General features: G+C 41.3%; 6 protein-coding genes across 11 annotated transcripts; 3 read left to right on the forward strand and 3 right to left on the reverse strand.

Moving 5' to 3' along the window:
- Window positions 1-17,510: 17,510 nt before the first annotated feature.
- LPGAT1 (lysophosphatidylglycerol acyltransferase 1) lies at window positions 17,511-78,254 on the reverse strand. Its single transcript, XM_086461872.1, has 8 exons — window positions 78,235-78,254; window positions 77,519-77,786; window positions 51,635-51,753; window positions 45,053-45,148; window positions 40,745-41,018; window positions 32,005-32,131; window positions 22,062-22,168; window positions 17,511-17,832 (listed from the first exon to the last, which is right to left on the reverse strand). The coding sequence occupies exons 2-8, from the start codon at window positions 77,754-77,756 to the stop codon at window positions 17,681-17,683; spliced, it is 1,113 nt and encodes a 370-aa protein (XP_086317998.1). The 5' UTR covers window positions 77,757-77,786; window positions 78,235-78,254; the 3' UTR covers window positions 17,511-17,680.
- A 22,677-nt stretch (window positions 78,255-100,931) lies between these two features.
- Window positions 100,932-125,494, reverse strand: INTS7 (integrator complex subunit 7). Of its 4 annotated transcripts, none has more exons than XM_086460611.1 (20): window positions 125,404-125,494; window positions 125,026-125,155; window positions 124,023-124,169; window positions 121,863-122,000; window positions 121,317-121,363; window positions 120,603-120,802; window positions 118,940-119,062; window positions 115,954-116,071; window positions 114,240-114,374; window positions 113,585-113,682; window positions 112,648-112,887; window positions 111,898-112,035; window positions 110,959-111,165; window positions 107,172-107,366; window positions 106,259-106,362; window positions 105,795-105,863; window positions 104,609-104,699; window positions 103,203-103,301; window positions 102,250-102,435; window positions 100,932-101,323 (listed from the first exon to the last, which is right to left on the reverse strand). In XM_086460611.1, the coding sequence occupies exons 1-20, from the start codon at window positions 125,492-125,494 to the stop codon at window positions 101,036-101,038; spliced, it is 2,844 nt and encodes a 947-aa protein (XP_086316737.1). In that variant the 3' UTR covers window positions 100,932-101,035. The 4 variants fall into 4 exon arrangements, with proteins under 4 accessions (XP_086316737.1, XP_086316738.1, XP_086316736.1 ...); XM_086460612.1 differs by having other exon boundaries at window positions 103,203-103,259; window positions 104,585-104,699; XM_086460610.1 differs by having other exon boundaries at window positions 104,567-104,699.
- A 375-nt stretch (window positions 125,495-125,869) lies between these two features.
- On the forward strand, window positions 125,870-147,576 carry DTL (denticleless E3 ubiquitin protein ligase adapter). Its single transcript, XM_086460614.1, has 15 exons — window positions 125,870-125,915; window positions 126,170-126,295; window positions 127,349-127,447; window positions 127,776-127,837; window positions 127,929-128,049; window positions 128,527-128,592; window positions 129,780-129,895; window positions 130,570-130,643; window positions 131,572-131,675; window positions 132,666-132,770; window positions 134,854-134,966; window positions 139,294-139,383; window positions 141,190-141,325; window positions 145,140-146,002; window positions 147,508-147,576. Exons 1-15 carry the CDS (start codon window positions 125,870-125,872, stop codon window positions 147,574-147,576), a joined length of 2,190 nt encoding a protein of 729 aa, XP_086316740.1.
- Window positions 147,577-190,367: 42,791 nt separating this feature from the next.
- Window positions 190,368-237,184, forward strand: PPP2R5A (protein phosphatase 2 regulatory subunit B'alpha). The gene is made up of 13 exons (XM_086461873.1): window positions 190,368-190,615; window positions 208,849-209,045; window positions 214,205-214,306; window positions 220,303-220,395; window positions 224,134-224,264; window positions 224,468-224,527; window positions 225,814-225,922; window positions 228,330-228,383; window positions 232,298-232,348; window positions 233,310-233,429; window positions 233,541-233,668; window positions 235,708-235,809; window positions 236,612-237,184. Exons 1-13 carry the CDS (start codon window positions 190,465-190,467, stop codon window positions 236,742-236,744), a joined length of 1,431 nt encoding a protein of 476 aa, XP_086317999.1. The 5' UTR covers window positions 190,368-190,464; the 3' UTR covers window positions 236,745-237,184.
- A 3,280-nt stretch (window positions 237,185-240,464) lies between these two features.
- Window positions 240,465-261,352, reverse strand: PACC1 (proton activated chloride channel 1). 3 transcript variants are annotated; one of them, XM_086461876.1, is made up of 8 exons: window positions 261,298-261,352; window positions 257,180-257,276; window positions 255,387-255,596; window positions 253,113-253,267; window positions 251,478-251,620; window positions 246,158-246,302; window positions 242,920-243,024; window positions 240,465-241,168 (listed from the first exon to the last, which is right to left on the reverse strand). In XM_086461876.1, the coding sequence occupies exons 1-8, from the start codon at window positions 261,331-261,333 to the stop codon at window positions 241,007-241,009; spliced, it is 1,053 nt and encodes a 350-aa protein (XP_086318002.1). In that variant the 5' UTR covers window positions 261,334-261,352; the 3' UTR covers window positions 240,465-241,006. The 3 variants fall into 3 exon arrangements, with proteins under 3 accessions (XP_086318002.1, XP_086318000.1, XP_086318001.1); XM_086461874.1 differs by lacking the exon at window positions 261,298-261,352 and adding an exon at window positions 258,106-258,149 and having other exon boundaries at window positions 257,180-257,280; XM_086461875.1 differs by lacking the exons at window positions 240,465-241,168; window positions 261,298-261,352 and adding an exon at window positions 241,972-242,197 and having other exon boundaries at window positions 255,387-255,602; window positions 257,180-257,320.
- Window positions 261,353-264,027: 2,675 nt separating this feature from the next.
- NENF (neudesin neurotrophic factor) lies at window positions 264,028-268,099 on the forward strand. The gene is made up of 4 exons (XM_086460616.1): window positions 264,028-264,177; window positions 265,351-265,411; window positions 266,552-266,655; window positions 267,298-268,099. Exons 1-4 carry the CDS (start codon window positions 264,028-264,030, stop codon window positions 267,472-267,474), a joined length of 492 nt encoding a protein of 163 aa, XP_086316742.1. The 3' UTR covers window positions 267,475-268,099.
- Window positions 268,100-288,358: the final 20,259 nt, after the last annotated feature.

Raw genomic sequence — 288,358 nt, forward strand, 5'->3', positions numbered from 1 at the left:
CCCAGGACCAATTTGTACCCCTTACCCCTCATCTTTTCCCTGTGACTCCTTGTAAGAGGGAGTCTGCATCTTCTTTGTAGCCACCCTTTAAATACTGGAACACAGTGACAAGATGTCCCCATAGCCTTCTTTTCCCAAGGCTGAACAAAGCCAGTTCTCTCAGCCTTTCCTCACACGGCAGGCTTCCCAGGCCTTTGGTCATCTCCGGACCCTCTCCAGCCTGTCCATAGCTTTTCTGTATATGACGGAGCGGATGGAGAACATGATTTTGTCTATAAATTTCATAATGAAAAATGTCATATATGGATAAACTATATTTCTAATGCCTTGAAAATATAAAGTATTGAGCCTAATTTTAGACCTGTCTTTTGTTACAATTGAATCTAGCTTTTCGATCTTAAGATCAGTATTCCATGAAGCCACAGGCTGGTGAAAAAAGTGTAGGTAAAAGTACAAGATGACGACTGTTCTTTGGCCTGGCCAACTGCAGACAGTGCAAATAGCTACTTTAATACATCTTACTCTTCAGGAGAATTATAATGTTAGTGCATTTGTGCTTCCAACGGTAGCATTGACAGGAAGGTCATAGGTAAATTCAGGGGTTTTTTTAAGTATGTTTTTACCTAAGCTAACAGGGAGACCCAGGGTGGCCTACAGCTGTATGTACACCAAAAGGGAGAAGTGTTACTGTGAAAGTGCCATAGCAGTAAAGATGTTGGTTATCTCAGTTAATGGCAGTCAGTGTACAAATGTTTGTGGAGGCTGAATGATAGGTTAGTGTGTCCAGTTGGATGTGACCAATGACTCACCTCAGACACAAAGGAGCAAGGGTTCACTTTAAATGGACAGTAGACTTTTATCGTGAACTTTTGGGGGTACAAACCACTGTAATTTCTTGTTTCTCTTACATTAACATGTCTATTAGAAATTGCCTTTCAATCACTTCCTTACATGTTCAGCTTAGATGTACCCTGCAGCACACTCCCTGGAAGCTTTGTGCTTGCTTTCCTGCTATGTATTGTGTCAAAGAATCTAAAAATGGATTCTTAACTTCCTATAGATCATTGCAACTACACAGATGTGACTCAAGCAAGATTGTAGGAAGAGACAGTATCTTTTATTATTCAGTCTAGTAAAATACATTTCTTTTCCCAGCAGGCCTTTCCTAATGTCTTTAATGGAAAAACATACCACATAGTTATTATGTGACTCCTAATTAATGAGAATTGGCTCTAAATTCTTCTGCTTAAGATGTGCAGGCCTGCACTGCTCTAAACGGACAGCTTTAATTCAGTAACTTCAGTAACAGCGTGACCATTTGCTCTGTGCTTCTCAGTGGTAGAGATCACCAAATTCTGCACAGTCCTTGTGAAATCAATCAATCTTGTCGCCTGTTGGCTCACGGAGACAGCTTAGTCAGCTCCATGAAAGGTTTCATTTTTTAAATGAAAAATTCAGATGAAGATAGCTGCTTTAGCTCTTTGTGATTCAACTACTTGTAAAAAATAATGGCCTCTAACATTCTTTGATTGAATAGCACTGCTGTACTGGAGTGATAAAATGTGATTTTGAGTGAAAATAAGGTAGCAGTGTCTAGAAGATCTGAGGACATAGTTTGTATTTGCACAGGACGTGCAAAAAGGAAAGAGGAATCCTAGAAGACATACCATAAGGTGCAGGACCCCAGTTTAAACCTCACTGGAAATGGAGTAGTTAGTCCTGTGTTTCTGAGGTGAAAGTCATATTGGTCACATCCAGCGGGAAACACTACCCTCTGTAGTTTCACTTTAGGCAGAATCACAGAACCTGGTGTTTGTTTGAGCTAATTCAGCATATTGTGCTGGCAGAAAATAGCTAGTTTGGGTTTGGTTTGGGTGGGCATAAGGTTTTGTCTGTGTTATTCAGTGCAGAACACAAAAGCACAGGGAGGCAAAGTCACTTGGTAGGCCAGAGGGGCATGGCTTCCAGGTGTCTTCCAATGCCAGTCCAGTGGACTGGCCACAAGGCTTCATGTGTTGTTTAAATTACCAAAATGGCCTCCAACACCTCAGTGTCAAAATCAATAGCGTTCTGATGAACCAGACCCTTCATTTTCTTCTCCCTCCCCCGCTTCCACATTTTTAATCTCTTTCTCTCTGCTGGTACACTAAATATGTTTTGAGGTTTCAGACAAATTTGGAACATTTTCGGTTTTAATTTTAATTAGTAGACATCAGAGGACCTGACCCCTTTTATAATAACTGTAAGGGTTGTGTAATTGAGGTCTGAATAGTCAAGGTCAAAATACATTGCTTAATGTACATCTTACAATTATCTAATACTGACTTTATAACACCACAGATGTTAAACTGCAAAATCTTCAGAACCCTAAGATCTGTGTTTTTCTCCATGAACAAGTTAAACGATATATGTTTTTTAAATTGAAAATTATTAACGGCATAGTGGCATAACACCGCATGTAGCAGCAGTGCATCTGCTCATGTTTAGGTCTGTTCACATTAGCAATAATACTTAGGATAAAGCTGCTTCTGTCTTTAATACAGGATCTGTTATGTCACGGGAGGTTCAATGTCCGCAACACAAGCACAATTACATAACGATGCTTCACCCACAGTATCTATTAGTGTACATGAGTTAAAAAGGACGAGAGCCGTACGCTTCTGGGGATCAATGTACCTGTTAACACAGTGCATCAGAGATGCAAAGAGACACCCCCAAGAAAAATGGGCCCAAGGAGCAGGTGACCTGGTTTTCTTAAGACGCTGTTCTAAAAGTAAGGAGATCACCTTTGTTTGGTTATGCTAATGTGTTTTCAAAGCTCGATACAACTTGTCAGAGCAGGCTATTTACTTCTGCAGTAACAGGTGTAGGAGAGAAAGGGAGAACCTGATCTACATGCAGAGCTGCACGGCAGCACCACTCCAAGGTACTGCTTACAACAACACAACTAGTGCATCTGGAGACCTACGAGGAACAGTGGAAGCTGTCTCAGAGCAAAACCAGTGTGCTTGCACATACTTGAGCCAGTTTAACTAAACCACTGTAAGCTTGCACATAATTATTTCTACGAAGCTGCTTCCTATCTCTTATGTTCAAATTAACTGTGTCAGTCAAGTAATTATTTTTCTTCAGATTTTTGGAAAGAACAAGGTAGAAGTAAGGTGCCTGTATCAGAAAAGAGTAAAAGGAAGGAAGAGACACATCGTAATACAAATACTATGGGTCTCTAGCAAGGAACAGCAAAAGAGGGCAGGGTAGAGCACTTAATTGCTGCTGAATGGGCAACAAATGCCCCTAAAGCTGAATACTAAGTACTTGTCCCATAACCTCATCTTTGGTGGTGAGGTCACCAGCCCCTTGTCCTAAAGTCTGTTTTTTTCTTCCTTGAACTTTTCTTCTTCTCTTCTAGCTCTGTTTGGTAACCTCTTGGACCAGTGCAGTGAGATCTGACAAGCATTATCAGCCCTCTGCTGCCTCAGTTCTTGGCCTGGTGTGTGAATACAAACCGAAATCAGGGCCCATTCAAGTCAACATGCCACACTGTGACATCTGAAGGCATGCTGCCCAGCTACGACTTTTAATGAAGCAGTCACCATAGCAGAGAAACTGAAAGGTGCACTAGTAAGCTCTTCATCTGCCACAGATAAATCAGATAAGGACCGTGAATTAAGACCTCAGTGCTCCCATCCATTAGGGAACCTGGGGGGAGCCAGTACTGCAGACAGGAGAGGCACTGCTAGGGACAGGCAGCTTCAGAGGCTGCTTTTCACTGACTGCGCACATCACTAGGAGCTGATTGCAGATTGTGTTTTAAACATTACTTAGTGATGTGGGCTTGACTTGGTTTTGGTTTGAGAGATTGTGTTTGAGCAGTACTCTTCCACAGGGCATCTCACCCAAGTTAGGCAATGAGATGTCCCAACTTCTGCCTCAGGCATTTGCTTTGAAATTCATTCCCTCCCTGACAGATCTCTTTTTCAGAAAAAGCCATCACACGATATAAACCAAGAATTAAACCTCAACATATTTTGCTAGCCCTAACATTTGCTCTATACGTAACTAACACTAGCCCTAGATTCCTAATGACTTAAAATAAAAACATAAAAGTTAATGTTTTATAAAGCTGTAAGAAAAGACTTCCCAGTACAGTGCAAAAATTTAATGCATCCCTCACATCATGTTTACTCATCACTTTAAACTAAGCACCTGTAAATGCCACTCTTCTTTTTAATTTTGCCACACATGCACTTACTGTCTTTTCTTTCCACTTTTATGCAAATGTTAAAGCAAACTGCAATCTCTAAATATCCTTCTTTCTTGTAGGTGTGGGACATGGCTGGATAGAAGTACCTTCCCACCTCTTTACTTTCTGTGGTTTATATTGCAGTCCTGAGATACGTGAGTGAGCTTTTTCCTCACATGAGGCTTAAGTATGAGCTATTACTTAGCTAAAAATCCAGAGAGAATGTCATCAGCAAAGTACCATCCCCAGCTCTGGGGTGGCATGTGGGCAGGGAGAAAGTAAGGCTAATAAGAGAGCAGCTTCTCGTTGGCTATTTAGCTGAAATGTTTATTGTAAAACCTCTCAGTCACTGCTTGAGCACAAGCTCAAGATCCCACAGCTATTTGGGCCAGCACAGCAAGTGGTACAGATGCTAATGCCACAAAAGCCCAGGCCTCCCTAGTAAATCTGGTTAATAGTCAGTTTAGCAAATACTTGCTATCTACCACAGATCAGGTGAATGTAACATAATTATTAACCTGCTACATTCAAGTCAGACCCAGTTTAACTTTTGCTGACACTACTGCTGTGTTCTGATAGGGGAAAAATCCTGGTCTGTGTCTAATAACTAATGACAGCAGCCAGTTTGAAAGATCTTTTAAAATGATAAACATGTCCAGTCCAAAAATCTCAGCACAGATGTAATAATCCTTTTATTTATACATCTCCTTTTGGAGGGGGATGAAGGACTCTGACATTTCAGTACTGGAAACTACCACTGATGATGCAAGTTGGAAGAAAGGTACTCACTGTCCTGAAGGACTGAGGTAGCAGAGCCTCTGCAGAACCACAGCAGGGAAGGTAATACTGTCATTCTGTACTACTCAGAGAGTAATCTGAGCAATCCAGGTGCAGCTGGTGACTACAGGCTGTTCTTTTAGAAATGTTCTCCAACCTTCAAAGGAAAATTAGAAATAGCAGGTTTCTCTCTAGCTGCAGCAGATAATTTCTGGAAGGATTTTACATTTGCAAAGTGTTTAGCAGAGACTTATCAACTTAAAGGAACTGTGGAATTTGCCAAAAGTCAAGACTCTCCTACAGGCTGGCCTGTGCAATTATGTTTGTGCACCTCTTTGGAGTACCAAGAACAACCAACAGCCAGCAAGCAGCCCACAGCCTTGCACGCAGCCGAAACCATCATTTTATCCTTCATGCTAAACTTTAGTTTCTCCATGTGCTCTTAAGCTTCTTGTTTTCCACCTAAAACAGGATCCTGGGCATGAAAGAGCAATCCAAATGTCCAATCGCCCAGTTTTGGGTACCATGGGGATTTGCTTGACTGAGGAAAGAGCAGCACAATTCAAATCAGACCAGGTTTAAATTTTGCTGACATTAATGCCGCGTGCTGATATAGGAAAAATCCTGGTCTATGTCTTATCTGAAAAGGTATTATCTAAAAAAGACGAAATTATCGTTATTATAAATCCCTGTAGGATATAGGGATTCACTCTACTTTCCCAACTAAGATTAATCACCAGAAAATATTTTGGCTGCACCGATGCTTGTATTGCAAATGATTCAACCACCTCGTGTAGCAGACAGGGGGTGCACTTCATTATCTTTTCAAACCCGGAACACAGGGACCTATCAGAGTGTGCCCATTTTTTGAACCACGTATCCAAGGAGGTGGTGCCCTCCTGAGACCCAGTCATCCTAAAAACACACGTAACTTTGGTCAGGTAGGGATAAAAGCAAATTAAGTGTGAAAAGTGAAAAGTTTTATAGAAGTTCATAAGGACAGGAGAAAGAGTCGCACTTTTCTGAACCTAATCCTGGAGACATTCAAGCATTAAGCTGACACACTGTAGATGCTGGGCCTACCCACTTAACCTCGCGTGTTTTCCAGGCTAGGCTGCATTTGCAGAGAGACCCCAGGTGGAAGAAGCAAGCTGGCTTCCTATCCCCATCCTTTTCTGAATGAGATTTAATGCGCCTTTAAAAGCTACGAGTCCCCTTTCCCATCTCTCAAGAGGTAGGAAGTTGTTTTCACTTTCCCACTGATTCGATTTCCTCTGCCTCTAGCTTTTCCGAAATGCAAATGCCTTCCTGGCAAAAAGCAGATACCGTCTTCCATGTGAGATTTAATTACTAGCAGTCAGTACACAAGGCAGGAAAGAGAGCAAGCAGATCTCAGTGCAGAGCCTTACCGTACAGAGAACATACATGTTGTGTAAGCATGTAAGTCAACTCCTGCTCCTTGTGGAAACACGGACCCAAGAGTCCTGCATGCATCTTATTGCTCGCTCGTTAATTGAGTCTTAAGTAACAGTTCGCATCACAGTAACAGATCTGGAGTAACTGACACCCAACTTCATCTTCGAGGCTTATATTGAGAGCAGTGATCTAAGAGCACAGGCTCTCATTTCAAAGAAATGCGGGGTAGTTTTTGTGGTTGGTTTGTGGGTTTTTTTCCTTTTTTTATCTAAATACCACCGTCTTTGTAGGAAGAAAGTCTATGTGCTATCTTGCATCCTGATTCTGGAAGATACAGGTGCTAAACAAAGCATTTTGGATTAACAACGTTTACAAAAGCACAATCCTTTAGAACTATTTAATAATTAATTTAAAATTATTTTTATAAGAATCATAATTAAAGATCAATGCAACCCCAAACACGACAGGACACATTACAAAGAGCCAGAAACGTATTCTCAGCTGTAGCTTATTCAGCTGTCAGGTTTAGGCACAGGAGCCTTATTGTTCGAGTTTCTTCTGGGACACTTTCAGCCTGTAGCCCACCAAACTGCCCTGTGGTGCTGCCTCGGAGCGTTCGCTAATTGAGTGCCATACACAGTAATGACAATGCAATCAACCAGCTTACAGAGCGGGCACCTCTTACTCCTTACAAGAAATCAGTATAATTATCTGTTAGCAAAATCTATTTTCTTTCCCTCTGTATTTGCAAACACTGAAGTATTAAAAAAACTAAATAAATTTTGTGACACTAAATTTCCTGGGTGGTGCCACACTTGTGCAATACCTTGTCATTGTACCACATACTTCTGATACCAAGTAAGGTTATTGCCATAACCTGGAGACTTCCAGGCAGTCCTGCGCAGCAAGGAACTTTTTGTTCCTGCAGTTTTGTTCTTTTAGCTATGGCTCTGGCCTGTCTTACTGTGCAGCTTATTCCTGACTCATCTTCTGAGCTTACAAAATACGAGATAAAAATAGATTATTGTTCTATCTAAATTCCCATAATCCTCGTGCTCATTAAAAATAAAGTCATGTAACTGTTCTTAGTCAGGATTGCACTAATTAGTGCACTTGGCACTTCTGACCTTGTGATATCTACCCTTAATACGCTGAGGTTTGCCGTGCTGCCTGCACTCCCATACACAGCATATATAATACCTCCTTACACAACAAAGGGCTGGAGAGACACATGCGGACCAGAAAATAAAGGTCAGGAGCTTTTTGCATAATAGTATGTAGTTTTTCCACACCCTCACCCTTTGGCTTAACTGAGTATTTCGGATTTATTTTCATATAATACATTAAAGAGCCACAAATAAAAATTCTGAGGCCAACTTTCATAGATCCTTTAGGGAGACAGAGCCGTACCCCAAAGAGCTCTCGACCATTGGCTGTGGTTCAGGGTAGCAGCACGTTGGTTTCTATAAATGACTGCTTGGGTCTCAAAGATTCCATGGAGGTACCAGCAGAAGCTTATAAAACTTAACCACATTTGAGTAATTTTTATTTGTTTTTTTTCAAGACAGACAGACTAGGTTGAAGGAAGTAAATTCCCTGTTTGCTCACTTTACCTTATGGAACAGCTTTATCTTTTTAGCCTTCTTCACTATGCAATAAAATTAAACGTGTGTATTCTTGTGCAGGAAATTCAAAACTATTGGCAGTAGATTTTTTTTTGCTGCAGCTGCTAACATATTTAGTTTGATTTATATATGTTTCACTGGAGTCAGGAAATCACTAATGGTAAATTCATTAATAAATCTAACCTTCTCACCATCAAGCTGTATTTAAATAAGTATTAAAATAAATTATATAGCAATAGCACAATCAATTCTCCGAATGTTATAACAAAAACCATAAGGAACTTAACTATGCAGATGATGGATCTACCAGAATGAGAACAGAAATTTAAATCATTCAGAGAAATCCTCAATCACGGTGCTCAGACAGAAGTATGTGAAACCAGGAAAGGTAGAGAAAAAAAGCTGCATCAGGGATTTTTTTTGTTTGTTTAAACTTCTGATAACACAGGAGGAAAGGAACAACCAGTGCAAACCCAGACATTTATAACAAATGAAGTTTTTCAAAGGGGACTTTCGAAAGAGCTTGTAAGTGGCCTGCAGGACTCATTAACCTCCCCAAGCTCAAAGATGTACCAGGACAACAAAACAAAACCAACACTGAGGAGACAAACTAAAAGGAAAACAAAATAGGGATATAAATTTCAGTGGGCCAGGACATAAGCCAGCTTCTAATGGAAGGGTTAGGAAGAAAATTCCTATATATAGCAAGGTTATTCAATGCTTGTCCACCCCTGGGATCCTTACAATTTTCCCTGAGGCACCTGTCCTGGCTATTCTGGGCGTGAAGATAATGGCTCAGACATATCTGGGGCCTGATTCTCTATGCAACTCCTATCATCACTGTTATAAAGGAAGACATTTGTAACAGTTACTCCAAATATGAAAATTATTGAGCAGTCTGAAAAATCAGTATTGCATTTGTTGCTGTTTCTTGCAGAATCAGGGTCTTTGTAAGCCTGGAGCTGAAAACAGAAACATTGCGTGGAGAAGTTAAAAGCCTTAAAAAAGCATTGGCCGTCTAGCTACTAACAAAACCGTAAGTTTCATAGACTTCTGGGCCAAAACCCATCATGACAATTACCTGGTCTAGTTACCTGCATAATGTAGGTCACAACCTCCCACTGTAATTAGGCTAAACAGTACCTACTTCTGTTTCAGCTCTGTAATAAAACATTTAAGAGCACAGTTTTGATTTCAAGACTTGAGGGATGGAGGACCGAGCACATACCCACATTGGGGCTTTCCCCCCCCTCCCTCATTCTGAACTCGGCTATATTCTGCACTGAAATGCTGCATCTTAAATCTTTTCTTCCATACTGGAGTCCGTGACTGACAGCATCTGCCCAGTACTTGTACATGATAGAACTGTATTTTGCTTACCCTCGGATAAACTAGCAGACTAGATTTTATTCTTTGACTTAAATTAAGTTTTTCCAGATTACCTCTGTAGCTTTAATTGGTTCTGTCTGGGGTCCTTCAGGGGCTGGGTTGGTATAACTTCATTTGGGGGGGGGGGGGAAGGTTTATTCAATGACTAATGCTAAAAACGCAACAATGACAACAACAAAGGCATCTTCAGTGTTTGCAAAGTGCAGAAGGAGAAGAAAACCCAGCAGCGTCACCTTGGGGTAAAGCACCGGCAGGCTGGGGGTTTCGCAGTGCTGCTGCGCCTGTCCCCTCCTTCTCAGGAAAGGAGATGGGTGCAGGAACACAGGAACAGGCTTGCTGACTGGAGCTGCTGCTGGTGGGTGAGGGCGTGACAGAAGTTAATCAGGAGTGTTTAACGTCACTGCCTCTGAACCTGAAATTTCAGCTTCTAACCTCTTGTTTGACAGAGTCTGCTGCTTCTGAGGGGAGAGGGAAAAAAAGCAGGTCCAGGGCGTAGCAAGCAGATGAGGTAGTGCGCCGTAGCTGAGCTGGGTGTGCGTGGTTCCAAAGGCAGGACAGCTGAGGGGCAGTGAGCAGCCAGCCACCCCTCAGAGCTGAAGAAAACCTGGGCAGCATTTATTTCAGCTCAAGGTCAGCCAGCCAGCCATGCCTAGCCTGGAAACCAGGACGCTGCGGAGAGGGAAAGGCTGCTCTGGGAACTTTTTCTCTTCCATCTTGCCTAGCCATTTTGACTCAATATTCAACACATGGTCTCACTAATGCTGCAGACAGAAATCCTACTGCCCTCTGCTCCGACTTGGCCTATCTGCTCAAAGGGTCGGATCTGCCCTTATATATATTTGTATGTATTTATTCACAATGGAAAGTCATATACAGCCATCCCTTGCCGGAGTCTCTCAACTCTCTTCAGTGTCACTATATTTCACTGTCACTATCTTCTGAGATGATTTATCTTCCTGATAGACATCTATTCCTTGTGGCTAGATAGCCGTCCTTTTGCTGTCTGTCAAAGACACCCTTTACGAAGTGGTTTGAACTACTCAGTGACTCGTCCTCGTAAATAACAAACTGGCAGAATTAAAAAAAAAGGCATTTTATTTCATATCATTTACAAAAATATTGTACATTGTTGAACAGATCTGCAGAATTCTACTAGTTAACTACAAATGGAAATTTTTCTTTTCAAAAGCAATTCAGTATAAGCTGACCTTCTATAGTTTTTCTCCTTCACATTCTCAAGTGAGATTACAAAACCTCAACTATATTCTGTCATAATCAGCCACATTTGCCATCTTGTCGAGTACAGTCTTGCAGTTCAATTTAGCAAAGCTGTTGTTGCTTCTTCCCAAAGCCATGCCGCCGGGCCTTACTGAGGTTAGCTATTATTTACTCATTGCATAGGCCCAGAGTTTGATCTTATTTATCACTGCCTCAGCATCCACTTTTCTGGAACTTTCACAATTTTCCAAGGTAAACTTAAAAATCTGTACATCACAATCCAGTGCGCTCCTTGCCACCGTTAATGCTTGCAGACCAACCATCCATTCTTGTCAGCCTTTAATACTTGTGCAATAATATAATTTACAACAAATTCTACAACTTTTAAATTTTTTGTTTTAAAGTAAAAAACACAAGCAGCCTTCATTCAGCCACACTAAATGCTAGCACTAACTGCTATGAATTTCCCGATGTATCACTTCTTCAACCTCATGGAGAAGTCTTAATCAAACCAACTGGCGAACTCAGTACAAAACCAGACTGACATTAGAGAGAACAACCAACCAGAGACCTCTTCCTCATTCCACAGAGAATCCAAGGACGTATGGGAAATCTAAGTACTAACGGACTCTAGCTCTATCACAACACTAACAAGAAAGCCTTTTTTCAGAAGGAGGACACACTGTGACCTGAGAAGTAATGAAAAGGTAACTACAGCACGTAACGCGTCCGACCACCTCAGGCGCCTGGTTTTGCCGAGACTCCCGGCCCAATGTGGGCCCCACTCTTACCGCTCTGCCCGTTACTCTGCAACTTCTTCTAAGAGAAGCCGCCTGTTTGCAGACAGCTAGGCAGTTACGTGCTCCCCTGCGTGCCGCGGGGGCGAAGCCTGCTGTTTTAGAGCCTACTCAAAGCTCACAGCAGCGCTTGGAGAGGCAGGGGGAGACGGAGGGAGAGAAACACCTGAGCCAGACCCCAAGAGCAGCAGTTCCCCCGTGCCCTGAGCCAACCCGCAGCAAGCCTTTCCCGGCATTTCACAAGGTGAATTTTTTTTTTTAAATCAGGAAGAGATGTTTCTCTGTACACCTGAGTGAGCAGACATGACATTCACGTACCTTTTTTATTTGCCGCCTCAGCTGAAATTAGTGATCCTTAAAAATGCAGAGCATCCTTTCGTAAAACCTGCGACTTAGCAGAAGAGTAAAAATACAAGATAGAGTCCTGAGAATTAAAAATTTATTTATATCTGATCAGCATGTCATGATATGGTCACAACTCATACAGCTGACATTCTCATAGCCAAAAGAGGGATGTTTTTTCTTGTTAAAAATACATTTTTCTTTCCAGCAGGAAGGTTTTTTTAAAAACAAACATTTCATACTAGGCAGGAATTAAAAACAATGGCTTTTTCAATACAACAACACAGCTGGTAAGCACTGGCTCCCCCACCAGTGTCTCAATATTCAGATTTCAAGTCTTCCCTCCCATTTTCTCCCTCCCCCTCCCTGATTCCCCCCACCCCCCCTCACAGAAAAACACCACACAGAAGAACAAGACAAAACCCAGAAGGGAAACAAAGAGGTAGATGTAACTACAACCACGGCGCTGCTTTGGAAATTGTGCAAGATGTCTTACTGTGCCCCAAGGAGTTCCTTTTTTCTTTGCTGTACGTGGCAGCATACACACCAGCAGCTAACACGAAAGGCGACGCGGAGCTGAGAGCTATCGTCAGCGAGAGACACCAGGGCCTCAGAACAAACGGCGCTGTGCCACTCGATACCGCTTTGCCTGGCTGAAGTTGTTTAAAAACAGACCACTGTCAAAACACAGACGGATCTACAAAACTATCACAGCCTTGCTGGCAAAGCAGCTGGATTCCCATCTTTCTGGGATGGTGGCGATGCAGGGTCGACGGTGGCCCAGGTTCTGCTCTTGGCGTGCCCTCCACGCTGAGCAGCTTTAAGAGGACTCCTTGCTACACAGTGACCTGCGGAGAAACTCTGCAGCCTGAGCGCTGGCACCGTTTCCAGGGGGTGCTGGCGTGAGCGAGGGCTGCAGAAGCGGCTTTCCCCCCCACCTCCTCCCTACTCCTCCCCTTACCCACTTCTGGCACAGAAACATTTGTCTCTGTCCTTCCTGAGGAGGGCTCTAAGGAGCAACGTTATCTACCACAAGTTATCACTGCAGCTGTACGGTGACCCAAAGTGTTATTTTGCTATTTGTTGTGGTAAGCACAGCAGAGACTGTGTATCTGTTAGATACAAGCACAATAAATACAACCAAAGAAAATCCTCTCATCTATTAAGGATTAGAAGCACATGAAATAATCTTGAAAAAAAAAATCAACTTTATTTTTGCCACACACAGAAAAATAATGGGGAAAGACACCTAATAACCTCTGTAGAGAAACACTGCTTCTGGTATCTGTCTACATTTCTGAAAGACATCTTGGCTGCTGGAAAGTTTTCATTAAAAAAATCCAATGAAATAAATCCCATAAAGTCATTCCAAACATGACCAGCCCCTCGCAAAATCACAGAGAGTCTCTATAGGTTTCTGCATCCATTTCATCATACAAAACAAAATGCAGGTTACACAGGGGGGAAGGAGAAAATTGGAGGCGAAAATAACTGGTATCAAGAAAACTAATTTTTATCATACAAAATGAACACCATTGTCGAGTAGTTTTAAGGAACTAACTCATTTAATAGGAGAGTTGTTCAGTGAACAATTACTTCATTATCATATCCAATGATAAAATAAAAGGTTTAACTTTAAAATGCATAGAATCCTTTTAAAGACTTCTTTTGTATCACAGCCTACAGTCGTCTACAGTTTTTACCAAGAAAAAAATAAAGCTGCTCAGAAGTGTTCATAATGTATGCAGACATTTTAAACCAGAGTACGGTTTCAATTTTGCTCTTCCAATTGTTCTGTTTTTAAAAAAAGTGTAAAAACTATCAAATAGGCAACTTTGCAAAATAACCCTTTATTTCATATGGCTCCATTATTTCCAAACAATACAGTACCCCAGATGTAGAATTATTGTGTGTGATTGTGTCAGATCACCACAAAATCTCCAGCTGACTATCAAGGGAATGCACCCAACCCCGGCCTCACGATTTGGAAATTCTGGTTTTAAAGTACCTTTGGTCCCAGAAATTTTACGTCAAGGCAAAGTGGAGCAGTTGAATCCTGTCACACACAGTGATCGGTATCTATTATCTTGTACAAACAGGTGAAAAAAGTTAACAGCACTTTATGGCAGTGTCAGACAAAAAAAAAGGTTACATCGTTTGCAAAACAAGTGAATAATGAAGAGTACCACAGTGATCATTGCATTTTTACCGCAATTAGATGCATCTTACTTTTGTTGCTGGGGGTGGACAAGGGAGAAGGAAGCTTTTAATTTCCCAGTGAGCAAGGCAAATCGAAATCTTGCTTTGCAAAATCTGGAGAGAGAAACTTAAAAAAACCAACAAAACACACCAACAAAAAACCAAACCAAAATCCCTCCTGCAAGAGAGGTGGTTGTTGCAACAGCCGACAGCACTGCAGACAGAACACCAGAGCACCTGCAAGGAAGGCGCAGGCACCCACGGCACCGAAGGAAGCGGCGCTCGCTGTGAAAGGGCAGATTCTCGCCGCGCCATGGCGTCCGTAGAGCGGCAACGCTAAACCATGGGACTTCCGCCACTTCGGTGGGAACCACTTGTTGATGAGCCATTAAACACGGAAACGTACAGACGTTGTGTGCGCAGCCCTGGCGAGAACCATCTTTATTCGCAATACACTCCAGCTGCCACGCTCTCACTGCCGCGTGCAACAGCCTTCAGTTAGCGGTTTTGTCTGTGAATTTTTCATTATCACTTCACACATTCCTCCATCACATTTCCCCTCATATAAATTCTCAGTTATATTAATTAAGCATTTTGTGATCCACTGTATGGTTCATTAACATCAGTTTCTACCAAACGCATTTTGAAGTCTTCAGAGGAGGAAGCCCATGGATGGCGCAGCAAAACGCCCCCTACGCCTGTGACACCAGCCAACTGCCAGGAGGCGGAACCGAACTGCAAATGACAGGAGTTCACGTTTTATGGACTAGCCTGCTAAGCTCCAACCAGTCTTGACCGGCATGGTATTTTTATTGAGCACAGAAATTCCTACATATTGTAACCATTTCATGTTTTTCCCTTAATAGAAAAGCTTCTTTTATCCAATTTATTCTCTTTCCTGAAGCAGCATCCAAGTTCATGCTGGGAGGGTACTCCAGAGTTTCCGAACAACGGGTTCACGCCACTGTCACCTACAGCACCCCAGCTGTAAGGAGACACAGCGTCAGGCTCTCTTCACATTTTCCGGTGCAGGCAGGAAAGAAGCCCAAGACCTAATACTACTCACTCACCCTACCAGAACAACAATCAGTGCTTGGAAACCAATGACAGTAGGAACTACGGAGGAACAAACTGAAAGTGAACAGGACCAGATAAATCAAATGATTATCTGCGACGTTATTGCGCATTACTAATTTCTTTAGGCAGCATGTGAACACTCACTACTGACTGCAATCCGCCGGGGAAAAAAAACAACAACAACCACCCAAACCAAAAAAAAACCTGTGTTTGACAACACAATGTGCACTTACATGGAGTTCACAGGGTCTATAAAGAACAATCTCCTGATGGGAGCTACTGCTGTGCAATCTGCTTATATAAACTTCCCTTTTTATATCACTCCAGTCTGTCCTAGCTCAAAATAAAAGCAGCTGTGCTAAGGGCGTCTCGGGGGCTCTGATCACAGCGCCCGGAGGAGGACAGAACCAAGCAGCTTGCCATCTGCCTTCTGCCGTTTTGAGAGCCCGTTTACGCCCGCGGGCAGCAGACCCACCCGCTCGCAGGGTAACGGCGCGGGGCTGCCCCGACGCCCTCCGGTAACACGGCCGAGTAAATACATTCATTCCATCAGCTGTACTTCAGCAAGAGCAACACGGGGAGAAAGTACTCCCAGGACTGCCTCCCCGGGAGGGCATCCCTCTTTGTAAGTGGATTTTGCATTACACCAGAATTCGGGGCTGTGACGGGGGGGTAAAGCCATGGGATTTAGAAACAGCACCTTACCTCAAACGTGAAGCTGTCGGCAAACACCGTCTTTTGCCTCCCAGTTGCAGCGGTTCTTTCTAGTCAATGAGGGGATGCATGGTTCAGGGGAACTTACTCTGGTGCATCATCTTGCAACCACCCCCCCGAGGGACCTCAGGATACAACTACAGCTTTTGGGGGGTAGGGGTGGCGTATTTAACAAGGTGTTTTTCTACCAAGTCAGGGAAATTGGCATTCCCTCGTATTTTGGTACGCTTTTAGCTGCCCCCCAAAGGGAACACTGGCTAGGGTTTTATTCTGCACGCCACCCACTGTGACTGATGTAGCAAGAGAGAGAGAGAGAAGGGGGGATCAATATTGCTAACTCGGAGCCAAAACTACCGAGGGCTTACTTTGTTCTCAGTAAAATTACTCTGTAAAAGGCAGCGTGCCAACGTCTGAAGTTCTGGCTTTCCTGCTTGTATTTAGAGAGATTAGTTTTATTTTAGGAACAGCTCTCTCCAATCTGCGTATAATCACATAAACACAATGCCAACCAGAGCTGCCAGAAGCGAGGCCGTACATCATCGACAGCCTTTCAAAAGTATCCCGTGTTACACATCTGGAAGTGTCTTCTGTTCCAGTCTGCTTTTAAACTCAACTCATCCTTCTTCCTGTATGGTTTCAGCACAGTGGCGAGCTAATTAATGCTGCCCTCCATGTAGTCATTCAGAGCATTTACCTCACTTTTTTTTCTTGCAGTAGTATCTTACTATAGATTTATGACAGCCATTATACCTACCTTCTCTTTTTAAGAAACTAGTTTTTCTTCTATTATTCCTTAGCAAAACACTAAGATGGTTGGCATTGAATTATTTAAAGTCTCCCACAAGTATATTTAGCGCTGTTGCAACTAGCGGGGGAGAAAAAGGCCTCTGTAAACCACTCAAAGGTCACCTTGGTGGGACTGCAGTATACAAAATACAAAGGTGGCTAAAAATCACCAGCAGCACCAGCAGACCTTCAGAAACGGCTAGAATTGCTCTGGCTTCCAATGCGTGACAAATAACGCTTTCCCCTGTTCCCTAGGTTTTCTGTCTTTCCTTCACTGTATTTCCACCTTTCAAAGTGCATTTTGAAAACTGATAATGATCGCTGAGATGCATTCTGAACATAAAGGGAAAATAAACCAAGTCACTTGACATTTCCCAAGTTTCCTCATCATACGAGACACAGGCAGCACCCGGGACTCGGAGAGCTGATGGTAAGACCACAGCAGCGATGGGCTGGTTCATCCTGTGCGGACAGCGCTTCATCACACCGCGCTGCTGCAACGCTTTGCTGAGGAGCGACTCCTCACAAACCACACCTGCCGCTGGATCTTACTCGGGTCTTGGTTTCAGATCAACGTGTCTAGTACAACCACTGCTGACTGCGTAGCCACAAAGATACCGCCACCAGCTCTGCCGAGTATCTTTGACTCCAGCACAATGAGCTGCAATAAAGTACAAGTTGTGCAAATGAGGGATCTCTACCACACCAATGCTGTACAGACTACTGAAGAGACAAGTTGCTGAATGTTCTGAGCTCTAACTACAATGCCAAGAAATACTTGCGGTGACAGAGCTTTCTTGTCACAGACATTCTTCTACGGTGGTTGTACAATTGCACCTTTTGTCCAAATGCTGAATTTGCTTAAGTGTGGGTGAGAGTATACATTTTTAAAAATACAGACAATTCTTAAAATAATACATCATCAGGTCACTATGTTACTGATCTTCACTTTTAGTGGAGTTTAAAATTTCCCCAAAGAGAGGTAAGAGTCTGTCCAGTATTTTCTTTACTCTTGAATATTCACATTTGCACATACAACATGACACTCATTTGCAAGAGCCTGGATTCCCATTGTGTCCTCAGGTCCCGTTCCGCTTTTAAAATAGGCAATGATAAAAATACTGAAAGATGCAGTACCACATGCCGCCTGACAAAAACGCAAGTGATTGTATGCCCACTAGCCACAGGTTACTGAGGGTCATCTCCCGAGAAATAGCTTTTGTTTGACCCTGCAGTGGAGGAAAAGCTCCTAGAAGAGAAAAGAAAACACATTTAGTGCTTCTGCAGCAGGAACGATGGCCTTAATGCACGATTCCTTGCCATCGCTCTTTGTCCCAGCAACAGTGCCCACGGATGATTAATTGGTTATTATGCTGTTAAACTTCCAAAAGGTTCTCCGGCATTATCAGTTATCTTCAAAAAAAATTAAAACCCCTTTATCTTAATGATTAACAACAATTTTAATTTCATTTGGATATAGACTTTAAGCATAAACTTCAAAGCATTCCTTAAAAGCAGCTATCCTCATTGTATTCAACCTTTGCAGGGAGATCCGACTGTCAACTAGGCTTTCCGAGTTATTTTTGAAGTTTTATTGACATCTGTATGATCAAACTGAATGGCTTCCATATTGAATGGATCCCATATTAAACTTTAGAGCTCCTTGGTAATGGTTTTGTATACTGTGAAGAAGCCACACATGTACATTCTCAAGGTTCCTCTTGAAAATATACACACACACACACTTGGGGTTTTTTAAACAGTTTCCACACGTTGTTCGAGCATTCTCTGGCCTGCCGATCACACAGACTAAGGAAGCTCTCTAGTTTGCCGTGCAGTTTTCCAGAAAGACATTACTGAAATGCCTGTTTAGATGAGAGAGACTGGCAGGAGATGCAGCTGGCACAATTAAATTCAGTTCTCCCTATTTTGACTCTTTCTGACTTCTTACGCTAAATTAAATGTGTCTGAATACATCAGAGCCTCACGATCATAAGGAATTTGTTTGCATATATTTACATGACCCTGTTAAATAATTTGTGTTACGTTTTACTGAGCTGCACAAAGCCCTAGATGACATGAACCACTTTTGCTGTTGTTAATCCTGATATCAAAACTCTAAGTATACTAGAGAGGATGATGTACTTGCTGCTGCATTATGGAGTCACAACTACTCATAGAAGAACAAGAGCTGAATGATTCAAAGAGTAAAGATATAAAAGTGTCAACTTTTCATCTCGGAAACCCACAATTTGGGCAATTAGACACCATCAGCAACTTATCTCTATGCTTCACATTTGCAATCACTGAAGGAATTGCAATCAAGCGTTTAAGACAAAGCTTTTCTTCCTGTATGAATGCTCTGAAATAAAAAACCCCTTGATGAGCCCCATCCTCCTCTCACCGATACCTATTTTCGCACACGGGCAGATTCACCACGCCATTTATTCCCCAGTAACTCTCCGCTAAACTCCTGCGTGTCCACTCCACGCCACACTTGTTCTTCCACGGCCCATTTGTTTTCCTGTACCAACACTGACCTTCAGTTTAAGTAACTTTCCTTTTTCCTTGGTACAGAGAGCGCCTGTCTTCCCCCCCTCCCAAGCCAACTTGTATCTCCCAGAGAAAACAATCCTTCACTCTCCCAGCCAAGACAAGCCAAGCATTTTCAGTTGTCCTTCACAGAAACGACGGCTCCTTCCCCTTAATCATCTTAGCACCTATTATCTGTCCCTCTTCCTGGCTCAATTCGTATTTCTTGAACGGGGACGACGGACCTGCGCACAGGATTTCCAGATGAGGTTTCAGGTTTGTACCATGAAGAGTATTTCCGCAGCACTGCTGAAAACCCTCCCCTGTGGCCCTGTGGATGACATCACTTACTTTTTTAGTGACATCACATCAGCTGGCTTATGATCAGAGCGAATGAGGAGCGTGATGATGTCAGTATACAATTTTGCATTTCCAACTGATAAGCTTCTAGTTTATAGTTGTTTTTTTAATTAGTCTCCAAGTGCTTTTGTCCTGCTAAATGTAACCTCATTTGTGTTGCTGCAGTGTTCAAGGTTATCCTGCCAAAGGCTTCAGAGAAATCACGAACTTGCCAACACAAGATTTCCACTAACTGCTAAAAGAGGAGTCTGTGTTGCTTGTACCTACAGATATTAACTGTAAACTGTTCTAATTTTATTTTTAATTTTATAAATGAAATGCGTAAAATGCATCTGTAAGAAAGGATGGGACAGTCTCATGCTCAAATTTTAGGCAGATACTTTTTTTGTTTAATATTAAGAGGTCTAATATTACAAGTTTTCCCCAGATCAGTTAAAGTCCTTAACACTTAGGAGTACAGCAAAAAGGAAAAAGGTGGCCTAGGCTTTGTTTCTTCCTCTTCCCAAATAACAATATGCCAAAAGAATGTATTCCTGCCCATGATATTGTCAATACAAGCTTCTACAGTTTCACATACCATTAAACATTACTCCAGCTTTATGAAGGAAGGCAAGTTCCTAAGCAGCGTGTATTTAAAAAAACAAACAAACAAACAAACAACAAACAAAGGAAAAAACTACCCCTCTGGAACAGCCCTAAGTCTTACGAACACACCAACTTCCGACAATGTAACATGTCAACACAAAGCGAGCTCTTGAGCAGCTTCGGGGATTCCTCTCACATTAGGCCTTGGGACTTTTCCAGGGGGTTTCCAAAACAGCACTTTTGCAGCAAGCCAGCAAGAGCAATGCAAGGAGTTCTCAACCGGCATAAATGGCAGTAACTTTAAATTATGCTAATTTATGCCTAATAAGGTCCTATGTCATCGCATTTACATTTAAAACATGTCTTATTAATTCATACTGATTACACTGGCAAATTATAACCAATTATCCTATTCTGGAAGTGCATTTCAATGAATAAATCTGATTATGTTCATTATACTCTGAAATTCTGGTCTAGTTAGATTTTTGGGGTATGAATTATTTTAAGGGTATTTGTGAAACAATGTCTCAATATCAAGAATTCTCTACTTCCTCTTGACGGCACTTGTAGGTTTAAACAGAGTCACAAAGCTCTTTGTCTAATCAAGTCCAATACGTGCATTTGGATGCGATTTATACAGCAGGGTCTGACTTTTGCCATCAATGATGGCTGAGTGACAGCAGTATTTCATAAAACAAAATGCAGCTCTGGGTTATTAAAGAATTCTATTAATCTTTTTAAGCACTACAACTGATAAATTACACACTCAAAACTGAATTAAAGCAGTCTTTGCAATAAATCATCTAACATAAGTAGCATCTGTTTAACGTAGTCACTCTGGAGTATTAAATTCAGTCGATTCAAAAGACTGAATATTCCCCACCCCCTCCCAACACCTGCGATATTTGCTAATGAAGAGATGATTTTTCCTCAGAGACAAGCTGCAGTATTTCATCTGGAGTCTTCCTACTCAGCCTATGTTTGATAAACTTCCTTTCCTGCATGCTGAAATAAAACCAATCTTTCCTCTCTGGATTTTCTTTTTTATTTTGATGAATTCCTGTGTTTTGTATTGCGAACACCCCCCCCGCCCCTCTGCTGGAGGGCAGATGACATACCTCAGTATCAACTGGATAGAAAAAAAAAGAGCCTTGAGGAAACACTTCTCCAGCTGCAGCTTCAATGTATTCGCCTGATATTTTAAACGCCGTGTTTGCCAGTGTCCCTTCAGTGACGCTACCAATGCCCTAAGTTCATTGAGATTCCTCTGACCCACTAACACTGAAAGCGCACCACAGGTGACGCTCAGCACCTCGCGGCACGGAGGCTGGTGCAGATCGAGACGCCAGAGCCTTCACGCGAGGTAATTCTTCCAGACCCTTCCAACCACCGCGTCCTTCTGCTTTGCTTCGCAGGAAACAGAAGAGGACCGTGGGTTTGGGTTAGACCTGCAGGCCACTTTGACCAGTTTGCTCTGAGAGTAGGAACGCCAGAGGAACAGGCTAAAGAGCTGCACTAAGCAGCTAAAACAACCTGCCTCGTGCAAGAGTCTTATTTAACCCCTTTTAGTCAAGAACTTGCTCATTTTAAACGCTGAAGGTTTTACACTCCCTCCAAACTTAAGGTGAGCTCTGAATACTTTTACTACGCATGTAAATGTTCACTACCTCTTTGCATCTTGCTAAATTATTCCACTCAATAAGATCCCTCGGCAGCAGGTTTCACAGCTGAACTATATGTTATTGCAGAAAAAAAAAAAGACTTATTTCCTTAGATCCGCTTTGAATGTGCCAGCTTCCAAACACTACCCTATCCTAATGTCACCCGGGTCATTTACCTTTCCTAGATCATTCTTTATACTTTTTTGCCACATAAAAAGTAGTAATAATTATATCTACCTTATTTGTGTGAAGAATGTATTCACGTTCTTAAACCACTTTGAGATCCTTGTAAGAAAATACATTAACAAAGCACACCTCTCTTTGCCAGGTATCATCCCACCTGTTTTGTAGAAATGTGTCAAGAGATCCTCCTTTTCGATGAATCGTTGATACAGCCACTGTGTGAGAGCTTCAGGCTCTGCAGGTACATCTTTAACTGGAAAAATCCTACCAAGGAAACAAACAGAAATTAAACCCAGGGAATGCAATCTGTATGTGAAGAACAAAACTCTTCCCCCTTCTGCCCCAGCCCACCCCAAAACCTAGAGAACAAGAGTTTGGTATAAATCTAACCGCATGGTTCTTCTCTCTCCGATTCACAGATCACACAGGTATCACGGATATAAAACTGGAATATTCCAGGTCACCAGCCAGACGCACACCGAAGGCACAGGCGTTATTAGCTTCTATCAAATGCTATACTACAGCATTCCATAAAAGGTACCAAAAGTTGCTGTTTGGGATTTTTTGTTGCTGTTTTGGTTTTGTTTGTTTTGTTTTGTTCTTAAAACAGAATACCACTGCACAGTATTACTAGCCTTAAAAAATTGCAAACCAAGCAGCAATGAAGTCCATGCACTGAAACAGAAGAAATAAAAGCCTGAGAAGGTTCATCTGCAGTTTTGAAGAAATAGTTCTTAAAAAGGCAGAAGCCACATAATGACATCACTAAGCACCAACAGCTCTTCTGTATCCCAGAAAAGGAGCCCTCTGCTTTTCAAAGGGTGCCAGCAGCTTTGTCTGAAATTTCTAAGGCAGGTTTTACACTGAAAACTGACCATGTAAGTGTACCCAAATATTGCTGCTCTGTTTTAAAAACACCAATGGAAGAATTACCAGTGTTTTGGTACTTCTATCCTGAATACTAGGTCTACTTAGAAAATCAGATATCCAGGGCAGAATCACTGAGATACATACCTACAGAAATCCCCTAACAGCCCACCACAGCCCACTGGATTTTTTCCAAAATAGAATTTCAAGTCTTACAGCAATTGTGAAATCTCCTCAGCAGACACTAAGCACCTTTTGAGATATACCAGAATTTATACATCCCCTATGTTTCACTGGGAGGCCAGTGCAGAGGAGATTTGTGCATCAGGCTAGCCTGAAAAGTTTCTTATACTCCAAAATGTAAGACCTTTACTGTAGGTTTCTCTTTTCAGGTGAGCTCCCATTTACCCTGTCATCTACACCATGCTTCTATTTTCATTAGTGGATTTTTAGTTTAATTTCATTTTCAACACGGTCTTGATTGATCATACAGAAAAGAATTTGAGGTAACACCGCAATCACACGGGCACTGTCTGAACAGATACAGGAATGTCAGACTACAGAAATAAGACACTTGTGAAGAATGCTTTTGTTGCTTTTTTTCATGATGTTTTCTTTGCTTGCTTTGTGGCCAAGTCATTTGTACCTCCTCCTCTCAGTTTGATGCAAGGAAAAATAAGCTGGAAGTGGAAGAGGAAAGCAGCAAAGCATTGCTCTAATGAGCAAATTAATAATAATGGTGCTTCAGTATACAGAGATAACTCCTAACAAGGAGATGAACAATTTTATTTACCCACTATGGCATCAACATGAACTCAGGTACTTCTGTAGCCTTTGTAGCAATTCCACCTACAGCTTTCTCACACTGCAGAGATCTTTGTGCTCTAGTAAAGCCAGTCTCAGCAACAAGAAATTTGCAACTGTTATCTCAGGTAAAAAACAGCCTGAGGAAAAGTCTTTGGCCAAAGAGAAATATTATGAAATAGTCAGTGGTCCAGTAAATAGCTCAAGTCCTCAGCACGCATATTAAGAACAACAACAAAGACCTATTTTATCTCAAAGCCCAGATGCCGTACAGCAGATTAAAGTTAAACCATGTGGAGGCAAGTAAAAAACACACCCACAGAGAAAGGACCATTTTTGTTGAATGTATAACACTAAGACAGACTTACTATCTGTCCCCAAACACAACCGAGCTGCCAAGCACTATTTTTACTCTCTTCTGACTATCTGCTGTGAAGAGATAAAAAGACTCAGCAACCGAACGTTGCGTTTCACAGTGTATTTCTGAAGGACAGATGCTTGCTTACGCAAGCTTGAAGATGGCTCAGAACTAACGGAACACGCCTGTGGGCTCAGGACAGAAGTCCAGGGTTACCTGGCTTCACACACAGTTTCCATTGTAAACTGCAGATATTCTTCTCCACCTCCACTTCTCCGTTAGCTCATGGGTAACAGCTCTCCAGCTCAATAACCTAGTGAAGGCTGGTATTTTTCCAAGAATGTACCTTCTAATCTGAAAACGTTATCACAAGATCTTATAAGATACTCATTAGAAACAATTTATGAGCTGGCACTTTAATGGAGTAGCAAAGTAGCATAAGTGATACCAACACTGCGAGAGACTAATGGAACGCAGCAACCACTCTCCTGCTCAAATCCATTCAGGCTCTTGTATGAATCAATACAGTACCAGAATACCTGAATCTCTGCCTATAAACTCTGCTGCTTCGAGGTTTAAGAAGCAATCGCTGTTACACCCAGTTTGAATATTAATGCAGAGTGGGAAACAACTGGTTTTCCAATAATGCTACACCGCCTGTCACAATTTAGCAACGGTAAGTGCTAGTGTATTTAGAAGCGTTTTCAAACATATTTTTACATTACCCAGAGTTATTTTTACAAGCAGAACATTCTTATTAATGACTGAGCTAAATTAGAGATGAAATGTTTAAAAAAATATCCTTAAACTCTGGAAACAAGCCCTTCCTGTACTAGATAAGGTGAAGCTACACCCCCCCCCCCGTATTTATACTACACAGAGTGCCAATAGCATCGTTCTCTGCCCATCAGATGGCTCAGATGGCCCCTGTGTTTAGAAGAACACCCTCTTTAAGGAGGCTGGGTTCAGGAAAGGTAACTGAGAAAGTCTGCTGTTACGAAACTCTCTACAAAACAACGGCAGAAAGCCGCTGCTCTGACTGGAGCAGGGTCATCCCCACCCCGTGGCTGCGAGGTCTGCCAGCACCACTGGTAAAGGATGCGGGAAATGGTTTCTCCTTTCCAAGGAGAAATGTAAACCGTTGTCAGTGTGGTCACAGCATGACCGTCATCCTGGCTCTACCCCACCTTTGGGTATCCAGCATCAGGAACGCCACTAAAAGCGAACACTTTGCTGATCTCCTCAGGAAAATAAAACGTTATCACCACATAGAACTGTCCTGACAAGGAACAAGGTCAATACATAATATCTGAAGCTTCTAGATTCTCTTGGGCACTTGAATCTTTCTAGCTTTTGGACACAACTAACCTCACATGGCATGAAAACGAGAGCATCTTTGTTCCTGGTGTGGCAAACAAGGAATTTAAGAGCACTTGGCCAGAAAATTCAAGCCGAATGGAAATACCTCCTTTCATTTCTCATCAAGGGAACAGCTGCTTTGCTATCATCCAGGGGAAACAGGGAAGGGGCCAAAATTCAGGAAAAGCAGTGTCACCCCAGGGTGCATCCTGAGAAGTTAAAAGTGGTGCTGGAAATAAAGACATACTCCACTGGCAGTCCGCAAAGCTGTCTCGGTAATGAAACGTTATCTCCTCGCTGCAGCTGCGAGATGCCAATGGCTGCAGGACACTCCACGTAGCTGACTGAGGGATGGCAACTCTCTTAAACCACTACACACATGTCTGTGTCCCAAGCCAGAATGTATTAGCGTAAGTGACAGTCCAGGAAAGAAGAAAGGATTTTAAAAGAGGAAATGTAACTGCCAAAGACTCGTTGGCAGAAATCGTGGAGACTTCCCTACCGATAGGCTGCTTCTCAAAAGATACCACATACTTCTCAGAAACACAGCATTTTCAGAAATATTTAATCTGTTTTAAATGGTCCTTATTGGATAAACCACCTCTGATTCCATATTAAAATTCTGAAGTTCGCAGATGGCACCTCTAAGTACTAATTGCCTTTCATCATCTGTCCTACCCGGAATTAAAGTTCTTTATTACTCCCTACTCTTTCTAAATCATAATATTAACTGCCATTTCAATGACTCTAAATAAACTCAGCATGATGGAGGTTGCTGGTAGATCTCAGGCATGATCAAAAATAAGTGAGTTGTGTAAAAAAGCGTATTAAAATATATTGCCAAACTGGATGCCCTTCATAGACATTTCTGCAGAACTTATTCAGCAACCACAATGTATTCCATCTTATTTATAGCTGAGAGTCTAGTTTATTTCAATAAATCTCTATCAATGTAGACACAAAAAAAAGAACTTCCTTAGTAGCTGAAAGCTTGTTTGCAGCAGCACAGCACAAAAACTGGTACAAGAAAGAAAGGTGACGAAGTGCTCACCCGCATTATGGCACAAGGACAGCCCAGTTAGCTGGGAACGGCGCGGTACGTTCACGCAGCTCTCCGCTGCGGCAGAGGCGACTGCGGCTGCCCCTGACTTGGGGGCCTCTACACCACAATCACTGTGTCACAGTGCGAACGCAGGATACGGTCGTACAAGGACATGACACAGTGGGGGAAGCTAACGCAAAAAACCCCAACCCACGCCATTCCCGACTGAGCGGAAGCTAAGCATCCAACAAACTTCATACCCGGGGGTTTTTCAGTTTTTAACTCTTGGGTTTTGACAACAGAACTGCTGCACACGGGAAATCTTACTGTTAGAGAGACTTGGAGACCAGCTGAGAAACACCAAGTCGGTTAGACTAAAGAAGTGACTGGTGTAAGAAGAAAAGAAATAATCCCAAAACTCAACTCACTGTGGGGAAACGGTGGGAGCTAAGAATAGCAGCCAGCATGCGGTCTTGCCACACAGACACCAAACCACTCGGCTTTCTTCTGCGGAGTGTAACTGCAGTGAATCTGGATCTATGGTCAATGCACGTCACAAAATGACCCAAGCATAAGGCTAAACCATTTTGAGAAAAGGAAACAAACCTTTCCACCAGACTCATTAAAAGGCAGGTCTCCTAGTGATGCCTCTAGTTAGAGATGTCTTGCACCTTCCAGCCCTCCTTTTTCTTTTTGGTGCTTACTGCTTTAACAGATGGGTCAAAATTTCCCCAAAAAATCCCAGCACCGTTTGACCTGGAAGAAGTTAATTAGGTGTTTTCCTCGAGTATTATGTTTCAGAGAGCAAACTGAGCTTTTCAGCCCTCTCCCAATGAGTTTTCAGACAAGCCTAACAGGGTCAAAAAAATATTCAACAGTTAAAAGAGTAAGTTCTCACACCTTTGTGTTTTGAAGAATCTAAAATTTGGTAACTGTCCTTTTTTCTAGGGAAGTTTCTTTTGACATCTGAGGAAAATCAGGCCACAGCTTAGCCTATTTACGAACTTCTGAAACACAACTCATTTGTACTGAAAATCAAAGTCTGAAAAGCAAGGTTCAACTCATTATCAAAATTAAGCTTTCGAACAACAACAAAAAAAAAATTACTGCCATTTCCATCAGCCAGAAAAGCATCTAAAAATGAAAACATAAGGCTGCTCGCTGTGTCCTCTGCGCTCCTCTGTTTCTCCTTAAGCAGGATGAAACAGAAATAATCCTGCAGTAAAAGGACAGGCTAGGAGCAAAGGAAACCACTAGATTTGAAAGACCGTAAGGCAGAAAGAGACAGGTTGTGACCGAGGGGAACGGCAGAAAGGACTGACTGAGCGACCAGAACAAAAGAGGCTCTGCAGTCTCCTCTGCTCCAGTTCAAGTAGCACAGAAAATGTTGCTTTTTTCCCCTGCTGTTGTCATACATCAGTTCTTCACTCTGGACTACTCTAAAAGGGGAAAACCATGTTTAAATCCCAATTTTCCTTTCATACAGTAGAGATAAGATCTGCTCAAAACTATTCTTGACTTTTTCCAAAGGGGCTTTTTTTTTTTTTTTAAAGGTTTTTTTTTGCTATAACTCAGTTAAAAGAAATGATAGATGAGAAACCAGCGTGCCAGAGCACACAGAGTCATGTAGAACTTTCTCTCTTCCCAGTTATTTAAAAATTACCCTTAAAATTTGTTTGAAATATCATCTCCCAAGACATTCCCAATAACAAACAATGAAAAAAATTTTATTGCACTAAATGAAGGAAAAAGTGGCAATAACAACAACCCAGACATACTCGATACACATTTTATGAAAATTTCAGAGGACATCTATGTCAAACACAGAAAAATAGAAACACCTCTGACACTTTTGGAAGACATCTCCATCCTTTTAAAGCCCACTTCACCTTGGGTTTTCCCTTGCTAACTATATTTGTTTCAAAGAGTTAAAGAAATGCACCAACTTTCCAAGGGACATCTCAGGGCTTGACACAGCACAGGTCTTTTCAAAACTTAATCCTTGTCTACACTGTTAAGGACAAAGAGAAGTTAATACCTAATTGTTATCAAAGTCAAGAATTCCTGGCGAACCACCTTGAATTTGTGACCTGCAGAACCTGGGCACTTGTGTTCCCAGCTGACAACCCCAGATACTCTAATGGCTCTGTTACAGCAATGTTTTGGTCTCCCTATAGAAGGTGAACTTAAAGTAGTAGTAATTCAGGTTTCCTGGTCAAGCCACACAGCTACACTGGTCTGGTGTATCATGCTCTGCCCCACAGCTTGACCAGCTCTCAGGGAACACAGAAACCTCCCAGCACATTAGAAGGCAACTCTGCATTTCCAAACACCAGTGCCAGAGACGAGAGGAAGGAGGTTGACATGATCAGCTAGCTGGTCACAAAGCACAGCTTTTTGTAGCACGCACTGTTTAACCAGCATAAAGGGTTTTGGTGTTCTTCCAGAACTGCTCCTGATTAAGATCTGACACAGAACAGGCTCAAGACATCACTGTATTTTCAGAGAAGTGAGGACACTACCTAGAAGGGACACACGCAAAACTCCTGAGAGACAGTTTTCCACTGACCATACCAGTAATTTCCAAAATAAGCTCTAAGAATGGATGTCAGCCCACTGGGCTTCAGTTATCCAGCTTCCCAATCCTGGAGAAGGTTCAATAAAGTGACAGCAGAGCTGTAAGGTTTCCTTTAACACCAGAAACCCCCCAGGAGAGAACAGTTGTTCCCCACTCTTCCCTGCATGCCACCCCCAGTTTCCGAGGCACATACTCCACCTTCACAGGTTCTCGGTGGTACCAACAACTCTGTTCAAATCATCGACAGATGATATGAAGTTGTCAAAACCCTGAAGGTGACCATCACACTACAGCATTCCGCTAAAAAATAACCCCTAATGAATAAAGTCAGGTGATCTGGGAAAAAATAGGTAATAAAAAATCAGTTGCTGTAATGCCCTGAAGGGAATCCAGCAGGAAAATTTCTGTATAAGCAATAGAAAAGCATGATGCAACATGAGTAAATTCATGTACACATGCTGTTCAGTCACTCTCCAGTAATCCTGCCATGGATAAATATATCCTTTATGTAAACAAAAAAAATATTTTAAATAAAATTTAAACAAAATATCTAAAAAAAAATTTTATTGTCAAAAACACTGAAGGTGAAAATCCACTGTATTCATTCCAAACTACAGCTCTAACTCCAGATACATTAAAAGGTCTTAGCATGTGACAGCTAGATGACACACTAAATCTGGAAAAAAGGATACAACAGCAGTAGGACTTTTTTTGGTATAGAATTATTCTGGGTAGTCAAAGAGAAGAATTGCAGAAGGACCTGATGACAGTTGCAGACCAAATTAATCCCAGTAAATGCAAGGCAATGAACTCTGGGGAAGGAAAAAGCACCAGCAGCTACGCATACGCTGCCACACCCTCTAAGATTAGCTGTTATACACTGGTAAGTGATCCTGAAATCACTGTGGGGAATTCGGGATGTCAGTCAACTCAGAAACTAGTTACAGCAGAACCAGAAAAGGTGCTGACAAAAGTATCAAGATAATCAGGGAAAGGCTTTTGTGTAAGGAGACACCAAATAGATGAAGAGTGGGAGGGGGACAGGGACAGCTAAGGCAGGATATGAGAAAGCTCTGTGAAATCATGGGTCATGGAGAACGTCACTGAGCAATGATTCATCTGCTCCTGGCAGGACACGGGAAACAGGGTGCACTCACTGAAGGCATCAGGTGGGGAACTTAACACAAGCATAAAGGAAGTAGTCCCGGCTGCCACCCTCAGCAACAGTTACACGTTGTGTCACGGGAAGCTGTAGATGTCTAAGCAGGTTAAAAATGGTATTAAGACAAGTTCACGAAGGCCAGGTCCACCAGCACCTACCCAAAGAGCGACGCAGATGCGACGCCTGCTCAGGACACGCGACAGCACCCCGTGCTCACGCGCAGGGGGGCGGCACGCAGGCTGCCTTCCCGCGCCTTTGCTGCCACCGCCCGCTGCCAGAGCCAGGGCAGCTTTCAGAGCTGCTACCCTGCACCCAGCTAAAGCCCATACAGGCCAGGGGACACGTGCCTGAACTTGACATGCCAATTTAAGAATGACCAGGACTGGAAAGTTAGCCAAGGCGCCAGTTAAGACCAAGACACTCCGTTCTCATTAGAGAGGTATTACAACCAGCTCTCAGCCTTCAGAGACATGCCGCTGCATTAGTTTCCATTTGGGGCATACTTCAAATGTTTTTACAGGGTCAGCCATAACTAGAGGTTATTAAAAAAAAACAAACTTAAAAAAAAAACCCCACAAACGGAGAGGCTTGCCCCTGTCTACTAAAGCACTAAAACAGTGATTTAGATCTTCTGGAAGAAAACAGCAAACCTACACTCAGCAACAAACAATTTCTAATATTTTTTTCTTAGAATTTTAGTACTACAAGAACTGTAACATTCAAGTTCAATGCAAGGAAGGTTACATCATCTTTATGCTCATGCTCAAAAATAGGTTTTGAATATACACATTTAGAAGCAGGAAGTTAATTCAAATTAAGATAACTTTCTCTCTTTTTTTTTAAAATAATGTATTTTTGGAAATACTCTTTAGTAAAATTCTAAGTACATTCAACTTGGAATTATCCCAGAGGGAGTACTAAGGTGACCCAAATAAGCACAACAGATATTATGATATCTTACATAAATAAGGATGTAAGCGTGTTCACCTTCGGAAAAACTTGAAGGCAGATTTCTATAAAAAGCAGGGATGGATTTAAACATGGCTGTTGAAAGGAGCGCCAGTGAGCAGACTGTACTCTGCATCACACAACACTGACACAGCAGTGATGCTGGAGAAGGTCATTCTCAGTTAAACTGCCACCCAGGGGATCCACACAAGGATATCTGAAAGCTTACTGTAAAAGTCTAAAAGCTCCCCAAATCAGCAAAAGGGAATTAAGACAAAATACTGCAATTTTGGGATAAAATGTGATCAAATTATTTGGCATAGGGAAAGTGTTAAAATATTTCAAGAGATTTCAGATCTGCAATTAACTGCAAACCAAAAGCAAAATGCAACTTCTCTCTCCATTAGTTTAGGTCCTGAGCCAAAGAACTGCTGAGGAGAAAAGTTTTAATAGTATCCCATCCCAGGTGTCAATGAGATTTGCTACTATTTCCAGACTGTTGCTCTGCTCAACTATTAAGGGTATGCTTTGAGTGAAAAAGCTCACATTTCTTTGTCAGAAAATTAAAATACGATGTATAATAATCTCTCAGGAAACCTGTTATTTAATAACACGGTGATTTTTAATTTGTTGTCATTATTTAAAAAAAAAAAAAAATAAAAAAAATTAAGTTGGGTGTACTAGCACCTTAACATTAAAGTGGAAAAGATGACCTAGGCATCAAATGTGCTCCCTATAACTATATTCAGCCACAGGACATGAGTAAAAAACTTAAATGTGCTAAGATATGGAATGGTCACTGAAGCTTTCAAAAGAAAACAGAGCTGTGTTTAGATCATATGAGTTGCCCAGCTGTGTGAGATGCACATAAAAAAGACACTGCTACTGATTTCCCACATCCTGAAACAAGATGTTAGTAATTTACAAATACTTGTTTTTCAGTATTTTAGTTCCATATAAGAGTAGAAGGTTAATTTTTTACCTGTAATGTACATGTGTAACTGTTGGTTGTCGGTAGCCAAGAATCCAAGTTTGGATGTCTATAGGTTCACCTTTGGGATATGCAATGGTTGTATCTATCACCCACTGGAGGCCTTTCGATTTGCTCTCTACAAATAAAAAGAAACATGGTATTAAAAATAATCAGAAAGTGCATGTCACTCATTTGAAATGTTATTCCATTTTTATATTACTTCATGAGGTATGAGACACAAATAAAACATGACAGCCAAAAATCAAATCCAGGTTTCATTACAGAACACAGGAATACTCTTACAAACCTCCGCTGGACAAAGATTTGACTTTCAGAGTTATTTCTGTTGCTCTTACATATTGTAGCACACCGAATAGAACAAGGTCACTCACTGGGTAAAAGTATAGTCACGTAACATGTTGGCACCAGCATTAGGAGCTTCCCCCCATTCACCAAGAGGAAAACCTCAAAACTAGAAATCCAGCTTTCTTGGTCTGCACTTTAAGCGTATTTACAACTAGGCCTTCGTAAGAGCTCACAGTTGCAGCTCACTGATGAGGCAACAGCCATTCAGACCCCTCAAAGATTCTTAAAAATCTGAGTGATGGCATAAAGAGGAAATACACCGCTTCATGTATTAAAGACAAGAAAGCAACGAATAGGAGATGGTCAGTTCTCACAACAGAGAGGAGACTGCAGTCAAAAGGTGCCAGAAAGACCGACACCAGTGCATGTTCATGTGCTGCTCGGCAAATTTAAAAACTGAAAAAAGGACCAAAGGAGGTGAAAATACTTGCTATGAAGATTATTCAGGAGAGTCAAATTTAAACCTGAACATAGGTTACTACCAGCAACAGTCAAGGTCAGATATCAGCCTAGCTGTGACCCCTCTTCTGGCACGTCTTCAGTTCACAGGTTTGCAAAGAGGGAGAGCAGCAGACCTGGAAAGCAAACCAGGAAGGAGGGGCATGTTGCCAAGATGGCACTTTGAGTTTAGCTTGTCAATTTTGTACCTCTTCTGTGGGAAGTGGAGCTGCCTTCTATCTGAGGTTATGTTGTGTTCAGACTAGTATACGAATATGCTTACTTAATGCTTAATACACTAGAATAGTAATATGCTTACATCATACCCAACAATATCTTAAAGCATTTAAAAAGCTGACTATTAAAAACAGCCACCTGTTGGCAAAAGCATGTAAGACGTGTTAGGTCTTAGTACAAAGTACAAGACACTTCGAGCCCGAGATAGCTATGAAAGAAATATGACAGAGGTGGACTAAACCACCGTCAGCATGAAAAATGTGCACAGGGAGACTGTTCACCATCTTTCTCAACACAAGAACAGACATATTCAAAATTAAGCCAAGAAGGAAAGTTTTCAAAGCAAACAGAGAGAAATGATTCTCCGTGCAGAGGGGAATTAAACTGTGGGGAACTCCTTGCTGAAGGATGTCAGGGATGCCGAGAGTTAGGTTCAAGAGGAAATTGGACCAGTACATAGAAGAAATCGATTGGAGGGCTAACTGAACAGGCCCCATCTGGCCTGGAAACAGTCAGAAGCTAGGAGAGTGTGCAGGAGAAGTATGACGCATGTTTAAGGTGTTCACACTTTTCCTCTGATACCCGCTTGGAGTCATGGACAAGACGTTGGGCCAGACAGACGTTTGGTCTTACCCAGAATAGCTACTCAAATTTTACAGAAGAGCTACCACGCACATGAAGAAATCTGCAACACACAATCTGAGGCGCACTCTAAAAGCCACAGTTATTAACATCAACTAGTCCATACCTGCAAGGACTGACTCGCAAGTTTCTACCTGCATTTCACTTCATTTAATTTGCATCTAATTTCACTAAGTGTGAGAAGACAATTACAGCAATGCTATCACATATATCTATCAATTATTTTAACAACCAGCTACTGTTTTCATGGTGTCTACTCAGCAATGGAGGTGTACTGCTGCATTACAAACGCACATACCCTACCTGAATAAGGCTAGACAGTATTTCCTAATAATTAGGTTATGAGTTACTGGTAGCATGCAACATGCTACTCCAAAATTTGACCAAGGACAAGCTAAACAGGTCAAGCTGACACATCCCATGCCGCCTTCTGGAAATACAGTATTTTAAACCTCTGATAGACATATGAAATGAGAACACAAGCTCCCATTAGAGGCTCTGGGCTTGCCAGCATCATGACAGAGTGCTTGTCAAAACTCTCTTAAGAAAAGCACTAACTAGAGTCCTTAATTTTAAAAGTAGCAATGTATTAGAGAAAAGCCAATAAGAAATTAATAGTAAATCCACAAGTATTCATTTAGAAATGGATTTTGGAACAAAGCCATTCAATTTATTACTTTCCCAGATGTAAAGTAAGAATGGATAAAGACAAGTAAATTGTCTAAGTGAGTAAGCAACAAAGATCATTAATTGCAATTAAAAATTGCCAGACGAATAAGGGCACATTATCTTATTATTTACAGTAAAATGTTTTAAAATAATTTATTAAATATTTAGCTAGTATTTCAAACTGTTCTTTCAGTGGATAATGGTTCAAACTTCACTATGGGAAGACTCCTGCAGTCCTCTTCTGAGCTGATTTCCTACCTTCTCCTTTTGTGGAGGAAAGCTGCTGCATGGATTCCTTACACCAGCTACAAACTGGCCTCTAGCCCCTTCCAGGGCAGGCTGGGGAGAAAAACTCGTCTCGAGAGCCCATCAGGAACCACAGGTTGGGGTGGGGTGGTGTAATTCTGAAGGTAAGGTCAGCCTCCTTAGACCCTCCTTTAGAGCAAGCAGGTCTCAGTGCAGCCACCTCCACGTGCAGTTACCAAGACATACTATCAAATCACAAAGGCACATTTCTGCATGCTCTGGTTTAAAATAAGCCTTACGCAATCTTCCAAGATCTCACACTGACACAAAACCCTAAGTCACCAAGGATTTCATAAAATTAAATTGGAAATAAGTCTTGCTGTCCATTCTGGGGGGTTATATTGTGTTGTGCCCTGCTCATGATCGTATTTATATTAAAGCCACGAAGCTCTGAAGTCTGAAGCTGAAAAAGAAACAGACAACTGTGCACAACACAAAGGGGTAGGGCCTTAATATCTCCAAGGATGCTGCTTTCAGGCCTAAGCAGACCTCTGAACAAGAATAAACCCTATTTTTTAAATGGAGCACACTAACAGTAACTCAGTACAGAAAGATTGCCACATTAGTTGTAATATGGTGTGAAATCTCTGGTCTGGCATTCGTAGCCGAAAAAAAAGGGAGTTGCATGTATCTGTTCAGGAGCGACTCTTGCCAAGTTTGGCTTGGCCAACACAGCCACAGATGCTTCTGACAGCCAAACTCTTCTGAACTTTCTACCTACCATTAAAAAGACACCTTCATTTCTAGAACCTGACTGAACAGCCTAGCTGCCAGCGACTTCAGCAGAAGAAACTGCTGCAGAAGCCAAATTTAAGCTGATCTCTCTGAGGACTAGTTTTTCTTCTGTGGTATCAGAGTGCTTGCCACTTTCAGCACAGGTGGAGGGTTTTGATTTCTCAAATTGCCTCAAAATGTTAGCAGTCTGGTTCTTTTTAAATAGTACATAAATGTCCAAAGCAGGCCTGCAGGCATCTGTCCTACAGAGTTGGATCCAAACCACATAGTAATAATGTATGAATGGTACATAATTGTCTTATGAGCATTAGGACAAGGCTGAACAACCACATGGAACAGTAGCTTTCTGGCCTAGACAAAAACAACAACAAACACAACAGTAAAATTTCAAGTCTCATAACTTGTTCATTTTGGTTTTTTGCTTTCTAAATCACTAGCAGAGGCAAATCTTCATAACTATTTTTTTCTTATTTTTGTTCTAGCTGTGGATTCAGTGATAGCAAGTTGCTTCATACTTAGTCACGAAGCAACACGCAGTGCTCCGTCACCCTCTATGATCCTCTCACAGCAGATACTTGACTGTCCACAATCACAAATTTAGTGGGGTTCGGAGCTTCTCTTTGTCCCCTCTGTGTCCTCTCTGGAGTTACCCTCAATGCTAAAAGCTGGAATTGACTACGTGTAGGACTCTGCAAACCTGCCAGCAGACCATTAGTGTTTACCACTGAGAAAAAGAGCAAGTTCTAAAGTCAGGTTTCAGCAGGAAACATCACCTCCAGCCAAGCTCTGGATGGTGTGATACTGCTGGATTGCATCCGGAGTGGAAAAGAACGCACCAGCCAGGCATGAACCTGGAGACTGCAGCTTCCACTTGAAAAAGAAAGTATTTACTAGCATTCAGGTGTGGTTTCCTGAACACTTACATCACTCTGAACGTGCTTAAGTTTAGCATAGCGATGTATAGCAATGTGTTCTTGTAACTGGCTGCTTGTCCTCTACTTGTCCTTGTGTGATCAACTGGACCACTGACTTTAAAATTAACTCTTTTCCCAAAGATTAGCTCTCAGATTGACCATCGTACTCATTATCCCAAGATCTCTCTGTAACAAATCACCTGGAACAAAACAAGAAGCTCCCTTTCCAGGATCAAAAAGGCCTTCCAACATGTTATTCAAGTCACATTCCTCATATAACAGTGAATCAAAAAGTTTGATTAAAAAAATCAATTACGAAGTCCAGTGGCCAGCTCTGCAGAAGGGAAAATTGAATTTCTCTGAGAAAAAGCATCAGAACTGAATGTACTGTGCTGCATTTGGAAACAGTAAGATAAGATTTCAATATGGCTCTAAGCAAGCTCACAGCAACCTCTTATCAGACAAAAAATTGCTGCATGGTAAAATAAAGCAGAATTAAAAAAAAACATCCTAGAGCAAGGTTGATCAAAAACAGGCTCTGGAATGCGTATCTTCAGTGGACAATTGCTTCAAACTCCTTTGAATTGCCAGCTGTTTACCACTTAGAACATTTTGCTATTCCTAAAGCTCACAAGAAGATCAATTCTTATTAACTGAACAAACATTGTACTTGCAACTATGTCAAAGACTAAGCGTTCTGTTAAAAAATTAAACAAACAAAACAAAAACCATAAAATACACACACATACACACACACCCCCCCGACCCTACAGGGATGATGATGGCTATGCAACAAGTGTTTTTATGCTGCCCATATTTCTTTTCTGCACTAAAACCTTCTCTGGGAATGCAGGGTTGGCAACAGCACTGTGTTTGGGGGGCACAGCACATCTGCGCAGAGGGACGCTGTCATCAGATACCAGAATTAACTTGCACCATCTTTTTCAGCGACAGACACCACTTAACTACGTTGTCTGTACTTTCTAGCTTCAAAAGCACTCAAGCCATCAAGTGACAGTACTACCTTTCCTATATATATTCCTAAATAAATAGAAGGATGGAAACAAAATTGTACAATTTAGTTAAAATTAAACAAGCGTCTCGAAAGGCAACAAAACTGCTTTAGTCATCTAATTTAGTGTTTACCAGCAGTAAGTTAAATTTCACCCCAATGAAGGCTAGTACTTGGGACTTTAAATATGAAATAAGGCTTGGAAAACTGTTAGGAGAAGGAAATTAAAAAAATAGAGGCTGCTTGCCTTGGAAAAGCAATCAATAAAGATCTGATCTTGAAGGTCTCTTCCAACCAAAACTGTTCTATGATTCCATGATCACTTTAAGTACAAGAAAAATCACATCGTATTTATCGTCTAGCTCAGGAACATTTGTTATTCCTGTCACTTTTCAGAGGAGGAATCAGGTAACAAACTGTGGAAAATTCATAACTAGAACAAAAATAAACTGAAAAGGGGATTGGATATTAAGAATACTAGTACCACAGTTAAGGCTAATGAAATTTTGGGGAGGCTACTGAGCCTTGCACTTCACAACATAAACCCACCTCTACCAAAGCGATGACAGAAATCAAATTAGAGACCTTACAGAAGAAGGACAGATGATGTAGCATTTAGCTGTGCACAATTCTTGAACTACTATTTGAAGGCTGTAACCCCAGTGACATTTGACATGCAAAAGCAAGCTAGTGGGCTGGGGAGCGGGGAGGTGACCGGACGAAACCACTGTATGCAACTCGGTTTGTACCAAATTAGGGTGCAGCGTAGCAGTACATTAAGAATGAACCATCTCTTATTATAGTTGCTTTTGTAGTCCTGTCTTCTTTCACCCAGTACTATACCCCATTCCAGCTGAGAAAGTAGAATGGTATAAAATCTACAATGGTATAAAAGCTACCAGGGTAATTTTAAATTAATTAAGTACTAATAAAATGACAGCACTCAAGAACACCGCAACTGTGTATCATGACCCATCACAACACAGCTACCCAGGAAACTCCACAGGGAGGGGATGTAATTTTTGATGAGGAGGAGTTACTCTTAATCTATACACCAATATAACTAAAATCAGGTGTGGGAGGGAAGTGAACCCCCATCATTATCAGCAAAGCTTGGCGGTAACAAAAAGATTGAGAGAATGACAAATAACGGAGAGGAAAGTTTATTAGAGTACACCGAATAGTCTGGTAACCCAGGACACCAGGAACATTGTTAAATAAGACAGCACAGAGCACAAAAAGCAGGGTGCAGAGGAAAAATGTTTTCAGTGAACCATGAAGTTCAAGTGTGATGTTACTGACACACGAGCCACTTCCCAAGGAAAGGAGTACAGTAATAATGTACAAAAAGTTTAGATGCAATCTCTGTGCAAGACACTGGAGAAACCTTTACTGTACACACTGTGTCTAGTTCTAGCATCCACAACTCAACAATGGTAACCCAAAGAGGGTACAGGCAAGTTTGATTTCACTGAGCCATGTTTCTTCATGTGGTAAAAAAGAAAAAAAACACAGGAAAGAGAAGAGATAAAAAGTAAAGACGGCTGCTAACTTGTTAGGCTTCTAACTTTAGAATATAACCTTGTCCATTTATACAATTATATCTCATTTAGCTGAACAAACATTCTTCAAAAATTTTCTGAAGTGGCAAGAGTACAGTAAAAGCATTTGGAAGGCAGAAGATTAGACAAAGAGTCTTTTCTACAAGATACAGATCAAGAATGCTCTTCCCTAGCATATAAAATTTACTTTCACTTCTTTTTTTCATCCCTTTCATTATGTTTTCATGTCCATTACTCTGAAAGAATGACAGCTAAATCCACACATTTCTTCCCTATTTTTGTCACTTATCTTTCCTTCTGTCTTTTGAGTAGGATGGACAGATTTGGTTCCATTGTATTTCTGAGACAATTCCTTTATTTCAGTACCCAGTTAGGTCAACTACTACCAAATGCTCATTTCTCCACAGTCTGAATCATAGTGCTCAAAAAAACCCCCAGGTTTGATGTTCAGCTAAGTTGATAGCAATCTAAGAGTATGAAAATACAAAATTGGTATTTGACAAGTGCTTTTGGCCCCCTTCCAGAACTAGATGGCATGTAATTCACCTTTGGAGAACTTCTTGCTTTTCATGCCTTTTTGCCTTTGAGACGGGAATAAATAGGACAGGAACAGGCCAAACTTTTCTCCTTAAAAAACCCCCACCTTTTAACAAGGACTAGGGTATTCCATTTCTCTTTTAAATCTACAATCTTCTAAGGCTTTCTTCAGCCTTTCTTTTCTGAATGTAGCCTGAAAGAAAATATTTTGATGCATTCCACAGCTTGATTTTCAGTATGTTTAAAATCTTCCCTCCATTCCTGCAAGAACATAATTTCCCTTCATTTCCTATGTTGACAAGATTAACATCAAAATGAAAAATCTGGAAGCAATTTCTGTATGAGGCTTCCTGCTAACCCTGAAATTTGAACTTCAGCACAGAAAAAATCCAAAGTCATCTGCATGTGCGGCTTCATTAGGATGGATCTTTGGTTCAACTGCTAAACGATTATAATAATTTGGCTATGGCGATACCAACACCACCCATCAATAAGAAACCATCACAACCCCCCAATCCATTTTTTCTATAGTAAGTAACAGAAATCTGCAACTAGGTTAAGATCTAACCCCACTCTCTGAGAGTGCCAAGAAGTTAATTTTAAAAATTGAGAGACTAAAAACACCAAGTCCCATAACTACAGGCATTATTTATACCCCAGCTATACTCTCCACTACAGCCCAGGCATCCAAGAGCAATAATGCTGCAGGAATATTCCTATTCCCTTGTAACTCTTCTAACATAAGACAGCCAAAACAATCCTTCAAATCTAGTCATCAGTGACAGTTAACTCCAGTAACAAAGGGGACAGTCATCATAAAGATCTGTAGAGAACAGAAAAACTTGAACTCAAAAGAAAATAGTTCAAGAAGAGGAATGAAGTATACAGTACTCGATGCAAAGCAATTTTTAAAGCCAGGAATAAAAATTAGATCATATTTTGCATATTCCAGAAATATTTCTACTATAGCGCCATAGTACCACAAACCAGTACAAACCATCAGTTGTGCTGAAAGAAGCAACTCTCCTCCTTGCCCACTCCAGGTGCTCATTCCAGTATCTGCTCTACCCATCACATGTACCAAGATAAACATTCACACAGCCACACTGTAGACTAAATCAAAACTAAGGTCTTCTTTTTTTGTGTGTCTCAACATAAAAAATAAACTTAGCGGAATGAAAAACAAATATGAAAATGTTTATATAAATATGATGCCACATTACGGATGTATTTGACATTTAAAGAGATCAATTCAAAACAAAATGTTATGCTTAATTCAAATCTTGGACATTGAATTTGCTTTTTATCTACAAGAGCGAAGTGGTCTTTACCTTTCATCACAGCGTCTCTACCTGATGGAGTTCCATTTTCTTGTGGCGCTACAAGCGTTTTCAGAATCACTTGAGTTGCCCCAAGTCTCGGCAGCGTCACATGTTTAAGAAATGGCAAATTGTTTTTCTTGGCAAATGCCTGGCTTGTTTCTCTCCTTTTCCTAAGAAAGCCACCCTCAGGAAATAAAACAATCCACTTCCGATTACGGCTCCTGTAATATTTTTCTAGATGCTCCTTGAGTAACACAAGCTGCTGGTCACGGTGTTCTCTTCCCTATAAGGATAAAACATTATCTAAATAAAATGTATGCTTAAAAGACGTAACATTAAAACAGATATTATTACACTTCTGCAATTTCTCTCTGTTTTCAGAGATACAAATAAGCCTCTATGACAACACAAAACAACGTCCCCAGAGTACCCACTGGTGGCTGAGTTAATGCCACTTTACAAAAAGGCTGAAAGAACAGCCCTTGAAATTGAGGATGAAGCTCCTGATTTGAAGACTACTCTGCAAGAGCTATGTCCAGACTGTAAATGGGAACTCCACATAACACAAGGATGTATCTACAGAATTCCCTAGTTGTTACTGGGCCCCAAGTCGAATTTGCTTAAACCAAATTCTGCAAAGACAATCTAGTGGTCACGCTATAATTTTGAGGTCCATGTACCATCAGTAATTTCTGATGATATCTATACATATATATCTTCTATGCACCTCTCCCCACATCCCATATTAGAATAGCAGAGGTACCAGAAGACACAGTCGGACCTCGAGACCAGGCTTGAGTTCAGTTACCACAGCAGAACCACACATTTCTCCCAAACCTTCACTGCTTGAATGCTAAGTCTCAACTGAAATCAGCACACTGATGGAAACACTTATTGTTTAGGGAGGGGAGGGAGGGGAGCGGGGGGAAGCACCGGGTTGTGATGTTTGCAGGTTTTCTTCCTCTAAGAGAAACTGTTGAGTAGGAAGCGATTTTATTTGTGTGAACTTAAAGAAAGCCTACAACAATAAAAATGAGATGCCCTTGCCAACAACATATTGTATGACACCAGCTTCTAGTTTGATAATCACCTGTATGCAGGATATAGCCAGGTGATAATTAAATCTGAAGACCAAGGGGAGGAGGAAAAAAAACACCAAGCCTTATTCATTTCTCCTCTTTGATGCATTAGCACGGCTTTTTCACTTAACACAGTATGATTTGTCCTTAATTACTGTAGAATTATCTTCAATATCTTCAACAACAATCTTTTTTCTTCCCACTTCCACATAGAGCAAGAGCAAGCTACCCAAATTTTCACAGGAATTAATTTACATCAATTATCATTTCTGAGTGCTCCAAAGTGACTTTGCCAAATCACTCCAAAGACACAGGAGTCCAAAGTTTAAGCTTCCCTCAGCAGAGGTGATTTTAATTCTCTGAACTGTCAACAAAACTACCATAAACCTCCCACTCTTTGGTGGTTGGGGTTTTTTGGCAGGGAAGAGGGAAAGAGAGGGTCTGAGTGGCAGACAAGAAGAAGCAGTATTTTATTGTAGACAAGTTTTGTGAAAGTGTTTCTCTTCGACTTTGAAATCCCATTATTGCAATTCCTTCCAACTTATCTCATGAAAAGGAAGGAAAAAGCTCTGCCCGCTACTAATGAAATTAAAGAGGAATATAAAAGTTCCTCAGTTAAAACTGCCCTTTCCCACCAGACAACAGGGCTCCACGATAGCACAGTAGTTAGAAAAAGTATCAGTGAAAGCTTTTCACACATTAGATATTAGAACTCTTCAAAACCTAAATAAACCTAATGAATACGACTGGTGGATAAATTGCTGTTTAGCAAATACTGTGAGGTTTAAGATGCTGCTGTGACACACAAAAAATTACAGGACTAATGGGAAAGAGAAAAGTGTTTAAAAGCAACCATGACTAGTGGAATATTGAAGAGTCTTGGAAGATAAAATGCAACTAACATACTGTCCAGAAAGAAGAGAAAGTCAGCCATACAGAAGCAGAAGCAGCTCCTTAATACAACCAATTCCTGACAACCACAGCTAGTTGATCACCATCACAGGGACTGGGCTCAGCCTTCTTTTCTTTAAAGGAAAGAAAACGGCTAGCAGCAGACTGCTGACAAATTCTTTAGGATGCCTGCGTCACCGATACAGCAAGTTACAGACAGTCTTTGTTCCCAGTAAACTTTTCAACGAGAGAAAAGACTAGTCAACTTCTAGCAGACCTCAGAAGCATTCCTAAAACTGCCATTGGTGCTGCTCATGAAAATGAAGCTAATGTACACGTTTAACAAACAGGATTTATTGTACTTTGATCAAATCACACGTTTGGTGGATGAAAAGCTGGGCGTGAGCCAGCAGTGTGCGCTCACAGCCCAGAAAGCCAATCGCATCCTGGGCTGCATCAAGAGAACTGTGGCCAGCAGGTTGAGGGAGGGGATTCTGCCCCTCTACTCATGAGACCCCACCTGGAGTACTGTGTCCAGCTATGGAGCCCCCAACACAAGAAAGACAAGGAGCTGTTGGAGCGAGTCCAGAGGACGGCTACTAAGATGGTCAGAAGGTTGGAACACCTTTCCTATGAGGACAGGCTGAGAGAGCTGGGGTTGTCGAGCTTGGAGAAGAGAAGGCTCCAGGGAGACCTTACAACGGCCTGCCAGTGCTTAAAGGGAGCCTAGAAGAAGGTTGGGGAGGGACTTTTTAGGAGGGCCTGCAGTGACAGGAGGAGGGGTAATGGCTGGAAGCGGGCAGGTTTAGACTAGGTTCAAGGAAGAAGTTCTTCACCCTGAGGGTAGTGAGACACTGGAACAGGTTGTCTAAGGAAGTTGTGGATGCTCCATCCCTGGCAGTGTTCAAGGCCAGGCTGGATGGAGCTTTGAGCAACCTGGTCTAGTGGGAGGTGTCCCTGCCATGGCAGGGGGTTGGAGCTAGATGACCTTTGAGGTCCCTTCCAACCCTTCTGTGATTCTACGATCATTTGCTCATCCAAATATTACTAGGGCCTTTCTATAGTTAGGCAAAGGATCATTACTCACTCACCTTAAGCAGTTTTGCTACACTCAAAGGCTAATTAACTGCCAAGAAACATTTTATTTTCAGTTGGTTTATATTTAGATTCACAATGACATAATTTTATTTATGATGTTGCATCTCTCAGCCACTTTACAAAAATGAGGAAAAGCCGTAGTTTTGCAGCTCAGCAATGGCTTGGGTTTGTAACTGGAATTGCAATACCACATTCAGAAGTTACAATTAAGCAGCTGACAGACGTGTGTACCTCAAAACGTGTATCTTGTGAATTTTAACTACGGAAATAAATTTATATTTTACAAAGTGTCAAACCCTGTTCCACTGCATGCTCTCACAGTACACAGTTGTGTATCTCTAGAGACCTTTATTTTATTATCTAATTTTGCCTGAGGTTTTCTAACCATGTTTCTAGTCTTCGTGAGAAAATTTACTTTAGCTGTGTAAAGCTGTGATTAAGTATTTCTTTATTTCATTCTGAGTAAATTAGCTTCTCCTTCTCTGTAAAGTGAAAATTCATTAATTCTCTCTGGCTGCCCATATATGTCAAGTCCAGACAAATAAAAACAAGTAGAGGAAAGAAATGCGTATGCTGGATGTCGCAGTTCACATAACTGGCAGCAGGTTCATGCTTATCATTGTACTACTAAGTTTCTACTTAGAAGTAGTGCAGTTTGATCAATAGCTACCAAACAACAACAAACCCCCCAAATTGTAAGAAATAATCTCAGGTTTTCACTCTTTTGAGTGCTAGGCTCAACACACATTCTTTTCTGATGCTCAAACAATAATTAACCTTCAACAGTCAATTAATTACTACTTATGCAGGTCCATCACCACTTTAAACTCGTCTACTACCATGTCACCATCAAAAGGGATGGTCCTGCCTTTCGTTATCTGAAACTCTGGCAGTCAGAACAGTGACCTAACCAGACTCACTGCACAGCTTCAAGGTCACTAAGGAAAGAAGAGAGGCACCAACAATGGGCAGTCAGAAGCAGCGACAAAAAGGACTGCCCATGTACTTTGCTTGTACACCTCTCTCATAAAAGGCTCCCACCATAATTTGGTTCTGTAAACATTTGTGTCCAGGCAAATAACAAAAGAAGCGCGGAAAAAAAGTGGTTTCAGAACAAAGCCCTACCCAAGTACACACATTACAGCCCAGTTACTTCATCCTGCAAACTATTCAGAAGGTAACGACTAAGTCCCACAACACCACAATGTTCCAAATATAAGGATAAATCAAAGGACATGTTTCCATTTACCTGTCTTATAAAGAAGTCTCCATGGATTAGAGACACAATGCCAAAGTTTGTATACTTAAAAATATGATCCATCAGCCACATCATCTGACGGACAACCTGAAAAGTTAAAAAAAAAGTTTAGTAAATACCAAGTGAGGAGAACTATGTATATACTGGTCACATTCTTGTCACCCTCTCATAGCAATAAAACTAGCAAATATGAAGTAATTTATGCCCCAAAGTATAAAGCAGCACAGGTGCCACGCTTCTCCCTCAAGAACAGAACTAAATAGCCTTTTGTAATAGAATATACAGTAGAATATACAGCCTTTTTGTAATAGAACATACAGTTCTACACTGTTAGCCATATGCTAGAGTAATTTCTACTTCATCTTTTCACATAGATAACATAATGCTTCTTATTGACATACCACCATGATTTTAATCCAGTTGCAAACTAAAACCATTGCACAAAACAACACAGATCTGTATCTGAAATCTCCAACCATTTTATGTCTACCACAAAAACATGTTTCCTTACATTTTTTTTGTATCTGGCGATTTTGGGGATGAGATCATGCTGTTCTTGTGCTTCTGATGTGCACATGCTCAATATATGTTCACTCTATCTTTGAACAACAGCATTCACTGAGACCTATGTACAGCCCACATGCCATTACCCATTTCTATCATGGCAGAGCAGCCACATGCATCCCTGAGAATTTCGTTAAGTCACACTCCTTGTCCTGGCCAACAAGCACAGTGAGAAGGCCAAAATAGAGGTTGAGCCATCAGATGCACTTTGACCATCACTTCTTACAGGACAGTGAAGGCAGATACTATACCTGGCTCGTTCAGTCCTTTGAGATTTAAAATAGAAAAATTACTTCAGAAGAGGTAAATAACAGAAGGGAAAAGCTTCTTCTCTGACAACATCTTCCCCTCTATAGCTCCTACATGTATGTTTTTTAGAGGGGTAGGAATTGGCTCTTCAAAACTGGAAAATACAGTGTCTCTCTTACATGCTCTCAATCATATACAAGGCTAGCTGCCTTTACTCTTCCCCATCTTATAAGGCCACATCAAGATTGATTCAAGTTCAGTGAAACCTGAAGTCATGTAACGTAGTGTTCTTCCATTTATCACTATCAAAAAAGCCTATGGAGAACCACAACATTTCTCTGGTGGTCAGAAGACCATTTTTCGAATCTTAAACAGGCACCTTCTGCTTGGCATCTTTAATTTGTCCAAGATACATAATTTGACAAAAAGACAGAACTAAAGCAGTCTAAGAAACAAAGATTTCCTCTAGAAAATACAATGTATTGTTCATGTATTAGTTGATTACATCTACTGCTGAAGTGCTCTCTACGCTTCTCTCCGAACACCAGAGGCTTGTATAGTAACAGAAATACTCAGAATCCCACATTCACTCCTTCAACAATACTTCTACCTAAATAGTTTGATACAGTGAAAGATGATGGCTTTTACCTGTTTTCACATTTTCACATGTCTACATGGAATTTGTAGAAAGAAGCAGATCACATGTCATGCAGGAATTCTGTTTTGTAAAAACAGCTCGATAATTTGCAATTTGTATCTAGAATTGCCTGTATCAGTAAGCCTTTCTTCCAAAGAAAACGAATTATCTCTTGGAGTGCTCTGATTACCTATTCTCCCTTTTGACCACAGAAGCTATAAATGAATTCTGGGTTGTATATTTGGAAGAAGATAACTGTCACACACCCTGTTTCTTTTACTTATCCTTAAACAACTGTGGCCAGATGCTCAGCAAAGGGAAGTTTTTACACACGGGCAAGAACATACCTGCCAAAGAATGCTACTTTATTGCCTTAGACACATATCTGATCTCCCAGTGAAACCCGAATGTCACATTTAGAAGCTAGCAATCCTTGCCTAAGACAACATTAAGAACACCTCAGCTTTTATGTTTTTTTAATACTAGCAAACTTTCTACTCGAAAATCTTGGATAATGCAAGAGTACCTGTTTGTGGACCCTCCAGCATCACTGAAAGTGGAAAAGGAAACCACGTCCAAGAGAAAAGGACAGCTCTCAAAGATACAAAAGGTTTTGCTTTGGAAACAAGCAGCCATTTCCTCTCTGCGACATGCTAGTATCCTTTCCTGTCTCCCAGCAGTATTTCTTAGACTTCATCCAAGGGAACAAAGACATACTATGTATTTGCAAGTGATAAAAGAAAAATTAGTTCCTAGATATAACTCCCCACTTGAGACTAATATTGGTGAAATGGTTTCTCATACAGCTATCCCCGGGTCTGTGTTAAAGAAAAGAGAGGATCTTCAAGCAAAAAATTCTTCTCCGCAGAGATTCACATTCTTTCAATTTCAGTAAATTAGAAAACGGGGCGGGGGGGGGGGGGGGGGGGGAGGGAATAAAGAAAAGGTGTGCCCTAAGGACAAGAGTTAAAAAAAGCATCACCGAGAAGTGTTCTTGCTCTTCAAGGCACAACAATATCACCAGTTCATGCCCCTGCACCAGTCCAAAAACGACAGGCTGGTGTAGGGAACCATATCCTCTGATAAAAACACCACCAAAATCCCACTGATGGTGACTTAGCCTGCAGCAGTATCCACATGACTGTCAGTGTTCATCTACTACTTTGGCATTTTGACAATTATTGTTCTATTATACCAAGCAGAAGTTAAACCAACATAACCTATTCTGCTGGAGGACATAAGCAAGCCTAATAACCTGCTTCCCTGAAAAGAAAAGGCTTGTGTCTTTTGAGAAGTCAACACTGGTCCCTAAATGTTCTGCAGCAATCCTGGAGGAGGAACTCTAGCCCAGCAACGCTAGTGCTTCTCTCCTCCCATAACACTTTTTATTGTCCTTTTATTTAGATGATGGTAGGTTTGTCCTGAAAGTTGATCATTGCTCTTCAGAGTCTGAAGTCCATCTCACCACGTTTTAGGTGACACGGAGCTTCCAACTAGCATCTCCGGGCTTCCTCAGTCATTTTGAGAAGGAGTGATGTAATTCTGTCAAAGATCAGTGTGTATAACATATGAGTTATAACCAAGACAAAACATACAGGGCAGTTTGCTGCAAGTGGGCTACAAAGAGGCAAACTCCAGAGCTCAGTGATTACAAATCTGACTATAAGCCTAGGCAGTAGTAAGAAGAATAAAGAGGAAATATTTTTAGGTATGAATTACTGAATATATACACACACTCTAAAGCATAAAATAAAAAAGAGGAGTTCAAAGAATAAGACACAATTATATTGTTTGCAATCAAAAGGCAAACTAGATTAATGGGTATTCATTCTTTTCTGCTACCAAGGACAGAAGAGAGGGAGGACACTGCAAGATAATTGGTGGTGGCTCTTCCATTTAGTAAGCTCATGAACAAAACAACGTTTATCAGATGAGTCTCTTATCACTTGTATTTCAAGGAGATTTAAGCAAAGACATTCAGAAGCGTTTTGAGCAGAGACACAGTTGTTTATGGATTGAAAGAATTTTTGGATGCTGTTTAGGTCCTTTTTGCTTCATACTTCTTGCGTAAATAAGTTCAGAATGTATAAAAAGCTTATAAAAAAATTTAGGTACCTTCTATTCACAGGCCCACTTTCATTTCACTCTACATAGATCTCATAACAAAGCAACCTGAATAGACTGACTTTCATCTTTCAAGTGCCTCTAACTTAACAATGAAACTGGGAACACATGGCTTGAAACTTGCACTCAAACAGCTGCAAGCTCTACTTTTTCTCTCCACTGCACCCTTCCTGGCACTGCCTTTTTTTTTTTTCCCCAGAAAAAAAAAATAGCCACATTTATCAGTTCTAATCCAGTCACAGAAAGCAGTAATAGCAGCGTTTTAATCTACTTCTCTCTGTTAAACTCACAACCTTTAATGTTTGTGAGACCTCAACTAACTTACTAAGTTTTAACACTTTACTTTCTACAAATTGGAACAATTCCTTAAACTACATAAACTTAATGCTGATTCAGCTGAAATCTTGCTCTGTGTAGCTTGTCTTATGGCAACGTGTATTAGTCAAACAATACCAGCCCAGTCCTTCCATTAAGATGGTAACTCTTAGATAACTTCCTTAATAAGAGATAGCATTTTCCTTATTCACATAAGTGAATCTGAAAAACAAGAAACATCTTAATACATGTAGTTTTAGCTTACTACTTAGCGAGATTAAATTTGCTTAAAACAGATAGGCTACACTATCATTTATGTATGAATTTCTAAAATACTAGAAAAAAAAAAAAATACCATCACAGTTCCTGACACGGCCCTTAGGAAACTGTCAAGTTGCAAGAACGTTTCAGTATTCTACCTCCCTACACAGGAAACCATAGAATTTTAAATCAAACACTTCTCGTGTCTTAAATTAACATTTTTTAAAAAGCAGCATTAAATTGTAAGTGCTTGCAGATTACATCTGTTTTCAGTCTGTACTGGCTGGCAAAAGCAAGCAAAAGAGAGGCTGCCTTTGGTAAGCTTTTACTTCCCTGTATGCCCTTCTGTGTGAAATGACAGTGAGCCTTTCACCTTCACAAAACACTTTGAGAGCTAAAAAGTGTTGTCTGTGTGGTAAAGTGTTTAGGAATTAGTACAGCTTAACCATCCTCAACAAAATAAAAACAGTTCTTGGAAATTACTATCCTTTTACTAACACGTGAATATCAAGGTTGTGAAGGACTCCACATAAAGTCTAAACTGTATCTAAAGAAAACCGCCTAATCTAAATAGTTGCCTATTGTATAATGATTTATTTTGGACAGGTAGATTTGGGTTTTGTTTTTTTTTCCTCCAGTGGTTTCACAGTCACTCAAAGTAAAGACAATTCTCTTCTGTTCAGAAATATGAAGCATGCTATTTAAAAACATCCAACTCAGCAAGTTCTAACAAGGATAAACTACCCTGATCTTTCTCAATATTTTTAGCCACTTGTACTACTCATGCTATATTTTAAGCATATGTTTGAGCTTGTACTTTTTTTTTATTTCTTTATTAGCTAAAAACATTGAAGCCATACGAGGCTCTGACATGTATATTCCAAGAGCAGTGACTGCAATTATTTAAGGGGAAAAAACAGTGGTTTTAAGCATGTTTTGCTTTTCTGAAAATCCACAAACCTAACAGTTTCCATGGTGAAGATTACTGGCCACCTCAATGTTTTCCTCCCTTTTGAACATCTTCTGCATTCACTGAAACTTACTCTGTCTTGACTGAAACTTTCTAGCTATGGAGTCAAACAGGATAGATATGGCTTAGATTTATGTAAGTATACATGCATGAGTCAATGAAACTTAAAACAGCTGGGACATCAATAGCCAAGATTATATGCAATACATATGCACAGGACTATACCCTCACAGTCACATCTTTATCACAAAATTGTCCTATGAATAATTTTGATGAAGGGAATTAAAGTGTTCTGTCATTCTACTCATTGGGGTACAGTATAGAATACCATATATACCTAACCTTCTCAATTCCAAAAGAAAAGAAAGTAATTAAAAGCACTTTTAAAACACACTCTTCTCTAGGCTACAGTAGAAAGAGACAAATTAGTCTGTTTGATCTTGAGTGGCATTTCCACACCTCCTTTTTTGTGCTTGCTTTGAGTTATTTTAATTTTTTTTTAATCAGCTCTGCTGTCATAAGAGATCTGGGAAAATTTCTAAAAATACGTTACACCACTGGTAGCGGTACAGTGTACACACAATCTATATTAATATATACTAAGAAAAAAGGTGCCAGTTACAAGTTGTGCAGATGCAAGAAAAAGCAGTTGTGGTTTTCCTTGTTCCTTCACTGTATGGTCACAAGAAAGAAGATAACACTAACACAGAGAGCTGATGCATTTTTTTCAGCTTGCTAGGTACGTCTCCTACCCTTTGTAGCCTAATCATGCGTACTCCCTTCCTTCTGATTTGCACATAACTTCAATTTCTTGTTTAGATCCCATACTCCAGTTTCCAATACTTCACTCCTTAGACATGAATTTTCTGAATAGCAATATGTGAAACAATTGCCATTAGTTGCACTTCTCACCAAGAAATGCTTAAGAGTGTGTGAAATAAGAGCTCAAGCAATTTTGACCTTAGCTAGCCAGCTTAGCTTGGACATGCCCTCATAGGGAAGTCACCTGGAGCTTCTAAACTCCTACCAAAATCCCATATACAACTTGCCTCTAACTTTGAGGAAAATTCCATGCTGGAATAAATTCATAACCAAGAAGCTAGACCTATGTTGGTTTGAGTGGCACAAGAGGATGAGGTGAGAGGAAAAAGTCAAGCACATGATTACCTGCAGGGAGATCTGCTTCCCTCTCTGTTAAACTAGACTGCATGCACACTGACTCAGCTCGTATTTGACCTTCTTCAAAGGCAACATTTATGGTCTAAAACCTGCTCCAAGCTACTGGCTCATGTCAAGCCAAATCTAAACAAAAAGCTTCCCGTTCAGGGCCTTGAGATTATTTGGTGGATTAACACACAAAAATCAGTCATCAGTACCGCACACAGATGCAAGCGCACCCAAGGTAACATATGGCATACACAGAAGCTATCCCACTTCCCGGTTTGTGGCCTACCGTGCCTTTATCCTGAAGGCACATCATTAGAGTGCAGACGTCACCCGTTGCTTGATGGTTCACCAGCACCATGGCTTCATCTTCTGATACTGCTTTAACATCATCACCCCATTCCACTACTATTTAAAAAAAAAAAAAAAAAAAAAAAAGGTAAGTTTTACAATGACCACATGGAAATTTTACTACCAACAAAACACAAAACCCAAAGACCCCACACCCATACCATTATAATAAAGAAACCTACATGCTACATGCCAATTTAAATTGGCACATAGCATAAGATAGGCATATTAGCGAGATCATTTTTCCAAGCAGAGGGTATCCAGCCTAGTTTTAAATTGCATGCACAGAATAAGAACAAAACAAAAATACTCTACCAGAACATATGCAGAGATTGATCTTTTTGTGTCATTAAACCATTCTATATTTAGGGTCTCAAAATTACATAAGCTTTTGACCCAGCTTTCAAATTCAACTGTCTCACCTCATTAAGATTAAAAAACCATCATGTTGTCAAAAATGGTTTTTTTTTTCTTTCTTGGTTTTCAAACTTCACAAGTTTGTTTCATTTCTACACTTACTATTATTAAACCACTCCAGTAAAAGCAAAACTGTAGTTGGATCATTAGGTTTAAAATGCTACATTAAACAAACTCAGAGTTCAAAGCTAAACAAGTTAGCTATAGACAAGCAAGTGGGTTCAGAAAATGCTGCTCAGATGACAGAACCTATTAGTCACTATTTTGTGGACCAGAGACCAGATACTTCAGTGGCAAGAATTATGTCAGGAGGAAGCTACAGATGTTGATCATTCAACATTTACACTGACTAGCAAAAATATGCTGAGGTAAGGAAAAGGAGTTAAAATTGCTAGTTCCATCATCACAAACTAACTAAATAGAGAAAGAGAGGACTGCCTCTTCACAGGATGGAAAACTAGAAAAAGTCTGTTGTAAACTAAAGGCCACAATATGTCTAATGCTGTTATTTGGGCAAAGACAGAAGTCAGCAGAGTCTGGCCATCTACAGTGAAAACGATGGTTACTGCGACGCAGGGTAAAGGGAAAGGATGGGCAGGCAGAGTACCTCTACGAAGTCCAAAAGGAGAAGTAAGATGCATTGCCTGTGCATGTAGTTTATCATTATTTTTCTGTATTTGTTCATTATCCTAAATGGTTCTTACTGGCTATTATTTTCATTTCTGACATCAAAGGAAATATTTCACCTTCACTACTGAATCTGCAGTACCGTTATTAACAGGTCTCCAAGGCAGTGAACAACTCTCATCACAGGACAATTAATTACTTGACCATTATCTGCCTTTTAAGCAGTGGTTTAACGGATGCGAAAGCAATAGGCTACATACTGAAGCTAAGAATGCATAGCTTGGAAGCTATGCATGGATTCTTGTCTTTGTCCTTGCAGAAATTAAATTAGCATCACACCTTTGAAAATTACTACTCCCGAATTAGTACTGAACTGAGACTCAAACACAAAATAAAATAAAAAACCTGCTCTATTTGGTCATAAGTAGATAGAAACAAACTAGGGGTATGAAGGTGGGAAGAAGTACTTATTCCATAATGTTCAACATCCCTTCCTTTCCCCAGGCAAGATAAGCACAGATTCTTTCTTATTTTTCTCAACATGAACTTGGAAGATCCCCATTTATGCCCCCCCTCCTCAATTATATGCAAATTCCCTCCGATGTCTTCTCTAACTCCAAGGAACCTGGAAAATGCCTGGATGTGGCAGTCACATTGACCATGCACCTTCCTTAACAAGTATTTTGCATACCTACCCTATGGCAGTACCCCACAAGGCAAGAAACTAAGACAAAACGAGAATTGTTTTACAGGGAAATCAATCAACAGTGTCTTTATTAAGCAGTCAATATACAGCAGTCTTACTGAACTGTGGCTTTCCAAAAGTAATAAAAACTAAGTACAAAATACATTAAGCATCTGCGAAATAAGGTAATTATTTCCAAATAAAACTATTTTATTTTAGAACACTCAGAGGAAAAAAACGATTACTTTACTATAAGTACTTCCCTGGAATATATCAATTTATACTAATAATCATTTCTACTGCAGAGCAGTTTAAAAAGAAACCATTTTTAATCTTCAAAAATGTTTCACAGATCTAACTTTCTGAAGGATTAAAATAAAGTTCATGACTGAAAAAATGTAAGCCATGAGAAGTAGCACACAACTGAAAACAACTGCAGGGAACTTATGAAGCTTAATTTGCTAGGGAAAAAAGTACATTTTTAGCATACTAGGTGATGACTAATGTCTGATTTTCAAACTTTCAGATAGGCCCCAGTCAAAGAAAAACTTTTCCCCAGGGGAAAAAGCTTCTGCTGTTACCTACTCTTGTTGTACACAATACAGGGTAAAAACAGAACCAGCTTACAATGCACTAACAAGTTTCAGCTGAGAAGTAGGAACAAGGTGGGCTCTGTTATCCCACCCCAAATTAAAGGTAAAAAAAAGTTTAATTTAATTCTTTAATTGATTTACTCAATTCATTTTATCTAGCACCTGACCAGACTAATAGCTCAACTTCTGCAGCTCAGCTGACAGGTAGTAAGTTATTAAATCACAGGGATTCAGCTGGACATCCTCTAGTTTCTTTTCCCTCTGTCATTTCTCCTCAGGCAATCAAGCCGTCTCTTGTGCTTAATAACGCTTTATGGTCAATTGATTGACCTGATTATCAGGGAGAAAAGATTCAGTTTGTGCAAGTTCTTCACAGAGCATTTCTGGATCGGAAACAGAACAGCAAACCACAAAACCATGCAGAAAACCCCATGCTGTTACCACAATTTTTTTAAAGAGGAAAAAACCCCTCGAATATTTAGAATCCTACGTTCACAACGTCCGTTTAAACTCAGTGGGGGGAATAAATGTTTGTCTTCAATTTTCTCACCACACCGAAATTTTCAAAAGGAACACCTTTTGCTTTAAGAAATACTTGTGCTATTACATTCCTGCACTGCAGTTGGTAACATTCAAATCAAAACCTCAGCTGCATAGCAGCAGAACCAGGAACACTGCTTTGCTCCACTGTAACAAGACAAAAAACAGTTCAAAGACCAATATTTGTCACTCAAGGGCCTGAAAACCAGCAGACATTCCTCCATGGCTTCCTTCTATTGCCAAGACATTTTTTTAAGGATAACGGTTCTGTGTCCACAGCCTTGCAACAGTTAGATCTCTGCAAATGCAGTTTAACATAGCAATATAACGTGGAGGAAAGAGCAGGAAATCAGTTTAACATGGGAAATTGAAATCATGGTAAACTCGGAACCAAGAAAATCTGGTAATCCTGCTTAGTAACGACATCTTTTACCCACAAGATTGAGACAGAAGTGGCTTAGCTGTAAGAGATACTTCATTTGTGACTCAGTGTTTAAACAAAAGGCTTCTCCAGGAAAAGATGAAGACAAGTTTACTTGCAAATGCATGCACTGCAAAACGGAAAGATTTATCTTTCTTTCATAACAAGAAGTCCAAGATATACACAAGTCTAAAACATCAAGAAAATATTTCATATAATGAACTGCAAACAGAACTTTTTACGAGCTAATCCTCATAGATCTTAGAGAAGAAAACAAAAGCAATAAAAGAGTTTTTTCCACCGTTTTCCTATTACACATGTAAATGTAGCTATTGAGAGTTCGCAGAACACTTGGCTGCTTTGTAATCATGTCCTTAACATAACTGTGTGCACATAAACGATGCTATGAATAAATACTGAAGCATTGTAATTGCAGTATGTCATTAGGCTGGGCAAATGACTACTCAGCTAACTAACAATTCAGTAGATTTATTTTATACTTTTGAATATACCTGGCAAGGCTGGCGGTCTAGTATTCTGCACAACTGCCTAGCAATTAATATGAACTACTTCATTTTGCATACTGCATTTTAAAACTTAAAAAATGTTCTCAAATTTTTGACTGTCGCTTCTTTGTCATAGTTAATAGCTTCACTACAGTGTGTGTCTTAATAATTGGCATAAATTTTATTGACATCTTAACAAGTTAAGTTCTAATGAATACCTGGGGTTATTATTTCAATATATATTGACATTTAACTCTTCATTTCTCCACTGAACTGGAAAGCAAAAAAAAAAAAAAGCCTCCTGCCAGAAATTTCAACAGCCATTAGGAAACAGGTAGTGAAGGAACCAGATGGAATTCTCATACTAGCATCATCCAAACCTAAGAGCTACCATATTAATCCCATAAACAAAAAACATGAGAAGACTGATGCTTTATGGGAAGGTCAGGGAAGCTCTTTAAGTGTTCTAATCACAATAAAACAGCTAGATAAATCACATGAAAGTTAGGATACATGAGAATATATAATTGATTTGGATATCCACTTTATTTGCCATTTAGATTTGAGTCTACACACAACAGTCACAATTCTCTTCAGAAACTGGAGAAGTTAAGAACTTTTACTCCAGAACTTCCCACCCCTCAGTTTATTTTTCTTCTGATCACTTGTAATCAGTTGCACACATGAGGCAAGACTTCAAGAAAATCTGTTTCAAGAAGTTGCAGGCTGGCAATACTTAGAAATGAACAGTAACACCTTCTGTCAATTGCTTGGAAACCTTCAGTAACAAATAAATGGCATTATTAATGGACAGCCTCCTTTGCTTCCTCAAAAGTCACCCTGCTTTCTAAAAGAAAGGTTATTATTAGATATTCAATAGTGACTGTAACCCATGACAACCAGGTTTCTGTGTTTTAAACATTCCTCCTCGTACTCAAGCATTTGGCAAGTTGCAACCCTGCTTTACTGTTATTCACAAATGGCTCGTCAAAGCATGTTTCAGCTAGAGTAGGTACGTAGAGCCGTTAAACTCATTTGTCTCTGCTTTATAGATCGCACTCTTTGATAGCTGGCATTAAGAAATCCCAGGAGTGATGCCAGAGGTTAAATATTACTTAGCATGCCCAGACCACATTAAAAAAAAAAAAGGGGGGGGGGCATAAAGGTGGGGTTTTCCCCTTAATAAAAAGGTGAAAGGCATTTGTCTCTGTGAATTGGTTGCCTACAGTGGAAAAAAAAAAAAAAAGGAAAACAAACAGTGGACTAAGCAAATCAGCACACAGTTCATTTTTTACATTTATTAAGCACGTATTTTCGGGTTAAAAGGTATTTAAAAAACACTTATACAAAATCAGACACATACTATTGGAAAGAGAAAAATAGCCCTTCCTATTCCACACATTTCTTCTAAAGTTCATATTGCTGAGGAAACCTTCATATATTGTCTCTAAGTACACACAAGATGTACAGATGATCAATAAAAGTACAATCCAGAAAAGGAGGGAAAGAACACACATACAACACCATACTTCACTAAACACAGCTTCACTTAACCTATTATCCTCCTCGTCCTATTAAAGAATGTATCCTTACTAATAAAATTACTGTAAATTTCAATGATGTTACAATATACACATCTTAAGTTGTAAAAATACAGTTTCAAACAAGATTTTGATACCAAAAAAAGCAGCATCTTTTACAGCTAACTTGATTCAGAGTTTTATGATAACACACTGACCTGCACTGACAAATTTCTCCTTTTATTTCCATCAAGAAAAATCCTTATCATAGGGAAATCAGAGAAGCAGCAGCAGCTGGGAAAGAGAAGCCTACAAATAAAGGGAGACTTTTCCTACAGTACAGGTTAATAAACCAAGGCTGGGCTTAAGATGTCCCAGTCACCATCTTCATTTTTCTGTGACAAACCATTTTGCACACCACTACATTTCATTGCAGGAAACAACACACATTTCCTTTTGCTTTCACTTCCTTTCTTCTGAAGCTTCCACCCTCTTTCTGGAGTTTACAGACAGATCTGCTTCATGGAGAAGAGGACTTTGGCAGTCACAATATTTACGCCCTAAGACCACGCACACTCTTACTTCAATTAACTGACAGTAAGAGGTGTTAAAAACAAGAGACAACGACAACAGAGATGCCCTGGCTCTTTCATCTTTCTCACCAACCCAAGAGCTGTGCTTTTGCTACAGCACAACAGTTTCTTTTGGAAACAGGCCCTAGTAATGACTACTTTTGAAGACTGACCATTTTCCCTGGACTGCACATTCAAGACCTCATGGGTACAGTTTGCTTGAGTTCTATAATTCACTGGCACAAGAGATGATGCTTGTGGCTGAAAAGAGGGCTCCTTTTACTTGTATATGACTGAGAATCAATAAAAGTGAAACCTTAGCTCACCTTCAGTGAAGCAAACTTCTTCCACTGACTTCAATACACGCAGTATCATTTCAAGAGTTTCTCCGTAATTAAGCTAGGCGAGCAGTTTATATGATAAGAAAACTTCTAAAGTTAACAAATTCTGTCACAATACACAAGCTATGCTCACTACAGATATTTAAGGAATCATTCCAATATAGCTTAAGTCCTACAAGAACATATCTTTTCACTGGACACACTCTCCACATTTTGCTGGAGGTCTCCAACAGCTACTTTACGTTGTTCCCACAACACTATTTGAATTTCAGAGGCATCAAAGTACCACAGCTCATAGTTCATATCATCCAAACTGGAACTCCAGTCATACATGGTGGTTACTGCTGCTGAGGAGCAGTACAAGACAGGCAGCGTCCCCAGCCACACAGGCAATCGTGGACTGTGAAACGTGAAGACTGCGATTGATGTCAGCTTTCACAACTATACTAGTAATACACTGTAGCAGCTGAGAAGCAACTCTACTGTCTGCTTTGCTGCTTCTATTATTAGAAAAGCAACTGCAAGACCGAAGAATGGGATAGAGTGCTGAAATCCTTTTGAAGTACCTCTAGCTCATGAGTCAGACTACTCACAGAAGGAGCAAGCTGTACAGCACATTCCTCCCCGGTGACAGATAAAATACATTAAGTATTAACTACCCAGAGGAACATCAATGCATTCATGAACTAATATCCTAATGCTCTAATACCTTACATACTGCAGATGTCATAATGGCCAAAAAAAAAAAAAAGATTCTCTGAAGCCTAGAAGAAGGGGAAGCAAAACAATGGGTCAGTCTCACAATTTTTCCTACCATAAAGGACACTTTTTTACATTTTTAACACACTTAAGAAATAAAACATCAGAACAACAAGTAAAGTTTATTAAAAGATACTGAAAATCAAAGTCAGGCTTGAAAGTTAAAAACAATCCTAAGAAGTTTCTAAGTATGCACAAGAAATTACCTAGTTAGAAGCACATAGTCACCAAGGTCTAAAAAGACAGAAGATGGTACTTCAGATGGTACCGATGAACTGACGGCACTTCAGATTAACTGCTACCACTTCAGTTTATATTTAACACTGGTAATCAGTACCATTTTGCTCATTCCTAGTTGCTGTGGAAAGAAATACTGTCAATCTATGTTCAAAAATGTTTATTTCCAACATCAAATAAAGACAAACTTTACAAGGCTGTCTTTACACCAAGAAGAGGTATATAAGCTAAAGATCAACTTTGCCTTTTGCTGGTTAAAAGCTTCTAAACACACTGGGAATTACCAAAAAGCTGTAACACCATAAGCAACAGAAGCAAAGAAACGTACTTCCATAAAACAGGCATCGAAGGAACTCTGAATAGAAGGATCTCAGCTAAGTTGTTACACAGAGCAAAGACAAGATTTGCAGCTTACTAAGCCTGCACAATTTTACACGGTGAGAAACCTCCTTCGACAATCACAGAGCCTCAAGACTGCTTGTATGAAAAAACTTCCCATGAAATTTTGGTCCACAGATGTTTCATTGCTCCCCAGACAAATCCTATGGATTTGAAAATTTTAAGGAGAACCACCAAGATGTACAAGGTTTTTGTACCAGTTTGCAAGTTCTATCATTGATCTCCAAGGTCAGAGACAACGACAGAAACACCACAGACAAACCCTCAACACAAAAAGGTCCAGCACTTTCCTAAATAGGCCCTTTTTGTTAGACAAGGCTGAGGGTCCTACATGTCAGTCTCTTTGTCTACAAGGATAATTTTTACCAGTAAGAAAAGATTCCCACCTCTCAAGCACATGCCTTTATATACTAAATCCACAGAACACTTCTCCAATTTTTTTTAAATGCAAGACAAATACTTGTGGTTTCACCTGTAACACTGATGTTTACTCTTAACAAGAAGGCAGTCAAACATTGAGTTTGCATGTTGTACCACAGTCTTAAAAGTCCTACTCAGTGTACTGTACATTGAAAAGCATGGGTACAATGCAAAATACATCCGAAGCTCACAGAATATTATATCTGCAAGACTGCTTTATGAAAAACAGACTGGCTTTTCCAGAATTAAAAAGTTACTATGAAAACAGGGGAATTTCAGAATACAACACCGTTAAAACAATTCAGCACATTTCTCTTTGTAAAAGGTTATAAAAGAGCAGTGAGAAGAGGAAAGAGTGTTTCTTTTCTCTGATCAAAGAACATACCAATGCAGCTGAGTAACTAGAAAGTGCTACAAATACAGATCTTGCTATTATTGCTACCCTTATCACCCCTTCAAACAGAGAACAGTTGGCTATGGCTCTGTATTTTTAATAACTTGAACCCAACAGGTTACTACATCTGTCCCATCACTACTGCCATGCAACTGACTAACCAAGCAGCAAAAGAGCTGACAAGTGGCGTCTGACACCTCAAACACTGACAGACAGGAACAATTCAATAAAAGCACCATGGCATTTTTGTTTTTACTTTCCCTTTAAAAACTACAGGTATCTTTAATTTTGTCCCTTCAACACAAGAAAAAAAAAAGAAAAACAAACAAACAAACAATTTACTATAAGAGTGGTCAAACACTGGCACAGGTTACATAGTGAGATTGTGGAGTGTCCATCCATGGAGTTATTCAAAACCTGGCTTGACAAGGACCTGGGCAACCTTGCTCTAACTGACCTTGCTTTGAGCAGGAAGTTCAACTATATGATTCTCAGGGGACCCTTCCAACCTAAACGATTCTGTGATCTATAGCCTGACACCAGCAGGAAAGACACAGTGTTAACAGAATTCTTTCTTAGTGGATACCTTAAACTACAACAAAACCTACAATTTCATCCTGCGGCATGAAAAGGAGCAGCCTTTAAAGTCACAAAGCACATGTTGCAAATACAAACTGGCAAGGTTTTTCTCTCTTACTGCTGCAGAACTGCAGCAAAGACATAAATTCGAAGATAGTTCAAACCTTACGATGGAAGAAGCAGAAGATGTTTCACCAAGGATCATCATACTCCGGTAAAAAAGTGGGACCAGTAACCAACACCACAAACTTGAGGCAGCAATGCATTTTAGCCAGAATACGCCATTGTGTTCACTGCTATAAAGTCCCGAGATCTTAATCCGAAGATAGAGATCTTTAGATCTTCATTCATATCTTCACCTGTGTTTTTAGCTATATTACAAAATATTATGGCAAATTAAACTACTCTATTAAGACTGTTTTGCCTGCATGTCAAACATGAAGTATGCAAGCAGCTATATTCAAATTGAGCTACTTTTAGTTACTCGAACACCAAGACATTCAAATTACTATTCAACACTCAGATATAGCTACTGACACCTACCTAAACATAAAGAGTAGTAACAAGCAAACAAAAAAACCCCTAACATGTAAAATGGGAAGGCCTCAATTATTTCCCCTACTATCTTTATCTAGAGATATTTTTACTATTTAGGGAAAGTTGCTCTAATACTTGAGAAGCAAAAGAGAGCCACTGCAACATCATGTGAGCATCTGTGTTGGTGATGGGAAAAAAAAAAAAGGGGGGGGGGGCAAGCCAGCACAATCAGAGCTATCAGAAGAAGACGGGAAGATGGGGCAGCACACACGAGTTAGACCAGAATGAATCCTTATGTAGCTGTGGTCTGCTACACTGGAAGACCTGCTGGGCAAGTCCGGTTGGCCAAATGTGCAAAGCGTAACCAGCACGAGTCACCTACATTACCTTTGAAATTGCTATGAATTCCTTTTTAAAACAAACAAACTTACTTGTTAGGCATGTTGTGCTCTTTCAAGTACAGCGAGCACAGCGTTTTGTTCTTCTAAAGAACATTAGAATGTGTTAAAAATGAGCAACCCCCCACTCTTCTCCTTTCTCCTGTAAGCTTAAGTACAAAAGAGAAAGACAAACATCCTTGTTATAAAAATTTTGTAGCCCTGTGCCACAGACACTACAGAACCACTATTTAGGCAGGGACAGAGTGACAGCTGTTTGACATTTAGTGGGCTTTCGATTTGTTTGGGGAAAGCAAATTAAAGAAAATATTTTCTCCCTAAGAGAGCACTCCGAAAGCACACCCTCTGTCACAGCGTAAGTACTGCACTGTAACAATAACCTGAGCTGTCTTTGCAGAGTCAACTGTCTAGGCAGCAGAATCTACCCAGGGGCAGTATCACGAACTACAATACTATTACTACAGTTTCCTTTTAAGTCACTGGCAACGGTATGCATTACTAATTTGATCCTGTTGCTTGTCTTTCCAGATGTGAAATTCCTTGTGATGCCAAAGTGTTGTTCATAAGGTACTTTCACTCCCCTCAACTGTTAAGGTGACTCAAAAGTATAGCTACCATATCATACGGCCTTAAAAAGCCAACAGATACAGACAGGACAAAAGTAGATATTCCCAGTCGGGTTCTAGGGGAGACAATGCCCAGAGAATGCACCCAGGTTCATGGCCTTAAGTAAAGAGATACTTTTCAGATGGCATAATCAACACTAAAAAACAGTATATCCGAACCAACTGTGTGAAAAATCCCATTAGGCTAATGGTCTATACAAAGCAAATGACTTGTGAAATAGCAGTCCTGTTTCCTCCAGAGAAACTACTACCTCTTTCAAAGCAGGGGGAATGGTTGAAACCTGCTTTGCAGGCTCAGCTGTTAACTCTGAGGATCTTTGATCAGAAGAGAAATAGAAAAAATACAAGATGCAAACTAGTTGGTCTAGTGCAAGCTGGCCAAAGCAAACTGATAATCAACAAGCCATCGTACAGGACTGCAGCACTCCCACAGTTTCCATTCAACTCTTCAGATGCTTACCCAGAGCCGTGCACTGCAACACCACAGGACTCTCTATTAGGAATCAAACTGTCTTCTCTATATGACAGAAACAGAGTCTGCACAGTGTAGTCCAGAATAATATGAATACTGAGGAAACTGGAAAAAGACTCCACTGGAGAAAAATGCACCCACAAGACAGAAGCAAGCCTTCACATAAATAATTGGGGAAAATCTGTAATTTTGTTTTCAAGAAGAAAATAAGACACTAGCAGAGTCTGATGGCTATAAAGAAATAAAAATAAGAATCATACCTATTACCATAAATAGGTAAACATATGGATGTAACCCACATTTACATTTTTTGCTTTTGCTTTCAAAGTGGACAGATTCAAGTCCTTACTGCTTCCGGACAGCAATACATTAGACTTGAAGAAACTTGTTACAAAAAGTTCAAGTATATTCTATGATAACTGTTAAACTGCCCAGAATTAACTCCTGATAAAGACTGAACAAAATTTTCACTGTTACTTAAGAGGCAGCAAGCTCTATTATGACGAAGTTCTGCAAAAATTGCTGTTTAGCTCTTTGAGAAAAAAAAAAAAAGAAAAAGTGAGATAATTGGAGAGCCACGGTTCTAGCCATACAGAAGACTCTGCTCCTACTTAGCTTAGATGCCCAAGTCAGGCCACTTGAAAGTATGGCTTTAAAGAGTAAGTAACCAGTAGCACATAGCAATAAACCTGCTCAGGAAGAGATGGCCATTTCCTCTCCCTTTAAGATTTGTAGATTACAAGCTTCCTGTATCATTTCAAAGAAACTAGAGCATCTAGAAGGTTTTCAGATGTTTTTCCCAAAAAACACAGCTGCAGAAATAACATGACATAGTCGGCAATGTTACAACAAATATCCCAAGGCCATGGAATATCAAGTGTTTCTGGGGACAGTGGAAGAACTCAACAGAATTTAGTTAGTGTCTCCTGCACAAGGGACTGGAGAGGCTAGCTAGCAATGAAGAGACATGAGTTGCAAATCTCACTTCCATTCTTAACTGCAAGTTTTAAGTTACGTTATATCTTGGGACCATAAACCTTTCAGAGTGCTATACAAGAGGCTCTTTCAGGTAAAAGACAAGCAGAATGCAAAAAATTGGACTGCACAAAGAGGGAGAGCAATTTCTCACAGGAAGCTGATAAAGCACATTATTCTGGTACCCATTAAATTCTCTGAAGTGCCTTGAGCTTTATCAAACAGAGGAACCAAAAAACTCTAATAGGGCTGGAAGTGAGCAAACATTACTTTTTCTTTAAACAAGACATGGAACTTGCCTAAAACTCCAAGTGAGAGTTTGCATTCATCTCTCCCTACATACCAAGTCTAATTAAATAGCAGAGTGAAAAGGCTTGATCATCCTCTGAGCATTTAACTACTTAGCTCTGGAACTGTACCACCAGGACTGGGTGCAGGCAAAGGTTACAGCCAAAAGGGTACATACCAAGAAAAGCTGCCAGAGTGACTACAGGTGAGAAGTAAGACTATGCTTTTCAGAAGATGTGCTCAGTTAAACAAAAAACCCAAACATAATTACACTACTGAGCAAGAAAACTGTCTTCCCAGTGTTCAAATCCAACTGGGCTCAGAAAAGCATGGATTTACATATAGCCTTTAAATAAATCATATTGATTTAAAAAAATACCAGATCTTCATCAATTTTTTCCTCCTAATGGAAGCAAACTGCATGACTTTAATCCCTGGCTAAAGGTTCAAGTCAAGCAAACCAACAATACTATTACTGGAAATCAAGATTCTGAATATAGTAAGACCACCCCTACATCTCAGCTCTGGTTATTACCTTCTGCTTATTTAAATCAAGTTCAGTTACCTTCATATCCTTCAAGTCCTCCCTAAGCTACTACAAAATGCTCTCGATGCTGTCTTGTTATACAGCCGATGTTTTTCCGCCCAGCTCATGATACAGTACAAATAATCATCACATAAAAGTATCGCTGGATACATTTGGAAAACCCTTTACTTTTAGATTATCTCTGTTAAATGGCCTACGTGGGAAAGGCAAAAGGCCAACCCATGCATTTATTTACTGTCTCCCTACAGTGATCTCAGAACTGAGGAGCTTGTCTCGGCTTGAAGGACTCTGACCATTCAAACTTCTTCAACTCAGTCAATTCTGGACAGAAAAAATGGAGCTACTGAGCGCCTGAATGATCATAAGAACAGAAATACATATTCAGTGTATTTTGAGATTGCAGAAGTAGCATAGTCTAAAAATCAATATCCTCAAGCAATGAAACTGGCTGCTCATCAAACAGCTGCAGTTTATTCTCTCCTGCCCCCATACATCTCTGCACCATCCTCCAGTTCCAATGGGTACTGTTACCATATACCACAAAACAGAAGTGATTGGATATTTTCAAGTTGCCCTGTAGAGTGGAAAACTTAATAACAAAAGGCATGCAAAGAATCAAAAAATAACTGGATACAGATGCAAGGAAGCAGAAGGAGAAACCTTTTAAAAGAAGCCTTAAATGTTTGCACCGTTAGGTTTCAAGGACTTGAATAAACTTCTCATCCATGCTACAAACAACAGTCTTTACGATGAAGTTATAACATGAACAAGAACTGTAAAAAACATTTCCCCTTGGACATTTTAGATACTATGTTCATTTTTTTTTCAAATAACGGATTTTATAAAGGCCAGGGGGAAAATGATGTTCAGTTACCACAAATTTAATAAAAATAATTTAATCACAAAACAATAAGAAGCCAATGATGCAGATTAACATAACAGCAAATTCCTATATTCAGTTTTATGTTTCTGTTTAGGCAAGTCCCATTATTAAAACAAGAGGCCACAGTAAGTTTGAAAAGCATGTTGGAAAGCATACGACAATAATTCTAGCCGGGAACTTAAGCTAGTACTTTTGCTAGTATGATGCAGCAAATTACTCAAGCCAACAAAGCATCTTACCGTATTTAAATATACCCTAGGTTACCCCATACCAGTTCAGCAACTCTGAAGAATTAAGTGTGTGGCCATGTTTCAGGCTGCCAGTAGGCAGAAGTTCATCATCATAAAGTCAGAAGCGACATCTTTAATGGCACTCTCAGACTATCACAAATGAAGTAATGAGCAGGAAAAAACAGCCTCTCTCATTAGATTATTCTAGCTGATATACCTCAAAGCAGTAGCAGAAAGTTTACTGTTCCCAATTTTAAAAAAAGTTTAGGTCTCTGACATCTGTTACTATTACAAAACAAATAATCCTCTTAACACCTGCTGACAACTGCAAAAAATACCTTGGATTTGTGGCTGACAGTCTTACTGGGAGTTCGCTGGACTCAATACAAACAAATTTATTCAAATATTCTCAACGGCTGGCTCCAATACCTAACCTTCATCCTCAGTGCACAGACTAACAGTCAATGCACCTTTCAATGAAATACCCAGGTCCCAGTTTTGAAACATGCTGCTGCAATGACAGTAATTGAGGCTTCTCTTCTTCTCTCTTTTCTCTCTCCTCAAATTAAAAAAATAAATAAAAATTCGACATCTCAGATCAAAAAGTTTTTCTACACATTGGGAACAAATGGTAAAAATGACAGCAGACAAATGCTGAGGGAACAAAAAAAAGAAAAAAAGAACAGACTTCAGAGTACTTCAATACAAACTGTACTTCACTGCATAGCAGTTTCTCTGGAGAGCACCTGTAAAGGGGTTCCACAGAGTTGTGAAAGAGACTGGAAACGGACTTCTCTATTTCAAATACAAGTGTGACACAAACGCAAGAAGATATTACAAATCTCAAAATCCCACTTTTAATAATTTATTTGCAATGTGAATACTCCAAAGCCTGTGGGCAGCAATAGGCACTGTAAGCACTTTATATGCAACTTGTCATGACCTACAAGTGCCTTGGCTGACTCATGAAGCTCTTGACAAAAGTGTTACAAATTACTCTTTCCTCGAAAAGAATACTAGGCAAAACCAAATTTATTCAGGCTACAAAAGTCTAGCACTCCCACAGGGTAAGAGCTTTCGTCAATATACTTCAAACATCGAATTCTACCTATCCAGCTAAATCCTCCATACTTCGCTCAGAGAAACCCTGCTGCAAAGCAAACCCAGTGACTGACCAGACACTCAGATTTACCACACTGTTTTTGCAAAGTACCAGGAAAGGGTGGTAATTGGACCAGAAAAGGAAGCAGCAGGCCACCTACTACAGTTTGTTCTTCACCGCAGCCACCCAAATAATCCTTAGCCTTCCTACAGTGACACCACTTGTGGTTATGAGAACTCAACTCTGCATTTTAGCTTTTAAAGTTTAGCAGACTGTTAAAAATGTAAACAATAAAGGGGGGTGGTGGGGAAGAGAGCATGTTTCAGTATTTTTTCCCTCTGAAGCAGATGAGGGACAAAAGTGCTTCTCCGGCCTGTAAAAAACTTGTCAAACTCCAGAAGCTGAAGGTAGGCATCAAACGATCTTTAAACACATCCAAGACAACAGAACTACCTGAGCAAAGGCCTTGCTGTTGTTGCATTCCCTTCCTACATTACTAGGTTAGGAGACCAAAGTATTAAGTTTGATGATACAAATAAAAGAGTCTCTAATACAAAAAAATACTCATCTGCTTTCATGTAATCCACTACATGCAAGAGGCCTAACAGACGTTTGTATTAACCGTACCTGCATCTGAAAAGATTTTCGCTGCTGTAAACTGAACTTGATAGATCTTTCATATTATATTAGTGTATACACAGGCTATGGTTATATTTATTTCCAAGTAAAGCTGTTGCTAGGAGGAACAAGAACTGAATTTTACGCCAGAGACATCCATAGGAAATAAAAATGAATAGGAAAGAAGAATGCATTTGGAAAGGAAATTGGCAGTCACCAGAGTTGGAGTTTTGCCAGGCCATCTCTATATATTTATGCGTATCAAAATAGTCCAGGTTCAGGTACAGAACACAAGAGGCAACCTTTCTAATGTAATGCCTTCAAGCGTGCTGCACAGAGGTACAGAACCCTTCTTGACAGACTCTCATGCTGCTTACCACCCACACCGTTGCTTTCTCCCAGGTCCCCCAAATACACTGAAATACCCTCGAGCCTCACATTTCTACAAGTCCTTAGTCAGCTTCCTAACTGACTTGCTCTTTGGTTCTGCCCTGCCTACAGTAATCTGAGCACCATTACTCTGCCTTGAGACTTTCAGTCTGGTTGATGCCCTTCCAGTCCTCCTTTTAGGAGGCTATGCCAACTCCTGGTTTATATACAGAGTAGAAAGTCTTAAAAACACTACTTTAAGTTCTTTTACCACCTTATCCTTTTTTGTAATATTACAAAATTACCTGCACATGCCTTTTGGATCTAAAAGGCTATGATAAGCAAAGCGGACTAAACGTCATCTAAAGGAAAGGATGCTGTTTCATACATCGTCTGCCATTGCCAGATGAACACATTGCTCCAGAAGCAGCAGAAGTAAAAAAGCCTGGCTTCCCAAATCCTTTTGCCTAACGTCCTTCTCCCCAGTGGGCTGGACAGTGGAAGTCGGCACTGTGGCAACCCAAAACCATTGATGCACTGGTTGGACACGCAGCAGATGTCAAACAAGACATACAATGGCCAAATCTGTCTGCACTACGTTCAGCTGAAGCCCTGACTTGGGGGTCTCTCTCCTCTACTCAGTTGCCAATTTTCACAAAACTCCTCAGAATACCATTATGTCTGAAATCTGAACCATCTGGTCAACCACAGACAGATTTACAAGGAAGCCAATCAGAAGTGTAGGAGGGGTGAGAGAAAGAATAGTTGTTAAACAAGTAGCTTAATTCCATCCATTATGCTTAAAACACTGTCACATTTATCTACATAGATAATAAAATACCCAAGTCACCAAATTACACCAAAATGGTGTTCAATCACCCACGCTGAACATCACACTCAAACATAACTGACGCTTAAATGAACCAAAAATACATATTCTTAATATTAATGGGGTTTTTTTCCACAGTTCTGGCAAGCAAACATAGACCCTCCAGACTCACAGAAACTGCACATGCTTGTAACTTCAGGATGTTAGAATACAAATGAAACTAAATTTAAAAACCTCAGACAAAATCCTTCTTTTTGCCACCAAAACACCACATCCACAAGCACTCATGCCTTTGTCCTAATGTTTCAACTTTCCAGAACCCACGTCCTCCTGAACAGCAGCAGCGCTGGCCCTTGCTCTTAGAACACTATTTCTATTTTTAGTTCTACATAAGTGAGAAGCAGTAATAAAGCTATTAATCTTTCCTCTCTCCCTTTACTTAAATTACAAAACTGAGGTGAATATCTAAGCTAGTTTAAACTACTAGACTCCTTAAACAGTTCTTTACCTTTCAGAACTGTAACATTTAAACAAGAAATTTGCAGATTATGTTGTATGACTCAAAAGAAGTAACACCACTGGCACTATCCTGCAAAGTAGATATTTGTGAAAGGACATAATGAAAGTATTTAAGAAAAAAGAACGAACAAAAATCTCAGGCATTGATGTCTTAGTAAATCTTCAAGACTTAAATTCTCTACCTTCCAATGACACTAAAAGTGCCCTTATTCCTTACACAGGGGCAGGAAGATTTCATCTCTTCTACTCTATTCTGCCCAGGAAATAGAATCACTGAGTTGTCCACTTCAGTTCAGATTCCAGTTCAGCTATGAATGAAATTATTCTGATTTGATTTCAGTTTGCACTAATGAATCTGTTGACCCTCTTAGAGCCCGTTCTTAATTCTTCAATAGCTTTAAAACAACGGAGACACAAAAAGCAAAGTACGAAGTTGAACCACTGATATTTTTAATATTATTCTCCATCTTACTCTTTACATATTTTATAACAGAATGTATAGCCATGCACTGAGCCAAAACTTTCCCTAAGATCTCCACCATGATACTAATCTCTTTCCTAAACTGCCATCTTACTTAAATGTTTATTTATTACTTTGGACTGTTCAACTCTGAACAACTTCTGCATTTTGTTGGCTATTCATACAGCTCAAGTACTTCTGAAGTTCTTTACAATTGTCTCTGCAGCTGACAAACTCAAACAGTACACACAGAAAACTTCAGATGAACCCCACTGCTAAGCTTTCATCAAAATGAACACTAGTCTCTTCATTCCTTTATCAAACAGTTTTCAGTTTATGGTAACCCACTGTTCTCACCCTACACTTATAGTTTTCTTCTCTAAAGGAACTTTGCAGAAAACACTAAACAACATGAACCAGTTAACAAAACAGTAAGAAAAGGTGAAGACATTTTATTCACATATTAGAGGCCTGATCCTGCACAGGACTGCTCTCTTGAATTGGGGCCACAAGCAGCAGTTCAACAAATACATTAATGCTGGTACTGCCACCAAAAGATGCAGTTCCTTCCTCTTTCCCATTCCTATTTGTACCCACCTTCTTCCAGCACACCCACAAAATGAACTGGGTTAGAAACTGTGTTTTGTAACTTACCCAGCAAAAAAACTGGGCAGGTAGTTTTAGTGTGGATCAGGCCATGACCCAGATGACCACAGAATCATTAAAATATTTGGCCAATAAAACTGAAGCAGCAGTGGTAGGATGAGTCTGAAAGGCTGGGACTGACTTTCTTCAGTGGCACTCCGAGAGAAAAAAAAAAACCAAACAAAAAAAACAAAACACCACCAAAAAACCCACACCAAAACCAAACCACCCAGCCTCATATGCAGAATCCCTCACTGGTGTCACAGAACATTTGTAGGAATGCAAACATATTAACCTTATTTATTTCAGTAACTGCATATACAAACGGCTGCACTATTATCTCAACTGTGGTGACTGCAACAGCAGTGCAAGTAATTACATGCCTACGCAACCCTGCATTTGACATGTCATCTTGAGCATCAGAGTTTATATTCCACTGTAATAAACGCAAGCAGATTACGTATCTTGGAGCTGTATTTTGGCTCAGTTTATACTGGAAAGTTACACCACTAAGCTTATATTCCATAAAGGATTTACTAACTACCCTGGTCTAATTAAGGTTGCACAACTCTTCCATTTTTAAGATCCCATTTTCAGCAGCTTAAAACCTTGCCAAACTAACCTTTGGCAAGACTTCTCTGTCCCTCACACACACCCAACAGAGAAAGGAAAAGCGACATATTCTGTTCATCTGTTCGAGTTTCATTCTAAGAAAGTAATTTCCCAGAACAAAATGACCGAGAAAATAGGATTTATCCACATTAAACATCAAATCTTTTCCCCAGGTTTTGTGAAAAGCTTTAAAATTTATATGCTTTAGAACTGTTACATTAAATGAGAATGAGAAATGGCATCTCTGACATAAAGGCATCATCTCTGACACGTTCAAATACAGATGTGATCACACTGTCAAAACGAAAAAAACTCCTCCTTCATATACTCTGCAAAGAATTTGCAGACAAAGAATTTAACTCCCGAAGAATTTGCTTCTCCAAGTAAGAGCCGGACAAAAGCTTTCCTGTAATTATTTCACATGGTTCCTAAAAGCCTACCATCAAGAAAAAGAACAAGAAAAGGTACAGAGAAGAGAGACACATCTCTCAGGTATTCTTAGTCATATCCTTTCAGGCACTCAACCGGCAATGAAGGGAGAAGTAAGATGACTAGCCTGAATACTCACGCTGAAAACACAGGCCCAAAAGAACTAGGAGGGATGAAAACACATCCTAAAAATAGCAAACTCAGGAGTAAAACCCAGAATTCCCAAAACTTTGTCTTCTTTTGGCTGTTAGCACATAAGCTAATTCAGAATCATCCCACAGTCATTCCTGGACTTAAAAGTAAATAATCACACCTTTCTGTATAGGTATTCCTCAAAAATTTCATCTTTACTATCCTTAGGCAGATGTGACAGATTTGATATGCTTGCAATATTTCTACTGTTATCCAGAGTAGGTGAAACAGGAGCAGAGACTAACCCACTCTTAAAAAAAAATAATAAAAACAAAAAACCTAGGGACATAAATAGCAACAGCAAAATATCACTAGCAAAAAAAACAACAGCGTGTGCTTTTACACTAAGTTTTGTGCCAGGAGGCAGTAGCTTCCTAAAAATAAGATTCAGAGAGTATTTCTTCTTTTGGAATAAACCTTTATAGTTAAATAATACAATAGAAAAACAAACGATATGCTTTACTGCTTTTGACATGTTGCTGACACTAGACCTTACAAAGTATGGTGAAGCCTGTAACTCTTGTCCCAAGAAGGAGAGATGGGAGTTTCCTGGTGTGATGTTATATATTATTAAAATAGGACAAGGGTCACTGTACAGCACTCTTTACAGACAGACACATCACTTGCACAAAGAAGTTGACAGCAAGTTCACTGTACTGCTTACCTCCTCTTACGCAAAGGCACAATGAGCCTTTGCTCTGAGGCCACAGTAGAAAACGTTCCAATGTCCCCAACTCATTCAACTCTGACCTTTTCTTATCAAGACAGCTCACAAATTACACACAAACTTCCTCTTACAAACACCAAAATAAATTCAAAGATCTCTCCCTGATCTCAGCATAACCTGCACAAATCATACACACCAGAGAAAGCTGCATTTAAGCCAGGTATTACCTAGAAACTCAACACATAGCCATAGCATAAGCTAAAACTTTCTGTGTGGTGTGTTGCTATCCAACTCTACTGAGTCCTATCAGGTATTTTTGCACATTCAAAGAAAACACAAAACCAGTTTTGTTTCTCCATTCCACAGACTACCTGACCTCAAAAACACAAGCCATTTCCCCCACGCCCCTCCCTGCCCAGTGCTCAGAGTAGTGACCAGTCCTGAAAACAAATTATTGCCAGTTTAAAAAAAAAAAATTAAAAAAAAAAAAAAATCACACCGTAGGAACAGAGGAGGGTAGAAAACAACGGCAGGGTCAGAGGCATAGATAGGTCTCCTGAAATAACACCTCCTGCCCTATTTGGGGAAAAAAAATTTACTTTATCTCATCTGCTGTCCTCCAGCTTCTGCTGCACTTCCTGCCTGAGGAGAGGGGATGACTTGTCATGAGAAGCAGCACAGACAGCGCACGCCGTCTGCACCGAGGTGTTGTCACAGCAACTCCACCTATATCTTTACAGTTCTGGAAGCCAAAAATATTCACATTCTAAGAAGATTAGAGGAGTTGAGGCTGTTGACTGATGAAATGGAAACGAAGATTTTGAATTAGAGAAAAAAAAAAAAGTATGACTGCTGAAAAAATTATAGAGTGGTGACTACTTAGTCATACATACAAATCAGGCAATAAATTTTAAATCACTTGAGGGGAGAGGAGGGGGGACACAACAAAGAACAATGAAAGGGAAATTCTTCTCACTTGATAAAACCAGAATATTCTTACAGACACTATTTAAATATCACCTTTCTGACTGACACAGAACAGTAACAGGCAATACCATAGGATTAGTTCACTTTTTATTAAGAACTGCATCGTTGTACCAGTAAGCATACTCACACCACTAAGACTTTTTTGTGTGTGGTAACAGAGGTGTATTGCTCTTCCTTTCATCAGCTCACAGCCCTCCAACCTGTCCAACATTATTACCAGACTCTGCGTGCTGGCAAGAGGCTGAAACAGAAGGTTTTGTCAAGTTGTCCTCATCACTGCTGGAGTACGAAATACTTCAAGCACAACTCTCAAGGAAAACTCCTCCCAAGACGCACACAACCCTGCTGACCACACGCAACACTTCTCTGGTGCCCTGACAGGCAGAGGAGCTGCGGACAGAGGACACATATCCTCCACCAGCTCCTCCCTGTCCTCAGCCAGACGTACAGGCTGGGCACACACCACTGCTCCCTGCAGTGGGACCAAGCCATGCGGAGCAGAGTGAAGCACAAAACTGGCATCATGAGTATCAGGACCGCATTGCTAACCAGTTACTCTGCTGTTCTAGAGACTGCTAATTGCAACACCACAACGACACTATCCTAGGCTAGTGCTAACTTCTGCGTTTAGACAGCTGGAGAAGACAACAAAACAGTTTGTCTCAGTGCATTTAAGCAAAGAAAGCTTTTCTCTAGCAGCTCTACTTTTAGCAATTTGAGAGATCCAGGAATATTAAACTCCAGTCTGCAATAGTTATTTGCCCAAAGAAGTTCAAATCTAGAAGATGGCTGCTTTAAAGCTAGTTTTGTAGGTGAGCAGGAGGTCATCAGAAATTCACTACCGCAGATACGCTCCATCTCACTCCCATTACATCTACTGCACTATCGAGTGGTTTCTGGTTTACTTGTATATTAAGTGACAAATTATAGTATAGGGAAAAAAAGGTACTTGCCAACAAAGTATCAAGCACTCTCAAGTTTGCTTTTTTTAGAATGCATCTTCCAACAAAGGCAGGAAAATATTTAGAAGTGTTATTCAAAGGTGCCTTTCAAATCACACTAATACGCAGATTCTGAGCAGCCTAACTGAACAGCTCCTGCCTGCAATGAGAGCAATACATTTATACAAAATGCCTTACAAAAACTCCCAAAGGCTTAGAAGACTTACAAGAAGGCCTTTCTGAAAGCATACAAAAATAAAATAACATTGCTAGATTATCTGAATGTTCTTCATAAAAAGACACTCAGTTTTCCTTTTCATAAGAAACACTGTGGAGTTCAAGTGAACAACATAGATATTTATCATTCTCTGCCCTTTAAAAATCAAAGGCAATCAATTATACCCAAGTTCTGTCTTATAGTCGCATCTTAAGAAGAAAAAGATTAGGGAGAGTGACCTTTACAACATCTCTTCCCATTCCTTCCTTTATTTTGCTTGTCCAGTTATACACGATCTCTTTACATAACATCAAGTGCATCTGCAACCAGGAACACCTACATTTATCAAAAAGCACAGATTAGAGCTGCTGATACAGACACAGCTCATGTAATTTCTATGACAAATCCTCTAGAATCCTAGCAGGAAAACACAGGTTTATGCAGGGGTGGGGAGAAGGGCAGACCTAGTTCATGAATTTTCCTCAGCTCTTCCAGCTTTGTTCAGTAAAATATACCAACAATTACGCAACAGTAGCAAAGCCCAGAAGGAAAACCCAGCACTTGCCATACTTTCTTCATTTGGTGTTGAGCTCCCTCCTACACAGTACATACAAACTTAGAGGGGAAAAAAAGTCTGCCCTGAATCTACTTTGCAGGCTGAGTTTAAGTCCCTAATTACAAATAGTTTATGTCACTTCCCACCCAACAGATGACCCAAGCTCAGAAGGGGAAAAAAGCAAATAAATTAAAAAACTGAAACACACCTTCAACATAACAGAAGCACACCACCACTTCCAATTAAAAGACAAGTAAACTTCTTTAGCTGGTTACTCTCTCAATCAAGAAGAAAAACAAAACACACCAAAACCCTCACCAACTGCTCTGATACTCAAAAGAAAAAATCCTCAGTTGCTTAATGAACCCATACATACCTACTATCTTGCATTTACTTTTGCAAAGATGGAACATATTGAAGCCTACCTTTGACTTAGTTTTTGGAACTGAAAACAGCACAATTCTGGAGCAATGTCTCTTTCAGATGCTGAAAGATTACTGAAAGTCTCAGACACCAACTCTGATAAAACAGTATTTCCATCCTGAATTAGGTATGTTGCTACTCCATAAAAAGAGGGGACCTAGCGACAGCCTTTTCTAAATCTATCAATCTGGAAACGGACACGCAAATTACGTATGTTGAAACCAGAAAGATATGCTTTCCAGGTTTGCCCTGCATGTGGTGGTTCTGCATGATGAGGGTAAAGAAAGAACAGACAAAGAAATAAGCTACTGTTACTATTTTGTAGCTTTCAGTATAAAACATGTTAATGTCTTCATATCAAATAAAATACATTAAACCGAGACTTCGTATAAGTGTTTGCTCAAAATCCTCCCCAAAACAAAAGCCATGCTTTATAGTGAAAAGCAAAAAGAAGGGTCTCCTTACCCATACGCAACCCCAGAAAACACTTCTGTGTAGCTGTTTGTAAGCAATACTTGAAAAAACTTACTAAGACATTTCAAGACTGTAAAACAAAGGATTTCAAATTGTCAAGATACATCAGCAACACCAATCAACAGATGCTTCAGGAAGACTCTAGGATATGCAGAACATGCTAAGACCATTTTCCAAGCAATAGGCAAAAGAAACCACACAGTTCTGCAGTCAGCAGTAAGACTATCTCAAAGAAACTGCTTTCAAAAATTGACAACCGTATCTTCATGGGACAGTAGCTTGAATTTTAACTAGCACGTTCCAGATACACAGTGGATCCCCAGGATCATATGCTGTATGACTTTAACATTACCATTATGCCCAGAAACTTTCTCATTTCCAATTCACAATACACGACACTTGGAAAATCAATCCTTCCTTCTGGAAGGCCTTTGTGCTGTAAGGCATAAAGCAGACTTTCAAAAATATACCTGCCACTGCAAATACTATGTGGACTTCTTTTAATGAGCAAATAGAAACATATAAAAAGGTTTTTTAAAATAGCATATGTGGAAAAGCTTGAGCTGTACCAGGCAAGACAATTTTGAAGCAATGCAACGTTGCGACAGTTCTAGCCCGACAGACCAGAATCTAGCTTGCTGCTGCTGCCACCATCTCCTTAAGCAGAACTGGAAGCTCACCTAGAGTATCCACAGAAACTTTGTGCATCTCGGAAAGGCACGCGACCGGGTAACCAAAAGGCACATTATCACAGAGGCTTCAGCTCTTGTAGCCTAACAAAAAGAGTGCTCCATCTGTGTCAACACTGACTTTCTGACTAATCAGGAGTCTGACCAGACTCCAGAGCTGTGTGCTGCCATTCCTTTTTTCCTTGTTTACATAGATAAGACCTGCAGATGCAGCCTGGGCAGAAGAGAGGGAAAGAATTTTAGGAGGGCTGTTCATATTTTGCACTCAGTAGATTAATTTCCTCCCCTTTCCAAGGTCTAACCACATACAAAGAACTGACGGCTGTTTTCTTCCACAAAGTGCAGCAGCCGGGATGAAAATCAGTGCATTTGAGGACAAGACTAGAGCCTTCCTTAATATTTCAGTTCAGTCCATCACCTTGATGAGTCTATGAATACTAACAAGCAAAAATAAGTTCAGTAATAACTGAAAAGCAAGCATGCAGAGGTGAAAAACCCTACAGTTTCTGTATTAGCTCTGCTAACAGTAAACGAAGAGCCATACAGTTGAGAAACACTGCTATCACTATTTGTATGAAAGAGGCTCCCCCTGGTTCCCTCCATTCTGAAGCAGCAAAGACAGTCACTGTTACAGGAATAGAAGACCTACTCTTCTGACATGAGCTTCATGTTAAACTTCTTAGCCTTGTGTCCTGAGAGTTTTAAGTGGAGACGAGTTAGAGACGCATAGACTTAATGAAGAAGAGTTTGGCTCCACCAGCTACATACACAGTACAAATCAACTCTCTTTCAGGCAGATGTACCGTTTTCATGTAACAGTAAAACAAAGCGATTACAATACTTTGGAAAAATCGTATTTCCAATTACACTAAGACAAAACACAGATTAAGAAACTCTTACTTAACACGTAATAAGTTTGTATCTACAGTTTAAAAAAATGTTTCAGAACAGTTAGCATCTCAATCCAGAAATACAAAGCATCTGTATAAGAAACCTAAAAGAAAAACATCCCCCATATCCACTATATGGACATATTCCCCTACACGGCCCCATACTAAAACATCTATATTTTAACATTTGTTTACAACTTTATACTTGTACATTTTAAATTAATGAGACATTCTTACCTGTGTATCCTGCCCACCATCCCCAGGAAGCCACCATAGCTAAAAGCCACTTAAATAATACTCCTTCGATATACCAGAAGCTTTTACTATCCAACACTCGGAGGGGCTGCAGCACAATTAAATACAAGACGTAGGACGGAATAGCAACCAGGTTATTGGCGACCATAAAAGCGAACCTGAGGAGTGCTTTCAGACAGGTATAGCCCACCCGCTGGGCCTGCTCTAAAGTCACGGCCATTCTCTTCACAGCGGAGGGCGCGGGACCGTCCTACGGGGAGAGGAAAAGCGAGGCACAGGTAGCGCTTTCCGAGCGGGGCGAGGCGAGGGAGCCTGCCCGCCGGCCCCAGACCCAGCCCGCTCCCACCCCCGCCGCCAGCACCGGGAAAGGACGCTACCCCCGCTCCAGGGGGGCACGAAGGAAGCGGCGCGACCCTCCAGCCGGAACCGCAGTGCGGGCCGCCTCGCCTTCCCTCCCCTCACTCCTCTGCCCTCTCCTCTCCCCAGAGGGCTCCGGGGGAACCCCAGCCCACGGCTCCCCCAAGGGGGACACACGCGCGGTCCCAGCCGGCCTCCATCTTCCCCCCCCAAAAAAGGTCGCAGGCGCTAACGCGGCTGCCGGCGGCCTCTCCCCGCGCCCCAGAGCGGCTGACAGGAGCCGGGGCCCGCGGGCGGCGCTGAGGGGAGCGGGCGGTGGCGGGCCCGGCCGCGGGACTCACCTCCGGCAGCGCGGCGGAGCGGCGGCGGAAGCGGCGGCGGGGCTGGGGGAGCTGGGCCCGGCGGTGGCGGCGGTAGTCCCGGCTGGCGGCGGCTGGCGGCGGCTCATGGACCCGGAGGTGGCTGGCCCGGCCGCGGCAGCGCTACTCGCCCTGCGGCTCCCTGCGGAGAGAGGGGGGCGGGCGGCGTGAGCGCGGGGGCCGGCGGGCGGGGAGGCGGGAGCGCCGGGCCGGGCGGGCAGGCGCAGACCGCGGGTTCACCTCGGTTCTCCCGCGCCGGCGGCCGGACCGGGCCTGGTACCCCTTCCCCTCCCTGCGGGCTGGGCTCAGCACAGCGCTCCGCGGGCGGGACCGCACCGAGCCCCAGCCCCGCAGAGCCAGGCGGGTGCCGCGGGTGGGGGGAGGACCCTGCACCTGTTGGGGGCGGGGGCGCGGCCCGGCCCGGCCCGCGCAGGGTCCGTACCTCGGCACCGCCGCCTCCGTCCCCGCCGCGGGCAGCGAGGGCCGCCCGGGGTTCATGCCGGCCGCTGGGGCCGCGCTCCCCGCCCCCGCTGGCTGCGTGTCCGCCGTGACCGCCCGCAGCCCAGAAGCGGGGCTGGCGCTGCAGCGAGCGCCGCCCCCGCCGGAGAGCGCGGGCGGCTGCGCCCCCCGCCCCCTCAGACACACACACACAGAGGCTCGGCAGCAGAGCCGGCTCCGCCGCCGGGTGGCGGCTCCCCCCGCCCTCGGGAGCGCCTCCCGGGCTGGCCCGCGGGCTACCCCCGCTCCGAGAAGAGGGCAGAAGTAGGGGCTGCCCCTGCGGCGGTCCCCACGGGGCTTTTGCTGCCTTCGCGGAGGAAGGGGAGCAGCACAGCCCGGCCCCACGCCCCCGCCCCCTTGGCGACCTACTGCTTTAATCCCCCTTCGCAGCTATTTTGGTTAAAGTTGGGTAATCGGAGAAAGTGGAAGAGGGGACACTGTCCCAGGCCCCCTCAGCACCCCCAGAACGACCCTTCTGGCCCGGACAGCAACAATAGCTTTCATTTTAGCGCTGTAATCTTAAGTCCCTTTTGCATGCTTTTTCTAGATCAACTTCTCCAGCTTTTTCCTTCTCTCTCATCCCTCGCCTACAGCCACAAAACACCATCTTCTACTTCCAGAAAACCCCTGCGGAGGTCCAAGATCTCCAGTGATGCTTGACCCCAGCCCAGAAGCAGCCGAGGGGGTAGACTTCACAGTCCCCCACAACACCGCTCCATGGGGCAGATTTTTTGCCTTCTGTGTAACTGCATCATCCCCTGTGGCAATAGAGGACTGTTGTCTCTCCTCCATTCAGTGTGCCGGTCAGATACAAATCTGCTCCTGTCTTCTCTATAACCCCTGTACAGGCCTTAGAAAAGCGCTGTCAGACTTCCTTCAGCCTCCTCCAGGCTGAGCAGGCCTGGTTTCTGTGGCTTAGTTCAACTATTCACTGAGCAAAATGGCTTGTGCAAGTGATTTCAACTCTATTTGGGTTCTTAAAGAAGAGAAGCAGATGAAAGAAACAACACCTTAAGGAGAAGATATGCTAGAAGGTCTTTTGTGCTGGAAAAAAAAAAAGGAAAATTTTAAAATTGTAATACTTAGACTGAAAAACATATCGCTTTCACGTACAAACTATGCCATGTGTAAAGCTAGTCCACTGTTTCCTAGACAATGAGTCTTCAGAGATGACTGTACCGTCTACAAAATTAAATCCCAATCTCCGTTCCAGGAAGAAAACAAAGTTGTTATTGCAGACAAATTTCATTTGAGAACTTAAAAATGTAAACAACCAAATAATGCCATCATGTTCTATTTGAGCAAAACAAAACCAAACTGCCAACCTCCTTGAGAAAAAGGACACATCTTGCATAAGTGTTTCCAAGTCTGAGTGTTTTTCTGTCTATGTTATTTTTATTACTAGGTTAAATCTGACAGTTGCACTAAGTAATCATTATGGAGTCAGCTTGAGCTCTTCTGAAGTGTTAGCAGCTTCAGTAAGACTTGGCTTGGGTTTTTTTTCTTTTATATCTCATGCAAACAACTCCAGGCATGCACTTGAACTTACTCTCAGCAAAATTTTCCTCCAAAATCCTCGGGTAGAAAAAGGACAAATTTTAGGCCATAATTAAAGTTATGTTTCAATTTTTACATCCCAACAGCAGAATGAAGCTTTGTTTACCTATTATTCCAAGATGAAAAACATGAATTATAATAAATTTTTATAAAATTTGGTATATCTCAGTAATTTTACTTACAGTGTATGATTTGGAATAATAGTCTCAAATCTGATGCATCAGAACGAGGCACTGCAGAAATGTTAGACAACTAATGAATTAGGCAATTTATACTTCAGAAAGGAATTGCACATGGGGAAGCAGGCGTACAAAGCATTCTTTGTCAGAGTGACAGCCTTAAAGCTTAGGAAGCTGTGGTTTAGCATTGTGCTGAATGAGCTAGTAGCAAAGACCCACCCCTATTCCTCATTTCCTGGACTTCACATGGACAACCCAAGTCCTAGGAAGTGTGCACAATGGAATACCCCTTACAGGTCTTGAGACGCCTGCTCTCTGTCATCCAGTCTGAGCCTATGAAGAATCCTTCCTAGTATAAAGTAACACGTACGTGTATGTATGTGACATTACCGCAAACAAAAAGAGGAAACAGCTAAGCAGTAGAAATTTTTTTTGGTTGGTCAATAACTGTTAACGCTGAAGATCGGAAGTTTCACAACTGGTTTTTGGTTCTGATTTTTTTTTTTTAATTCTGATTTCTGGAAGCACTTCCTCAATCTCAGACCTTCATGAGCTTTCATTATATATAAATGAAATGCAGAAAAAGGCAAAAGATTAATATAAGCAACTCTCACTTTGTGGCCTTTTTAACCGTTTCTCTAAAGTTTACATATTTTTTTGATTGAATACCCCCCCATAACTATGTCTTTTCAGTCTCACAGAAATACTGACAGGGATGTCACTACTGATCACTGTAAAAATACATTTTAGTGTGCTTATTAACTAGTAGATACAGATACATACATTGGTATTATTAGGTGATTAACTGATGTCAAGGATTGCTGGAGCAGATAATTAAATATTGGAGTTGTCTTGTCTCCCACTCACCTCCAAAAAAAACCTACAGACCAAAAAACACAGTAAAAGGAGGTTAGACTTATTCCTGCCTCTAAGAAGGAGAAACATGTTATTACTGAGGTGGGGATGTTACACGGTAATAACACACACATTTGTAAAATTCAGTTACTTTAAAAAGTTATCCTCACCAGCACACAGGTTGCTGTGAGGGAGCTGCACAGTCTGGAAGATTCTTACTGCACATAGGCTGGATTTGATCACTGTATCTGGCTGCAAGGTTCAGCTCAGGTTTTAGTCATAAACTCCTTGAGAGACTTTTGAAGAAGATAACATTTTTTGTCTCTGGGTACACTTCAAGAAGTGATTAGCCACTGCCATTCTCATATGCTACCGTTCAGTGGCACATATTTGCATTCCAACTTTGCCGCAGCATTAGAGCTGCCTGCAAGCGTGGCTGCAAGGAGGGAATGCATTGCAGACATTCAAGTAGTCCACGAGTCACAGAGGCATGGATAACCATAATGAAATCCAGGTTCAAAGCTGTAAACACCAAACCAACTAAAAGATTTGTTTCTGGAGTTCAGAAAGTTTTGGAATGCTTTTGAACCTCTGCTTGGGTCAAAGATTGGGGAATAAGAAGTTGGTCATTTGTCCCAACCAAATTCAATCAGCTCCCTCTGCTTGCTTTCCTTGTAGCAAACTGAAGTCACAGATGCCATACGGTCCGAGAAAAAAGGGGGTTAGGAGGATGCACTCGTGTGCTGGTGACACTAAAACCAAAATTGCCTTTAAAAATCATAAAGGCCTGTCATACAGAGAGCAAAGACAAGAAAATAGTCTGAGAAATCTCAGAAATTCTACAGAGCAGAAACCAACTACTGTTTCCAACCTCTCAGAGCAACTTGCTACTTGGGAAATTGTATAAAAGCTTTACAGAAAAAAAAAATAGCATGACAGGAAAAATGAAAGTAGACAAAACTGCCACGAGGAACTACAAAGATGGGAGCAGACTGCTGGAAGATGCCTAACATGGGAGCATAAAACCAGAAAGCATCCCAGGTGAATTAAGTAGTTACCATTAGATTTGGAAAAATAACAGTTTAAGGAAGAACCAAGAACAACTTAACACTATGTTTTCTGTGGGCTGCAATAAAGAAAGAAGGGAAAAGAACTGGGGAAAAAAAAACAAACTAAAACCAACAAACAAAAGGGAGGAAGTTGTGGGCCCTTTAAAAAAAATAATTTTTAACCTCAAATTCTGAGCTGCTTTACAGAGTGTCAAATACCCTGGTGTGGAGGACTTTTTGCATTGTTGTCTTCAGAACATTAAACATCTCATTAATTCTCATAATAACAGTTAAACCTTCCAAAATATTCTGTAACAGTAGCTTCCATTATGTTCTCTGTATGAGAAGCAAAAGTCACCTCCATTCTCCAAGTAAATTCTTAAATTTAAAGGACAGTATCAGTCACTCCACCTCTACCAGCTGTACCTCAAGAGGAACAGAGAAAACATGCTTGTTAAAGTCCCTTGATCTTTAGTGGCAAGCTGTTCTTAGGTCCTTTCTCTCACTCACCCAACAGTACACCACACTTTTGAAAAAGCTCTACTTTCAGGAATCTTTTAGATACACGAGTTCCTTTTGAAGACTCACATCCATTTATCACACACAAAATGCAAAACCCAGGCCATTTTCCTTTTCTGATTTTTCTCCTGGAAGTAAATGTTACCAGGCTACTTGACCTTTTATTCAAAGATGCTTTTATTTGCATCTTAATTCATTTGAAGGCACTTCAGGGTGACACGAAGGAGACATTAAAATGGAAGTAAATTGTGGCATTGAGTTTAACACTTGTTACTTTCCTGTAGTTACATAAAAATGCTTTAACCGACCTGAGACAGGACTCAGTCCCCTAACAAGCTCCCTTCCCTTGCCTGCCCCCCCGCCCTGATCCCCCATGTAGTGTCCCTCACCAAAATCAGCCAGCTGCAGACAAGTCAGCCTTGCCAGTTCCTATGGTTCTAGCATACAGAGTTGGTTTTGCTCTTTTTCTCTAATATTTTAAGCTCTTGGGTGACAGCCTAAGCTTATTTTGCATTAAAAATTATAAGCATCAGAGAAAGTATGCCACAGGTGTGACCAAAAATGTCAGGCTCATGATAAATGCATGCTTCCCCCCACAACCTCCCCCTGCCCCCTACTAGCTTGAGTTGACATCAGACCTCAGACAGTCTTGGTTCTAGCAAGACTGCAGGGTGCCAAGTTAAGGCCTTGAGTTGTTTTAAGGCCATTTTGTTTCCTGGGAGAAGGTGGCAAATAAGGTTTCCTGGTTTTAAACAAACAATCTATATAAACACAGAACCAAATAAACCAAAGAGTTATTGCTAGGGTAAGAGAGACTAAACAAACAGAAGGTATTTCTTCTGAGTAAATAAAACCAGCATTGAAGTAGCAGCGTCATGTTGTTCAACCCCAAATCTGTTTTGTTTGGTTTTTTTAAAAGCAGGAATTATTAAATATTATGCAAGTTGGATTGTCACATAAGTTCTTTGAGTTAACATTTCAATCCAAAGTTTTTGTAAGCCTAAATGAGACCAAGCAAACATTTTATAGCGAGGTATCGTTGCATTTGTAATTTTGTTCTAAGGAATTTTATATAGTTAGACATGGCCAGAAGAACAAACTCCGGCTCCAGTGAGGAAACATCCCCTCGCATTCCACTCCAGCACAATGCTTGAAATGCTGTCCAACATAAAGTTAAAATTTGACATACAGCTTCTACAGAGAGCAAGCTGAGCCATAGCCAAGGAGGCCATATGTCACGGAAGACACAGCTACATTAAATCAGTACAAGTACACATTACCAAGTGAGCTACCGGGGAAGAGAAAGACCACTCACATCTAGTGCTGGATCAGGCTACGGTCCCATCACTCTGTCTAATAAGTCCTGCAGCAAAAATGGATCTTTATACAGTGAGAAATCTCAACATGTGTACTGCACTCTGCCTGCTCTGCACTTCTGTTGGATTACTGCTGCTCAATTTCATTGGCCAACATAGTTAAGTCCTCTCTAGGGGAATGTATTTTTGGGCCATTTGATAGCTAATTCTTATTTATCGTGTGTTTTCTAACAGTTTCCTGAGGCCAAGGCAGTGACAAAATAGTTTTGCTGGGTATGGACACATATAAAGTGATAGTTCATAGAACTTTTTCAGGTGGAGATTAAGTTCTGCAATTTAGAAGTACTCTGTTATTTATGATTTGTCAAGGGTTCGTTTTTAACCATTTTTGGACACATTTATTTCCTTTGTAGCTCAAAAGCAGTGTGATAACCAGTATCTGTACTACTTTCACCACAAAGAATCTAAAGAGACTCTTAAGTATAAGCTACAGAGGGGGACTAAGCCATATGAGATGCTTCAGTCAAGGCTATCCTGACCTCACAAAAGAATTTGGGTAGATTCATGTCTGAATGTACCTACTCTTTCTACAGCATAGAAAGACCAAATGAAGGAAGTTTGAAGCTGGACAAACACAGCACACTCATCTTTATTCATGACATTCACCATTCGTAAGAAAAGTGAAGAACCAGAATATATCACATTTGAACAATTTGCCAGTTAGCCAAGACTAGTAGAAGGTGAGGCAGACATAACCATCTCGCCCTTTCTTCTACCAGCTATATACAAATTTCATCATTTTCCACTCAGGCAGAGGTTGTTAGCCTTCACAACAACACCACTCTCGGATTTTCCATCTCAATCTGTTTTACATACATTGTATATATCATCTTTATAATTTTTTTGGCTGCATTTGGTCTCGCATACCAGGAATATAAACCCTCTTGTTGCAGCTACATGTTCTGTAACTCCTATACAGATCCAGTAAGACTGCTTGTAATGTATTTCACAGTCATCCAAATTGAAAATGGAGAGGTTAGCTCTCAAAAAAAAGTTAAGTTTTCAATAGCTAAACTCCCTCAAAAGATACTTTAATCTCCTTAAAGATGCAGAAGTTAACTTGAAGTTTCCTTTTCTGGCTACAATTTTCATAAGATAAGCAAGAACTTACTAACCATACAGGGACAATGCCTTGAGTCTCAGATTTGTGACTTTTTAGTTGTTTCAGCAAAATACACATTTTGATGTGAGTCTCAGCATTGCAGTAACCTAATACATACCTCTTCCAACAGGGAAAAAAACCCACACCCTGGTTTTCCTACATTGCCATTTCATACCATCTAAATTTTCCCACACCTATGCCTGGAACTGTGAGCTGAATAATTCAGAAGTTTTGAGGTGTTTAATTTCTCTGAAATTAAACAAACTGAAGACTTTGACAGAGGCCATTTCTTAAAGATGAGTAACAGATACACAACAATGCAAACAGATGGTCAACGAGCAATGCTTTCATTTGTTACTGCATGTACTGTGTTTCTGACATACTGTGTCAATCAATGGGCCACTTCAGTTGAGCACAACAAAGCTGGGTTCATCTCAGTTACACACGTGTTTTTTCAGCCATTGACGCTACTGTCACCAAGGTAAGTTTGAGCTGAGGGTTTGCTTTTTGTTTATCTGGGGCTTGTTTGGGGTTTTCTTTTGAAAGAAAGGAGCTCTAGAGTTACTCCAACTACTTATTGAATCTTTAACTTCTGTGTTCACTTGGCTATGAAATCTTTTATCCATGCCAAATGGATTTAGTTCAATCATACCTACAGAATCATATTACTTAAGACAATGATATGCTGATTATATATAAGGTTGCACTTCACAAGATTTTTATAAGCCTATAAAGTTTGCATATGGAAGCACAGTACAAACACAAAGATGAAGCCAACCTGTCTTTAGGCAGACGGGACTCTTAACATTTTCTAGCTATGACACTGTTTTGCTATTAGCCACTTCAAAAAAACCAAAACATAGTAAAAACAGGAACTTGACTGCACTGAATTAATCTCTAACATTTTTCTCCATCTGTACTGGCAAATTAAGCACTACACCACATGGTCCTGATCACAAAGATCACATGCTGTGAGGTCAGTCATCAGATGAAGCTCCAATTTTCTTCAAGCTCATTCAAGTTCATTTCAAGTCAACATTTACCAGACTGACTGACTTGGGTTTTGGTAAACTCTTATCAACATCCAGTCAATGTTTGTAGATCAAACCGCAAATACAAGAGAACTAAATAAATACTTATCGCTGTTACTAAGATGATTTTCATACTTAAATCCCTAGTGAATAGCTTGTTATAAAATTAAAGAGGTATTCGGACTACTTTATCCTTCTTATGTTTGTTGGATTCTATATCATTCAAGCTAAAGTTAATATTGATGTTTCAGAAAAGTGGCAGTTTTTGTGGTTGAAAAAGAAAGTCCAATGGAACAACAACAGCTGCCTGTGTGGGGGAGTCTATTTGTCCATGTACTGAATTCCAGCGACTTCAAATAGCACTGTGCAAAGTGCAAAGATCTATCCCATTTGAGCTGACTGAAGAACTGGGGGCAAACTAATCAGGTCTGATCCAAGGTCCACTGGACGTTTCTAGGAAGTAGGTATTGTAAAACAAATACCATCACTGAAATTTGATCAGGACCGAGGTCTATTAAAAAACCGCTTTATCTTCCCTTCCAATTCAGCACAGCGTGCAATCTTCTTGGCTTATGACGCCACACGCAGCTTTGCAACTCTCTTGCTTAGCTTCCTCAAGACTATGTTTAACTTGGATACCAAAGAAGGTGATGAGGAATACGTCCATGCTGCAAGCTAGTTACAAATTTTTTGCACAAGCTGAAGCTGACTGAAGAAATACTGCAACACTGGGAAATCCAAAAGAAGAAGTCACACCATAATTTGCATTTAAGCTACATTCACCCACATCCTCTGCAGTCTCACTACCTGCCTGTTTCATGGCTGAAAAACGATACTGCTGTCTGTGTGCTGAATGTAGTAGAATACCGTTGTCCATTGTTAACAGCAATTAATCACTTCCTCGGGAAAAGTTCAGTTAAAGCTACTGTTGGCACTGGTCTGTGCCACAAAACAAACATGTTTGTAAGGGACAAATGCTCCATATTTTCATACCACAGAGTCAAGCGCTGCCCAAAAGCTCCACAGGCTGGTATGTGCATTAAGTGCTGGAAATGGTTCTTCCTAAAAATACCACAATTGTTTATCATTAGTGCTATCAATGCATTTCAACTTAATAAAAAGTTATAAAAGCCATTACACCATTGTTAACTGTGGCTAAGAAAAACAATCCTAATGGTGTGGATGAATCCAGCCAGACCACGAGGGACTACATAGCTTGATTTGCTCAGCCTAAGTCTCATAACAGAAAGGCAGAGGGAAACAGAACTAAGGTTTCAAAGCGATCAAGACGTTAACTGTAATGCTACTTTTTTGCTTAGATTTATCAAACTACTATGTCTTTAGAAAAAAAACAGTTATAAAGAACATAACACAACAGAAACTGCCTTTACTACACAGAAGTGATGCAAAAGGAAAAGACAAAAAGACAAAAACCTTTCAAACATCTGCTAAACTATTATCCCTTCCCCTCCCTTCCCCCCCCCCCCCCCCCCCCCCCCCCCCGTATACAAATACTCCTCTGCCCTCAACAGTCCCAGTTTCACTGACCTCCTTTGGACACACATACACCCTTGTCCATCCCACTTGGCCCAGGCTGTGGCTGATGGAACCTACCAGTGTTTTATGCCTGGTGCCTATCACTGTCCCAAATGCAACAGTTTCCCTACAGTCCCAGTTTTCACCTCTTAGCGCTCTACAGCCCCAAGGGTTTGAATGGAAGCTGGGGTCAAAAGAGCCCAAAGCAGGAGGAGGCAGAAGAGCATGACCTGGTCTGACAGCACATTTGAGTAGATACAACAGTACCTGCAGCATACTTACCCCAGGACACTCACCATATTGTTCAGATAGGGACACATCCCCAGCTTTGAGGGTTAAAAAAATCGTAGTTAAATGAAATTGTGAGACTGACTACTGAAGTCTCATTATTGGTACAACTCAGGTCTTTCTGCTTGCTTCCACTAATAACTGTCAAGACTGACAGACAGCAGTGAAAGCCACTATAATTAGATTTGGGGAGGGGGGTGGGCTGGAGAAGAGGAAATAGGCTGATGTGTTGAGGTTCTGAAAAATTATCAAACACCATGTGTCTTGTGTTAATGCTGAGTGGTAAAATGATACATCACAGCAAATTCAGTATCATAGAACCGTAACTGCTTATCACACTAAGCTGTGAGAACTTTGTACTGACTTAATTGAGGTCAAGATTTAATTGCGTGTCTTTTAGATAACATTTCTAAATGTCAGCATCTGCCTAAAGAGAAGACATTAATTCAAACCTTTTAGGCCAAAAATTTACAGAGAAGCAGAAAGTTCCAGTCAGAGCAAGAATATAAAAAAAGTAAGTAAAAAGTTGTGTTGTCATAAAATGCATCTTTATTGTCAAACTAAGTAAGGATCAAATCAGCAAAATGCTGGAGAAATAGCTAGATACAGCAGAGCACAGGCTTAGGTATTTAACCTACTATTCAGTGTTATTTTCTCTGTACTTGTGTATTGCAGGGGATTCTTGCTTCCTGAAATCAGCCTAGAATCCTCTTTTCCATTGTTAATAGTCAGTGATGACCAGAGGTAGACCCTTATTAAAGCAAAGCTACTAAAGATAAACACAAAATAATGCTGAAGAACAAATTACATTGGATTTGTTACAGCTTGTTAGTAAGGATTCTCAAGCTTCAGGGGTGAAGAAACAGGACATACTAGGGGGTAGTACTTTAATTCCAGACTATCTTGGTGCTCAACATTACCAGCTGACAGCCTAGTAGGGAGCAAGCCCAGCTAGGGCAACATCTTGGACATGGGAATCTGCAGGAGGATCTACCACACCCAGCTATAAAGGCAGGGAGGTGTGGAAGCAGAGGCTCAACACCTTCTAGCCCCACATCAGCTATTGTTGTCTCAAACTGGGGTGGAGGCCAGTAATTTGGAGGATGCAAATTATATTGCACATTCCACTCCCTACAATACACAGTCTTATTGTGGTAACTTCTGTCTCCAAGTGGAGGTAGTATAGGAGTTGTTGCATACCTTAAATATTAATCATCTCTCCCCTAAGGATGTGGTACACATTAAAAACAAACAAAAACAAACTCCAACCAACCCCAAAAAACCCAAAACAACAGCAGTCATTAGATGAGACCACAAAAACATTCCCTGGGCTCCACTCATAGATGGCAGAGGCAGCACTTAGGACTGCAAGCAAGCATAAGTTACACATGTCCCAATCTATAGCAGAAAGGCTCACATTCCAGGTGAGGAAATGCACGGAGATCTCTGCTACTCATTGTACTGCCAGCCACCTTAACACTTGCTCCTAGCCACTAAATTTTTCCAGTGAAATGTGAGCAAGAGAGCTGCCCTAACACAGCTTGGTCAGGCAGATGCTGTTGGTCACTGGAAAGCAGCGAGGGTGATCCCTACTGTTACCCCACCACACACACACACGGTATTTCCTAGCTCCCTCTGCTCTTCCTTCTCTCAAGTATCACAGCTTTTGCAAAGATAATTTACGGGAATGACAAAAAGAATCACTACATATATTTAGAAGGACTCTCTACAAACACCATTGTACAGAATGACCTGTTAGAAGCTATGGATTATGTCTTGAGATGGATGAAAAGGTTCAAGTTAGGAGCTGGATGAAGTCATGAATGAGTAGAAATTCACTTGTGAATTTGAAGAATGAAGGCAATAGATTGTAGGGAAAAAGGTTAATCAAGTGTATGAAAGACTGCTCAAATATAGTACCTAATATACTCTGGAGAAGCCTATACCATTGCAGGCAGTCAGGAAGATTTGCAAATCACTACTTTAACCCACGCACCCAGAAGCAGTCATTCTTCAGCAGTATTTACCAGAGGCCTTAGAAAACACAACTACTTGACTTCATGATCAAAACAAAAAGATAAAACCAGTGACTTGCAATTTGAGTCTTGCAATCCTGTAGTCCAGAGATCAGCAGCTACCAAAACCTCGCACTGTCTCTAGTCACAGTCTTCATAAATGGATGACAAATGAAATATCCTTACAAAATACGATTAATATCCGGTTCTGAAAGTGTTCAGGGTCATAGAAAAAAACCCTATTATCTGCTATTTTAGTTGAAAGCCTGTATTTTTCAAATATTACCACTGCTTTTCAGTAGAATCTCTACTTAATTAACCATTTCTTTCTAGCTCTCTGTGCCCTTGCTCAGAGCTCTTACTCCCGTGAGCTACATTGCTGGGATCCTACCAAGCCCATAACAGCCGTTCGGGTTCACACTGAATTTCAGTTGAACTGTTACAAAAATCCTGTAGGGTTTCTACAAAGGTCATCACAGTGTACACAAATGCACATTCATTTCTATCATTTCATCATGCAAGATAAACAATATGAATTACTGATTAAAAGCAGTTCATGTGAACCTAGGTATTATATATACATCAGAAAAGACTTTTCTACAGTCTGATCGTACTAGTCAGTGACTTCATTATGCAGGGAAACACAAGCTGGAATACTCAGATTTGTCAGTCCAGTCTACAGTTTCACATACAGAGCCATTTGCATGCATCCAGTTCCAGGCTAAGTCCACTCCTAAGTATATCTGTTGCTTTTGCAAACAGAGTTCAACAGAGCTGCCTACATAAATGCAAAAAATCAAATCTGGAATTTGTGATACAATGCTATTGGATTGGTCATTAAAAAAAAAACAACCCACAAACAAGCATAGGAGCATGTAAATTCCAGCTATTGCTACCAGCTAAACGAAAAAGGATGCTTATTAACAAGATTCTAGTTTTAGCAATTCAGAAGTATTTAAAAAGAAAAAAAGTCAAACTTCTCTTTGTCCCTTCAGTGAAGCTATAGTACCAAAGGACATTCTGGATCCTCTCTCCACTGTGCCCCCCAAACCCAGCTAATGCTCTTTGCAAGCCCCATTATGAGCCTTCTGTCATAGGCCTGATGTTTGCTTTGTATTTATTGAACGTTATTGTTTCTAAGAGCTAAAGCAGGGAACTTACTCAGTCTTGAGTTTTATTCCTCGTTCTAAATTCTGTTACATTAGACTCAATCATCAAGTACACTTAAATTAGTCTTTAATCAGTAGTTTCATTACTTAGCATATGCTATTTGGGTGTATTTATTAAATGCACTGTTAACATCTCTTCCCCTCCAGAAACTTAACTACCTCAAGATCCTTTTAAAATTCTTTCAGAATTCATCTTTTGCTATTACAGAAGTATAAATTTGTCCAGCTTCTCTTTTATCTCCCACCCCTCCTCCAGAGCAGCAGTTGCTTACACACACACACACAAATACTTTAAAGACTTAAATTCTTGAAAAAAAAAAGGTACAAAGCTTTCATGCATCTCCAACATACTTCAGTGAGTAGAATGCCCACTCAACTGTAGCTCCTTCTACCCCTAGGTAGTCAAGATAATTAAAGAAACAATTTAAATAATGACATCATTCATCACAAGGAGCATTCTTTGCAATGACTCGATTCTTTGCCATTGACTGGCTAACACAGGTAAATATTTCACTGTATCAGGTTGTATGTCCTGCCAGGCTTGTAATTGAAGTGGCCCGAAAGTTTTAATATTTTAGAGCGGCACAAATGAGTCATGGTCTCATCTGCCTCTGCTGAGCATAAATTATGTACCTTGTTTTAACAGAAGCCTGATACAGAACTGTAGCAGAGATCCTGTGCCCTGTGTGAACCCTACGACAGCGTTAACAGGATTTGTCTTACGCTGAAGGAGACTTTTGTCTACATTCTGTTTAAAAATGTGATTCCTGTGAATGGCCTGTGAATCCATCTAGACTGTGAAGTAACCAAATCACTGGCGAACAAGTTATGTCTCAGGCAGCACAGCTGTAGACTGCTGCTCTCTTGCTGGACAAGGTCCTTTCCCGTCTTTGTCCTGTGATAGCAGCCATCAATTTTTCATTACCAACACTGCAACTAGTACTAAGAACAGGTACAACTGCATCAGTCGTCAAACAGCTAAGCTGCTATGACTAACCCAGGCTCTATAGCTTCTTCAGGAAACTGATCAGCCTTTTGTTGAAGGGCAAAATGAGTTTATGTTTTATTCCCAGTGATCTCAATATTTCAAAAGTCTAGTTTACTGAATGTGTAACTTTCTTAGTTATAATTTCTGTGAGCACGATCAGAGGGTGTAGGGTTTTTTCCTCTTCCAAAAGGTGGAGATGAGGAAATAAAACAGGTGATAATTACAGGGATACATTTTTAAACTGCTAACTTGCAATCAACTTTTGTCAACTTGCAAGTCTCACACAAGTGCTTCCCACCTCCTACCTGCACTTCCTTTTCTACAGGTTTGAGCAGAAGACACTTGGCTTGTAAAACATCTATTAAGCTCCTATTCTGCTGTTCCTTTACTCCTTGAATGGCCAAATATGCCAGGCACAGCCCAGCAAGACTGGGCATTTGAAGGCCAAATCAAAGCTAATTGAATTGTCTAACAATATCATCAGAAGGACAGATTTGACTAAACCTTTGGTTCTTGGTATTTTTTTTAATTTTTTTTTAAGCCACACTTCCTAGAGTCAAGTACTAAAAATAAAAATGAGGAATGAGATAATGCAAAACATGATTTATGGCTATCACGATTGTGGAGAAGCAGCTGAAAGTTGAAAGCTCGAGAGATTAAAAGTGGCATTTTTTAAATGTATTCAGATTGCATAGCAGAGTATTTGAGGGGGCCAATGCCAGCTTCTCCCTGGGCTGCCTTGGAGCTGCTGGAAGCAGCCTAAGATTTACAGCACCAAGCTCCCAGCAGCTTTTCGTATCAAAGAACATTCTCATCTCTGCCAGCAGAAGGTAAGTGGTCAGACAGGTGAGAACTCATGAATCAGAAAAACGACATCACAGGAAAACAGTGGCTGGCTTGGCAGTAGATTATTAGCCTGTAAATGCTGTTATTAGCCACGGTGATAAGGGCAGTGTCCCGAAAGCACAAAGCTGAAGAGAAGCAGAAAGGCACATTTCAGGTGATTAGGCAGGCATCGCGGAGGGCTCTCCCATCTGTCCGGTCATAGCAAGAGCTCACTATGTTTATACTACAGAATGGGCTTCACTGAAAACAAATTTTAAGTTACCATATCCCTCTTGGTAAGCTGTTGTCTGGTGAGGTAGTTTTTATACAAATACATAAATATATTCAGCAAATCATCAACATTCCCATCTGCCACTTAGTACCCTCATATCATTAAAGGACAGACCTGAACATCAGTACCTGATCTGCAACACTTTTTTGTTGAGAGAAGTTTTCATTAAAAAAGGGGGGGAAGAAGATTGACTTATCAGCATGGCATTTTAAAATAGTTTTTCTCAAAAACATTGCCATGCAAGTTCTGCACTGGTTTTGTGATCTTGCCAAGTTGAACTGCTGTAGGTATTACAACACACAATAGTCATGGGTTGCGACCTCCTTTTCGCTATACAAAAAGAAAAAATATCCCTCCACAAAAAAAAAAAAGCAGCACAGAATTTTGTACTTCCATAGGACCAACGAATTTCTAAAACTCTGAACAGCAAAACATAAGGAATTAGGGTTTGGTTTTGTTTTCGTGTTTAAATGGGAAAACTAACACACAATACCTAGGTGTTTTTCTTCAGGTCAAGCTGAAGTATCAGGAAAACTGAACTTAGAGCCTTCAGGTTATCCTTATGTTTCACCTGTATTGCCCCGCTCTGCCCCAAAATAAAAATCAGAGTATATTTTTGTTCTTAACCTAGTGTACCCATGCTAACAGAAATACAAATCTCTCTAGGGGATCCATCATGTGGGTTGTACTACCCAGATGCACTCAGAATTAATCCTCTCAGAAATTCCTACCCAACTCACAAAGACTGACCACGCTAACACGCAAACCCTTACAACAGGCAAAACGAGGGATGGTTCTGCATCTCACAGGACACAGAAGACTGTTCAGTAAATCTTCTCCTCTGCAAGGATGAAAATGCACATCAGTTCTTTACTGGTGACATATAGAGACACACAAAGGAAATACACCATCAGGGTTTGCGCATTTGCGGATAGGATCAGTTCACACTGCTTCGGAAAAAACGTGTCAGAGTGACAGCTTCACTAAATGAGTTACAACAATTAGCATAATTAATTACAATAGCTTTTGTTCCTCCCTGATGAAATGAGGTAAAGAGACCTTCTGAAGAGGTCAGACAACATTTTTTGTAAATTACTACAACTCCTGAATTTCCTGTCTGTCTGAAGTGGGTGACTAGCTCTGAGATGTCTCTACCCACATTGCTTTTCCACTTTACTCAGTGGACAACGATCCAGTTTGAACATGGCCATTTGCACAGACCAATTTCTGCAAATATGTACCCATGAAACTAGTGCCAGTGGATTTAAGATTAAGTGATAAAAGCCCGGCTTTAGCCAAAATTTCAAGGTGTTCATGTAGGAATAACACCAGTGTAACTAAAAAATAATGTGAAATCAGAACCTCGACATCTGCACACTTCAGGATTTTGTGAAACAAGGCGAGTCAGAGAGCTGTCATTGCTCACAACTGTTAGCTACTGCCCATATGCGTTGCTCAGGATATATTCAAGCACACCTCACCCACTCCAGAGCAAAGACTGACAAGTCACTGCAGGCTTGGCCTCATCCCATGCTCCACAAGGGCACTTCTTCCCTTCTGCTGCCTCACTCGTGGGTGGTGACTCACAGCAGATGGGAAGGCCAGACAGCTGGCTGGTAACTACTGCAGTGATCTCTGCCCTCGCAAACCGGCCATGCAGAAATGCCACAGTTCAGATGTACATGAACAGATTGTTCCCTCCCAGACTTGTGTTAAATACAGAGATACACCACAGATGAATAGTCAGTCAGTCCAACAGTTGATTATTACTTCTAGGATACACCATACATCTTCCCCAGCACCTTTCTTGTACTGGCTCTGTTGATCAAGTTGCTGCACAGTCAGCCAAGACAAACCTGCTGATTCAGCTGAAAAAAACCCCAAGCTATGGCAAAATGAAACTGCTTTAACTGGATAAACTCGTGATCTGATGCAAAGAGCAAAGATGGAGGCAGGAATAAGTGGCAGAGAGCCCCCTTCAGCAACACCACACACCTGGACTGTGTTAAGTGAAGCATGAAACCGTACCCTGAAGCTTCACCCATCACCTCTGGCAGAATCCACCCATTCACATACCATTCCGTTTGTATTTATCACAGACAGTCTCTTCTAGTTCAACTGCTACTCATTGGTTTTGCCCTGTAGTTAGAAGCTGTGGGTTAAGCACGGACAGCTAATAATTTCAAATTAAGTGCATTCCTAAATTTAGTACTTCTAGTAAGCAGGGAAGGGATCTATAAGATGGGACTGCCAACAAGTCACAAACTCTTGAGCAAAGGTATTTTAAAATCAGCCAAACCATTCAAGTCTTTATTTTATTTTATCTTCTTTGGAGCTTTGTAGTCACCACTGATACCCATACGAAACACCAAACAATTGCTTTTATTAATCAGTTTTAAGACTTCTTGAGACTCCATCAAACTCAAATCTGAGGGAATGTGAATGTAAGACTCCTTATCCATTGAAGAAATAATTAAAAATAAGGGGGATGATTCTTAAGACTGTGAAGTGGCTGTGGCCTATGTCGTATTTATACACAACAGAAGAGCTGTCCCCTTGACTGCTCTACTGGGTCACGTTTGGTTCAGCACTGACAAAGGGAAAAATCAGCTTTTTATTACAATTAGGTGTCCAGTAGACTAAAGAGTTTTAAGACATTGCCACAGACTCTTTCTAGCCTAAGAAAGATTTTTCTCTCAAAATTCATTGAACGCTTTTCTTACCTTGTCTAAGATCCTCGGATCAGGAAGTTGAGGCTAATTGGAAACTCCATTAACATACAGCCAAGCTGTCCTTAATTTTGATAGCATTACTTTGAGGTGAGCAAGCAAGAGGTAGATAAAGACTTTATCCTAAAAGCAAATGAGAACACCAAGAAGATACTACCTATTTCTCAGCACTGTGCTGACAATCAGCAGACTAGAGCAACTTCCTGAAGTGTGCAGAACAACTGGGTTGACTGCTCACTGAAATACACGTAATCGGTGATTTCAATAGCGTGTTTGAGCAGCTGCTGTTTGTCAGAGAGATGTCTCCTGGAGCACAAAGAACTCAGGAGCTATCTAGGGTCACCACTAAGATAAGTTGTTTCCCAGTAACACAAAACACCACCTGGCTTAAAAATTCACATGGGGAGAAGGTAACTGCAACACTGCATAATGTATCTTGCAAGAAAAGCAATGTAACACTTGTTTTTCCCCTCGCTTTCAAGAAGTGCTTTTGTCTCTATCACTCTCTCTGCTTTGGAGGTTAATACACCAAGGCTCTGGGTAAGTCTCCTTTTGCTTAGCATCTAAGGTTGTGTCCTTGGAGGCATCTACGTGGGTGAAGCAAAGGCAGCTTCAGTAGTGCTGGATGCGGGGTTAGAGTGGTCGAGCAGCAGGAACTACCAGCTCTTGGGCTGTACTCATCTCAGAACTGCCTTGTGAGCTGGCAGGGCTCCTAAGTCCACCCCCCTCTTGCTTCGGACAATGCAGATACCCGACTACACCTGCACTGCCACAAAAGGAACAGATTGTTTTGAAAAGATGCTGCTAAGAATCAAAAAGGCACGTGTGTAAATATGCTGACCAAGAAGACACAAAGGACTGTAGGCCAGCAAAAAGATGACAGTCAGAAAAGAAATACAGATACTTTGAAGGCAAGATGCTCCCACACTGTGTTGTATGAGATTTTTCTCTATATACACACACACGTGTTGAACATCATTCCAAAGAGATTTTAGGAATACAATATAGTTAATCCAAATCCTATCAATTCCTTCAATGTTTTTTATTTAAGTAAAGTTGTGATATCACTAATGAAAATAATATTGTTCATGCATACATTTAAAGGACTATTGAACTTGCTTCTAGACCTGTCCAATTCCTCTACAGTTTCACAGGATTTAAGTCAAAGATATACATATTTTCACTATTAAATACAAAAACCTTAGCTAAATTAAGGCATTTCAGTCCTCAGGTAAAATGAGTGCATATCCAAGGAAACAAAAATGGGAAGAAAGGAAAGCATAAGATGCCATGAATACCCACAAAGAGTATAACTTCTGGAAATCACTTATGAAACACTTAAATGACCTCAGCAGGAGATTACACTCTGAATTCCAGAGGAAGGCAGAATTTGACAGGGGAAATTCCTTTCCCCACCCCCTTGTTGAGTTCCACATTGCCTTGAGCAAGAGATCAGCCAGGAATCTAAAGTGACACTGTCTGGTATGTCTGAGCACAGGTTTACAACGATGTGAGCAGTAAGTACATGCGAGAGTAACTGGCTACATCATCCACGGAGAAGCCAGGTTAAATTCTAGAGCCTAAGCACCAATTATTATTGGCTTAATGCAGAACTGCACATATTATGAATACCTCCAGTCATCTTAATTTGATCATCTCCACCCTTCCCCAGCCCAAGTCTTTATCAAAGCTAGATGGAAGCATATCTTAATCATTAAGACTAGATACTGATGTAGCTGCCTACATAAGCCTTTTTGTTGTTTGAATTCTTAGCAGCAGCCTCAAGACCAATGTCTAGCCACTAACTGTCTTCTTTCTTTTGCCAGTAAGTGAATAAGATCTGAATTGTCTTCCATTATCAGTGTATGGCTATGCCTAGTGATCAAGTTGCTGCTTTGTTTACTGAGAAACACTAAGGAGATTTAACTTGGGTCCATAACATAGAAATACTTTCTAGATTCTTTGTGGCACATCTTCAAGTACGGACACCAGAAAGAGAATGCAGGATTCAAGCAAGATAACCTCCCTGCTTCTATCAATAGTCAAGGATCACATTCACTGCTCCAACAGCAGCTTTCTGTACATTGCTGCAACACTCCTCCTCACTTCTCTTTGGGTATTTTGAGTCATTGTTTTCTATGGAAATCTTGGTTTCTGTTTACCAAGTGTATCAGGAATAAAAATACACAACGTTTACAAACAAACAAAACAAACATCCAGAGAATAATCTCACTGAAAACCCCACATAACATAAGACACTGTGCTTACATAAAAGGCCAATTTAGTAACAGGTCCATGGTCTTTCCTGATCAGCACACTCGCATAATTAACCTGCAAATGAGCCAGCATGAGGAATCCTTCAGAATGTTAGAAATTCAGATACTTCCACTGCAAGCCACCTTCCTACACAAGCTAATTTCCAATAAATACTTGCCATTTACCCTCATCCCACAATATCCCATACCTAGCATCCAGATTTTCAGACCTCAGTTATTATTTGCCTGGGTCCAAAATGGACACAAATTCCTGGAGTTCTAGAGGCCTTTCAGATCAGATGAACAAAGTTGTTTGGAGAATGAACAATTTTTTCAACTGCTGCAGGGTTAATCTTTCTGGCTCTCAGACAATTAAGCCTCAGGCCAGATCAGGGCTTTCACTGGGTATTTTTTTTTTCTACTAGGCTTCTCATAAGTTTAGCTTTTCTCATAAGTCATATGATGTTCACAGTGCAAAGTCTGCTCCCCAATGTGGAAATTTTCATTTCTGAGTTGTTCTGGAATGTTGCCATCATGGTTTTCCAGCAACACATTGGTCAATAACAGAGCAAGAAACACACATTCATTATGCAGGATAAAAAAATTGTTTGACCTTTCAAGTCTTTTTTTTTTTTTTTTTTTGCATTACAGTAAGGAAGGTTTTGTGGTTAAGACACTGATCTACGACTTCAATGAAAAAACCCAACCAACCACAAACAGTTCAAATCTTCACTCTGACAGACTGCACGCACAACACTAGGGGAATCATCTTTTTCTGGACTACATAACTGCATGTAGCCATAGGTACATGTACGCATGCATTCATACGTAGCTGTATGTATACACACACAAAACCAAGTACATAACCACAAAAGTGGGGACAGAAACCACAACTTTCCCCAACTAGCTTGAAGGGCAGCGGTAGTTTCTGTCTCCTGCAAAAAATAAAAATCAGATTTAAGAAGGATGTTGGTGAATTTTTCACCAATTTTGTGAGTCTTCTATTTCCACTTTGCATGCCAATCATCTTTTCTGCTTAAGAGTTATAGCCTGACCAAGATATTACGAAATCTACCAAGAAAACTTCCATAGGTTTTTTGTTAGTTTCATGCCAAGAGGAAGAAAGTTGATTTCTGAAGCAACTATTACAGTGAAACACAGTGAAAACAATTCTTCATCCAGCTATGCCAAAGAAACTAGGCTAATAATCCATTATCATGCTCTCTGCATATAAAAGCAAGCAGAATTTGCAAGCTCTAGTCAGCTTCTGCAGAGAAATCAACTTAAAGAAATAACAGAATCTTTGGAATTTACTGAGAAAATAACAATGAAAATTTCTGCTGCAATGAGAGGGATTAAACCATTTACAAACTGAAGTCTGTAAAAAGTGCCATCCTTCCTCCTCCCCATTCAAATGGGTCCTACTTTCCTGCAGAGTGGTAAGTAAAGATTATTTATGAGGATCAGGTGAAGGACATGTTATGTGATCTATTGCCTGGGAGTCCAGACACAGGCAGAGTTCAGCCTTTCACATCTCAAGGGAAGCATGAAAACTATGTGAGGCAGCATATTTCCAAAATTATTCTGAATCAATTTCTAATATTAGCAAAATTCTCCTTCAAGTTATCCTGTAAAAGTAACAAGATTTCTAAATTGGTCAAAGAGTCCACAAGATTACAAAGCTCTAGTAAATAAAATTCCTTTTTAAAAAACCAAGCAGTTAAAACAAATGACAACTTGCAAGTTAACTTCTCTCTTAAAAGAGCAAGCAAAAAAACCCAACAAAACCAAAGCCTTCCAAAATATAGATACATGAGGATTTAAAAATGACAAAGAAATCTTTTCTACATCATCTGAGAAACAGTTATTGTTCCCACCTGTAAAATTCTGCCTCTTATAAGAATCCCCAGACAGCAACCCCTCCAGCAGTTTCCTCCCTCTGCAATGACTGGGCATGAGAAGTGAGTCACAACTTTTTTTTCTTTCAGATGCATGCATTAGGTAGTGCTGATGAATTGTAATAATACACATACACCAGCCAAATACTGTAAGTTGCTATTAAAATGTCAGGAAAAAAAATCTGGATATTCCTGCCAATTCCTTCACACAAAAGAAATACAGACTTGATATACACTCAGTTCTGTATAACTAGCCACAGTGTTTACTGATGTCCTGTAAACCTAACATTAGAACCTATGTGCTTCGAAAAAAGAAAGTACAGAAAGTCTTAGTCAAAGAGCTCTTGGTGTCCCCTGCTGTCAAAGTCTGTGGAGCCTGCTGCAACAGGTTTGAAAACAGAAGTGAAGAGATCAGGTAGAAGTTCTTATATTAAAAGCACAACTCCAACTTGGAACAGAGTTCCCTCTGCTGAATCGAGTTCAAATTTACCCCAGATAATTTAAAAAGCAACAAATTGACATCTGAGACTTTCTAGGAGAAGGTAAAAATTGTAGGTCTTTCAAAATATGTGTCCAAGAAAAACTGTAATACCACTGATCAGGACAGAGTCACTTCTGGGAATCAAAACCGTGAGTATGCTGTTCTTTGCTGTTGCTGCTGTGATGGTGGCTGTCCTTGCTGTTGCTGAAGACGAACCTGCTGAGAGTATGGATCCTCAAGAGATTTAACAAAAATAGTTGTCTTAGGCCCGGTTTTCCAGACAATACCATTTGAATCTATTACAGAGGACTCTACTGTGATGTTGTGGGTGCCAAGTATCACAAAGTTTAACAGAAACTGAGTGCTGAAGTAGTCGTTGTGTGGTTCCACCCTCTGCTCCATTTCATTGGTCATGTTGTCAATAGGAATCTGAGAACACATGGAAGGTTAAAATGCCATTTTATATAAACCTGTTAAAATAAGTTTTCTGCTCTCCTTTTGAAGGAGAGAAAAATCTTTGACCTCACTTCTCCTAAACTAATGCACATGCATATATGAGCCAGCTTGACGTGCTTTTTTCATTGATGAATGAGTTATTTTTGTAACTATTCACAGAAGCAAGGTAGCTGACAAGCCGTTTTCTCCCCGAGGTTCTAGTGTTCCAGTTTTCCAGTAATACGAGTCAGACAAACATTACACACCTACTAGTCCTGTTCCTTTAGAAGCAACTGACTTATTTTTTTCTTTTCCCCTTCAAAAAAGAACCAAACCATAAAACCAAACAAAAAAACAACCCCTGAATCCATCAAAACAGGCCTTTCACATAGTAGAACCTGAACTTCAGACATGCAATCTTTGATAAAACTCTTGACTTGAATTTAATAGGTATCTCCTCAGGTGCTATTTAATTTGGACAGCCTGTCCTCCTGATTTCCACAAACAACAAAAAACCCTTAAAAATGATAAAGAAGTTCTAGAGACTATGTGGTAGAGAATAATCTACTCCTGTCTTTTTTCCCCTGTGGAGTTTCATATGATATTTATCTAGGTTGAATTTCCCTGATCTCAAGTAGATTCCTAATGACTCGTTCTGAACATCACAAAGCCTCTTTTGTTTGGAAGAAAAGCTGTTACTAAAAAGGTACCAGCATACAGCAGTCTTAAAAATACCAGATCCCTTACATGTGCTATGCTTGGCTCTGGCCGGTGCTTGAATGTCAACTGTCAAGAGCAAGAGTATTACAGAACCCCTCATTCATTTGAACCTGAAAATTCTGCTACCCAGAGCCAAACAAGAGAGCAGGAAAATGTAGTAAGAAAGCTTAAGACTCTTCCTGGCTCTATTCCACCCATACCTTATAGTCTTGTCCAGATTTGCTCTGCAGCACTGAAGAGACATTTAGACAGACAGACTGGATTTTACGGAAAAGGCCTGGTTTAGATCCATGCTGAACCACTCCTTCCACCTTTAGGGCCAATTGCTGGTTGTTCTGTACTGCAATAGGTTCTGCTGGGTTCCTTGGAGATGGGGATAGAGCAAGCTGGAACACAAGAAAACAGTTCAAGATGTAATTTGATGCCTCCAGTAAACCAAACAAGGATGAAACAGAACACCTTCTTACAGAAAAACAAAAACACAAGTGAAAACACGGGACTTATAACTGAGACTCATTACTATAATAATTAGTAAGCATCATCAGCAATACCAGATGTGGTCTTTATATCAGTTTCATTAATTGCACTTCAAAAGAAGTGGAAAAATCTTCTACAAAATAGCCACAAGTAAGTATATTAAGCCAAACAAAGTAGTAAAATGCAGTAAGAGTCAATATTAAAAATCTTAAGGCTTTCACATTTCCCAGAAAAAGGAGCTTGATAAAAAAACAACCACTAAAGGTCACATATGGCCACTCTTACTCAGTCAGCTGATAAATACTACAATTTTCTTCCAAGATAGTAAACATTGCTTTTTAAAGGAAAAGGAAAAACAATACAAATTTATAAAAGTTGCCTTTCCAGGACTAGAACATTATTTAGCTTTAGCAGACTCAGAATCAACAAAAATTCCAGTTACATTTTATCTTTAAAGCTTTGCAATCAAAGAACTGAATCTTACTTGCCTAAGTCACAGCCTAGTGGTTCTTAATAATCATGTGTACATATTATACACATTATTCCTAACAAACCCAGACCCAATTTGCAGTTAAGTATCTCCACTAAGAGTGCTGAAGTGCGCCTTCAGTAAGGCTTTTCTCATGAAGTAAAGACTATAAAGAGAAATTTTAGGCCACATTTGAGCAGTACTTACCTTAATACTTGTAGACTGCAGCTTTTGAAAAAAGTACCTTTGAAATGAAAGGGGTACCTTCAGCAATGCAATGACAGCATTGCACAGACAAGCTGTATGCTGTAAGAAACAGAGCCAAAACAATTGAGAAAGAAAATAAAATATTCATAGCACAGGAAAAGAGACATGCACTTGAGGTACTGAAACGGCAATAATTTCTACCAGAAGCCCAGAAACATATTGATACAGTCACAGGATAACAGCCACTATGACGACAGTGACTACGTTCAGCCTCTCTGTTTATGTTCTGCCCTTTATGAAGAAGGTATTCTGTCTGCAAACAACAAGAAGGCTAAGAAAAACCCAAATCATTTCAGTCCTAGGGTTAGAGCCAGCAGAGCAGGATCTGCCTGAAACGCTCGCACACAAAACTCTCACACACAAACTCTCAAATAAACAGCGATTCCCCTCCAAGCAAACAAGACTGGCATCTACCCCGACTTAATGCAGTGCAATAATTTTTAATTCTTGTCTACTCTTCCTTTCCCCACCGCACTATACAGTCCTTGTGGCTCAGAGGAGCAAAGGCAGTGCTACTGAAGTCGCTGAGCTGCACTGGTAGGGAGCCAGCGACAACTAAGCTTACAGGGTTTACCTTTGCTAAGGCTGACACAACTCATTCTTCTATTCTATTTGGAATTGGTAAGGACTGACGAATGTAGAAACAAGGCAAACAGACGCCAGCCATGACAAATGAACTACCTTGTTCCCATCAACATACACTTCAGCTTTATGATGTTCACTAACAGTAAAAGACTAAACCATACTAGCCCTGTAAAGGACTAACGTTATCAGCTCACTGTTTGCGTTCGGCACACTTTACATTGTGTTCCCTGATGACCTGCATTGATAAGAGAAACGCTACACTCACAAAACACAGCATTAACTGCCAACCGCTCCGCGACAGAAGCTAGGCTAGGCTAGTGCTGGACCCTCCAGCACTGTGCGTGGTAGGGGAGGAATTCCTTCCTGACAGCAGCATGAACAAAGAGAATGAGCTTCAGTATTTGAATGCCAGTGTGGCAAGAGATCTGACAGACCTGACTCCGCTTCTAAGTAGGTTATCAGCATCCGCTATATTCTTAGTACCGGAAGTTTTATAACATTATTTTTAATGAGATCAGTAAGGTTACAGATGTCTTAGCAAAACCTTCTGTGAAGTATTTTTGAAGTAGTGAGTCTCCGTAGAGACCATCTGTGCCACTAAGAGGTTACATTAGTTAACCGAATCTGCTCTTCAGTCTCTTGACCCCCATCGATACATGGAGCTGCTGTGTTTTTGGGAGCCTTTGTCTACAGAATATACATTTAAAATTGTTACTTGCCAAGTAAGACACAGGAGCATACTTCCTGTTGAGGGATTCCACTTCTTCCAGTACATGATTAAATACAGACATCATTCTTCTTTCATATTCACTCTCAACATGGGCTGTTCCATTTGAGCTGTATTCCTGGAAACTAAGAAACAAAACTTTTTATCATGTCCAACATACTTTCCTCATCATAAACTGGAAGGCTCACTCCCAAACAGGTCCAACAAGACCATCCTCCACTACAAGTTGAAATCCATTACGAAATAACTACGTCCTTCAAATTGTTTATTCTGTTTATTTATTATTTTTCCACTGTAAGACTTGCCCTTTACAGTTAAACCGTTTCTTCACTACAGCTTATCCTCAATTTTCTGTCCCCACCCTCTCACTCGAAGTAGTTACAGGTCTAACAAACTCAGCATGCTTGATTCCCCTAGCTTTTATTTAAGCCTGCAGTGTTCATAATGTTTTCAAAACATTATAACAACTCAAGGAATAGCAAGAATGCTAGTCAGAGTTACAACTAAATCTGTAAGTTTATGTCATGAGTAAAACTGAACAGAACTGAATCTCCTAGACACCTAACGTTTTGAAGTCCACAGCTTCATGCTTTTTACAAGTATGATTAATACACGAATTAAGCATTGCTTAGAAGATAATGAGTAGGACAGTCACTTAGGATGTTCACTTTTATTTCCAGTTATAAAATCACATATTTAAGAAGATGTTTATCCACATTATCTTCCCCTTAATCTCAGCCTGGGAGTTTTAAAGAGTGATTCAATTCACAGGTACTTCAATGTGATTTTCTAGAGGGTATAAGTTCACTGTTAAAAGAGAGCCAGAGGTGATGGATTTGTATTAGAAGTTTAAACTAATTTAACGCATACATTTTCAGGACTCTGAAGGAAACTAATACGCACTTACAAGTGTAAACTAGGTATGGGAGCTAACACGGAATGACAGAAATCAAAATAGCCGGCTAAAGAGATTAAAAGTTGTTTTTTTATTTTAGCACAGGTCTATATCTAAGACAAGTCCAGTATAGAGCTCTCAAAACCAAAGTCAGTATAAAATGCTGTCCCTAGCCTGCCAGGTACAGGTCCTCAGGCCTGCCCAGAGTAGAATCAGAAGGGTCTACTTGAGAAACTTTCTGAACATTCTTTGAATTCCTAGGCTTCAAGCCCCAAGGATTTAGAAATAAACAGCAAAGGAGTAGCAAGTTCACTATTGAACCTACCTTGCAGATTCTGGATCCAAAATCAGAGCTTCTATTGCATGTGAAATCAACAGGCAGCTCTGCTGTTGTCTGATATTAACACTAAGAAGTTAAAAGACTTGGAAAGTTTGCACCTAAACCAAGAAATGCAGTACATTTACTGGCATTTTTTCTTATTTCTCTAGCTTTTATGAAGTAATCCTACAGTCATTACTCCTTTAGTAGACCTAGAGCAAGAACTATGAAAATCCCAAGCTTTATGCTGTTGCAATTTTTGTGTCATAACTCATTCATAAAGTAATTCCAAACAATAGGATGGCAATGTTTATTTCCAAATAGGTTTTAAGCAATTGGTACCTAATTTTTATGTTACAAACTCCTTCAAAACGACTTTGTGCCAGTCTTCATAGAAGAGAGCATTGTTAAGCTTCATGCTGTCCACATGACAAGGAAAGTGGACAAATTCTAAGATTTTAAAAGGATACAGTTCTACATTCCTTAGAGTTGCTGAGTCTGCGTCAAAAGATGACTGATACAGATCTCCATATCGTGTAGCCAGGTTTCGGAATTCTTCCATTGAGTGTTTCATCTACAGGGACAATATTACTAGTCAAAAAAAAAAAAAATTGAAGCAAAACCAAAGAAACAAAACCCCAGAAAACCACTACTCTAATGTACAACACCAAAGGAATAAGACAACATACTCTGGCAAAATATACAAAGTTCTTGCTTCTTCACACATATAAAAATCACCAAAGTGACAGACTATGGTCATCCACGCATTAAACAGATATTTTTCTTGTAACATAACACCAAAATACCCTCCTTGGGTTAAAAATAAAACAAAACAACAAAAAAACCCCCACCCAACAACAACCTCCCCCATCCCCTATGGGTAAATCAAACCGCTTTGTTTTTCAAAGAATACCCACAGATTCCTTCTTGCAGGCTATATGGATTTTCGAAGCAGCCTGTTGTGGGCTTCTCTACAGTATCAAGTCACTTGCCAACACTCACCAAAAGGAGCTGCAGTACGATCCTAAGCTACACATTCTTCCTTAGCATAACCACAGTATCTGAGGTGTTTCAAAACAAGGTGTGAAAGGTCTTGCTGTAAGTTTGAGCATACTGAGTGGCTTACTACATGCATATCCTTGGAACCTGTGCACATGAATGTATGAAAAAACACACATACATGCTTGACTTCAAAATATGGCCTGCTTTTTTTATAGCTACAGGCAGACATTTTTATAGCTACAGGTGAAAGCCAAGGCCCATTATTTAGCAAATCTCTTCGCTACCACCATTCATTTCTTTCATCAGATATGTTCGCTGAAAAGCAAAACTCATACCAGAGTCATAAATGTAACTGCACAAGCGTGGAACAAGAACACATGCCTGGTTAGAGATGCGTCCACACCTTTGGAGATCATTTCCTGACGTCATAGCAATCGTTGTGGCAATAGCTGGTGGTGGACTTGTTTTTAGGCTGTTGCAAGTACAAATAAGTTGAGAAAAAGCTTGCAGAAGGTCAATCCTGAGTTTCACAAATCCACACTGAAAGCTCAGAGGATTAAGTGGCGTACTAGCAGCCTGAAACACAGTAACAGGAATGTTGGCAAAGTAGGTCAAAAGCAAACATGATAAAATAACTTTGCAATGTCACTGAACTGTCTCATCGGACAACCGAACCCTTCAGTTGAATTCTGAAAACCGCTTTTTTAAAACTACATTTAACAAATTTGCACAATTTAAATCACGCTGAATATAAACAACACAAAGTTAGATAATTACTAAGCTGTATTTCAAGCATATCACCCTTGTAACAAGTGTGACTTAAGCTGTTACAACACTATTAGGGCATCTATTTCCTCTTTTTCCAAGGCCAAGCCATTAAGCTTCAAATTACCTTAGTCTAGACAGTCCTTACCATAAGGGAGAGCACACTGAACTGGAAGGCAAACAGAAACACAAAGGACAGGAAAAGTGATTCTCTGCATCAGCCAAAAGAGAAAGAATTGGCTAAAGTTACCTGCAGCAAGAGGAAGGGGTGATAACCTTTTATTTTCTTGGAACTGTGACATGGACAGCAACATTACAAAGGCACTGAACCCTGCACTTGATGAAGGCAGAGCCACAGTTCAGCGACACCAAAGAACAGTAAATAACAGAACTCCAGGAGAGTAGACATGCTGCTATTATTTAGAAAACATGGTCCTGTGAAACTTTGCTCCCTAAGAGTTTTTATCTGAGCTGTAGAAGCATCTGTGACAGCTTAGGTCACTGAGGAGGGAGTAAGTTGCAGCACGCAACAGTTGATACTAGTTAAGCCAAAAATCCACTACTTATTTTTCTTATGCTGTTGCATTTTGAGAAGAGTACATTTTTTTCTTTAAGGGGGGCCATCTGCAAAACAAAGCACTGAGACCTTCTCTTACTCTGAGAATGGAAGTACATTAAACTTGTGCATGTCCTTGCCAGCGCTTCTTATTCCTCAACAGAAAACATCACTTCTGGAACCATGAAGTTACAACCCATCCCAAAACCTAAGACCTATTTCTTTGCCAGCAGGAAAGCAGCAAACTAGTTTCTCACAAAACATCACATCATCTGAGAACTGGCACACTATTGACTAAAGTGAGGAAACATCAGCCAATTGCAACCACTTGAAACTACCGAGCTAGATTTCAACCAAAGAAATAAGACTATTTCACCACTTGAGCCCCTCTTATCTACCACTTTGATTTTCTTTCTCCAAGGGTATTAAAAGAAGTCCCTTTTGAATGGAAATTGTTCAGTTTATTCTGCAAGGGTGGTTTCAGAAAAATCTCTGTGGAAGAGATCTCGCTGCACTAATTCCTCTACAGAGACTACATATTTTTATAGAGAGTGAAGTACCATATATTTATATCAGAAAATCCAGACATTTTTAGTAGCACAAATTAGACTCTGTTCTTGTAAATGGAAATACAAGCCTGTCTCATTAATACTGCAATTTACCTTATCTGCTGCCCATATAGCCATGGGCAATAAATGAGTTACAATTCTTTCTTGAAAATGTGGGTTTTTTTTTTTTTAGAAAGCGTTCTGTGTCTCAGACAAGTTCTTCAAACACCACCACTTGTTATCAACATATTTGGAGTTAGTGGTACTTAACCAATGGTTATATTAGTGCTTTGTTCAAGTTCTGTAGATTACCAACAGTGAAAAATAAGCACAATGCTTCCAACAAGATGTATGTTCTGTGCCAGAAAGAGCAGGTCCTATTCAAAACCTTTGCTAACTACACAAGCAAGTACAGAGCAGGACCGATGAGGACTATAGCCGATAAGCTGTAAGTCCCTGCCTTCCCCCACCCCCCCATCCGTGAAGTAATGGATAGGACTAACTCACATGAAAGAGCATTTTGCATACAGCAATGCAAGACAGACAGTTGTATGTATATCAAGAAGGAATTGAGAAATTTTCTGACAAAATCAGATGCTGTCTGAATATTTCAGCATTGCTAAACTGGGCCGACTGAACATCTGCAACGTATTTACTGTAGTCTTCCAGCTACAAAGTGGACAGCTACACAGGGTTAATCATACGCACTAATGGTCTGTGGTACCAACAGCGCTGAGTCATGTTCTACACTGAAACAGCAGCAACAGTTAAGCTGAAATCAGAGGGAAGAGTGCAATAGTCTTAAGCAGTAAGACTATCACATGCCCTTTATGGCACTTTGCTCCCTTTTGAGAGGCTGAGTTCTGCAGGTGCAAGCAGTGAGTGGCTCCTGTTACAGCCGATACACTCAAGCACAGTTAGGAATTTGTCCAAAGCCATGTAACAAGTCAGCATCAGCCAGCAGTAAGACCGCTTCCTCTTCTCTAGCCCTCTGAAAACTGTATTTACTCCTCTGGACCACAGCAACCCTCAAGGAAGGTATTGCACCCAGAAAAGCACTATGGGCAACATGCAGGCAGTGAAGTCAGCAAAGGAGATGAGGACAGGAATCCTTCAACAGAAAAAAAAAAACAACCTAAACTCTAGGGAAAGGCTAATCAAATTACTGAATCACAGAATGACCTATTTAAGCAAGTTATTTTCCTGCCTGTATTAAATATTAACATCTAATTAGATGAGGTCCCCCCTCAATGCCTTCTAGATGTTACGAGAAATCTTGAATTAAAAGCTTTATTCACTCAGGCAATTATGTTAAAGACAAATACTTCAGGAATGACAGAGCTTTCTCTCAGAGGACAAAGGTGTAAACACCTTCATGCTTATTCAGGGACAGTTTATTAATAAACAGTAATACCTGAATTTTATTAAACAATAATATCTGAATTGTCATGACACTGACAGTTCAAGTAACTGGGGGAAAAAAAAAAAAAGAAAAAGAAAAGCAGCTTTATTCAAAAGACATACAGAAAATTGTATGCAAAGATTTATTCACAGAAACTAAAAAAATTAAAGTATTGTATGAAGCTGGATTGTCTTTTGTTAAGAAGCAACTTCACAGTAAGAACTGAAGGTCCATATTCATTAATGCTTTTTTTGTTTACATTCACAGATATCACACACACAGAGCTTCCTGCTAATTTCATCACTTCAGAGAAGCAGAAAGCATGTTCATAAAAGCAGGTACCATCTGAATTCTGCTGATTTGATGAGACTGAATTGTCCTCCTTCCTCCTACTAAAATGGTGTTGTCTTGCTGTTAGGGTTCCATAGGATCGCATTGTCAAATACAAGGCAATATGAACTCAGCAGGAGGGAGGAAGACAATTAAATCCTTCTCCATATCCCGAGAAGATGGCAGCCCATTTAGACAAATTTTCAGGCTTGATTATTACAATAGTGTTTATTCAGCCAAGGCAAGGAGTGGAAAATTTTAGTTACTGTAACTTTAAAAAAGGTCTGTCACATATCATACAATTTAATCAAGGCAAGAAGTGAGGGGGAGGGAAGAAGAAAAGAAGAAAAAAAGAGAAATCTAGCTAATCATACTTAGCTGAGCTACATGATCTTCTCTCTGAAGATGCACTGTGTTACAACTGGCTCTTCCCTGCAGTCCTCTCAAAGAGAGAGTCTGGCAGATGTCAGATATCTTTAAACTTTTCAGAGGCTTAAGAACAGAAACCAGACAGACCTGCAGCAGTATACAGGAACATCATCACTGAAGTAGAAGATCTGTGCTCACCGTCAGTGACGCTATTCCTTTGTGATAGGATTTTAAAGCTTCAGCAATGCAAGAAAGCGCTGAGCTGTAGTTGTCCTCCTGCAAACCTGTCAGACACTGCTCTGCATGGGAAAACTCCTTCAAGCTGTTCAGCCAGAAGTAGAAGTGTTCTGAAGCCACTTGAGTCAGCAGGCTTTGATACAGTTCTCTGGCCATGTCATGGTTGCCCTGTAATGACACGAATGTTTCTAAGAAGGGACATTAAAGGAAGCTGTGGGTTTCTAGGAAAAAAATACAAATAACAGAACAGTAGCATCTCCAGAACTACATTTACTTTAACAATACAGTGAAATGTCTTCCAATCATTTGATCATGAGGATCCTAACAATAAATAAAAGAACAAATGTTTATTTTATGGAAATATCAGCCTGTATAAAGCATAGTACTTATTTACACAAGATAATTCGACAAGATGAGAAACAAATACTGAAATTTACTTTTACCCCAGCATCTCATATAAGGCTTTCTATGCAATTCTAGCCCCAGCTGTGACTTTACTGAAGGTAAAAGGGAAATAGTATCATCTTCTTCCTCCTTTCTTCACATTGAAGAAAGAGGAACACACCAGGAGGGCTTATATCACCTTCTAAAGAACAGCTAGACAATGCAGATTAGGCACACGCACAAGGAAGTATCAGGTCATTACTTTTTTTCTCAAACACTTCAAAAAGACAAGTGAAAAACCATCCTGATGGGATGACTGCCCTAAATGGCATATATCTGAATCAGCATTCCAGGGAATTAAGAGGAGAAAGAAAAAAAATTTTTTGCCCCCACCCCCCCATTCATTTCCTCCTCCCAAGTCCTACCATTTTCCTTACTTTCTTTTTCCAGTTCGAAGACATCACTAACATCCTTCCAACCACACCAAACTATTTTCCTCCAGGTATCTTCACTTACCATCCTGGAAGCCTGCCTGGCTATCCTGTAGGCTGTCCATCCATTGGAAGCATTCTCGAGCTGCTGTTTGATAACAGTTTTGATTTCTGAAGATAAAGCTTTCTGACTGGAAACAAATATCACTGTGGCAAGAGAAACCTAATGAAGAGTGAAGGGGTGAGGAAGAAGGTTGTATTTCAGGAACTAAACAATACAAGAGGAAAAAACCAACCAAACCCAACACAATTCTGTTTCCTAAACTACCAGAAATCATGTACTTGTTTTTGGACTCAAAACTACACAGAAGATTACACATACATTTTCACTGAGGAACATTTCTCAGTATACATCTTTTAAGTAGTTATGGCAATCCAAGTATTTCTTGCAGATGAAAGTCACTTTCATTTAAAGAATCTTTACTGTGGCTTTTAACTGATATTTTGAATGTTCCAAGTGAACTAACTGCCATTTTGCTTTTCTATAACCACTTTTTTTACAGATACCTCAATAATTTCAACAGCTTCAATTTGTCTAAGCAGCGCCATCTGCTGGAAAATCTAATGGAATACACTGTGTAGTTCAGCTCCATCTATGAGATATTTCGACATTGAACACTGACATATAGTCAAAGCAAAACTGAAAATAGTGGCTAGACTGGCACATCAACTTGGACGTAACGAATGGCTTAGCTGCCTTTTTAAATAAAATCCATCCACAGTAGTTTATACAGACTTTACCCACCAAGAGCTAGTCACCAGAATGTGGTCTTACCAAGAGTTCTTGTTTTTTATCTGTGGCAGATTGTCCAATTAGTTTATACAGATCCATTAGGTCTCCTAGCATCCCATCTGCTAAGACAGGCAGCTGCATGGCAATCGCTGCTAAACAGTGGCACATCAGAATCCTGGCAGCGTCCTGGGCGCTGTGCAGCTGCGTCAGCAGGGATTCAACTACTGACTGGCTCAGGTGAGGACGGCACTTGACCAGCTTCACCATACAAGTTAACGTGATCTGCAATTCACACAACCAACACGTACAATAAACACAATGTCTACTTAAAAATAAAAAAGCCAGCCACACTTATCTGCAAGTATGATTGCGGAAATACAGAAGATCTGGTATTTTCAGAACCATGTACTCTACAAAAGATGAGACTTTTCTAAGAGCCCAAGCCTTTGTCCCTGAGTTCACAGCACAAAAACATCTCACAAATTCAAGAAATTATAATCTTCTTTCTCATACCACCAGCCTTTACAGGTAAATAATTAGATAAAGTTACTGGTAGCAGCTTTTGAATTGGGAAAATAAAAATAATAGTTTATAAAAGTGTTGTAATCATGTACATTGCACCCCATCTCCAAAATGCAGGCTCTCTCCAAGATTCAATTTGTCCTCCACAGACATCTCCATCCCATGTTCAAGTTCATGTTTTATTACAGTTGTTCTAAGAGGAATGCATTTTTTTTCCCCTACAATCAACTTACTCTAAAGGTGAGAGGAGTTGCATTATAGTTGTGCTGAGCTCCTCTACCACTCTGAACTCTGATTATGGGCAAAACATAGGGAAAAAAAAAAAAAAAAAAATCTTAATTTCCTTCCAGTATGTTATGCCTCCACCAGAAAGGATCTGGTGCACACTAGCCTTTTTGTTATACAAGCTATTACTGTAACTTACAGCTGTGCTAGGGGAAGACAATAATAATGTCACCTTTAAGGTTGCCTGAGCTCCTGGACTATCATCTTGACTACAAAGAACAAGAAGAGCTTCTAAGCCAAAAACTGCATCTTGCTCCAAAGGCAGAAGATCTAAGAAAAGAAAAACAAACAGAGTTAGTTCCCTGTTACATTTTCTGACCATAACTGGTGTAATGCTTGCGCTGGTGTTGCAGTCATGATGGATAAGTATCTGCCTAACACGTCTGCCTTACCTTATTTTGATTAGAAACAATTCTGCCATTCTAGGTCTCAGGTAACTTTTCAGCAGTCACACCAACCGTGACATCTGTAGAGCATGCATAAATCCATGGACTAAGACTTCTAAATGCCCTGTTATTCTTTTGCAACAGACTTTGTGCAAAGAGTTTTCAAAGGCTGACAATTCACTAGTCTTACAGCAAAGGTAAAAAAAGCATTTATTTAGCACAAGTTCTGCTGCGCCCAGTAATTTTCTCTAACTTAGACAAAGATGGAATCTTCCCAATCATTCATAAAATCATACAGAATATTTTCTACTAGATTATAGTCCCTGTTCTCCCTAGCAAGCATGAAGGATCAGAGAGGTTTACAGACAAGACCAGTTAATACATGTTAAGTGCATAAGCCTGACTAAACAGACACATTTCATTGCCCTTGCTTTCATTTACCTTTTTCCTGACAAGAGGCCGATATATTAGTCAGAATTCTCACACCATGAGCTGCAATGCCACGGTTATTATGGTAACAGCATTCCTGGGCGAGTTTTACTAAATCAAATGATCTCGCAGTTGCAGCTGCTGTTCCTAAAAAAAAAAAAAAAACAACACCACCAAAACAAGGCAAACAGGACCATAAACCAGCACAGTCCATAATTACACTAACAGGTCTTTTCAAGTACATTTCTAAAAAAAAAAAAAAACCCCACCAAAACAAAAAACCACAAACCCACAAAAAAACCCCAAAACCAACTAAATTGACTTAGGATTAATTTTTTTTTTCACATGTTTAAAGGACAGGATGTGTCCTAGTTTCAGCTGGAATAGAGCTCATTTTCTTCCTTAGTAGCTAGAATAGCGCCGTGTTTTGGATTCGGTATGAGAAGAATGTTGATAATATGCTGATGTTTTTAGTTGCTGCTAGGAAATCAAGGACTTTTCAACTTCCCATGTTTTGCTAGTGTGCAGAAGCACAAGAAGCTGGGAGGGAGGATAGCAGAGACAGCTGACCTGAACTAGCCAAAGGGTTATTCCATATGCTGGGACGTCATGCTCAGTATACAAACTGGAGAGAGTTGGCCATGGGGGTAGACTGCTGCTCAGGCATCGGTCAGTGGGTGGTAAGCAACTGCATTGTGCATCACTTGTCCTTTTCTTGGGTTTTACTTCTCCCTCTCTTTTTATTATATTCCTTTTCATTACAATTATTATTATACTTATTATATTTTATTTTAGTTATTAAACTGTTCTTATCTCAACCCACGAGTTTTACTTTTTTTTTTCCCAATTCTCCTCCCCATCCCACTGTGAGTGAGAAGGAGCAAGTGAGCTGCTGTGTGGTGTTTAGTTGCTGGCTGAGGTTAAACCATGACAGGATGAAAACTTATCTTTCTCTCTCTCCACACACAGAGGGTCTCCCTCCATTCCTGAACACTATGCAAGTTAGACGTACATGAGAAAGAAATTTGGGTCTAGAGGGTGATGTTTCAAGGACTCTGAGAAATAATGCCTGAAGAAGTATTATGTCTGATTAAAAAAAGCTGGTGAGCATATTCAGTCCATGCTGGCATGTCTTAAGAGAACGTACTATTTTTCTCCATTTCTACATGTAGCCCATGTAGCTGGGCTCGTAACACTCATTAGGGCAGCCTAGATTTCAAGAAGCAGAAAGAAAATAGTATGATCACCATTTTAAGAACAAGATACTTTGGATCACTAAAATGTCTGCTCTGTTTCTCCAGAATATAGTCACAAGGCAAAAAGGTTCACCTGCTACTGAAGCAGGTCATTCCCACATGGCAGCCCACTCTTGCACCAGCAAGTCTCCATGCTACTCAAAAACTATGCCAATCCATGGTTTCAAACCACCTTAAGTAGAATGCAGGTCAGCCACTTGAGAGGCATTACATTTCTTCATTTTATGAAGAAAAGTTGAAGACCCAAAGGGAAAAAAAACCCTTTCATATAGTGTATTACCCATGAAATCCAGACACAATACTCCATTTTAAGTTTATATATCATGAACACAGTCTGATTCCCAGCTAGTGCTCTGAAGTCCAAAAATAGTTTAAGAACATGCTACAAAGTGTTTAGATGAAACTGCTTATCAGTAGACAGCCAACCCACTGGAAATGCCAAAGATAATAATCTAATCTAGTTTTCTTACCTGGAACACTGCTGAAGTACTGTTTAATGGCAATGGTCCCCGATAATGTGGAAAGAACAGATAGCATGCCCAGTTTCAAGCTGTCATAAGGAGTGTGAAGAGCAGATTCACAGAGTGCCTAAAGATCAGCAGGAGAAAAGATACAGAGGGAAGGAAGTCCCATGAGCTATCTCTATCAAACGTTTAGTAGCACTGGCCTGTGAAGAGTTCTGAGAGTCAAGATTTTTCCACATAAAATACTACACTGAAATCCAAAGTTAGAAGTTGTGTCGTGAAGCATCTGTTTTAGCACAATGAGGACCTGGTTTGCAGAAAAGTGACAGTGGGTCTCATATGCTAGGAAACACCAACTGCAAGTCATTTATTACTTAAATATCAGTGGCAAAAATATTATCAGGCCTCATTGATCAAATCTTGCAAAAGATTTTAGGCCAATTCTCTAGTCTTAGAGGTATACTGATTATTTTGCCTTATAACAATCTGCAGGGTTTTATCTAAGTATACATCTCTGAAGATCAAAGTTTAAGTGTTATTTCCTTTAACAGTTCTGGTGTCCAACAGACTACAGTTCAAGTTTCTTGATAAACATCTTCAAGAGTATTTTGGTTTTTAACTCTTTATAGTAGAGCTCCTGTCACACTTTTGTGCCTTTTGCCAGACCTCCTCAGGCCTTATCACATCTAGATTAGAGTAACTCCTAAAATTCATATTGTTCTCAGATTCATTATGCCAACATTGTTCACAATTTAGTCATTTGCTGGTTTTGGAGGCTTTTTTAGTCGACGTGAGAGAAAGCTATACAGGACTCAAATGGAAAATGTAAGTATATTCTGCCTCAGAGTGCCGAAGCTGAATGATAACATCCAGTAACTGAATAAAGAAAAACAACACCACAGAATTAGTTCCACAGAACAAATAAAACCCCAAATAGTGTTCCTATTCGCATACATTGTATGGTGTAAGGGTTAAATTCTAAATAAATTCGTAATTTGTACCAATGCAGTATTTTGCTAATCCACTTAGTACAGCATCAGCAGACAGAACATGATACAATGATTAGGGTTGAAAATGGGTCTTGATGTCTCCCCAGACACTATGTGTTTTACTCCAGTGCTATTAGATCACCACTCACACAGCATATTCGAAACAGTAACTATGAAGAATGCCAGGAGCACAGAAAAATTAGCAGGATGGACCGCAGACTGCTGGGTACCTTCGCAGTCAGTAAGCAGGTGGGCTGCTCTAAGCATCAACAGCAACAGCTTCTAAAGCTAATGCCTAGAAATCAGTGAAGACTCCACAACTCAAAGACCAAGCCTCCTATCCGCCCTACATAGACAGACCCAAAATGCTGAATTAACACTGCTGAAGCGCTTGTTGGTAGAAAGGCACAAGAAGCAGGTTTTGCCGTGAGAAAAGGAGGGTCTGTTCCAACCCCTGTTGTATAAACACTACCAAGTCATTACAAAGTCTAGATACAAGGAAGAAGCTCTTCACCCTGAAGGTGGTGAGACACTGGAACAGGTTGTCTAAGGAAGTTGTGGATGCTCCATCCCCAGCAGTGTTCAAGGCCAGGTTGGATGGGGCTTTGAGCAACCTGGTCTAGTGGAAGGTGTCCCTGCCATGGCAGGGGGGTTGGAACTAGATGATATTTGAGGTCCCTTCCAATCCAAACCACTCTGTGACTCTATAATTTAAACACACAGAAAAGAAAACTCAATGTTGACTTTATATTTCAAAAGTCAGAAAAACTCACTTCCACATGCCATTCAGCAAGCAGTAACAAGCTTCATTTTTTCTTTCCTAACCCAGTCACTGGTTTAGTTCTGACATCAATGGAGCATTTTCCTATGCATTTCAACCATCAGGACATCTACTTTAAGACACTACATAATGACAAAGGCCATGTTATCAATGTCTCTCACTTATATTGAGACAACTACCATCCAGGCATAACGGTATAGGGTAGCATTTTGACTGCAAAGAATCCATAAACCATTAAGCAATTCCTTAAATTTCCTAAAAGAAAATAAATTTCTGGTATTAAACCATTACGAATAATAAAGCAGTTCACTAAAACAGAAACCTCTGTACACTCCAAATCATCTTCTATAAGAATCAGAAACAAAGCAAAACATGTTTTATTTCTCACACGATTATTAACAAAAATCCACAAACCAAAAATAGTTTTTCCTTCCAACTGCCTTATGCTCTAACAGCATATAGCAAAAGTAGCAAAAACAAAGAAAAAAAGACCCAGTAAAGTAGATCTATAAGCCTGAGCAATTAAGCTCTTTAAATATTTCCCATTAATCTAATCTAAAGTTATTTTCTACAGTCACTTCTACCACAAAAAAAAGAAAGACAGGGAGAAAAAAAAATGTTCATATGCAACTGCGATTGAAAGAAGGCAGCAACACTATCTAAAATGTTAACAACTGTTTCCCAAATAACACAGATGCACTATAAGCACCTTGCAGGGTCTCATTCATACAACAAGAGTCACAAGGATACTACTGAAAATGAGCCATTAATCCTAAGAAATGAAGTCAAAATTACATTTGTCATTTCAAGTAGACCTTACTGGATGACAGGCTTTGACAAATCCCATAGAGACTGTGTTACATGAGAGCATTAATACGTACTCAGCATCGTAAGATTAATGTAAACATTCAGCTCTTGTGTCTATTATCTTAGATGAGTTCGTCAGATGGCACAGTTATTTCCTTACTGCAAAAATGCCTACTACATGACACGTGCCTTCCCTCAGTCATAATACTTTAACTTCTATCCTTATGGGTCAACTTATCCAACTCAAGATACTCTACGATTCTATGAACTGTTCATTAATGCTTGGCACAGTAACCTAACTTAAGGATACGGAGATGTATGTTCTTCCTTCCTTTACCTCCCAGATTGTTTTGAAATGAATTCTACAACTAATTGCAAAGTTTCAAAATAAACTTTAGCTTAAGAACATATAAACCTGAATATTTTCTCTGCTCCATGTATGTGGTGTCTTGTTGGCCAACAATTTTAAATCCTGGATTGCAAGCCTCTTCACGGCCTTCCTGGGGTCATTTTTCAAGTACTGCAACAAAAGCTGGATCTGCAACAAAATAAATTCACCATTTAAGAAAGAGACGCTACTAGGAGGAAGTCTTTTCAAAAGACTCATGAAGAAATTTTGAGCATACTCAGCCAAAACTAACTTGCCTTATCTGTCCAATTGCTTGCCAGATGGAAAAGCCCCCTACTTAGGCTGTGATGCCATGGCAACCTCAGTCTGACAGCCAGTTTCTACCATCCTGCTCCCCTTGCTCACGCACCTTTCTCTACATTACCCTGCACACCTGAGAAGCCCTAAGACCTGTTTCAGCACTCACAGAAATACCATAAAACACCGCCAAGAAGCTCAGTAAACACCTTATACTGTCACGATTATGCTACTAGCAAGTGTTCTGTGCATTTGATGCTAATTCAGCCATCTACATGACCTGCAGTTAACAGATAGAAGCACAGACATACCTTGCATGTCTCAGTAGTTGCCAAAATCAACCCCAAAAACCCAACCAAAAAAGAACCCCTACCCATGCCCTCCAAAGCATTTATCTCAAATTGACACTTAACTGCATGTCCTTTGTTGTGTTCATTTCCTGCAATTTTACAGAGATGGAACAGCCAGCCCTTGAAAAAGCACGAACAGAGTGGCCATGGGTTTGGTCTCCATCCCCACCCTGGCTACATCACTTTTAAGCAGCATTGGCTGTTGTATTGCAGAAATACAGCCTAAATCACCATGCTTACTGCCATTAAAAAAAAAAAAAGTGTTCTAATAATGTTTCAGTTGGCTTAGACTCAATACTATCAAAAGCATCCTCTGAAATACAGAAACCAGCCATACCTAAGAAGTTTCAGACAGATCAATGCTATTAGTCTAACAGTAACAGACATCAGCCTTCCATAGCTGTACAGGATTGAAAGAAAGCAAATAGATTTTCGTGACTGCTTTACAAGGACTAGTTAGATGAATCCCAAATGTCAGTGTGTTCAGACCTGCTACATAAGTCACATCCACAAAGCACATTATCAGAACATAGAAGCATTGAATTTTTCCATCACTGCTTTCCCACAACTTGGTTTATAGTCCTAAATTATAGCAAAAGATTCAAATTCCTCAGAGTTCTTCAAGAAATAAATTTTTAAGTGCACTCTATGCTATGGAAATACTCATTTCTTGCATGCGAGGAAGGCAGAAGGCACACCCACAACCCAAAAGAATATACAGCAGTGAAGAGCGAAGCCTTGATTCTACAGCTAAGATGAAGTGTTTTCAGAAAAACCCAGGGTGTTAGTGTTCCTAAATGCTGACTGGTCCTAGCTGATTTCAATCCCAGCTGATTTAAAGAAAGACAGGTTATGACCTGTAAAGAAGGGTCCCTGTGTTTGATGGGGTTATCTGGAAATGGGACCAGAGGGGGGCAAAAAACAGGAAAGCAGCAGCAGTTTTCAGGGTATTCTTTCTCTATAGCACATAGGAACAACCATCCTAGCATACCCACCACAATTTATTTTTGGCATCAGCTGGAATCTGAGTTTTTAAATGTACTTTGTACTTTAATCTGAAGGAATGAATCAGGAAGAATTACCTGTTTAGGAATGTCAACCAAAGATGATGCAGCAAGCAGAGTAAAGGTGTGCAGAGTAACAATGACCATCTTGGTAGAGGGATATGATGTGACCAGCTGCTGAAGCAGCTGCCGGGAGCTGGAGGCCAGGCCAGCATCATGATGCATGTGCTGTAGAATAGGGATCAACTTCAATTTCAAGTCCACAGGTGTGGCCAAACCTGCAACAAGGAACAGGAACATAGGTAGTGTTAGTCCTTTGTACTGCCTTTTGGCAGTACAGAGGCACACGGTGTGTCTGCATCATCACCACTGCCGAACGCAGATCGTGCAGACACCTGCACTACCTTCAAACAAATCACCTACTAGCTAGCAGCATAACGACAGTGCTAACAAGCACGTTCACGGCCCTTTGAGAAGGCTGCTCCTTGCTTCACTAGAGGTAACACACATATTAACTCATCTGAAGCAACCCATGGTAGTCTTAAGTTTATTCACCGTATTACAGGTGAGCTTTTATTTTTTTTTAATCAAACAGGTGTTTTGAGAACTTAGATTTTAAGAGGACACAAGAGCCAGACATTAGATTATTGGTTAGCTAATTTAATTTAAAAACTGGAATAATTTGAGGATAACGGCAACAGCATTCTGATACCTGATATTTACATATGGATAATAAAGAATTCTCAGAGAAATTAGAGCTTTTCCCTTGTATCTTTCAATATACATATGTACCTTGAATCATCTCACTGATTTTATTACATATTCCAGCAGCAAAATCCCTGTAGAGAAAAGACAAAGTATCAGGTAAAATGAAAAATAAAGGAATAAATAATTAAAAATAAAAATCAACTGAACTGCCAAACATTGTGCTTTAACAACAAAAACTTTCAAAGAGTGCTTGCCAAGACCCAAGTCATTTTAGAACCCTTGCACATGGGCATGGTCAAATGATAACATGGAAGCTTTCAAAAACGCGTCAAAGTGACAAGCAGCACTACATTTGGTTCCCTAATACAATTTCTGTAAAATAACACTTGATTAAAGATGCTATTCCACTTTGCATTCCCATACTTAGGAGTTTTCCATCATTATTTTAGAAAAAAATGTTAAACTTGTATTCCGATTTCTTTACAATACTGTTATTGTACAAAATATGTTTGTTTTGCTAGAAGTGACACTGTTCACACTACAGAAGGAAACATTAAAACTGTGAATGCCGGTGTCAATGGAGTTTCCATTCTCTGTAATAGAAAAAAATGAAAAAAAATTACATCTTACTTTGACTGTGCAGAAAAGTTTGCAGCAGCAAATATAGCAGCTTCAACTTCCACGTTATCATGGGAATCCAAACTCTGACGAATACTGTGATGTGCATTCTTCCTTTCTGGAATAATAGATGCCATGCTGCCCAACATCCTACAGAAATAAACCACAGCAAAACTCAGGAAGAATGATGATCATGAAGACATGCAAGACAAAACCAAACAGAAATGCAAAAGGACTATTTTTGTATAAATATGTGCTCTTTCATGTCTATTACAGAAAAAAACTAATGCTAGAAGTAGGCATATAATTAAAAGGTAACAAATTTTGTCATGTGGATTATGTCATTGCTTTAACAAAAAATTAGTTACATTTTGATACCTTTTATTTTGAAATGGGAACACTGAGAAACTTACCAAGAATTCTTATAAAATTAAGAGTGCACTACGGCAATGGGAACAAGTATTTTTAAGATGCTTTTATGATCAAGTTCTGCTATCAATATAAAAGACAATGCTAAAAGTGGCTATTTTCAGACACACATGAAGTACACGTTGTGGGATATAAATTCAGAAATATGGGAGTCTAGGGGGATAAAAGAAGCATTTAGAGAACAGTTTCCCCCCCTTTCTATCCCTGTTCCAATTAAGCTTGCAGAAGCAAGTGACAAATGTCTGAACAGTCATAAATTCTAACCACATGCTAAGAAAGCAAAGTTTCTAGAGTGTTACCATGATCAAGCAAACAAGTATCCGACCTTCATCTTTTGTTTCTAAGATCTTTCGCTGATGTGAGATAAGATTATTACTGGGAATAGTGCAGTAACTGCTAAAAAAGGAGCAAATCAATCTATACCTCGGTAAGAACATTTCAAAGATACTTTCCAGATATATTTAGCATAACCCAACTAAAAGAAGAATGAATGCAGGATTTGCATTGATGGTAATTTTAGCAAGAGTTCTATGCAAATGTTTACACACAGTTATCTACCAATAAAATTCTCCAGACATAAAGTTTTGTCTTAGCAGATCTTTCAGCATGTTCCTTCTTACTGACACTACTTAAGACAAAAACAAATCATCTGAAGATTTTCATCCGAAACTGCTGAACCAACAGCCATTTTAACATTTCACTTGATGCATCCTGTGAATTGATTAGTAATTTAAGTATTTTTTGAAACTGGGCAGATTCCTGGGACTTGTAGAAGTCTGTAAAAATAGCCCTCAATATAAGTCAACAACTGCAATCTTATGTTAGAATAATGAAGTGGAACTACAATAAAACATGTAGATATACTGTATTTACAGTCTTCTGAGACACCAGAGCATGAAAGCATAATCTCAAACAAAATATCAAAAGAAGAAAGAAATAGACATATGAGCTAAGCAAAGAAACCCCTGTTAATGTCTTCCGTATTTCAACAGTGAAATCAGTAACAGTTCTAGATGGATAGAAGAAAAGAGAAAGAATTTGAATTCGCTTGCTCAGGAGTTGGAAGATGCAGTCAAGATGATCATGTTGGATAGTGTTAGAGCCACAGACACCAGAGCAGCAGGACAGTGACATTAAAAACAGCTTAATTTTATTTAATTTTTTTTTTTTCCTCATTTGAGTCCCAGGAAGTCCAAAGCAACCAATAATACAATGGCACTTCCTTAGAAGTTATTGATCAGAGACCAACAAGCAGTAAACTCCTAGGACAACGATAAATGAAAAACAGGTGCAAGCATAGCACGGTTCACACAAGTAAGTTTTGGTTATGAGTTAACAAAAAATCATTTTGACACACAAGGAAGTACTTTCCTTTTGGTACTGGTCTAAATACAACGTAGGCAACATATGATGTAGTGCATATAGCTACTGTCTGGGTTATGCCTACAACAGGTTCATTTGTCTTGAGTACACAAAATTTCAACGCTGTTGCAAATCCTGTTTTGCCTGGAGCGACCCACAAAATTCTCACCATCACAAACGGTTAATAACCTTCTTCTGGTCACTGATCCTCATCTTCACCCCCTTTAAAGACAGACGTCTTTACTTTTAACTCTATAAGCAACATATAAGGCACCTCCCACATTTCATTCACAGTAGCTGCAGATTTTTTTATTCCAGACCAGCATACTAATCGTTAGCTAGAGATCCGAAGTAAGGCAGGTTCATTTGTGTAATACATACCGAAGTGTAATAGCCCGAGCAACTGGATCATTGCTATGAATCACCGAGAAAACTCTTTTGACAAACTCATCCACATTCAGGATCTTCTCTAAGTGCTTCTCACTCTGCTGAGTAACTTTCAGCACACACAGCCTCAGGAAGTTGTTTCTATCAGAAGACACACACATTTCCTTATCAGGCTGTTTTATAATAAAAATTCAAACCCTTTAAACATGAAATTACTTAAAAAACCCCCACCTTCCAAAAATAAATCAAAACCAGTACAGGTCTATGCTTTATAAACATGATATTTAAGTAGACTAATGTAGTCAAAAAGAGACTATTAACACAGTATTGTTTTATTTTATAGCACAAGCAGTGTCAAATTTAGGCCCAATTCCAAGGAAATTAACCTGTTGACACCAGCAAGGAGTGTAAGCAGATGCTCATTTTGTGCACACTTAGGAATCTAATTCTGCTAGAAAAGCATGTCCAGGACTAAGACAGAAAAGTCTAATTGACATTGCCAGGGGTGAGTGAACCTCTTTTCCTTCCCAGAGCCAATGGCAACAGATAACTTTGTAAGCTATTACAAAGTCGTACCAATTCCATCACGTGCATCATATAGACATCAAGCACTTGGAAAAGCTACACTCTGGGCTTTGTTATTAACATTCCTTAGAGAAGGAATCTGCACACATGATCACTCATCTATTTATTAATTACAGATTTGAACGTGCCAATAGAGCAGAATTTACACCAGTGAACTTAACCCAGTCGGCAAGTGAATCCTCAGATCAGGACAGATGGAAAGGAACTGTCATTGGTCACCCACAGCCACTCAAGCCCACTAGAGGTGGGGAAAGCAAGCTTCAATCAAGCACAACTTGTCCTCAATAGAGTAGGTACCACTGTGGTATTACCAGGCAAGCAGAAAAACCCCACGACCACCCAGGCTCCAAGATACAGTGCATTACTACATAGCAGAGATTTGAATGGATAGAAACAGACTGATGCTACTTACCCGACTCTGAAAACATCAGCTAGCTTTAGGAAAGCTGAATTAATTAGAATAGGGAAAGGATATTTCTGGAAAAGCCTGGGAAAACGAACGACGGCTTCGCACTGCTCCCCGAGTTTGCCAGACCTGAGGCCTAAGCGGGACAACAACAATTACCACAGACACCGATGCTCCTTCAAAACCGGGTCCTTCCTCCATCCCCCCACCGGCGGCAAAGCAGCACAACACAAACCTCCCAGCCGCTGGGGAGCAAAGGAACGGGACAGCACCGCCCCCCAGAGCGCGGCCGCTGGCAGAGAGCGGGCGCCAATGGCCCGAACGGCGGCCCCACGGGGCAGGCAGCCCCAGGCCGGCGACAAGCCCGAGCCCGCCCGGCCTCACCTTTGTCCAGCTCCATGAGGGCGGAGTTGGCATCCAGCTCCTGCTCCCCGTAGCCCGCATCGGCCAGGAAGGACTTGGCGCTGCCAGCCATACCGAGCCCCGCACCGCCGCCCTCCACACCGCCCGGCCCTGCCGCCACGCATGCGCACTACCCTCCCGCCACCTTAGCCCGGGGGCGGCCACGCAATGGCCGCGCCACTTGTGCGCAGGCGCGACGCCGAGGCGCTTGCGCGCGCCAGCCGTTAAGCCGGCCGCGGCCACTCACGGCGGCGGCATCCCGGTGAATGGGCGGGGGAGTGGGTGTGGCCTAGAGGCCCTGCCCCTCTGCGCCACCCAATCAGAGGAAGAGGGAGCGGCGTAGCGGGCGCCTGCTGCCCAATGAGATGCCGAGGCGCGTTTGGCGGGTCGGTTGGTGGCGGGAGTTGGCGCCACGAGACGGGTCCGCGCGCGCCGGTGGCTCTTGGCTATGCTGTGCCGCGCGCTGCTCCACCGCGCCTCGGCCGCGCCGCCCCGTGAGTACCGCGGCCTCGCCGCTCCCCGCACCGCCCCGCACCGCCGCTGCCGCTTCCCCGGGCGGCGGGACCGCGGCGGCGTGGGCCCGGGCCGCCCGCTGCCGTAGCAGTGGTGTCGGAGCCCCCGGGTTAGACGCCTTCGTCGGCGGAGTCGGCGGCTCGGGCCTCTCCACAGCCGCTGTGGGGGTCACGGGGCTCCTCGCTTCTGGCTCGGTGGGGTCTGGTGCGGTTACGGTCTGTCTGTTTCATCGTAGGTCGGTCCCCGCCGCTTCCCCTGCAGCATCTCCTGGACAGCTTCCAGTGCGGCCGAGAAGATGACCACCTCTCTTACGGGGAAACGGGAATGCCGGTCCCTCCTTTCGGCTGCACCTTTTCTGGAGGTAAAGTCACCTTCCAAAAGACCCTTTTTAGGGGCCAGGGTGTGGGTACCGCTGTCAGCTTTTGTTTGTTCGTTAAAATATGTTTCGGGTGTCTGTGGTGAGGCACTGGCACAGGTTGCCCACAGAAGCTGTGGCTGCCCCCTCCCTGGCAGTGTTCAAGGCCAGGTTGGATGGGGCTTTGAGCAGCCTGGTCTGGTGGAAGGTGTCCCTGCCCATGGCAGGGGGGCTGGAACCAGATGATCTTTAAGGCCCGTTCCAACCCAAACCATTCTGTGCTTCTACCATTTGATTTCAGAGTTTCTTGTTCTAAAGTGAGCTGGTAACAGTGTACTTGCACCTAGAGGTGATACAAATTGGACCATGGTGCTCCTAGGTATGCTGGTACAAAGTATTCCCTCAAAGAAGCAACTACAAAGCATTTATTTTAATGTCTCTTTGTTTCAGCTTTGTCTGTTTCAAGTATGTCCTTTTGGTGACAGTGCTAGGCTACGTGGTTGAAAAATTTGTCTTTGTTCAAAATATATAAAAAATATAACAGGACAGAGAAATCAAAGAGGTGGATGGATGTAACTGGGCTGTTACAGGTAGCGTTTCCCCGTGAGAGATACATGATGAGTGAAGTAAGTTCCTGGATCTTTAGGGCAAAACTCTTTCGTTTGTAGTACTCTAATTTTGATGTGAGCTTCTACATTTGTCCAAGGCAGCTTCCTCCTTTTCCAGCTGAGATCCATAGAAAGTACTGGAGGTTGTAGATGATGGGTAGTACAGATACAGAAAACTATAACTAGCGAACTATTGGAGCTGGTGAAAGAGGCCTTTATCTCAAAACTTGCTCCTGGAGCCATTTCATTGCCATTAGTATTTCCTGAATGGAACATCTAGAAAAAAATGCTTGCCAGTATTTCTGCATTCTGAACATTTAAATTGCAATGTAAATACTGTTTATTTCACAGCTATCTATTTGCTTAGAGTGTCTGTGGCCCTTCACAAAGAGCAGGGGCATGATTATGAATCAGCTGCACAATAGACAAATACGTTTCAATTTCTTTTCAGCCCCGAATTTGGAGCATGTACTGGCAGTTGCAAATGAAGAGGGATTTGTTAGACTGTATGATACTGAAGCTCAAACTACCAGCAAACTCATCTTTAAGGGTAAATGTTATAGAGAATGTGATCTTCATTTGATGTGACAAGTACGTGATTTACTGGAATCAAAGAAACCTTTTTGCAAGTCGTTTAAACATAAATGTGGGCAGTACTTGAATCCTTTCATGTACTTTGCTGAGTCTTCTTTACAAAGCAGCAGCATGAGTGTGCTCTTAAAACAGCAGTAGTAGGTGAATTGTTCCGTGTTGTTTTTCATGCCTAAGGCAAGCTGTTGACACGTTTTCTGATTTCAGTGTCTGACGTTCTGTAAGTCTTCTGCAAAATACCGTGCTGCAATGCACTGAACTAATCTTGGCTTTTGTTTTCTTGTCAGAATGGCAGGCTCACTCAAACGCTGTATTTGACCTTGCCTGGGTACCAGGGGAACACAGGATTGTAAGCAGTCTTTTGCCATCTAACTTTATTTTTAATACTTTGTCAACTGTGTGCAGAAAATGACTAAAGCTTTTTATTTTTTCCTCTGAAGGTCACTGCTTCAGGAGATCAGACAGCCAAGGTGTGGGACGTGAGAGCCGGCGAGCTTCTTGGCATATGCAAAGGTCACCAGTGTAGCCTCAAGTCAGTTGCTTTTTCTAGATTTGAGAAAGGTAAATGTTGATATTCCCTGTTGTCTGTTTTTTCCTTCTTCTTCCCCCCGGCACATCGGTACTTTGGGGGCTGAAAAAAGGCTTTGGAAACTGTCAGTTACAAACAGCACAGGCTGACTGAGCAGTGACCCAGCCAGTGAAGCAAAACTAACTTGGAACTTCATGGTGACCTGATGCTAACATCTGAATGTATCTGATCTTGGGCAAGTTTAAGATATGATAACTACTCCCATACTTAAATGTGTAAATACTCTTTTCATAAGCAGGTTTCTCTAGAGTAGTAGTAAAAAAAGAATAGGAAGAGTAAGGGAACCAGTCAAAAAGCATGGCAGAACAATGGCCTGATTTTTGTATTTCTAGGACTGGCATCCCAAGTGTTGGGGCAGAAGAGCCAGGGGCACATAGATCGCATTGTACTGCAGCCAATTAATTAAATTAACACTTTTGGAAGCTAATAGCACTCTTTTTCTCTCTCAGCTGTCTTCTGTACTGGAGGCAGAGATGGAAACATCATGGTTTGGGATACCAGATGCAACAAGAAAGGTAATTGAACTTTCAGATATGTATTGAAAAAGCTCGGTGTCTCGTGTAAAAATAGTGTTCGGATGTACTTGTTGGACTAATGCTTTCGATTACAATATAAGCAACACTTCAGTAAGAAGAGGAAGATTGTCAGGTAACAGTGTACTGCTTTAGTACAGTAAAAGGATGGAATAGGTATTTCTTCTATGTATAATATATTTTACCACTTTGTAACCGTCTCAGATTTGCAGCATGATATACGTGCTGGCCTGACAATACCGTATGTATCGGTAAGGAGACGAGGGGGTACAGAATACATCTCTATGTGGGACAGCACAGACATAGATGGGCTGGGCAAGAGTGCTTAGGTCAGAGCCATCTGGAGGGATGAAGCAAAGCTGGGAAGGCTCCTGCTAGAGTAGGAAGGCAGGCAGAAACTGCAGGAGCAAAGGAGCTTCTGAGTGCTGGGAGCAACCGAACACATTGTGGGAACAGCTACTAAATGCAGGGTGAGCTCATTCTGCTCCTCTCTTTCTGTTTCCTGGAGCTTTTCCTTCCCCAGTCAGGTCATTCCTTACACCTCTTCTCAGCTCCCTGCTCTGTCCCAGCAGTTTCCTGGCCAGTGCTGGCAGAACATGTCTCACTCTTCCATCTGTTCCAGGTTCTGTGGCCCTTCAAACTGGCAAGTGGGGGAAAAGGAAGGCTCCACATGATTGAAGTGGAAGGTATAGGGGAAAAAAGTAGAAAAGTCACTTTAGTAAAGCAGTGAGCTTCATCAAGTGAGAAGTAGCAGACAAGAGGCTAAATAGAAAATTATAAAATAGAGTGAAAAAGCACTGGAAACCTTTCTGTGAGTGCAGTTCTGCTTAGGATGAGATGGGTTGAATCCTCCAGACCAGGATGTATGCTGAAGACCAAACCAAGGAGAAATGATTTCCAAAGGCAGTCTGCCTAGACCAGTTGTAGTTTCAATGTCCATGCTGCATTGACCTCTGTCATTTTTTGGAATATATGCTCTTGTTTTCTACTGTGTTCTTCTCGTCAGTTTTACATGTAACTAACAATTTTTGTTTTCAGAACACATTAATGATTTTAAAGGTTAGTCTCAGCCACTTTTTAGGACTTATTCGAAGATAATGCCTATTTTATTAAAGGGATAGCAAAATTGCATAGAAACTATTAATTGAGATGTCTTTGATTTCTTTCAGATGGATTTTATAGGCAGGTGAATCAAATCAGTGGAGCACACAATGTGGTTGACAAGCAGACTCCTTCCAAACTGAAGAAGAAGAGGCAGAACCTAAGAGGGCTTGCTCCCTTGGTGGTAGGTATCTGGGGGACAAATGAAGTGTAGGCCTCTCTTCTGTGGACAATGTTATTCATAGAAATCTTCCTAAGTAATTATTGTGAGAAATATTTGGCTTGAATGCGGTAAGTGCTTCTATTTATCTTTCTAGAGGTAGTTTTTTGTGTCATGGTCACTTGCTATGGCTAATTTTAGACATTGTCTAACAACACACCTGCCATCAAAGCCATCTTTGTGCAAATGCCATGTGAAAACACATCTTTTTTTTTCCAGAGAGGAAAGGAGTGGCCAGCATTCCCTTTTTGAGTGGGGAGATAGGGAGGGTTGCAATTTTCTTTCTCTTTTTTCTTTTTTTTCCCCTAATTTGACCATGCAAATTACTGCCTTACTGGAGTAAGACCTAGTCTTATTTAATCTATTAAACCTCGTGATGAAGGCAGCTCTCTTATCTCTGACCTGAAAGGTATAATCTCAAACTGCTGCCCACTTACCGCTCATTGGCAATTTCACTGGTGGGAGTGTTCAAAGGATTGTTGCATTCTAAATGGCATCTGGTATTTCCAGGTTCTCCTGCCTGGCTAGAAGGAGGTTTTGTTGGTATTCACTTGGCCTTGAACTAAGCAGCAAGTTCTTGCTGACCTTGAAAGAAAATAAAGTTTGTTGTTTTGTTTTTTTTTTTTTTTCTTTTTAAGGATTTCCAGCAGAGTGTAACTGTGGTGCTGCTTCAGGATGAGCATACTCTTATCTCTGCAGGAGCTGTTGATGGGTAAGGAGGGAGGATGCCTTTCTGTCTGTTCTGTGTGTTCTTAATGGTAGAAAAAGATTGAGATATTTACTTTTCTAAGATCACTCGGTGGCCCACAAGGCTGGACTTACTGTCAGGTAGAATCAGCAGAGCTATGGTGCCAGTTTGCATTGGCAAACATGAATGCCGCTTTTCTTCCTTACTGGAGTTTGTAGCGCTGGGACAAATTGTTCATATGTGATAAATGCTCATTTTAGTGTCTTAGCTATGGGGCAGAACGACAGCAGTTCTTACCATCTCTATTCTCGTGGACCTATGGGACCATACATAAAAAGACTATTGTTAGACAGGGAGCTGTTTAGGGATGCGAGTGGGTGGTTGGTGCCTGGATATGTGTAGGCGTGCTTGAGAAAATGTTGCCTTGAGTTACAAAAGACGCATTCTTTTAGGTGCCAGGTCCATTGCAGCATCTTGGAGCTCAAGCAAACTGTCTCATTGATTAGAATGGAGATTACCCTCTCGGGACTCAATTCTTTAGCGGGCTCCATGTGGTCAGAGCCTTTCTGAGGCAGATAAGATTGACGGCTCTGCCTATGGCTCGTGAGAGAGGCTTGCTCCTGGAGAGCAAGAAAAAACTTGAAGGACTTATTTTTTAAAACTACAAGTCAGGAGTGTGAAGGCATCCTTGTATTTCCTTTTACTAGTTGAAGAAAGTTGACTTGCAGGCTCTTGTTGTATCTTGTGTTGGTTACAGAAAGCAGTGCTGCTTCCTCATCCATACCCAGCAGAGCAATTGCTTTGCTCTGCTCTACTTCTGCTCAGTTGTGCTCCTTAACATTGGCTACTCCTCAGTAGTGACCAACCTGTCTTCCTGTGCTCTTAGAAGGCCCTGTCAGCATTGCAAAAGAAATTTTGAAGTTGAAAAGGCGCTTGTGTTTTTCTATTTCAGCGTGATCAAAGTATGGGACTTGCGCAAGAACTATGCTGCTTATCGTCAGGACCCAGTGCCTTTCAAGTCTTTTTGCTACCCTGGGACCAGTACCCGCAAACTTGGTAAGTTATTGGAGGATGCATTTGTTAAAGTGCAAGGTGACTTCAAGAAGTACTGACAGTGCCATCTCTTATCTTTTTAGCCAATTATTGATCAGGCTGACAAGCGCAGCAGGGTATTTTGATTGCCAGCACCAAATTTTCAAGCTGAAGAGTGAAACTGCCCCACTTTTGTATCATCACACCAATGATATAAACTTGCACAAGCTTCAGCAGTGCATTTTCAGAAATGGAGATGAGGGGACAGTAGAGCTCTTGAGGTAGAATTTAGCTACTCGTTTTGATGCATGAGTAGAAATCAGATTTAACTGTTTCTTTGCATTTTATCTTGCAAAGACAACAGACCAGACTGAGTTTTTACATTATAACTTTCCAGAGTCGAGCAATAATTGAAGCTGTTTGTTATCAAAAACAGTAGCGCTCTTGTTTGTGTTGCTCTGTGCTTCTTTGTATCTTAATGCCTTACAATGCTCTGATGCAACACAGTAATTCCTGGTGACTTGTCTAATCAACAGTCTTGATGTGGTAATGGTCAGTGTCAGTCCAAAGAACAGGAGGGAAATCCTTGAGGAGTGGGTTGTGAAATAATTTCCTTGCAGGGAAAGATTTTTCTTGAACCTCAATCACTAGCAAATCAGAGCATGGCTTATTCTAGCAAAGCATGAGGGTTTCTATTTATTTTTAATCTCTGCTTCTACAATTGGTTGTTCCTGTTACCCATTTGAAACTATCAAACGCATTGCTTGTCTGCCCTGAAGGTGAGATTCTTCTCTAAATATCACCCTGAATCCTCATGAGAAGATGCATAAGCAGATGTTCTTCTAGATACTTTGCTTCTCCAACAAGTGCTCTGTCAAACAAATAAATTTTCCAATGTACGTGGTAGAGATCCTTTCCAAATTTCCCTCTCTAGGCATTTATTTGAGAAAGCCTGTTTTCTAAAATGCTTTTGTGGAGTTATTTCTTATGAAGAATTTCTCTCTTTGTCTATAGGATATTCTAGCCTGGTTTTGGATTCCACCGGTGCTAATCTGTTTGCTAACTGCACTGATGACAGTATCTACATGTTCAATATGACAAATTTAAGGACCACTCCAGGTAAGCATGATATCTATGGAAACAGCTGCAAAAAATAGATGTTACAGAGCATAGAAGGGTGAGTTTCTCCCTATGACTTAGAGAGACAGAGGCCAGCTTGAATGCTTAGGAAACTTATTCCATGCTCTTATGACTAAAGCTACCTGGGAGAGAAGGCACCTGTTAGAAGGGCTGTTCATATTTTGTGTTAAGCCATCCACATAAAATTAATTGCATAAAAACTTACAGAAGTGCAGATACTGGTTCACCCAGATAGAGACTAACAGCAGCTTGCATGTTGACTAGTTACCTAGTGAGGAATGGCTAGTGTCCAGCTGCTACCCACCTGAAGCAAGTTTGAATCTTCTGCTTACTGCCAGTCACCGATTTTTCAAACTCTTAGATATGAATCTATGTAAAGCGATCACCTGATGTGTTGTATTCAGATATTTTAAGGTGTCTTTTAAATTTAGCTTCTACCGCAGTTTCTGGGAGGAAGCATCCCCAGCATATTGTGGAGTTGCTTCAGATTTTTAGATTCCTTCAGCTCTGCATCTGTGACCTTTATGTTGACAAGATGGCCCACGGCCTTTGGTGCTAAGCTGCTTTGTCATAGGCCAGTGGCTGCTTCTCAGAGAGCAGCAGAACTTTTTAGATGCATTCCAGCCAGACACATGATTTAGTTTCCATTGCCTTTTCTCAGTCTCTCAGTTAATTGAAATTAAATGAACAATGTGTCCTTCTGTCTGCTCTTCAGGAAGGCAGTCTGGTGGGTGGGAACGCTTCCAAAGTTGAGGAGTGGTGCAAGCAGTAAATGTTAATAGGTCAGTTGTTGAGGTTAACCCCGGGTGCTACCACTGACTGTGGAAACACGCTCACTGGCCTGTCCCCTGGCAGGAGTGGGCTCTCGCCAAAGCACAGGGCATCCCGCCCCCGGCCTCCTCATGGAGCTCTTGCCTTCTGCGTGCAGCCGATAAAACTTGGCGAGTAATCTTCATTCGTCCAGCCGGATGAAACATGTGCAGCTTCTTGGTGTGCTGCTGTTCCCGCAGAGGGCAGCGCCTGCCCACGGCTCAGTGCCTCTCTCCTCACTCACCAGCTTTCATCCCAGTCGTGGCTGCTCTCATCTAGTATCGAGGCAGCTTTAGTTTGCAGGGGCGCTTGAGGAAATCTTCACTGTAACAGGACTTGCTGGTAGGTCTGGCTTAGGAAGGGTCTTGCTGTCTGGTAACAGCTGTGCTGAGAGCTGTGGGTAAAAATTAAGGGATATTTTGGGGTCTTGCAACTTTTCAAAGACTGCCAAAGACAGCCATGTGTCCTCTGGTCTGTGAGCCGCTTGCTTTACCAAAACCACTATTAAAACAGGGCTGGTAGAGGGGGTGCCAGCCCCACCTGGTGCTACTTTGGAAAACTCGCCCTTTCTGCCCTGATGAGAGGACGGGATGCGGTGCGGCCGAGTGCTCTAGATTCACACTTGGCTCTTGTGCCGGCTGCCAGCTCTTCACAACCTCATGATAGGGGAATGGCAGCCATTTGGGGTGGTGGTTTCAAGGCTTTAGCAAACACTACCAAGGCTTTGAATACAGGCAGCCGGTGAGTGTGACTGATGCGTTTTTGTTGATGAAATAAAGATGCTAGCAGCAGGAGGAAAGAGCAGCAAGCGCCTTTGTGGTCACCTGGGTGGAGTAAGGCCCTTGCTATGTTTTCTGCATGACTGCCCTTAATGTAGCGGGACTGATGATGCCAGCTGAGGGACGAAGAGACCAGAAATCATAACCAGAGGAGTGGGGCAGCCCAGGTGATGTCTCGGCATGCTTATGATATGGGTCAAGCTAAAGCTTTAATGAAACTGCCACTGTTTCCTAATGCTGTGGAGAGAGCTGTTGCTTCATTTGGGAATCCTGAAGGGCTCCAGTTGAATATAAAAACTTCCTGCAGCTGGAGCCAGAGCCCCAGAGCGAGGGAGCAGTGCAACCACTTTCTCCAGAGGATTTGTGGCTGGGCAGGAAAAGCCTGTAAGATCAGCCATCCTTGTGCAACTGACTCCGCTGCCATGCATTGAGTGGGGCTTTTATCTTTTTTTTTTTTCCTTTTCTCTTCACAGTGGCTGTTTTCAGTGGGCACCAGAATTCAACCTTTTACATCAAATCCAGCACCAGCCCAGATGACCAGTTCCTGGTCAGTGGCTCGAGTGACTGCAACGCATACATCTGGAAGGTGAGGCAGTTGGGAGAGCCCAAAGCACGCAGCCTGGAGCTGCTCCGCTCTTTCCTTTCACTTACTTTTCATGTTCACGTATGACACTCCCTGCCTCCCACTCCTACTTAAAGCAGCGTGGGGTTAGCTCCTGGCATGTTGTGCCCAGAGTGCGTCTTTTGCTGCCAAGGCTAGATGTGACAGTTTAATGTAAACCAGAGCTAACCTCCTGCCATCAATACATCTCTCATCACTGCTGCTTATTGCAAGTTGCCGATCTTAATCTGGTTTTGACGGGCATGAAAATCCTCTTTCAATCCTGTTGATTCAGCCAGCTATGACAAGTAGACTGACAGTTCTCTGTTCATATTTAGCAATGGAGCACATTAGCAGAAACCTAGCAATTTAATTGTTTTAAAGGGCACTCTTTCCCCCTATGTCCCCTTTTTTCTATCTCTTGCTTCAGACATAGCTTTTTCGCATGCCTAATTTACAGTAGTTAAAACCTTTGTATTACAGCAACGGCTCAGCCAGAACCTTCAGCAAAATTCCAAAGAACTATCTGATAGCTGAGAGGCTTCTTCACTTGGCATCTTGCAGTGATGTGTACAAAATACAAATGTCACTGAGTTAATAGCAGGGACCTCAGAATAAGGCGTGCTTCAAGTTTTGTTCTCCATACTTGACAGCCATATGGGAACAGAGTAGACTTCTTATTGAAGCAGAATAGACAGAAACCACAGGTGACTGCCTGTGTCAGGTTTGGGGTAATTCTTAGGGAATGCTGACTTGTTTACCCCTTTCATGATGAGTTTGAAAGTGAAATACAAACCTTTCAGAGCAGAGGGTCAGCCTGCTGAGGTTGTGGTTTGAGCATGTAGTCTCTTTGATTTGGAGAACCCTTGGAAGCAGCTAGGTTGCTTACTCAGTAGTAGCAGGAGTGCGGTAGCATGGCTGCTGCCATGCCAAGTGGTGTAATTTTAACCCACTTCACGTTTTGTGTCAGTTCAGCAAAAATACGTGTGCGAACTTGAGTTGCACATCCTGCATTCATGTGTTTTGATACTTTCCTGGAACACAGGCTGGTACTGGGTTGAGAGCATTCAAGGATGTCATGACATCTCAAAGTTTAAGCATTTAAACACATTTAAAATGCATTTGTGGATAGAAGGCTTCTGTTGCTATCACGTGTGAGTGACAGATCATATTGCATATTTATTAAATAGATCATCAGATTATTTTATTTTAATCCCATAGTCATGTTAGAAAGTGGGACTTCCAGTGAAACTGTCACATCCAGAGACTTCTTAATTTATTTTAAATGTTGGCAGATTTTACTGACTCTGAAACATATATATCCTTTCCTGGCATGAGGATTTACTACGCTGTGAAAAAAACATGGTTAGATATTGCATGACCAATTAACAGGTAATGTTGAAAAGAACTTAATGAAGAGCACTAGCTTTCCGTATCTAGAGAGGAATGAAAGGCAGAGCCAGACCTTGTCCACCCAGATTATTTCTTTGAGAAACTTTTGCAGCAGTGCTCAGTTGTGTTTGGGTCAGCAATTCCCAAGAAATACTGTGGCTAGAAGTTATTGCTGACGAGGACTCTGTTTCAGTCTGTTGCCATATATAAATCACTTCCAGGCAATGAACACTTGCTTTATTGTGTTGGGTTTCGGGTTTTTTTTAATTACTAGTCCCTTGATTAATGACCTGACTCTTGAACAACCCTAAGATTATAAAAGCCAGAGAGCAGAGATGTTTCTCTCAACAAAGATGGTACCTAGCTGAGGTACCTTCCTGGTAATAAAAAAATACCCTTTGTAGACATATATGTCCATTGTCCTTTGAATCCTTTTGTACAGACCACTCCAAGGTGACCATATTAAGTTACTGTCTTGGTTTGAAAGACAGATGTCTGCTAAGGAAGGCAGAAGCCTCCCTTGAAATGGAAAATGCAACCCCCTTCCCTCCAAATTATTATAATTTTGAAATTAACGGGCCTTCAGGCAAAGATATGGGGAATAGGAATAACAGGTCTTTACTAATATATATATATATATATAACACAAGGCAGGGAAAAACCAAACAACCCACTGGTTTACACTGACAGAGTCAGAAATACAACCTGACACCCTGTTAGGGTGGCATTAGCAGTCCGATAAGATGCTGGCTGCAGTCCTCCTGAAGCGATGGATGTAGTTCTGTGGAAGCAGCGATCTTGTAAAAGGGTCTGGTCTTCCTCCGAAGGTCCAGTGGTAGGTAGGTAGCTCTTGTCCTCTGGAACTCCAGTGGGGGGGGGGAACTCCTCTGGGAATCCAGTGGAAGAAGGCTGCTAGGGTGTTCGAGATCTCAGGTTTTATTTGGCATGGACTGCTTGGCTCCTTCCCCCCGGGTGGAGCATCTCACAGTGGGATGGGGAGTCGTGAGGCAGTTCCTTGATGGGCCATTAACAGGAGACAGTCCAGGAGCGAGTTATTGATGGGTCAGGCAATAAGGCATTGTTGTGCCCATTAACAGGAGATAGTCCAGAGCAGGGAGGCAGGGAGCACCGCCCCACCTGGTCTCAACAACTCCTGAAGATGGTAATAGAATACTTTTTTTTTCTTTTGGCACGTTTTACACTGTAACCTAGGACAGTTACCCTTTGGTCTGTCCCAGCATTAGAATTTAAGTGCTTCTGTATCATATGGTGCATAAAACTATATACATCATTTAATCTGAATCTTGAAGATGGGTACAACAGCTGTTTCAGTGAGTAGAGATACTAATAAAGTCTCATTTCCTAGGTTTCTCTTCTTAACCTTTCCACAATAGTTCGAACTTCCCACTGATATCCTGTCAAATCAGGCAAAAAGCAGCATGTGCTGTGGCTAATCCTGACTTAACACGCACAGGCTGGCTGGCTGTCTTCCGCCAAACACAGTGGACACAGCTATTATTATGCATGCTCCTTTAGTTCACAGTAACATAAATTGGGTGCGGTTGGTTTAATTTACACTAGTGTAGTGTAAAACCAGCGTGTCCCAGCAAAAGTAATTCTCTTCCTCTGCTTTCCTTTCAGCAGTCAGTGGCTACTGGACTGCTACTGTGTCTGCTATGTGTGTATAGCAAAACTGCTATTAAATGTAAAAGGAGGTGTTCTCTGCACCAGGATCTCCTATTGTTTATTCCCTAAATAGGGTTTAAGTTTCCATGGTATTGTGTGTTTTGGCAGAGAAGAGAATACTCACCAAGGCATTTAGTGGATATTTAGTCAAGTGATTGCCTCTGCTATGCCAGGAAAAAAAATGTGGCTGCTAAGATGAATCTGTTTGTATCAGAACAACTTTAAGATCTGAAGCTGGATTTTCAATTGCGGTTTTGCAGGCTGTTGTAGGAGGCGATCTGCAAGAGAAAAAACTTGTGTGTAAATCAGAAGCCTTCCTCGATGTCTTGCATCTTCCTTTGAAATCTATATGTAATGTCTACTCCTTTTCCCACACAGTAAAGGATCTGTTCATTTACTTAGTCATTTATGCAAATTCCCTTGATAAATCCCCCTTATAATGTCACATCAATAATGGTGACTCATAGCTCCAGAAAGGGTTGCCTGCTGAAAGCATGCAAAACTTGGATATAATCTGTGCGTGTGGTATGTGTGTGTGTTTTCTTCCTTGGGCCACTTAATGTTAGCTTCAGCTGTATCTGTAAGAGAAATGGAGATCAGTTTAATGAGCATGAGTGATTTGGGGAGCTTTTTTATGAACTCTTAAGAGGGTCTCTGGTCCAGCTGGTTGGTTGGAGGAAGTGTAGGCACTTGGCAGTCACACAAATGCCAGTTCTGAAGCCGGTGAAGGTTCATCGATAGGACTTTGTTGGCGGTGGTTTTAGTTTTTTAATAAACCATCGACCTGTGATTCGGACATTTATAAAATGGTAGCGGAATATGTTTGCCTATCCTGATTCAAAGTATGAGCTTCCCAAACTTTTAAGCATCTTACCTAGAAGAGGTAGAGGTACTTAATATTGTAAAATGCTTGTGTTGTGTTTTGGGCTGACAAGTCTGGAGGCAGAAATCCTGTGTGTAGCAGGAATTGAACAAGTGTTTCCAGGCAAGTCAGTACATCTCAGTGTTGGCCAGCTGCTTCACCTCTAAAATTGAAACATGAACTGATTCTTAGGGCTCCATCAGTTGTTGCCTCATGATGACAGGCTGAGAGCATTTGATTTATCTGTCTCATATAGGAAAGATGGAAAGTATTCACATCCCTCACAGGTGGGCTGTGAGGTCTTTTCTTAGTGATGCATATTAGGCTGCAGGGCTTCTGATTATACACTTGTTTTTCTGTGGAATTTTCCAGGTTTCTGAGCCCAGCCTTCCTCCATGGATACTCCTTGGTCACTCTCAAGAAGTTACCTCCATTGCTTGGTGTCCTTCAGATTTCACTAAGGTTTGTCTTCTGGAAAATTGTCTTTCCTGTGAAACAATAGATTTGATGTGGCAACATCTGCTTTTCAAAATTGCAGCAGTATTTGCTTATTGGGGAAGAAATTTTTAGTCAATAACTTCTAAGAAAGTTTATTGGGGGGGGAGTAAACCAAGCTTGTCACATGAGCACAATGAATCAGAACTTTTTCATTATTTTCAAATAATTTTGGCTAGTTGATAAGACCTAAGAAATCGCAAATTAACAAAGACCTCTCCTGATGAGAGCTTGTGACACTACCTGTAAGAGACAAAACTCTGAAACCATTTAATCAGGGCTTTCATAAGCCGAAGGCTTGTTTTGTGGTTCCATACCTACAGCTTCCTTACCTTTCTGACCATTGATACACCTGCTAATCTTGCACAAAGCAGCAAGAAGTTTTGAATGCTCTTTAAAAAACATTGTGGCCTTTTTAAAAAATCCATACTGTTTTTATGACATGTTTGTCTGTACACCCGAAAACCTACAGTGAAATTGGGTCAGTAATTATGCACCAGGTATCACTAAAAGGAAGAGAACCGCAGTAGGAGGTTGGTTCAAATAATTGGCCTAGCTCAAAATGAGAAATAACCCTGAAAAAAAGCTAGACAGTGTCCTAATAATAGTCAGAGTTTCTTTCACCCCACAGCATTGAGCAAGTCAGCCACTTTCCCTAGCTTGCACTATAGCACCGGGTCTTCAGAAAAGCATTGCAGCGTAGGAGGGTGGGAGTCTTGCAGGAAAACAGGAAGAATTGTTCTAGTTGTGTAAGATGGACAAAAATATAAGAATTAGCATTTTAGATGAAATCTGTGATCTAGAGGTAGCCCAGCATCCTGATCACGATGTGTTGGAAATGCAGACCAACACAGCCTTTAAAATCAGTACTGACACAGGTAAGAAATAGTCAGCTGTTGTACAGATGCTGAAGCCTGAAGAAAAGTGGAAAATGTGATGGTAAGACAGGTCAGGAAGCTGCTTGAAGTGATTTGAGAGGCAAAGCTGCTTTCTGTAGGGATAATATTGGTGTCACAGGGGTCAGAATAGAGGCACTTTCCCATCCAGATTACTATGAACTTTGGTCACAGCGTTTCCTTTTTCTTGCTGCTGATTCCCATGTGAGTCACCAGCTTATCTGTCCAAAGAGAGCAATAAAATGTGGGCTAGGTGGGTTCTGCTGCTTCTCTGGGCGAGATTCCACAGATCCTTTTGGAGTGCATGGTGCTGCAGCGGGACTCTAGACCGAAGTTTCTAGCAGGGTTGGTTTCTCTACCAGATGCTGCTGACATCTCTCTGAAGAGATAGTGCTTCAGGCTAGTGCAACAGCCTTCCAATATCACCTTCTCAGTGTGTTGCAACTGTTTGTCTCAAGCAGAAAAAAGGTCCTGAGTAACAGAGACAGACCTAGATGCAGGTGCAAAAAAGCAGTATGGCTGCTTTTGTCTACCAAGTGAGTGAAAACTCAAAATATGCCCTGGCCCTTCCTGAGCAGACTGCTGTCTCTTACAGAGCTACGCAAGGCAAGCGGTTACTGATGACTGAGATTTCTCTAGCAGAAAGACTTGAAGATGGCAGCCTTGCCCACTTTAAGGCAAATACTGCTGTCTGGTACAGTAATGAAAAAGAGTTGGGTTGTTTTGTTTGTTTTATGGGCAAATCTTGTATCCTCTCAACCAGGCTTCACTCTCATTTGTATTGTCATGGTGTGTCAGGTGTAGTTGCTCTAGTTTACTTGGCCAGTGATCCATAGGCTGTGTCCTGGCTACTCCAACAAACTAATTTATACTGTAGATTGCCACGTGTTCTGATGACAACACTGTGAGGATTTGGCGCTTACGACGCCGTCCTGAGGAGGAGAAACCAGCATTCAGCAAAATCAACTTGGTGGGCTGGGTCGCACAGAAGAAACCAGAACAATGTGGAGCAGGTAAGGCCCCTGAGCTGAGGTATCTTGCTCTGCAACATGGTGTCTGATTTGGCTGATCACTGTACCAACAAAAGCCTTCGGCTTGTCTTAATAGTCTACTGTTTTTTTTCATATTAGGCAACAATTCATATAGCCAGACAAACACTTCTACCTGTAAATGCTTCTGCTACCAGCCAAGCTGGTGGAAATAGCTTACAAGTATGCCAAAGTTGGTATGACCAGACTACAAAGCAATTCATTAATACAGCCTGTTGGGCAGACAGATCTTTAGTGGGTATCAGCAGGGTACAATAAACAAACAGCCAAAGGAGATGTCATGTGTGCATGCACTGTAGCAACAAGTCACACCTTTTTTTTAATATCAAATAATAACTGAGAGCAGCAAGATTATATGCTTTTTCCAGTTTGCTAGTTTACACAGTGATGGGCTGATGACACGTACACAGCCTTGGAACTCTGAACTGTTTCCTCCTGCCTAGCAGCTGAATTCTGCACTGATTTCTTTGCTGCTGCTATCAATATTACATCTTTCTTCAGCTTCATACAGTGATACTGTCCGTCTATACAGACAAATGCCATGTAGTGAAAGTACTTAAAAAATGCATGTAGACAATCATGATGTGATCATAATGTTCTAGAATTAATCAGTAGCGTTCCTCTACTCACATATTAAGGCTAGTTAACAAATGTTATTGCTAAAGCCGTGCAGGATGCTCTCACAGCTAGCAAGCAGATCTGGGCTCTATAGAGAAGCTGCTCACTGGACAGTACCCTAGATTAAAAGAAAGGAGCCCTGGATCATAGCACGACTGACTTGTCTGAAACTTGCATTTTGTTACAGTAGAGTAGGTGAAAGGAGAATAACCCCCCCAAAAAGTGGTATAAGATGAGCGTCTCTGTAGAGTAGCTCTGAAACTAAGAATATAATGGCTTCCCAGCAGCTGCTAGTGTGACTTCCTGTGTTCCACGTATCTTTTCTAGTCACCCTCCAAATGAATTTCACCTTCGCTGACACAAATAAAGGCTGAAGGTCTCCAAATCCCACTAATGGGATAACATTACCTCTAACCTTTTGCCAGTAAGTAACAGTCATGCAGGAAGTCTGCAGGACAATAGCAGAGAGAGTGCCAGGTCTGCTCTGTAGCTGGTAAATGGTTTGTGTGTGCACATACTCTGCTTCAGAGAGGGCTCAAAAATCACATTGTGTACTAGTTTCATCAAAAGAGAAGTAAGCATAGGTCTAGTCCAGAAGCCTGAAACCTAAATTACCCTTTACACTAAAATTTACAAGTCAGCTTTGGCAATTATACTAGAAAAATAACTTATTTCTCCTTGCTCTTGCTGCATTAAAGTAACACAGGAGGGAAGAGGAAGTACACAGACACTGCAAACACAACAGCAGGCTTCCTGCTGACCTTGGCTCTTGAACACAAAGCATGTGCTGTTAGAATATAGGAGTTATCTGCAGAGACTGATTCAGAGCTGGCAAGCTAAGTACTATTTCAGACCTGCTGGGATGAGATGTAGGTTGTTCCCCACCCATTTATGTGGAACAAATTGTGAGACTGAGGTTGTGTATTGACTGTTGACCTATATCATCAAGTGTAGCAAGCACACTTTCCTTTTCTTTGGAAGTTATTTTTGTGGTTTCCATAAGTTGCACTACTTCATGTTTTTGTGTAACCAAATTTCTGGAGCAGGCCTGTGCATGGACAGTTTGTGACTCTAGAAACTGCTAACACCACTCTAGAAGACTTGTAGCAGAGAAGGCAGGAAACATCTGAAATAACCTGCTTTGGTGTTATGCAGGTTGACTGCAGGTATTTACAGTTTGGTGCTACATGCAATGGCAGCATAAATGCAAACAGCTTGGAACTGGCTTAGCAGAAGCCTTAATAATGCATGCAGTCTTACAACTAAGCCTGTTCTTTGTATTCTTTATCTCAAGTCTGAGGATGTTTCTCAGGTTTGGGTTTGCTTCTTGCTGTGACACCTATCCAACTCAGCAGATAGCATTTTTTTCCCTTATCCAGTGTCTCCACAGTATAACTTTCAGACTGGTTTGGGATTGAGAGTGCTCATACCCATAGTCATGCAGTATTTCTGCTGTATGAATTTGTAGATGGTCATTAGGGGTCAAGAGCTGCTGAGCTTGCTACTTCTCTTCTGCCTCTAGGAGGTTAGATTTTTAAGCGCAACTAATTCCCCAGCTGAGATATTGTCTTTTAAGTGCTCATTAAGGGAAAGATTAGGAGAACCAATCTTGGCAGTTAGTTTCTTTTAGTCCAGTTTGAAGAAAGTTGTTATGAAGTAGCATATTTTATCAGGAAAGGAGCCTTTAAGTCCATTTTGTGTATTAGAGTGATTTGTAGTGGAATTTATTAATATGGGATCCTATTTAATTTTGCTCTAATGCACCAGTACTTGTATTTTGAATACTAGATAATACAGTAAAAGGAAGGATCAAAAGAGGCTTGGTATTGTATATAATCAAAGAGTCATGTAGGTGCTCACTTGACATGTTATTTGTGAGGCAGCCCAGCATCCTAAAGAAAATGGCAGGTTATTCACACTAGACTTCTCATTGTTCTAATGAAGTGCTTTATAATACAGTGCTAATGCTGAGAATTAGGAGTGCAGTTTAAACTCCTGGTATACAGAAAATGTTTGGAGCTCTTGTGCTCAGCAGTGGAAATGCATGGAGTAACTAAGGTGCTATCCTATTTAAAATAAGAAAGCAGGCATCTAATAAACCTGCTAACATGTTCTCTGTTTCCAGAAAAAAAAAAAAATTTAAAATAATTTAAAAAACCCCTCTAATATTGCTGCAGACCAAGATCTTTGCTATATGTGATTCCCACTGTTACTAGTGCGGTCCTTATGCCCGTACCTATGCCTACTGTTTTAAGAAGCTGGGTATTCAGAACCACTTTTTTAAAAGCATGGGGGTTTACATCTTGACTAGTGCGCTCAAAAGCCACTGTGAAATACCTGTTTGGGGATCATTTGCTCTAAGGAAATAACTTACTACAGTGAGAGATTTTATTTTCTTTGGAGTCCTTGTTTATGAGTTGAAGAATTTCTTACATTTCCCTGGGTGTGGTAAATAACTACCATCTTCACACCAATATAGCATTGCAGAAAATCCTCCAGCAAAAAGACAAGAGCATGAAAGTATGTCCTTTCCTGTTCTCACTCTTTTTTTTTTTTTTTTTTTTTTTTTTTCCTTTTCATCTTTAAAATATGCAGCTATTAACACCTGAGTAGGAGCATTATTCATATGGCATTATTCATAATAGCGTAAGGCTTCCTTGGTATTGTAATTAGCTGTGGGACCTGCTTACAGTATGTTTGTCCCTCAACTCAGCTATGCAGCCTTTAAAGATGGTGGTGCAGGTGGGGACCAGCCTTGCTCTAAGGCAGCATCTCAGTACAGAGCTGTCTGGACCAAGCCACTGCAAGGCTTCCAGCAAGGCTAGATAAACTTGGAAGAGAGAAGATCTACTATGTCTGTCCGTCAGGCCCTTGGCTGTAGCTCACCTAAGAGTGCTCATGACAGAAGTAACAGATGTCAGACATTACACAAACACACAGTATTACACTCATCAATACCATGTAGGATTTTACACAGGACTTGTAACAGTTTAACAGAAATTAGAAGGATTTATGCAACCTCTTTAATGCAAAAGTGTACGTCTGAGAAGCAGGGTCAGCACTGAATTCATCTCCCAGTTGGAAGGGGTGTTTATAAAAGGGCTGTCTTTAATCTGCTGTTCTGTGTTCCTCATCAGACTACTTATTTCTCCCCCATCAGGACCGCCAGCCAGCCCACAGACTACTCCTGCCAAGGCCTTCACAGTGGGCAGCCCGTGCATTTCTTCACCACAGCCAGCTGCCTGTGCTCCCATTTATTCTGGAGACCTTCCCCTGTCTACAAACACTCCGACGGGTGCTCTCAAAACCCAGACAGCCACAGCCTGCACCCCAGCCAAGAGGAGCGAAGCCAGCCCATGCGCTTCTCCCAAACTGATCCCTTCCTCCAAAATGTCTATTAAACATTGGGTTACAAGGACTCCATGCTCTTCTCCTCCAGAAGTGGGGAAAAAGGCTCCTTCTCCTAGAAAAGCCCTGGCAGAAGTCACCCAAGGTCTCCTGGAAGCCGCTTGCCCTCCTAAAGCCCCACACTCGCAGTTTGAAAAGCGTGCCAAGAGAAGGCTTGATTGCAGCAAGGAGGATGATGCAGGGCAGAAGTGTCTGCAGGCCTGTAGCTGTGTGACTGAACTGGACCATGCGGCTAAGAAATCCAAGCTGAATTTATGTCACTTGGCTGCAGACCAAAAAGCTTGTGATGAAGGCTCTCCTAGCCTGGTTGACTTGGATAACAATTCTGAAGCCTCCAGCTGCAGCCCAAAAGAGCCTTCCTTTCCTAGAAGCTGTATTAATCCATCGGGCATTCAAACTCCCCCTCATCTTTTCAGATCTCCATGTGGGAAAGATGCTGAGGTAGTAGATAAAGAGAATAGTTCACCTGAAAGAAAAAATTGGTTGTCTGCTCTGGGAGAGAAGCTACGGACTGGCAGAGCTGGCAGCCAGAGCATGTTGAACAGCCCCCCATCATCTTGCAGTCCTGGTGCCAAACGACAAGAGGCTGTGGCAGTGGCCACTTCACCGAAAACAGTAAGTAGGACGATCAGTGACAGTGATCATGAAAGAAGTTATCCCTAGCTGCCACTCTCCCATTGTTTGTTCTCTCCTGCTCAGGCATTCAAAGAATTATCTGATCCCTTTGATTATGGACAAAAGGGATGATTTCTGTCCTAATAAGCCAGATACATCAATGATGTTATCTACTAATCCCCTCAGTTCAAGAATATTTATGATGGTGGAATACCTCATTTTAAAGGGACTTAGGGCACATAGGAACTCAGAGATCCTCGCAGTCTGCAGCTGGATGTTCAAAGGATGTAGCTGTCATCTGAAATACAGCTCTGCTCTGAGAAGCACCATAATGACAGCACCTTTCCTGGCAGATCTACTGTTTATGTGTTCACCGTCACATCTGCCTGTTTATGTTACTGGAAAGCCACTCGAGCATTGGAAGAAAGAGCTAAATTCTATTCTAGCCCAGGCAGCAAAAGAATTTGTTACCTATGTTAGAATAGTGGGGCTAAGTAATGCCTTCAGTTTCTTCAGCTGAAAACTAGCAGAAAACAAAGGAATTGTGAAAGAGTCAGAGGGCAGGATTTGACCTACATAATCCTACTTTTGATGTACAAGGAGCCTGGCACAGAGCTCATCCTGGGATCTGAAAGTTAAGCTTATAAAGCAGCTAAAGAAGTTGGCATGAGGGCATGAGGATTTAACATGCAAACTGAAAAATGACAAATACTTTTTTTGAAACGAACGAAATTTGACTTAAATCAGAAACTGGACTCCAAGTCCTACAGTGTCTTTGACTAAGTCTTATTTTGGTAAATGTTAGGTAAATTTTCAATCACCAAATTTTAGTTGTACTCTCAATTGGATACTTGATGCTAGAAGTTGTTGCCATCATTAAGTCTTATTCTGGTATCTCATTTCTTACCCAATTTCACCTCTTCCAGCACTTCTATCGGATATGAAGTAGGCAAGCCACTACTCCTTTAGTTATGCATAGCAGCTGAACTTTTTGTATTGTGGTTGTACCAAGAAATCTTGGTTATAAAACTTGTGCTTTACGCTGTACATGTTTAAACGCAACACAGAAAGATTTGCCCTAGAGGGAGATTACTATAGAACAATTAAATGTCCTGCCCAGTATGCTCTAGTTCAGATTTCAGGATTCTCCTGTGTTGTACCTAAAGCCTGAGGAGGAGCTTGGAATACCAGCAGTACTCACTGATCTGCTGCATCTTGGAAATCTGCAGCTCTCTCATCTGCTGTAGGGAAGCTGAAACTGCAGCCGTAGTGCTTTTCTTATGGCAGCAAGACAACTCTAGCTTTTAGCCAGTGCTTCCTCTAGGTAGTAAGCCTCTTATCTGTGAGACAAACAGATTATAGTAAAGAACCTTTCATTTACTGTCTTAGTTGGGAAGCTAAACAAATTGGAGCAATGATGGAGGGGAGACTTTAAGACTCCTGGAGCATATGAACTGTTAACCTAGAAACGTTTCTCGTTGATTTGGGATTTTTTTTCTTCCTAGGCTGCAACCGCTTCAGTTTCCATGAGGAAGATCTGCACATACTTCCACAGAAAGCCACAGAATGACTGAAGCAGCATGCAGCAGTTGCACCTGATGATGGATGTTGATGCTGTGGTATCAAGACCAGATTTAGCAACGCAGACAATGATGCACCGGGATTACAAAGTTTGTTGTCAGACATTTATAAACTTGGGGTTTTATTCTTCTGTTTTTAAAGCCGTTAACAGACAAAGTCAGCTGAGTGTGGAAGATCTGTACAATACTTACTCATGACTTACTGACTAAAGATGATGGATTTTTTTTTTTTTTAATAAAGAAAAACAGGGTAGTTTTTACATGGCAACTGTTATAATCCAAAGACAGCAACAGCTCTGCTGTGTGTTGTTGACAGGCACATATAGCTTGTCAGTTTATGTTACTAATCTGCTGTTGAAACTTCCTCTACTTAAGAATAATGTGTAAATCATTACACCCTCCTGAAAAGCAAGTGTTGGAATGTGTGTAGAGGAACTTACTGGAGGCAGATCTGAGCCCCTTCATGCTGAATGGCATTTCTACAGTTAGTTCTCTGGTACTGCAATGACTACCCATTTCTAGCAGGGAAGTTATGAATGTGTTAAGTAAATATAAAAGACTTTTAAATGCCCTGCATCCATCCATCATCCCATGAGCTTTGAGGAGTTGCCATTAGGAAAGTGGGAAAAGAAATGTAGTGCTTCAGGCATTTTTTTATAGTTCTTGTTTAAAAGATGGTGATTATAGTTTAAGGAGAGACAAAATATAATCAACACATAATGCCTGTACTCCTCTGGCCATCCCCTTTCTTCTCCCAGTCTGAAAACTTCTTCGTTTACCAACTTAGCTGGCTCTTGAACCATCAGCACTGCAGCTGTTGAGGCCAACAGCTTGTCACTTCTCTGAAATAAAATACTGGCAAGGTGTGTTAGAAAAATTAGCTCGAGCTGTCCCAGACAGGCATCCTGTAACAGCCAGTTGCTCAGTCACCTCTTAACAGATTCAGCCTGTAGCAAAGGCATTAATAACTGCTTATGACATAACTTCGTAACACTTTTATAATACAGTATCTATAAAATAATCGCTTGTAATTTGGGGGATGGGCACTTGACATTTTAGAAAGCACTTGACAGAGTTTACATATTAATATTAAATGCTTTGCCATTGTAAGTCATCACTGATACTGATAGAACAAGGTCACTGAAATGAGATCACTGTCCCGCTGGCTAGTGATACTAATTCCTCAGTCACGCTTTCCCCAGGGGGAGCTAGTAGAAGATCCTTATCTTAGGTTGGAGTGTTTATTCTTTCTGGTATAATAATTCCTATGAACTTTAAAAAAAAAAACCCTCAAACCAAACCTCTGAAATCCTATTAAGTTTTTCGACTGCAGAAGAATTGAGGTATTTGAAGGGGATGTGATCCAACTAACATGTTTTCCATCTGGAATTTTCGCACCTACTTTATTGTAGCATTGAATAGTATAGTAGTGGAAAGGGATTAGAGGAAAACATGCTGGTTTGTATTTTATGTTGTGGATTGTATTTTGCAAGCAAATAAATGACTTGAGAGAAACTGGCTTTTGTGATGGATCTCTTACAGCTACAAAGCAAAAGTAAATGTGTATTGTGCTTTTTAAAAAAAAAGAAATTAGTTGCATCTTTTAGCAGGAGCACTCAGGTATGTATAGAGGCCAGAACAACTTTCTCCTGTTTACTGAATTGCAGGCCATCATCCCATGAGCTTTGAGGAGATGCCATTAGGAAAGTAGGAAAGGTAATGTAGTGCTTCAGGCATTTTTTATAGTTCTCGTTTAAAAAAAATGGATTTTTAAAAAATGATTATCTGAATAGATCTAGTGTCTAGGGCAAAACTGAATATAAAAGACCTGCTAGTTTAATTTCAACCTACTTCTGGATACTGAGGTAGATGGAAGCAGTAGAAACAATAACCTGAAATAAGTAGTTTTGGGATTGAATTTAAATAACAGGTTGCAGAATAAGGACATGTGAACTATTGTAGTACATGAGAGTCCTCAGACATTTCGACAACAGCATTTCATGTTCCTCCACTTCTTTCACAGTATTTTTCTTCTCCAGAAATGTTCTGCACCCAGACCATTATCTCCTATATCTTGTAAATGCCTACCTAGAGGTGATTTACACTGATGGGTTACCATTTGGATGAATAATATTGTGTGGGAATGTGAGATTTTTTCATTTCAAATAGTACTTTTTTAGCAGAACAGCTTCTTTTATGGACCACCAGGTGTCATTTCTTTCATCTTAAGCTGACGTCAACATGGTTCAGAGCCTATGAGAATTAACTGAAACTGATATTCTTCTATGTCCAACTGCCTTGATCTTATCATGATAGAATTATGATTGCAAAAGCATAGGAGGATTGCTGATACAAAGCATACGTCATGTGGTTTAACATAACCAGTGCTTTACCTCAGACACTTGCTGAACTAAGCATTTAAAGAACCGAGCTTTTGTTTTGAGCCAGCAAGCTATACTTCTGAATTACCTTTCCTTCTAAAGGATTTACAGAAACTCTGTACTCTGTTTTATATGTTTTATAATCAAATTAAGGTTTTTGAGATATTTTTCCCAAATCCTATGTATATGTGTAAATCCCATCCTTATGTATCCTGCAGGTTTTTCCATGCAGAGGATACTGCTTACTGATGTCTCTGTCCTCAGTGTTTACCCTCTAATTGCCAAGTGGGATTTGGGAATGACCACAGCAGTTTATGATGGTGCTGTTTCCAATAGTTGTTAGCACTGCTTTGTTGGGAGTTATGATTCTCACTGCTTAGCTAGGAGTAGTCCACCAGTTAAGTTTAATAGCAGTTTGACAGTGAGTTGAGCTAACCTGGCTTGGCAAAACTGAAGAGGCACTCCCAGGATCTGCACAGATGCGTGGTCAGCAAGCCTTGGCAAGCATTTTTTCTGGTAACAGCGCTGTCTTAAGAATCCCCTGGGGAAGCTACCTACAAAGAAAACAAAACAAAAAAAAAATTGCCTCAGTTCCCTGACTCAGCAGCTAGTTATACTGAAACCATTGAGGGGACAGAAGTCGGAGTGTGAGGACAGCATTGCCACCGAGGGCACTGTTCTGTCAAACTATCTCGATGTCTAGAGTTGGTAGCTTCTTGTTGGCAAGGGAGTGCTAAAGTCTTCCTTTGGCCCCATTGTTTCTGCAGCCATTGAAAATGGCTGAAACCTCCTGGATGGTCCATCTTACCTTTGAGCATCCACAGCACCCTGTAAACTGAGCTACAGAGGTTAAAGAAAAAACCACTCTTGTGGCATTGAAAAATGTTCTAGCTGCTGTTTGTACATGGTATACAATTTCTTAACAAGTTTTGTTTAGAAATAGATGCTCTCCAGCCAGGGATTTGCCAAAAGCATTTGCTAGTTGGCTAGAGGTATCACCATATTCAAGTGTTTACATGTAGGCCAGGGCTCAAACCAGGACACATGTACAAACCCCAAAATATTTCTCAAGCTTGAGTAAAACTGCACATTAAGGTTCCACAGTAGTAACTCCACTCATATTAACACAAAGCTGCTCTGTGTCTTCTATTCACCTCAAGGACTCAGCTCTATGATTTAATTCTCCCCTCTTGCCTAAAGAAGCATGTCTGTATCATTAGGTAAAGTATCTTCAACCATCCACTTCTATACCATGCCTGGATTTTTTTATTTGGGTCATAAATTATGTAACTCCCTGGTTGCCTCGCAAGTGTACTCTCACACCGTATTGCTGTGAGCATGGCAGAGGAGGAGATGGACACAAATCCAAGCAGCGAAGACTAAGCTGACCTAGTAGAGCTGATCATTCTTGCATCGACTTACCTACAACTGTGACAAAATGTCAATATACTCTTGTTTGGTTGGGGTTTTATCCTTCTAGTTGTAACATCATTGTGATAAAAATCTTGGTTTATTGTTCTATTCCTGTTTTTGCAAAAGGTGCTAAGTATCCAAAAACCAGACTAATAATAGTCTGTAGGACTGTAAAGCCAGTTCCACTGTATGCTGCAGCGACAGCAAAGTAGGCTGTGTTGACAGGAGTTTAGCAAATATTGTCAAAGTGTATTACTGAATTATTCAGTGTCACCATTATTTTTGTTCTGCTAATTTTCATGGATCTACTGATGGAGGAAGTGACAGTGTATATACTGCAATATCAAGAGATCCACTGGATTCTTGAAAATGACATGTGACTGACATAAATGCAATGAGCTCTGATTTGCCTGAATAGACTCTAATTTGCTGCAGGTAGTTGACAACAAGGTGGCTACATGAAAACTGGCAGCGTTGCATCATAAGGAATCAGCTGTTTGTACGCATGCAGTTGTTTTAAAATGCAGGACTGGAGTGATAAAGGGAAAGCTGTTTGCAGAAGTTATCAGGGGGAAAAATATCAATGTAAGAATAAAACTAAAAGAACAAAGTCGATTGCATAAGAGACGCAACCAAGAGGAGAAACTAATCTTCACCCAATTGTTCCATACTTAGAAGAAAGGGTAGGGCCTGGGAGGCCCATGCTGCACTTCCTATCAGACTCTATATACTCTAGATTTTTTCCTCTGTGCAATGGGACAGTTGTCCATGCTTGCCAATTCACCCCAGTTAAGAAAGGGTGTGAGTTTGAAGGCTGTTCCTGATCCTTCTGTGTGTGGGCACTCTTCTTCCACCTGGTCGGACTTAACCTAACCCACTCTTGGAAAGAAGTCAGTTTTGACAGAGTATTAAGATCAACCAGAATAAGGTTTTCTTGTTTCAGAATAAGCCTGGTTTTGCACAGGGTTGTTCAAAAAAGGCTATTCTGAAGTAATAGCTCTGCAGTAACTCCACCACGTAGGCGATTCTTCAAGAAAGTCATGCGAGACTGCTGGGTGAGCGGTGTTACATAAAACCAAGGATACTCTCAAGCATGAAGGCAGCAGGAAAACTTTTTTCCATGAAAATGAATTTCTTAATTTCCTTGTCTTAGCATCCCCAGCCATATCAGGTAGAAAAGAGTGACGTTGAGGATGGCTCCAGCAGTGCATTACACAACCTGTGGTTTGGCTGTTGACATGCTGCTACCCATCCAAGGCTGAAGGAACTGCTGCTGCTGCTGCCTGGTGGCAGAGTCCCCACCTTCCTGTCGAGTGAGAAAGACCTTCCGCTCCCTTCTGGCTTTGTACAAAATTATGCTGCTCTGCTTTCTCACCACACACCAGCCCACAGTAACGGGAGGGTATTTCCCACAGCCACCACATCCCTGGCCCCAGCGGGTCTCTCAGGCTGTACCTGCATCCCCACACTGAGGCCGCTCTGCGCACAGCCCTGCATCGCCCAGGCAGTCTCCCACCACCTTCTGTCCAGGTCGCTGCCCCGTGGCTCCCCGGAGAGGGCCTGTGGGTCCCCCACTGCGCTCATACAGCCGAAGTGCTCAGAAAAGCATCTTCTGGCTGCGCTTTTATCTGCTTGCTGCGCACCCAGCAGGGACACCACCTCGCAGCCACCTTTTTCATTTTCTCCCTGGGAGGTGGAGAAGAGCGAGTTTTAAATATGCTGCGAGTTCAATGCTGCTAAGCAGAGCTTGTCTGATTGTAGATGCAGCTGGAGCTCCTGGCTTAGTCCCGGTACAAATGAGTTAAGGACAAAAGGTCTTCGTTGCTCTTATGCAAAGAGACAATTTCTATGGCAGCTGAGGGCAGCATTAGTATTCATGCCTTGGCTAGTCTGGCAGCAAGGCGGCTAACTCGATATTAACTGTGGCACAATGGCTGGGTTTTATGGGCTTTTTCTTAATATATATCACAAGTAGCCAACCAAGTGTCTCTTTATCCTAATTTCACTGGGGTACCTGCCTTCCTACCCGCTCCAGCGATGGACCTTGTGTTTTTCATGCAATGGTGGTGGTTTATTAAGAACCACAGGCAGGTTCCTTGCCTAGCTCATCTGTTGTCATGTTGCAATCCTGTATGGGTTTATTTTTCAGCTGACCAAAGTTCCTCTTAAAGTCAAGTCATCTGTGTTTACAAATACTTTATTGTGTAATGTAATAAAGCTTTTTCCCAGCGTCTGAATGGGATCACAGATTTGCAGCTGAGACATTTTCACATTATATGCATTAGAAAAGTGTTACCCTAAATGACTAATGGAAATTATTTCTCCTCCAGGAAGCAACATGATGCTGAGTGAAAGAGAGAAGAAGGTTTATATGGAAACAAGAGCATATTCCCCTTTGCCTGGGCCCGCTGAAATGCTCCCTCCCCTTCCCCCTTGTCGTGTGTCTCACCACAGCATGAGGGTGTGCCAGAACATGTTCCCACAACCTTTCAACCCATTCAGCACAGCCTGCAACTTTACTGGGTATTTTTGTGTATTCCATTCAATGATTAAGTGCCTAGGACTGTGATAATACATCCTTTCACCACCAGCGCCCAGCAGAATGCAGTCTCAGCTGCTCACGGATGGCTTTTCCAGTTATTCTTCCTAAAAAACAGGATTATCAATAGATTATCCTTCTGATCATAAGGGCGTAAGCTTGAAGATGTGTTGTTCCTGGCCAGGACTCCAGCTCTTAGTAATCAAGTATTATTCTTGTTGACAATATGATTTCTGCATCTAACCGAAGCCCTTTGCAGGCTGCCTTTGCCTATTATAAACAAAGTGGCTCATCTGCTGCTGAAGATTAACCACTTCTGGGTTGGAACAGGGCAGCTATTTAATTACATGAAGCTAGAGCACGCCGTGGTTTCCTGAACACCTCCAGTTGCATAGCGGTATTTTAGCTTTGCTTCAACTTCTCAGTCTATTTACCAAACTTGCTATCACCCTGCTAATGATTTATCCTTTGTAGAAAAGCCCCTTTCTGCTCTGACATCTGCCAGTTTTTCCATTGCTCAGCAACACTCGTATCCTGCAAACACCACCACCATAGCAAGATTAATTCAGTCTCACATTGACCAGACATAAGAGTCACCATCAAATCACTGTGGCTCACCAAACTCATCAGCACCGGAACAGACTCTGCCGTTTTGGGTTGAGATGCTGCAATACAGCACAAATAAACGATCACAATTTCTCCTGCAATGTCAACTGACAGCAACCAAGGCACAACACATCCACCGTGACTGATGGGCAGCCCACTGACAGCTCACAACTCAAAACACCTCTGTTTCATGTTGTATCCTGGCAAATTAAAAAAAAAAAAAACCAACAAAATGATAGCAGTACTGTTGAACAAAGTAGGGGAGCATCACCAACTGCAATGTGGGCAGGACATGACGGGATCAGGAATCACAGCTTTTGGTTCCCACCTTCCCACTCATCTTCAGGAGCTCCTGAATCCTTGAGAAGCCTTAATCCCCTCAGCTTCCAGACAGGCTCTGCAGTGATGTTTGAAAGCAGGAGTGCATCTTCCAAGGACCTTTGGCACCAGTGAACATTTCAACATGAAGGTTGACTCACTAAATAGAGCGGGGGTAATTGTAGGAAGCCAAAATCAGGATCTGGCCCTGCACAGACCTGCAGAGACAAGCGGTTCTTCATGCCAAGGTGACCTGTTAGGAATGAGGTCAGGCAGAAAGGGACAGCACTCCCCTGATGGTTTAGCTCTGGGACTGCAAAACATGTCCCTTGAGTCCCACTGGGCAGCCAGGGGAAAGTCTCTACCCATGAGCAGAAAATGAGGCTGTTTTGGGACCTGCCAGCCATGGCTGATATGAGTTGTACAGACAAAGGGCCAGACTGCCACAGATATAAATCAGCCAGGCTCCACCGACACCGCAGCTCTGCTCATTTATGCTAACGGAAGGTATTGCCCACTTTATTTCAGGTGTTAGATTCTGATTTATACTCACTCTCTATCCCACTACAAGGCAAATCACACTCACTGGCAGGCTCTGGGCTGAAGAGGGCATTGCTTTATGCCTCTGGTTTCATTTTAAAAAGTAAAAGCAAAACCTTAACTTAGTCCTTCTAAATTATGGTATGAAAATCCATGCCAAAACTGTGCTGTAAAAATATTTGGAATGCTAAAAATAGATTGGCATTTGAATAGCTGTTGAAAGGGGAAGCACTCCCAACCAAACCTGGCACAACCAAAGCTGTTTATTTTCTATACACTTATTTCCAAACAGGTTCAGCACACGGAGCGATCATTTCCTCACAGTGTCTTGTAAGCCCAGGTACCACTGATGGCAGTTCCTAGTGTACCTGTAGCTGGGTTTCCACTGCTGTCACCCGCCTCCCTGGCCAGGCATCCAGTCTGGGCATTGTCATCATAAAACTGGAAACTTTTTTCACCGAAGGAAACTATGAAGGTTGAGATAATGAGAACAAAAATCTCACCTCAGAAAAGGCTAGCATCTTCAAATTGAAGCCTCTGAAACCCTTTTAGGTTATTTTAAAGGCAGAACTTGCTGATTTATCAAATCATCAGACAGATCAATGCATGAAACATTTGCTACTTTCTCAGTGCCCTGTGTTGATGCCCTTGCACATTGCTCATTTTCCACCACTGAAGTCATGCTGTGGTAAATCAAACATTAGTATGTAAGTCTCTGCAGCGTGCTATCATGGCAAAATAATGATACCTTAGAAGCATATTTTTCCAGTTCAACTGTAAGTACCAATGTATTTTTTATACCTCTACAATCAATATTCATCTTTAAATCTGAGAGACCTACAGCATGTCTTATGGAAGCACTTTGAAGGGCCAGAGCACAGAGAAAGTAGAATGCCCGTGTTATGGAGAGGGGAATTGATGCCAAGAGGAGTGATGAAGACAGTGTTGTGTGAAGCCAATGGAAAGGCAGAAAAGCAGTAGATAAATTTGCTTATATTGTTCTTGTTCAATTTAAGCCTCAAATCATTTGCACCACATCATTTGCAAGAAAGTGCTGCCAGTAGAATTTGAACGTCTTCTATGGTATTTTACATGACCATATGTTTGTGCGTGTGTGTGTGTGTGTGTATGTGTTTCTAAATAAAACCCCCTCTGCAGCACACTACAACAGTCAGCTTCACACTTTTTCAAGGCAAAAAGCTTCACCTTTGTTCTTTCTTGCCAGTATGCCTCACTTAAATTGATCCTGGCTTTTTGATGACTGCCTGAGGTGGTTTCTCTGTGTGCTAGAAGAATCATTTCAAAAGGCTTACTTGTTCTAAAGTGCACCAGAGGAATGCGGGGAAGTGCACTGCCAAGGGAAAAGATAAACAGTGCAAACAAAAAGAGCAGTTTAATCTTGCTCAGCTGTATCTCTGCTGCAATTCTACTTTCTCTGGGCAGCTTTGACACAATCATGATGCAAGCTGCCGGCTAGGAAGTGCAGTTTGCAGTAGCAGCCAGCCCCACCTTGAAACAGAAAGACAGAAACACCCACAGAAAAATAAAAGATTTCCCCAGCGGGCCACAGTATACAACAAAATTTTCCTCTGCCATGGTTGCAATCTGTTGGTAGCCTCTTCCATTTCTGTATCTATCACATATAGCAGGAAGCTATGGTCTGCGTTCAGGCTTATCACTGTTAATGATTTTTGCTCAGTGAGGCTGCAGATGAGTCATTAGATTCATCAGCTCAAGCACCCTGTTGTGCTTCATGCCAGGCACACCCCGAGGAGCCAAGGCAGCAGGGTGGCCATATACCTGCGGATGCCCGCAGGAGAAGAGGCTTGAGTTGAACCCTGTTCTTGCCAGCAGCAAGCTCTCTGCAGGTTATTTGACATTTTTGTCCTTGTTTCTCCTCCTTTGTAATGAGGTGATTCCTCTCTGTTTCATCGAATGCTGGTGGCATCTCCCCCTTGCAAAATGCTTTAAAATCATTGCGTAGAGGGACATCCGTGGAGATGCAGTTTACAGCTCCAGGGTAACTCATGGAATGAGGAGAAAGTATATTGCCCCCCAAATCCAAAGAGTTAATCTAACAACAGGTTTCCTGTCTCAGAGCTGGGGATGTGAAAAAAGTGCTTCACGGTGAACTCTCCTTCTTTCTCACATCTCGCTGTGGGTGAGGGGAGGGGAAACCCAGGGAAGGATCACTACAGTAGGGCTTTTAAATATTTCATCCAATCAACATCTTAAGGCAATAAAAAGGAGTTTGCTTCACAGTACGATTTCTTTATGGTGGACATTTTATTATACTGTTTCAGATTTGCTGAAGCTACCCAGAAAAAGTCATATGGTCCAAACGAACAAGTGATTAATCACTAAAAGCCCTCTCTTGCTCTTTGCATGTTCTTGTAGTGCTGGTGCAAGCCACCCAAAAAAGCAGACTTGGGCCAGGGAATCCCTCCCCATAGCCCTCGTCCACAGCAAATCCTGTCCCAATGCTCCTGGGAGGCTGTCTGGCTCCGGCAGGGTCCCTGCGGGTTGCCAAGTAGCGGTGTCAGCACTGCTGCGCCTGCACATTGGGCTTTGCTTTTATTCTCACTGCTATTACCAGAACCTACACTTTGACCAAAATAGGAGGTTTCCTTCCTTCAGCGCGGCAGCTTGGAAAAACACAGACTTATTTCAGACAAAGCCCAAAGAGGTGAATGATTTGAGGTGCGTCACAGCTGATTAACAAAAATCCTTAAGTAAGAATAAGCCTCCCCTTTGAGCTACTTTGAAATAACCTTTAGCACAAATGTCTCTCTAGGCTCAGGATATCCGAATGCAAAGCAGACGGGTCCCAAGGGCTCTTTCCCTTGCTCTCTTATACCTCCTCTGTATCTTTTTGTCGTAATCTATTTGCATTTAAAAGTAACAAACAGAGAAAAATTACACCTTGTGGGAAGTTTGGCTCTGTTCACACGATCTGCTTTCTTTTTTTAGCGTGATGCTTCCTGTATGCTCAGGGAGGTCAGTGGCTGTTTCTGGCAAAGTATGTTCTCGGCAGAGAGGGGCACACAGGAGGGAAGGGAACGCAGAATGGGCAGTTTCTATACAAGTAGCTAAGTAGCCCCTGCCAGCACAAGAGGAGATACAGATTCAAAAGCAAGATTTCTTTCCATTAAGAAATTCCCCTAACTTCTGGCCTCCTGAGAAGCTAGCAGAGCAAGCACAGCATCTCTCGCTACAGAACTGTATCTCAGAGATGCAGCTGTTGATTTCAAGCATGAGGATGAAAGGAAGGTTGTAGCCTCCTTGGCCTGCCACCTTCGGCTGCAATGGCACTGCTGGAGAAAGTGGTGCTTTGGGTCAGCTCTCCTCACCCTTTTCTGGAGACAAAGCTCTGGGTAGTGCCCTCCTGCACCCAGAGGCACCCAGAGGACAGAAGCAGAGCCCAGTGTCCCGTGCGGCTCCATGCCCTGTGTGCTGTTCAGCTTCAGCAGCCTTTCACGATGTTCCCAGGTTCATGCAGGAGAGTGGAAGACATCCCTCCTCCTTCCTTCCCCCAGCACCACCAGGTGTGTTTTGGCTCCTCGGTGTCCAGACCGGGCAGGTAACCGCTCCTGCTGAGAAGGTCTTCTGCCCGAGCTGCCAGCAGCGGCCATGATCATTCTTTCCGTGTGATAAATATGGTAACAGAGTTTGCACAAGGTCAGAGCTGCGAATAAATTCCATTGCTCAAATAGGAGAGAGCTAAGTTTCATTCACTCGCTGCCATTCCAGCTCGATGTCAATGCCGTTCATTAAGGGTGACCTATTATGGGTGACCTATTATGGGTGACCTAGAGGCTGCCCTGGAAACCAAATTCACTTACTATCTCTCCTGCAAGCTTCCACCTCGGGTACAGCCCATGCCCAAGCATGCCGGCCGTGTTTGCTCCCAGCCAGGCTGGTGGTGCTCGCCCAGGCTATGCACATTTGGGCAGCACCAAGGACCGAAAGCAGAAGGCCGGGCACAGCACGCTTGGGAGCTACAGGACGGCTGCCGGTGGTATGCACAGGGGTATGGATGCAACCAAGGTGGCACGGCACTGGAGTCAGCTGCCTTTTCTCCATCCAGAGGCCTGCCACCTGCCGCCGGCACTGCTCTCCCAAGCCAAGCGAAGCCGGGAGCCTGGCACTGTCACATGGCGGTTGCGCAGCCCCAGCAGCACATGCCCCATTCCTGAAAGGCTTGTCCTGTCCCGAGTGGGAAAATCCTTTTCTGTGCATCTGGACAAATCTGTTGCAAATAGGTCCAATCACTTGCCAAAACTAGCATTTGCAGACTGGTCTAATAGATGCACAAAGAGACAGAACTATGCATTACGGGCTTGGGTTTTTTTTTTAATCTGACATTTCAACAGCCTTGAGCACTTGCCTTTGCAATTTAAAAAAATGAGTAAAAGGACATTATATATTCCATGTGTGGCATATGTTAAATATGGCAGTTCCATATTGAACACCATTAATGTCTCTCTACTACACATTTTCCCCAGATCACATAGAAAAGACTTATTCTGGAATACCTGAAATACACAAATGTTGTCCAGGTTAATAAATTACAGGCAAATCAACTGTCCATATGCATAACAACTGTTTGGTGGACATCTCATCTGACCATAGCTGATGGCCTTTACATAGTTCTGAGTAGAAGGTTACCTAACAAATGTAAATTTTATTTGAATGATGAATCTGCCTCACATCTGTGCACCAGTGTTTGAGATCTGATCAGATTCGCCCTGCAGTTGAAATTAAATTAGTATTTACACACATTCATCTCTGGTTGAACAGCCAAGAGTGTCATTTCAGGTAACAATATTTTGACTAGGGGGAATACACTGTGGAATAGTAAAACAGCTTTCTGCACTATCGGGCAATAGATCATATTGGACAATATGAATTCAAAATCTTAAAGCTGTATTGAGTGAAGGCAAATTAGGCTGCTTCCTCCTCATGCTGGTTTGGATACTCAAGAAAACCTTCTCTGTCTTTGCTATCAAGAAGCTGGACTAAGAGAAATTTAGGTCGCTCCTTCTTAAATTGTTCTTGTCCATTACCTTAATTTTGAGAATTTGGAAAATAATGTCATTCTCATGCTTTGATATATGGATGAAGGGGGGAAATATGTTTTCAGGATGGGAGGTGGTATAATTTACATGAGGAAACTCTTAATAGTGAAAACCGACCTCTGAAATCCAATAGCTTGCCCCTGTGCAAACATGGAGCTGCCGTAGTCTCAGTATGCTGAAGCAAGTTTTAAGACTCTTCAGAAAAACAAAGCAAATTACAGTCATTTCCAGTTCTCCTCACATACATTACTAAATTTTTAATTGTCATCCGTATGTGCACCACATCCAAAGATAATTCCTGCCCTAAGGAATTGTCAAATCTAGTTAAAGACTGATGAAAGTCTAATATATTACAGGTAAGCCACTTCCGTATTTTAAAAGTATCCAATTAAACTTGAAAATATACCTGCAGAATCATCTGGTACCTTGTATTTATACAGATATGACTTCTCTAATTGAGTTAGGTGAGAGTATGTATGCCCAGCACACATCAGTGATGCTCACTGATAGGTTTGCACTATGTTCCTTCAACATTTCCCTGGGGACCCTCAGGCCAATCTGAAATCTGTACGCTGTTTATTTTCATTTTAGGCTCCCTCAGTGACCACATCATTTGTTCACTGACAGCACACTTGAAAGGCTCTAGCGCTCTTCTTGGTTTTACTTACAGGTTATCCAAGATCTTCTCGGATGCCAAGGTGATAAGCATCACAGCAGGCTTGTAAAGCAGGCTAGCAGGGCTCACCTCTGATGAAGGTGGTAAGAGGGGAGGTGCTAAGGCTAGCTTGGAAGACCGTAAACAAAATTATCTTCATGATGAGTAAACAGATCCATCTCTTGGCATGGAAGAAGGGTGGGAATTATGGCTGAATTAACCTTCTCTGTTTGCATCGCTACGGACTTAATGTGCTTGTAGAATGAGTTTAAAGAGACATTTGGATGTTTACAAAGATCTTCCTTCTGTTTTCTATTCTAAACACATTCTCCTTTGAAATACTGAGCCTTGAGCCAAACGCTTAAGTCTTTAATGAGAATTTTGCCTAAGTAATTAAATGAATAATGACTTCAGGTTTTGGCCCTGGATAAAAACAAATGTTCTCCCTGCGACAGAGAAAAACAATCCATTGATACGAAGTACCTCAGTGGTCACTGACACAATAGATGACTCCATAAATCCCTGACCACTGATCTTTCAAATCCTTTGTAGTTTGAAATGGATATACTGCATGCTTTAGAAAGTCCTTAATTATGCACTTTTTCCAATACAAGTATTCAAACCTCTCACATGACTAATACTTAATTTTAAGACAAAGCCTTGAGAGGGGGTGAGGTTAGCTGGCCTAAGGTGTGATGGCTGTCTCTGAGGCAGATGTGCCAGAAGAGCAAAGGGCACTTCCAACACATCCGTGCAGAGACAGCAGCTTGGCTCTCCTCTCTGGGTAATAGCACCAAAATATTCCTGTTGCATCTTATACTTCAGTAAATCATCCTCTCCCTCATGATACACTGGGTGATATTACTGCATTTGTATAAAGCATAATCAATCAATGCTGCTTACTCGAACCACTCCCAGCTTGGTGTAGCAGAGGGATATCCTTACGGTTATCAGGACTTGGCCTGTACACGTTATTGGAAGTTAAATGCCAGTAAGATGTACTACATTACATCTGTTGATGACTGCTCCTAGTGAATTATCTTGTCTACTGTTCTCTTTCAGAAACCTCTTCAGTTGAGATTTTTTTTATCCTCCTGGATACTGTATACCTACACAAATACAAGTGACCAGCAGAGGAGATCCCAGAGGAAAAAAAAAATCCCAGGTAATCTGCTGAATTTGATTACTTTATTGAGTTTGACAGTCCTTTCCAAAATTGCTTTAGCACCTTTGCACTACGCCAGAATTGCGTGCCCTGGGTGGATGAGGTAGAACAAGTACCTAAACATTTCCTAAAGGATACGGAGCGAGATGCATCCTCAAGATGCACAGTAAGAGACAGGTCCACGAATCTCCTGGGTAGCTTTGTGTTTGTCAGATAGCGGTGCATCGTCTGGCCAGGAGCGTGTGTGCTCTTTCAGGAACATATATGAACTGATGGGACATACAAACAGGGCAATACATTGGGACTGCTCAAGTTTGCAGTACACTTCCCTCACTCAGATATTCAGACAGGGTCCACAGGGAGTTATCAAGGAAGACAATCAAACATTTCGAAAGTCTAAAATCTACTCTCTTTTTTTTCCACATTATTGAAGGAAAGGACAGATTCGAGCATAATTCCCTAAGATAGACTCAGGTCAGTAAACTTGATATATTCTCAAGGATGAGTTTTTAAAGATCAGTACCTCCCATCTGTAAATTAGCCCATTATCTCTGTGCAAGGTCTAGACTTTTAATAACAAGGCATTTTTCTGACCAGGAGAACCAAGTTGATTTTTAAACTAAACTGAAATACTTTATTTCTCAAATACACTGGAGGAAAAAAAAAAAGGTGGGTAGCTGTATTTGTGTAAAATCTGGAAAAGTAACTATTCTTAAATTGCCCCATTTGTACACTCAGATATTTCTCTCTCCCCAACGCATTTTGCAGAGGAACAAAGCTCTTATCTTGGATAATATGCAATGAGCACCAACAATGAAGTGCTCAGCCCTGTGACGTCTAAATGTCCTGCATGGCTCAAACTCCTCGTTAGTGATATACCCTTTATTAGAGAGCAGCAGCTTTCAAAGTTGCTAAAAAACCCCATAAGCTGATGAGATACTTTTTTACATCACTATTGAAATCTGCTGTTCTAACCTCCATCCTAAGACAAACTGAGAGGGGTACTTACAGGACTAGCTATACCTCCCCTTGTGAGGCACAGCACTTTGCACCATCTTCTGCAGCTCTGCAGTGTCCATGCAACCATGAGGATCTCTCTAGTAGAACTGAAGACTAACTCTGTTGCATCAAGGAAGAAGCCTGATAAAGTCCTTAAAAAGAAGGACAAAAAAAGTATGCACTATTTTTTTCTTCTATGCTGGTGACCACAGCTTTACACAAGAGTGTAAGAAAGGAAGTGAAGAAAGTGGGTTGTCTTGCTCTCTTGCCCCAAAAACTTTCTGCAGCTTCTCAGGCCAGTGAGAAGAGGATTTCAAATGTGCTATGATAGGTAAACACAGCACTGGGTGTATCAAGGATATCGAGGGCATATTCCAGGGTATCTCTTTGTCTTTCTGCTTCAGACCCTGTGTGCAAACATCAGACGTATCGACAAATAAATATGTCACATATCAGTGCCATGACTGCTTCCAAGTGTGATGAAGTAGGATAGAACTTTGCCAAGTAGCTGCCCAAAGTTATATTTGTTTTATGAGACAGATTTAGCTGCACACAACTCACACTGATATAAGACTTGCCTACTGTATGCCACAGCTAAATTAATTGCTTGTGCTTATCAGCTGAGTAGTTTGCAGTTCTGTTTCTCCTGACTGAAGACACATTTATAGTCAGAGGGGAGCTGATGCACAGATGGCATTTTCTTCATCACTGTGTCTGTTCCTTGAAGGGAAATTTGTTTTTTACAAAGAAATCTTAATGTTACCTGTTTTTCCACAGTAAAGGAATATGTCTCTCTGCAGCCTTTCCACATATTTCTATGGCTCTGGGACAGGTGTCTCTTCATCAGACCCAGCACGGCTAAAACTCTCCTGTGGGCAAGTGCTTCCCTTTCCACGAAGTGATTTAATTCCATCCTAGAAACTAATCAGGCACTGGCTTCCAATTAAACATCCAAGCCTCCACGTTCAAAAGTTTTCACCTTGTGCTGCACACACCACTTTTCCTTGCTGCCAGCACTGCTAGTCCCAGGATGGTGCCTGCCAGCTTCCTGGTGGTCCTGATGGGGAAGAAAGAAATGGGGAGAGAGTTGTGAGGGTCCCCCAGTGCTGGGTGCATTTCAGCTGTTCCCATTTTAAGTTCAAAGCCTTCTACATGGCAGCTGAATGGGAGGCTTTCCAAAATCTACAGGAGGCTGGGAAGGAATCCAGCATCACAAGGAGTATCCTGATGGAAACAGAAGAACTGGCAAATAAGCATATGTGAAACGTACCCCTTTTTGTCACAACCGGAGGTACTGTTTTCCCAACAAACACCCTACCCATTTGGAAAAGAACAGTTGCTACCTGTTTCTGTGGATATGAGCCTTGCTGCCCAGCCAAAGAACTCTTAAAGCAAGCAATCCCTCCCTATACATTACACTGCTCCTACCCTCTGTTCCCTTTTCAGTGTTGCTACCCTTCTTTTAATAGATGGTATTTTTCTAAGATCCTAAACCTACAAACTATAGTGGCATCATGTAAATGAGTTCATTTGCAGGGATAAAGACTTACCATGAGCACGAGTTTTGTAAGACTGGGCCTTATATTTCTCCTTGAAGTTCTTGCAACGATTTCTCTCCTGCCAAATCCCTTTCTGTCTAGATCCTGCTCTTACATTCAGACTCCATTTCCTGTGGCTTTGGTTTGGCTGGGGTTTGCGCTTTTTTTTCCTTCTTAATCCCTCAACTTTCTTTTGCTGTATTTTTTTGCCTCTCAAGCTCGTAATAGCATTTCTTTAATCAGACTTCTTCTGCACAGCACTTAAATGGCAACACTGACGGTCTGTCTCAGAGCATTAGTTTGCAAGCATGCGAAGAGGCAGAGAAAAACCCTCCGTGTCTAAATCCTACCATTTAAACTAGTATAATGGATGCTGTTTGCAGAAAGTCCTTTAAATGTTTGGGGTTTTTTTAGAATTATGATATCTCAAATGTCATAGACATTTCAGGCATGGACTTCATAAGTCACAGATTTACGCTAAAATCAGTGTCTCCTCAACTTTCTTCATGAGCAGACAGCCTAATTCCTTCCTGGTCTGCCCTTCCCTTTCTCCAGAAGCTGCAATATTACAGTAGTGATTCAGAAGAGCAAGAGGGTCCTGCTTTGTGCATATCAGTGAAAAGCCCAAGGACAGATCAAGCCAGTGTTTCTGGCAGTGCAGCCACATGATAATTAAACAGCCCTGGTTACATATTCGTCAGTGCAGGAATGGCATTCTTTCCTGGTGAGCTGGCAGGGGCAGGTAATAAAGCTTGCATGCTTACACGTCCATTATGAACAGACCTATTAAAAGCTTCTTCTCCCAAGGGAATGGTGTAGTATACATGGAAATAAGTCTGTGGTCACCCAGCATTTCGCAGGTATCCAGCTGCACACTCAGCAGGCACCGAGCATGCAAAGCCGTACCGCTCCTCCCAGGCAGAATCCAAATATTCTTGCTCAGAGAAGAAGGATAGTTTGAGCAAAAAGGGGGTCCATTTGCTTTTAGCAGTGTTTGGACCACAGAACAAAGACACTTCTCATTGTCTTCAAATAAAGATGGTTGCACATATACGTACAAGCCCCCAAGGATTTTTTTTCCCATCTAAAATCCTCCCAACTACTTTGCAAGTTTCTTAGCCAATATCTCATTGATTACTGTTGCTATAACTCCTCCAAAACAGATAAAATATTTCAAGCGCTTCAGAGAAATGTCCCCTCTCTGCACTGACGTGTGTAGAAATGCCTCTCATACTTTCTGGATCTAGCTTATCTTTCCCAAGGGCTGAGGCATGACAATCCTTTGCTATTCTTTTCCCTGGTATTTAGAATGGTGCTTCTGCCTTTCTCAAAGGATGAGGGAGGTCACAGTCTTTCCCCATATATTTTGCTGAAGTTACAGTATTTCAGACAGGTTATTAATGTTAATTATATTAATTGCTTTAGAACATATTTTTACTGCCTTATAATATTTATGGACTTTACTGCGAATCATCCAAGCACTCCCTTCAGGCACACTTCCTTTGAAGTAAAGGGTACAAGTGTAAATTCTCAAAATCTCGGGAGTTCTAGGGTTTAGGATGCATGTGATGATTTCCTTCGGGAACTTCATGTTTCTGGGATATTCTTAACATCGAACTCTCACATCCCTCAGACACTCAAAATTCCCAGGGGATCTAGGAAAGTTACAGTCCAGCCAAGCCCACTTATTCCCACAGTTCGCTTTCCACACCTCATTAAAAAGTGACCCAGGATTTCTCTTCAAAGCTTCAGCAGCCCCGCACATTAAAACAGAAACCTTTCAGAAACAAACCAGCATATGCTGTTAAGTACTCAGTACTCTGAGAGGGATTATATGGCAACAAGGAAATATTTCTGTGCAAAAACGAAAACAAAAGTATTTTTTAAAAGCAATGCAATACCAATGAGACCAGCAGCTCCACCTGACTCCAAACAAGATTTGAAGGTTTTCAGGGATTCATCTGTGCTTACCAGTTCTGCTACTTTAATTATGCTAACACAGAGCAGCATAATGCCTTTCTGGCACAGCAGCAATTATACTGGTATGGCTTAGTCCAGCTACACACAGCAAAACAGGGTATACTGGCATACATTTTTTATAGCTCTGTATGCAGAGTGCAGTTTTTACTGGCTGTATATAAATATATATATCAACAGAAAAATCACATTCTTGTCAATAAAACCTCAGTGTCAACTAGGTGTAAGTCCCAACTAACGTCACTTTTACCTGAACTTGCTTATTTCTCTATCACTTCTGTGATTTTCCTTTGGGGATCTCTTCATCACGACCCCCCTTTGCCTTCCTTGCTGTGCTTCTGTGTGTGCTTCTGCAGCTTCCAAACCTCTTCCCAGGTTTGATTCCAGGCTGGACTCCTCCCAAACCTCTTGCAACACTTTCGGATCAAACCTACAGGTATGATCATCTAAATGCCAGTTTTTCTTCCAACAGTCTCTTCCTCTTCTTTCCTATCGGACAAGTTAACAAACCAGCTGCAGAAGGCCAACACGAGTCCAGTTATTCCAGCAGGACAGGTGGGTGTTAGGCAATATTGTTACTTGCGTATTCCTGCATTTTCATATAGGAAGATAGTGAATGAATACAATTTGAGAGAGGTATAATTTTTCTTTTTCCCATCAGACTGCCTTGCCAGCCTATTTTCCATTGCAAAGAGGTCTCTCTAAGTACAGACCTTATTTTTCTCCACACAAGTTCTCTCTGAGGCTCTTGCACATTTAGATTTACCAGATATTTGAATTATAAATTAACAACCACCCCACAAAACCGGATAAGGTACCTACGTGTGTACATCTATCTTCTCTACCGTGTCTCTAGCAGTAGCAATATAATTACTCCCGACCATTGGAGATCACTAATGGAATAACTCCCCCACGCTTCCTGAAGGGAGTCAGCATCCCCTCAGCCCCTGTACACACATTAACACATCCTTCTCTGAGGCCATCACAAGCTGAAGGCAAAAGAGGGAGAATCTTCTCTGTGAAGTGAGGACTGCCACCACCTCTGACTAGATGTCTTCAGGCCACAGTTGGCACTGGTAGTTTGAAGAGGGGTCTGAGAGCCCAGGCTCACCTATTAAAAATGAGCATGAAGAACTGTCGGTTTATGTTAACTACCATCTGACTGTCCAGGGAGTTGTCCTGCAACTCTTCAGACTGGTAAACTTGAGGATTATGTCTCTGCTAGTTGTGTCAGCTGCAGGGGCAGTTGGATTTTCAGAGGGGAAGCGTGAGAAGGACATTGGAGAGGTGCTGGCACTTCAGTGATGTCCTACTTGCAGATGGGGTAGGTACCAGGCTGCTGTAAAACATCACTCAGGGAACTAATCCACAACCCCAGCCAAGAAAACCCGCTTTTGTTTGAAACACTTTCAAGCTTTTATCTCTGGGAGCTGGGGAAGCAAAGGGCTGCATGGTGCTGAGTAGTGTGGGGTTTTGATCCCCAGTTACTTCAAGTCAGTCATTTAAACAACCTAGTGACAAACCGAGGAAAGAAGCTAACTGAGGTGACTATTAAAGAAAAAAACAGCCAAGCTTCAAAAATCTGACTTCCTTCGTATTTACTCGACTCGAGTGAGAACAGACTGCAAAACACATAGTAGTAGGAGTAGGAAACTGAAGCCCCGTATTGACTCAGACATTAGCCTGAATCCTGCAATGACCCAGATCACAAAGATTAAAAGCACCACAATCCTTGAACTAATGAAGTAGGTAAGTGGCTAGGACTTAATGCTGGTGTGATACTTGGGTTACAGCTTGTGCATATATTGAAATAAAATCATCTTCAGCTAAAACTGATGAATTTATTTTCACCCCTTTTTCTCAGCATGTCTGGAACCAGCATGCACACTTTTGTACCATCTTGATGCTGCCAACAATTCTGAGAGGGATGCTAAATACTAGTAGCGTCAGAAATCTAGTAGTACAGAAATGGCTTAACTTTCTCCCATCAGCTGCCCTTTTTTATTTTTTACACTGTAAGCTGTTTAACTAGGGCAGGGGCAACTTATTTTTATGGATTTGCATCCTGGATTCAAACCACAGCTCCTATATTTCACTGGGACCATTAGCTGCTGCTAGAAAAAAAAATCATATGGGGATGTGCAGTGAGAAAGTCTAATGGTTACTGAAAAAACCCACATATAGAAAGGGCAGTAGTCCAATGACAAGTGACACCCAGTACAGTAATGTGACAGTGACAGAGACAGCACACAAGGCACTAACAGCACTTGTTATCAAAGGAACAATTAGAGCAGTAGCAGTTGTGGGTGAATGTGAAATCTCTGTAGAAAAGCCTGTACTTCTACCACACTGCTTTGGTAAAAAAAGCAAACAGACACTGAGCTGCTGCACAAAGAATGAACGTGATACAAGCAAGTCAGGCATTACTGCAAGTCACTTCAAACTTCAGATAGCCCCAAAATCTACCACACTTTCTAAAACTACATCTAGGCAAGCACCAGCAGTTAGAGCTTGCAGCAATGGTTTTGAGGTATTTAGATACCACAGCAATGGCTGCCACAGATGTACTCAAGCTTAGGAAATATTTCATAGATTTCATAGATTACATACAGTTGCCACTGTGAAACTCTCTTTTCATTTTCACGTGAGTGATACTAGGCTGCAAGGGACGTCATACAGTGAGATAAACTGCTTGTCAAAATTAGAAACCATTAAAGGACCAGAAAAGAGGAAAAAAATTTTCCACTTTTGTTTAGGAAGAGACAAATCATAGAATATGATGTATTACAGCAGGGCTCTCTAACTCTTGGGAGACAGGATGGCAGTTTTGGAGTACGTCTGTGGATCAACCCTGATGCCTCTGAGCCCTGTCAGCAGAGAAGCTGGCAGGGTTCGGGGTTCATCCCTGTGCAGGGGCACTAGGAGGCCTTGGGCTACAGCTCTGCAGTTGGATATCCCTGTATTACTAACTGCATCTCTTCTAACTCTCCTTACAGACTAAATACTTGGGGATTCCTCTAAACACTGCAGGAAAGTTCATCATCTTAGGCATTAATATGGCTGCCAGCCTTGTACGTACTGCTGTTTTGTAATCAAAGGAGTGAAGACTGTAATTAGTTGCTCATCTTTCAAGCCTTTATTTTGAAGAAGGCAACACTCCCAGCTACAACCAAAATGATTAAGACAGCAGAAACTGCAGAGCAGATGAGTAAATAATAACCATCTGACTCATTTCCTAACTCAGAGTTGTCTGGAGACTGAAATTAGCAAGTCACAAAGCAAAAGGCTTCACCTTTCAGCAATTTAATCTTTTCTTTTTATTGTACATGAAAAGTCTGCAGTGCATTGGCCTTGCAACAGTGTCTTGCCAAGGCCATTTACAGAGGAACCTGCACTTTGTGATATTTAGAGGTATACCATGCCTTAAAGCACGGTGCATGGCCAGGAGTCTGCAATGCACCTTCTTGAGCTGCTGGCACCATTGGGCTCTCTATTTCTGGGCTTTTCTTACTCTCCCAGCTTCAGGTCACCAGTGGTTTGGATTGTTATTTATGGTAATGGTCAGACAGATCAGGATTGAGTTTTAAAACACAATTGCCTTGCTGCAAGGAAGGCTGAGTTTTACAGAGTAACTAGAGTGTGAATCAGAAGAAACCACAAACGAAGAGAACCCTGCTTACGTTCATGGGTGAACTTACTGTCTGAAGGTAGCTGGTCTGCTGCTGACACCAGCCTACTTTTCTTTGCAAATATGTTGATTCACTAATGGACCTCAAGGACTTAGGAACAAAATCCACCACTCCTTGCAATTACTAGGTATCCCTTAAGCTGCAAAGAAACCTAATTTTGAGGGTCTAAGTAGCACACAAGTGCTATGTAGGGTTTGTGCTCATCCCTGAGCAGGGCAAATTTTATTAGAATATTTAGCATCGCCTGGCATTCTAGAGAGAAGTCTTACCTTGGATCTGCCCACAGAAACTCATTACAAGAGTAAATACATGATCTAGAAATGATTCATCTCACCTTGACAACTTGCAGTCTGGATTTAGGAGTTTAAGAGGTAAAATGTTAAGGCAGGTATGAAAACTACTTCATCTGAATTTAATTTGAATGTCCAACAGAATGTCATTTTAGTCCTGTCACCCAAATAAACGACTGCTCAGAAATGAGACTCTGAACATTATTCAGAGTTTCAAATTAAGGAATATAAAAAATTGAGATAGCCTACATTATTCATAAAGGCTGGCCCAGTGAAAGACCCAAAAACCCTGAGCTTTCAGGAAGTTCAGCCAGTGATGATCCCCTATCTAAAGCCATTGGACCTCATAAATCACTCAGCCACAGTGGACTCCAACACCCACAGCAGAGAAGCCCAAATAAAAAGAGGAAATATTTAAGAACTCAAAAAATCAATAACAGTCCTGAGCAGCAGAAGATAACTTCCAAATCCATGAATTGGTTGCTTCATTCTTATGTTTACATAGTACTCATTTGGTCTCAAGAGTTTATTAAAAATAGCATCCCTCCAAATTTGAGTAGAACAAACCATACGCAAACCATAACCAAAACATATGGTCTACCTACAATTTCAGCAATTATCAAGTGTGCTATTTTGGGTTAATAAAATTGTTAGCAAGGGTTTTGTAAACATTTTGGATGCTCCAGCAATTCAAAACAGGCATGACATGTATTTGCCCATATTTGCAGCAGAAACAAAGACATGTAAAGGTCCTGTTGGCCTCCCTGGATAATGCTCTAGAACTGCTTGCTGACCCCAGCAATCTCACAAGTGGGCTGAGGTGCAGTGCCTGTGCAACAAGATTTGCCTTCCCAGCTGCCCCAGCAGTCCCAGTGCAAGAAGCAATGAGAGGCTTCCTACCCTTGTGTCCTTAATCTCCGGCTTCGGAACTGAGATCTGTTTTTTATCGTTCTATACTCTCCCAAACTGGCCATCCTCCATTGGGCTTTCCACAGGCTGTCTTCCCATCCCCATCACTCAGCTGCTCTCCACCCATTTTCCGGTTATTACCAGTCAAACCCAGGAGATAGCAGCAACAAACCCACAATTCTTAGCTCAAACATGATGTCAGATGCACAACCCAGACCACATCTTTGTCTTGCATACCATCTTTTCCTTTGCTTTCATCTGACCATGACCCTAGGAGGCCTCTCATATAATCATGTGCCCATTTGTCCTACCTATATTGCTTCTCACCTAGTTTCCAGTAAAATTCCTGGTTGCCATTAGCATGACTGTGCATACACAGACTGCTCAATGCAAGTGAAACAGCCTTTCATCCAAGCTGGCACAGTTACCTTTCTCCCTCCCTTTTTACTGCATCTTTCAGAGGTGGAAACGATCTCCATTTGACCCCAACATTTAATTGAGCCTCTTAAGCACCAAAGCCTAATCATCCCCTGCTCATTGAGAGGGTGCAAGAATACAACTCCAGGCCATCTGTCAACTGCCTCTCTCCGCTGACTGTAGAGGGAGCGTAGATCCCTAATTCAGGCGCCTTACTTACGTGCCCAAGTTTAGTTTGTATGAATCCACGCAGACATACATGCTAATTGATATGAGTATTGAGGTCTGATATATATCTTATTTGGAATAGTTACTGTGTTTCTGTGGGCTTATCCAGCACCTAGGGGAACGGGCCTGGAGCTATTCTGGAATACAGATAAAAATAACCATGTGCTGAAGTTGCGCGGCCAGTGTAGAAGTGTAGACTCTCAAGCCCTTGTAGAAAAAACGCCCTGGGCAAAGGGTCCTTACCTCAGGTGAATTCTGCATCTCAGCACCCACTAACAGATGCAGGCTTCATGAAAAACAAATATGCCAGGTTTTTAAAAGGGGCTGGTTTGGATCCTAAATTCTCCCACCTGAGCTAACATACAAGTGAGCACTCAATAAGAAGTGCTCTCTATGCACCATTATCAATAGCGAGAAGATGTCAATATTCAAAAATATGGAGTGTTTTCACCACTATGGGTAGAAGCACTACCTTAATCTGTATTTCATCTGGGTCCTAGAATCACATCTGGTTTTTCCCTGTGCAGTTATTGTACACTAAACCATTTGTTTGTTTAAAACCTGCTTGCAGCCATGAGGTTTTGAAATTCACATTTCTTTTCAACGGCTGAAGCAACACTCTGGGATGACATATCACAAAAGCGAGGCCAACTGCTTTCCAGAAGGAGATATATCATAAAATAAAATAAACGACAAAGAAAAAATGGGCCACTGTAAAAGCAAAAGGTAAACAGTGCAAGGTGGTAACATAAGCAAGCAAAATCAAGAAAAAAAAAAATGAACAAGAGCTCACACCACTCTTTCAATCCACAAAAATACTTAAATAAGGGCAGCAGTATTCAGTGGAAACAACACAACAGCACCATCATCCATATGCTTTATTATTCTCTTATAAAACTGGATCTAATATTAAACACTGCAGACCCTTATTAGAACACAAGGATCTAATGCTGGCCATACACTGAATCATAGTGAGCTTCTATCTGTATTCAGATTTTCTGGACTTCGAACAAACTGACTTAACAGCTAAAAATACAATCCAGTTCCCATTTCTAGAATCCCATTTCTGCCCATCCTAGCAGTTCACAGCCAGTGATGGTTTGCTGCAAAGGTACCAGAGATATGATACAAGTTCTTACTGATTGGCATGGACGGGTATTCAAGCAGACAGTTTCTCTGAGCAGTTCTTAACTTCTGTGTTGCCCAGACACGACGACAGGAATCTGAAAGTTAATTACCTTGCAATTTTCCTCCCTTAAAAATATTTTGTAAGACTGACTTCTATCTCCTGCTACAAGACTGTGGGCGCACTACTACTGCCTGTGTTTGGTCCTGAATGGCACTGGTAGTAGTAAGCAGTGAAATACGTATCTTCTTACCAGCCACAGAGATAAAGTAGGACAAAGAAAAAAACAGTGATTTTCAACATCAAAATTACCACATATATTACAGCTTCTCTAAAAGATATAAAGTTGCACACTGTTCACCCTGACTTAACAAAAATACCATTCAAAGATAAACCAATAATTATGAAAAAATGGCAGCACCGAATTTTGCATAGGTAGCTTTATATACTATGCAGACAAGGCTGACTAGACTTGAAGATGTTTCTATGGGACATGTAGACCAAGCCCTTACAATATGGAAGTCAGGTTTTCTGTCCTGCATAAAGTCAAATTCAAGCATCCATGTTCTATAAGTCAAGTTTGGAAAATGGTAACGATTCTTACATAGTTATGTAACGACCTCATTTAGAAACTTCACCAAATACTGCTAGTCTCACAACACATCTGGCAATGCCATATAATGGAAATAAAACAACTCCATAAACCAGCGTATGTATCTTCCTAAATTAGCTGCTTTTGTTTAAAATAACTAGCAGGGCTGACTTAAGAGCACACATTCCTTGAAAGTGAAACAAGGCTTTTTTTTCAGAAAGTGGTGCCTCTTTACTTGTGTGAAAGGTATAATCCCATTTAGCTAGCAACTTCATCTGACAAGAAGTATGTACAATTATATTTTCACAGTTCTTCAACCATGAGAACAAAAAAGCCCTACTAGCTCATTAAAAACAAATCATGCTAGAGAAGACTTCTGCAAAAATCACACTGGTAATAAAATTATGTCCGTTACAAATCGACCACTTTACCTGATAAATAAGAATCATAGGATTTATAACAAGTGAAAGAGCTGTAATGGCAAATTGGAAAACCCTAATTATTAACTGATTAAATTAACTATGTGAATAAAATAGCAAGTTTATCATGCAAACAATACTACATTTTTTTTCTCATACAATAAGCGCTGTTTATATCTCATGCTCACTTTCTTCTGTCCTCAGACCAGAAACAGTACTACAGCAAAGTAGCCAAATTATGACCACCAGTGGTAATTCCTTTTCATTTTGAAAACCATGACCCTATCCCACCTTGGAGCAGAGGGTCACTCTGGGACCATCCCCAAGAATCAGGGTATTATTACTGCTGAGAAGTTAACATTTCTTAGGTATACAGTAAGGATTATCCATGACCTCTCCTGGCCTACATGGAAGAGTTTGGGGGGTGGACAAGGCCAGCAAAGCTGGGACCTGCCTCATATGTGACCCTGGAGTGGCAAGGGAGCCACGGGGGCAGATCCTGTGCAAGCTGAGAGGCAGGCCCCATGGAGCTCCATGGCTCAATAGCAGTCACAGTGGCTATGGCTGGGCACAGGTGAGGTGTAGCTCAGGCCAAGGTTGAACGTACAGGGGCGTCAGGCCTAAGGTCCAAGGCCCTGTGAGGCTCAACCGGGGCAGTGATGACTGGCTGTGCCCCTGCACCGCATTTCCCAAAGCCTCCCTGCCTACCACCTCCAGCCTCACGTTGACTGATGTGCTAGCATGCAAAAGGGAGGTTGTATTATTACTCCCAGAAAAACCTGATGGCAGCTACATCATTGCCTGCTTTCTCAAGGAAATGGGCCTTATGCAATCATGCCGTCTGTTACTATGTTCGTTAGATGTACCCCTACTACAAATCCTGAGTCTGTTGGCCAATTTTAACCACATCTAACAGAAGGGCAGGGGTCTTCAAGATAAAAGCTCTTCTCAATGTCCTGCACATCAGCACGTGGGTTGTGGTGGGGAGACCACAGCAGTTACTCCAGCATGAAGAGGTCGCTATGAGAGCTCAACAGCCGTGGGGTTTTTGACCGATCAACATACAGCAGGCCTCGGAGCCAGCCATGAAACTATTTGCATCCAGCCCACAGGAGTTCTGGGGCACCGGGGAGGTCATAAGGACTCACAGGGGACATCTGTGGCTAGGGAAGTGACATCGGACACCTATCATAGGAAACCAGGCCTGATTAGTTCTGCTGCACAGCTTGTTGTTCCTTTCTTTAAATTAGGGAGGAAAGGCACAGCAACAGATGTGCTGTTTGCAAGAAAGTGTTGTCAAGAAGCCAGTATTTTAATGTCTGATAGTTTCAAATGCATCACACTGATATTATGGCATGACCACATTATACTATTCTAAAACAACTCCTGATGCTGGCATAATCTGTAGGTCACCATTCTGAAGCTCTTATTAAAAAAACCCTGATCCTACTGCCTTATTATTATTTGGAATTTTATGTTGAACTATACCTTCATAGGCCTCTAACTCACATGCAGCAATGAATGAAAATAGAAGAGCATAAGTAGTTTTCCAGCGTTTTCTCCTGTGAAAATGAACAAGCGTCTTAGGAAGCCATTAATCCTTATCACTGAAGGGAGCATTAAGAGAAATCTTGTGAGGGTAGTAGCAGCAGTTTGCAGTCAGTTGATAATGCCATCTTCTAAATTTGAAAGCATCACAAAAATGTGTATTTCCTTGCCTCCCCCATCCTCACCAGCATCTTCTGCAGAGAACTACCCTAATCACCAGGAAAGCAGCATACCTTATGGTACCAAACACAGGAGGATGTGGTCTGTGCCCTTGGCAAAGTCCAGAATCACCAATTCTTGTCAGATTGGTTGAAGAGAAAGGGAAATGGAAAGTTTCAGAATCTGGATGGCAACCATGAGAATAGCATGCTGCTTCTTTTAACCATTTGCTAATTAGAATTGCAAATGTACAGTTTGCTTTCTGTAGAAAAAAAGAAATTTGGGTCAATATTACTTTGTTCAGTTCTGTTTGTTTATAAAGAAAGAAAAAAATCCTGTGTCTTTGAATGCAAAAGGAATCAAACAGCAGGACAGACAGGCTTTGCTCACAAATCCAATCCCCTTTATAGCTAGCACTCTGACCAAAGGCCCTTTTTTTAAAAAAAATAAAAGAAGTATTTTTAACATTGCCAGACTATTGGTACTTCTGTGGCTGTGGCCATCACTTTCTTACTGCCCTATCTTAGTTTCTCTGTTTTTTCTGCCCTTCCTCACAGAGCCACAAACCTTTACCAAACAGCACTCAATAAAACCTCTTTAACTGCATATGCTTGTGCATTGGAAAATAGCTCCTACTGTTTCAGTTATCTGTTCCATAAAAGATTCCTTTTCTTTGCAAGCTATTAAAACTTAGCTAAACTTATTAAAACTACTTACTCCTCCAAAGGCCTAATTAATATTTAGACACGGCAAAATGATAGCAGCATGCAATCTGATTAAAGTCACTCAGCATGGTATGACCTATGAAAGTCATACAAAGAATTTAAACTCTGGTCTGCAGAGCTAAAAGCAACACCAAATCACATAGTGCTGCAATTCCTACAGTGACAGATCGTTTGTGGTTAAAAAAGATCAGTGGTCAGTGAGCACAGCAAATGTAATATAACAAATATATTATTACTTAGATGAACAGAACATTCTAATATTCTAGTTATAAGCCCAGTAACCACATTCCTCCAAGCACTGCTGACAGTTTCCTCTCACCATTTGCACAGACTTCCAAGTTTCTTCAGACCCAGAGTACTTCTCCTTGAGAGCATAAAGTGGTTGGGCTGTGGCATCCACTTTCTAAGGTGTGAGAAACAAAGAGCCAGCGCCTGGAAGCATCCCTTCCCAAAGGGAGAACAGTCAGACAAAGGGAAGCAAAGCCCATACAGGTTTTGCAGTTTGGGACTACACAGTGACTTGGCCAAGGAGTAACTGTAGGCTGTGCAAATACACAATGCAATTGAGCATGAGCTGGTTTCTGAGTGTTTCATACGTTAAGTGTACTTCCATTCTGATAGATTAAGCTTTTTGGAAACCAGCTCCTCGCAATAACAACACACTTCTGCCCTCAAAACCAGGGCACCACTTGTGCATGGCATACTGGGGGCTGGGGAAGGTCAGCCTGGGCCAGGCGCTAGTCCAATAACATAGTGATAGAGAAGGGAGAGTCCCAGTACCTGGGAACAGTCCCTGCACTGTTTAATTTACTTGTATAGCCATGGTCTCAGGTTGCTGGTGATCTTCATGAATCCTTTTCTACAGCTTCAGCTTTGTACATGTTTTGGTCTTTAGAAGGCAAGGCATGGTCAAGTCATACCCAGCACCTACATGGGATGATGGGCATGGTAAGCTACTTCTGTAGTCAGTGTAGAGAGACAGGTGGTCTCCCGAGAGCAATTCAGCCCACCTGAGATGTGACTTTCCACTACAGAATGCCTAGCTCACTCCACTGACTAGAGCGAGCCTTGGTTAACAGGCATAACATTTTGGCACTTCAGGTAGGTGCCTGCAGTTGGGTAGGATCAGGCTGGGTGTAAGTCTCTGGATGTCTGTGCAAAGCAGGGTTCATAGCCATGCAGACTTCATACTGAACTCTAAAACAAGTGACTCTGCACTTAGCTAGCAAAACAAATTTATAGTCATACACAGAATAATAAACTTTAATAGTATTTTCCAAGCCTCGGTTTCCATAGAGTTATTTGGCTATAGTCAGACATCCTCTAGCATATCTATAATCTTCTTGCATCTCACTGCTTCTCCTCAAAATCAAGGTTTCTTTCTTTGCCATTGTAGGGTCTCATAACTAAATCACATCTCTTTTTTCCTGCTTCAAAAAATCGCCTTTCTTTCCTATTCAAAACCTTTGAAGGACTTCATAAATCTTCCCCTTTGTTCTCTCTGCGAGTCCCCCTGGGACCAGCATTCTCTTAATTTTGGTTCCTATTTGAGAACTTTCCACTTTATCTGCTACAGCCATTAAAGTTAATAGCTCTTCATCACTCTGACAAGTATGTGGTATAGACCCAGTCAGCAAATGGTCTGTTCCACATTAAAAATACGACATCCATAATAACATTGTCCAAAATTCATAAGATGTGTAGAACATGCTGGCCACCCCATATGCCTGGGATCAAATAGAGTTTAACTGTTGTTTAGAAGGGATGTTTTAGGTTTGTCTTAAGACAGGTTGCAGCACTCATTTCTGAGCCTATTTAGACCCATAAACAGCAGCTGACCAGCCAAGCCAATTAACATCAATATTTAAGTGAATCTTTGGTAACAATGATTTTGAAATTTAACTCCTTTTTTCCCTACAAAAAAGGTAGTCAACGGTAATAATAAAACTACAGAATGAAATATTGGTGTTTGAATTCCCCACCACTCTGTTGGACAAACATACACTAAAGATTTTTAAATGACAATACAGTTTTGCAGTGGTTAGTAATTATACGTGTAGACAACAGCACATTCAACACCAGGCTACAGTGAAGACACTTTTTAAACAAAAAGATGAGAACTTATATATCCTCTGAAGCCTCTGTGGTAAAAATTACTGAAGACAGAAAACAATTTTTGACCTAGAACATTTATTTGGAGGTACAAATGGGTCATTTCCAACCACTGAAATCATATAAATGCTGTTATTATAGCAATCGGTCTATGTTATTTTGGAAATGTAGTGCATATTGACAAAAGTTGTCATAAGAAGTGATCCCATCTTCCATCTGTTAGAGTGATCTAAAATAATAGTCAACTATGTATTGAATAAAACTGGAAGACATCTTTGAACTACACATCCCCTGTTTTTCTGAACACTACAATTTGCACAGTGGAAAAGCAGGCATAGGTTTCACAGCACAACACCTGACACATGGCACAGTACAGCTGTTGACACGCACAGAATAAACATACTACATACTACACAAGAAATTCAGGGCACAGCAACAGTATTGAAAAAATTCTCCTCTCACTTAACAAATTTACTAGTGATGCTTCTTAACAGCCATAAAAATCCAGCAGTCAGAGTAACCATTCTTAGGCTAGAGAGCAGCAACAAGGTCTATGCAACAAAATCTATTTTTTAATGCATACTATTGAAATCACAACAGCATTGAATATTTTGGGTTCAGTGAAGATCCTGTTTTACCAAGGATTATGTCGAAAGAACACTTAACATTTTCTGCCTTATTTTTCACATGCTAGTGTAAAAAAAGCATTGATGCTATTTTGTGATTAACGTACGTTAAATGTCTTTAATCTACAAAGTAATCCATGTCCAAACCCAATTATGGTTTTCCTTGATTGCCTTAATTTATCAGCCATGAAATGCTCTCCTATTTCATAAGTTTCTAAGCTGCTTCAAACACTTTGGTGGCTTACCAGGAGACAAGAAGCTTCCACAAGCAGTGGGGTAGCCAGCAGGCAGTGCGTAGAGTGACAGTGTGATGCATCCTATGGAAAAGGTAATTTCAATTATTTTTCTTATGAAAGCCCTCTCAATCATTATTATTTTAAGACAAGCAGAGTAGACCCAGGCACAGTGCTACACTTTGTTGCACTGGTTCCAAACTAATGAACACCTGTAACACAGGTGAGGTGTGGAGCATTCTGCGGGACTCATGCCAGCTCTAAGCAGAGAAAATTCAGGACAGACTCATATATGAATTTTCCAGCTAGGGACAGAAATCATCCTGGCTGCTGCCAGTGGAAGTGGTGGGAGAGTGGGACACCATCCGGGTGAAAAAGAGAAGGAGGCAGCAGTAGCAGCCCCACAGACGAGAAGCAGCACAAAGGTGCTGAAGGCAGCTAGGGGAGGCAGGAGGGGAGTGTGTGCAGTCCCACAGGGCACGCTATGAGGACTGAACATTAATGGGCACCAGCAACAGAAAGGCTGGGAACCACTGCTTTGTGTGATACCCTGCTCATGGTAGGACAGAATCCTTACAGATCATTCACTCAACTTGCAGAAGTGTGCAGCAAATGCATCTGTTTCTACCGGAGACACTTGGTGTTAAGGATTGCACGGATCTGGGAGATCTGCCACCAAACTCTACAATTATTAGGCAGATAACTGAACAAAGAGCTGCTGAAGTGGCACAGCACAAAGGAACATTGCAAACCCTTTTATTCTGTCAAATTGAGGGACTGTCTTGAGCTCAATTTAATCTTAACAGAATAACCAAAATACAACATACAGTATAAAATTAAATAAAAAATTGGCATTTGACATAATGCAGTGGTAGGACACTAGAAGCAATCAGGCAGGCAATGCCTATGGAGATGGATGTTAGCCTAACAAGATGTCTAACCCAAGCCAATAGTGTACTCAGAGAGGTAGACATATTCTGGTCTGAAGTATACATATTTCAGAATATATAAATATATATGCCATATATATATATATTTTTAAGATTGTATATACGTACAATCTTAGTCCAGTCCTATTGCTGTACATATTAATGTTTTTAACTGTGTCAGGGAGATCAGGATTATCAGTTGCCTTTAGAACCTCTCAGAACAGCATCAAGCCTTACTTACAGATCAGCTTATATTCTGGCTGCCTACCTGTCCTGCAAGAAAATGGATGGCTTTGCTTTCCAGACACCCATTTGAACGACAAATTTAAAGAAAAATTGGTATTTTAAAATAAACTTTGATTTCAGAAAAATGCATTCCTGCATATTGACATTTTTTATTAAAAAATATGGCCTTCGGAGTTGGTCCTTAATAACATAAGTTAGTACGTTTTTTGTGAATGTAACTTTGACAACTTCGGTGGGTTTACGGTGTCCAAAAACCGCAGTAGAGAAGAATCACATCACCAGTTTTTACAGAAGGGGAAAAATGGAAGAAGATTCTGAGATACCCCTGTATGAGGGCACACATTACCAAATGGTTTAGCATATTTTTCCTTTAAGGTCTGTTTTATGTTTTAACTGATTAATCAGTGTGAAATAATCTAGAGAGGAGTTACAGCAGGTGGTTGGCTATATTGTAATCATTCTGCTTCACCTCAGACAGTTCAGAGGTCTATTAAGACAGAATATAGTCTGAATTTTTTTCTTAAAAGCTGGCAGCTTTTTAACAAAGAGATAGGCTGGGGTAGCATATGTAGTCATTGCAATCTGTCCTGATCAGTGCTGGCTAATTAGGATTTACCTAATTTAATTTTGAGTTAGAATCTGAAAACTCTTGTTTAGCAATACGAACAAGAACTGAAAATGTATGTTATAACTGAGAATGAAACCACCTGTATGGCTCATCTTAATGAAGGCTGTAGGTGTCACTGACAGCAGTTCATTTCATAGTGACTATTTTGACTCAAGGAAGACGACATGTTTTTCAAGTGTGAAATAAGGTACTGATAAACTCCAGTGTTTGGAAAGGGACACTAAAAATTAGAAGGTCAAAGTAATCGATGATGGGCTTGAGTGGAAAACCTTCAACAAAGGCTTTATTCTCTGTAAAACATCTTTTTCAAGGATTCAGTTTTGTTTCATTTGAAGAAATGTCAATGCAAATTTCTATTATTTTGAGTAGCAATGTGGAACATTTTTCCCAACACCTTGAACTAAATGTCTCTCCTAAGATATCAACAGGATAAGGAGTTCTGCCATTGCTTCTTGGCATTTTCCAGAAGGGCTAAGCAGCATTGGTAGGACTTGTGCACAGGCAAGTTGTACAGTATGGCTACTCTATGGCTGAATGTGGTTCAAGCCAGAATAATACTAAAGATGTGTGGTCAAGCGAGGTGGTGGCTTTGGCCTGAGAGAATCCCATCCTCGTCCTGCTCTACCTCTCCAGGGGAGAAGTGGGTTGTGACTTCTGAAGCTGGCTTTGCACTGAAGCCAGGGTGCCTTGTAAACCTTGGCATGGTAAACCCCATAAACTTTAGAACATATATTGAATGGCACTCAGTATAAAAATTGTATCTTTTTATGCTTTTACATGACTGGGTAAAGATAAGTATGTCTACAGCAAAATTTCAGGTTGGAGTCCATTATACTTACTGTGATCAACTCATTTTACACTGTTAAAAATGTTATATATGAAAAAATATGGCTGTCTCATCTTTTAAGAATACTCAAACATATTCAATATTCCTGACATTTTGCTACCTGTTTGCATTCACAAAGCTCTTTCTTGAAAGTGAATATATAGCACTATGTTCTCAGCAATGTTTAACTTTCTGCTTCTTAAATAGTAAAGCAATACCGCTATTTAGATTGCAAGAACAGCAAGAAGAACATTTTTTGTTTAAATCTTCCCTTTCTGAAAATATTGTTTACTTATTTATTTATAATATGTGGAAACACACTTGAAAAAAAAATTAAAACAAAATTAATAAAAGTACAAACCAGAGTTATGAACTGAAATTACCATAACGGTATGAAAAGGCAAATATTCAGAGGTTAAAAACATGCTATGTTGATAACTGGTAATTCAGGATGGAATTATCTCTTCCAAAAACGGCAAGGTCGCATACTGTCTGATCGCATTCAAGCTACATGAAGTTCTATTTCTCTCAAAATCTTTGTCTTTTTAGTTGGCATTGATATAAGACATTAGAAACGATTGCAATCTACAGCAACAAGGGAAAAAAAATCAGTTGTTAAACATGTCTGACTCTTGGAGATAACTCAAATGGAAAAAAATCCAGGTCATTGGCCTTTTTAAATAGACCCCCGGCAATATTTACTCCTCCATAAATAGCACAGTCACATGAAATAAAACTGTGTTCAGTAAAGCCTGCAAAACAAAAGAACAATTTACAGACTGAAACGCAAACTGTGGCTCATGTGTTCACTGGGTAGGATTAAGTGAGCTTGCTGCACGGTCTGTGCTTAGTGGCTGTGGTGTCAGATCCGCTGGAAGGAGAGCAAGCCAGGTCACCGAAGGTGCTCCATCCTTTAGCAAAAGCAGGGAAACGCTGGGATCCTGCTCAAGACGGTGACCTGTGAGAGACAGCTTTCCCTGTAATGTCACACATTTCACTGCAGCAGAAACAAGCGCTGCTGCCTTTACTATCATGACTAAGAGCACATCTACATAAGGAAAAATCACGAGCGTTACTGTGCTGCTTTAATTAGACCACGATGGCTCTATTGCTATAGGAAAAGCAGTACATTTCCCCGAGGTAAACAAGTCCTAACATGGAGGTACACACTTCTGAAATCTCAGTAAGACCATTTATTTCATCTGCTGGCAAAACCAAATCTTTTTGGGTGCTACAGACAAAAAGACAAATGAGGAAATTACTATAAACATTATTTACATCTCTTTAAAGCTCGATTCAATCTCTTCTGTGTGCTTACCCACACTTACGACTTTATCTCAATTCTTACTTTTTTATTTCCCTCCAAAGATCCAGGTTTGGGAATCATGTTATTACATAAGAACCACAGCTGTCTCGTATGAGTCTCTTTTATGGCTCTGAAAACAGTTGAGAAAACTTGAAAACATGAAACAACTGCACACAAAAGCTTTGTAACCTATATGACAAATCAGTAGTATCCACAAGTGCATGTGACAATTTCATTCATTAACTGGGGAGTGGAAGGATTGATTATAATTAATCAATATTTATGACTCATCCTTACTAGCAGCACTCATTCTGCTTTTGCAAAAAAAAGGTTTTAAAAATGCCCCTGAAAAGGTATAGTTCGAAATTCAGCCTGGTTAGAGAGGACAGATTTGCAGATGATGAGTGCCAGCCCACTTGCTAGCGGGCCACAGAGAACTGGCTGTTCATCAGACTTGGCTCTTTGTTTCCAGTTGCTAAATCAAAGCAGAGACAGATGAAAATATAAAAATACTTTTCTGCTATTATTCTCCAAGGAGAACAGAATTACAAGGGAATAGAATTACAATTCGAGACACAAAATCAATTCCTTACAGAAAGTATTCTACACTGTCAAAGTGCTCAGAAACCCTGGTACAGTGAACCCTCTCCACCTTGAATTTACAGAGACATTTCCCAGTCCTCTTTATTCATCTTTGTTACAGCGTATACACCTAGTTTACCTCTCTAGGCCACATTTTGTACTTTTCTGGCTGCCACATTCATTAAGTTTCCAAGAGCAGCTGATTCTTAGCATGCAGTAATTCTTGTTAGCCTGCTGAGAAGCTGACAGAATAAACCTTGCTGTTTGTTTGTTTAATTCCCTTCACTGAGCATTAGGAATTATTTCTGAAAGAACTCAAGCTTCCAGGTGTTTGCTTTTACACGCAAACTTTTCATAACAGAAATGGTTCCTTTTTATTTTCTAAATGCCGTGTTGAACAGTCTTCACAGAAGACCTTAATGCTGAGGATTGCACTCACTGGCATTTACAAAGGTCTGGTTTGCCACAGACAAAAGCATTTAGAAAGTGGTAGAGGAAAGGCTACAGTGTTTTTTGTTGCTGGCAGTGGTAGTTGGTAGTTGTTTGGTTTTCGTTTCTGCATTTCAGTGAATGCAAGTGCTATTTGTCACATTTAACTATACTACGAATCCACTCCTCTTGCTGAAGATCTTTCCCCATTTTATATATAAAATGCAAACAATTCTTCAGCACAGAGAACCAATTAATAAATACACATATGCTCATGTTCTGTAGCATTTTGCTAAGGAAATGTCGTTATGGTGAAGATGCTAACTGCCTTTGAAAGCTTAGTTGCAAACTTATATCCCTAAGGGATGCTTTGCATCTTACTGAGCCAGAAAGACTGCTGTTGAGTTGTCAGACAGCACTGTTTCCACCCAAAATGACAGTTCAAGACACAGGCAGAATTAAGGAGTTAAATTGGGATACATTTTCATCGGACTACCAGTTATGATAATCACTGTACACGTGCGTGCGTGTGCCTGTGTGTACAAACTTCTTAAAATACATTTTTTATTTGCAACACAATCACACTGGATTGTCTGGCAGAAGACTTAATTAAAAGGTTTTTTAAATAACATTAATCAGACCTAGTTTTAGCAATCCATTGCCTGCACATACCCATAAACATAGTTTCGCCTGGAAAGACTGTAGTGCCGTATTCATAGGTATGCCGAAGGAAATTGAACTCAGGGCCCTTGCAAAGAAGGTCTTGCCAACTAATCTCCGAGTTCCAATCCTAGAATTTCAAATCCTGCTCTGGGAGGAAGGTGACAGATGGTCCGTGAGATAACCAATGCTGTATTATTTAAGGATTTATCAAGCAGAAGACTTGGGAACACTTCTGCTAGACAGCGACTAGCCAGTGCAGACCACAGAACTCGTAAACATGCAGTTTAACCTGAAGTATGTGAATAGCTCAGCTGGTTTTACTGGGATAGTCCAAGTGCTTAAACTTAATTTGACGTGTGCTTGAAAGCGCACAGCCTTAGCCCAGAAAGTATTTTAAGTTAGTTGAAATACCCCAAAAAAATGATGGGGTGGTGCAGTAGTAAATAGAAGCATGGCTGCAGCCAATGGGGCTTTTCCTTAAAAATTTTCATTTTGAGAAGGAAATAAAAAGTAAGTTTTCATAACTTTTCTCCACAAACCTTCCTGGTTGAGGGCTCACCCACTTAGGGCATTCTCTTTACTAAAATATTCCTCCTGCTGTCTCTTCAAAGAGCTAGATTTCTTGTCACTTGGCCTCTAAGCATCTGGTACAGAAGAATGGGAAAGCAGAGCTATAGTTAACTCCTTGTCTGCTGGAAACCAGGCAACTCCCTGCAGCAAAAACTCAGTAGCAACCTGGTACTCAGACCGCCATGCTTCCATGCCAAGTTGGTCAGGATTCTGCAAGTTAATGATACGTCGTGTTCTCATTCACCTTCTCAAAGGTCTCACTCCTGGGTAAAAAAGATGCTAAAAAGGTGCAGGAAATAAATTTCTATAATGGAATGAGAAGAACTGCAAATGTGACTTTTAGTTAAATCTGTTCCAGAATGTTGCTTCTCCGTTTTGAATAATGATCATGAATGATAATGAGCTTTCTTCCAAGTCAAATTAGAGACATGTGTGAGGTTTTGCAGAATCAACGCTTCAGTGCATTTAAGGGTGGGAATAGCTTGGCATAAAATTACTATTCACAACTATTCTCTTTGGACACCTCTGACTTTTATGAATCGGATTTGGAGCCAGCAGCTTATAACCTGGCATCATCGCTGTGCGCCTTTAAATACACTCTAGAAACCAGGGGGTTCAGAAGCTGACTCAGAGCAGCTCCGACAGCTGTGTAGGAAGCAGTACGTGCAGCAAGCGGGGAAGGGCAATCTTCAGCCTTCTCAAACGCAGCTATTTCAGATTGCCAGTCACAGCTCTCGCTGTCATTTTATTCTCCAAATACCCCAGTCCCGCAGACCTGTATGTTCCAATGATTTCATACATCCACATAATTCCATTGACTTCAAGAGTACATTAATTTAAACATTACCATTTCAGTCTGGGAAACTGTAGCTGGTCTACAGAGCTGCTGCTGCTTCTTTTCCAGAATAGAAGAGTTGCACTAAAAAGACACAAGAAAACTCAACAGCTAAAAATACTTTTCATTTATTTGAGTTTATTTTTGTTTGGCTGACTCAGATTTTACCAATGTGTCTTTTATGAGTGATACTGGAAGATACGTTTTGAAAATACCTTCCAGTGCAATTGATATGAAAATCCCATCATTGCAAGACTACACCTATTATTTACTGAGGTCGCTGCATCATGAATTTCAACTGCCAACAGATTTCTACAACATAATCAGCATGGCAGCCATTCCAAAACCTGGTAACCTTGAAGAAGCTGTTTTAAATCTCAGAAAAAAATATTTTCTTATGTTACTTAGAACTTACATAAGGCTTTTCATTAACAAATTCCAAAATATTTAGTTGATGAAACTTTAAGGTAGACTTTTTTACACTGGGAACATGCAACAAGGCTTGAGTTGCCAATAAACAGAATACAGGACACACTGGGCAGTGTCAGTTTCTAAAAATGGGTGCAGAAGAAAATGACAGCTGTTGGAGGGCAGGCGGGAACACAGGAACACACCGATACAGGGTCTGCGCCTTATGAAGCAAAATGTGAATTAACCAGGTAAGGAATGCAAGGATCTCCTTTCACACCATGAATACATGAGTTAAAAGGATGAAAGCCTAAAGACTACCATTCTGTCTGTAAAACTGATTTTGTAATGTATTATAAAAAAAAAAGAAATTAGGTCTACATACCTATAATAGCAGTATATTACATTTGTCCCCTATCATGTCTAGATATGCTGTATCTGAAATTGAATCTGAAGTATACAGCAAGGAATTCTCTTAGAGTACTCTCCATCTCTCTATTTTCAAACACTAAAGATTATTTCACCAACAGCAAAAAAGACAGGAGGTGCACAAGTAATCATACATTAAATAGTAGAGATTGTGCTGGCAGAGGAAAGGAAAAAGGAAAGAATGACAGAAGGAAACACAGACAACAGTTTCTATTGAATAGGCTTCCATAGTCTTAGTCTTCTTTTATGTTCATGTAAAGCTATAATTTACACTTGGCTTCTAATTTATGGGTTATACATATAAACTGTAACTCATGAAGACATTTAGCAAACACGTAAGGTTACCTTACAGTATTTATGTCCCACCACAGCTACTGAAACTTGAGTGTGTATTTAAAATGCTACAAATACTTGTTTGCTGAATTGGCACCTAAAACTATGTAGTAAGAAGCAATGTGCTGATGTGCATAAAACTTATCTCTACGCGAATGACTAGAAGCCAAGGCATCCCACATGTTTGCAGTTCAAAGGGGGCGGGGGCTGTTTGTATATGGAAACGGGACCGAGCAAAAGTCAGACTTTAATGCAGCCACGTACTGCATACACAGTCACGATTTTCATTTGCTGCAGCAGTCACAATTCCCATTTCTCAATAGCCTAACTACAGCCTGAACCATATAAATTATACAAAACGGTAGAATTAGTTACTTCACAAGTATTTACTCCTTGAAAGTTAAGCACGTGCTTATTTCAGCCAATTTTGTGCCTTCAGCCTGCAAAATGAGACTATGACTCGGTGTGGGAAAGTAAACACCATGGTGACACAGTCCGCTAAGGGCCAAATTCAGCGGGAGACGTGAAGGAGACCAAAACCGTTGAAGTGCTGCGGGGGGGGGGAGGGGGGGGCGGTCAGCAGCCGTTAGAAGGCAGCATAAAACGCACTCGCCCGCTGCCGCGACTCCCGCCGCGCCCCGCTCACGGCCGAACACCCTTCCAGCAGCATCCCCCCCGAGGAGCGTCTCCAGGTACCGCGTACGGCTTGTTGCAAGCACCAAGCGCGGCTGCTGCTCTCCCAGCAGCTCTGGTCCCGCCAGGCGAGCCCCCGCCCCGCCTCGCCGCCCTCACCCCGCAGCGGACACCACCGCCGGGATCCCCCGCTCTCTCGGCGCGCCCACGGCCCGGCCCCAAGGGCGGGGGCATGCCTCGGGCCCCGGGGGAGGCCCCCAGCCGGGACCGCCGCCCTCTCTCCACGCACCTCCTCCCGCTTTTCACCGCCACCCCCCTCACAGTGGTGGGGCAGGGCGGAGCGGCGGGAAGAAGGCCCCGGCCCGGGATCCCGGCTGTACCGCCTCCCCCCAGACCCGGCCCCCCTGACGGCTCGTGTCTCCGCAGAAGGGACAGCGAGGGCGCTTGCGCTCCGCAAAGAGAACAGGACTTCGCCGCCTGCGACGGCCGCTGCGACCAGGAGCGGCTCGGTAACGGGCCGCCGCAGTAACGGCGGCACCACCCTCCGCTCTCCACCGCTCACCGCTTCCCGCTCCCGGCTCCGCCCCTCGGCGCGGATTGGCCGATACCCGCTCCACCCACTATCTCCACCCCTTCCCCTTCCCTCGCATTTTACGTCGGCCAGGAAAACCCCACCCACCTCCTCTCCCCTCCTCTCGATTGGAGAATTCTGTTGTCAATCACGCCGTCCCCGGTATGCGTCCCAGCTCCCGCGTCCTCCCCGAAGCCCTGCGCAGAGGAGGGGGGTGTTCCACGATCTTCTCCTTTCACTGGCTGTCCGGCGCCGTCAATCATCTAGCGCCGCCAGCAACGGCCGCTCCTCTCGCCCCTTCTTGCCCCTTTCGCCGTCGCCCCCGCCCCGCCCCTTTCCCCTCCTTTCTCCGCTCAACTCCACTCGCTCCGCCAAGTTGCGCGGCCGCTCGCCCGCCGGCTCCGGGGCTCTGGCGGTGCGGCTGGGGCGGGTGGAGACACTCGCGGCGGGCCCCGGCGGAACGGGAGGGGGCAGGATGACGGCGGAGGCGCGGGGAGCACCCGGCGGCGGTTGAAGGCGGAGAAGGGGCGTGTGGAAGCCAGCGACTGGGGAGCGGGGAGTGGAAGCCGCCTCCCCGGCGAGCTCGGCCCAGGGGCGAGTCCGGCCGATGACAGCGGGCTCGGCACGGGCTGGCGCAGGCGAGCCCGGCTGAGGGGGACGCGGAGCCAACGAGGCGGGAACGGGGCAGCGGCGCCGCCGAACCCGGCCCGCGGCGGCTTCGCGTCGCGCCTACCCTGAGGAGAGCGGGAGCCCGGTTCCCCCCGCCCCCCCACCCCCGCCGCGGGAAAGTTTGGCGCCCGCCCCGCCGGGCAGAGTTGTCGTTGGGTTTGTTTGTTTGTTTTTCCCTTTCCTCCTCCTCCCCCCCTTCCTCTCCCCCGCCGGCCGCCGCTCTCCCCCGCTTCCCTGGCAGCCGGCTCCGCGCGGAGAGGAAACAGCGAGGGACGCGGGAACTGAGGAGCGAGGCGGCAGCCCGGACCCCGCAGCCTCCCCAGCGCCCGGCAGCCCGCCCGGCACCCAGGACGCCAGCCCTCTCCTCCCCTCTTCCCGTCGGGGTGTGTGTGCGCGGGCGGGCGTGAGGGCAGGGAGCGCTTGTTTTTTGGTTTGGGATTTTTTTTTTTTTTAAAGCCCTTTTTTTGCCCGCCCGCTTCTCCCTCCGCTTTAATATATGCTTCTGGAGAGCGACGTCCCCCCGCGCCGCCTCACCGCCCAGCCATGTCGGCGGCCATCTCTGCCGCGGAGAAAGTGGATGGCTTCACACGGAAATCGGTGCGCAAGGCTCAGAGGCAGAAGCGCTCGCAGGGCTCCTCGCAGTTCCGCAGCCAGAGCAGCCAGGTGGAGCTCTCGCCGCTGCCCCAGCTCAAAGGTACCCGTCTGTCGGCCTTCCCCCTCCCCTCCCGCACACCCCAGCCCTCCGGCTACAGGTGCCGATGCCCTCGGTTGCCCGGGGCTGCCTCTTCTGACACCGCTTGCATGCCCCGCGCTGCCCTGTCGCCGCCTGTCCTGGCTTGTCCCCTTCCCCCGCACCCTCTGCCCTTTAGCCGTGTCCTCCTGCGCTCCCGGTGCTTTCCAGGTGGGGACCCTGCGGGAGTCATGGTGTGTGCCGATGGGCTCGCTTGCTCTGCTCGTATAAACAAGGGGCATACAGGTCGGTTCTCTTTTATGGCCCGGGGACTGCTTCCACGAACTCGCCACTCGTTTTCTGGGTTATTTAGGAGTAAGTGTTGGGAGGGCAGGCGTGCTTTTTGGGGGTTTACTGGGGAAAATGTAGACGGTAAGTTGAGTTTAGGAGCGCAGGGAATTGAGCACTAAAACGTAAGAGCGAGTGGTGGCTCCTCCCACGGGGGATTTTGCAAAGAGGAACTCTTGTGCTTGTGGCATAATATCCTGAGTTACCGGAGAGAGTTTGCGTTTGGCGTAGTGGTTCCTTCCCATCACTTTTGGACAACGTTTGACGTTTTGCCTGCTTTATTTTAGTGATCAGGAGTTGCCTCGGAGACTTTCTCCTGCAGAGTGCTGTATGAAGGCGCTCACAAGTGAATGAAAATTGTAGATGCTGGCATTGCTGACTTTAGAAGAGATAGTGAAGGTTTTATCCTCTGTACTGGAGCTAAAATCTGAAAAGACTCGGTTTGTTAGATTGCGAAAATGAAAGTTAATTGTGACCTGCCACACCTTTGAGGGTTGAAATAAATTTGTGTATATTTCTTTTTAAAAAATCATAAAATGGTTATTAGATAGAGAATATAAACTTGATATTATAGTATCTGACAGGCACCTGAAAAATGAGAGATTACTGTAACATGACCCAGCATATTAAGTTTACTTCCAGTAGCGTTACAGTCTTAAGATTTTTGAAGCTGCATTGTTATAATAGTGGAAAAAACCTCTGTGATTTGCAGCAAATATCCAAAATCTGAATGGAATACAGCAAACTTAAAATTATTCCTAGATACTGTTTTCTGTTTGATTTTATGGCTTTTACAGTCATGTCTGTAGTATTTCAAGACTTTTCTTTTTCCTACTCTTGAGTGGCAGATGTACGTGAACCATAAACCTGGTAGAAATGTTATTAAATGCAAATAAGCTTGAGCGGCAGAGTAGCTAGAGTTTGTTTGGGGGTTTTTTAAGCATGTTTGTTGCAGTGGCTTTGGGTGTTACTGTTAACAACGGCAGGAGTGTTCCTGTTGCTTGTTTTGTGCTTTCTTTTCTCTGTGAAGTTGCATCCTGTCTTGGTACACTAGTTTGATTTGAGGGATTTATAACCGGAATAATTTGTTTGAAATCAAGATTTAGTTTATGCCATTTACATGCTGTTTAGACAGTATATTTTCCTCAGATCGTTTTTACAAAACCACACTTGAGACCTTGTAAAAGCACTTGGTAAATATCGCACATAGGTGGCAGACTTCAGAAAGTTTGGGTGCTGATCCAGCAACAGTTAAACATACATACTTCATGCAGGGACTATTTCCAGCTTATATCAGCAAAATGTCCAAGTTTACCTTCTTTGCTGAGAGGGGACTTTAATATTAAAGTTTTAACTCTATGATTAAATCTTACAGTTTTGTGAGTGTGATTTTTACAGATTTTTACTTACAACACAGAGAAACTTTGCACGGCATCAGCAGCTCACATGTTTGAAGATTTGAGGCCATAAACTGTCAGAGGAATTTCTTCAGTTATGCAGAGTTTTATAGTAGTTTGAATTGCCTTAAATTCTTAAAGGAAAATCACGTCTATCTTTATGGTTATGATTAAATTTAAAGAGTTGCCTGCTGAACCTGCTTCAGAACGTAAATTGTGGGCAGAATATACTTTTATGAGTTATGGTATTCCAACTAGCCAGTTAGCAGAAAGTCAGGCAGCAGTCTTCTGCATATTTTCTCCCTTGAGTTTGTGATGTTAGATTTGTCCTGGATGTAGCTATGGACATAGGATGATTTCTCTCCATCTGCTTGAGGCTCCCTCTCTCCCTTCTCCTGAACCTCCCCTACCCCTCAAAGCAAAAAAGCTTTTTGAAAGAAAGTGTTTACTCTCTCTGTAAATACATTGTTTTGTAAAACTTCTTGTTCTAATCGCACGTCATGGGAAGATGAAGCTTTGCCTTGTTCTTTAAAGCCAGTATGAAATTCAGTAATAGTTGTGATGCTGCCAGTGTGTAGTATCATCTACAGAGTAGTAGCCAGCGTTCCCAGGAAGAGGCTGAAAAAGGAACGCACAGCATTATACTGATGCCTAAGGGTGCTCAGCATACGCTCATGAAATCAGATTAAGACTTTTTGCTTTTCCAGATATCTTCAAATAAATGGTTAAATCTGAGGTGTTTGAAGCCTGTATTTGGAGAAAAGTAGCATTTTGTAGTCGAAAAAACAGTTTGGTATTAAACTGCTATAAAATATTTAATGTCACTTATAGTTACTGTCTTGCTTCATGACTTTTAAGAAGAAATATTCTGAGGTATAAACAGTATTTTAAAACTCCCCAATAGGTTTGTCAGACTGGCCTAAAATACTTGGACCTATTTTACTGGAAGGAGAGATGTTCCAGAAGAAAAATTAAAATTACCTATCCACTTCAAAAAGTACATTCTCAAATAGATAGTGTTGTGGGTTTTTTTGACTTTTATTTAGGGACTGTTGTTTGTTTGCCACTGAAATGGCCAGATCGGATTGTGTAACACCTTTTCATAGCTGTGTTGTTTGAAAGCCTATAGACAAATAATCTTAAAAGTATGTATTCCTGGAGTTAATTGCACTGCTGCTGTTATTACCAAAATTCCTTAATTTGGCTGCATGTTGTGTCACCGCTAGGAGAAGAAATATATCTCTGACTAGTAGGTAACAGTCCCAAACAGTGAGTACTCTTGCCTTTGTAGGTTTTGTTGGGGGAGGGAGGTTGAGAGGAAGGGCAGCAAGATAGTGTGTGGTCATTAACATTCAGCTTGTTTGATGATACCTACCATTTTTACGTAAAAGCTTAGAAAAACCTGACTGATGTCAGGATACATAAAATAAATTAGTAATGTGTTCTTCAGTTAAGTTAGCAGGTTTCCTGTGTGTTTTGTTATTCAGGAGAGTATCCATTTTACTGTATTATTTAAAAGCTGAATGAGAAATACTGAAGACCCAGTATCTGTGTTTAAAAGAAAAAGCAAAAGCTTGTAAAAACTGTTAAAAATTGAAGTTAATTTTTTTTCCCCATCTTCTTTTCATTTTGTTACTTTATGGTTTACATAATGCAAATCCTTTGAAAAATCTGCAGCCAAAATAACGTGCGGGTTAACAGCAGGATTTTATGACTTCATGGATAATTCTGAGGGTGTTGAGTTTAAAGAAGTCTGGCAAAGGAAGTGTTTTTAACATCTTAAGACGTGGTAATTTTGTCTCAATAGCAAGTCCTTTTAAAAGACTGTAATAGCACATGCAGTTACCTTCAATTTTGAAAGAAGTGATACAACTTGACCTTGGAACCTGATCTGACTCATTACAGTAAAAGCATGCCTACTTGTTTCTGTCATTTTTGGTTGAAGCAGCATGTAGAAATACAGGTGGAAAATGGTGAATAGAAAACATAACTCGTTGCTTCTGTTTAGCACAGTTAATATGGTCTGTCAGGTTCTAAAGCAAATATACTTTTTTTTTTTTCCTGTGTACAGAATGTGTCAAGTGCAGCTGGAATGGATAAACATTTCCTGATGTGTTTCTGTGATCTTCTCAATAGTGAATATCCATTTGGGAAGATGCATGTAACTGCACGTTTATTTCCTATATCATGCTCAGAGAACAAATATATGAAAAGAAATTCATAATGCTCACTTCCAAATTAAACTGTCTCCCCACTGAGAAAATGCTGGCCTTTACAGTAGGAGGACTGGAAAGTGGTCCAAAGATCTTTCAACCATAGGCTAGCAATGGCCATAACGATCCCTTTGGGGCTGAGAGCTACAATGGTGTATTATACTGGAATGAGACATTTTTAGGAAGATCTTCCAATGTGTAGTTTCAACATTCAAATGCGGGTCTAAAGTAGGTGTTAACAGTAGTATTTTCTTTACTTAAACCCTTGAGAGAGCTTGGGTTTGACTGAAAACCAGGTGCTGTGTTCAAGCTAAGCTCTTGTGGAAACGTTACAGGAAAGCCTAACAAGCTTGCTTATGGGTAAGATGTTAACGTTATTAAATCTGTCAGGGTCAGTTCAAACCTTAGACTTTGCATGTTTTAAGTCATAGAATCACAGAATGGTTTGGGTTGGAAGGGACCTTAAAGATCATCTAGTTCCAACCCCCCTGCCATGGCAGGGACATGTAGTCATGTATGTAGTCATATAGTGTGTACTTAAGAGTGACAAAAATAAGTGAAGTTAAAAACAGCTGAGAGGAATTCTCTTCTCATATTAAGTTGCCTTTGCTCCCAAAAGGAAAATGTCCTTCGAATTTTTAGAATGGTTTACTTTTACTACAGCTTTAATAAACACTTGTAAGTGAAGAGACAGTGTTCTGTCTCAGATTTGCACTTTTTTTTTATATCCCTCATGATTCATTGTTATTTCCTCTTCTGTAGTCCCCCATCCTCTACCTTTTGTATTCAACATCCCTTGCAACTGCGGGGATATTCTTGGGTGAGTTTTTCCTTGAGAGATAATCTTTATTTCAGATGAAGAATGAGGCTGGTCTATGAGGACTTTGTTTAACTTTTATGTATCATCTCAGCAGGGTGTACTATAAAGTAGTTAAAATTTCTTTTTAGCAAAGTTATAATATTGAGAAATAGTGAACCTATAATAACTAAAAAAGCTTTAAGAATTTTTTTAATATTCTATTGTAGTTCCATGAAAAATGGGCCGTTTAATTTTTTTTTCTATATTAAGGAACTGTTCCTAGTTTATGGAGTGGAACATTTAGTCTTTCATTCTTAACAAATTGACCTTTTTTATCCTTAGACTTGAATTTTTGGGCTTAGAATATACTTCCATCAAGAGCAACTCCTAAATATAGAGCCTATTGACAGTCTTCACATGAACTTTTCTATTTAAATCTTTCACATCTTCTGTGTGCCAGCTTAGTATCAGATTTCTTTTTCCATATTCGTTGCTTTCTAGTTTAGTCAGATATTAGTTTTGCAGGTGCTGAATTTAATGTTAGTTGCTGTAGGAAATACAAATGGAATTACTTACTGCTCCAGGCTATTTGATCAAAAGATTACTTCCATCTACAGTTTTGTGTTGTTTCGATGTTTTTGTTTTTTTAAAAATATCTATCTATCTTAAAATAATTCTGTGCTTTTGAAAAGGTGTAGTACCAACAGTTCTGGACAGATTAATATTCTCTTTAAGCATAGAAGGGATATGTGTTGTGTTCTTATGAAAAAAGGCGCTTCCATTGGGAAGGGTGTGAAATTCAGCCTCTATGCCATTGTAGTCCTGAATCCTGTTTTAATCTAGCAGGCTAAAATTGATAGTCTCATAACAGTGTGTGCATTTTGAAGGTTGGAACCACAGCTGAACTAGATGATTAGGTAGTAAATAATGTCTGTTTTATAAAACTCCCTTCACAAAATGCTTTACTAGAAACTGGACTGACACTGACAGCTTCTTCTTAATGTCTGAATCATTTTTATCAGACAGTCACTGAACTAGTTTCTGTTAAGTTTTGCTGAGTTCAGGACCAATGAAGTAAGTTGTCTACAAGATGCCCGTTTCCTAGTGTACTTTTGTCTTAAAGGCAGAGCTCATCATAGTTAAGGTTGCCTACAATTTTGCTTCACAAGACCTTATTCTCAGCTGCTTACAGCATTGCTAAACTGTTTGGACTGAAGTTTTCCATGCCAAGTATGGACGGTTTTATTTGGAACTATTCCTCAGGCTGATTTTCTTAGTTTCAGCAGAAACAGTTCAAACTGCTTCTAAGACTAGAGTAAAAATAAATTGTATGGTGTCAATATTAAAAAAAAAAAAACACAAAAAACCAAAAAAACACAAACAAACAAAAACCAAAACCAAACCCACCAACCGAACAAAACCCAACTGTCTTGAAGTTTAATGTTTGCTGGACTTTGGAGCTTAGCACATAGATCTTAATGAAAATGGATCTAATTTGATCCGAGTTCTAAGCCATATGTAGTAGCTGTTGTAGCTCATAGCAAGCCTGATGATTCAGTATCTGCTATGCTATTCTGTATAGGTACTTCAGGATCTACTGTGCTCCTCTCATCTGTGCTCTGTGAGGCTCCTATGCATGGCTTTTCTTCCGTGTTTTTGTCTGTAGTGCTGCTAGGCACTGCAACTAGGTGTATGGAAAACTTGTGTTTTTCTACAAGCAAGAACCCAGAAATGTCGTACAGGTGAGGGGATAGTATGGAAGTGGTGAGCTGATGAGAGCAACTTAAGTGGGAAGGGGGCAGAAGCTAGCTCCTCTCCAGTAGCTGCAGTAAGCTCAGTCTCCTGTTGGCTGTGAAACTCTCTTGAAATATTTCTTACCATACTAATTTCTACTTTCTTCATAGTTTTTCATTGCAACCATGGTTTTCGAACTTCCCATGATCTTCCTGAAACTTCATGGGCTTAGGGTTTTTGTTCTGTACATCAGGATTGATTGCAGGTGAGTTAGTTCATCAAATGAGTCTTTACTTAAGAATTTAAAAATCAGGACAACGTAACTGCAGTGACCACGATTAGAGCATGAAATTCACTTTCAGTCATTGTGTTTAGTAGTACTGCTTCTGGCTACTATGGTGGGGTGAGTGGGAAGTGAAGCTGAGAGGCTGGTGAAATGTAGATGCAGAATACAAGGCCTTTGTGTTTTAAGGATGTGGCAGCTGTGGGAAGAGACGGCAGCCTGATCAGAATTGTAGGTGACCTGTAGCCTGCTATAGTAGCAACATGTATTGCTGCTATGAATGTGGTGAAGGGAAAAGGCTATAGATTTTTTTTTTAAAAAAAAAGATTGTGCTGTTGTGTTGCCTGGCTACCATTGGGAAAAGATTTCTCTCGTTCTACTTTCAAGTTTCTGCTTTGCTATTGTTTCCCACTATCTTACCAGGCAGAGCTTTGGTGAAATTGGTAGTTTTTGCCAGCCTCGTTGATATGATAGGGTTCAGAAGAGAAATACGAATTTTGCTGTGGAGCTGGGAGGTCAAGATGTGAGTGACAACAAAAATTGTATTTGCATGTGTATATTCAAAAATAGTGTTGCAAAAGGAAGGTGTTCTAATTCTAGTTTGTGATTTTTAAACCCTTGAGAATTAAAGGCATTAAAGCTACTCCCTACCATAACAGGAAAACTTTCAAAATGTTATACAAGTTTACTTTTTCAAATTACTGATTAAAAGTTTATATCTGAGACCATCACGCACTTGCAGAGTTGACAAGTTGTGGATAACAGAGGTGAAAGCAGCACAGTAGATTTTTCTCAGAACTGAAAGAGGAGGTGGGATGGGCAAGTTTAGAGAAGGACAGTATAGCATGGGCCAGGAAGGCTGGTCTGAAGAAGAGCAGGAATCGGAAGTCACAGCAATTTGAAACAGCTTTATTTCTGCTATTGCTGTATTTGGGAAATCAGCAGGCTGTGTCACTGCATGAACAAGTGAACTTTTAGAAGTGATTTAATGGGTTACTTTGCTTCTGTAGATGTTTAGTCCTTTAAAAAATAAAAGCACAGCTTTTTTAATTCCTTCCCAAGTAAAATTCTGTGGTGAAGTGTAGGGGAATAAAATGGATTTTTAAAAAAAGTTCCAGTTTAGTGTAATTAAGCAAAACTTTTGGAAAGTGTATGATGTTTTTCATTACAGATTCTATGCTCACTTAAAGTAAAGCATACGTGTAAGACTGAGGTCTTGTTAAGCAGCATAACTTTTGGTTCCACACGTATGCAACAGCAACAAATTATGAGAATTAAGCTTAGGTTTTGAATTACTTATGTGAAGTAAATTAGTGCATTTCAACATAGTTAGATTCTATAGGAAAACAGTCATTATTATTTTGAAATGAAAAATTAAAATGCAAATATCAGAACCCCCTAGAGAGGCATAGACTGCGTCCCACAGTACAGTCAGGAAGGGTAAGGTTTGGTAATTTATATTTCTGTCCATTTTCCCATAAGAGTAGGAAGCAGGAGCAAAATAAACTAAGTATAACAAGATGGTATAAATTTAGTTTAAAAATAGCCAAGAGTTTTTGCCAAATGGGAATATACTTAAGTGTAGGATCCCTCATTACTGAACACTTGATGTTTACAGTTTTTAATAAGAAAGAATGTGACTGTTAGAGTACAGTTAAAATTTATGAAAAAAAGTAGCTCAACCTCTTATTTGTGAGGCAAAATGCTTAATTTAAGTGATAAAGAGATCCCACAAGTGCTTGAATATTCATCTGTTCAGGACGATCTGTTCATGTTAAGGTCAGTGGGAGTTAGGTCACTGAATGCAGCAGAAGGAATATTTCACCTGTGTTTCCAGTCTAATTTAATCTTCATTCTTCCTACTTTAACACCCTGTCATTATAAAGTGTCTCATTATCTTATTTGTCTGAGAAAACTTAAAAGTTAAAAACCACTGGTTTAGCCAATTTGTAAGGTATATGTTTATTGGAGGAATTAATCCAATACCTGTAACTTCCACCTGGATTTACACAGGGATTCAAGGTAAAAGATTTTTCCTTGGCTTTTGAAAAGCTAGATTGCGTGTTTCCTCTGGCACAGATTGCCTATCGAATTACTCCTCTATACATCCCTTTCACCCATTGAAAATAGCTGAGTGCTAAATTAACTGTAAAATGAGTTTCTGTACTTGTGAAGAAATACTTAAAGTTACCCCTTGGTTTCAAATAAAAGGTATTTTTATATTGCACTTGGCACTAATTTTGCCGCATGAAAATGACATGAGTGTTTCTTCAGTTTCTGGGAAAATAAAAACAAGCTTGATTTGTAACGTTGACTTGCATTTTCTGGTGTGATGTCAAACTGGAGCAACTTCAGCATCTTATTCAAAGTTAATTTTCTACTGAGATAAGGTGAGGAAATGATTGAGGAAGAACACAAGTTAATAGATTTAAAAAAAAAAAAATCCCACACCGGATTCACTTATGGCATACTTCATTATCAATGCTCACTAATTATGAAATACCATAATTTCAGTCTGACAGGAGTTCTGCAGCTGACTGAATAAAAAGGGAACTTAGTCAAATTGTAAATACAGTTTCTGTCCTTTCAAGATTAAGAAGTGCAAATCAATTTGTTTTGGTCTTGTGGTCAAGCCAAGTGTCTATGTTGCTATGAACAGAGAATGTTTTTAATACAGTGCTGCATAATGGATATTGAGCTTAAGGTTTTGCTGAATCTGTGTGGCACACAACTTTATCACCTGCTTTTCAGCTGTCTTAGTCCCCTGGAAATGTACGTACAGAGTACTACAGCTGTTGGGGGGTAAATAGGGAGCAGAGCTGTTCAGATTATTCTTTTAATTCTTAGCAGGGTAGATGTGAAACAGTTCCTTCAGTCTACCTTGTCACAACCTGAAGGTTGTTTTACATCTTCAAAATTACATGTGAAAATCCAAAATGGTGCTGAACCATTATGCTTCAATACATAGTGTTTCTTTAAGAGCAAATGCTTGTGTTTGGGGAAAAGTATAGTTAACAGCTGTGTGTCAGGAACAAGCAGCATCATACCGATTGTCCCTTCTGATCTTTTTGGTTTGATACTCGGAACCTTGGTCAGTAGTCTCTTTCTGTAGCGTCTCTTGGGTCTTGCTGGTGGTTAATTTTCCTGGCACATGAGTGAGTTACCAGGAGTAACAAGTGGCTGTTGTGTGCCAGCCTCTCTGTGGGTGCTTTCAGCTTGTGGCTAATACAATGTAACCTGAGTTAGACTTTAAAGAGAGGACCTGTTTATATACCCAGGACTTTAGCTTGACCTTGATTTGCCCTCTTGTTAGGAGGACTTCTTGAAAGCATGTATGTTTTACCATAACAAAAACCTTTGTTGCACTTCTATATAGCAAAAGCTATTCAGGAGTTTTATTTTCTGTTATGGGAAAGCAGTTTTAATTCTCAGGCCCTTGTAGCAACTTTTGTTATTTTAAGTTAAAGGTTGCCATCTCTCTCATATTCGCATCTTCCAGCAAACAATTTCCCATTCCAGAAATCGCTTACTCTCCCCTCTTTCCCAGTTTAATGACCTGGCTGTGCATCTTAATTCTATTACAGGATTTATCACCCTTAAATTTAGCCCTATCTTCCTTAAAGAGGCAGGATTCCTATTTTAAATTGTTCTGAGATTACTGGTACTTAATAATCCTGAGTTATTACACTTTCATCAACCCAGTGAAACCATTATTTGGGCTCATGTTTTGCATGCAGGACAGAATGCTAAGCTCTTAGAGCCTCCGGTTGTATTCAAGATAGGCCCTTCTGGCATATGATCAGTCATTAAAACTGATGGCTCTTAAATGAAGACAGCAAATATGGTAGCAGTGTATGCCAAAAACATAAAATAATGCATTAGGGAACATGATAGTTGGCTTACTGGTGGAAGAAGGTTTGTTTCAAATACAGGAGAAGCACCATAATTGGTTTTTGAAAACATATGCTTCAGCTGTGTGAGAAGCAAAACTTCTTTGCCTTTTATAATAAATATAGTATCACTCTGAACAAAACTTGTGTACAGTTAACTATATGCAAATTGCTCAACTTCTTGGTACTTTCAAAAGCAGCATTGATTCAGCTGTGTCAGGTCATTGGATGATTTTTTTTCTGCCTTTTTTTTTTTTTGTTGCATGAAGCCAAATTTCAGTTATACTCTGAACTGGTGATGTGCTCTTGAGGAAACCTTTGTGTTGTTCAAGTTGTACATTTTGTTAAGGATGACTTCAGGGTGTTTCATGTTCCTGTTCCAATGGTTGGTATGTTTGGTGAGTTTTTAGTTTGTTTAGGGAATCAATGATGCTTTAATTCTCCTTTTTGAGAAAGTGTGGCAGAAATAGGGTGAGTTGTGTCAGACCTGGTTACTGGAGTCTTGCTATTTAACTTTTTGACGACCAAGAGGATAATTTCTATTACCTTTTGCATCGGACTGCACGTTGTCTTCTGTAATTAGACAGTAGGAAGTAGGGCTATTACTGTGAAAGCACTCCATCAGAGTACTTTGTTACTGTCTGAAACATCTTGCTTGACTCAAGTCTTCACTAAAATCAAGGGATTTAATGTGGTAGTAGCTGGAGACTCTTAACTGTATGAGATTATAAGAAAGCTTGGAAGATGGTAGAAACAATCTAGATAAGACACTTGCATTTTACCACCACTGCAAGGAGTCATGTCACAGAATTTGACAGATGTTAGCTGTTACTGGGTGGAAGATAGCTTTCCAGGAGTACTTTCAGTAAATGGTTTTAAAATTATCTGTAGCCTAGACTTTGTAACAAACTTCATAAACCACAGTGCTCTGTGCAAATAAAAATAATTGTTCATTGTTATCCTTATCTAGTTTTATTTTTAATGGGTGATTTCTTTTTTTTTTTTCTCCTCCTTTTTATTCCCTGGCGTGTATCACAGAATTAATCTTAAATCCAGAATATTCTGATGAGCAACATTTCTGATTTCTTAGCTATTTCAAAAGAAAATGGAGATTTACTTGAATGGTGGTATGATTTTTAGCAGGTTGGTTGGTTTTGGCAGTTTTAATTTGACTTTGCACAACTGATTAGAGAAGGGTTTATATTAACTTGGATGAAACGTGCTATAGAGACAGTTGAGCAAGTAGGGTGTCACAGTGTATTTTTCAAGTATTGTTCATGTGGATCTCTTAGTGCAAGTCTTGCCTGACGACCATCTGCAGAATAGTTTATGTGTAAGTGGAAGTACAGCAGAAGCTCAGCTTATCTTGATTGCTCCTTGGCAGTCCTTTTGATTTCTGAAATGAAGAGGTTAAGTGTTAGTATGAGCACATGGATCCTAGACAGGATGGACCAATGTGCCTCTGTACCTTTAATTCTGTGCCAAGTCTTTGTTTTTGTTATCTCCTATATGTACTATGAATTTCCTTGTAGCATAATGTCTGAGAATACTGTTCTACTTTGTTGTTTTCCAAACCTCCTTCTCTAGCAAACAGACCTATTACTGTATAGGGAGCTGGTTAACTCTTAAGATATATAATGTTGTTCTGACTCCCTTACCTGACCTGGAAAGTCAGAGCCCTGTTTACTGAAAACATGCAGAGGACCTTGCTCAGTCCCTTCTGGAGTTCCAGCAACAGCTGTAGACTTCGGGGTAACAGGTAATTTGAAAATATATCCTGTTGAACTCTGAATGGAGGGGGCTTGGGGAAGACCTACAACCCTAGTCTATTAAGAAGTGGGTACTTATTCCTTAGGGTGGCAAAGTTTTTTCTATGTTGAAACCTGAAAATACCAGTGGCAAGATTCCTTGGATGCCTAAGGTGCTGCACAAGTGCTTGCCTGAGTAGCCCCACCAGTTTCAGTTGGGCTGTTGAGGTACCAAAAGCTGGAATTGTGGGAACTTTTCTTATGGGTGTATGTAGTTACTGGAGAATGTTATAGACTACCAGTATAACCAAGTATATGGTGACATTTTATACAGAGGCTACGTTTTTTCTTCAGAAAGGAGCTTAAAGCAATTAAAAGAAAAAAGCTAAACAAAACCCCCAAAATGTATTATTCAAAAGAGTGTAGGATTTTTCAGTTATCTTGTACCTCTGTAGCTGGATGATATGGTTCCAAAGGAGATGGTGAACTAACTTAAGAGCTCACCGCAGCTGAAAGCGGTTTCTGCTCCCATTGCTAATCTTGTGCCAGAGCTGAGGCACATCAGGCCCCTCCAGAAGCCATTTAACCCCGCTAATATGGCCATGTTATTGAGTTAAAGCAGCTCACAGAAGAGTCTGACAAGTTCCAGAGCCAGTGTTGAGGGATGGATGTGACTGGGAGCAGACGAAGGGAAGGGAGGAATAAATGGCAAGGGGGTAGCAGGGAGAGACACTTCTCTTCTTTTCATTGTCAGCCAACTGTTTTGCTGCCTGTCAAGCTGCAGATATAGACTTCTGAGAATCGGGAAACATGCTCTCTGTCCCCTGTTGTAACATCAATTGCATCAAAACTCCCTTTCTTCATGATACTTTACCATGCCTTTAACATAAACACTGACACCCAGATGCTACAAGAGATTGCAAGAATAATGCACACAAAACCACGAATCTTAAATTTAGGTTAAACAGGACGCCCTATGTTTGATTTATGTAGGCTAGGGCAGAGTTTACCAGACTAACCCCCTTCCAGACTAATGGTATCTCTGAAAAGAGCAGGCTGTACAACAGTGTTGATAATTTACTGATGTGAAGAAATAAACAAAAAAAGCCAACAAAACCAGACGTTTGATGACTCATAGTACATGTGCTCCTCTTTACATGCCAGTGTTAGGTCTTCATTCTGCTCTTGCAGATCCCTCCACCATTGAGCACGGCTGCATAGAGCACAGTATGTGTAATCTTAGCCCAGCAGAGACCAAAGCTAACCTTCGCGCTGTGGAATATGACATAACTGTGGCACAGTCCTTGTTGTGTATCAATCCTTGTCTGTATTTCAGTTTGTTAGGGAATTATGTAGAAGTCTAGGATTGCCCTCCAAGTTCAATTTGCTGTAAGGAGAGATGCAATACTTTATTCCATAGTATCATTGTCCTCTAAGTGTTGGAAAGGGCTGTTTGTGAACTGCTTTAAGAGGCTGTCAGAGGAAAACTTCATGGTCGTTTCTCTGGCTTCTGCATCTTCCTGGGGTAGCTTTTTCAGGAAAAAATAGAAATATTTAATTAAGGATATTTAAAAAAAAAAAGAAAGGAAATTTGTTGCAAATGTTTGAGTCTATTTTGTGTTGGCAGGGAAAGTATGTGTTTTGAACTTCCAGTTTGTGTAGTTGAGAGGAGTTTTTGTGGACTTAGATTCCTCAGGTTCCTACTACTGAAGAAAGGATTATGTTAGGTTCTCTGTCTTTGCACAGAAGGTCTTAGGTAAACAATTCTGTTGAGAAAGGAGTAGGATCTGTCTCTTCCTTCCAGGAGAAAGATCTGTAAACATATGAGATAAATATACTGTGGGAAGACGTCATTTTAGTCCCCTGGCTAGTGATACGGTGGTGTGTGTCTTTTCCAGTTATATACTAATGAGGTAGCTCTGTGGTTGTGAAGTCTCTTTGCCTATCTAGGTCTCATTTGTGCCCTCCCTGAAAAAAATTAATCTTTTAACTCAATATTCCATGCTTAGACTTAGATTGATGACCTTATAAATTTAAAAGCATTCAATTTGGAGACAAATCTGTACAATCATGCAGTTCTAAAGTTTAATAACCTGCTCAGGAGGGACTTCCAAGTCAACTTGTTTGTAACTCTTTGTCATTTGATATTGTGGCTACTGTCTGTAATGATCAGGTTTTTGTAAATAGTAGAAATTGTTGAGAACTTAAGTATTGTGGAGTGCAACCATCAAATTAACTGTTTTTATCAGTTAGAAACATTTTACTGTCTATCGTGGAAATGACCAGAGGCAATGAATATCTTTAGGAAGAGTCATGGTTAAAGTGGATCATAATTTACAATAGTTCTTTCGGTGTTGGATGGGAATTTTTGTCTGTAGTGTTTCCTACCATGATACTCGATTTAAGAATTGTCCTTCTGGGACTGTAATGAGTTCCTACCTTCCCAAGGACCTCAGATCGATTTATAACTGACCTTTCAAAGAGTGTATCAAAGGATTTAAAGAATTTCCTAAACAACACTTCTATTGAGCAGCCTCTAGAAAATAAAGTTGAAGCAATTGCATTTTGATCGCCTGGATCAGACGGTGTGCAGACCAGTTCGGGGGCGTGGTTTAATATATGTATCTTGACACTTCTAAATAGGACTAAACGCCTTTGTGGTTGGTTGTTTTTTTGTGTTTTTTTTTTTTTGCTTTAGACTTTCTCATGTTTTGTTCCCTGCCCTCCACTTTTTTTTTTCTGAGGTGTCTTTTCCAACAACATGTAGCGATTCAGGGACAGGCTGGTAATATCTGCCTACCCTCCTCCCCCAAACTACAGCCTGTCAACAGGGTTATTTTATTGAGGCATCTGCTGTCTACTATGAACTTACATGATCTTCTGTGGTCCTTATGGTATTTACGGTGTTTGAAGTAAAGCAATTATCTTGAACTTCAAATGTATGGTGTAAATCTTGATAGATATTAAATTGAAACTGGTTTAAAAATCATGCCACAGGTTGTTAAACTACTAAAGCTAAAAGTTCTGGTGTTGATGCAATTATGGTGGCACAGTTTGTTTTATTCGTAGAACTGGAATAAATTATTGCTGTGTGATTTTATTGTGCTGTAGAGTTGTCTTGCTTCAGTTGTGCTGGGTTAGTTAAAGATAGTTAAAGACAAGGCTTTAAAAAGTTAAGAACACTATCGGACAAACAAATTTTCCAAAATCACTTGATGGTTCCCATGGTACCTTTCATAACATTCCCAGGACAAATGTGCTATCTGTCAAGAAGGGATTGAGCCCATGAAGACAGGTAGTGCTGATACAACAGAACTGACTTTCTAGTTACCTTATTTATTACCATGGTCACACATAATTTTCATCTCTTGCAGATGTTTTTATTTTATGATTCCCATTATAAGTATGGAAAATGGATGTATGTGTAGAAGATGATACCTTTTGGTTTTGCTTTAAATGATGAGTAACAAAACAGATTAATGAGGAGGTTTTTCATTTGAGAAAACATGTCAAATTAAGATAGATCACATTGCTAATGAAATGGACTGGTGATGTATGGTAGGAGAGATACGATCTCTGTTACTTTAATGTCTAACTGAAAGCGGCTAATGCAGGGATCCCTTTGATATTCTAGGGAAGGTAAGAAGTGATTTGATTAGTTTGAATTCCTGTTACTTGCTTTTAACCTTAGGTCTTTAGTCTCTTAACCACTGTTGGGAGTATTCAGATGCTGTGTGCTGTGCTTTTTTTTAAAACTTCTAGGTAAATTTTGGTTAATGGTACTTCATTTTATTGAGCATCAGCTAAATACAGTGTATTAGCTGTGCCTCACTGCTGGGCTTTTGTATCTTGGGAGTATAGCTAAGTTTGTAGTGAGGAAAAAGAAAGAGTAGGTTTGACTCTGAATCTGGCTATCAGCTTGGGGCTAGTATCAAAAAAAGCTGTCCTCACTGTGTCAGTTCCTTAAATTAGGCTTTTTGGATTTTATCCTCAGCATGTCACTGTTATTGCTTTGTTGCTATGATACAATACTTACTCATGCAATCCGCTGTAGAATATTAGAAGATCTGAGCTGAAATGTTATGTAACTTACAAATGTTTTTACAGCCGATGCTCATTATTTTGCAGAGTGTAACAATTCATGTCTTTGTAGGTATCTGAGTGAAATAAGCATCTTGCAAGATTTTTTTTTAAAAAGAAGAATGGTTAAAATTGCAGAATTAACATTCAAAAGTATGAATTGTTCTTTATGAGGGAGTAGTAATTGCTAGCTTTTTCAAAAGCTCACTGAAGTTGTTATGCTCAGTTAATAGGATCATAACTGTCAGATGGGGAAAGGGAATACAATACAATATTCTGGTGTTTGAACTTTCAGGTCAGAGCGAGCAGTTGGGATTACAGTGGAGGCGTTTCAGTCCATTTTAGCAATTACTTTTTGCTTATGGAGACGAAAGAATTCTATCAGATAATTACTGAATATTAAAACCACTGTTGACTGTTGTTGTTCCAGCCACTAAATGGAAGGTGTTTTGGTAAGAAACTTGAGAAACTGGCATTATCAGAGAGTGTTTGAGTTGCTAAAGTTACAAACTTAAAATGAAGTTTGCTTAATTAGAATAATCCTGAAACAAGAGAAGCATGAGATCTTTTTGGGATTTGTTGGAATTTTTAAGTGAGACTTAAGATTTTCAATACTTAACTGTTACAAGGCAGTTGCTTTTTTCTTCTTTGGATAACTTCCCTGTGATGAAACAGCAGTGCTCATATCAATACTGCAGTGAATGAATGAAGCTAAGGGATTAGTGTTCTGGCTATAGACAGTTCTTGAAAATTCTTCAGGGGGAGAGCATTCCTTATTTGCAGATGAAATTGGAAATAAAATTTTTATCCAAACAACTGATATCCCAACTGACCGATAGATGAGGTGATGCTGTGTTGCTGGAGTGGCTTAGAACCCCAACAATTAAAAACAAGAACAAAAGACACGTTAAACCAATTTTTCGTTTAAAACCATGGATGCTTTTGTTGTGATCATGCAACTTTTGAACAGTTACAGTACTTTAAGGATGTACTAAATCTTTGAAATGTACTGTGCTTAATAATCCATCTTTTTAGAGTTAATGTGAAATACTAATGGAGGAATTTTGCTTATCAGCTTACAGAGAAACAGCACTCTAAAATGAAAATGCTAAGTCATAGCCAAACACGTTGTCTTAATAGGCTAAAAAAGCTGGAAAACCTTACATGACTAAGATTGTAATAAGTTGTTTAGAGCAAAGCATGAACATTCAGGATTAATGCTTCTGAAATATTAGAGTTGATTCTTAAGAGAAACGTTCATCACATGATGTCAAAAGTATGTGAAGTATTTTGCATTGGGGTAAAAAGACAAGGTTCCTTCAAAGCAGATTTTACAGCTTTTAAGCAGGTTACATAATGAAGGATTAGGGAACAGAATGAGACAAATCGGATGAATGAAAGGTTAGTATGATGCACTGCTGCTGTGTATGACTTTTGGTGAGGGAGAGTTGGTACTTATTAATGTCTGTGTATTTCAAATAGAGTTAGTTCAGGAACTTGTTTTCCATAAATATATTTACTGCTCTACGTTTATCCATTATTTCTTGTATGAAACACAACTGTGAATGGTGGGTCTTTCATTCTAACATACAGATATTTTCGGTTTTGACAATATTGCTTATTAATTTGGTCCCTATAGAGCATATTATTCCCCATAATAAAAACCTGACAGCTATGCAAATTTTAATCGACAGAACAGATTTAGAAATCCTGAGTTTGCTTCTACAGACTTAAGTGTTGGTTGGTTTGTTGCTTTCTCTTGTAGATGCCACCTTCAATGAACAGCAAGATCTTTTTTGTCAGAAGTTGCAACAGTGTTGTGTACTCTTTGACTTCATGGACTCTGTTTCAGACCTGAAAAGCAAAGAAATTAAGAGAGCAACACTGAATGAACTGGTTGAATATGTTTCAACAAATCGTGGAGTGATTGTTGAATCAGCTTATGCTGACATAGTGAAAATGGTAAGTAGAATGCCTTTGTCATATTTTGAATTTTAATAAAAATCTTAATCAGTTTACGACTCTGATGGCATCTGACTGAGAATTGCTGTTACTTATTCTGCTTATACAAGGTAATATAATTCATTAATGATAACTTGGCTTACAAGGCTGTTTAGAAGGCTTGTGAAAACAAACAGCTCGTAAGTTTTAATTATTAGCTGAAACATGATGCATTCAGATTAATTAAAATAAAAGAACCTTTATATTGCAGATGCTTGCATTCTGGGTAAGCTTTGAAGTTGTCATTCAGAAAATGGCAATGTTTCGGTGCTCCCTGTGTTTATTTAAGAATGGCAGCGGAGTGACAGGCTAAAGTTTTCTGGTAAAGCATTTCTGTCAACAGAAAGGATTATCAGTGTCAGGAAAGCAACTCTATTTTGTAAATACTTTATATGGCTGTTTGTTACTGTTTTGGCCTTGGAGAGCTGTGCTAGAGTAGTCTTAAGTGGGAGTTGTAAACCACAGGATGACTTGTACTGTGCAATTTCTACAAATGGCTTGTTGAATAAGCAACAAAATATTTGTGGTCATTATCTGCTGACTTTCCCAGGTTTTTAATACGCATTTTCTAATCCCGTGTAAGTGATGTGTTAGATATGCCTATACCCCATGTACAGGGAATGCACCTGAAGGACATTTGGCAATAATGGAAAATATTTTTAAATTGTTTTTTCTAGAAATTTGAAATGTAAAAAGAATGTGTTTGGTGCCTGTGCGTTTAGGCTAATGGTTCTCTTAACTTCAGTTAATTTTACGTAGGTGCAGTGCTGACTTTGAAAGTAACTATTGGGAACATAAGCAGACCAATTAAAACACATGGCCTATGACTTTTGTAGTTTTCTATACAGTGCAACCTATTTTTTCTTAAATTTTTGTTTGGTTTTTGTTTGGTGTTTTTGTCTGTTTTCTGGGAAAGCTGATATGGAAGATCAGATCTTTGCTATAACAAGCATAGAAATTTTGCCATTGTACTCAAGGACTAGGATTATTGAAACCCTTTTAATCATTTTGACTGTTTCACCAGATGCTTAAGTTATACAAAAGATCTAGGACACTGGGGTTTTTTGTATAGTTTTGTTTTTTAAAGGGCCTGTGTTTCATCCTAGATGTCTTTTACACAAGAAAATAATGGACAGAGTATGTCCACCTCTTCTTTGGCTTTTTTTTTTCTGCTGGTGGCAGCAAGCCTGAATCCTTGCAGTGTTTTCTTAACGCTGTGTGTCCTCTATAGCCTCTTGTTAGAAGAAAGACTATACTAACTAGCCTATCATACTTGTTGAAGGGAGATTTATATTGGAGTTGTTTTCTTTTCTTGAAGATAAGGTGTTGTCTAGCTGTTCTTTTGAGGTGGTTGTTGTGGTGCAAATGATTGCGTTCTATGGATGCTTGGTTTTCCTTCTATGACAAATTTCTGTCTCCTTTTCTCCCCTAAAATGATAGAAAATGAAGAAGGCCTTAAATGCTCAGTAAGAGCTTTTTCAGAGCTTGAGACAAAAGATCTCTCCAAGCCTGAATAGTATTTCTAGTCTCCTTGGCAACTGGCAACAGAAAAGGTCTTTGCCATGAATTAGGACGGAGTACCGGCTTTCAGAAAGAACCCTGGATGGGTCTCTCCCTCCAAACAACATGTGTGTCAGACTTGAGGCCTTTCTTTGTAGCAAAACTTCTACGAGATTTAAAAGATACTTTAATTTTTTTTTTTTTTGACTCTTCACTGTTACTACGTTAAAAGAAAAAATGTTTGAGTTTTTTGCAGAGTTTGAAAGGTAATGGTTTTGGGACAAAAAAGTAGAAATTTGCCTTAATGAAACCAAACTATCCTGTGACTGTTAGTAAAGGATGAACAGACTACACAAATTCCCTGAAAAAAGCCAGAGCAGGATCAGTGGCAGAAGTGGAGCCAATTTCTTTCCAAAGCCCCTTGTCTTTCCCTCGGCCTGGGATATCTTTCCTCCAGCTTGCAGAGGAAGCAGCCTAGTTTCCTTGGAGTCACCTGAATCTTGGGGAGGGACAATAACAGGTGTCAAGAGGGGAAAAAAATGTTGTTCCTGACCAGTGCATAGGCAAGGTCTGTGCAGGTGAGGAGGTCTCCTGGCATTCCTTCCCTTCATGTGGTCTCTGTTGCCGTGATAGCTCCTGGGCTAGTACCACACAATAATGGCTTATGTAGTTGTCCCTGCTCTGCTTGGTTCCTGAGCTAGCGAGCACTCCTTGAAATGATACCAATGCCTTTTCAAGCCATCAAGAATGGAAGAGGATCATTTAAAAAAAAAAAAAAAAAAGTCTTTGTTTAAGCAGATGCACAGGGCAGATGCTGTAGGTTATCTTTTGGAGCCCCAGGCAACTTGATTTTTTCCTATAATTTCTTTGCCAAAGGCTTTGCATTAATAACCGAGGAAGAGTTTTGCTTGTGAATAGTTTTGAAGGATAGCACAGCGGTCTGAGCACCTCCGTTTAGGTCATCTAAAACTAGTGTCTTCTCTGTTTGGAAATTCTCATTTGAAAGTACTCTGAAGCTAGCAGCAAATCAGGGATTTGCATTGTGAATGTTTTAAGTTTTAAAACTTCCTGGGAAGTTAGAATGTTCTACCTTTTATCAGGTTTGGGAGCATAACAGGAATGTCCCTCCAGTACACATTTCTGCTCCTTGTGCCTGCCAGCCTCTCCTCATTCCCCACCAGCATATAAAATTCCAGCGTAAATGAGATTGTCCTGGCAGTTTGCACAAGCTGTGAATTCAGAATTTCAAAAAACATCAAGTATCCCTATCTGCATGTTCAGAAATAGGAATTGAATCTAGTATCTCTCCAGATGCTTATCTCCTTGGGAAGTGTGCAGACAATAAAGAACTTTTTTCTTTTTCTTTTTTGTTTTCATAAGATATAATTGCTGTACCTTAATACATTAACTGGCACATTTTGAGGTGTCACTTTTACAAAACTTTCTGAGATTTAATGTAGAAAGCTAATGGTGGGTTTCTCTGGAAACCTGTCCAGCTGTAAAAGCCTTTTATGGTTTGTACTCAAATAAGTACAGGACCCCACTTACAAAAGAAAATAGAAGTTTTAAATAACATGAGAGATATAGAGAAGAATTGGCCCATAGAAAAACAATGGGGGTTTTAACCACATTTTTGATTAATACTATTAGCAAGACATTAGAAAGAAGCAAATGAGACAGGAAGCAGAAGTATTTCAAGCATAATGAAGTGAATGAACCAGTTCTTTAGGGAGACAGACTAGTACATAAAAATAGTATACAGTTTATTCTAAGTTTCGTATCTTCTCAGGAGACCAGTGATGCTGGTAGAAGTACTGAACATGCAGAAAATCAAGAACTAGTTTTCTAAAGATCTGGCTGAGAGGCTTGCTGTTTGTTTCTGCTGTAGAAGTATGTTCACTAGGTTGGTACCTGTGTTTTGGACTTGAAATGTCTGCATTCTGTACTCTGGAGGTTCTGTGCTAAAGGGTTGTCTGGTTCAGTTCAACAAGATGCATCTAGAAATAAAATGATGCATTTTCAAGAGATGTTACCAGAAGACCTGTAAGTAGAGGTAGGGAGTTTCTGTAGGGGACTGATTTGTGTGTTGGGTGCTTTTGTTGAATGCCTAATAAGAGAAGACAATAATGAATAACAGAACCGGGATTGTGCTCTTCGTTTTCAGGCTTGATTAAAATTCGTATTCTCTGACTCCTGTTTTCCCCCTCATCCCCCCTGCAGGCAGTTTCTCTTGTGCTCCAGAATCCCAAGGCCCTTGTGTTTACAGCATTAAAGGGCATCTGTATGGTTTGGGGGGGTGGTGGGGGGGTGTTTTCTCTGCTGTGCAGTAAACTAGGAGACTGCTGTAGTGCCCGTCCATACAGAACACCATTGCCCTTCTACTCTGGAGCAACAGGGTCTGCAGCTTTGCCCTGTGCCAACAGGAGACGGTGACAGTACAGATACTGAAGCAAATAGGAGGAAAGGAGAAGTCGGTTTATGCAATAGCTTATATCTTGTGTAATGAGGCAGCTGATTCTTCTATACAGAGCCAGCGGTGACTTCAGGATCTCTTAAAAGTCCTTTTGCAGGATTCTTCAAACACGTTGGAGACTCCATGGAAGCTGTGCAGTAGCATTTGCCGCAAACTGTCAAACATTTTCTTTTGTGTTTAGTAGGCTTGGGTGGTTGGCAGCTATTTGGAACAGATTTGATTCAAAAGACTAAGGAGTCTGAAAGATGATTGGAAAAGTTCAGCTAAATGTGTTCCTGAAAAAACAGTAGAAAATGCAGAGACAAAATTAACTCCATGATCTCTTTCTTTCCTGTTAGAGATGTAAAATCCAGTGTGTTACATCTGGCAGAAGAGACGATGTTTATTTTTCTTTTGACATCTGAAAGATTGGTCTTCTATCCAGACTTCTATATACTTCAAAAATCCCTAAAGAAACCCTTTTAAACTTGCCTTTTTGAAATTGACTTGATATGACTGTATCAGGCTTTAAGTAACTATTTTTCTTAGTTTTTTGAAGTTACTCTGTGTTAAATCAGAAAGTTACAATTGTTATTTATTTCTGACTTCCTAAACCCTTGAAATACCTTGAAATTTTGCAAGGTGAAAAATTCTAAACAGTTCTTCAGTTCTTACTTGAAAGTGAGAAATACCTTGAAATTAAAGTGAAGAACTCTAAAATTAGATATATTTTTGGGATTGTCTGCCTTGCACATGAAGAGAGCTCTCTTTAAATCATAATTGGTTAATTATACTGTATTTATTGTCATATAAAACCTCAACTTTCAGTGTCACATAGTTAAAGAATGGTCTTTATAAAGGGAAAATGAAATTTTCTTTTAACAGTCATGGTTTCAGAGAAAAGTTTTTGAAATATAACCATTTCTAGCTACAAACTTGCAAATCAGTTGAGACAAAAGTTACTTTTTTATTTTTCGTTGACCTGTTTTAGACTTTTGGCTGGTTTGGATTTAGCAGTTTTGAAAAAATAAAAGTGATTTTATTATACTACTTTTTCAAAAGATGGTTTTGTTTCATGTGGTTTTAGGATAAAAGCAGTACGTTGCTGAGTGTGATCTGTGGAAGCATAAGAAAATGATACAATTAAACAGGTTTTTTTCTCTTGCAGATTAGTTCTAATATTTTCAGAACGCTTCCACCTAGTGATAATCCAGATTTTGATCCAGAAGAAGATGAACCAACTCTTGAAGCCTCATGGCCCCACATACAGGTATGCAACTCCTTTATTTTTCAAGCCTTCTTGTAAGGCAAGTACTGTCAATGGATACTTGAGTCATTTTGTGCCTCTGGTAAGAACGTCAACATTGCTTTTGTAATACAACAGAGTTTCTGTATTTGTGAGGAGGGGGGAAAAGTGATGCTTTTCACTTATAAATAATGGCAGTATGTAAGTCTTCCAAATTGCTTAAATACCTTTATGTTTGTTAACAGAGTGATTGCACTGTTAAAGTGTGATATAAGTGTGGCTATTTTAGGTAATTATGCTCTTTACTTAAAAGATTTGTTTTCTGCACTTGAGCAATTTAATGTCATTTCAATAAAATAAGTGGATGTTAACAGTTTAGTTTCTTGTGACAGTAACAAAAAGTGGAGTAATAGCCTTCATTTGTCTTTTGATCAAGATATCTATATCTCCTCATTCTTCTCATCCTCTTCCCTCCCTTCATGCAAAAACTTTACAATATAGGCGTTGTTGTTTGGTAACAGTTGGTTAGTTATTCTATTGTTGCACTCCTGTGCCAATCTCGTGGGGCTTATAGCATTGTTGTATCAGTCATGTGATTGACTTGCGATACTCATGATTTTTTTTTTCATTTAGCTGTTAAATGTTGAACAAACCTAAATCACTTGTAATTGTCCAAGTTCATCATCTCAAGTAGTTCATTGCCGAATTTATAAAGTAGTATCTGTTAAATAAAAGCTATGCAGCAACTCCTAGTAGTTTGTAGGTGATTAATAGCTACTGCACATCTACAAACTATTCTCTCCTCTCTCTTAGAGTTAAAATGCTTCTCTATCCCTATAATATTAAAGTTCTAGTGTATCAACAAATGCTGTTATTTAAAAACTGGACTTCTAGTATGGGCTATTAAAAGTACACATTTGCAATAGTGTTTGAGACTTAAAGCAAGTAAGAAACAAGTTATAAAAAAAATTACTCTGCAGGTTAAAGGCTGTGATAATTATCTTACTTGCATATGGCTCCTTCTAACTCATAGGAGAAATAGCTATAACTGAACTAGATGAGAGGCTTCATTTTGTAGGGGTGGGAGGGTGCAAGGGCTATGCAAATGTCTCTTACAGTCAGGAGCAGCATCAGCTGACTTTAAAATGCCCCTGTCTCTTAGGAGTAAAATTTGTAAATGTTAGGTCAGTTCACTTTGGGTCATAAGTAAACTCTAATTCTTTTTATAGAGAGAGACGTGTGGTTTCTGCGAGCAGTTCACTTGTGCTCTAGGCTTGTCTGAGAGAATGTGAAAGAGGTTTGTAGCCCATGGTATTTGAAATTTTATTTTCAGCTTTTTCGTTTGCCTTTTTCTAAATGAGTTTTTGCCAACATATCTGATCGTTGTGGAATAATTCCCTCTCCTGCATCAGTTGTTCATCCTGTCCTTTCAATGGATTGCTCATTGCAGCACAATGGAAACAGTCTGTGTTTTCCTCTCCTTTCTTTTACAGCTTTTACAGCTACTGGATCGTAGAAGACTGAGTTTGATAATTTACTAATTGCCTTTCAGGAGCACAAAGCTTCTGGAAGTGTCGAATTTTGTGTATGGAGGAAGGGAGTGTGCACCCCCATTCCCCTCATGTCAAAACCCATTATTACTTTTGGTGTAGTCTAACTGCTTGGAGGGTGTGTGGATGTTTTGCTGACAGTGATTTGTGATTGCTCAGTTACAAACGAATTTGGAATTCTATCCTGATCTGTTAGCCAGGTAGCTGGTTTTCTGGGAGGGAAAATTAAAAAAATCTGAATCTACTTTTCTCTGGTTGAATGTGTTGGCATTTCTTTATAAAATAACAGATAATTGCTTAGTAAGTTACCGGTGTGTGTAATCACAACAAAAGACTCTAGACCTTCAGTAAAATGAGTGCCACTTGAAAGACATCTCTTTAAAGCAATACTCAAGATGGTTTGTAACAGCCAAACTAGGTTGAACAGGTTGGCCTTAAAGCCACTGTGTATTTTGAAGCTTGGGAAGTTCTGAAGTTGATGGAATTGGTAGCTTAAAGCAGTAATATTCTAGTGGTCTCTGCAAATAGAAGGTTCAATCACCAAAGTAATAGGAATTACTTCATAGCTCTTTGACACAAGCAGACCGATTTTGAGGACTAAAATGACTAAATCCAACAGTTCTCCTCTAATTTAGTATTTTAATGGTAATGCTTCAGTTAAACTCAAGAGACAGGTATGCTCAACTTTCTTATTTAGGTAGGAGCAGCCATTATGTGCTGTGGATAGAATTCATTCTTGTGCCCCTAGTTGATAGCTGTTGTGCTTCTAAGTTTGCAAACATTAGCATATAGGAGAAGGGAGAGGCTGACTACCCAGAAATGGCTGTTGCAGCTTGCTTTCTGAAATGCCTCAGATAAAGCTTTGTGGATTTCCCAAGGGTCCCAAGCATTTCCAAAGTTATCTGGTACCTTTTACTAGCTGTATGTGTTCCAGGAGCAGTAGCCCTAATTATCAGGAAGCTAGACAAATCTGTAAGCATCAGAACTGCATAAATACTCCTTCAGTGCACAAAACTTTGCCACGATACAGTTCAGAAAGTGGATTTTTGAGCACTAGATTTTTTTTTTTCCCTGAAAGCTCTTTAAGAGCAATAGTAACAATCGTGGTTCTGGAACCACGTTATATATGAAGTGTTCAAATGGTTACTAATGCATACTCTCCCTGTATTAGAAATGGCACGTAACTGATTAATTTCTTGTAATATATTGATACTCTTGCATTAATATTGACTTGTTCTATTTTATAGATGAGATGTACCTTTGTTTTGATCCTAATTGATACTCTAAACTTAATCTTGGACAGCTTGTACCAAAATTTTACAGCATTATGCTTTAACTTAGTTTTTCTGCTTGATGTTTATCACAGTTGCCATATCTATTTATGGAAAGAAGCCATAATTGTCCTTCCTCCTCCTGCCCTTTAGGGAAAACAAAATGTGCCAATATAGTTCACTTGTAAAAGCACGGAGTGCTCTATCCCGTGGCGATTCTAGTGACTCCTTCTCTGTATCCTTTCAGGTTTGAATAAATTTTGTCAAGCGTGTATAGGACTGTGCATCTCTACCTGTACTGTCAGCATCTTCCTGGAATATCCCAGGATTTCATCTGTCACTTCTATGGCTTCATTCTGTAGATGAATCTCAGTCATCCTATGGTTAACCTTTTCTCAGCTTGAAGGCTTGCAAATGCTTAGCAGAGGTTTTTCTTAGATCGCTACTGTGACTTTGCAGTCCTTGAGTTTCATCCTGTGTTGTTTGCTGCAGGCCTTCAGGGTCAACTTGTCCTTTCTTTACTTTTTCCTTTTTTCTTTTTTTTTTTTTTCCTCCTGGTGGTAGTGTTCAATATTGTGTCATCATCTAAGCAGTTACGACGCATGACTATTTGTTGTTGTAGTCACTGACAGAAATATTTAATATAGGAATTTATTACAGAAATATTTAAGGAAATTTAATTCCAAAATTAATCCCTATGAAGCTGTGCTAATAACATTCCTCCAGCCATGTTTCCCATTTCAATGCAAATCACTATCTAGTTCCTAGCTCAAAAAATGTCAGTAGAATTGTGGAGTGGTTTGGGTTGCAAGGGACTTTTGAAGATCACCTAGCCCAACCTACTTGAAATGAGCAGGGACATCTTCAACTAGATCAGGTTGCTCAAAGCCCTGTCCAACCTGGCCTTGAATGCTTCCAGGGATGGGGCTTCTACCACCTCTCTGGGCAGCCTGTGCCAGTGTTTCACCACCCTCATTGTAAAAAAATTTCTTCCTTATAGCTAGCCTGAATCTACTCTTTTAGTTTAAAACCATTACCCCTTGTCCTATTGCAACAGGCCCTGCTAAAAAGTCTGTCCCCACCTTTGTTATAAATCCCCTTTAAGCACTGGCAGGCCGCTGTAAGGTCTCCCTGGAGCCTTCTCTTTTCCAGGCTGAACAACCCCAACTCTCTCAGCCTGTCCTCACAGGGGAGTTGTTCATCCTTCTGATCATTTTTGTAGCCCTCCTCTGGACCTACTTCAGCAGGTTGGTCTTGTGCTGCGGGCCCCAGAGCTGGACACAGTGCTCCAGGTGGGGTCTCACCAGAGCGGAGCAGAGGGGGAGAATCCCCTCCCTCAGTCTGCTGGTCACACTTCTTTTGATGCAGCCCAGGATATGGCTGGCCTTCTGGGCTGCGAGTGCACATTGCTGGGTCATGTCCAGTCCAGCTCTTTGTCCACCAGCACCTCTGTCCTTCTCCTCAGGGCTGCTCTCAATCCCTTCATAGCCCAGCCTATATTGATACTGGGGGTTGCCCTGACCCAGGTGCCAGGACCTTGCACTTGGCCTTTTTGAGCCTCATGAGGTTCACATGGGCCAACTTCTCAAGGTTGTCTAGGTCTCTCTGGATAGCAACCTGTCCCTCAAGGCGTGTCAGCTGCGCCACTCAGCCTCATGTCATCTGCAAACGTGCTGAGGGTGCACTCAATTCTACTGTCTATGTCATTGATGAAGATACTAAACAGCCATGGTTGATGGAGTATGGTAATATTTAAAATTATGATATTGGATTGTCTATTACCAAGCTTTTAAAAATTCTGTCCTCTGTTGTCTGTTGTGTGACTGTGTGCTATTGTGTTTATGCACAAGAAGACAAATTAAGGCTGTGCAGGGAAGCTTGGCTTTTAATACAGTTCTGTTGCATGAAGCTTGTATACATTTAAACTGCTGCTATGAAAAGCTCTTGTTACAGTCTGTCAGAGGGGAAGAAAGAGTGAAGGGGAACTTGTGTTTCTGAGCTTCTGCTTTGCAGATACAGCATACCCTCCTTGAGGCTATGCGTACGTAACTGTCATCTCAAATATTCTAGATAAAAAGTACTTATTGTCAAGCACTTCTCTCAAGTGAGCTTCGTAATTATAATTAAGAATTACTCGGGTGTCAGCTCTCAGTTTAATGAGTACTCATCGTGGTAATTGTTGGAATACCTACCTGTGAGTACGATCACAGCTCTGTGTGGGTTTTAGTTAAAGTCCGGGCAGTGATGTCTTTGTGTATCTAAATTGCAATTCAGTATTGTTACTAATAGGTGTTTAACTAACACGGAGTTAAGAAATAGGCATTGAGAACATAAGCAGCCTTGAATCTATCTGAAAGTAAGACATCTTTCCTCTCCATTTTGTCTTGGTTAAGAGATGCCTTATGTGTATTTGATAAATCTGCCACTGTTATGGAAATACAGTATGTTGTGTCTTGGACTTCTGATGAACCCCAAAATATGGGACTTGTGGTCTGGCTTCTTCAAGCCTCTCTCTGCTACTTAGGCCCTTGCTGGCTCTGTCTTCTGACTGTTTTTCTGTCTGTGGGCATTGTGGGATCATGGTGAATGGGGGCTTGAACTCAATAGAAATAATATGCTACAAAATATAAAGGATGTTGAAGATAAATCTGCAGAGGGTCCTGTTGTTTGAATTGAGTGTCCAGGATCTAGAAACCTAATGTTAAGCCAAACCCTTTAGTTTCTTTGTATTCATTCAGCTTTTTAATATGACTTTTCATTTTTGAACTTTGCAGCTGAAACTTGATTTCAGGAACACTTAGCAGATTTTTCTTCATCTGCTTAAGGAATAATGTGATGTTAGAGCACTTAATTTTACCCTCAGTGTTAAGTGTTTGGTAACATTTCTACGTAAGTTCTTCATATAGTAGGAAATGTGAATGTGTGTGACACTTAGAACTTGATTTTTGTCTACTAGTGATATTTTCAGTAGATTGTTTATTAAGCTTTGAGTCTTCTGGAAATAAAGGTGTTCTTGATCCTTACTGTATTTTTTTCACTAAATTCCAGGAGAGGCTGTGATTAAGCAGTGATATGTTAGGCTTCGGTTTCCTCTTTTACTTTTTAAGCATGCGAATAGAACCACGGACTTGGTGGCGGGACTGAGACCTGTGTTATGGTGTACTTACTAACTTCAAAATTTTCATTTCAATGTTTGTAGTTGGTGTATGAATTTTTCCTGAGGTTTTTGGAGAGCCCGGATTTTCAGCCTAGCATTGCAAAGCGATATATTGACCAGAAATTTGTACAGCAGGTAAGTAGAGAGTTTTTCCACCCCCAGGTTTAAAGATCACCTCTCAAGCTTTAACTTATCAGATGACTGTACAGCTAAGGAGAATACAAAAGCTTTTATGCTGACACAGGGTTAAATTTTAGTTGTTCCAACAGTGGTTTCTGCCAAACGCTAAATAAACAGCACATCTTACCACTGCGTAATTAGTAGCTTCAGAAACACTTTGTTTTCAGATACCAACCTCAGTGCTTTGCAATGCAAGATATTTGTAATTTGTAAATACAAATTGTGTTTTTAATGATTCGTAACTTATTTCCAGTCAAATCAACAATGTGCTAATTAAATTTTTCGAGTGTTTTTGTTTGGTTTTTTTCACGATTTATCATGGGAAAACTTGCAGCAAACTTTTTTCCTGTAAAAAGTTTGTGTACTTACCGTACATGAAATGTGTTCCAGCGTCTGCTAACTTGTGACTAGATAGTGTCATTCTCTACTTTCGTGTGTAACCACAGAAGGAAAATCAAGTAAGAAAATAAGTGTAAAAAAAAAAAAAAAAATATGGTTCACCACACAAAGTAGGTATAAGCAAGAAAGTGAAGTGCGATTTCATGTTAAATATAACTTAAGGAATTAGGCTGTAGAATACTGTAACAATTTTTGTTCAAGGTTAACTCAGTGGGGATTTTTTTTACCATGTCAAAACACTTGTTTGTCAAGGAAAAGATCAGTATCTGAAGAGTGAGTGCTGACAGGCCATCACAGTACAGCAATGAAAAATAAAACCATAGATGGACACTTTCCTTCCCCACTTTCAGTGACTGCATTTAAGTTACACTTGTTCGGTTTTACTGTTCTTGTTTATAGGTGTGTCTGTCTTCTATGTTTTATTCAACTTTCCTACAAAATTTAGGCCTGAGGCTGGTGAACTGATGGCCTTGGGTATACAATTTACTAATTGACCCATGGCTTTTAAAATCCATGGGTCTTAGTACAAAAGTACAAGAAAGACAACGCAATGAACAGCTAGCTATATATGGTAGGAAAAAAGTGGAGTAGTGACCCTGAGAAATTCTTTCTAAATATAAAAATGAAATGAGCCTGACAAAATTCCTGAACAGCTGTTTGATGTAGACATACCTAAGCTCACAGAGGTGGACTGAGCAGGACGCTGTAGTGACTGCTTGAGCTAAGTTACTAACTTGTTTAGCTCAGTTAGCATTTCTGAATATGCTCTTACTTGGACATGCAGGGAAAAAAATCCTAAAATAATGGTCTATAATGGGATTGGAATATCTTTTGATGTCTTTGAGGTGAGTATGGGTTTTTCTGTATCCTTGGAAAACTTTCTACAAGAAAAAAATGTGTGGAATATCTTGCTAGCTTATTGCAGCGTTTCCTAGAATCACAGAACAGTTTGGGTTGGAAGGGACCTTAAAAATCATCTAGTTCCAACCCCCCTGCCATGGGCAGGGACACCTTCCACTAGACCAGGTTGCTCAAAGCCCCATCTAGCCTGGCCTTGAACACTGCCAGGGAGGGGGCAGCCACGGCTTCTCTGGGTAACCTGTGCCAGTGCCTCACCACCCTCACAGTGAAGAATTTCTTCCTGATACCTAATCTAAATCTCCCCTTTTTCAGTTTGAAACTGTTACCCCTCATCCTATGACTACAGTCCCTGATCAAGGGTCCCTCCCCACCTTTCCTGTAGGCCCTCTTTAGGTACTGGCAGGCCCCTGTAAGGTCTCCCCAGAGTCTTCTCCAGGCTGAACAACCCCAACTCTCTCAGCCTGTCCTTACAGGGGAGGTGCTCCAGCCCCCTGATCATCTTTGTGGCCCTCCTATGGACTTGCTCAAGCAGGTCCATGTCTGTCTTGTGTTTGGGGCTTCAGAGCTGGACACAGTACTCCAGGTGGGGTCTTGCTGGAGCAGAGGGGCAGAATCCCTTCCCTCAACCTGCTGGCCACACTTCTTTTGATACAGCCCAGGATGCCATTGGCTTTCTGGGTTGCGAGGGCACATTGCTGGCTCATACTCAGTTTTTCATCCACCAACACTCCCAAGTCCTTCTCCTCAGGGCTGCTCTTGATTCCACTCATCACCCAGCCTGTGTTTGTGCTCAGGATTGCCCTAACCCGGGTGCAGGACCTTGCACTTGGCCTTGTTGAACTTCCTGCGGTTTGCACAGGCCCACCTCTCCAGCTTGTCAAAGTCCCTCTGGATGGCCTCCCTTCCCTCCAGCATGTTGACTACACCACACAGCTTGGTGTTGTTGGCAAACTTGCTGAGGGTGCACTCAATCCCACTGTCCATGTCGCCAACAAAGATGTTAAACAGCACGGGTCCCAAAACTAACCCCTGAGGAACACCACTCGCCACTCGTCTCCAGTCAGACATTGAGCCATTGTTCGCAATTCTTTGAGTGCGACCATCCAGTCAATTCCTTATCCATCGAGTGACCATCCATCAAATCCATGTCTTTCCAATTTAGAGACAAGGATGCTGTGTGGGACAGTGTCGAATACTTTGCGCAAGTCCAGGTAGATGATGTCAGCTGTCCTTCCCTTGTCCACCAACACTGTAATCCTGTTGTAGAAAGCCACTGAATTTGTCAGGCACGATTTGCCCTTAGTGAAGCCATGTGGGCTGTCACCAATCACCTCCATATTTTCCTTGTGCCCTAGCATAGTTTCCAGGAGAGTCCACTTCATGATCTTGCCGGGCACAGAGGTGAGACTGACTGGCCTGTAGTTCCCCAGGTCTTCCTTTTTTCCCTTTCTAAATACGGGGGTCACATTTCCCCTTTTCCAGTCAGTGAGACCTTTGGCGGACTGCCACAACTTCTCAAGCATGATGGATAGTCGCTTAGCCACTTCATCCACCAGTTCCCTCGGGACCCGTGGGTGCATCTTATCAGGTCCCATAGACTTGTGCACCTTCAGGTTCCTTAGATGGTCTCAAACCTGATCTTCTCCTACAGTGGGTGGTTCTTCATTCTGCCAGCCCCTGCCTTTGCCTTCTGCAACTTGGGTGGTGTGGCTGGAGCACTTGCTGGTGAAGACTGAGGCAAAAAAAATCATTAGAGTACCTCAGCCTTCTCCATATCCTGGGTAGCCAGGTCTGCTGTTTCTTTCCAGGGAGGGCCCACACTTTTCTTAGTCTTCCTTTTCTCACCAGTGTACCTGTAGAAGTTTTTCTTGATGCCCTTGACCAGATTTAATTCTATCATTTAGTCTATATTAGTAGAGAATCAGTTAGTAATTGCACATCTTATGCTTATGAGCCCCTCCAATGAAATCATTAATGGTGAAATTTCCTGGATAGGAATGCTTTTGCTTACCTTCAAGACACAAGGGATGTGCTTTTTGAGATGAGCAGTACAGGATTTTAATTAAGAAACTGTAAATATCTGACACAGATTGGATTCATTCTGATTTCTTAAAGACCAGGTATAAACCACTTACCTAAGGTTTGATAATCTCATTCTTACAATTTCCTTTTTATTTTGATAGTGTAATATTTGTTGGAATGGCTTTGTCTGTTATATGCAGACTTTTGAAGGGAACCAAGTTGCTGGGTTTATTTTCTTAAAAAATAATCAGTTTTATTAAAAATCTAATTTTGATAATACAATATTGACATAAAACCAAAATTTTTGGTTAAACTGATTCTAATTTTTCTAATGTAAACTTCTAAATTAAAACTCAAATCGGTTAGAGTTAAGTCTTTCAAAACTAATACATTTCAATTCAATTTTTACAGTTGTTGGAGCTCTTTGATAGTGAAGACCCACGAGAACGTGATTTCCTGAAGACAGTTCTTCATCGAATTTATGGAAAATTCCTTGGTTTAAGAGCATTCATCAGGAAACAGATTAACAACATTTTCCTCAGGTATGCTGTGTGTGTGACTGGCTTGAGGAATATTTTATCTTGCCTTCATGGTCTGGGTCTGCAGTGATTTATTCTTGAAATAGAAGACCTGGGTTTGGTCTGTGATCTAGCTTTCAAGTATTTGAAGCCTATTAAAAGTTACTTCTTTGGAATCTCTCATCCTCTATTTTGGTTTTTTTGATGGTTGTCTCTTTTCACAACAGGTTTATATATGAAACAGAGCACTTCAATGGTGTTGCTGAACTTCTTGAGATATTAGGAAGGTAAGGTTGATCTGACACAGAAAAAATATAAAATGTTATTGTGGGTGTTTGCTTCAGCTTTCTTGCTTTGGGAATGGGGGGGGGGGAAGAAATGTGTGATGAAGTGCAGTCACTGATAAAATCTAATACTGTTTGGGTAACCATGTGAATATCAAATTAGGATATACAGTATAATTTTTTTTTTGGTGCAAGTTCTAAAGATGACTGGCAAAATATTTCTCAAGGGCCCTTCTTTGTCAGGAATATCTACTCTTGCTTATCTTATATCTGATAGATGGCTTGTTCTTTGATTCAGAAAATGAATGTTAACTTTTGCCCTCATGCTGAATGAAATGCTTCAATCTTCATCAAGCTGGTTTTCTTTAAATTCTTTTTAGGAAAGCCTTGTAAGTGCCAGGGTTTTTTAGTTATCTTTTTTTGCTATTTCACTAATTTTTAACTTTGAAGGGGTTTTTTTGTGGTTAATTTTTAACTTTGAAGTTTTTTGTGGTAAATAATTTTTAGCTTTGAAGTTTTTTACTGTTTTTCCAAAGCTGTCACATATATTTCACAGTAGAAAATTATTGTATAAATAGTACTGGTCCAGTATAAATATTACTGGTCTCACTGAAAATCCAAACATTGTGGAACTATTGTGGAACAAATTTTCATGAAAATCAAGAGAAAGGGATACCATTATTTTCTCAGATTTATGTAAAATGTAGGGGGGGAAAAAATCCCAACCTCTTCCTGAAGGACTTTAGTCTGTTCTACGACTCCAACTCTTAAAAATAAGATTACTGAATCAATGAGAGAAGTTTTTAACTTTTGTTTTTGGAGGGAGAGGTTGTTCCACAATCTCAAAACAAATGTTCAAACTGCACTAGGAACTGTTAAAACAATTCAAAATTGTATGCCATCTGCTTTTTTTTCTCTGCAAGTTGCTAGTGATTGTGGGTGAAGTGAATCAGCTTCCTGATGCATCTCTCTGAACTTTACAGTTAGACAGCAAGACTTACTGTAGGTGATTTTACTTATTGGAGGTCATGATAAAAATACTTCAGCCTATCTGATGAGTATTATTTGACTTCTACTATGGTGCTCTGGTATTCCAACCAAGAGTCTAAGCTCACTCGGTACCACACTTTCAAGATTGTGCATATGTAGAGCTATTTTATGGCTTCAAAATAATCAGGTTTAGAAATTGACTCTGAAATGGAATGTCTCTTGAATTTACAGAAACTCTTTACTTGCTAGGAAAAAATTAATTTTTAATAAAAATAAATCCTGCTTATTCATGTTTTCAGTATTATCAATGGTTTTGCACTGCCACTGAAAGCAGAACACAAACAGTTCCTTATGAAAGTTCTGATTCCCATGCATACTGCAAAGGGATTAGCTTTGTTTCATGCACAGGTAAGCTTTTGCCTCTTCTTAAGAGTGGTGGGGTTTTTTTGTATTTGCATTTGAAGTAACGAAATTTAAAGCAGCATGTGTTACAATATCAATATTCTGAAGTATTTGCATATTCTGACACTGCTTTTTTAAAGGTCTTACAAATCTTATGTCTAAATGTTAGTTTTGAGATAATATTTAGCATATATTAAAAGTGAAAGAATATAACAGCAAGTCAAAGTCATGTCAACTGAACTGAGAAGCTTTTTTGCTTTCTAGTCTTGTCACACTTTAAGCTTCATTTAATCCCAGGACCTTGTGCTGTTATGATTTTTTTTTTTATGTAACCAAAATGCTGTGTGTAAAGGAACCTTGAGTATGGCCAGGTACTTATTTCAGAAGTGCTTTTTTTATTTCTAAAACTATACCAGTGAAGGGGAAGGGAGGAAAATGTTGGATATAAATGGCAGAAATGTATAGTAGCTCTCTGGATCAGCTAGGAATCGTGCAGATCCATGACATGCTGTCAGAATGCTGCAGTTCATTTGACTTGCATTCTTATTCTTTGCACAGACGTTCAGCTCCTTATTTGAGAAATAATACGTATCCTTTCCAGACATATGGCACTTGGGTACTGAATACATTTGATGTAAACTTGCAAGTTATTCTTCTGTGGCTAATTAAAAACTTGCTTTGTTAACTTAGCCCACTAATACAGCTCCTTATAGACTAAAGATACAAGGAAATGAGTTTCTAATTAAAGTGAAATCATTATGACTGTAGTCTACAAACAGGATCAAGTCAAGAGCTCAGTTAATTCCTAGTTCTTATATAGAGTTTTAATTTAATTAAATCACTTGTCCTTGTGGTTTATTGCTGTGCAATAGGCTGCTCCATGGAATGAATCAGTGACATGAAAGGGACCAGTCGCTTGCCAAAGGTGTTCTCAGTGACAGATCAGTACAGCAAGCTGTCCTTTTTCCTATGGTGTGTTGAATCCAGTTCTTTGGTACCTGGAAGGGCCCCATTAATTCAGCTGTACTGGATACCTGAAGGCAGCACTTGGTTTGCTGACCAGGCTACTTGTCTGTCCCTTCGTAAACCGCCAGTGCCACGTGCAGGTTCAGCACTGTGTGTTTCTGGTTTCGTGTTATCCTCAAGGTGTAAACCCGCATTAAATCGGCTTTGCAATCAGGAGTGGCCTGGTTGCTTTGTTGCTACGGTACCGGTTTAGCCTGCCCTTAAAAGTTAAAGCCTTGAAGCTGAATTAAGTTTTGAGTCTTTGTGTCTTTGAACAATAAAGTTATTGTACAATATATATATAATGGGATTTTATGAGATTAATGTGTGACATTTACTATTTTTTTTTAATCTACACGTAAACTTCCTTAGCCTAAGGGTAAAAGAAATAAATTAGACCTGTTGTAATTACAGCATTGCAATTATCTGCTCTGGGGTAACAGATTAAAAAAAAGGAAAGATAATGTTTGAATTCTAGCATCCTAAGTATCGAAATGTACATGTAATGCCTGTAAATAATTTTTGTCTTTGCTTTATATTGTGAGATGAAAAATACTGTGACTTCTTAAAATCAGCCTCAATGGAATCTAGGATTGTAACTGCTTTAGTAATAGGATTATTGTATGGTTTCTGTACTGGGCAGAGGCATGGTGGTTTAGTTGCTTAACTATGTGCTAAATAACTAAACAGTAAGTAATTACATAACATAGAATATCACACTTTGGCCTGAGAAGACCCCTGGACAGAAATCGCCAGAGGCTGGCAGAGCATGCTGGCAACTTCATCCTGCTGTGCTCCCCCACTTCGTACGCTCTTCCACAGGCATTTGTTGCTGGCCACTGCTGGGGACAGGGTACTCAGCTGGACAGATGCTGCCTGATCTCTTGTGGCCGTGTAATATGTTAAAATTCCTTCACCTGTAATCTTACTGCTGAATGTTGTGTGCTGTAGGTGTCTGGTACTCAGTGAAACCTGTTTTAAACTTCTCTTTTTTTTTTTTTTTTTTTTTTTTTGACTGAAAGTATCACCTTTTTTTACCCCAGTAGAGATGTTTGAAAATGATAGCTTTGTAATGCTAATACAGGAATTGATGTTGAGAAAAATCTGTCTGGATACTGGATCTGAGTTAGGGAAATATCTGTCAAGCTTAAAAGTAATTTTCTTCTAGGATGAAAAAAAATTTTTGGTATGCAGGAGGTTTTTGTAAGATAGAGCAGACCTGTATATCTTGCTGCTTTAATTGCTGTGTTGTTTAGTTTGGAAGAATTTAAAATAGCTGTGTAGGGGTGTCCTGGGTTGGGTTCCCCCACCCTGATCTGAAGTGCTTCCATTATAGTGCTATCTAGTTATGCTGCAATTTCTGAACCGTGCCTGTTGAAACTCAATAATCATATGACTTGTGTTCTAGCTCGCCTATTGTGTTGTACAGTTCCTGGAAAAAGATACAACTTTAACAGAGCCTGTAAGTGTTTTTCAGTTGGATGTTTTTCTATTTTGAATTTCAACCAAGTATTTCAGTTTAACTTGTTAGAATTGTATAGCAGTGCTCTCTGTGCTGTCTTAATTAACGGTCCATAGGTGGTGTTGGGGGGCGAGGGAATTAAATCTGGAACAGTTATTAAGAAAATTCTGGGTTTGAAAGGGCAGTTATCTCTTAACCTGTGACTGAGGTAGAGCACAAATTTAAATAAAGGTTTGAACCTGACATCATGCGGATTACCTCCTATGAGAAAGCATCTAACAACTGTATTCCCCCCTGTAAGAACTAAAATTTCAATATTTTTGGTGCTGATGGCTTGTGCCTAGCTGCTGTGTAAAGCTGAAATATTTTAGGGAGTAAACAATCCCAAAATAAAAGTTGGAAAGAGCAACAACACTTTATTTAGGCAGGAGGACCTCTGAAACTCCAAACGCGATGTTTCTGTTCTGTCTCTTCAGTTACCGGGGTGCCTCTTGGCAGTTACAGTGCAGGTGCTTCAGGCATCAGTGGCTTTTGCCAGACTGAATCTCCCATGATATGTATTGACAGCTCAGCTAAAAAAGGGTTTGCAGTGCTTCATGCAAGGGATTTGGCAATGCCCATAAAGAAGAATGCAGGCTTGGGGCAGTGCAGCAGCTCGTGGGGACAGAGACTGATGTCAGAGCAGTGAGAACAGAAACTGGTTTTAGTTGGACAACTGGAAATCTTTCCATTAGGGGTGTGTTGATATTTAAATACTTTATCCCTTTTTGTGACAGAAAATTGAAGAGCTTATGCAAAATCAGAATTTTTCTATGCAGAAAAAAGATAAACAGCATCTTCTTTGCCCCTGTGCTGCAGTGTTGCAGCTACACTGGTCAATAAGCTTATTTTGTTGGATAGGATGAGGGGAAAGGAATTGTGTAAGCCTTATTCCTTAAACCAAGTGATAAAACAACCCAGCATTTTGACAGTTAAAGTTGAGATGTGAGCAGAAAACATGTAGTATTACATAAAAACCTGCAGGATTGAATGAAGTGACAACCTAACAAAGTCAGAACTTTCCAATAGGAATTTACTGAACTGCAGTGTGGGATCCAAGCCCAAAGCTTGAAGTGAAGGCAGCAGGGCTTTTGAAGTGGGAGAGCCATCGTGCAGTTCTGAGACTTCATCTGGACTGTGGGGTATACAATTCTGGTTGCCTCTTAATCAGGAAAGATTAATTCAGAATGGAGGAGATAGAAGAGCTCAGTGCAGAGTCACTGCCTGTGCTTGCTTTGGTCATTGCTCTGAGCGTATAGTAAAATTGGCTTTGTAAAGGAGTAAAAGTTAAAAAGGTAAGAAGTGAAGCTTTAAGAAACTTTCTGAAATGCTTGAAAAGTAAATGTTAAAATTTGGGGCAACTGATGAGATAGCATTTGAAATTTTTTTTGGCTTTAGGTCAAGTAATATTTTAAGAACTCCATCAGAAGGCTGTCTTCACGAATACCTTACTGTTATTTTTCTGGCAGGAATTGTCACTCAGGGTCAATTTAGAGGACATTCAATCTGAGCTCTTGTAACTATGGTAGCCTGCCTTAGGTCAGTCCTGATGTTTGCAGGGCTGACAAGAAGAGTTTGTTACCTAACCCTGCTAAGTGCAATGGCCTTTACATTGAAGAAATTGGGCTAAACATGCACTCCTTGAATGTAAGATAAGTTTTCTAGCAGGTGCCTACTGTCATAAGGCACTTTATGGGAACTTCGTAGCTTAGGGAAGAATATTAACCTTGAGTTTTGTGTAGTAAGAGCAGCAAGATTTCAGATCTCATTCGTGTTAAATATTTCTTTGAATAAAATCTTTGAAGATAAATGTGCATGTATCAGCTTTTTATTGTGAAAGCGTGGTCAAGCTGGAAACTGATATGCTCTCTGAGGAGCAAGGAGTAGATATCTTGTTGAGGTCTGCGCTGTTATACTTGGAACATGTTATTTCTCTGTCAAGTTGAGAGTATGAGTCTCTGTAGTGAAGTATATGTAACACTCTTAAAGTAACAAATGCTCGAAACTGGACTCTTCCAGCTAACTGAATTTTATGTTTTTAAGACCAGTAAATTCATGTTCCAGTTAGGGGTGTATGGTAGGTTCTCACAGCTGGTTTTTGTTTTTTGTTTTTTGGTTTTTTCCCCGCAAATGTGGTTGTCTGAAATTTTTTGGCTTGCTTGTTCTGGGGAAAGGGAAGGTGTTGGCAGAATGAGCTGTTATACCTGTCACCATTCGGATTTGTTCTTTAAAAATACAAAATCTCAGTAGTATAAAACTGAGTCATTCAGTTATGAGCTAATTAACAGAAAGTGGCCCTAGATTTAAAGTGTATTTACGTAGACTGTTTTAGGTTATGAATCTAGAGAAATCAAATGTAATTAATTAATGCAAGTCTGACTTGAGAGTGGAGAGGGGAGTGGGCAGAGGATTGCCAGGCCAGGTAACTGCAGTGAAATGGGGGAGCTCAAAATTTCTCCTGCCCCTCACCTTGCCGGCTGCCCCAGCTCTCCTGCTCTGTCCGTGGAGGAGCAGGGAGGCCAGGTCAGTACGAGCTGAGCAGTTTGGGGAGGGAGCTCTGCCTCGGTGGGCCAGGCAGCAGAGTTGTCACCTGTGTGGGCTGGCCCGGGCCTCCTGCGCCTTCATCCGGTGGCAGATGCTGGCATTAGTATTTCGGTTGTCTGCCCCTTCCAGGCAGCCGAGCAGAACTGCGTGGTCAAGGCTCTGTAAGGCACCTGTGCTTTCCTTGTAACTTTGTTTTTTGTGGATTTGAGCACAGGACTTTACCAGCTGCCTGAGCTTTCTGCGTTTGCTTAGTGTCATTTGAAGCGACATTCAGTTTTGCAGTAGCAGGGTATGTGGGTATCCTAGGATAAAGACTTGTGGGCACTTAAAATCATACTCATTTTTTTCCTCTGGAAAGTCACTTCCGATAATATACATAGTTGGGAATAAAACAGACAGCTGGGAAGCTGGGGAAAAAAAAAAATCAACATGGCAAAAACCAAATAGGGAATGTATTCCAATAGTGGAGTAAGTTTTACAGTTGGATACGATCAAATAGGTGCTGTTCTATCATAAAAATAGAGCTCCTTTCCTCAGAATGAAAGTTTATAGGGCTCTGAGAATGTTTCTGCTTCTGAAAGATACAGTTACAGCTTTTTTTTTAAACCACCATTAATTTTATAATCTAGATGCCAACTCTGATGTTTGTTTCCAGGAAACAGGCCTCCAGCCTGTGCTTGTTGTGTGTTCGCCCCCCTTCCTCCTGGGGGCCCTACTTGCTCATTAAGTTTCCTGAAGAGTTTTTCCCAGTCTTGTGTACGATAGTTTCCAATGTAGATACTGGAATATATTTTTCTCTATAAGTTCACATCTTTTTGGTTTTAGTTTCTAGTCTTTAACATGTCAAATTCTAGAAGGAAAAAGGAAGTGGTGGGGCCATGGCTCCTCTGTATGGCCCTGTTTGTGCAGTCAGTGTATACCACCTGCTCTTGGGCTTCAAACCTGGATGCCCGGAGAGGTGCTTCCCAAAGTATGGACGAGTAGAAGACAAAAAATATTCTGGGCAGCCTAGCTACAGGGGAGTCAACTTCATTTTGTGGTGTTTTGATCTTATTGGCATCCTATCAACTAACGTATGTACTGGGGTGTGAGCGGATAATCAAAGACTTCTGAAGTGATAAGGGTCTAAATTTATTTCGATAACCTAAACAAGATAAATATTTAAATGAGACAGCAAAGTATTTATTTTCAGTGGAACTACATTTAGCTGTATTCAGTTTTCATTGAACCTCTGGATAAGGAAAAGCAAACTAGTACTGTTTTTTTTTTAATCTTATCAAATATGTAACAGAAACTTGTTCTGCTTTAACCTGTTTGTATTTTTAATACAGGTAATCAGAGGACTGCTCAAATTTTGGCCCAAAACTTGCAGTCAGAAAGAGGTTGGTTTTTGTCTCTTGCTTCTGGTGTCTGCTGTGATGTAAAAGGTGGTGCCAGGTCCACGTGCCTTACCTCTGCTGCGCCTTTCGGGAGGTTCTTCAAGCTCTCATCTTGTCATGCAACTCAACGCAGTTGCTTCATGTGACTGTTCTTGCCGTGGTGTCCCTATGTTAAAACTGTATGAAAAGTTGCATTCTGATTAAGGTATTGTATAGAGAAACAATTTCCTGAGGCAAGAAGTATTTTAGTAGATACAGAGCAGGTTGGAGGTAGTCGTCTGCAATGGGACACAGACTTGGCATTTGACGTACCGAGTAAGCGTCTGGTAAAGCGTACATACATTCTTTTTGCATAGTATAAAAATAACTTTAAGTGGCCTTGGGATTTTTTTTTGTTTGTTTCTTCTATGTAGTTCAAATGAGTTTAAAAATCAGGAGTTTGATTTATGCCACCAGATCCCACCCCCCTGACTGCCCGTTAAAAGTGGGGTCCCTTGACAGTGTTGTCCCTGTTTGTGTGAGTGGTTTTAAATTTTTCTGTGGCACCTACCTAGTGTTCTGCTGGTTGTAATTCAGAACAAGAATTAACTATTTATCACTTCAAAAGCTACTTTGGAGATCTTGGACAATGGTCCTCTCTGCAGCCATTGCTGAAGAAATAAAATGCTCTAGCGTTTTTAACTGTAAAAAACCCCATATTGTGCAGAAGCAGTTCTGTGAAGTGTTTACAGCAATTACAAACAAGAAGAAATCCGAGATGAGAGCTGTAACCTGGCAGCTGAAACTGATGACTGGCTGCTTTGAGGCTGCAAAAACCCTGTAGATGTCTGAGGCATTGTAATTACTTACATTGTTCTTTGCAGGATTCATGACTAATGTACAAGCTGTATTTTGCTTGTGTCTGTTTACAATGGTGATACAAAAAGTTCTCATACTTCTTGATATATTTCTTTTATATAAACAGGTAATGTTTCTAGGTGAAATTGAAGAAATCTTAGATGTAATAGAACCGACACAATTCAAAAAAATAGAAGAGCCTTTATTTAAGCAAATATCCAAGTGTGTGTCAAGTTCACATTTTCAGGTAAAAAAAAAAGTGTATTAAAAAAAAAAAAAACCCACCAAAAAACCAAACCAAACCCCAGCTGGTAGTAGTTTGTACTGTGGCTGTTGACCCCTAAACTTTGTGTTCTAGGTTGCAGAAAGAGCTTTGTACTTCTGGAATAATGAATATATTCTTAGCCTGATTGAGGAGAACATTGATAAAATTCTACCAATTATGTTTGGCAGTTTATACAAGATCTCCAAAGAACACTGGAATCCGTATGTAATGTTTAACTTCATCTATAGTACCATAAATAAATTGTCCACTGTTTCAGGTTTGGATCATAAGCTTGTAAATGTGACTTATTTTTACTTAAATCAGATGAAATCAATGAGATCACGGGTGCTAAAACAGATGTCGCTTTCAGCTATGTCATGCTTTCAGTGTTCTGCATTGTTATGATGGAGACCTGGAATTTACTGAAAAAGGATGAGGAAGTTGCATGATGGTCTTCATGCTGTAATTTGATCTTATGTGTTAGTTAAAAATGCAAATTAATACTACTTGGATGAAAACAATTTCCAAGGGATGCTTCTGCTATGGTTATGCTTTGCTGTCCTTTACAACTCTAGATGAACTAAATTCTGTCAGTGTCTCCACAAGTAGTTATTGCTGCCCAGTGAGGTAAGGGGAAAAGATACATTCAGAGAAGAGCAATAGTAAAATAAAATAAAAAGCAAAGTCTGCTTGTGTTCCAGCCCCCTGAATTGAGGTGCAAGTCAGTCTGCAGAACGTAAAGCTTGTACAGGCAAAAGCCGGGCTGGGCAGGAGCCTCCCGCAACTTTGAAGTAAACCAACTGTCCTAAGCCCTTGGGGGCTCTGAAATTATTCTGAATTTATTGAGGTGGTGTGTCTAGTCGCAAACGTATCAGCTGAGACTGAATATAAGTTTTTGAGAACAAGTTCTTGGAGCATTAATAGTACTTGGGACCTCAGCAAATCTGAAGGACACTTCTGTTTCCCTCGCTGCGGGCAGAAGCTGCTCTTTATGAAGGAAGTGAAAGACACAGGATAACTGTACACCTTGAGGACGAGAAAGTTTGGGGAAGGAAGTCTAACCCTTTGGTTTTAATCTGTTTTGGAGGGCAGAGAAATGCACTTACATCCATCTACCTGTCCGATATGGACTTAACTACTCACTAAGTCAGGCTTTTCCTCTCAGAAGACCAAAACCCCGAATAAGCAGTTGTCTTCAAACCACATGAAAGCCAGTGTCAAAAAAAAAAAAGGTGCGTAGACAGGCTACGTGTACTGTGAGTTTTGAATGCGCACGGGGCCTCTGCCGAACAGCTGGGAGATTTCCCAGTGCCCCAGCGGGCAGAGCGTACCGAAAAGGCAAACCTGGCCCTTTTGTCACTTCCGTAGATTTTTCTTTTGCTCATTGTTCAAGACCACAAGACTGCACGGCACCCCTGCTCTACAGCCTCACGGTCAATACCGCTGTGTGAACTGCTAGACAGGGGAGAGATGGGGAAGACCGTTTACCTACTTTGATTAGTGATGAGGTTATTGATAGGCACCTTGTTAACGTTTAGTTTTATTGCTATTTTTGCATTTCTTTGTACAATTAGGAGTGGGTTTACAGGAGATAAACACCACGGTATTTAAGATAATCTATTGAAATACGAATGCTTTCACAAAAAGAAGAGTAGTACCTAATGGGGAAATACAGCCAGCCACGTAAGGCACAGCCAGTACTACTCAAGCTGTTGAGTTTCTCAGAGAAGCTAAGGTACCATTATCTGGTGCTCCCAGTTCAGTTCTGTCATGGGGCTGAAAACTATCTGCTGCTGCCCATAAACGCTGCTGGTGGAGCTTTTAGTAACTGTACTAAACCATGTGCCTGTGGTTCCTCTGCTGCATTCTTTTGCTCAGTCTTGAAGCTATTAGCCAGAAGTTTTGGTTTTCTAGACTCTCTTATTTCATTACTCAAATAGTACAAAATTGTTATTAAAACCTGGTTTGTGAAACGTTAACGTAATCAAATGGCTTTATAGTATGGCCACGTAATAATTACATCCTGTGCAATTACAAGAGTCAAGATTTTAAGGTTAAATAGCCATTTCAAAAAACATTTAAATATGCATGTTGTTAATTTACAGAGGAAATTAGTAAAGGATTTTGTTTCAGAAACTCACTGACCTGACAGTAGTATCTTAAAGAAGCTCAGAGTCCAAACAAGCAATAGAATGCTTGTTTAGTGAAGGTGACTTTGTGTTGAGTAATTCTAAGGGTTGTGTTCCTTCTGTGTTCCTAGAACTATTGTGGCACTGGTCTACAATGTGCTGAAAACCCTGATGGAAATGAATGGCAAGCTTTTCGATGAACTTACCAGCTCATATAAAGCAGAAAGGCAAAGGTACCGATCTTCTCTCAAATGCACGCTGATGAATACGTATATAAAATGTGCCAGCTGAACAGAAACAACACTGAACTGTGGTGGCTGTGGGGTTCTGTAGTGGATCCGCTCACCGGTATGTGCTGTGTGGTGCCGCTGGGGCGAAGCACCACGCAGCGCAGGTAGGTGGCGTGGCGGGAGCCGAAGCCCAGGGGGGCGGCGGCAGGAGGGCCCCAGCTCCCCTCCTGCCCCGGCAGGGAGCACGGCTCTCCTGGGTGGGAAGAGGGGCTCAGCTGCTGCTGCGAGGGGCCGCCTGGTGCCGGCTCTGCTGCTCCAGGGGTGCTGCCCGAAGAACGCTGAGCTGGAGAACACGCCATAGCCCAGCTAAAACCCCGCTCTTCTCCCACTGACCTGCTAAGCAGTGCTGTTGGCGTACAGGAGGCAGGGCATAGAGGATCCTAGGCCAGCTGAGACCACCTGCTCCGTCTCCTTTCAGTAGTTGGGCTTTTCTCTCCCAAAGACACTTACTTAGTCCCTTACTTCGTTTGCACATGATAAAGAACCTCCTTACAATTGCAGTCATCCGTGCAACGCCACGCTACGGCGATTGTCTGCGTTTGTCGGAGCAAAGTTACAGTTTTGCCACTAACTGTTACCAATTTGTACACTTGCTTTTTAATAGAGGAAACTGTAATTGACTCTAAAAATAGCTTTGGAGAAAATCTTAGAAGAGAAATTGCTAGATGTAAATCACAGTTATTAAGTAACTGCGTCTCCACGCACTTAAAACACATCTGAAATTGATACTTCACTCTTTCTACAGAGAGAAAAAGAAAGAATTGGAACGTGAAGAGTTGTGGAGAAAGCTAGAGGAGCTACAGCTTAAGAAGGCTATGGCAGAAAAGCAGAACAGCACCCACAATGTGCTAAATGCACACAATACAAGTGCCAAATAAAAAGAAATGACCACCTCTACTCGGCAGACGTACTTTTTTGTACCCTTTTGAAATATATAAGGATTTGCAAAAAAAACCTCATCAGTATAATAGAAACAGCCAATTTTTTCTCTGGCAAATGTAAAGATTTGAATTTAAGTACAGCAGTTAAGTGATGTCATTACCACAGCATATTGTAAATTTGTCTAATTATTGATATACTGTCACTTCCAACGTTTCATAGAACTGAATTATCATCCTTAATGAGTGAAATTATTACGGGAGTGGTGAGAATTATGACTTGAATTTTTGATTGTGTTGCACATAGGTGGTATAGTTTGCTATGTACATTTTTTCCTTGTTTTATATGTGCTTTTCACATCGCTGCATACTTTGGTTAAGATGATAGAAAAGGCTTCTAGTTGTGCTGTATTTTCATCAAATAAAACCAAGGTACGTTACCAGTAACTTGAGATACTTGCTATGTGCCCCTTACAGCATTGGAAGGAACCTGGATGTGGTGCTGTCCTTGGATTCCTGATTGGGTTCAGATGTAGATTTACAGGACGCTCCTGTTAGAACGAGGCAAAGGAAGGAGAGAAGCCAGCTTGAGCAGGCGGGGGTGGTCCATGTGTCTGGCCGACCACTTGGCGAGGGCCTCCGCCCTGTTCCTGCTGCCTCTTGGTCCTGGGCTGCTGAGAGACTTCCTCCTGCTGCAGCTGAGGATGGAGCTTCTTCTAGAGAGCCCATCAATGATGCTCCTCGCCAGCCCAAGGACTCCCTGCAGGGTAGTGCAGGTCTCTGAGAGATCTTGGATATTTCTGCATTAGTTTTAGCATCTCATGGACTGAAAAATGAGACCAAAATTGGGAATATCTTCTCTTTTTTTTTTTTTTTTTTAGGAAGGAGGGAAGGATGTCAATAAATAGTTCCTTGTTTTATTTAAAGAAAATGCAGTCTGTTCCTTAAAGGTGGAAAGTTGGCAATAGAAGTCTTGTCTGTTTACTTGATCAAGTATTTTTCACATCTTTTATCAGAGTACCATTCCAATCTCTTAAACCGCAGTTGTGTGGAAAACTTTTGTAATGAAAGATCTTTGGGGAATTGAGCAGCATTCAATAAAGTCTTTATGTTTGTATTTACTGCTGTATATCCCATCTTTGTGTTTATAAAGACCAGGAGAACTAGAACGGCTTTTACGAACCACCTTTTACCTGCACGCAGCTCTGAACAACCTGTGGCTTTTCACCGAGTGGCAGAAGCGTTGGCGGCGCAGGCTGCTGGGGTTGCAGTTGTGGTGAGTAGGGTGGAAGGCTTTGTTCTGCTCCGTGGTGGTCACAACAGGTGGCCTGGGCTGCTCTAACCTATGGCTGCACTGGGTTACTGACATGATTCAAGCAGTTTCCAGGGGAGGGAAAAGCCTCTACTACACTGTTGGAGTCGACTCTATTAGACTTTTATTGTTACTTCATTTTTGTCTTTAAGTAGTTGTGTTTCCCAGAGGAAAGGGGAATACCACTGCCTGAAGTGCCTTACACTCCCACTAGCTCTGTCTGAGCAAAACAGATCAGGTGCTACTCCCTGTGTGTCAGTTTGGTATAAAAGTACGGAATAATCAGCGGAGCAAGGCAGACTCTGCCGTGGCAGGTAGCTGCCCAAAAACTGGAGGGGCAGAGCAGGGGCCATCCTTTACTTTTCATGGTGCTTCTGGAAGCCCTGAAGCTGGACGTTAAACACTGAGAGCCTGCAAGGGTGCGCTTGGCCACCTCAGGAGGGAGATGACGGTCGTGCAGACACAGTTTACCTCAGTTGAGTACTCTAGTGCCTGTTTCCATAGAAGAATAAACACCCCAATTTGAGATAAAAAATATTTTCAGCTGTCCTACTGTCTGAAGGAAATAAATTATACAAATGTTGGGGAATCTAACTCTTGCCTTACAGTGCTACAAAGAACATGTCACTGGCATTTGCAATTGTTACGAGTTGTTCAAAAATTGACAAATATGGCTATCAAGAGTAAGTAACAGAAAAACACCACAGCAGCTGTAAGAGGACATTTCAAACAATTTGTGCACCACTTGCTATTGGAATCGCTCCTATAACTAGATATATAAAAGTAAGGTTTCGTGGCTGAAATCAGCTGGCCTGCTCCAGTAATGACACTTCCTTATAGCTGAGAAGTAGTGACTGAAGTTGACTGGCAATTTATTTAAAAAAAAAAATACATTAAATACTGCAGAAAGGGGTGCATCTTTTATTTACTTGTACCTCCTACTCACCCCACAGCTGGGGCCAAGTTGTCTTCCAACTCACCTTCACTGACCTCATTAGCAAAAAAAAAAAGGAACAAAAAAATGCAGCAGGATGCGTCAGTACCTGATCAAACCGTTGTTTCTAAACATTTTTGTAAAATCCGAGAAATAGCTGCTGCAATATCATGTTAAAGGAACACTTGGATGTTTCTTTGACAGCAGGGAGCCAAGACAGCTCAGTTGTCTCTGTCTTAGCTGTCGAACAGGCCCTCAGCAGTGTGTTTGGGGAAGCAAAGGGCTGTAAGATGACCAGGGAGGTCAGTGGAATGACTTCCCACCAGCATAGCCTGTTATGTAGCAAAATCACCAGGGTGTTTCCTGGTACGGATGGTCTAGGAGTGGGGCAGTTTGGTTTTTCTCTTATTCCCCCTCTGCCCTCTTCTGTCACATTCCCCCCCACACCAGCTGTCAAACACCTTGCTTCGATGGCGCGTGGTTGGTCTTTGCTGCTCCCCCCGCTGCTGGCTGTGCACTACGGCAGGCAGTGCAGGTACAGCATTGCCCGCTGGACCAGCGCCGTCACCGCAAGATGCGGGACAGGACGTGTTGACTGAACACCGCCTGTGCCTACAGCCCAACGGTTTTTCCCAGAGGGTGATGACGTTAGCTCAGACTGTACCGCTCAGGTGACGGGCCGACTGAAGCACCCACACAGGACTTGGGGACCAGGCAAGAGCGGTGACTGCACGGGACTGGGGGGTGTAGCTGCCTCCCGCCCTTGCCTGTCTGCACACAGGAGAATGCCCTCGCTGCCTCCGTGCCCAGCGCTGCTGTTCTGTTTTTCTTATCCCAAGGGTTTGTTGCTCCCTTGTTGAAGGCCAATGCAGTGCCTTGATTTGCTGTGGAAATCAGCTGAAAGGTGTAATTTTGTTCCAAAATGCTTCCTTAGAAGGCAGAAGAAAGAATGAGGGGGTACTTTTTCATATGCTTACTGCTATATTAATACTTCATTAGTAAAGGATGGAAGAAGCAAAATACGACTTGGCATGCTGCTTTCCTTGCAACAAGGCCCTCAGTGTGGTGTACTGGTGCCCTGTAGCCTCCACAATGCTGATTTAGGTATCTAGACTAATGAGGGACTTAGAAGGGAGAAAAAGACTACACCCCCACAGCACAGTTAGTTAGCACCCTGTCTCTATAGAACAGAGAATCACACAAATGCCAAGCTGATGAAAGGCTATTTTTCACTTCTTTAGCAAAGACTGGGGGAAAGAGGGAAGAGCAACAGCCTGAGACAGACTTTTAACTCTGTCATCAGCTCAGGTATGGAGTTGCTTGAGTTCAGTTTGAGTTGTACCGATCAGGAATAGATTTTTGGTTTTTACCTTATCCTCTTGCAGTAATACTCCTTCCTGGACCACCTCCTGTAAAGCTCCAGCTGAATCTGAGAGCAGGTAGCTTCAAAGAATGTACACAGTATCTCATTTAAAGTATTTTTTAATATTAAAGTCAATATATTTTAAATCAAAAATGACATGTAGTAGAATTCCAGTGTATTTTGTTTTAACACATACTTCGGAGAGAGGAGGCCAGACAGTTTTGCAGAGTGCTTTACCTTCCTCTAACCACAGTCACGGAAGTGACGTGTTACGGCAGCACACGCAGGCCGCAGCTCATGGAGAAGTTACGTGGTCTCCTGTGCCGAGAAGCATCAAACACTGTCCATGTTTTCAGAACTTAACCGCTACAGTGTTGACTTTCTGAGCATTACTGAATTCCCTCCTTCTCCCTTGGTCCCCCCATACATTGAGGTAAGCTTGTTAATCTTGGAATAGAAAAGCATGAGGTGGTTAGACCTGCACTAGGGTTAGCTTCTTTCTGAAGTCAGTTCACTAGGCTGTTCCTCCAGCCATCGTTTTTCCTGAAGAAAACATACCTGGTTTGCATCGTTAATTGCTGTACTGCTGATGGAAGTTTATTCTGTTATTTTCTATCCCTTCTGCTATGAATAGTTAAGAGGCAGTCTTAGTCTCAGCTTATGTGGTTCATTACTTGACTCCTCCTCTTCAGATGTCTCTTTCGGATTTTGATCATCCACTTAACACTTAGCTTAGCAAAGTCTGCTGCCTTAAACAGAGCCAAAAAGATGCCACAAAGGAGAGCAATCGTATTCCAGGGATTTGCTGTGATAATCTGAAAGAGATGAAAAATATTATTCACCTTATCTGACTCAGCATATATTATACCTATCTGGTGACAAACAGTTCCATTTTCAAACTGAAGTGTTTTGCAGCATGTTCCTTTATGCTGCAAAGGTGGCCTGTGGTGCCTTCTCCACACATCTGCCTCACACCATGGCTTCCTGATTGCTTCTGTGAGGAAGGAAACAGACTGTACTGGCTGCTAAATTCCTTTTAGACTGTTTCAGGATACTGAATTCTTTAAAGCTTTAGAGATACAGTTAAATTGCTAATGTTAAGACTGTAGATTAAATTTACTATATTATTTAAAGATTTACAAAAAAAAACCAGTCACATTAAAGACAGTCTTCCAGAAGACAAAGCTAAAAGAAGCAACTACTGGAAAGCTTTAACAAGACAGCATTGTAATGCTAAACCAGCTTTTGCCAGCGGCAACTGTGTCTGCAGACCTACAGCAAGTATTTTATATTTCTATTTTTAACTAATTTGGTTCAAGACTAGTTACGTTTGTTTATAGTTTGCAATTCTCCTCGCACCTCTAGGCACAAGGATGACTTCTAGGATCTCAGATGAAGCAAGCAGAGCTAGGCCTAGGCAGCAATAAAGTAGCGGACAGCTTTGGGACTTGCCATGGAGCCTGTAACTCTGACGGTCAGCACGAGCCCAGTGTCACTTGGTCATCACCCGAGCCAGGAGGTCACGAATCTTCCCGAAAGCAGCAGCGCTGGCTGCCAGGGCTTGTGAACTACGGCCTCTTCAGCAAGAGGAAACAAGCACCCCCAGTCCACTGGATCAAGGGCAGCTTTCAGCTTGAAGGCAGCAGAGGTGTGAACCCCATCTGGCAGAGAGGAGCGAGAGGTGCTGGGAACAGGACTGGGCTCTCAAGGCCAAGGAGGTGCCGGCGCTGACGAGGGTCCTGGCCCCAGCACAGATGTGACAGCAGAAGCGCAAAGGACCAGCTGCCCCATCCTGCCCGCCACGGTCTGCATTCACACTCTGGTTTTGGGCAAGAAAACAAGAACTGTGTGGATTTTGCTGGTGGTGGACTTTGGTTGTCAGGTAGGGGCCATTTTAAATGCCAAACTTCAAACAGCTTATCCCTGCATGCTTCTGGGGAGGGCAGATCTATCTGACCTCCTCCCCTAGAACGCCAGCAAAACAAGACCTAGCTCATGCTTGAAGCTCGTGTACCTGCAGTGCACACCCACACACCTTTCAAGCACTCCAGGGACTGATTGTGGTCTTGTCTGGCACATCACACACCTCTGGCTACAGCAGATGGAGATAAATTTTAAAATGTTTTTTGTGCCTTTGAATGCAGTGCCAAATTCTGTTCTAATAATGGATAAAAAAATAGGCTATTTTTATTCAGATTTAAGCCTAGGTTTCTTGCTTGTCAATTAATAAAAAAGTCATTCAATCAGTTTATCCAAGCCCACTTATTTAAGCAAAAAGTTTGGACTTGACCTGAAGCTACCCTTTGCTAGAACACAGGGGATGTGCTTTTTCTTAGCAATGCGTACCTCTAGCTGCAAACAGTATGCTGAGGGGCACCAGGCCAAGCGAAGGCATCAGATGGGCTTGACCGCAGCAGACTGTGTCTTACTGGATCTAAGGAAGAGCCTAGACTGAAACTTCAGAAGCAAACATCATCTTCCTCTGAATTTCCGCTTGGAGTGAGGTAAGAGGCAGGTGCATGCACAGCGAGATGACGATTCAAAAACAGACTAGAGTGTTACTCACATCTTGAACGGTCTGTATAAAAGGGTCTTTCCATTCGAATACCACAAAAAACAGCTGGTCACTTCTTGGTTTACTTCTCTGGTCAATATAGTTAACCACACTAGTCTGGGGAGAGGGGGAAAAAAAAAACCAAACATGCAGGTTACTTTCTGCAGTGGTGTAATGAGTCTTCTGTGCAACAGAAAAGGCTTTTAAGACGGTGAAAAGAGCAGACTGTTTAGGGACTTGCAGTTCAGCCTTCCTCTACTTCCACAAATTTGGAAACGGCAGTTTCCTCTGTCTCATGTTTGTATTTTTTCCTATTTCTCACTTAGTAAAAGACTGCAATACCATTTTCACACTGGTAGCCAGGGCCTTTATTTTTATTACATAGTTTTTCCCTTTCAAGGGGAGAAATTTTGTTTACAAAATTCATTTACTTAAAGCAATTCAGCATTTGGAAAGTTCTCATGAATGAATGCGAAATTACTTCTGTTTACCAGAGCTACATGAAGGTGGTAGGAAGACTTTTTGAAAAATCAGTTGTAGAATAAACTAGAAGATGCCAGCAAGTGCAGAATGAAAATGGAAGGGAAAGCAAGCTCAATGTTGACAATCAAAACCCTACTTCCCACTAACTAGGTTACCATTTGAAACTTGCAGTGACCAGCAGAGAACTTTAGCACCATCCCACCAGGGAACAGATTAGGATACCAGATCGATGTCACAGCCACGTGCAACCACAGCCTTAAGAACCACAGTCAGGAAAATATTAAGACATCAGGCCTCAGAAAAACATTTAATTTGTCCTGTAACACAGGCCCCAGCCCGGGGGGGAACTACAGGGGGTTTGTACGCAGGCAGTAACATGGCAGTTTGTGCTAACCCCCCTGCTGCTAGGAGACGATACAAACTGCTCAAGAGCCAGACAGCTACCTCCCAGGAAAGCCCACTGGAGTTACAGCTGCACAAGCAATGGAAGGGCTTCTCCCTTCTGCATCCCCCAAAGGAGTATTTACATCTTGGTGGGGGCACAAGGGAGTACTGCTGCTCTTCCTGTGGTAGTTGAACACTGTACTGGAAGGAATGAATGCAGCAGTACCGTAATGTCATTTCAGGGTTGTGACAGGAACATGAGACAGATGGAAGAAATGGCACTTTCCCTGTTTTGGGAGCCTATTGTTGCAGGTAGAGGAAGGCTGAATTGGGAGTCCCTGAAGTGCCTCCTCTTTTCACCTTCTTACAAGCCTTTTTCCTTGTGAGGGATGACCTACTACAAAACCCTCCCATCTGCCATGGTTTAGGTTTTTTTACGAATACTGCAGGATTTCTATCAGTCTTCTCCACACACCCTGCTCTGACCAGATTTTTGGCTGGAGCTATGTATGTCCCTTCAGAGCACACAGGAGCTTCACCACCTCATCTTCGAGTCAAACACCTTTGCTGCAGGCTTACCCTGTACTCCTGCAGCTCCTTACTGCAGCGTACCATCACCCCAACTACACTCACTCAACAGAACTGTGCACCAGGCACCAAACAGCACACAAAGCTAAATGAAGGCAATGGGAGGGGAAGACAAGACACAGCAATGACTAGACTGGGCTAGTTAGCAGACTGACTGCACGGTTTGACCTAGTATTTGTATCCATCTTGCTGGTATGCCATCTCCTGGTTTTAGATTTGAAAGGCTAATGGACTTCCTTACGCAATTTGAGCAGATGTACTGTCAAAGCAACTGCAATTTATGTCACAGCTATTTCTACTTTTACTGTATTATTAATAGGGATCTGAAACCCAAAATTGACATTTGTACTGATTCCTATATCCTAGGTTTTATTTAAAAAAAACAAAACCCAAAACCAACACAGTGTTCACCTACCCCAGTGATCAAAGAGTCTGTAACTGATGGACTAAATGGATGTTTATGATCACAAAAAGCTCAGCTTTTTCTGAGTTTGAGTCAGCCTTTTGTTTCCACTTTGAGACACATTAGACTTGGGCACACAAAGGAGGACTTTCAAAAATCCTACACTTGGTAAGTACCAAATGGCAAGTGCTACAGAGCTGTAGGTGATGACGGACAGACAGACAACTGCTGTTAGTGCTTACATGGCAGCAGCTGACCAATGCATTCTTTCCTCTCCTCCAAACTAAGGCATTAGTTTGGGACTTGCATGACTGGGATTTGCCTCCTGCCCTCCTCCAGTGGAGCAGGAGGGTACCCACCTCACAGTCACGGCTCTGCTCGTCCCTTAAGGCTTTGCCACATAATGCCCTAACTGTGAGAACTAAAGATAGGAGAATTGAAGATTCTGCTTCATTTTGATCTCCACAAAGTACCCTTTCCAAGGGCACCATGGCCTAAGAGAAAGCATAGTCTCTAGAAGATACACTCTTGGGAAAGGACTGCTCTTCAGATTCTCATTTCTCACCCCTGATGAGATGCCTCCTCTCCAACCAACACTGGGAACAAGATAACAAAAACTCAAAACACAATTATTTTCCTGTCCATTAGTGTGAACAGAACAGGAAAGAAAGTCAAACTCATTCATCTCTAGCCAAGCTTGCATCTTCTACCTGCGTAGTTTTAAATGATGCAAGAAGTTAAATTACTCCATGTCTCTAAGGATACGCCACAGCTAAAAATCCCAAACCTAAATAAAAAGCAGACATGAGAATGCTACAAAGGATACAAGGCCTATGTTGACCTCTTCATCCTACCATCAGCCTGTGTGGTAACCTAAGCAATACCTCTTTCCAATACTAGCTATTATTTAGACAATTCCTTTGGCAACTGTTCCCCACCCTGAACTAAAGGTAGCTGGGTTAGTATTTCTGTATGAGTCTCTTCGAGCTCTTAGCTCAGACTACAGGTGCCACTTACAATACATTCAAGGCCTGAATTTTCTGGCCTCCCCCTTGGGAGGAGAGGTGTCACTAGGCCATACCACCAACCGAGCACATCAAGACATCTACGCTTTTACAGACCCTCCCCACGTTAAGAAGGAATGCAAGTCATCGTACAGCCAAACCTGCTCAGTGGCAAGTGGCATAATGGGTGCAACGCAACAAACAACACGGTTCTGATGTTTCACTTAACCAACCCATCCACCCACCCACCCTTCTTCCAGCTCATACTGCTATTTGCCCCACAACCTGGTTCTGTTGGCAAGTTATCATTAAAACCATGGCAGTAACTAGTTCTTAATAAACTAAGAAGTCCCAAAACACTCTTCTCTAGTATTATTTTTTTTTTTACCTCTTGTTTGAATTCAACAGTCTCACTACCATCTTCTTCTTTTGTTTTCACCAAGGACATCTTGACCCAAGTTCGAAAGCCACCAGAAAACTTCCAGCTAGAGTACGAACTTTCACAGTCCTTCATGAATTCTGCTTTTTCTGGACTAAAGGAAAAAGACGGTTACTTTACTGACCAACCCCAGAGCGGCAGCTGAGCGCTGTAGGCAGGAGAATGTCAGACCTGCAGGCACTTCAAAGTATGTTCACAATTCTGTTTGTGTTTCAACTGCTAAAATTCAGCATACCTAAACCATGGTGAGTGGCGATGTTTTGATTAATGGTAGCACCTGCACTTGTGAGTTCTTAACAACAGAAGACTCACTGGTTGCCCCGCCACCCCAGAGTTCTGCCTGCCCCTAAGGATTGTTCTGCCTCACAGGGGAGCTTCGTTCTGCTCGCCTGTCATCTCTGGGACAGAAAGGAGCCGAGCCAGGACCCCAGGAAACACCTTGCCCCAATGCTAGGAAGCAAGAGCTGGAAGGAACAGCCTAGTGGCAGGGCAGGCGGCTTCACCCCATGTCTGGGATGCAAATAAACTGGTTGCAACGCAGACATACTTACAATGCTTTGACACGTACATTCAGGGTACTCCTATTCTTCATAAACACTATACCTTGGGTGTAAGGCTCCCACCTGCAGTAACGCTGCTGTCTTCCCCAATATCCAATCACAGATATTCGTAGCCCCAGAACAGCAGTATTATTTTGTCCTTTTTTTTAATACCGTGCCCGTAAGCCATTTTGAGGCTTCCAATACCCCTCACGCTGCAAGTGGTAAAGAGGTAGCCCTAAGGCATACCTGGTCTCTATCCTTTCTCTACCAACTGCACAAGACACAGCGCATGAACCATGCTATTTACTTGGAGCTCCTCAGTACTGTGATTTTAGCCACGTTGATGTCATCGCTATGAAATAAGCCTGGCCCTGCAGCTGCTTTTTCAACAAGGTTTCATTTGAAATGAAGGGGTAAGCCACTGCGATGAGTCATGAATCATTAAAGCACAGACTGCTGATTTTTACTAAAGATAGATTTCAGGTTGCAGAGATAATGTCAGGGTATGCTGGTCCCTGAGACAAGGGAAAGGGTTTTGACTTTGATTAAATCCATCTTCCTAGGTGAAGGGAAGGAGCATGCTTTGCTTGTATGGCAGAGGGTATGCACGACTAGGTCTGTAAGGAGATGAAGGTATTTTAGTCTTTCAGGAGAAAGATCCGAAGAAGTAAAGAAGAAAAGCAGAGCTGAAGAAGCAAGCTCTTGTCCCAGAGAATAGACCAATCAGGAAGATTTGTCTTGTACCAGCACTGACTGGATCTTTCTTTTTCCTTAGTTTTCAGAATCAAGGCTCCTTTTCTTCCTACAAACCAAGATCCCTTGTCTACCAGGCAGCAAAAGCACGCACTGATAAAAAGAATATCATAGTCATGGCTGCTCTGCACTACGCTGCCTGCTCAGGCTTAGTAGATGAATACGCACACGTTCACAGGAAGGTAAAACCTAGCAAAGCCGCTGCTCTCAAGTCAGGGCTTCAGGTGATGGGCTCAAACACAGAACTCCATTGTGCATGCAAACAGAAAGCAGACGTGCTTCTGGAAAGAAAAACTAACATGCTTTGCTACCCATCAAGACAGACGATATTCCAAGACTTTTAGCGAGTTCGGAATATCTTGATCTATTTGTAACATTAGGTGCTTGTTTAGCGATCCCAACAGGATGGCAGCACACCTCTCTAACCCTGCCCCCCCCCCGCAGAAGACATGGGCAATGCACAAGAACAAAGCCCATCACCTGACTGCTCCTCACTCTACAAACCAACGACACAGGGAGACCTCATCTGACAATGATTTCTTCCCCCTTCAGTATGCAGGTACAGCAGCGGCTGATGGGTCAGGATGGAAGAGCACGGTGCTTTGCCGCTCAGAGGAACGTACAGAATGAGTGCTCTTGCCAGCCAGTCATATGCCTAATGCCTCACTAAATACAGCATCCTAGAAAAGCTTTCCAAACCAACATGGAAAATTGAGGGAGGAAGTTATGACACAGAGCTGAACATTACAGCCACAACTTACGTGGTAAGCAGACAGCAGTAGCGTACTTTGACTTCAACAGTAATTGTAGGCTTGAAAAAGAAAGATTAATAATATCTTAGGAGAAGCTGCGGAGAAGCGATCTGAAGAGGCATCTCCTTGTATGTGCCTGTAATCCTGACCACTGCCACAGAGTCAGGGGAAAAAAAGGGGGGAGGGGGCAAGGGATAAGCTCTGTGCAAATGATAGCAGAGGGTGAATAACAGCCTAAAAACCACACGCAAATAAGTGAACACAAGACAGGCAAGGGGTTTTAAGCTGAAGAACAATTCTCCAGGTAGTTCCTTGTAATTCCCTCTTCACCCCAAAGACAGATAACCTGCAAAGGCTGCACTTCTTTGTTTATTTTATTTTGTTTGGTAAGTTCTTCTATCTGTTACACTCGCCTTTAGATGTATGGTAAGATTCCTGCCGTATTTTGCACTAGGCTCTCCCAGGATATTACTGGTACCTCAAGCCCATGCAAAAATTCCTACATCACAGCAGAGAAAGGAAAATGCAAGAGGCCACTGTCTCAGTCAAGTAAATTACAGAGCCCTGGTATCCTCTCAGGGGGAGTCTCCTCGCTCTCTGGTAACCATTGACAGTTCAAATGACTGACAGGGACCCCATTGCCCCAGCACAGACTGATCCATGTCAGACCATGACAGATCGTATTTGTCCCCAGCGTGGGAGCTGCTAACCTAATTCCAGACGGCTGTAGCGCTGCAGTGGATCCTCCTAACACCAGCCTCTATGGACCACAAGAGCCAGAGGCAGCTCAGGGCATCCCGCCAGCAGACTCCAACACAACAGCAAGAGCCAAAACCACAGATGGGTCAAACCTAATTTGTGTTTATTGCTGTTGCTTCTCCCTAGACTGGGAAACTCTCAGACAGCCATGGGATCTAATAAAGGCTCAGGTGGTGTGGTACCAAAAGTCTCAACCCTTCTATGTTATAACTTCTTTCTCTGCACAATCCAGACCAGAGATGTGAACGTGGAGCTCTGTTTAGACCCTTAAATAGTCTCTGATCTGTTCAGACTGGTATTCATCATTTCACAGAACCGTAAGTTATTTTGCATGTTACACTAACAATAGGTTTGTCAGTAATATGTTCAGAGGATTTGCTTCTTAAGCCCATGTATTATTATACTAATGACAGTTCAGGAAAGGAACTTGTATTTTTAGCTACACTTTTTTGGTAATTTGCAAGGGTTTCATTATTTCCTTCCCTCCAATTAAAATGGTACAGACAGCAGCTGCCACTGCCTTAAAAACAAAACAAAACAAAACAAAAAAAAAAAGAGAGAAAGAAGGAAAAAGCCAGTGGCAGTATCCCCAGTATCCCTCCAACTCACAGGCCCACAATAGCACACAGTTCAGCAGTGTTCTGTCAAGGCCAGAACAAAACTCGCGAGCAGTGCCAGCTTCACGTAGCCTGTCGATCCAATTTTAACAGAAGAGCTGCAGAGAATAAAACCCTTGACAGAAACAACTGGACCTTACTTGAGTCCCCACCACTTGCTATACCTCAAAAAAACCCTTAAAGATAAAAGTGTCTAGATGCCATTTTTGTTATGGCTGATCCTTGCAGCAGCCTTCACTGATAAGATTATTGCTATTTAAAGCAAAAGTGAGCTGTGCATAATAGTGTCTACACAGAAACTATGGTGTAGATACAGCAGGACTCTTCTCACCAGTTTAAAGGGGTTTTGGGTTGTGATTTAAGATGATGTAGGGAATACCCCACACAACAAAACATGTAATTTACAGCAGTCTGCCTGCCCGGCCCAACCATAGCAAAAAACTGTAAAGGTAATTACGATATCTCGTTAGTTCTAGCATGTATCTCAGCACCTTTGATAACACTTTACATGAATTGCTGGACATAGAGCTAGTAATATGCTCTCATAACCAGTGAGTGAGACACTTTGTCAGGAAAAGTAGTTAACAGTGAGCAGTAATGGAACTCCTCGGAGTCCAGACGGAAGGACACTCAACAGTTTCTACAGATACCTCAGTCCAGACTTCCCATCAACTAAATTTAGCACCCGCTGATGAACCAGAAATCATTTCTATTTTCTCTTCTGCTGGAAGCTGGGCAGAACGAGTACATTCCACATACGCATGCGGTTCTGCATGCACTTCATTGTCAGGAGAGAACGTAAACCTTCAGCCTGCCCTGAGCTTGTCCAGTTCATGCCCTGGGATGCCAGGACAGCAATACACAATACTGAGCGAGACAACCCATACGATTCGTATCGAGCTTTGGAGTACTGGTCAAAGAGTCACTACTGGCCTCTTGCACACAAGTGGTTCTCTTACTGTATTTCACCTAGACATGCAGATCATTTACTAATAAGTGTAAAGGCAAATTTTATCATTATCTGGGTTAGTCCAAAACCAGTTTTAACTCTCATTCCTACCACCTGCTGCAAAAGGGCCCAAAGGACTCATCCCCAAACAGACGTCACCGTTTCCTACCTTTTCGCTTTGCTCCAAACATAACTCAGGCTCAGCCCTCACTCCCAGCTTCAGTTCCGGTGCCTTCCAACACTGAGACAAGGCAGCTTCTCTAGGACAAAGCGACACTTCCCCATCTCTTCGGGGATCAATTCTTCCATCTAACTGCTTTGACCTGACAAATCTGGAGGCAGGAGGTTGTGATCCAGGTTTCTCCCAGGCAGCTTACAGATGATTCCTACTGATTCACCTACACTGGCACAAACACAGCCTTGAAGCTAGGACCTTCCCAATACTGCTTATTGCTGTTTTGGACATCCAACCCGCGGCACAGCGTCTGGGACAGCAGCACGCAGACTGGCGGCCTGCTTGCAGGAGTACTGCCGACTTAAGTAGGACAGACATGTTTTAACTTGGGAAGATAAAAAATAGGTATAGAAACATTAGTGTTCTTGGTGCACTTCCTGAGCACACTGCCCAGGACAGCACACTTCCTGATCACCCACAGCAGCAGACAGCGGTAAGCAAGCACAAACTTCACACTTTTAGAAAGGGCAGGAACAGATGGCTGAAGCATAGCTAAAGGGCACTTTTTGTCACTGAAAAAGTCCTCGATTCCTTTTCTAAAAAGTAACACTAGTAACCTTAGACATGAAAGACCACCACCATAACCCAAACATTTAAGCCCTGCTTTCACTCATATCGTTGTAGCAAGTTCAATGCAGTTGCAGGCTCATCCCTTTACATACCTGTTGATGAACTCTTGGAAAGAAGAAAAGAGAAGGTAGTCAATGGCACTAAAATCTTGGTCTGTTCCATTTAAATGAAACTGCAAAAACACCAGTTCCTTTTTCTTCACATCACGAGGGCCTTGAACAACCAAAGCATACTTCTGTAAGCAAACAGAGAGGTGGTGAGAGTAGCAAAGGAATCCTCATAAATTTGCCATCTGTCACTAATACTCTGTAGAAATCTAATATACACCAAGATTTTCTTGGTGCTACTAAGTACACATCTATTAAAATATCTAATGCCAATTGAATCCCCGCTGGTAGTTTAAAAATGAAGCTTTTACATCAGCATTTAGTGTTTTTCTAAGAAATCTGCTCTAGTTCTATCATAGTACTTTGGGCTCACGTGGAATTACCAGTCAAGGCCCTACAACACGCATTCTGCAAAAGGACAGTCAAAACTGCTTTGAGCATTAAAGTCTAGGAACTTTCAGCTCTTGACATGAAACAAGTTATTAACGTGGAATCTGATGTGCAGAACATCAGGCTTCTCCTTCAGAAAGAGGAACAGTTTCACAGTCCCCAGCACCTCAAGTAAGCTGCTGAAAGGGAAAAAAAAAACCCTAGCAAAACACGCTAGCAGGGCAGAATAACTGTGTAGTGCAGGCGTCAGATCGAACAGCAAGCTGCTGCCTGCAAAAGGACTCAGCCAATTTAAACAGGGCTCTGCACGGTTCAGAGGTCTCTGCCTCAGTGCCTCTCCATTCCACTGCAGGACCAGCCTATTGGATCAGCAAGCTTCTAAATGACCCTACCACGCAGCATAAAATGCAGGTTCTTAGTTTGTTAAACAACGCAAAAAGAGCATATTACTGGCAGAAATTAAGTTAGAATTGCACCTAGAATGTTACTTTCAAATATACCAAGGAGCTGCTTTCCAGAAAGAAATGGTGACAAGACAAAAGGCAAAACACTAAGAGAAAAAAGCTGACCAAACAGGTACCTATGTAGTTTGTTTGTTCACGTTTAGTTTCCTTAAAAACAATCTGAGCAATCCCTTTGGATACAAATGACCATACTTAATACTTCATTTTTTTGAACATTTATTTACACAGAAGCTAGATTCCTGCCTTTTTAAGGGCAATTTAAAACAAGACTATCGCTCAATGTACCATCTTATTGGCTCACAGCATTTCAGTGCAATGAAACACTTGGTGCCCAGTTAAGATTTTTGCAAGTGTGACAAACATGGTATGTCACTCCCAGCAAACACACCAAAAGACATAAGCTATTGCGCTTTAATGGAATAACTGCTACTGCTTTCAGTCAAAGCTAGATTTGCTATACCAGGGAGTATGCTTGCCAGTTCATCTAGGAGAGGAATGATACAAGAGTTTCATTGTGAAAAATTACTTATTTTGTCCCATTCAGATTTTCATGCTGCACACACCCACAGGACAGCTGATCTTCCGTAACACATATATGCACATTGACTGGGATCTGTCACATTTCTGAGAACAAAAGGACAGATGGCTTGAAAGTAACTAGAAGCAAGGACTTTTTGCAGCCCTTAGTAAATATTTTTACTTTCAAGTACCATTACAGGCAGAAAACCCCCACTGAATAAGCTTTGTTCTATTATATTATTATTACCATAGTTTGATTAGTAAAAGGATCTGTGTAGTTGATTCTCTGGGTGGTGCATTCAATGTCTCCTGGCTGACCTGGATTTACCAGAGGCAGAATGTGATCATAGTAATGATGCTTGCAGCTAAGCAGCCGAGCCTTGCCTGGGTAAAAGGCAATACCTGTTTTGAGAGAAAAAACATTGGAGAGAGCTGATGTCTTTCCCAAGTACATAGATTTAATTCTGTGAATTAATCTCGCAGGATACTGAGCTATCCTCAAGATCCAGCAAAGCAATCAAATCAAACCATGTGCTTCAGCATTTTCCTAGAACAGGACAAACGTGCCAGCTGCATCAGGACAGGATCCCCGCGATGTACCACAAAAATCAGGGTTCATATTCTGTTACAGCAATGCAAGGTTCACAGAAGCTACAAAGTTTCCCTAGTCTTCCCACAAGCCAGCAGCTAATACATCAGTCCCTCTCAAATGAAATGTATGTGTCAAGTAAGTCAGGAGACTACTGAAGTCAAATGGGACGTGTAGCACTTCAGCATGTCCATACATTTTCAGATACTATCATTTAACATGTCAAATTATAATTGGAAATAATGTATGTACTATACGTGACCGATCAAAGATCACTGCCTGATCTCGTAAAAGTGAAAAGACGCTCTTCAGTACATGTAGCCTCTTCGGTTCACTGAATACGATGTCATTACTGGGGGTCCCTTCCAGCCCAATGCATTCTATGATTCCAGGATTCTCAAAGCCATCAAACAAGTACTAACTGTTACCATCCCTTATTACTTATATCATGGGGTAAGCAGGCTACTACTTCACCTGTATGGAAATTTGTATATACCACAAACCTACCGTTTCAGACCAACAGCATGCATTAAAAGAACCTCAGTCACCGGGGCTGTAGAAGGCTAGCAAAATACAAGGCCCAAAACCCAAAATCCTGTTACGTCACACATGCCACATCTATTATTGGAAACAAGCTTGCTTGAAGATAATCTAGACCAACTACCAAAAAAGAGTATGATTTGAGTTATTAGACATGATTAACTCGCACAACTGAGATGACCTGTCTGATAAAACGCAAGACATCAAAGCAGTCAGCATATATCAGTCTAAAAATGCTTTATCCCTTTCTTCAGTGCTCCATGCTTGCAACTTGCCACCTCATCACTTTAATAGAGCAATGAAGTGAAGGGCTGCATTAATTTAGGTTCCCTGATCTGATAGGGATCCCTGACAATACTTTTGGATTTATATGTATGTTGCTGTGCTTCTTTAAATGAAATTTTCTTCCTGTTGCTGTATGAAAAGCTCATGTGGGGAGAAAAAAAAAAAAATTACAAAAAAGAAAAAGCCTGCTCCAACAGTCAGAGCCACATGGTCCAAATGCAAGGACCTACTTACAGAGCTGAGCCTAACTGACCATACAGAGAAACAACTACAGGAATATGGCAACAACTTGAAACACCTTTCAGCCACAATTACTCAAGTGGTTATTTGTAAAATATGGTAACACTTTAAACAAAAGGGTTATTTTTAAATTGGAAACTGACCTATGACTGTTTGAACTGCATTTGCTACCGCAGCTCTATTTATGAATGGTTACTGGATAATTTAAAAAAATAACAGTGATAGAACTCACTATTCAAAAATGCTTCTGTGGCGTAATCCCTCCTGCAAACTGCAACACAGTTTTCTGATGCCACACTGCATTTTTATGCCCACATTGTTCCCTGCAGTCACATCACATTTTCATTGCCTACTGATGTAATACTAAGTTGTAAACAACGCGGAACAGAAGCAGAAAATGGCATTGTGGTTATTTTTGGGTTGGTTTGAGAAATTCATCTTCTATACTGTCAACAGCATCTCTCTGTCCAGTGCAGCACTAAGGTCCTGATACACATCCTATGTGCTACCCTGTTTCAACGGTACAGTTTTGGGAATATTTCCATAAGGAATTATCATCTTTCCCTAAAAGAGGACTCATTCAAGAGTCTGAAAACACTTATCTACCAAATGTTGCCTAATGATCCACAGCTACTGTCATTCATGTTATTGGCATGAAAGCTCCCAAAATCTCCCCCAAATCTTCTGTACAATATTAACATTTCCACGCAAAGTCAACATAACATAGATTCACAAAGAGGAAGTGAAAGACCTGGGTCAAAGCATTATGTGCACTCTGGGCCCCGGAGAATCAACATCAAAAATTTAAAACAATCGAAGGTAAACGTGAACAACAACTTCACCCATTTTTTTTGTTACCACTCTTACCAGGTGCATCGTACAAGGACACTTCCTTGTAAGAGACAGACATCACTGGGTGCTTGAGCTTCTCCCTGAAGTCACTGATGGTTTGGTAGACAAGGAACACAGCTACAGCCATGAGCAGCAGATAAATAAACAGGAGAATTACTGAAAAAACATTCTTTAGGCAGGTCTTGCTGAAACGCAAAGAAGGGGCAGTGGTACCCAGTTCACTGTCTGGAACTAAACAGAACACGGATTAGGACTTTAAAATACAGATACATGGGCTGAATTTACGTTGTGTGCATTTAAAGATCCATCACCTGAGAGGAAAGTAAGCCTCAAACTCAGCTTGATTTAATAAAACAGAACTACTGCTGTCTTTGATGATCAGTTAGACAGATGGTTCATTCCCAAGCGTGAGGCGTAATCATCCAAAGATTGTGCCTCTCTTTCGCTTGTTGAATTTGGCACTCTGCTTAAGGACACGGCAGGCAGGAAAGGAGGTTTATTTTCAAGAAGGACAACTCAGAAACAAAGTTCAAAGTTCATAAGAAAAAAAGTCTGTTGACGGTCAATCTTTCCTCCTGGAAAAAACAACTCCTTTCCCCGCCTCCCAGTCTGAAGTGATTCTTATACACTCAGCATATGCCCCAGCAGAGAGATTTAATATTCTAATGCTCTTACACAGCTATCTGCACTGCACCTCCACCATGGCAGAAGTCACTAGATATTTGTTACTCTCTCATTTTTGGACTCTAGTTCGTAACTTCTTGTGCATACTACATAAAGTTTCACAAAATGATTCTTCCAATTACAGCTAGAAAAAGACCAACCCAATTCTCTCACAGTCTCCTTGCCTTCAAAGCTTATTCTCTGAAGATCTTCACACTAGTCTCACACGGACACTGCTTTCCCCACACTCCTTGCATTCTCCATTTATTTTGGCAACACTTGTAAGGAAAAAGTTTGTGCACTCTTGAGTTACACATCATGTTTTGACCATGAGTGATACATAGCTGAACACACAAAAGGAGCATTAAAACGCAATGTACAAAAGGAGGTAAGAAGGCATATTTTATGCTGACTGCTCTGTGAGGTATAATATAATCGGTCAGGCCCTCTCAGGCCATGCCACACTCTGCCCTTCAACTATAACAGCACGGTTTGGTGTTTGCTCCTTGTCACAGCAAACCCTAGCCTTTTGGTAAATCCTACTGAACACAGAACCCCTTACAAAGGTGCATGATCACACACGTGTTCCCACGTTACGTGCCAGAAGATGGCAGCCAAGGGAATTAGGACATTAATACACATAAAATTGCATTATTGAAACAAGCGTGTCTTGGACAGCTGCACAGCATCTAGGTGATACTCGTTTCAGGTTGGCTTACCTGAATGCCTACACCTGAGCTGCAATCAGCCCGTTTAACACTGCCCCACACCCTCCAAAAGCGAGTCCAAACAGTTTAACTAAAGTCTGCTTTAAAGCACATCTGTTCCATATCGCATCTTGCTCATATAAATCTGGCACAGACTTTGCTTGCAATCCACTGCCATCACAGACACTGCAGCTCAGGTAAGATACAGAACCGGATGTGCTGAATCTTCTTTGATTGAGCCCAGCTCATGACACAGAAATGTTCTCATCTCAATCCCTGGAAAAACTACTTGGCTTTCTATCAGTACTTATTCTTATTAATTTAGTGTTTTGTTTGCTTTCAGAAGTGCAATTAAAAAAACCAAACCAACCAAACCCCCACACAGAAGCAGCTTATCAGGCACTTAAAATTGCTAATTTCTGGGTCAACAGTTCTCACCTGGTAAAATAACAGAGCTGGCATCTTCATGAACTTCCATCTCTCCTTCTCTCTCATCTGTTGGGTTTTCTGATATTCGCTCCACATCTTCACTCAGCTGTGTAGTTAAAACAGTGGTTCAATTTCCGAACATGCTCTCAACTTGCAATTCCTGGAATTTCTATGGTACAAATAAAAGAGGCTCCAACTAACCAAACACACAAAAACATGCTCCCAGTCCAAGAGCACCCAACATCTGTCCCACTTGTTCACAAGACATGAGCCACATTTATGTAGTCCTACAGCTAAAAATTAAGTGACTTGCAGGCTGCCCAAAGAGAAAGATGGCACATTAAATTTAACCTAGTTCTACCCTGCTGCTTCAACAATAACATCACCTTTTCTTTCAAGATCAAAGTAATTGTTTCCCTGGCAGCTTCAGCTCACTTTAAACCCCCAATTAGGACAAGGCCCTCTGAAATAAGCAGGATCTTCATTCTGTCACTCAAGAACGTATTTTTTGGCATAAACAAACCACAGCACATACCAGCAAACAGACCATTAGTACTTCTTAATAAAGAGGTGCAAAAAGAATGACCTGCATTTTGCCAGGTATTAACGCAAGTAACTCAATGCAGTCTCAGCCACATAGGTAGGTGGGTCATTACAAGACAACAGTCCAACATCCCCACATTTCTGGTACTTATTTGAGCTTACTGTACATATTATTACATATTAGTGGTTATGCAACTAATTAGTCTTCCAGTGTTACTAAAACAGCAACAGAGACCAGATGTTTTCTTGTTTTGCTATTCAGAGCTCTGGGCCCAAACTGCCAAGATACTTCCATCAAAGCCAGAAGCTTGTCACATCAGATAGGCATCACATGAGATCATGAGGCATTAGACTTTACATATGTGTGTGTATATATATATATAAAAAAGTATCTCTTGTATGTTTTCCAAAAGTCTTTCATGGCAGGGACTGACATACAAATTACAGCAAGGCAAACCCGGGCATAAGCTTGCAGCACATCATGTGCTGCATAGTAACCGTGCAAGCTAAACACTCAGCATCACCTACCTAATTAGGTAAAGGAGATTAGCTTTTTTGCTATTTCAAGGAAAATGGGGGCACAGTTAATGCAGCAGACATACTGAATGGTATTAAACCTTACACCCCCAACTTACTCAATAGGAACGTGCATGTATTCATAAGGAAGTGTTTTTATTTCACCCAACTTTAATTCAGTATTGAAATCATCATTATACCACTAACAGATCATCATCTGCACTTATTAGGAAAGAGTCCACTCATTTTACATCTTCGAAGTCTGACGTAAAGTCTCCATCACCACCTATTCTGTATTCATTTCCACCATGCAAAGCAATCTGAAAGCAGTTAGCCAGTTGTTATTAAATGCTTTGCACATAAATAAAGCATGATTTCCCATGGTGTGATGCATGGAGCAAATAGGTAACTAACAGGCTAAACTCAGCTCATTTGCAGGAGACTTACCAGGGTCCAACTGAAGATAACCTTTTTCAGTTACCTTCATAAAGTACGGGAAAATTAACACTCTGCTCCTTTTTGTAGAAACACACCAGTTCCACTTGTTCAGCTGACCCAAAACAAGCTATTCTAATACAACAAGAATATTCACTGAACCTCTTGTACTGGTTAAGCTAAATCAGCAAAAGTTCAAATTAAAGTTAAAATTGAAGCCAGTTCAGATTATACTCATGCAAATTCCTTATACCAGAGCTGATCCAAAAAGTTTAACATAAGTTACAAAGTCACTGCAGTCCCTCAGCTGACTCCCACACCTCGCCGGTTCAGCCGTGGTTCCCCACGTAGAGGCATCTCATCAACCGAAGTTATGTAGAGAGTAAGAGAATTCTATTCCTGATAGCAAGGAGATCTCAACAGGAGTTTAAACAAGAACACAATATGCAACACAATATGCAATGTTTCTTATCCTCTCAAGAGAGCCTACAGCAACTCTTCAACACATAGGAGAAGAAAAACTCAGAAAATATAACCTTTCAGCACTCCGTAGAAACAAAAAAACCAAACAATATGCAACTGTATTTTCTTAACTGCTCATAAAGCAGATGTAGTTTCATAAGCTTGTCACACATAAAACCATGCAGGACAGCTAGTCAAAAGCAGGAGCGCTAACATTGCCTCAGGATGCAGCAACCACATCGAGCTGATGTGTAAGACCCCCTAAAAACAACTCACTTCACTGCAAATCCTGAACACCTGACTTGACAAGAGGTGAAGTTGCATAAACCCACTGAGGCCACCAAGGGCCTAGCGCTGCTCATGGCTCAGACACTGTGCTCTGAGCGTACAGCACGCAGCACACTGACTCCACAAAGCACGGCAGCCCAGACCTACAAACCCAACCACCCACAGATGTACTGAGTTACAGTCTCCTAACCACTGGGAAGCGTTACTGTGTGACACCCCATTCTAGTTTCTTCACACATGACAGAATCCCTAAACCAAGGCAATTGACAACAGTGAACCTGACATACACCAAGGATGCTTACCCTCACGGGCCAGCTCTTCTACACCTTACTTTTGATAAAGAGGTGAAGCGTGGTGCTAACGCAGGAGCACAAACATGCGGGGCGGTGAAGCTTGCAACACGATGCAGATAGGGTAGGATACCAAGAGCAGGAAGGGCATGAAACAGACCTTTGTTCAGTGCTCCTCTGGACTCAGCAGGTACAGCTAAGTGAGAAACAACTGCAGGAGCCTGTCTGTGACCTGGCAGTTCCTCTTCTGCCCTACACACAGAAAAGCACTGGACAAACAGAAGCTCAGAAAAGGCAATTCCAGACATTTGAGCATCCCTGCTAGGAGCAGGAACATCACAGACTGCCCCAGGCACCGGAGAAGGGATGGAAACACAGCTGCTGCACTTACACACCATGTAGACGAACGCCACAGAGCTGGGACAATCCCAAACACACGGAGCAGTGTCAGTGGTGGCTGATACACCAGGTGGAAATGTAACATGTATAGTCACCCATACTTCAGGTATCAACATGACTTCATTAACTCTCTCAAGTACCTCCCCTACGTACAAGCTCTTACACAAGTTAATTTCACCCTGATAATCACGAGATAAAACCTTCCTACTGGATAAAACCCTCTTAAATAAAAGGAGAACTTGTGCATACAGGCCTTTTCCTGGTCCACCGACTGATTCATCACCTTGCAATACCTTTTAGCCTGGCATGAAAACCAGAAGCTGAAACTAAACACACAGTACTAAATTAAATTAGAATGTATTAAAACAGAGCCCCAAACAACCCATCACATGCAGATGAAGGCAAACATCAGCATTCCTTTTGCCTGCAAGATGCAAACAGAAGTGCCCTGCTGCAAGTCTCTACCGCTGCTGAACTTGGCACAAACCGCCCGTATCTCCAGTACGAGGGGCGGGAACGAGCACGGCGTCCCGGCTGCTGGAGCCGGTACATTGAGATGCAAAGGAGGCGCTGCCTCAGGCTCTTGGCAGGGCGATAACGCGGCCTTCAGTCTCGGATGCGAGAGCTCTGGCACCGAAGTCGCTTCCCAAGCCCGACAGACTATCTCCTTATCGCGAAAGCCCCCGTTACCGAGCTCACCGGCCAGCTGCAGCCGGCTCGCACGCTTAAAGACGCGGCTGCCCGTTATTTTAACCCCGTCGAAAGACAAACCACGAAATTAGGCGCACCCAAACCACTCGCTTCGCTCCGGCGAGCGCAGATGCAACCCGGCACCCCCGGCAGCAGCAAGGAGGGCTGGGGCAGCACCGGGCAGGCGAAGGCACACGGCCTCACGGCTCGGCCGCGCTTGAGCGGACGCGGCCGGCCCAAGGGGGGCAAGTCAAGGCGCGGGGGCTGCGCTCCGTGCGGCGGGCGACCCGCTTCGCCAGGGCTCCCCCCCCGCGGCAGCGACGCGGCCAGCCCTACCGAGCCGCGGAGCCGGAGAGCGGAGCCGAGCGCAGCTCACGGCGACGGCGTTGAGTGTAACCGCTCAGCAAGCCCCAGGTCGGGCATCACCGCTCGGGGGGCTGCCCCAGCCCCTCCCGGCGAGCTGGGGCCCGCCGCCCACCTGCCCTGCCCCGGTTCCCCCCGTACCTCCTGGTAAGATGCGGAGACCTCTGGTCTTAGCATGGCATCGGCGTGGGGCGGCGGGCAGCGGGGACCAGGAGGCAGCCGAGCCGAGCGGAGCCGCCCTGCCCGGGCAGGGCCACGCAGGCGCCGGGACCCTCCGCCCGCCCGCCGGCGGCTCCTGCCCGCCCCGGCACCGTGGCCTCGCCACAGCGGCGCGGGGCCTGCTGGGACGCGTAGTCCGGCGCGAGCCGCTGTAACGGCCGGCGGGCGACCGTTGGCGCCGGGCAGCGCGCAGCTCCCCGCGGTGGCGGGCGGGCCCTCGGCGGGCCGGGGGTGGCCGGCAGCCGCCGCGGCGGGAACCACCCTCGTCTTCCAGGTCCGGGCTGTAGCGGACGGGGCTCTAAAATGCACCAGGTTCTCCGAGGCCCGCAGCGCCGTGGAGGGGCTGGGTCCTGGCTCAGCTTGCGGAGCTCGGTTAGCCGTTCCCGCCGAGCCCTTCGGCTCTCGGCGGGACAGAGCCGTCCGAAGCGGCCCGGTTGCTCGTGGGGCGCGTAAGCGGGTGTTCTATAACGGGGACGTTTCTCTGCTGAGAAGGCAGAAGCGTCGGCACAGTGCTGGGGAGATGAGCCTTTCTGCACCACACGCTTCACAACACAAACTCCTACGTGAGGCTGGACTGGAAAAGCAATTTCAAACAATTTTGCCAGCTCTCCCCAAGATGCACACAATATTACCTCTTTCTTTTTTTTTTTTAAATTATTTTTATTTTTTGCTGCTCGAGGCTGTGAGCAGAACACCAAAACAACAGGCTCGCTTGGCATTCGGACAAAACTTCTGCAGGGCCCTTACGAAGAGCCACCCACGCCGCCCTGGCAGAGGAGCGGCAGCAATGGGGCTCTCCAGGAAGATAAAAGCCAAAACCACGTAAAAGCTGACTCATGAGCCATGCGTCCACAAATACCTACACAGCTATTTTTCTTCCCCAGCATGGAAGTAATTGTTAATGTTTCATCACCAAGAAAAAGCATGCATGACATTTCTTGCATTGAGACGCAACACTGTGGTGGAGTCCCGGCTCAGTAGATCATTTCCCTATGCCTAAGACCTACATCTAGTAAGTTAATAACCAAACTTTGAAGTCCTTTGACCACAGCAGCTTCTCCTATCATAAATAAAATATTTTCGTTCCTGGTACTCATTTTTCAGATGTCTGTGGTTCAAAGGCAGGCTCTAACCCCCAAATTGATAACACTTCAGACAGATGCTGGCTAGTATTCAGCACTTGCAGCCCTCCCCTGGGCAGACACTAATAAACAATTATTTCAGAATTAAAGGTAAATCTGTAATGTGATTGAACCAAACTGACAAATTAAGACTTTTGCGTACTTCCCAGCAGCATGGGTCTCCGCAGCAAGCCGTGTGGTGTATTTGCAGGCAGAGTAGCCAGGCAAATGCCAGAGCTCTTCCTTGTGGGTAACGGCAGCATTCAGGAGCTGTTCTGTCCAAGGCCTTACTAAAAGTCTCTTTTTCTGCTCGGTGGTTCATACCTGTCTTGTGGTACATGGAGCCAGCAAATGGACATGACAGGCAGCCAGGATGGGAAGCCCATTCTGAAGCCCAGCTATTGTTTAGGCAGTGTAGGCAAACTTCACTGATTAAGGACAATCACAGTAACAACCTTGTAAACCGTCACCCGAACAGGACCAAGGCTCAGCTTGCCACAGCAGAGAGCAGCCTGTGGCAGCCAGCATCCAGATGGCCACAGCAACTCACCTTCCCCGTGCCCGGCTCTGCAGGCTTGGCCTGGTTTCTCACACCAGCCCTTGGTCGTCACCCCCTTACCGTGGTGACATGCCCTCACTCCCCTGGGCTTCTCATCTTGTGCTGCTTTTGTCGTCCAGAAGACAACGGTGGGGATGTTGCTTTGGATTAGCTACTTCAGCTCTGCTTGCACCAACGTACGGAACTGCCTTCCGACTGCCTGTGGAAAAGGGAACCGGCGGGCAGACTCATGGATTTTGTACAAGAAGAGTTTGTAAACAATCCTTAAAACAAAGATCGATCCCATTTCTATTTACTGGCCAGGACCTTCTCCAAACCGTTCGTCTTTCACAATGCATTCCGCAGGGAGTGGAGATACCAGGCAGGGGTTTGAGTTACAGCGCGGTAGTCAGGACAACTGGGTGCTGCAGCATCGGACATCCAGGCTTTAAATCCTACAAGTCCTCATTTGCCAAGCACTGCAGTGAGGGACGTATCTAAATTGTAAAAAGTTTCTAATGTTCTTAATTCTATACAGAATTACAAACCTCAAACTGCTTATGCTTCTGCCAGCCCAGAACGTTTCCCTGTGCTATATTTACAGCATGGGGAAAGCATGTCATTTGAAAAGTTCCTATTTATTCTCTCCTTCCTTAGGCTGAAAACATATATATATATATTAAGTCCAAAGGAGGAAGCCTGCCCTACGTGCGCTGATTCTGTGAATAAACATTTAAACCCATAAGCAGAGGCACTTCAGCGGGGAAAGGATGGCGTCCGAGGAACCGTTCAGCAGCAGCAGCCCGCCTTTGCCGGCAGCGGTGCCCGAGGGGTGATGTGCGCCCCGGCTGAAGCCCTCCCCACGCACTTGCACTTCACCAAGCCGCCGAGGCGCCGGGGGGGGGAGGCCGCTCCCCGCCCGCGGGGCCCGGGGCTGGCTGCGGCGGGGCCCGGAAGCGCGGCCGGGCCGGGCCTCCCCCCGTCCTCCGCGGCATGGCGGGCGGCGCGGCGCGGGTGCTGCTGGCCGCCCTGCTGGCCGCCCTGCCGGCCGCCGCCCAGCGGGAGCTGCGCTTCAGGCCGCCGGCCGAGGCCCCCGTGCGGCTCTTCACCGAGCCAGAGCTGGCCCGGTACGCCGGGCAGCAGGTAGGGAGGGCAGCGGGCCGGGTCACAGCCGCGGCGGAGCCTCGGGCCGGCCGGCCCGTTCGGTGGCGCCGCGGGGCCGGGCTGGGCCGGGGCCGGGGCCGGGCCGGCGGGGCGGCCTGGCGCGGCCAACTGTCCTGCTGCCCGGGGCCCTGAGACATGTTGAAACTCGGTTTTCTCGTGCTGTGCTACTGCCCCGTCCCCTCCCTCTCTCCCTCCCGGTGACTCCGGGATAACTTGCTGTTTCGGCACTCGGGAGAAGTCCGTTGGCGTTGGTGTGTCGCCAGCCGGCTGCTCGTTTGTCCTGCTGGCAGCCGCGGAGTTCGGTCCGTTGGGGCTGCGCACAGTTACATGGCACGTTCCTATTTTATTCCTTGCCTGCTTGGCAAGGTACTCGCGCCAGCGCATTTCAGATTACTATGAGCTGGAGCCAAAGTGATTTTCTCTCAACAATTCATTAAACCATGTATTTAGACCCCCTTTTATTTTTTCTACAAATGGATAGAAACTGAAAGAGTTTTTAGCTTTGTGACACAGAAATCTCAGCAGAACTTCACATTCAAAATGTTAAAGTCTTACGTTGATACACATCTGTCTTCCCTTTTGGAAAGCTTGCTGGCTGGCCTTCTGAGGGTCTTCTCTAGATGCTCTCAAGAAACTAACCAGCATCTGACTAAAAATACATCTTGTGCACAGAAGATAAAGCAGAAGCACTGGCTTATTAAGTAAAACAGATGTCAGCAGATCAGATTTGTGTGTGTTTATATATTTATCTGTTGTTCTCTTAATTGAATAAAGAATGCTGTTGGCTGTACACCCTTTTATTCTGGGCGAGATCCATCTGCATTAGGAATAGAAAGGTGCAGTTGATCATCTTCAAGCAGACAAGTGGTGACTTGCAAGAGGGACATGTCTTCTTATGATTGTGAAGTCTGGATAAAAAGATCCTCTCATTCCTTAAAAAAAAAAAAAAATCTCGGACAGTTTAAAGCACAAGCCAGAAATTTCAAGGGAGACAATGTGGATGCTTGTATACACACAGAATCAAGGGAAAACATACAACAGAGAATTTAATTCTCTTCTTTGTTTGCTGAATGCTTATGGATTTCATAGTAAAACTAAATGCCTTTTGCCTGGGCTTAAGCATTGAGGATCTATCAATGGCTTGCTTTCCAGGAAGGACAGCCCATTTACCTGGCAGTGAAGGGAGTAGTATTTGATGTCACTTCTGGAAAAGGTGAGTTTGCTTCTCTGCTGTCTGCTTTGTTTTCATGCTATTACTCATTAATATGTTTTTAAATATTCCCAACGTATTAGAAGCCTGCAGTTTGCTTGCAACAAAAAAGAATATACTTTTTTAAAAAACTCAGTTTTCTTCCTCCGACCTGCTAAGGTTTTTGTCGAGACTTTACACCCGTTGGCAATTCCCGTGCCCGTAGCCAGGCAGCGTAGCCTGGTTAGCTGGGTTCTGCCAGCAGAAACGCTGCAGACACCTGCCCAGACCCCGAGTCCTTGCCAGAAGCCGGTGCTACAGGATTTTATTGCACTGGGTACATGAACTGAGCAGACCCAAGCTCACCTGGGCGTACACACATCGCACTACACAACGCCAGCATTGCCACAGCTTCATCTTTTCCTTCTGTGCTGGTGTTGCCTACCCGTGCTGTGCAGTGGCCTGCTCAAAGCTCTTGGAAGAGTTGATTGTGATTTTGAAAGGAGGGCGGGGGGCTAACTAATTTTTTTCTCCTTTAAAATTGTCTTATTTCATGAGGCTTCTTGTCTCATCGTTTACACCTAAACCATTTATTGCTGTATTTGCTGTTCGTGCCTTCCCGTAGAACTACAGATTTTTTAATGTGAACTCCTGCTGCTTAATCCAGATTTGCTGTAAAATATTTGAAGGGACCACGGGGATCCTGGACGCTTGCCTTAACGCCATCATAAGCAAACTAATGGCTTGTGGCTTTGTTTGTGCTAAGCTTGTTAATGCAGCGTGTCTGGACCTACACGTTGGCTGATCTTCAAATCCTAAGTTAGACGAGGCTCGCCACTGCAAACTGTGGCGCCTGCAAACCTCTCATGAGAACGTAAAGCGCAGCTCCCTAGACAGTAAGTACATTTTAAGACTGCAGTACAGGAGTTCAGCAGTTGTATTGCATAACGCCACCCCCTGTTTTGATTTTTTTTTTTTTAAAGACTGGGATATATTATCAAATAGTAGCAAATCAAAGGTCAGTTTTGGAAAGAAGAGCCTTAGACTTGAGTTGTTGCTTTCTGTTCACTGACAAGTGTAACAGGCTGGTGAAAAGTAGAGCCTGAACGTACCCTCCACATTGTCAGGTCATCGCCAGGTTTTTTATTTTTTTTAATCTGACAGAATTTTATGGAAAAGGAGCCCCATACAATGCTTTGGTTGGAAAAGACTCAACAAGAGGAGTTGCAAAGATGTCTCTGGATCCAGCAGATCTTACACATGACATAGTAAGAAAATGGACTATTCGTTTAATTCCGTTTTGCCAAGTTTTATTCTTTTGCAAGATGATGAATGAGAATATGAAATTACTTGTATTAGTTTAAGTTGATTCACATCTTTAAAACCAAAATGCATTAATATTTTTTAAATCCATACCATGGATAAGTATTTACTGCTCATGAAAGGGGCAGTGCTCACAGCCTTAAAGAGGCAAGTTTTTAATCTGTGGAATCAACACAATTTATGTAAGCATATAAAGGGGAAATTGCCTGCTGTTTAAAAAGATGCTTCCAAAGAGAGTAAATCACTTTGTCGATTGATTTAGTGTATCCTGTGCCACTGACGTGACGGTGGATGTAACTCTGGCGGTGGGTTGTTGCTTGTTTGAGGCGTGATTTACTTAGACAGGGAAAGTGACGGGAGATTAATGGTTTGTTTGACCTGAATATATTCAAGTTTTGTCATGGCTGAATTTGTATGAAAATAATAAAATTACAGGTTGTACTACCAATTCAATTCATCATGCACTGCAAAGCAAACCCAAAAGCTGACCCCAGGGTTTATCGTAAACAATAGAAAAGAAAAATGCATGTAAATATCTCTATTTTTATTTCTTTGAGACAGGACTTTCATTTCCATATTTCGTTTAGACAGGACTCACAGAAGAGGAACTGAAGTCCCTGGATGATATCTTCAATAATGTTTATAAGGCCAAATATCCAATTGTTGGCTATACTTCTCGACGAATTCTGAATGAGGATGGCAGCCCCAACCTAGACTTTAAACCTGAAGATCAGCCACATTTCAACATTAAAGATGAGTTTTGAGGAACATTTTTGTACCTAGACAATGCCTGGGGAGAGGCACGATGGAATATTAGGTTGATCCCCTGTTTTCTGGAGTTCATTACAGCAGTTTACTATCATGAGTCAGGTCTCTGTTTAGAAAATACGTAGGTGTGTACACACATAGTTTAGAGGAAACACCAAACAGATCCGTATTGGTGTCACACACTGGGGCTGTTTGCTCTGAATTACAGGAACTATTTCATGTGAACTATTCAAGTTCTATTTCAAGTTCTTTCTGCCTGGATTTCTCTGTTTACAAGTGTGTAATGTGAAATTAACATTCCTTAGAAAGGAGAAGGAAGTTTTTAATAGTTGAAACATGACTGGTTTTTTTTGTAAATCCCAAGCTATTTGCTGCTCCTTGAAAAAGTGTGAATGCGTTACCTGGACAAGCTGAAGTGAGTGCTGCAAGTGAGGGCAGGTATCACATGTATAAACAGGTGTAATAGAGGCTTACATTTTAAAAAGCATTGTTAGCTTGATAGGTTTGAGAATACTGGATATACAACCACTCAATCTCTTAAAATGCAGTTACTGTGGAATAATACTTATGCAAAGCCTCCAGCTGTAAACAAAGAAAAATAAATTTTTTTCCCCATGAGAACTACTGTGACATTTGAAGAGCATTATTATGTTAGTTTTGAAGAAATGACACTTTGCTTTTTTTTAAAGTAACTATCAAAGATGTCACCTATACGAGATTATGTTGATCTGCTTCTAGCTTCCTCCACTCTGACAAAAAAAGGACACGATAGGCCCTGTTTCCCACGTACCCTTACAGCACAAGTTTATTACAGTAGTTTAGTATCCTGTGGATATTGTTAGCATCTTTATACTGACAGTTTCAGCTCTCATTTTTAATTTCTGTTAGTTTTCCTTTGTTCTTACTCTGGCTTCATCATTGCTGTTGCAAAGAAGTGTGCGTTTGTATGTTCCTCCTCCTTTTAACCCAACGTAAAACTGCAGAGCCTGGAGGGTGGAAGCAGGCCCCCTTTATCAGGTTGCCCTGGCAGTCTTACAGCAGCGAGAGGAACGTAAAAGCACGTGCTATACAAATTGCTGCTAACTGCTGACTTCCATTAACGTAAGTAGAATGTAAATTGTCACGTATGTGGATTTATCTGCCACTGTGACAGGTTGAAATGACATGGAAAAACTGAGCAGCTGCTCCCATTTCTATATTTATAATACAGATATAATAAAAATAACAATTCTATATTTTGTTCTATTTCTTTAGCATTTTGGCCATTTTCTTTGAAGCGAAGATTTTATTAGATGATTCTGCACTTTACAGTTTGCAGGGGACAGCTGCCTGGCAGTTGAATAACAAGAAAAGCTGTTTCTATTTATTTGTCCTTTCACAAGATGACAGATTTTACCTGAACTTGTTTTGTATCTTACCATTAGACCACTTAATTTTCAGGAGGGACTCCATGGGCCCCCCCACCTCGCTGCTCTAGAGTGGAATAAATAATTGAGCATCTAAGAATATACTATTGCTTCAGAGAATTATTTTTGTTTTATTATTATTATTACTGCTGGCCTTTTAATTAGATACCAACAGCAGCTCGATGATGCCTGCCCACTGGTACAAGTGTATACCTGCCACCGCTATGGGAGCGCACGTGGGTTTGGTGGTAACAGTGATGGTTCTTTTGGCAGCATTTCCCAAATCATTTCCCAATGCCTACTGGTTTTTCCCCTTCTCGTCCCTTCCTTGCATGCTTCCTTGTGGGGCACCTTAGTAGCTGTGCTACTGTGATGGCTGTAATTGTCTTGGCTCCATCTGGGACCGACATACCCAGCTGCATTGCAAACACGTTGTAGCTAGATCGTAGCTCATCACCACTGAGTGGCTTAGCGTCCCTGTTCTCTCCTGGCTTTTCCTGTTCACGTTATGAACGTCACCTTTGCTGATCTTGAAGCGGATAACTCTGCTTCTATTTGTACTAAATTTCAGGTTCATTTCAGTGAAGAAATCCTCCTGTTACAACAGGAAATGGTGATGTAAACCCCACTCTTGTAGAGTGAGATCTTTGCAAATCCAGCCCGCCCACACTCGTGTCTGTAAGAGAGGGAGATGCTCTAATCCTTCCTTTCTGTTATTAAAAGCCAAGATTATCACAGCGGAGCACGTTTTAGAGCGCAAAACGTTTCCTTTTTGGTTTTTATTGCAGTTCAGGAACAGAAGGACTCACCTTTAACCACTTCCTAGGCTATTTCACTTGAGGTTCTCACTCCACAGAACAGTGTCAGGATAATAAGGCTTTAAGTGGGCATAGATCCTTAACACATTTTCACTGACTACTTTTAAAAATGAATTCAGAGCACCATGGTATGTCTTTTAGTGTTAATTTAATGGCATTATTTTATGTCTAAGGTTGTTAGTTGCCAACAGCCTGAAATTTATTTTGCTTAAAAGCAAACTGTCTGCTCTGGTTGTTTTGTTCAGTAAGTTGCATTTCCCTGACCTCTGTGTTATTCCAGTAAGACAGGTGTCCTCGCTATCTCCGCACTGCACTCAAAACAAGCAAACTGTGTGCTGTCCTTGTTTTTTCAGTCAGCTGCATTTCCCTGACCTCTGTATTATTCCCGTACAACAGGTGCCCTCGCTATCTATAAATTGCGCTCAAAACAAGCAAGCTGTGCAAAGCCCTACTGTAGCCCTCCTACCACTCCTCACCTCCTTTGGAGAGTGAAGAATTTCATTTCAATTTACTTTCTGCTTCCAGATAACATTGCAAATGTCGGTATTTTTGCTGTGCTGCTTCTAATCTGCATCTTGTTAACGTAACATGGGCGTTTGAATGATCTGAGGTTTTAATGAATTGCTGTGCCAAGAATTACCTTACTTTAGTATTTAATACTAGTTTACTCTTCAGAATGTTGAGAATTATCAGATGGGTTCATCGCTTAGAGGATGCATAACCTGAGTTGCTGTTTCCCACCTGGCACTCTTCGATAGTCCCTCACTTTGATCCTAATACATTTGACTAACTTTTGGGACAGGATAATTCCATCCGTACTTCAAGAAGGACTTCTCTGATTAACAACTGGAGCAACAAGACCAATAATATGAGCAACCAAAATTCAATAAAGGGGCTATGAAATGCAAATCAAAGTGTTATCTTTATTTTTGCAGATGTAGAGACTGCAGTTAAGTGAAATCTATGAACATGTAAGGTGTGTTGCAGCTGTTAGTCACAGTTGCCAGTTATTGCATCCTAATCTAAACAAGACCACCTGCCAGAACGCAGGGACTCTGAATCCTGCAGATTGAGCGGCTGAGATTTTTCCAAGAATGTGGGATTAGACATAAAACAAAGTGATTTATTTCCTGTGCCTTCAACACTGTCCCACACAACATCCTGTTCTCTAAATTGGAAAGACATGGATTTGACGGATCACTCTGATCAGGAATTGGCTGGCTGGTCGCACTCAAAGAATTGCGATCAATGGCTTGATGTCTGACTGGAGACCAGTGGTGAGTGATGTTCCTCAGGGGTTAGTATTGGGACCAGTGCTGTTTAACATCTTTGTTGGTGACATGGACAGTGGGATTGAGTGCACCCTCAGCGAGTCTGCCAATGACACCAAGCTGTGTGGTGCAGTTGACACGCTGGAGGGAAGGGAGGCCATCCAGAGGGACCTGGACAGGCTGGAGAAGTGGGCCTGTGCAAACCTCATGAAGTTCAAGAAGGCCAAGGGCAAGGTCCTGCACCTGGGTTGGGGCAATCCTGAGCACAAACACAGGCTGGGTGATGAGTGGATTGAGAACAGCCCTGAGGAGTGTGCTGGTGGATGATAGGATGAACATGAGCGACTAGTGTGCACTTGCAGCCCAGAAAGCCAACCATAGGCTGGGCTGCATCAAAAGATGTGTGGCCTGCAGGTTGAGAAGGGGCATTCTGCCTCTCTGCTCTGCCATCGTGAGACCCCACCTGGAGCACTGCATCCAGCTCTGGAGCCCCCAACACAAGAATGACATGGAGCTGTTGGAGCGAGTCCAGAGGAGGACTACCAAGATGGTCAGACGGTTGGAACATCTTTCCTACAAGGACAGGCTGAGAGAGTTGGGGTTGTTCATCCTGGAAAAGAGAAGGCTTCCAGTACCCCAGAAGGCTGGGGAGGGACTTTTTACAAGGGCCTGCAGTGATAGGACGAGGGTTAGTGGTTGGAAGCTGGGAGAGGGCAGGTTTAGATGAGATATAAGAAAGAAGTTCTTCACCCTGAGGGTGGCAAGACACCAGAACACGTTGTCTAAGGAAGTTGTGGATGCTCCATCCCTGGCAGTGTTCAAGGCCAGGCTGGCTGGAGCCTCGAGCAACCTGGTCTAATGGAAGGTGTCCCTGCCATGGCAGGGGGTTGGAACTGGATAATCTTTGAGGTCCCTTCCAAACCAAACCATTCTGTGAGTCTAACTGTAATGTGTATGTGGACACCATTCTTTTTGTGGCCCTTTGCCAAAGTAGGAGCCTTTCCTTGATTTAAGTGAATCAGTTTCTGTATTAGTTTCCTTATGCAGAGCAGGCCTTGTGTTTCTTTGAAAACTGCAGCCTGGGCTAACATTCTGTGTGGTCTGATGATACTGGCTGTGAATTCATAACTACATAGGAATCAGTGTAGGATCATGCTTCAGACTGCAGTTGTCAGACCTGCTGACTTTCACATTTCAGTAAAAATTAAAAGAGGATGCTTACCTGTTTAAGTACAGTGCTTTGGGATGGGAGAAACCTCAACACAGTTTGTAAATCACCTTTAACTTTTGTTTCAAAACGACCATCGGGCTACGTATTCAACAAATGATAGTTTGGAAAGGCATTTCATTGCTGCAGTTTTTCCCTTGCAGGACTCGCAAGAACATGTACAACTCACTTGATGCTGCAGGAGAGAAAACAAGAAAAAAAAATGGTTTAGCTGACTTTTACAAATGTATTCTGCCTCTTTTATAGATAAATATACTTATCTCAAATGTGCTCTATGTAATTTGCATCTGCTCAAGAGAAAACAGGAGAGATGTGAAGAGTTTCATGTAGGAAGCCCAATGCTAATTTTTCAGCTGATCTGGTTAAACTGAAAGGAAAAAAAATTCAAAAAACCTTCTGACTACTTTTGTGAGTGAAAAAACTTCCACTCAGTAGGATTCAGCTACTTATCAGTAAGGTGTGCTAAGTAGCTTTGATTAATATTTGTGTATTTGCAGATGAACATGGGATATTCTCAGGTAGCTGTAATATAGAATGTATCCAACTGCTTTGACAGAAAAATCAGTGCTATATCAAAAGGTGATTTTTTTTTTTTCTCCACTCTATTCCATCACAGTCTCAAAGAACTAAGTATATATGCTAGGCAGGCATCACTGCTAGAAGTACTCATAGCATAGGCATGACTTTGATCTTGGCATGATCAAAAAAAACCTCCTGACCGCAGAAAACAGAATAGCTAGGAAATGAGAATGTATCTTACTGTGCTATTGGGACAATTTATACTGGAAAGATAGATTTGGCAGAGCAGGACATGCAGGTCTGAGAGCAGGCAGTGCTTCCTATTTTTGCTTCTGTCAATATGGTCAATGATAACAATGTAAACTTGTACCCTTACCCATCTGCACTGTTAATGAATGTTCAGATTACCGTGTTCTGCAGTGCTTCTTGACATGAGCCTTTATGCTTCCGACACAGAATCATAGAATCATTTAGGTTGGAAAAGACCTTTAACGAGCCCAACCATTAAGCTAACACTGCCAAGTCCACCACTAAACCATGTCGCTCAGCCACTTCTCATGAGACGTGTTCTCTAGACCCCTCACCAGCTTCACTGCCCTTCTCTGGACACGCTCCAGCACCTCAATGTTTTTCTTGTAGTGAGGGGCCCAAAACCACACACAGTATTCAAGATGCGGCCTCACCAGTACGGAGTACAGGGGCACGATCACTTCCCTACTCCTGCTGGCCACGCTATTTCTGACACAGGCCAGGATGCTGTTGGCCTTCTTGGCCACTGCTGCCTCATGTTCAGCCGGCTGTCGACCAGCACCCCCAGGTCCTTTTCTGCCAGGCAGCTCTCCAGCCACTCTTTCCCAAGCCTGTAGCGCTGCATGGGCTTGTTGTGACCAAAGTGTAGGATCCGGCACTTGGCCTTGTCGAACCTCGTACAGTTGGACCCAGCCCAGCGATCCAGCCTGTCCAGATCCCTCTGCAGAGCCTCCTTACCCTTAAGCAGATCAACACTCCCATACAATTTAGTGTCACCTGCAAACTTACTGAAGGAGCACTCAATCCCCTCATCCAGATCGTTGATAAAGATATTAAACAGAACTGGCCCCATACTGAGCCCTGGACAACACCGCTTGTGGCTGGCTGTCAGCTGGATTGAACTCCATTCACCACCACTCTTTGGGCCAGGCCATCCAGCCAGTTTTTAACCCAGTGAAGAGTACGTCCATCCAAGCCACGAGCAGACAGTTTCTCCAGGAGAATGCTGTGGGAAACTGTGTCAAAGGCTTTACTAAAGTCCAGGTAGACAACATCTGTGAGACATTATCCTTCTGAGAAGTGAAAAGTTTAGAAGAATCTGGGTGCAAGCCATCTTGGAGATAAGTCATCCAAGAAAAATCAAAATGTGACATAATTTTCTCTCAACTTAAACTGGTCAGAAAAAGGAAAAGAAATTGATGTTCCAATGTCTGTATTTTACCCTCCAGATTTTGCCGAAAGTTTTCTGATATTGTGCAAAGGCAGCAGATAAAGCAGAGACTTGGTTCTAACCCTTGCATTGTGAAAATTTGAGTCCACTTCTTGGCATATCTACTTGGGCTTTAGAGATTAAAACAACTCAGCAGACTGATTACAGAGTCAAACACATGAACTGAATCCAAACTAAAGGAACGTTTGAATGGAGAGTTGAACTTAAAGCCTTGCACCCTTCTTTTGTGGACAACAGAATCTTTGAATGAAAAAACCCTTACAGGTAGCATTTGTTTCATCCAGTTTGGGCAGATAGAATTAGGTGTTGATTGAAGTGAAAACTTCACTGTGCCTAGTTCTGAGCTCCTTTGCAGAGATGCTAAAATCAGCTGTGTTGGATACGCAGAGCTTAGTTACCAAGAATTAACTGTCCGGAGGATAACTGTGTAGATTAAACTGATAATTGGTTCAAAATAGCTGTGTCAGATCAAGAGTATCCTAGGAGGCTACTTTTCTCGTCGGAAGCTGCAGCTACATATCCTTTATTTACATTGCAGTGCTGTTTTGGTAAGGATCACAGATAAAAGTCCAGGTAATTCAAATTTACTCATTACATTTAACCCTTTAATTTTTATGTTTGAGCAAAGCTCCTAAAAGCATAGTCTCATTAAAAAGAATAAATATTACTCCACAAAAAGTGAAATGTTCCTTCTGAACTGCAGAACTGTGCAGTCACGCATCAGACCTAGGTGTACTTATGGCCAAAGTGTTAACTGAAGGGATTATATGTTTAAATTGAGATTATATTCATAAGCAACACATCTGTGTCCTGCATTATGCTTGGAATTGTCTCAAGAATATCACTGATTTTTCCCTATTTATTGTTTAAACATGCTCTGTACTTTAAAATAGTTATGCAATAATTTTTAAGAACAGGACAGTAGGACTTTCAAGGCATTTGTGATGTATTTTTGTGCTACAGAAAGACAAACATACGTATATGTCTGAGATACAACAGACCAATCTAGCAATTTAGACAAAGGCAACAGTCTTACAGTCTTCCTAAAACATGTTCTATTCCATGTATTTCTTAAACTGCACAGGTCAGGAATGATGCCATGCATTTTTGACCTCTGACACAACAAAAATGGTAGACAGAAATGAAGTTATGATGGCAGCTTGTAGGGATATCTGAAAAGTTCTCAGTATTAGTGTGCAAAAGACCAATTTTAGTGAACTTGAAGGGATGTTTGAGTATGTGCTGAGCCTCTACGATTCTACCCATCAAATATTACATATGTCCCTAAATTGCTGCTGTGAAGGGTAAATACTTCCTTCCCATTTCTCTGAATGGTCTCCTTCGAGTTTTGCATGTCTCTGAGCTGGAAGAAAATGGGCTGCTGAAAGGCTTATATGCGAAGCAGCAGCATATCAGTGGAATATAGCAATCCTAGGCAGAGAGAAGGAAGGTGAGTGAAATTCTACTTAGAAGAAGCAGCAGGAGATTATAAATAACTCACAGGAGAGTACAGTTTTGGAAGAGGTGAAATGTGGTGTTGCACTCGGTGGTAACGTTGAACTTGAGAACGGAAAAGTGTGACATCCTCCTTAGATACAGTTCTGGGAAAATCAGCATGAATTAAACAGTTTGTGACTGCTGGCTCCCTGCTTGACATCCTCAGTCTCATTTTCCAAAAATACTGATGCCTTTGGCTTTGATACCTTGCAGGTGCCTGGATTCATAGAAAATCACACTGCTGCTATGCAGTCCATAACTTGTCAATTTTTCTCATTTTGTCTTTAAACAATGCCCATTCTAGCTTAAGAAAAAGGCTGGAGTTTTGCTGCTGAGGAGGTGACCAGGGACAGAGAGATGAAGGTGCAATTCTCAGTTTCACTACAACTTTGCAATCCTTAATGCTATGTTTCCTGTCTGTTAAATGAGCTGATATTCACAGAATGTTAGGGGTTGGAAGGGACCTCAAAAGATCCTGCTAGAGCAGGACCCCCTAGAGTAGATCACACAGGAACGTGTCCAGGCAGGTTTTGAATGTCTCCAGAGAAGGAGACTCCATAACCTCTCTGGGCAGCCTGTTCCAGTGCTCTGTCACCCTCACAGTGAAAAAGTTTTTCCTGATGTTAATGTGGAACCTCCTGTGCTCCAGCTTCCACCCGTTACCCCTTGTCCTATCACTGGCCATCACTGAGAAGAGCCCGGCTCCATCCTCCTGACACTCGCCCTTTATGTATTTATAAACATTAATGGGTTCACCCCTCAGTCACCTCTTCTCCAAGCTAAAGAGACCCAGCTCCTTCAGCCTTTCATCAGAAGGGAGGTGTTCCACCCCCTTAATCATCTCTGTGGCTCTGCGCTGGACTCTTTCAAGCAGTTCCCTGTCCTTCTTGAACTGAGGGGCCCAGAACTGGACACACTATTCCAGCTGTGGTCCTTTGTCTTCCATCTCTATTGGGACTTTCAGCCATTTGAAGAAGGTAATGTTGGTTGGACATTTGGGCTGGTGGGACTGTAAGACAGCTGTGATATCAAGAATGCTACTTTCTGAAGCTCTGGCTTTAATTTCCTCACTCAAAGAGGTATCACTTTGTGGTACTTCATCTTTCAGCTGAAGTGAGTATATTTTACTCTATATATGTTCATCCTTGTCTGTCATCGCCTGGAATTTGCCTGTATGATCATTGGTCATTTGTTTGTTGAAATACGGGTAGAAACCATGATGACCTCAACAGTATTTCTGGCTCAGCCACTTAAAGACATTGTATAAAAGGTGTTTCACAACATTGTCAAGAGTTTTAATGATACATTCCAAATGCGCAAAATGAAGGTGCTGCTGGAAGCTAGAGGTAAACTTTTCATCCACTAGGCTTAGCTGGTTTATGATAAAATGAACTAGGTATTTCAAGTAAGTAAGAAAGAAATGAGACTCTAATCCCAAAACAACTGTTTGTAGCTTTTGCAGATTAAGATGCATTAACCTGAACTTCCCCAAGTACCTAAAGGAGCTTTTCAGCTTGAAATAAAGTAAAATCTTAAGCAAGATCTTAAGCAAGATTTTAGCTTAATAATTAGCTGTATTTGCTTCACAAATTAATACATATTTATGGGAAACTTTAATACATAGGGAAATAGTTACAAACTATTATTCCACAATACTGTAGGTCACCTTATTGCAAGCTCTGTCAGACAGTAAGGGGGTAAATTCCTCATGGTAATGTGAAAACACAAATATCAGCCAGTCCAAGTCTTTTAAATGTATCTGCTTTATGTTACCCTTAAAGTCACTTCCATTCCACTAGGCTGTTTGATTTAATGAGAACAGAAATAAATCAGGGGTTGTCCTGATACTAGCTGAAAAATTATCTCACTGAATGCATTTTCTTCACAGTGGGGAACCTGCTGGCCACTTCTACTTCTGATTGCACACACTGTTCACATTTATGTAACATCACTGAAATATCCGCATCAATTATTTACATAAATACTTTTTTAAATCTACATTTAAAACTATATTCTGTTTTTAATGCAACTGAACTGAAAACAAAGACAGCTAGCACCATATGACTAGAGAGGTCTCCACGAGCCACTGGAAAGCCCTTCTTGATTTACAGACAGGGTTTGGAAAGCCAAATGAATTCTGCAGAATGTTGACGTAAGAGCGTTATTCTCCATAACTTCCTCTAACTGGACTGTCCTTTCATGTGGATCTTTTTCCATCAACTCGTTTAGACTGACTCATCACACCTAAAAATAGCTTAGATTATCTTTTTATACTCAGAATAACACCACAAAATGGACCATGCCTACATGCAGTTATTTCAGCAAACCTACTCTGTTATTTCAGCTCATTCCTTTTGGTGTCTGAAAATCACTGAACCACTTATTAAGCTGGTATAAATTTACGTGACCATAAAAGTCAAGAAAGTTATGTGCAAGAATCTGACCCTAACTTACAAAGTGTAACAGATTACTCTCTAGGCCACAGAGAATGTCTCACCTTTAGATATCCTTTTAGAAACAGAGCATGACTGCAGTGCTGTTAATGGAATCACCCCAGATCTATGTTGGTGTTACTTCAAATAAATCCAAGCTTCTTTAATTTTGATTTTTTGCATGTGCTGGAGCGGTTTTTCCACATAGCAGAAGCTAGCTTTACACCACTGGAGCTGAAGGAGGAACTCTGTGAATAGAGAGTCATTACCCTGTCTGGGACAAATAACAAGAAAGAAACAAAACCAACTGTAGTTTATTATTCTGTGCCCTGCAATGCGGTCTTTTTAGAGAGAAAAAAATGCAATGAAGGGATAGAGGAACTTCAGAGGAAGAAGTGGGACTACAGCTACACACCAGCGAGCTGGTATGAACTTTAACAGTAAGGCTTACCCCTCGTACACATCTTTAGCAAGCATAAAGCACAAAAATATTCTGAAACACTTAAATACAAGTGAGAACAGCACAGATATCATTTACCTCTTATTTATCTACTTTAGAAAATAGATTTCTGCTTCAAGCTAAATCATGAAGACCTCTAACTTTCAAACAGTGCATCACAAATTGGCCTTCCGGTTTATAAAAATCATCCTAATATGCCTCAGCACTGTTTTCTTTCAAGAAAGTCTGCAGCGAGCCAGCTGTCTGAGCTGCTCATGTTGCTATGTAAGATTTGTGCATAAGTGTCTCTCTGGGAGTTTTGTTTTGGTGCTATCATTTAGTATTCATGACAATCTTCATTAACCTGCTAGCTGAGCCGTCTTAGCATCCTGCCTCCAGACAAAGTCAAAAGTTTATTCCTAGCCCACACAGCTCCTGGAAGCCTACATTTCCACATTACAGGCTATTTTGGCTTGGAATTCTTATGTTTAAACTAACACAATGAATAAAAATACTCTGAAAAACAGAAGAACTGCCAGGGAAAAGATAAAGCAAGAACAAGAGGGTGTTCACTACTTCTAGTTAGCAATGACATGGTAAAGCAACTAAATTAATCTGATCATTCCAGCCCGTATACCAAGGCTTTGGGAAAGCTGACAATTCAAATGTGTCCATTAATAATAAAATGTGATGGGGCAAAATGGGAGAGGGAAAAATCCTTGCTTTTAAGCTGCAAGGAGTAAACTGCACCACCTTAAAATTACTCATAGCCCACTGCATATCTGTCAAAATAATATATAAATATTGGGAGTACTAAATAATTTCAATGTCACTGAGAAGAAATGTATTCATGCTAAAAGCAAATTCTGTAATTACATTATGATTTTAATGTACATATTCTGTCATCAAGTACATCAGAATAATCAAATGATTATTAACGCTCTAGACAATTCAATTACACAACACCCAGAGAAATCCACGGGATGCTGAGTTCCAGCCTCCCCTATCAAACAGAACAAAATAGATAGTAGGTCCAGTCTGGCCAATGTGGAGCAAACTGAAAAGCTGTTGGAGAATCAAGAAAAGGGGACAGTGACATGAGGTGGATGGAGTCATCAGTGGAAGAAGGAGAAGAGTAGAGAAGGATCTCCAAAATTAAGTGAGAGAGAGGTAATAGAAATTTTGATGCTAACAGCCACAACAGAGTAAGAGAAGGCCAGAGCCAGCCTAACTTTGTGGTTGGTTTCTGCCTCGTTATTTCAGACTAACGTAGCAGGGAGAGAAGATACGCACATCTTAGAGAGCTGCTGGGGATTAAGTGTTATTTTGTATCATACCTAGTGATTAGAAGAAATATTTGTTGAATTATTTTTCTCCTGTAAGTTTCTACGATGGTTTTTGTTCAACTGTGGTTGAATGGAGGAAAAGGGGAGAGGCTTATTGCCTGAAACAGAAAAAATGTTTTTCCTTAGTGTACACTACACCCTGCAACAGAGCAGCAGGGATGGATTTGTCAAAAAACAGCAGTTGAGGGAATTAAGAGCTCACTCTTAAATCAAGACTACAGCATCCTATCATCTTTTCTAAGGAGGCATATATTTTCCAAAGGGAACCAGTCTCTCAGGGGTGTTACCAGTAACAATGTACTTCTAGAATTACCTTTCAAAACCAAAGATTTTGATAAAAGCTGTAATATAAAACTGTAGATGATAAATTTCTAAAACTTGCCAGTGGATAAACAACTTTATTAATGTTTCTTCCCCACTGACAAAGAATTTAGGAGACTTCAGGAATGTGAAATACAAATATCTAGTGTGATGAACAGCTGTCTACAAATAAAATGAAATTACCAAAACCAGGAACAGTAAAGAGCAGCAGGGCAAGGGCCTCTCAGCTTCTATCTGATGGGCACCCTAAATGGGGATGCAGATAACACGAACTAAATGATAGTTCACCTGCACTTCCTGGGTGGAACCGGCTCAGTCGTGATGGGGAGAGTACCATCAGCTTTCACCAGACTGTTCCCATGCCATAAACCAGCAACTGCTCAGTCTTGTTTCAGTCTCCTGCTGCCTTCTGTAAAATTAACTCTACTGCATTTAGACTGGTTTAAGGCTCTAGCAGCGGGAAGTCCCCCAGGACTCAAAGCCTGTTATGAAATCCTAACAGGAAGACCCAGTTTTCTAGCATCTCTTTTCATACTTCACATGTCCTTTCCTAAGCATGATTCTGTGAGCTGGCTAATAACGATAAGCCCCCCCCCCCCCCCCCCAGTACAACACAAATATTAAACGTAAGAAGAGCAAAGCACAATGTAAGTTAATTTGCCAGTGGCTGGGTTTTCCTGCACCTCTAAGGGGAGGAAAGAGCACTTGTTTTCTCTAAGTATGGCCGTTATGAGGATGTGGCATAGCTGTTGTATTTTCCAAAAAAAGTGTGTCCCCCATTAGACTGTTTCTGATCTCCTTATAGTCATAAGCTATGCTTAATATTGTTTATTTTCTATAATTTGTTAGATCATGTTTTACCCTGAAGTACATTTCATCTAAGTATTGCTCTACCCACAGCTGATTCAAAACAGCTAAAGGAAGTAGGAACAGGACAGCAAAGTATGCAGTAATAGGTAACAGGCCTAGAGAGAAAGCTTAGAGAAAGTTTCAGTTGAGAGAGTAGCTATTTCCATATAAGCAGAAATTACCTACAGGCAACTTCCCTTATTTTTAGGAGCCTATTAACTTCAATATTTATGAAAGTATTAAGCTGTTCCTTTGGAAACAACCACAGCAAACGTTCCTTAAGGTGGTTACGAAAAAAGCTTCTTTAGAAGTAATGAATTAAAAAAAAAAAAAAAAAAGAAAGAAAAGAAATTTAGTTCTTATAACTATACCATCAAGGCAACTAAAAGAGCAATCAAAGTTTGCTTCACATTTCAGTCCACATTTTCCAGGAACTCCCTGCTAGGAAACTTTATTAAATTTAGTAGTAAATTTAATTTAGAAAGAATTCCATTTTCACTGTATTTTTCTTTCCCCAATGTTTTCCTAGATGGATGCTTTCGCAACAGTTTCTTTGGTTTGCTTTGTGTCTATGCAACTTGAAGTCATAAACCAATTTTCAACTGGTGTACATTAATAGAAATAAAGAGCTCCAACTGAGTGATGCTGATTTTCACTATTTTAGAATCCAGTCCCTCCTCCTTTCCATGGACCACAATAACCTCCTACATTATCAGCTTTGATGTTTTCTGTGGTGTTCAAAAACCTATACATTTTACATTATTTAGATTAAGCACCAAAAAAGGACCTCTCTAATTAGGAATATAATTACAGATCCACTTTTCTTCCATACATCTTGAATTAGACAGACATTTGCTTTTGACTAAAAATACACTGGAACTTCAGAGCTCTGTACTGCACTCATCTGTGTACATTACTACCCCTTTCGCTTCCTGTATCCTTTTGCAGAGTTTTAATAGATCCACACTACAGGGAGTTCTGACAACACCAGGATAAATATTGTTGCAAGGTACAGTATAGGATAATTAATGATGACCTCTGAAGCAATCACTAAATCTAGCTGAAAGCTATAGAAAGAAACCATACATTATGATGCTGCTTATTCTTGATTTTGCTAGGGAAAAAACCCCAAACGTTCCCCAGAAAACTCAAAGCAAATCTCCTTTTCTAATTGCATGCTAATTTACAAAATTAAGTAACTCTCCAGATGCTTCACTGACAGTCTAAGATAACCACCGTACAATCTGGCTCTCGCACTAAATAACCACTTCTGATTATTCTTTTTATACATAATCAGGATTAGGCGAAGATCTTTCCCAATACTAACGTGGAAAAGCTAAAATCCAGAAGGAGTAGAGGCCTTAAAATATTCAGTATAGCAAAATGCAGGTTCATCTGCCCTAGACCATAACAATATGGCAACGAGCACATCCCCTGTTTAAGGCTTAGTCTGGACCGTTAAAACAACATTTCTGATATTCTTTAAATTTCTTTAAAACAATGCCCGAGATAAGAGAGTGAAAAACTTCTTGGATGAGCAAATGCCATTTTGGTCCTTTAAAAAAGAAGGGAAGCTCAAAGGAACTGATAACAGCGTATTTCAAAATACGGTAATAGATTGGTTCATAACCCCACCTTTCACAAAGAAGTGGGAGGTACTTTCCCTGCCTGTTTTCCTTAATGGCTACAGTGAAAACTGACAGGAAACAGTGGAACGAAATCAATTGGTAGTCCTAGAGAGGGAAACAGTTTTAAAATATAATTGTGAACAAACAGAAGATGCAGACAAATAGGTGTCACCTCCCAAGCCCCAGTCACAACGTGGGCAAATAAAAAAAAATCTGAGCCACGTGGATGTGAACACAAAGGCGAGTATATAGTTTTATCAAAATTATGTAAGTCATCCAGTCAAAAATGTTACATATGCAGACAAAAAAAAAACCCCACAAACAAACAGTGAAACACTTTGTAGAATGATCCTGAATTCTCACAAAGACAGAAAAAGAGAGAGCGAGAGTTTCCCGAGCGCAGCACCGACTGAAGAGAGAGGCTTGGGTTACTGCCAAAGGAGCTGTTTCCTATTGTCTTTTTTCCTGCTATGTTCAGGGAAACAGGACCTCAGTTTAATCCCACTTTGATTACAAAGAATGTACACAAAGATATATCACTTCATATCAACATTTTTGACAGAAATAAACTAGAGGAGCTCAAATATTGGCCAATCTTAAAGTAAGAAGTTACGTAACTTCTTTCTTGTATACTGAGAAATACAAACAAGAAATCCAGCAAAATTCTGAAAGATGACTATTAGCATTCAGAATTTGTAATCTAAGTTGGTTTTTAACTTAAAGAATTAAACAAATGGTATGAATATAAGAAAACATACTATCTCACAATATACAGATGAAACTTTCTGAAAATAGTGTGGAGAACTGAAGAATGGAAAAAATCATCTAGTCATCACATTACCTCAAAACTTAAAGATCTCTATTACATTCCTCCCTAACCCCAAATTCCTGTATTACACTAGCTAAATCACCGAAACCCTAAATTCTCAGCACTCACCTTCATAGGTCCTTCTGAAATCACTGCCTGAGGCTTCACTTTGTTCTTCCCTTTATTTCACACCACTGAAAGCTATGTGCTACGAAGCAGTACGAAACTCTTTGACTCTACACAAGTCAGAGACCTTGAAGTCCCAACCTCAAAAGGATTTCTTAAGCATTTTCCTGCATTCATTTATTTTTGACGCCTCAAACAAACAAGAGCTGGTAATGTGCATGCAGAAAGATTTCCATTGCTTAAGCAATGCAGCTGAGCAAAACAAAGACCTGGTCCTCTACCCTCGAGTCACACAGGTAACCAAAAGTCTCTCCTACATTCACTTTTCCACAACAGGGTTTCATGGGCAGTTCTGAAAGTGTGTGTGTCTCAATTCTGTTTCAGAATACAGAAATAACAGAAGGTGCAGACTCTTCCAGAAAAGTGAAATCTAGCTCTTATCTAGCTGAAGTTACTACCAATTTCAACTGACCCGAGCCAGAAACCCCTGGCAGGAAAAAAGAAAATTTACCTGGTGCGTTTCCACTATCAAGCCTAACATAGTATTTGCTTACATGTTGTAACTATCGAGAAAGGCACTACTGATTTTAACTGATTTTCTCAAATAATATTCAGTTATTGGCAGCAGGTTATTTAATACAGTTGTGAGGAGCACAACTGAGAAGAATAGGGCTGGTAAGAAGTGCTCTTGTAATAGAAAGAAAATGCATTTTTCACCTGTTATTCTTGGTTATATCTCTTACTTATAGTCTATCATGTTGAGAGTTGTCACATCATTTCAGCCAGTTGGGCAGCACTGGACATCTGGCTTTCCATACTGACCCATTTATCTTTCCGAGGTTTCTCACTGTGAAAGGCCAGGCTGCATTCATGGAAGCAGAACAAGAGAGACATCCAGCGGCTGGATCATTTAAGTGTATTTTTTTAACCTAACAAAACAAACTCCACTACATTCTTACTAGTCCATGTTCTTGCATGTATAAGAAACCATTTATGAACTACCAGACATACAGAACCAGAAAAAAAAATTATTCCAGTGGCTGAAGCACTACTGTCATCTCTGCTGCGTATTTTTCCTGCACCCTACAAACTTTGCCACTGCGTACTCCAAGTCCCATCCATGGTTCTCCCTTTTAAGCCTAACTTCATTATTTTGATTGTCAACTTGTGAATTGGTATAGGTCTCTTAACTTCCATGGAGCTATTATGATCTGTGCTATTATGATTATTATAATCTCATTCTAATAATTTGCATTTGGACATGTACTTTTCACATCTACTATCTTCTATTCAGATATTTTCTCTAACCTTAACTCTATTTGTGTTACTTATTTTTATCTGCTTAGTAAATAGACTTCCCAGTCATTACTAATACAAAACCCAGAGAATTAGGGGTAAAACCCAGTATTATGTGGTTTGATCTTCATGTAAGAGCACAGAGAAAGAGGTTATTAAATTTACCAATACAAATTAGTAGTATCTACAGTATTTGTTATTAAAAAAATTGGTATCATTACTGTCACATCTAAACTATTTCTTGTATATAAAAACCTAGCTTATTTGGAAATACAAATCAGCACAACAGGGCTTATAAAGTCAAAAATCTGAACACAGGATGAATAAATAGAAGGGAAACATAGGGATAAACTTTCTGACAAAGTATTAGCAATATTAAAGTAATTTATTTGCAAAAATGAACTTTGTCCCTGCTACATGTTAAATAATTCCTTTTTTTAAGGGGCTTGACCCTTGCAAACTTGAAAGATCTGTATGGAAAGCTCTGGTAAGAGAGGACAGAATGTGTTAATTCTTCCATATTTAGTGAAGAATTGAAGGCAGGCAATTGCTGTCTTCACTTACAACAATGTAGGATGAGGATAAAGTTAAGGGCTAAGAGAAAATTTCCCAGCTTCTAAAGAGTAAACTGTATGCAGCCAATAGGGTAAAAACAGATAACATGATATGATGACCCAAAGTGACCCATGAGGACAGGCTGAGAGAGTTGGGGTTGTATGAGGACAGGCTGAGAGAGTTGGGGCTGTTCAGCCTGGAGAAGACGAGGCTCCAGGGAGACCTTGAAGTGGCCTTCCAGTGCTTAAAGGGGGCCCACAGGAAAGGTGGGGAGGGACTCTTGCTTAGGGAGTGTGGTGACAGGACAAGGGGTAATGTTTTCAAACTGAAAGGGGGGGGATTTATGTTAGGTATTAGGAAGTAGTTCTTCACTGTGAGGGTGGTGAGGCACGGGCACAGGTTGCCCAGAGAAGCCGTGGCTGCCCCCTCCCTGGCAGTGTTCAAGGCCAGGCTGGATGGGGCTTTGAGCAACCTGGTCTAGTGGAAGGCGTCCCTGCCCATGGCAGGGGGTTGGGACTAGGTGATCTTTAAGGTCCCTTCCAACCCAAACCATACTATGATTCTATGAAAATTAGCTACTTGTGAGAAAACTGACATACCCAGTATAAGAAGAAATTTCGTTCCCGTCTTACCACTTACATGTATGGAAAATCCATCACACATAAGCCAAACAACACGTCAAGCTGCAAGTTATTCCTAATATAAAAAACAAACAACCCCCCCAAAAAACTCAGAAGGTGGCTCAAATATTGTACTGTTCCCTCTGCTAAAATATTTCACTCTAGTGTGCACTTCCTTGTAACGTTTCACTGTGCTGCTACAAAAACACTCGCCTCAAACAAAAAAAAAAACAACCCACAAAAAAAAAAGAAAAAAGAGGAAAGTGAAGGAAGAAATGTCCACAATGCACTTCTTACTGCTGCTAAGTAAGAGTTGCTTGGTATAGCCTTCATATCAATATTAATTCTGTGCTTGAATTAAATAAAACGTTTCTTGACTACCAAATGTCCACGGGGGTTGATTTCAATTACTAACATAATTAGAATCTACTTTCAGAAAGACTAGAAATCAATATGTTCATGGACTTCTGGATATACCCTACTGTGATTGAAAAATGAGAGCAAAAAGCTTTCCCTTATGATTTCAAACCATATTTGATGTCATTGGAAAGCCAGACAGGCTCCATTGAAGCAACAGAGCTGTATCAATAGAAATCAAAAGCTGAAATCAGGATCTGAGGTTCTGAAAACCAAGTGCAGCTTCTTTACCACTAACCTTTGGACAAGGGTCTAGTTCTTTAAATATTTTACCAAAACACTCTTGCTCTTCTTGTGTTTTTAAAGCAGGTATCTAAGCAAGGCAAAGTAGATAACATTTGGAGAATTGTTAGACATGTGGTAGGCCTATTTTTCAGTTTGAAATCTTATTAAAAAGAGGATCATCTTGGACTTGCTGTAAGACAGAACTGTTCATGTTGTCTCACCTTAGGGATCTATCTTCCTACCTAGGTGGCACACCCCTAATCAGCACACACACACCCGCCCCTGGCCCAGGTTACTGAGAACACCTAATTGAGGAGCTTATATTCTCCCTGCTGACTACGTACGTGAGGCCTATGTAGTTTCAATATCGTGTCCTGTGTAAGTGATCAAACTGTTGGTGAACATGACCCACAGTTCACTCATGCAGGTGGAGGTCCATTGCACTACTGATCTGTGATGCACAGCTTCATCTCAAGCCTCGTTAGCAGTAGCAAGTCAGTTGTCAGCAAACCTCACTCCTTGACCAGTCTGGGGAGGGATGCTGAGCTGAACTACTGTTGCTAGCTAACTCCAAGGCGTTGTGTGGTAGTGGACCATACAGGTGGCGAACCATACTGATATTAAAGTCTAAGCAACGCTTCAGTGTCTTAAAAACCCATGTCAAAGCTATTACACACAAAGCCACCCACCCAAGCAATCAGCACTTTAGTACGGGGCACAGAAGAATATGGCCGGTCTGACAAATCACAGAACTTAGATTACTGCTATTTCCTCCACAGAAAATCCTCCACTGATGCTCTATAGCAATACTTTGTAACACATTGAGCTACAGCCCATGTAGCATACATCTATCCCCCCTCAAATTAGCTTTGATCAGTGTTAAATTAACTGTCCAGTTGCCTCACTCAGATGAGGATTTGTCCATCTGCCAGGTCCTGAACAGCGGCCTCTGAAAACAGAGACACAAAAAAGAGACACACACCTTTTCATCAGTCTGGACTCACGAAAATTGTGAAGTCTTACCTAACTGCTGTGCTCTGGAGATCCATTGCGTTACTGCTCCATTGGGGGGAAAAAAGTGACACTGGCTGGAGGTGATACTCTGTTTCTTAGGAAATTCTTTCTTTCTATATTTATTCCTGTGGAAGAGTGCAGAAAAATGCATTTGAATCTTATTCTATTGGAAGAGTTACTAATTATTGACAGGTTAATTTGTGGAATTTTCACCTGTATGTCATTACAGTTAGTTGGATACCAGACAGCAACTTGAAATTATTATTACTTTCTAGTTATCCCAAAAGAATTAATGATTTTTTTTAAATTTAAAGGTTAAATTGAGAATGGCTTAACACTAATTAATCAATGATTTAATCATTTAGGTCTAAACATATTAACATATTCTAACATGCCTATATGAAAAGTAAAGAAAAGTAAACATTTGAAATCTGGTGGGTTGTTTCTGTTTTGTGGTTTTTGTTTGGTTGTTTGTTTTTTTTCCTTAGTCTCCGTCTGCTTTGGAGTCTGTGATACTAGGTAAGGATTCACCGAAAAACAACTTAAAAAGTGATCTACATATGGCAAGAGCCCACCCTGATTTTA

This window comes from Leptosomus discolor, chromosome 2 (genome assembly GCF_034619465.1).
Source record: "Leptosomus discolor isolate bLepDis1 chromosome 2, bLepDis1.hap2, whole genome shotgun sequence".
Lineage (NCBI taxonomy): Eukaryota > Metazoa > Chordata > Aves > Leptosomiformes > Leptosomidae > Leptosomus > Leptosomus discolor.

Bases quoted from the DNA above. Each gene is read 5' to 3' on its own strand.
- LPGAT1 (XM_086461872.1), bottom strand. From the start codon at position 77,756: ATGGCCGTGACTTTAGAGCAGGCCCAGCGGGTGGGCTATACCTGTCTG. The intron at 41,019-45,052 runs GTAAATGGAAAC...TTATCCTTATAG, and splicing joins GAGACTTCTTTATAAGACAG to GGAAGAGAACACCGTGACCA. The intron at 17,833-22,061 runs GTGGGATGATAC...TTTCTCTTCTAG, and splicing joins GACACATTTCTACAAAACAG to GAGCTTTTCCTCCACTGCAG.
- INTS7 (XM_086460610.1), bottom strand. From the start codon at position 125,494: ATGGCTGGCAGCGCCAAGTCCTTCCTGGCCGATGCGGGCTACGGGGAG. The intron at 121,364-121,862 runs GTAAGATGTAAT...TTTTCTCTACAG, and splicing joins AACTTTTCTGCACAGTCAAA to GGATTTTGCTGCTGGAATAT. The intron at 106,363-107,171 runs GCATGTGTTCTT...TTGTCCCTGTAG, and splicing joins GTGGACGCATCTCTAACCAG to ATGAAACACTCAATGGAAGA.
- DTL (XM_086460614.1), top strand. From the start codon at position 125,870: ATGCTGTGCCGCGCGCTGCTCCACCGCGCCTCGGCCGCGCCGCCCC. The intron at 129,896-130,569 runs GTAGGTATCTGG...TTTCTTTTTAAG, and splicing joins GAGGGCTTGCTCCCTTGGTG to GATTTCCAGCAGAGTGTAAC. The intron at 146,003-147,507 runs GTAAGTAGGACG...TTTTCTTCCTAG, and splicing joins TGGCCACTTCACCGAAAACA to GCTGCAACCGCTTCAGTTTC.
- PPP2R5A (XM_086461873.1), top strand. From the start codon at position 190,465: ATGTCGGCGGCCATCTCTGCCGCGGAGAAAGTGGATGGCTTCACACGG. The intron at 225,923-228,329 runs GTAAGCTTTTGC...CTTGTGTTCTAG, and splicing joins TAGCTTTGTTTCATGCACAG to CTCGCCTATTGTGTTGTACA. The intron at 228,384-232,297 runs GTAAGTGTTTTT...TTTTTAATACAG, and splicing joins ATACAACTTTAACAGAGCCT to GTAATCAGAGGACTGCTCAA.
- PACC1 (XM_086461874.1), bottom strand. From the start codon at position 258,149: ATGTCAGTCCCTGCCATGAAAGACTTTTGGAAAACATACAAGAG. The intron at 253,268-255,386 runs GTAAGAGTGGTA...CTCTCAAAACAG, and splicing joins GTCCTTGTACGATGCACCTG to GTATTGCCTTTTACCCAGGC. The intron at 246,303-251,477 runs GTATGTAAAGGG...TTTTTCCTTTAG, and splicing joins TTCCAAGAGTTCATCAACAG to TCCAGAAAAAGCAGAATTCA.
- NENF (XM_086460616.1), top strand. From the start codon at position 264,028: ATGGCGGGCGGCGCGGCGCGGGTGCTGCTGGCCGCCCTGCTGGCCGCC. The intron at 264,178-265,350 runs GTAGGGAGGGCA...CTTGCTTTCCAG, and splicing joins CCCGGTACGCCGGGCAGCAG to GAAGGACAGCCCATTTACCT. The intron at 266,656-267,297 runs GTAAGAAAATGG...TATTTCGTTTAG, and splicing joins CAGATCTTACACATGACATA to ACAGGACTCACAGAAGAGGA.